At 42.8% G+C, this 243,793-nt stretch overlaps 1 protein-coding gene, 4 long non-coding RNA genes and 2 pseudogenes across 18 annotated transcripts, besides 19 other annotated features; 3 read left to right on the top strand and 4 right to left on the bottom strand.

Moving 5' to 3' along the window:
* Window positions 1–3,925: 3,925 nt before the first annotated feature.
* Window positions 3,926–14,570, bottom strand: LOC105374653 (uncharacterized). Its single transcript, XR_940104.2, has 3 exons — window positions 14,317–14,570; window positions 7,197–7,396; window positions 3,926–4,192 (listed from the first exon to the last, which is right to left on the bottom strand). It is a non-coding gene; the product is annotated as an uncharacterized LOC105374653 (long non-coding RNA).
* Window positions 8,907–24,780, top strand: SPTBN1-AS2 (SPTBN1 antisense RNA 2). Its single transcript, NR_186176.1, has 3 exons — window positions 8,907–9,128; window positions 24,111–24,354; window positions 24,504–24,780. It is a non-coding gene; the product is annotated as an SPTBN1 antisense RNA 2 (long non-coding RNA).
* Window positions 15,146–15,440: an enhancer, noted in NCBI's record as "tiled region #11587; HepG2 Activating DNase matched - State 14:Gen5'". NCBI's record gives its function as "activates a minimal TATA promoter and a strong SV40 promoter by Sharpr-MPRA in HepG2 cells {active_cell/tissue: HepG2}" and the evidence as "EXISTENCE:reporter gene assay evidence [ECO:0000049][PMID:27701403]".
* On the bottom strand, window positions 17,506–232,625 carry SPTBN1 (spectrin beta, non-erythrocytic 1). 13 transcript variants are annotated; one of them, NM_003128.3, is made up of 36 exons: window positions 232,434–232,625; window positions 162,386–162,580; window positions 89,709–89,860; window positions 76,618–76,791; window positions 72,654–72,745; window positions 71,264–71,344; window positions 70,759–70,874; window positions 67,440–67,552; window positions 66,465–66,652; window positions 65,356–65,473; window positions 63,990–64,148; window positions 62,718–63,020; window positions 60,702–60,855; window positions 59,149–60,019; window positions 58,923–59,060; window positions 57,341–58,097; window positions 56,184–56,386; window positions 51,149–51,239; window positions 45,823–45,969; window positions 44,366–44,629; window positions 43,499–43,723; window positions 42,935–43,024; window positions 42,477–42,758; window positions 41,691–41,821; window positions 39,762–39,966; window positions 38,963–39,337; window positions 35,099–35,343; window positions 33,744–33,882; window positions 32,954–33,038; window positions 30,906–31,102; window positions 29,686–29,798; window positions 28,953–29,016; window positions 24,261–24,499; window positions 22,864–23,037; window positions 21,306–21,348; window positions 17,506–20,601 (listed from the first exon to the last, which is right to left on the bottom strand). In NM_003128.3, exons 2-36 carry the CDS (start codon window positions 162,531–162,533, stop codon window positions 20,383–20,385), a joined length of 7,095 nt encoding a protein of 2,364 aa, NP_003119.2. In that variant the 5' UTR covers window positions 162,534–162,580; window positions 232,434–232,625; the 3' UTR covers window positions 17,506–20,382. The 13 variants fall into 13 exon arrangements, with proteins under 13 accessions (NP_003119.2, XP_016860270.1, XP_016860268.1 ...); XM_017004781.2 differs by lacking the exon at window positions 232,434–232,625 and adding an exon at window positions 231,987–232,221; XM_017004779.2 differs by lacking the exon at window positions 232,434–232,625 and adding an exon at window positions 232,032–232,221.
* Window positions 53,696–53,755: an enhancer, noted in NCBI's record as "active region_15768". NCBI's record gives its function as "activates an Ori minimal core promoter by ATAC-STARR-seq in GM12878 lymphoblastoid cells {active_cell/tissue: GM12878}" and the evidence as "EXISTENCE:reporter gene assay evidence [ECO:0000049][PMID:35858748]".
* Window positions 53,996–54,175: an enhancer, noted in NCBI's record as "active region_15767". NCBI's record gives its function as "activates an Ori minimal core promoter by ATAC-STARR-seq in GM12878 lymphoblastoid cells {active_cell/tissue: GM12878}" and the evidence as "EXISTENCE:reporter gene assay evidence [ECO:0000049][PMID:35858748]".
* Window positions 58,699–58,758: a silencer, noted in NCBI's record as "silent region_11490". NCBI's record gives its function as "represses an Ori minimal core promoter by ATAC-STARR-seq in GM12878 lymphoblastoid cells {active_cell/tissue: GM12878}" and the evidence as "EXISTENCE:reporter gene assay evidence [ECO:0000049][PMID:35858748]".
* Window positions 58,949–58,998: an enhancer, noted in NCBI's record as "active region_15766". NCBI's record gives its function as "activates an Ori minimal core promoter by ATAC-STARR-seq in GM12878 lymphoblastoid cells {active_cell/tissue: GM12878}" and the evidence as "EXISTENCE:reporter gene assay evidence [ECO:0000049][PMID:35858748]".
* Window positions 59,228–59,826: an enhancer, noted in NCBI's record as "H3K4me1 hESC enhancer chr2:54856263-54856861 (GRCh37/hg19 assembly coordinates)". NCBI's record gives its function as "activates a minimal SCP1, AML or CMV promoter by ChIP-STARR-seq in naive H9 embryonic stem cells {active_cell/tissue: H9 hESC(naive)}" and the evidence as "EXISTENCE:reporter gene assay evidence [ECO:0000049][PMID:30033119]".
* Window positions 91,374–91,423: an enhancer, noted in NCBI's record as "active region_15765". NCBI's record gives its function as "activates an Ori minimal core promoter by ATAC-STARR-seq in GM12878 lymphoblastoid cells {active_cell/tissue: GM12878}" and the evidence as "EXISTENCE:reporter gene assay evidence [ECO:0000049][PMID:35858748]".
* Window positions 92,488–92,857: an enhancer, noted in NCBI's record as "active region_15764". NCBI's record gives its function as "activates an Ori minimal core promoter by ATAC-STARR-seq in GM12878 lymphoblastoid cells {active_cell/tissue: GM12878}" and the evidence as "EXISTENCE:reporter gene assay evidence [ECO:0000049][PMID:35858748]".
* Window positions 99,288–99,337: an enhancer, noted in NCBI's record as "active region_15763". NCBI's record gives its function as "activates an Ori minimal core promoter by ATAC-STARR-seq in GM12878 lymphoblastoid cells {active_cell/tissue: GM12878}" and the evidence as "EXISTENCE:reporter gene assay evidence [ECO:0000049][PMID:35858748]".
* LOC124906008 (uncharacterized) lies at window positions 99,518–107,374 on the top strand. Its single transcript, XR_007086322.1, has 3 exons — window positions 99,518–104,482; window positions 105,680–105,752; window positions 106,961–107,374. It is a non-coding gene; the product is annotated as an uncharacterized LOC124906008 (long non-coding RNA).
* Window positions 108,663–108,712: an enhancer, noted in NCBI's record as "active region_15762". NCBI's record gives its function as "activates an Ori minimal core promoter by ATAC-STARR-seq in GM12878 lymphoblastoid cells {active_cell/tissue: GM12878}" and the evidence as "EXISTENCE:reporter gene assay evidence [ECO:0000049][PMID:35858748]".
* Window positions 109,712–109,761: an enhancer, noted in NCBI's record as "active region_15761". NCBI's record gives its function as "activates an Ori minimal core promoter by ATAC-STARR-seq in GM12878 lymphoblastoid cells {active_cell/tissue: GM12878}" and the evidence as "EXISTENCE:reporter gene assay evidence [ECO:0000049][PMID:35858748]".
* Window positions 114,165–114,224: a silencer, noted in NCBI's record as "silent region_11489". NCBI's record gives its function as "represses an Ori minimal core promoter by ATAC-STARR-seq in GM12878 lymphoblastoid cells {active_cell/tissue: GM12878}" and the evidence as "EXISTENCE:reporter gene assay evidence [ECO:0000049][PMID:35858748]".
* Window positions 114,295–114,454: a silencer, noted in NCBI's record as "silent region_11488". NCBI's record gives its function as "represses an Ori minimal core promoter by ATAC-STARR-seq in GM12878 lymphoblastoid cells {active_cell/tissue: GM12878}" and the evidence as "EXISTENCE:reporter gene assay evidence [ECO:0000049][PMID:35858748]".
* Window positions 128,539–128,708: an enhancer, noted in NCBI's record as "active region_15760". NCBI's record gives its function as "activates an Ori minimal core promoter by ATAC-STARR-seq in GM12878 lymphoblastoid cells {active_cell/tissue: GM12878}" and the evidence as "EXISTENCE:reporter gene assay evidence [ECO:0000049][PMID:35858748]".
* On the top strand, window positions 130,247–169,635 carry SPTBN1-AS1 (SPTBN1 antisense RNA 1). The gene is made up of 4 exons (NR_185881.1): window positions 130,247–131,284; window positions 144,977–145,043; window positions 153,814–153,912; window positions 168,487–169,635. It is a non-coding gene; the product is annotated as an SPTBN1 antisense RNA 1 (long non-coding RNA).
* Window positions 130,710–130,849: a silencer, noted in NCBI's record as "silent region_11487". NCBI's record gives its function as "represses an Ori minimal core promoter by ATAC-STARR-seq in GM12878 lymphoblastoid cells {active_cell/tissue: GM12878}" and the evidence as "EXISTENCE:reporter gene assay evidence [ECO:0000049][PMID:35858748]".
* On the bottom strand, window positions 159,111–159,730 carry RPL23AP32 (ribosomal protein L23a pseudogene 32; annotated as a pseudogene). Its single transcript, NR_002229.2, has one exon. The product of NR_002229.2 is annotated as a ribosomal protein L23a pseudogene 32 (transcript).
* Window positions 164,063–164,232: an enhancer, noted in NCBI's record as "active region_15759". NCBI's record gives its function as "activates an Ori minimal core promoter by ATAC-STARR-seq in GM12878 lymphoblastoid cells {active_cell/tissue: GM12878}" and the evidence as "EXISTENCE:reporter gene assay evidence [ECO:0000049][PMID:35858748]".
* On the bottom strand, window positions 168,833–204,836 carry C9orf85P1 (C9orf85 pseudogene 1; annotated as a pseudogene).
* Window positions 190,600–190,784: a silencer, noted in NCBI's record as "fragment chr2:54725305-54725489 (GRCh37/hg19 assembly coordinates)". NCBI's record gives its function as "represses an EF-1alpha promoter that drives an FKBP-Casp9 reporter gene in an ReSE screen in K562 erythroleukemia cells {active_cell/tissue: K562}" and the evidence as "EXISTENCE:reporter gene assay evidence [ECO:0000049][PMID:32094911]".
* Window positions 191,245–191,784: an enhancer, noted in NCBI's record as "NANOG hESC enhancer chr2:54724305-54724844 (GRCh37/hg19 assembly coordinates)". NCBI's record gives its function as "activates a minimal SCP1, AML or CMV promoter by ChIP-STARR-seq in naive H9 embryonic stem cells {active_cell/tissue: H9 hESC(naive)}" and the evidence as "EXISTENCE:reporter gene assay evidence [ECO:0000049][PMID:30033119]".
* Window positions 204,044–204,554: an enhancer, noted in NCBI's record as "NANOG hESC enhancer chr2:54711535-54712045 (GRCh37/hg19 assembly coordinates)". NCBI's record gives its function as "activates a minimal SCP1, AML or CMV promoter by ChIP-STARR-seq in naive H9 embryonic stem cells {active_cell/tissue: H9 hESC(naive)}" and the evidence as "EXISTENCE:reporter gene assay evidence [ECO:0000049][PMID:30033119]".

The raw sequence follows: 243,793 nt of genomic DNA, 5'->3' as shown, positions 1-243,793 counted from the left end.
CAATTATCTGCCCAGATGTCTGAATCCATTCTGCATTTAATTGATTCTACCTTATCACCTTTGCACAGATAAACATTCCTTAGCATCAGAAAGATATTGGCTTCATGGAGACTTCATATCCAGTGCTGCTACGGGACATACCCATGCTGCTTTCTTTTCATCTTAGCCAAGAAGTGAAACAAACTGAGAGGACTCAGGAGTAGGGAGAGAAGGCAGGGAAACAGAAAGCCTTGGTGTGGACGAATACGTGTCTTAAGAGTAAAGTAAAGGACTGATGTCATCCATCCCCTGTGCTCTGTGTATGCTCCAGCATCTAGAAGTCAGATTTCCCCTCTGATACTGACTGAAACTTCCTGCCTTCCAGTTGTTAATGGCCTGCTTGGGGTGTTAACTCACATGCATCCCCATCTCCTGACAAAGGTGAAGAGAAAGGACCATAACATGTGAGCAGCTATATTTGTTTCAACTCCCAAATCTTAGTCAAGGCAGACAAGTGAAATGTCAAGATGGAGTAGCGATTTAGCAGAGGACATGTGTGCAAGTGGCACACATGCATTAGTAGGCAGGAGTATTTCCACTGAGCAACATCAGCTCAATGCTAGGAGTTTCAAAGCAATGTAGCCAGAAAAGAGTTAAGAGAAATGACTTATGCCCTGAGAAGCAGTGGGATTGGGGAGGATGCTAGAAAAAAAGGTCATTTTAAAAATAATAGTAAAGTACAAGAAAAGTGGCAATCTCTGCTTCAAAAGTGGAGCCAGCCATCTACCTGGGAGGCTGAGGCAGGAGAATTCCTTGAGATGGGAGGTCGAGGCTGCAGTGAGCCTTGACTGCACCACTGCACTCCAGTCCAGGAGTGCCAGCGACACCCTGTCTCAAAATAAAAATAAAATAAAATAAGAAAATTAGAGTCAAGATGCACAGTGGCAGACTCTCTAAGAAGCCCACTCACACTGTCATAGCTTGGTGTCTGCAAGGCCAGAGGAAGCAGGTATTCAATTGCTTTTCTTGTTTTTCCTTTCTAACCCTTCCTCTTCCCAGATGACTACTTTCTTTGTGGTTTGCTCTGCCATCAAATCAAGATGAACCATCATTCTCTGTTACTTAAGAAGTGAGGAGTTCAAACCAATATCCTGTCTTGGTAAATCTGTTTTTCCCTCAAGCTATGAGCAGACCTGGCCACCTTGCATCGGGGTGCATGGGTCTTATCCATGCCAGGGAAGGGCCTTGCTTGCCTTGTCACCACTGCAGCCCCAGAAGATGACAGTGCATGGCACCATTAGACACCTAGTAAATATGTTACATGAAGACCTGCCCTACACTATGTTTTCGATTTTGTTATCTGCTTATTTCTGCTGCTCCACAGGACTTCCTGTTCTTTAGGACATTGGTTCAGACCTAGGGTCTGCTCCAGAGAAAGAAGGGATTTTTATCTTCCACCTTCTTTTCCTTAGATACAATTGAGTCTCTGCTATCGTTTTTGGCAACACAAAAAACATTTTTTTTTCCCTGAGAAAATGGATTCAGGGAGGGAGATTCACTCATTTTCTAAATTTGGTGGGAACCAAGGCCATGCCTTAAGGAACCACCTCCTTTCCTGGAAGCAATGGTGCCAGCTACAGCTGCTAAGAGGACTTCAACTCTACCCAGGCTTTGAGACCCCCAGCCACTAGGAATTTGAAATGGGTGTGGGGAGATGGACTTTAAATTGACTTTCATTTATTTGAACTTTAACTCACAAGGGCAAGATAATTTGATTTCAGATTTTAATACCTTTGGACTTCAACATGCAAGTAGGTCTGTTCTTTAAACTTTTATTTCTCCCTGAGAATTTACTGCAGAAGAAGGATTTATATCCACATCTGGGGCCCCTTTAAAATGTTTGCATTTTGTAGGCCAGGCGGGGCGGCTCATGCCTGTAATCCCAGCACTTTGGGAGGCCGAGGAGTGTGGATCATGAGGTCAGGAGTTCAAGACGAGCCTAACCAACATGGTGAAGCCCGGTCTCTACTAAAAATACAAAAAAAAAAATTAGCCAGGCATGGTGGCACGCCCCTGTAATCCCAGCTACTCGGGAGACTGAGGTAGGAGAATCACTTGAACACGGGAGGCAGAGGTTGCAGTAAGCCGAGATTGCGCCACTGCACTCCAGCCTGGGTGACCGAGTGAGACTCCGTCTCAAAAAAATAAATAAACACATACATAAAATGTTTGCATTTTGTTTTTTGGAGTATCTTAATGTTATTATTTCCTCTTATTGCAGAACTCCTAGTGATAGACAATGGGATTGGACCTAAACGGGGATCAGAAACGGGAGAGGGAGTACATTTTCAGCTTTGTGTAATAGCGACCTTGGAGCTTAATGTACTGTTCTGACCCACGTCAGAACCTTCTGGGGACAAAATTTAAGCTACCCAGCAGATTCTGTGGGGCCTGAAGCTTATACAATTTGCAGAAAGGGAGTGGTTTAAGAAAAAAAAAAAAAAGAACATAAAATGATGAAAACAAAATTAGGTATAGGGCCTTGGAAGGAGCCTGAGCAAGTGAAGGGTCCTGAAGCTTCCATTTTGTGATAAATCCACCCCTGCTGGCCAGCAGCAGTCTAAGGGATACCCAAAGAGACAGTGGCTAGCTAGTCCACACAGACAGGAGCACGACCCTCCTCCACGTGGGCTGCAGATCTTGTCTCCCAGGAGAGCCACATCCCTGGATGACCAAGGGTGAGTTGTTGCAAACTCACCTAAGATGATTTGGTTATTCACAAGAGACTTCCTTCGTGAATGTCTATGGCTTATGTTATAACCTCACTATCAGGTTATAATGAAAGTAAGTCCTTTATTGAATTCTGCCACACATAGAAATATTTATTAACAAGGAGGCACAAAACAGTTCTACAACTTGTTCTGAAAACTCAGTGAAGTCCCAGCTCCATTCTGTGCATAGAAAGTTAACTAGATGGGGCTGGGCACGGTGGCCATGCCTGTATCCCAGCACTTTGGGAGGCCAAGGCGGGTGGATCACCTGAGGTCAGGAGTTTGAAACCAGCCTGGCCAAACATGGTAAAACCCTGTTTCTACTAAAAATAAAAAAAAATTAGCTGCCGTGGTGGTGGGCACCTGTAATCCCAGCTACTTGGGAGGCTGAGGCAGAAGAATCGCTTGAACCTGGGAGACGGAGGTTGCAGTGATCTGAGACCATGCCATTGCACTTCAGCCTTGGCAATAAGAATGAAACGCCATCGAAAGAAAGAAAGAGAGAAAGAGAAAGAGAGAGAGAAGGAAGGAAGAAAAGAAAGGAAGGAAGGAGAAAGAAAGAAAGAGACAGAGAGAAAGGAAGGAAGGAAGAAAGGAAGGAAGGAAGGGAGAGAGAGAAAGAAAGAGAGAAAGAAAGAGAGAGAGAAAGAAAGGAAGGAAGGAAAGAAAGAAAGAAAGAGAGAGAAAGGAAAGAAGGAAGAAAAGGAAGGAAGGAAGGGGGAGAGAGAGAGAAAGAAAAAAAGCTAGAGAAAGAAAGAAAAAGAAAAAGAAAGAAAGGAAGAAGGAAAGGAAGAAAGAAAGGAAGGAGTTAACGAGATGGAAACGTGACAGTCTCCTGGTGGCAGGATATAGTCAGATACAGGCACAAGGACCCTCCAAGCCAATTGAACACAGGGCAGTTTTGAAATCAGTCAAGCCTCAGAGCCATTCTAAAGGGAGTAGACTATTGAGAAGCTTTTAAAAATTGTTAATATTGATTTTGTGTTTTTTATTGCACAACGGTTTTGGGTAACTTTATTTTGATGTAATTTTAAACTTAGACTAGTACAAGGAACTCCTGTGTATCCTTCATCCCGATTTAACAATTATTCACATTTTTTCTTATTTGCTTTATCATTCTTTTTATTAATATTTATTCCAGATCATTTGACAGTACATTGGAGATATCATGCCCTTTTGCCACTAAATGTAAGTGTCTTTTTCTAAGATGAACATTCCCCTCCATAAGAACATTTTTAATATCAAAATCAGAAAATTTAACATTAATACAAACCTATTACATAATCTACAGTCCATAGTCAAAATTTGTCATTGTCTCAGTAATGTCCTTTAGGGCTATTTCTTTTTCTTGGCCCAGGATCCATGCCAGGATTGCACGTTGCATTTAGTTACGCCTCCTTTCATCTGGAACAGTTCCTCCATCAGTTTTTGCCTTTCCTAACCTTGACATTTTTGAAGAATAAAGACCAGTTAGTTTAAAGGATAGTCTTTATTTGACTTTATCTGATACTTTCTCTTGATTAAATTAAGGCCATGCATTTTTGGCAAAAATATCACAAATGAAAATGTGTCCCTCTGGGTGTATCATATCAGGAAGCATATGAAATTCGTTTGCCCCTATAGTGGTGACGCTAATCTTGGTGATTGGTTAAGGTGGGGCACTCCAATATTCTTCAGAATAAAGTTACTACTTTCGCCTTTGTCATTAATAATCAATACCTGGGAAGATACTTTGAGAGTGTGTAAATACACAGTTTGTCTTGAAACTCTCACCCCCTATTTTGGGCAACATTGATGATTTTCTAATTTCATCATTTTTTCTATGTTTTATTGTTGAATTTCTATCACAATATAAGCAAAGAGCTTTTCCTTCTTCATTTATTTATTCATTTATCTGTATCTGTATGAACTCATGGAACTTGACTTGGTTTTATTTAATGGGTTATAATCCACTACCACCAAAATTTTAAACCTTATTTAGTGAGTAGGATTGCCTGTAATTTTCAACCCTCATCTTGATGGCACTCATTTGGACTGAAAACTCCTGTTAGGCTAATTAACAGAGCCTCTCTTGCTAATCAGGGTTAAAGAGAACCTGGAATTAGGAAAATTGAATACTCAAAGAGTGTAGATTAAAGCAAACTCACGTATTTATATCACAGTACCTAGGCTGAAGAATTTAAAGTACATGTAAATTATAGAACACATAACTTAAGTGGTTATACGTGATAGGTCAACAGAAGAAAAAGTTGGGTAATGATAAGAAAAAATGTAACCCCACTTGGAGCTAAATTATGGTTTCCACTTCCTGTCGCCACTTATTCACTCCACCCTGAGGCAATAGAGTGGTTTATCTGATGGGAAAGGGCAAGCCCAGCTCAGCCCCTTCCCATTTTGCTCATGGAAACTCAGCTTGCCTGCATGGAGCTCATGTTCTCTGCCCTTGGCCAAGCTATAGGCTTAATAACAAATGTCCTGCCCTCATCAGAGGAGACCTGAGATGGTCCAGTACCTTCCATAACTGGGCAGGTATGTCTATTGTATGCTCAGCTTCAGATATAAGCACAAAGGTACCTCCCACAACCTAAACTTCACCAGTAATAAAGTTGATATTTTGGCCTTCATCCACATACCTCTTATTTCTCAGTTGGTTCAGAACATGAGAGCAAATGATAACAATACAATGCTCCAAAAATAAAATGAAAACATTATAAAAAGGCTCCAGGTGTGAATACAAACCCTATTCTGTTACAAATACTCAGGGAGAAATGAAAGTTTAAAGATTATATCTACTTGCACAGTAAGGTATAAGACAGCAAAGTCCAAATGAATTACATTTTGAATGGTCAATGATAAGGAACTTATCAAGAGCTGCATCACTCAGTGGACTTTTCACAAGATTCTCTTTCACAATAGTAACCATCGCAATCTTCAGAATCAAAAGCTCTGTCCACCCAGTTTACAAACTCTACCAAACATACGCCCCGCTACCACCGATCCCATCCCATCCCCCCTGGCACCAGCACCTACATCTGAATGCAGATATTTATGCTGGACTGAATTCTATGTAAACAAAATAAAACTTTGAAAAACAACAGCTAAAAACCCTTGGAGTTAAAAAATGGCAATAATATAATGTGTGGTGCTAGTGGAAAAAAAATAGAAAAACGTTAAGAAACTAGAAATGGGACCCAAATACAGAAGAGGATGATAGAGTGAATTAGTGAAATCAACAAGGACTGATTCAAATACAAATTTACTTTAGCTGTTTATTCATTCAATACATGCCTATTGAGTGCCTGCTGTGGATTAGGTTTGGGTACTCTGTGCGCTAGGTACAGGGGGTTCAATGGGAACAAAATAGACATGAGTTTACCTTGTATTTTTGTTAAGAGACAAAATAATGCTAACTGTACCAATCCTGGTGTTTAGTAAATATTAGATCCTCAATGAAAATCAGTTATTAATATTTTAATATAGGAAAACAGGGCCAGGCGCAGTGGCTCATGGCTGTAATCCCAGCACTTTGGGAGGCCGAGGCAGGTGGATCACCTGAGGTCAGGAGTTCGAGACCAGCCTGGCCAAAATGGTGAAACCCCATCTCTACTAAAAATACAAAAATTAGTTGGGTGTGGTGGTGTGCACCTATAGTCGCAGTTACTCAGGAGGCTGAGACAGAAGAATCGTTTGAACTTGGGAGGCGGAGCTTGCAGTGAGCTGAGATCATGCCATTGCACTCCAACCTGGGCGACAGAGCGAGACTCCATCTCAAAAAAAAAAAAAAAAAAAAGGAAAAGAGGTCAAATGGAGATTGTTTACTAAATAGTATTAGGTAAATAGTATTAGGATAACCGGCTAGAGATCAGGGAAAACAATTGGTAGAGGTACCCCTTATAAAAGACATCAAAACAAATTTCAGAAGAATTTATTTAAATTTAAACATGGTATTAAAAAGCACAAAATAAATGTGTTATCAGATCTGTGAAAGAAGATTCATGTCCTCAGTTTTGAAGAAATAAAACCACAAGGAAATGAACAGACCTTAATACTGAAACATAAATTTCATACAAAAACAAAACAGCAGACTGAGGGAAATATTTCATTTGGTGTAATTGATAAAAGGTAAAAATCTGGAGAAAACATTTCAATTTATAAGCAAATCATAGTGATGCCAATAAATAAGCAGACTAAGGATGTTGCAGTGGATAGCTTCATTGTTTTTTTGTTTTTGGCAACTGTGGTAGGCAGAATAATGGTCTCCCAAAGATGTCCACATCCTAATCCACAGAAACTACAAATATGTTTAACATTACATGGCAAAGGGGGATTAAAGTTGCTAATCAGCTGACCTTAAAATAGGGATTGTATTAGTCTGCTTTCACACTGCTATAAAGATGCTACTCGAGACTGGGTTATTTATAAAGGAAAGAGGTTTAATTGACTTACAGTTCTGCATGGCTGGTGAGGCCTCAGGAAACTTACAGTCATGGTGGAAGGGGAAGCAGGCACATTTTTCACAAGTCAGCAGGAGAGTGGAGCAAGGAGGAACTTCCAAACACTTACAAAACCATCAGATTTCCTGAGAACTCAATGACCACAGCATGGGAGAAACCGCCCCCATGGTCCAACGGTCTCCCTCCCTCGACCTGTGCGGATTACAAATCAAAACGAGATTTGAGTGGGGACACAGAGGCAAACCATATCAGGGAGAGTATCCTGGATTACACAGGTGGGCCCAATATAATCACAAGGGTCCTTGAAAGTAGATGAAGGAGGCAGAGGATGGCAACAGTGATGCAGTGTGAGAAAGACTTGATCACTATTGCTGGCTTTGAATATGGGGAAGGGGTCATGAGCCAAGGAATGTGGGCAGCTTCTAAATGTTGCAAACAGCAAGGAATTGAAATTTCCTCTAGAGCATCCCAAAAGGAAAAGAGCCCTGCCAACACCTTGATTTTAATGCAGTGAGTTTTTGTGTCAGACTTCTTACTTATGGAAGAACTGTAAGATAATAAATTTATGTTGTTTGAAGCCACTAAGTTTGTGGTAATTTGGTATAGCAGCAAAGGGAAATTCACACAGCCAGCTACTTTTTAAACGCTGTTCCTGTGTTTGCAGAATCTGTAACCTCAAGGGGCAGAACCTTCCTTCTGCAGAATATGAGGTCTTTTCCCAGCTGCACTTGCAGCAAGGGCACAGATCCATGGCCAGTATCTGTCAATTGTACACCTGCATGATTTTGAATTAGAGGCTGGTCATGTGCAGAGGGGAGCCTGGCAGAATCTGTTCTGTGAGGGCAGTGGCAGGGACAGCTGTCACTGCAGCAGCGTGTTGCTGTCAAAGACAGCAATTCCCACAGCAGGGTTTGCGCACAGTATGGTGTCATGGTGGGCACCTGGCAGTGTCAGAGTCCAGTGACGAGTTCCAGGAGCCTGCCCTAGGCTGGACTTTGGACATTTTTCCTGGCTGTATAAGCCCTAAGCCTGGTGCCCTTGTCCTCCTGGAGATTCTGGGAGCCTTAATAAGTTCCTTTTCTGCTAAATTAGCCAGAGTTGGTTTTTGTGGCTTGTGATTCAGAACCCTCAGTAAATCAGATATGAATGAACAATTCAATTCACTCAAAAAGAAAGTGGTGACACATCCCTGTAGTCCCAGCTCTCAGGAGGATCGATTGAGCCTGGGAGGTCGAGGCTGCAGTGAGCCGTGATCATGCCACTATACCCCAGGTTGGGTGACAGATAAGACCCCATCTCAACAAAAAGGAAAAAAAAAAGCAAGAAGAAAGAAGAAAAAGAAAGAAAGGAAGGAAGGAAGGAAGAAAGGAAGGAAGGAAAGAAAGAAAGAAAGAAAGAAAGAAAGAAAGAAAGAAAGAAAGAAAGAAAGAAAGAAAGAGAAAAAAGAAAGATGACAAAAACAGGAGAAAAAGTTGACCCTAGCTAGCAGTCAAAGAAACTCACAGCTTGAGGTGCCATATGATAGTTACTAAAAACAAAAACAATTGTTTCTGTAGCACAACAACGAGAACAGTTCCTCAGATAATGTCATTTCATTCAACTTTTTTTTTTTTTTTTTAATGATGAGAAAAAAATTGATTCTCTGCCAGGGCCACTGTCTGTGTGGTTTGCATGCTCTCCCCACGTCCACAGGGGTTTTGCTCTGGATGCTCTGGTTTTCTCCCACCCCTCAAAGAGGTGCATGTTCAGTTCACCGGCATGTCTACATGGTCCTGGTGTGAGTGTGGGGTGTGTGTGAGTGTGCCCTGCGATGTGACAGTGTCCTGTTCAGGGCTGGTTCTTACTTTAAGCCCTGAGCTGCTGGAATGAGCTACAGCAACCGGAGACTGGAGACTCCGGCAACCTAGAGAACTGTTATTATTGAGTAAGTTATCTTACTTGCTTTTATTTATCTTTCTTAAATGTATGTATAGCTCATATTTATTTCAGTGGTTAATATCAGAAGTGTTTTTTTTTTTTGAGACGGAGTCTCACTCTGTTGCCCAGGCTGGAGTGCAGTGGTGCAATCTTGGCTCACTGCAACCTCTGCCTCCCAGGTTCTAGTGTTTCTCCTGCTTCAGCCTCCTGAGTAGCTGGGACTACAGGCATGCGCCACCATGCCCGGCTAATTTTTGTATTTTTAGTAGAGACGGGGTTTCACCATGTTGGTCAGGCTGGTCTTGAACTCCTGACCTTATGATCCACTCGCCTCGGCCTCCCAAAGTGCTGGGATAACAGTCATGAGCCACCGCGCCCGGCCTTTGGTTTTTATTTAGAATTTTGATGTGTTTGTGACTAGAAATAAACCATAGGAATATTAATTTGCTTGTGGTAAAATTGGTGTTACTTACTTTCAGATTGCAAGAACATATTGACAACCTTAAGTGAGGACTGACTGTACCTTTGTTTATAGCTAGTAACTAAATGGATACACTGTTTGGAAAGTAATTTGGAAAGGAGTAATAGGAATATTTAGCAAAAATCTGTAAACGTGTCCTTAGCTTCTGACCTGGCAATTGCCAAGAAGCTTGGGAGGGTGTTTGGTAAGATAAAAATTATTTGTGTGCTTGTGTTTGAAAATTATTGATGTGGGCTTACAGTGTGTTAAACTAGGGGTGATAAAATTTGCATTAGGACCCCAGAAGCTTTTAGAGAGCAAAGAGATTAGAACCTATATTCAGTTTCCTGAAATGTAAAGTGACTGAAGCTGTCAGAGCGGCTGAGATCAAGGCTCTCTCTGAGGCTGGGCAGGAGAATGACTCCCCTGGGAGAACATTTCCACAAGGGGAAAGTGGTTAGTAGATGCGTACCCTGCACCAAGGCACGTGATTAAAGGGGAATATGGTCTGTGCAGTAGCCATACCAGGGGGCAGTTTATGCCCCCAGAAAACTGCTCTCAAAAAGAACCAAGAGCTGTAATTTTGGGAACACAAGCCTCTTTGGTGGAGAATGGTGTTATTGCTAAATGCTCAGCATCTGGGGAGCATTTTAATGCCTGATGCTGCATCAACTTGTGGAAAACTACCAATAGTCCTTGAAATAAGCATCACAAAGTCTTGTAGAAACACAGCAAAATGTTTATGATGCATATGTAAGTAAAAATTGTATGCAGAATAGGTACTTGTGATGTTTAACTATGTAGGATTTGAGGCATGTGGGCCAGTGGGTTGTTAGAGTTAAAAAAAAAAGGAAGAATGCTTTTTTTTTTTTTGAGACAGAGTCTCTCTCTGTTGCCCAGGCAGGAGTACATGGGCATGATCTCAGCTCACTGCAACCTCCACCTCCCAAGTTCAAGTGATTCTCGTGCCTCAGCCACCCAAGTAGCTGGTATTACAGGCGTGCACCACCAGGCCTAGCTAATTTTTTTTTTAAGTAGAGATGGTGTTGTGCCATTTTGGCCAGGCTGGTCTTGAACTGCTGACCTCAAGTGGTCTGTCCGCCTTGGCCTCCCAAACTGTTGGGATTACAGGTGTGAGCTACCACACCTGGCCCAAGAATGCTTTTATCATACTGTCTTTCCTGTTCAAAATATTGCATCTCTTACCAACATGTTTCACTAAAAAAACATGAGGTCACCAAATGCCTATTTAAGGAACTGAATTTTTATTTTTAAAAATAAAGTCCCCCAAGTGATGCTACTCATCTGTTTCTTTGGGGAATCCCAGATGCCTGAGTTAATGGTCAGAACATCATTTGGCTGGGAAACAATCCATATAGGTGCAACTGTCCCTGGGTGCGTGGCCCCGTGATTGGGTGCAGCTCCCTCTCAGTCAGTTCTCACTGTCTTATCAAGACTCCATCTCTGAAATCTTGAAATGCATCTTGAAATGCAAGGATCCTTAATCCATTTATTCCTTTGACAAACAGAAAATGAGCCCTTCTGTCTGTTCACGCTTCCCCTCTTTCCTCTTCTGAGAAATGGAGGTCTAATTGCTGGCATGGGAAAGAGCCTTGTTTTAACCGTCAGCTCCGCCCTAGTGGATGGAAGACAGGGTTAGCATGCCCTGTTTTTCATACAGCACCTGGGCTTGTAAAATGGAACTAAAGAAGGAAATGATGACCAGGCATCCAGAAGTCAGCTCCTGTCTTTCTATGCTCTGCTAGAAAAGAGAGGTTGTGAGCTGAGGGACATCAGGAGAGCAGGAAGACCTGCAGGAAGAGCCGGCTGGGCACCCAAACATGGCTGTACCTCAGAAGATGCCTGTGCAGTTCAGAACTTGGAGGAGATGGGGCCGCAGGTGCTGAGGAGGCAGCAAGAGTCAGATGCAGTGACACAGGGGAGGTCAGACATCACAGGAAAGAGCAATGATGGAAGTCAGGGAACGAAGGGGCCCTGTGGCCAGTTCAGGGGGCTAGAGTGAAAATCTGACCTATCTCAGCTGCAGCCCATCAGTTCCTGTAGCTTGTCTTCACATCCTTTGGCTAGAAAGCAGATGAAAGAAAACCTGTCCACAGAGGCTGTGGGCTGAGCCTCTCCTCCCCACTTTTTAAACACCAGACACCGACATAGGCTTTATGCTGAGCTGTGATTTATCTTGCCAACCTTCTGAGGCTACAGAGTACCCAGCTGTTTGGAGGGTCCTTCTGCCCTACCTTTCCTCCTTCCTTACTTCTTTCCTTCCATCTTTTCTTCCTTCCAAATATTTATTGTGTCCCCACCACACACTCTTTATCTGAACTTAAATTTGATCCGAAAAGGACTTCAGCATGTATTGACAGTTGAAATCCAGGCAGCTACAGATTTGTAAGGCCAGTGAATCAGGCATCAGCTATCCTCTAATTACATTGCACATGTATTTGAGAGCAAAGCTTGCACTTGCATAGCTAAACTCTAGAGTCACATGGATGCTCAAGGAGTCAGTGAAGAGCTGTGGCTTCAAGAACCCAGCCTTGCATGGCTGTTGAGTGGACATGACACTGGGTATCCAGTCCTTTCTCTGAAAGCCCACGACTGGGGCAACAGCTTACACACATGAGATGCCCTCTCAGCTGGCACTGGTTCCATGACCATCATTCCTCAGCCCACAGAGAAGTGCAGGAAAAGAATCTAGGTGGGGGACAGTTAGTGTAGTCTGAGAGTGTGGCCTCTGGAGAGATGTGTCAGAATTCAAATATCCAGCTGCGATTTGTACAAGTACTTAACTCTTTAAGCCTCTGTTTTCTTCTTTGTACAATGAAGACATTGCCTGGTAGAATTGCTGCAAGGATTTGATGAGAACGCAACTTGAAAACTTAGCACACTGCCTGGACAACCTTATAGTTGGTTACCTATTAATATTAGCAAGATGAAATCATTCCATTTGGAGGAAAACAAATGGTGGAAACAAAACCAGTGGTTCAGAGTCCCATACCTAAATCACTGACTGATTTTTTTCAATCAGTTGTCCTGACAGGTTCAGATCCAGCGTGAGCTCCTGGCTTCTCTCCCTTTTCCTATGCAGTGTGTTCACACTCACACATCCACTTGTTACACAGCGCAGGATGCCACTGAGATCCTGAACACACACCTCCTTCTCAGCTCAAGATATCAAGGCAGCTGAATGGAGATGAGGCAGGGGGAAGGTCAGTCCTGGGGTCAGCCAGACCGTGTTAAAGCTTCAGAGCACTGTGGTCTTGGTTCTACCAGCTCTGGCTTAGCTCAGTCTTCTTTTCTCTGGGCTGACAGTTCAGGTTGTGGGTCTAACAACACCTCACTAATAAGTCTCTACCTCACAGGGTCATTGTGAAGGTTGGAACGAGTTAACATGGGGAAAGTGCTAAGGGCAGCACCTGACTGACGCATACAGTAGGCGCCTGGCCAAATGCTGGCTGTGTCAGAGCCAGAGCAGAAATGGTATTCCTCTTCGTTCTGCGCCAAGTGCTACAAGGACAGCCGCCACTAGTACTGGTGCCCGATGATCTGAGACACGAGGGGGCCATCAGGTTATGTTCCAGCTACAGCGCTGCTCCCCCTCCTTCCCCGCTTCCTGAGGCAACTGTGATAGAGAAATGATGGAAATCGTGTGTCACAGGTGAAAAGAGAACATAAGGATGGGTTCATCTTCGCAAACTTTTCTCCTATGGAATTGAAATTTTTTCCCCACCTGAGGAAAGCCAGACATTCTGCCTTCTCACCTTTTCCAAACACCAGTGGCACCCTCTTCCTTTAAACCCTCATGCCCGAGTAAATGGCTTCCCCGGGACCCGGGCTCAGTGTCCCCAGCCCAGTCACCCTCCTATCTACAGCGAAGCTCTCAGGCACATGGGACACCCTTGGCTTTTGGGTCATCAGTTCTCTGGGTAATTTTACCCCCTGTCAGAGCTGGAGACTTTGTAAATAATAGGGTGCTGAGCGATGAGGGAGCTGCAACCCCGCCACGGGGCCAGGCAGCAGGGACAGTGTGCACCACACAGATTGTTTCCCAGCCAAATGATGTTCTGACTCCTCAAAGAAACAGAAGTAGCGCCTTTTGGAGGGCCTTATTTCAAAAGAAAATACTTTCTTAGGCTGACTTTTGGTTAATTTGTAAATTTACTGCATTCCCATATCAGCTCCTGTTGCTGATGAGCTGTGCCAGTGTCTGAAGTAACCCCCCAATGCCTGGTGGAGAAGGGAGCTCGGGAGGTGGTAGCAAGGGGAACTAGACCCCTAGAGGTCCTTCCTGCTTGTTAACCTACATTTGCTCTCTGAAGCCAGGTATGCCCCAACTGAAGCACCTCGGAGGGAAAACACGGAGGTGGTGTTGCGGGGGTGGGGTGGGGGGTTATCAACACCTGCAGTCAGGGGCAGCCTTGAACACAGGAGCAAATATGCTTTAAAATAAAAGAGGCTCCTGCCTGACAGACTACCATGGGAGAAAAGGAACCGATTTATGGAGTGTGGCGTTCATCAGTTCATTTAATCTCCTCTAGAGGCCAAGGCTCAGATGAAGCAGACGAAGAGGAGTCTCACATTTGTAAGCGCCACAAGGGCTGCTTCCCAGCATGGCTGGTGCGTGGTGGGTGCTTTGCAGAGGGGATAAGGGAGTCTTTTTTTACTTGTCACGGGGCTGGGAGGTGAAGGAGCCACCATTCAATCTGGCTTCAGAGCCTACCTTCTTTCCTCAGAAGAGCAGAGGCTGAGCAAGCTGGATGAAGTAATCCAATCATGTGTCCCCAGGAAAGACAAGAGTCCTCAAATCCAAGTGGGGAGATGACAGACCCGTGTAACAGATGGCAGCTAGGAGAAGGCCCCGTATGCACGCCTGCGAGCACTGGCTCAGAAACGCACGCTCCTTACAGCCATTATTATTATTATTTTTGAGATGGAGTCTCACTCTGTCGCCCAGGCTGGAGTGCAGTGGTGTGATCTCGGCTCACTGCAACCTCCGCCTCCCAAGATCAAGCAATTCTCCTGCCTCAGCCTCCGGAGAAGCTGGGAGTACAGGTGCCCGCCACCACGCCCAGCTAATTTTGTTGTATTTTTAGTAGAGATGGGGTTTCGCCATATTGGCCAGGCTGGTCTCAGACTGCTGACCTTGTGATCCGCCCGCATCGGCCTCCCAAAGTGTTGGGATTACAGGCGTGAGCCACCAAGCCCGGCCACGGCCATTTTAATTAGGGCTGTGGACATTCCCCTAAGATGGAAGATTAAAACCTTGAGCGACTGTTTCCTCCGAAAAAAAACAAAACTTGAGGAACAGGAACACTGGAAATAATTCACTGTGACGGAGAAACGTAAATGATGACCGAAGATGGAGCAGATTCCCCGGGAGAAATGTTGTGAGCCAAGACTTGGCCTCAGCTCCACTGGAGAAAGCTCCCAGGTTCCCGCCCAGCGCCCAGACTCCAGAACACAGGATGCCCCACCCTGTGGAGAAAGTCGCTGCGGGCTTATGTAAGGGAAATTCCCCTTCCCTTTAAAGAACCAGTTTCAGGAAACACCACTAACGTCCTGCCTCCCTGATTTCCACTCCCGGACACAATGGGTCTCCACCGTGTGATAAATATCCGAAAAGACAAGTCAAGGCCAAGTGGAAACATACGCAAGCCACACGCCCCTGCGGGCCCCAGCATGGCCGCCCTCCAGGATGTCTGTGCTGAGGCAAGAACGCACAGAGCCCAGGCTCACCACGGGGAAGCCACAGGCCTTGTGGGTGCCGGGTAAGGGAGTGAAGGGAGCTCCTGCCAGCTTCTCTGAGTTTCAGTTACAGAGTCCTATGCCTATGTGTCCTCTTCCTGCTGTGACTCGGCCCTGACCATAAGAAAAACCAACCCTGATAAGTTACACCAGGTTGAAAGGAACACTGAAAACACAGGTCAGGCAATTAACGCCAGGGGCCGTAGAAAACCCGGGCATCCCTGAGGAAGCAGGTCTTCCAAGCTCCCCTGCACAGAAGAGTCAAAATGAGGCATTACCTTGGAAAAACTTGAATTCTACTCAGTAATTCTATCACCCACTATCACTCTCCCAAATCAGCCCAGTTCACGAGTATGAGGGATTGGTGAAGCTTCTTCAAAACTTGAGTGAAAATGCCCTGAACCGCATGGAAGAGAAGCGTCAGCTACTCACACATCGTGATCCCTATTTACATGAAAGGGAACAAGCAGGACCTTTCACTTCTGTTTTCTGAAATGCTGCTTTTAAGGCTGACCTTTCACACACACACACACACACACACACACACACACCCCACAAAAAACAAAAAAACATTCAAAGCTCAAATAGGATATAACATTCTTTCTCACAGGCAGGCCAGTTGAATTTTCCTTCTACAAGTTGAAAAACTCGTTTTTCTAGGGTGGCCTGTGTTCTTTAAGTTGGGTCTAAACCTTGAAAAACTTTGAAGCTCACGTTTATTTCTCCCCGAGGGAAATCTTTATTCAGTTCTGAAAAGTAAAAAAGAGCACTTCAAGTACTTGATCCAGAGAACTGGGAGGCGGGTTCAAGAAAGACACACACACACACACACACACACACACCCTGCATACCAAGGGAACGAGCTTCAGCCAAAATGGGAGACAATGACATAAGGCTGGTTAAATATATGAAGATTTGTAGAAGACTGAATGAGGGCTCAGAGGCAGAGAGTAAGAGTTACTTGCTCAGACACTGCAGATGAGGTGAAACTACCTAAAAATGGGGCTGAAGGGGAGAATGGAAAGACCATGTAGAATAAGTGTTTTTCAAAATTCTTCTCAGCACTCCTGGGTATTTCTTTATCCCAGATTAATGAAGATTTATGTTCATAGGAAACCCCAAACATAAATGTTTAATATAGTTCTACTCCCAATAGCCCAAACTGGAAACAACCCAGATGTCCGTAAGTGAATGGCTAAAAAACTGTGGTACATCCATACCACAGAATATTATTCAGCAACACAAAGGAATGCACTATTGATATACACAATATTACTTGGATAAATCTTCAGAGAATTACGTCAGAGAAAAAAGTCAATCCTGAAAGGTTACATCCTACATTATTCCTTTTATACAACATTCTTGAGATAAGAAATTTCAGTGGATCCCCAAAACTCAGCACATTGTAGGTGCTCAATAAATATTTGTTAGGGGAAGAAAACGACAGGTTTCCAGCAATAAAGAACAGACTGGTGACTGCCAGAGGTTGGGGAGGGAGTGGAGGTGGGAAGTGGGTGTGGTTATAAAAGGGCAACAGGAGGTACCCTTGTGGTGGCAGGAATGTTCTGTATCTTGACTGAATGTCAATATTCTGTATGTGATACTATACTATATAGTGTTGCAAGCTACCACTGGGGGAAACTGCGTAAACAGCACTGTATTATTTCTTACAACTGCATGTCAGTATACAAGTATTGCAAAATAAAGAGTTAAAAAAAAAAAAAAACTGTTCTCAGTTATTGGTGGTGGTAGTATTAGTATTGCTATTCTGAGTTTTTATAACATGGAATAAAGCAAATGAATAATTTTAAACTATTCTAGTGGAAAATGAAATATTTCACCATGATCTTCAATAGACAGAAATCTCTATTGAGCTTTGATGGAAAGAAGTCTTTTTTCTTCTTTGTTAAAATATGTTTTTGTGTTATGGACCATGTTTAGAAAGGTCAATTCAAAATTATAAAACATATTCACCAAAAAACGAGGATTTCACCAGAAAACTCAAATATATTTAAGCCCATAAATTCATAATATTTAAAAAATTGTTCATCTTTAGAGGATAGGAACCAACTCATAAATAACGCTGATTATAGGAAAGTAATGCAAATAATGGGAAAGACTCCAGCATTGATCCTGCCTTTTCTACATGGACTGCACCACTACATGAAGGGAAGTATGTCTTTATTTAAGAATTCCGACTGATAAAACAATGTATCCAGGGGAACTAACATAGGATCCCCATACACAAGCAATTCTAACAGTTCCAGGAACTTGGTGAAATGACAATGTGCCCATCACCCAGTCTGATACAGTGTTTCACCTACTCAAGATGCCAGGAATTGTAAGAAGCACAGTCACTGGCACTCTCGGTACACCCAAAAAAACCACAGCCAGTTCCGGAAGTGCCATCAGAAGATGCATCCCAACTTGAGATGCTCAAGTAGGACAAAAAGTGGCCTTGATTCAAGTGACAACGCCATTTCATATCCTAAGCCTTATTTTCACTACTTCTTACTCTTCAGATTTATGGAGGGGCCAGTATTGTCACCCATATTGTATCACTGAAAATCAGGGTAAAATAGCACAGCATTATGGCAACAAGAAATATGCAAAATCCTCAAAAAACATGATAGTGGAAGAATAAAAAAAAAACAAAAAACCCAAAAACTATTTACCCTGCCAGGCTTGAAGCTCATCAGGCTGTGCGGCCTGTAACCTCTGATGGCGAACACGTCTTGACTGGGGTCTTCTGACGCTCCTCTCGCTGCCCATCATCTTCCACATTCAGGCCTCAGTGGATCCTTATCAAATGCACCAAGAGAGAGCAAATACCACCAAACCCTGGCTTCATAACTACAGATCTGCGAACTGTTGAAATTATGTGCACGATGTTCCACATGTACGTATTTATTATGGGACTCCAGGATTGCTGGTATGAACTTATTGCCATCTGCACAGCTTTGTCAAGAGTACAAGACTGTAATTAATCACAATTGTTTCCAAGATACTTTGCCTTAACTAAACATTTTGGTCTGTTGAGAATAGAACAACTTGATTCCAACCCTGAGCATGGCAAGGGCAAAGGACTGTCGTGGGAAGCAGGGGAGAGGATGGTGAGGTCTCAGTTTGCCTAGAGGTAAGAGAGTTAAGAGAAAGCTTTGATGCCACGCAGCTGTGGAGCCCAGGGCTGATGCCACCTTAGGCATGGTCTTTGTGGAATAACTTACTGGACATCCATAATACTAATATCCATTGCTGCTTTATGCAAGTGGCATGGAGTCAACATACCCAGATAACCCAGGAAAAGTATGTCACTTGTAAATAACCCACGACTCTATGCTGAAGTCAGCAAACTATGGCCCATGGGCCAAACCTAACCTCTTGCCTGTTTTTTTTTTTTCTTCTTTTTGGTCTGATCTGTATAAAATAGACTTTACATTTTGAAATCATTAAGAAAATCAAAATATTGTATGGCATGTCAAAGTTATATGAAATTCAAATTTATGTCCTTAAATAGTTTTACTGGAACACAGCCATGCCCAGGCATTCACATACCGTCAATGGCTGCCTTTGTATTACGCAACAGCAGAATTGAGCAACAGAGACAGTTACGGCCTACAAAGCCTAAAATATTTACTATCTCTGTCCCTTTACAGAACAAATTTGCCAACCCCTATCTCAGAGTTCAGGTTTCACAAGTGCTCTGGTAACTTTTTCATAAATAAAAGATAAAGCCTGAATGTATAACTACAAAACAGTCACATTTATTACTGTTTGCTGTAGTTTTCAAAGCTTGTGCACCAGACATGCATAAAAAATGCAAAAGTGAGCCCAGACTGGTTGTAAAATGTTTCTTGTTTGTCATTTCTCCCTTTGCAGTTTCCCTACTGGGCATGCACACGCAGCAGAGGAAGAACAACAACTAGTCACCGTGCTAGATTTAAAAGCATTTAATGACATAGCATATATTTAACAGATAGGGCAAAAGTTGAGAGGTACAGGTCGTACGACTGAGCACCAGGCCTGAGCGACCACCTCCCTGTTCAGGCCCAGCCTCTGGAGTTCATTCCTATCAATGTCATTTTGATTGTGCAGTAAGATGAAAATTTGTCATTACAATAGTTACAGTGACAGAGAAATGCACACTATGTATCAAATAGCAAGGAAATGAAGCAAATTATAACACAGTGTGGCAACGCACGAGCAAGTAACCATTAGAGTAACATTACTTTGTCCAGTAAATGCTTCAGTTCCACCACTTGTACACTTACCAATGATTTAAAGGGTTTATTATACATCTAGTTTTATTATACTTTGTACTAGAATTATCTCAAACGTACAATATAATGTATTTCAGCAAAAAAAAAAAATTGAAATTACAGATTATTTAAAACAGTATCAGTTTTCTATTCCTTCTTGTATACTGACATTCTTAACCGTCATAGCAGTTGATGCAGAAAAGCCGCATGTCGTGTGTTAGTAAGTGATGCCAGATACAAATGGTTTGGTCTGTAGAGTTAATGTGGAGCTGCACTGTGGCTGCAGCAAGATCATAATATGCGATCTGTTTAATAAAGGTTAGCCCCATCTCGGGCACTTCTAAGAGTCAAGAGTCAGGGTAACCACCAGAAGTAAATGGAGAGAGAATGGTGTCAGGATATTGGTACATTTTGCCTCTGGTGAGCACAGGAAATATTGATTAAGCACCGCTGCCTTGCATACCAACAGCACTAGAGGCGGGTTATTTCCAACACAGCCTCACAAAATTGAGGAACAGTTTAAATACTGAGATCTAATCTATATAATTTCATTAAAAAAAAAATCTGGCCTTCCCTCTGCACCTCAAACTTTTGTAACTTGGAGATAAAGTGTTTAGGTGTGTTTCCCCCACCCCCCCCGAAATGCTCTATAAATTAAAAAAAAAAAAAAATCAACCACATTGAGGAACATTAGGCACAGAGAGTAATGTGTTGGTTCTGAGCTTGCATGCTGGAATTTCACTGAAAAGGTAAGAGAAGGGCAGGAGGTGAAGGAAAGGAGTTCATTTCTTTTTGCCAAAAAGGCTGAACCGCTTCTCTTTGTCTTTCTCTTTGTCCTTTTCCCGCTTGCCGGGACTGGACTCGCTGGTGATGGTGACGACGCTGGTGGGGAGGGTCTGCGCGCGGCTGGATGCTGGCGTGCTCTGGGTGCTGGCAGACACCTCGTGTTTATCAGAGGAGATGGCGGAAGAGATAGCCTGGATCCATGTGTTCATTTCCTCCTGGACAGAGGAAGGGACACAGGTGAGACTCAACTAAGAGTAGGCATGAGGGGTTCTGGCTCCAAGGCTTGGGAATGGCGCATCTGGCCAACTGAGGGGTAAGCAGAGTCACTTCTGGGCACTGTCCCCAAATGCACCTCTGCCTTATCAGTACAGGAGAGGGAACCTGGTTCAGCTTCTCATGAGAATTCAGTTCTACTCATCACCCTAGTATGTGGCCCTACAAACTTGTAACAGCTGGAAGACCAGTCTCAATCTGTGAGGTGGTCAGATCCCACCCTAGAAGGTGCTTTTTCACATTTAAAGCATTACAGGTGTTGTTTTTCCATCAATGGACTCTCTCTTTCCTTGAGGTGAGGTACACACCCATTAAACAGCTGGCTGCTGGCGAAGGGTGCAGCGGGGGTCCCATCATGATCCACAACCAGTCCTGGGACCACCTCACTATGCCTCATCCCTGGGAGGGGACAGGCAAAGATTCCATCGACTTTAAGGGATCCTGCCTCGGCAAAGGGACAGTGAGATCATATTCACTGCCTTCTAGAGACAGAACCAAACACCTTCTAGTGCTGGTGACTGGAGCCCAGTGATAGAAACCATCACTGATCATCATTTACATGAAGAACTTTCTGAATAAAGCCCATCATCACACAAACACTTGCAAACTCCTAAGTAGTGGAGAGAAATAACATTTAGAAACTTACATCGTCTTTGGCTTGGAAGAGGTACTCATTGCCATCATTTAGTCTGTAATTTCAAGGAAGAAAGTTAGTCACCACTTAATTACAGAGAAATAAAAATCCCCCAACTCCCATATCCCATGCAGGACAGAAGTAGACCACAGGAGTCACAACAGAAGCGTCAACCTACATATGTCACCACCAAGCCTGGGGACCCGCCCAGGCCCAGCAACAGACCCCTGGAGATCAAGAAGCCATATAATCGCGCCAATGATACACACAGGGAGCCTGTGCTTCAATCCAATGGAAGGATTTTAAAAAGCCCCAAACATAACATTTGGGTTTATTGTGGCAAAAATCACTTGTGGATGCCTGATCACTTACTGGTCTAAACTGAGTTCAGGAGAAAGCTTTTGAACACAATGAGCCCTTTTGAAATTCTGCTACTGAGCTTGTATCCCCTACATTCACATGTTCCAGAGTTTCAGAATAGGCAAACAGAAAATGTCCTTCAACTTTTCTTCTACTGTATGTCTCAGAATTAAGAAGCCCTATTAGTGTGACACTGGGAGGTCCCCAGGCTTGGAAGGGTCACAGGTTCACTCTGTGGCTGCGGAGAGGACGAGGGTACTGTTGTGTAACACAGGGTAGGGGCCGTTCGCTAATATCCCAGCTCTCTGAAGCTGCATGAAGGGAGTACAAAGGGGAAAGCAGCCAAGGAGCCAGGCTGCCGGTGCATTGTCCTACAAAATGTAAAGTGTTCCAGGACCCAAAGAGCCTGCCTGCACTGCGCAGCAGCAGAGCTTAATAAATCAAACCATCTGACACTCTCTCCTCTGGAGCCCTGGGCCTAGTCCAACTGGCATGAAACATACAAATAAATGGAAGACCAAAGCTTTTCAGATCCCAAAGCAACAGCACAAATCAGTAAACAAGCATTCTAACCACTTTTTACAAGATAAAATAATTTTTCTGCCTACTTCCAAGTGTGAGGAGAAATTCTGAGCTTAGCTCCACTCTGTAGGGAGATACATGTATCCTACAGGGTAGAGACATTTGGAACTAGATGGTTCTGAGACAGCTGGAGCATCTGCTGGGAGAGTCAGGGGAGGACAGGGTCCCAGGCCCCACCCAAACATTTCCTGTTTGTCTCCATCCAGCTCCAGGATGACTCACTTGACCCATCTCCAGATAATTCATGAGCAAAGAATAGCATCTCCTGGGTCGGGATAAGCTGAAAAGATGGGGAAACTATTTTTCAAAGCCTCCCTTAAACTGTGAAATGTGACTAGCTCTCTTTAAGTCTTAGGGAACAGTAAGTGCCTGGTTATAAAAGCAAAAGCTCCTTATCCTTCAATGCTCAGATGTACTGTTAACCACAGGGAAGCTGGTGGCTGGCCACAGTTGCCAAAGAATTCAGCCTAACCGAGACACGTGCCAAACTGGTTTTTCACTTTATTGGGGATTTAAAATGGCAGAAGACAGAACCAACTAATCACAGCAGCTGTATAAGAAAACCAAACCCCAGAGTGGAAGTAAATGCAAACCCACTCTGGCAGCCATGAAGCACGGCGACTCTCACCTTAGCTTGAATACGTGTTTCTTCTTTTTGTAATCAAGGGCCACTTCGCAGACAGCTTCTTTCAAACTCACAGGGACCTCGCTGTGGTAGGGAATTCCAGAAGCAGCAGTCTTTGCATCTTTGTAGAAACCCATTTCTTGGTTATTTATGACACAATAAACATTGTGCCAGGACCTGTGCAGTTTAAAAAAAAGGGCAGGGGGAGATAAAGGCTCTACCACATTCCCCTTAAAGAACTAAACATTTCATTAACATGAAAATGATCCTCACACAACACAGTGTGACCCCACCCAACCCTCAACCTTCCTTATTACAAGCCCTTCCTAAATTCTGCTAACACTAAACAACAGAAAAAATTCCTCCATGGAGAGTTCAGGGACAGGGCACAGGGCAAGTGTTTGAGGACTATGTCTTCTCTTTCACTTCGGAGAAAAGCAAGTTACCCTCTTGTACTCTGAGCTCACTTTGATTGGTATTTAGTACTCTTTGCTGTAGCGCCCTCTTATGGTCATGAGCTAAAGGCCATGCTCCTGTCTGAAAACATGCCTGTCCTCCAGCAGCAGCTCCTCCAGCTGCGGATTCATTACTTATGTGACTTGGCAACTTGACAGAAAGACAGACCCAGAGCCATCAGCACTTACAGTACCTTTGGGTGAATTAGAATAAAGTGGCTTTTCCCCTATGGTATGGCAAACTGTCCTAATATACTAATTTTAACAGAACACCGGCCTGTATTACACCAGCATGTATTAATATATAAATCCCTATGTTGTCCTCAACGTGAATGGCAGTTCTTAGATGTTCTGATCCCCTCACACAGCAACAAACTGCACAGTAAGATATGGTGGTCCCAGGTGGTTGGGTTTACTAGTTAAGCACATAGGCTTTGCAGTTTCATATTCCAGCTTTGCCATTTACTAGGTTTCCACAGAAAGAAAGCTTTGTTAACCGCTCAGAGCCTCTGTTCCCCATCTGTTAAATAAAAAAATTGGGGCTGTTGAGAGACAATGAATATATATAAAGGCTGATATGGAGATCAGGGCAGGGGAAATGGTTAATGGCTTTTTACAAAAAACCCACAAGGAGTCCTAAATGAAATCAATCACTTAAAGTAAAGAAGACTCTTCAGTCTCAATCTAGCAAATTCCTTCTCTAGATGAACTACTAAAGCCCCTTCTAGCTACTCCCATCCAAACTCAACTCTTCTTCTCTCAGTGAATAACCAGCATTCTACTCCTGCTTTCCAGCGTCAGCCCAAGAAGAATGCAATGTCCAGGAAGCTACCAAAGGAATAAAACTACATGAGCACATACTTCTCTTCCAATTCAAGAGTGGCCCGCCTTATCCCTTCACAGGCTGACTTCCCATCTTACTGTGGCAGCCTCTGCTGCTGTTACCTGCTTGAGGCTTTCTTATTGTGGGCCTCCCACTCGTGTTTCCGATTGAGGAAGCCTTCCATCTGGGCCGAAGGTGTCTCCTGGGTTCTGGCTGGTAAGGTGGCGGCACTCTGGGCTGGGAGGGCAGTCTTGGCTTTACGATCAGAGGTCGGGGAGGGGATGGGGCTGGACTCTTTAGAGCTCGTCCTTTGTTCTGTAGCGCCGTTGACCATTTCGCTTGTGTCCACCGTTTCTGCCATCTAGGGACAGCGGAGAGGCCATTCAGCTAACTCCGTGAGCCATGGGGGTGACCACATACGCTCTACCTGACTCGCACATGTGGCTGTGTATAAATGCCTGGCACAGATCGAGGCAGTACAGTAAAACCATTGCACACCCACAAAGCCAGCTGGACATCAAGGACATTAGAAGGTGGGAATGGATTAATACCCGCCCATTTACAGGGAAATGAGAAAAGCGAAATGCCAGTATGAGTTTTACTGCACTCTATTCCTCTGATCAATAAATATAACTCAGATCATCTCCTCTTATGGTTACTTTAAAACAAAAAGACAACAGTAACAATCACACATATTAAATATGAAAGAGAGTGGACGTTATACAGCAGCCACCTTACAACCAAGGATGCCACCAGAAGGGCTGGAAGTTTAAGCGAAAGGGCATTCACAAACAGACCGATAGACAACTCTATCAGAGCTACATGGCATTCCCCCAGAGTAAGACAAGGAAAGACCTCGGTTCCTGAAAATGCTCTCTGGCTCTCCTCCCCCTCCCCTCAACACATTGTCATAAACACATGCAGAAATTAGGACGACAATCATGCATTTCACATCTACCATCCCAGTTAGACTTTGGAACTTAAGAGCTGGAAGGAAATGAGGCAAGTCAACAAACATCAATTTGACCACATCTGCCGAAGTTGTATCGTGAGTGGGTTGTAGTTTGTGTTAAAGGAGCTGGAAAAGCCAATCACAGTCACTCAACACCACACAGCTATTTACCCCCAAACAAAGACAGAACCAGGGCCTTCCCCATCACGGGTTGGTTGATCACGGTGCCTTGCTGCACTGAGACGAGAAAGCCCAGAGACAGCCAGGCTTCCAGCGGCTCTGACCCTTCAGGCTGGAGACGTCTTCGGGAGCGTTCCTTCCCAAGCTCATTTAAATTGTAACCCTCATGGCTTTTCGGCTTTGGAAATGTAGTAGGGTCTTGATTCATTATCATTTTCAGCCTGTGTACCATCAACTGTGTACCATTAACTGTAGCAGCCCCTGGCTGATACACCCAGGGTGTGCGATTAGCGAGTTACTAAAGCTGGGTGTGGCTGACACTTTAGTGGATTACAGACAACCTGCACCCCTCGTACACAGACAAACATGGAGAAGTCAATGGCACGCTCATTAGATACGTCGCCCACCACTGCTGCCCAAGACCAAAGTGACACCAAATTAGCAGTAACAACCTTGACAAGATAAACGGTAGACTGGCCACCACCATGTGAACACCTGGATCTGTAAACTCTTGGGAACTGTATCTCTCACTTATTAGGTCTTATCTTAATGGCTGGGCCCAATGCTTGATTTTGAACAAAACTAATTTTGGGGGGAAAAAGGGCTACAAAAAGCTCTGGAAGGAGGGAGAATCACAAGTTTAAGTTATGTCTATGCAAACTATCATAATTAGCATCAGGGCTGAGGGAAGACTAGAAACTATGCAGTTTAATGGTGGTTTTGATTGGAACCCTTTACCCTCATGGCAATGTGGAAAATGGATTATTAGGAAAAAAGACTTGTGGGGGTGTGTGTGCGCACAAGTGCTGCATGGTGATCACCAAGGCCTTGCAAGTGACAGACTGCAGACACGTGCTTATGAGCAACAGACTACTTAAACCATTCTCTCTCTTTTCACTTTTAAAGGAGAGTTGCAGGAGGGGAAATAGACAAAAAACAAAACCCTGAGTCAAAATAATGTGAGTGGACTTTAAAGGTGACAAATCTTCTCTAGTGTGAGATTCGGAAACTTCTGGTGAGGAGGAAGTATGAGTTTGGTCTGGAAGGCCTGAGCCAGGTGTGAGTCCAGAGAGACATGGGGTTAGTATGTAGAGAAACCAGGATAAAAAAAAATTTAGTGCTGCAGGTTTGACTTGAAAGCTGCTAGTGACAGCAATGACCTGGGTAGAGAGATGTTTCCTTGAAAACGGCTAAAATTTATCATACTTGGTCAGACTGCAAGGTAGATGAAGGCCAGGGAAGCCTCTTCTGAGGATAATTCTGCAGCAAAAATTTTTTCTTTAGAGTTAGAAGGAAAGAGAAAACCCCAAACCAGTATGCAGAGATCATTAATGTTTATGCAAATGAATCACTAACCAAGAAAACAAGGAAAATAAAAGGAACAAAATGAATTTTAATGGACATGTGCTTTAAGCATGCCAACAGACAGCACACCACTAGAGACACACATCAAAAGCAATCACAGTGCTATGATCAAATGATGGGTACATGTGAACACATCCCTCGCAACCCCACCCCCCACGTTGCTTCTCTTTAGCGATTAGTCCAGAGTGCTTTAGTGGCTGGGCACACCCGAGATACTTAAATCAGGAGGTGAACATGAATGCAACGTGACAACTAGTAGCACAGAAAACACCTGATTGGTATTCAAAGTGCACGAAGCAATGCTATTTTCAAGTTCACTGAGTCTCTGCGTCATCACTCAAAACAATAAAAATACTTTTTCTTCTCATACAAGCCAATTGTAATTAAAATTTTGTTATGACAAGCTACATTTAAAAATCTAGATAAAAATAGGCATGATAGCAAATGCTAAGAACATCATAGCACTCTTTTCTTGTGTGCTTATGTGGTTCCTTTTTTGGAGGGTCTTCTAGATACAAAAAGTGTCAAATTGGGTGTCAGTCCTGATGATACAAAATTTAAACACACACACATATATATATGAAAACATCACATATATACATATAGATCAATGAAACACAAAATGTAACTTGGAGCCACAAACACACATTAGAGCTCCCTAATGACCAAAGACAAAGCAGAAGTTTTTTTGTCTAAAATGAATTTTGATGTGTTTTAAGGCAGAGACCCAATAATGATGCATACTACCCCCAGAACATAAGAAGCTTGGCATCTATCTATATACCCATCTACAGTCAGAAGTAGATAGATATGTACATAGAGATAAGGAAAAACAAACAAGATGCTATATGACGTTATCCTGACAAAAGAAAAAAAAGACATGCATCATGAAATAAAAAGACAAATCAGACTTAACTCATAGAGAACACATATCAAAACAGGTTTCTGATTCCACTGACACATCTAAATATGGCAAAAGAGCAAGTGAATGTCTCACAAGGTTTTGATGTATAATATGGATTTGGTTTTGTTTTTATCGGTACAAGGAAACCATCTCTGTCACCAGCTTTTATTTCTAAGGAAAAGGATTTTTGTGAAAACATTTTCAATTCCTGCTGGTGGCCTGATAGATACCATCCTAAAAGCTTCCTTTATCAGAGAATTCCACAAAAAGTCTTGAGAAAATGAACAATGAATCAGAAGATTAATCCAAGATGTACAGTGGAGTTTGTCTACAGAGACACTGACATGACTTCTGAAGCCAGGGGGCATGCGAGCGCTCCCAGGCACGGTCCACCAAGTGCAACGTTCAAGTAATCAGGATGAACCACAATGGCTTCTGTTCCATTTGTTTGAAAAATTAAAACAGTTTGACACCCTGAAGTCATCGGCTGAATGGAGAGGCATGGAAGTCTGTGAGGCAAGCTTCTAAAACATGCTGAGAACGGCTGTCACCTGCCGCGTCCCACGTGCCAGCAGCACTGACAGGGAGCGAGACAGAGGTGGCGGCAGCAGTCAGCGGGCACTTTACTCCTGAGGCTGGCTGCAACATCTGTGCAAGGAAGCCTACAGTTTTCAATTCAGGACTTGGCAGAAAAAAAGAGAGGAACTAGTTTGTAAAAAGTAATAAATGACCCAAGGGTCTCAAAATGTATGAGATTGTGTGCCTAAAATTAAAATAGCTTCCAGAATATATCTGACTCCCTTTTTTGTCATCTTCAATAAATGAATGCATCTTTCATGGAATGTTACACAGCTGACTTTAGGTTTTAATCTTATTACAGAATGTCTCCCTCCTCATACACCAGTCTTCCTAGTTAATAGTAAACTACTATAGGTTAATAACATCTGTAAAGGCGGCTACATATAGCACAGTACTGTGCCCTGTTAGAATAACTGAATGTGTCATACCTGTTAGATTCTAGTTTTCTTCTTCATTATGCTGTAATCTCATTTAATTTCATTTCAATTACTCATGTAAGGGTTTCGCTGTAAAATCTTAATAAAGTAAAAAGCTCACAATAAATAAACAAAAAATAAGTATGCTGCTTTAAGGCAAGTGGGCATCCATCAGTTAAGAGACTCAAACATGAATTAAATGCAAACAAATATGAAACCAAGGAAGGCTATGAATTAAGTAAAAATTTTAACATTTTGGGTGAAGTGGAAGCCAAAAAGTCAAAACCCAGAGGATTTGGAAAGGGTGATTCTTGACAAATGGTAGTGAACTTCACAGTCCAGACCATGGCTGGTCACTGGCTGTCCGTCTGCTATTAAAGTTTTTGTAGTTTTGGTAGGTTTGAGAGCGGTAACTAACCCGTGGAGATCCCTGTTCAGCTGGCAAACCGTTTTGGGAAACTTGTTCTCCTTTTGAAGTATCCCTGTTAGGGAAGAGGGGAAAAGGAGGAAGGGAAAGGAAGAAGAGGAGAAAGAGGAAACAGTAAGAAAGGGTGGGAGAACATCATCACTCAATTTTATTACGTGCAACCTTTTCACATAATTTAATTCTTTTTAAATCTGAAACTTCCAAGTGTTTTAAATAGACTCTAGACAGAAAAATACGACTACAGGAATGCCCTATGCCCCGCTCCACCACATAAAGGCAGCATTAGAGGTTGCCATGGAACTCTTACCATAGCAAAATAATTAGCCCTTTGGAAGTAGAGAATAATTGCTGCCCTCTGTGTGAAGTTACTTAGAACTCTCAAAAAACGCATCACCACAAAATCACTGGCCTAAAATCTGGGCAGTTCACTCCATGCATTTAATCATATGGAAGTTCTGAGCATCCTGTGTGTGTGCACACAGGATGAGAAAGGGCACTGTCTACATTCTACTTCTGCCACCTACATACCTATGTGACTGTGGACAAATCAGTGCCCTCCAAGGTTATTTAGGGATAACTGTACAGCCTTTAAACAGTCTATGGAAGCAATCAGTAGGCAGGGCATGTGGTTAGGCCTAGCAATGCAAGGCTTCAGAAAGATGCCCCATAAACCTCATTGGCCACCGAGGCTAAGGGTCCAGCCTCTGGAGCTGCTGGGACTCACCACTGCTGCTGGGACTCGGCTTCCTCTGAAACCTTCGTGCTCGGCTCGGGAGAAGGCGGCCGCCTCTTCCTCTCCTCTTCCTCTTGCTGTCTGCGCACTTCCAGTAACTCCAACTAAGAGAAAATAGAGTGATGTTTGGTAGAGTCCCAAACTCTGCCTCTTTTCAGAAAAAGGTTCTAGGAACCCAGGAAGTCCTCCTGTCTAGTTTGCTAAACTGGACCACACTGGACAAGAAGCTCTAACATCCTGAGCCAAATGGAATTAGGTTCACAGGAACTGCAGCTACAACCTAAAACTACAGGAAATAGTCTATTCCATGGGCTGGCAAAATTCCTGTGAGTTGTTTGTAGGACCCCTGGGAGCTTGGGTTTAATTTCTAAAGTAACTATGCAACTCTCAACTCTGCTGAGGAGAAAAGTACCTGAGCCTGAGGGTTCATGCTGGACTCCCCAGGAGAGCTCAGACAAACACCAGGGACAGAGCTGCAATAATTCTCAAGGAAGCCGCTTGTGCTGTGGTGGGGATCTGTGTTCAGCCAAAACCCAAACAACACATTAAAAAGCCACAGAATAGTCTAACTGAAACAAAGCCATTTCATGAGTCATATGGATGTACCAGAAGTACTCTGTTTTAACACAAATGTATGCAGGTACATTTTAAACACCCAGAACTGGAAACCAGAAACACCATTTTTGTACACTGCAAAGGATCAGCTTTCTACCAGGAATGCAAAAGTCTTGGGAGAGGAAACACCAGTGCACAAATCCTATTCTAAGGCCTTTATGTTGACAGAAGAGGGGATCAGGACTGGGGACTTAACAACAGGCTAGGATTAAGCTTCCATTTGATGGGAATTCTAATTCTGAAATTCTGAAGAAAATTTTGAGGCCATGCCCCCTTGAGAACAAAGCTTTTATGAGATAGGGGAGAATGAAAGATTCGAAGAAAAAAGCAAACACCACCAATCAACCCCCAGGCAGGAAGCTACTATAAGGGATCATAAATCCAGGTGCCCAGGATGTGACTGAGGAGGTAACAGTCCTGACCCTCTCCCTAGGTCCTGCTCCACAGGAGCCACCCATTTTAAGATGATCTTCACTACTTGAAAAAAACCCAAAAAACAAAAACAAGCAATCGTGTGAATTCCCTGGTCTAAGAGGCAAGCAGGAAGAAAAGGCTGCCCAGGGCACCAACAGACAAAGGGCCCAGCGGCCACTTACTGTAGTCAGCCTTTCCAGGGCAGAGAACCTCTCATCCCAGGTTGCTGCAGACTTTTCAAATGCCTCGTGGCGCTTGATGAGCTTCTCCACCTCGTCCACGCTCTGGCCTATCTCTCGGCTGGATAGGTACGGCTCCTGTCCAAGCAGCCAGGCCTCGGCCACACTGGCGTCTCTTGAGAACTGATGGACCTCCAGAACTGCACAGGGTACCATGAGTTAGTACACGTTGACCAGGAGGTGCCGGGCAGTCATATGGCCTTACCTCTTGGCACTGCTGCCCTCTGGTGATGGCTACCTGCATAACCAGTCTATCGTCTACTCTAAATTAGCCCTGTCCAATGTAAATGTAATGTGAGCCACACTTGCAACTTTGACTTTTCCAGTAGCCACATTAAAAAGAGTAAAAATAAATAGGTGAAATTAACTTTAATAGTGTATTTCACATAATATGTATAAAATTATTACAACATGTAATCAATATGAAAAAAACTATTGAGATCTGTTACAATCTTTTTTCTTCTAAATCTAAATCTGATGTGCATTTTACGGCACACATTCACTGCCCATCTCAATTTGAGACATTTCAAGTTCTCAAGAGCCACACGTGGGAAAGCAGCTATCATACTGCTCAGCGCAGGTCTACAGTGAACGCTCTGTTCACTCGGCCCCACTTCATGAGCTAAGCCTTCAGAGACCTGCAGGAATTCACAATCTACACGTAGCCAGATGGGCAGGCATTCTTAACTCGCCCTCTTTTGGGCGGTAGTTGTGTGTTTTATTTTGGGGGGTTTAGAGGGAGGGAAGGATATGGGAACACTACAGATGGTGGGGACCAAGGCTTTTGCTCTGTTTCATTCTGTTCTTCCACCTGTGAGGAAATGGAACACTAGTTCCAACATAGTTATGAGAAGGTAGGTTAGAACCAGGCTTTCTGCTATAGTTAACACTGATTTTCACTTCATTTCATGCAGCAAAGCCTGGGATCATTGAGGTAAAAAATGGACTGTGGGCAGCGTTGGTGTCCCAAGGAGCTGGCTAGCTATCTGCTTTCAGCACCTCGGTAGCCCCCAACATGACTACATGAAGAAGATGCCACCTCTGCACTAGGGACTTACTGGCTTTTCAAGGCAGGGACTGTGCATATCACTGTGTCCCTGGTGTACAAGCTGGTGCCCGGTTCAGTGTGTAATGTGGGTTTTGCTGAGCTGAATGAAACTGCCCCACAATTCTCAAAACATACAGACCAAATCCTCCTGCAAAGAATGGTCAAAAAGTGGGATTTCTGAGGGCTCTGGGCCCAACAGAGTGTGCCGTCAAACCTCTCAGAAAAGGCCCTTGCATTTGGTTTCTAGTAAACCCCCATAACATGCATAGATGGAGTTAGAACATAAGGACAGAGCCCAGAACTCCAACAGAGAATGGCAAAGCATGGTAAGCAATGCTAGAATTGCGCTGTTAGTGCTCATACCAATTATGAAATGCTATTCCTAATACTGTACATTATAAACCCTGTATTAGCTCACATATTCCCTTATAAAATGAGAATTAAAAATAGAATCTAATTCACAGGGTCACTTTGGGGAATAAACACAGAAATACATTAAAAAACCACTTAGAACAATGCCTCATTCACAGCAAAATTTTAATAGATGTTAGTTTTTATTATGTTATCAACATTCCACTAAGAGCACCAAATATGACTTAATGAGATCAACTTTCCAACTTGATTCTGTAGTAAGAATTCTTGAAGACAAATGGGGGAGAGGGCTTCTATCTGTATTCTCCCAGGGAGGTGCCCTCTGTCATCCCTAAAGAACATCCAAATCCCACCTATGACACTGAGATCAATCAAGAGGTGAAAAATGACTACGCCATAGGAAGCTTCTTAAAAGTAGTATTTACCATGAAATGGTGAAACGGGGCACTAAAAAGGCATCTACAACTCGAACAATCTTTAAATGATAACATTAATGAATTAAAGCAAGAAAATAAACGTGCATGTTTTCCATTGATACCCAAAAGAGCAGAAAGATAAACTACATCCTTACTCAGTCTTAACCATTCCCATCGGTCTTCCCACTTGTCGATCATTTCTTTCCTCTTTTCCGTCAACTGCAGTAATTTTTCCTTGATCTGTATGAAAAAGAGGATCCCCGGGACATCTTAATGGAATGCACCACATCCTCTTGATGGGGTCATTTTATACTAGAAAAATACATTTTCTGCAAAGACCACCATTAAGCTGGGAGATATCTAAGGACTGCTCAGTCTGTCTGAGGACTGGGAGAGGAAAGAAAAGCATAGCACTGCTCCTTCCAGAAGGGGCTGGAGGAAGGCGCGGAAGCCCTGCCAAAGCTGTTTTGTCGTGAGGAGGCTCCCTGCGGCAAACACGTTCAGGAGAGGGACAGCAAGACGGACAAAGCCCTGACCTCTTGGAGAGGATGCCCATTCCCATGCAGGGGGCCACACACGCACCTAATAATTTACCTCTTTATTACCACCATCCTAACCAGAATCACCAACCATGCACTCAACAGCAAACTGATCTAGGGCATAGTCAATGGACATTGGCGTCACCTAGAAAGAGTACTGATTGGGGAGGATGCGGAGTCCATTTTGTAGCCCTCAAAAATTGTCTTCTGTGCCAGAGATTTACCAGCCTGGGCCTAGAGTCTTGCATAATTGCATTATTCTAGACGCACAGGAAAGGAGTTTTAAAACATATGTGTGTGTGTATAAGAATGTAAACACAGTATCTCTGACACACACAAACATATAAAACAAAGTCATTTTACATCTTGACGCCAGCTGCAGCTCCAAAGCAAAGTAGCAACCTACCTCCTCAGATGCATAGTGTTTTCTCGCCAACAGGGATTTCCCAAGTTCAATGCAGGTTGTGAAACTGTCATTACGTGCATCAATTTCAGCTTTGATGCCTTGATGATTATTCATTAAGAGTTCAACAGATGATACATCCCTAAAATTAGACAAACGATGCCTCCGTTAGGAGATCAAGCTTTTCAAAAAATGTGTAGGTTTTAAAACACACAATTAATTTGAAAGAAACTGATGGCCTTGAAAGAAACTGATGGTCTTTCAGGTCTGAATCACTCCCTGAGCTTAGGCTGGGCCACTGGAGCCAAAGCACAGTGACAGCACAGTTCAGTACCAGCCAGGTAACCAAACTGTAGAATATGGCTGCTTTTGTTTTTGTGTGTGTGCCTGAATAATTCAAAATGGTTGCTAGGTGGGTGCCAGAAAAAGCAATGGTTTTCTGTTCAAACTTTTACTTTGAAATGCAAGTCAGAAAGACTCTCTTCTAGAAAGTAGAGAAGCAGCAAGAGGTGCCGCAATCGCACCTTGATGAGTTAGCTGTCAAAGATTCAGGATGGCCATATCAAAGAGCAGCTAATACGGTCTCCTTATTCAGACACAAAAAGATACACAGGATGGGAACTAGCCTAGACAGCAGTGACCAGCATGGATCAAAACCTACTGATCCTGATCCAGGAAATACAACTGCTTCAAAAAAATATATATCATAAAAAATCCCTTTTATTGCAGCATAGTTTCTCAATTACAGTGGGGGCTGGAGCTGGCAGAGGGGTGAACTGGAGGTTAAATATGTACCTGTGTGTTCCTCTATTAACTTCTCTTCACTAATTTGCATGAAACAAAGCCAAAGATATAGGACAAATATTAAATAATAACCCAAGGACACCATATTAAAGCAGATGTTGAGGGTGACACCTTTAGTAATGTGCATGGAAAGGGATAGAGTGGTCTTTAATCCAAAAAGCAGGCACAGAAAAATAACTCAGAAAAGTCATCTCATTGCAAAGACGGGGCAGTTAGTCATGTCCAAGGTACGTGGCTACTTGAAGCCCAAGGTCCTACTTCAAGCACATATGTGGGCAAGAGGGCCTGAGTGACTGTGGGTCAAGGGAGCCAGGAGTAGGGAGAATGGGACAGGCTTTGATAACCCCAGGCTCCCACATTCCCTGGTGATGGTGTGCACGAGCCAAGTGCACGAGGCAAGCAGTGGTGCCGCACTCCAAGCACCGCCCCACCCCCACTCTGGCCTTGAAGCGCTCAGGCAGGAACGCTTTCAAGGCTCCTGCTTCTCTCTGGAAGACTCCTGTGTTTTAACCAAGCGCCAATAAGTCCAATTTCCTTTGGGCTGAAAGCGTTACCTTGGCTTCTCCTGGGCCTCGATCTGCCGGATGACATCCTCCATCCAGAGCATGAGGTCGCGCACCATGCTGAAGAAGCGGAACTTGTCCCCTGTGTCCACCAGCCGCACCCTGCGGCTCTCACAGGCGTCCAGGAGGGACTTCCAGGCTTCCAGGACCTCGTTCTCGCGCTTCTGGATATCGTCGGCCTTGTCACCCGCATAGGCCGCCTGGAGGCGGGCTGCATCCTCCTGCAGCTGCCTCACCTGTGAAGCCATGTAGGGGATGAGCCAGGTCAGCCCATGGCGGCCTTCCCACCATCACCCCAAGCCCTATTCTGTTCTGCTCATACACTAAAGGGAGCACAGAGTCAAAATATGGCCCATGCCCCTTAAGGAGCCCTCAATTTCACTGGGGAGATCCAAGTCACAAAAACCCGTTTTCTATAAATCTGTTCAACTACATTATTAAGTTCTTTATGAATGATAAAACAAATGAAATGCTACAGGAAGACAGGCAGGAGAGTTTAGTCAGGGAAAGTCCCCTGGAGGCAGCCTGGGATATCTGAGTGGGACATATTCAGATACAGTCCAAAAAATAAATACCTAATCTGCTATCTCGGGGTAAAGATAAATGTTTTTATGATGAATGGGAAACTGCCATGAAGAGCACATTTTGAAAATGACTTCTCATTGCTATGTGAATACAATGTATGTATCGCCTGTAAGAGTTCTCACCGTGGGACATTTACACTCAAAAAGTATAAAAACGTGGCACCCTATGTGGTTAAAATAACTAATTAACGTTAAAGAAGGTGAAACTTGAAATAGCCAAATTTCAACAAAAACCTTGCAAAACTAAAAATATACATTGAGAATTGTGATTTGGTAAATGGAGCCAATGGTACACTTCTACTTACATCTACATATTTTGGTTGAGTTATCTTTTTCAGCTATGACAGTCATAAATAAAAGAAAGAAAGAAAGAAAGAAAGAAAAGAAAAAAACCAACAAACCAACACAGAAACTGGCATGAAGAAAACATTCAGAAAGCAGGAAATGCAAATGGGTCTTAAACATGAAAAGATGCTTCATGGAGATACTGTAATGTGTCATCTATTAGTTGGCAAAAATCCAAGTGTGATGATATATTTGTCAGTGAGCTCATTCTCTGTAGACAGGAGTGTAACAGACTACAGCTCCTACAGAAGGTAAATGGGCAGTACCCATGAAAATTATAAATGTGGTACCTTCTGATTTTATGATCCTACTTTGGGGAATTGATCCTACATATACATTCTTGCATATTTAGGATACGAAATATGCATAGATTATTTACTGCAGCAGTGTCTGTAAAAGCAAAAGACTGAAAATAAAGTGACTATCAGTGAAGGACTGGTTAAATTAATGATGGTGCATCCAGCAGGAGACTCCTGTGCAGCCATGAAAAAGAATGAGGAAGGGCCTCTGTGTAGTCACATGAAAAGCACACCAAGATGACAATGAAGTGGAAGACAACGTGCATAATATTTTTCTTCTGTAAAAACAAAAATAAGATTACATTCTTACCTTTTTTTTGGGGAACGGTATATGTCTTTAAAACTGAAGCTAATAACTGCAGCTAATTTTATAGTTAAATTTTCTCCTCTTACATGCCTTATATAAAGTATGTAACATCAGTAGTGCCATACTTGTGTACAATGTCTAATTAAAGGCATACACATATAGGGGAATGGACACACAATCATCACGTACTGATAAAGCTGCGTGATCAAAGAAGTCCGCAGACAACTGTCCTGGATTATGAGAGCTTTTAGATGTCTATGAGAGTAGAATATGGAGAAATGCTAAGTGGGGTAAAAGGCGGGGGGGTACGGACAGCAGTAGGGCTTGTGGGGAGGTGGATTACTGACCCCTGATTGCACAGAAGCACTTTAGGTGATAACAGGTTAAAAAAGAAAAAAAGCAGTTTCTGCAAAAGATACAAAGAAGAACCAACAGGCTTTGGTTTCCAGTGTGATTTGATTTCCATATCCTAAAGGATTTTTGGAAATATTCTTTGATTATGGCTCAGGTTTAACTCAAATTACAATGAGCAAATTCCTAGGAAATTATCTGAAAAGCTAATTTTCCTACACAATGAACCATATTTTTCAAAACACCTGTTTCTGTGTCTCTGGCTGTTTTCAATTTGCTCGCAATAAAATGTAAGGTACAAGAGGACAGCAAAAGTGAAAATTTCCACAAATATGAACTATTGCTTTGCATAACCACTCAAGACCTCCATCAGTGCTATGTGTCATTCCCACAGCTCCCGTGCAGAATGGAGACAGTGGCACTTCAAGTTGGCACAAAAGGAAACAACCAAAGAAGAAGCACCATGTACTCCTGGGAGCCTGCACCATGAGCCTTCCCTTTTGCTCTGTTATTCTGTGAAAAGAAACCCAGATCAGGTCAATACCTGCAGTAGGACACACATCCTTTTCACTGCTATAACATCATAGCCCAGTGGGTATGGTGAGGTGCAGACTATCAGACTCGAGGGACGAGATTCCCACCCTGGATGTTCCGAGACCCTTCTTTGGCTTCCTCATCTCTAAGTCTAATGAGGTGAAGGGATTTAATGAAAAAATGAGAGAGCAACTCCACTGTCTCTCAAGTGTCTTGCAGTTCTAAAAGTAAATGATTTTAGAGGTGCAGAGGAAAGACCTATGTTGTCAAGGTGTTTTCTAATTCTATCTCTAGATATCCCATGTTTCCCTAAACTTTTGTTATATAATAATAATTAGAAAACATTTCTAGAGATCTCACTATGTCATATGTTTTGCACCTCAATCCTTAAACTATTAGGGAACCAAAGCTTAGAGAGGTAAATTAAACTTGCCATCATAGTGACAGGAATTAAGAATTAAGGGGAAGTGAGAGAGAACAACTATCAAGGTGGTCCCTTCATAGAACAAATCCCAAAGTATACCAAAGCTATTTAGAGGCTGAGGCACTAGACTGGGTCAGCCCAAGGCCATATCTGGGTGGCCTGTTTCTGTAAATAAAGATTTATTGGAACACAGCTACGCTCATTCATCTTCTCACTGTCTATGGCTGCTTTATTCTACAATGACAGAGGGCAGAGCTGCAACAGAGTATGTATCTCATAAAGCGAAAAACACTATTTGGCCTTTAACAGAAAAAGCTGAGATAACTTAGATACTCAATATACTCTTAACAACAAGAACCCTTGACATAATCAGGGATAACATCTTTAATAAAATTGGCTTCTTCTCTAGGGCCATGAAACTTAGAAGAAAAAAAATACAATTTGTTTTTCAACTAAAAGGCATAAGACTAAACAAGAAACTGTGCAGAGATCAGAAAGGAAACTAGAGAGTGATTACACTAGATTCTGTTATATTGTTACTACTTTGTCAAACATCTTTTAAACAAAGTCTTAGTGCCAGTCATTTCATACTGGGGACGAGGCATGATAAAATGTCAGAATCCTGTTTTTTTCTTTTTCCAGACATACAACTTAGAACCTGGTTGATGAAAAATAGTAAAATATTATTTTGGAAATTGTTCTGGATGGATATGCTAACATAATAAAAACACTTGCTGAGGCCTATAACTTGCAAACATCTGTGTATGCATCTGGTTTATTTATTTTAATCATGGGGGCACTCATCTAATGTTCACAAATGTGGCAAACGTAGACCTTTATGGACTGATAAGTTCTCCCAAATGGAGCACTATTACAAAGTGGGTACATGTATGTGCTTAATTGGGGCAATTCTTTTGAAGAGCCAAGGAACAGGGAGATACTTACAGATGCCCAAAGATGTTCTATGGAGAAAAAGCCTCCCCAGCACCCCTGGGTGGCTGCCATACCCACCTGTGTGCCCAGAGCCTGGATGTCATGCTCAAATGTAGTGTGCATTCTCTGTAAGGTCTCCACTGTGTTCTGATCTCTCCCAAGCTCCTCAGGGAGTTTCTTGTGTTTGTCCTGTATACGCCCAAAGATCTCCTTGGCATCGTGGTAAAACTTGTGCAGTTCATAGGAAGCGGCAAGAATCTGTGTTCTTGTGTCAATGAGCTCCAGGAGGTCGGCCCAGGCTTCATTGAGGCCATCCTTCCATTCAGCGATGGTGGCGGCATCTGAATGTCCAGAGTTGATGAGCTCATCTGCCAGGTGATTGACCGTGTCCACGCGCTCCTGCCCAATGTTCCCGGTGTCTCGGGCAAACTCCCGGAATCGTTCTTGTAACATCTGAAACGGGGATGGGTAAGGAAATCAGAGAGCCCACTGTGAACTCTGTATTTCTTGATCACATGAATACCCTTTGGAAAGAAACTGCCTCTAAGCAAGATGTAGCCAATAATACTCATGACTTCAGAACAATAGATCTTAGCTCGAGAACCTCTTAGCAACTGGGTTTCCTTTCTTGCTCACTGCAGCAGAGTGAGGCACTACCTCCACCTCCTTTTACTACCGGAGGAAGGGGTGCACAGAGAGGTTAGCCAACCTAAATGCGAGTCACCAGCTTATAAAAGAAACACCACCTTAAAACTAAACCCCAAGACCTCTGATTGGAGTCCAGGGCATTTTATCTGCTCACAGACAAGGAATGCAAATGGCCTTCCACACCATCGCTTACTGCACAACCAACTCATGCACTGCCTCAAGTACTTGCCGTGACATGCTCATAGTCCTGTCCCAGTTCATGGGACCCTGCGACCACCTCCCTCTCAGCGATCCACTGCTCCAGGTCGTCCACCTCCCGGTTGAGCTGGAATAACCTGTGTCTCTCATCCAGCTTGCCTCTTCTCTCTTCAGCAAGGTCTTTCAGACCAGCGTACAGTTTATCCACTTTGGACTGCCGCATGCTAATGCGCTCACTGAAAAAGAAAAGGAGCAATGGGGAGAAAAAGGATCTTAAATGTCAAGTTTCTTCAGGGGAAAAACAAATGAGGTGGAGATAATGGGAGAGCATATTACATCATATTTCTCAAAGGAAACTCTGGTTAACCCACTTAGCATGAAAAATAAAATTCTGAAATTGGCCACAATTTGAAGTCGTGAAGAGCCAATATGTAAACAAAAGAGCCAATATGTAAACTACATTCACCTATCCCTACTATTACACTAGGGATGGGTAGTGCCTCATTCTGCTGCAGTGAATAGTGGGGGCAGGAGAATTTAGCGGGGAAAGGGGAAAATTCTCTCTGCACCTCTGGCTCTGCAAATCAGGATTTCCTTTGATGTTAAAAGTTAATGCAAAATCTTCCCAGTCAGGAAGGTGACAAAAGAGAAAATAAGTTAATGCAAAATCCAGAGTGGTCTTGCATTCTCTGGTACCATGCTGCCAGAGGGACAAATGACACAGCCAGTGTGGCACGCAAGGCCCTCTACCTTCTCTGGGCAGAGTGCCCATCCTTGTTAGGAGGGCTGGACCGGCTGCTCCATCTCATGATTCCCAGGTGCGCAGTCAGGAGACTGAATCCCCCTCCCTCCAACTTCTCCCCAGAGTGATGGTCTACAAACCAGAATATCAGAGACAAAGGACATGTTGGTGCCTATCCCTGGAGACTAGGAAGGCCACTTTCCTGGGAATCCTGATCATGAACATCTTAAGAACCTCCTACACCAACAGAGCCACTGACCTCATCTCCCCTAACCTGCCCTGGTTAAATGCACAAGGCCAATTCCTTTCCAAGTCATAAAAGGCATTTACACAAAAATCCTAAAATGACTGCTTTGGAAGTTAATACAGGGGCCTGATGAGTACCACACACTCACCTCTTCTTTTTCCTCGAAGGTGTTCTAATCACTTGATATCGAAGAGTTAGGAGGTGTTATCACTTTGTTCTTCCTGGGAGCCCCTTCATTTTACAGGTCTATGCATTCTTGTCTAATGCTCCTCTTAAAACTAGTAATTACTTTACTAAACTGGATGACTTTTTCAACCCAAGTGTAAGTGCTATGACTATCTGTATCCACCATGCAAGTCAACCTGTACTTCTGATCATTTTTATTTTTTTGAGACAAGGTCTCACTCTGTCACCCAGGCTGGAGTGCAGCAGTGTGAACATGGTTCACTGTAGACTCAAACTCCTGGACTCAAACCATCCTCCCAACCTCAGCCTCTTGAATAGCTGAGTAGTACAGACGTGTGCCACCACACCCAGCTGATTTTTTGTATTTTTTGTAGAGATGAGGTTTCGCCACATTGCCGAGATTGGTCTTTGGCCCCCTGGGCTCAAGCAATCCTCCCACCTTGGCTTGGTAAAGTGCTGGGATTACAAGTGTAAGCCACTTTACGTTGACTGCCCAGCCTAGTCAACCTGTACTTTTGACTCACGACACCAATATTCTTTCAGGAGAGCCTTGGCCAACGGGAGATATTTAACCCACAAGAGCAATTTCCTAATATAACAGTTCACCCATCCTAATCATGATAGGATGTTTTAAATGATGGGTCTGTTTTAAAAATGCTTCTCAAAGATTTGCCTTACCAGCAAGTCATGATGAATGCTGACATTTTCTTTTGGTGGGGGTTAGCAAGAGACCCTAACTGAGAGGAATCGAGAGCCGGGTCTCACACTCATGAAGCAGCGCTCACCTTTCAGGATGGCTGTCGGCCACCAGGGCCCGGCTGGTCTTGGAGAGCTGATGCACGGTCTCTGCATAGTCCTCCACAGCTTGTTCTAAGATCTGGTGCTTCTTCAACATGGAGACAGCACTCTGCTCATCCTGCAAAGACAGGAGAACATCACAACCATAGCGGTCCCCTCTGGCCCTACCCCTTAAGGAGTGACAGACCAGCTGCTCAGCAGGGTAGGAGGAAGGATCAGTAGAAAGAAAAACTCCAGAGGTGCAGTACGGACAGTGGAACACAGAAGTGTTCCAAGAGCTTCCATATGGACTGGACCACAGAAGCCTGTGCAGAAGATAAACACAAGGAGAACGCAGAATGAGCAGGGCCCCTCTCAGAGAAAAGCTTGGGCAGACCAAGTGTGCCTGGTTCGCTGGAATTCCTCAAGGTCCCTCAAGTATGTAAATGGCAGCATTCCTGGAACCTTGCAATACTTTCAAATTGTCTCCAAGCCATCCTGTATTTTGTAAAGTTTAGGGAACCTATAAATAGACAGCAGGAAGGACTCTGGCATATTTCAAAGATGAAAGGATGAACCTGTTCTTAATGGCACACTAGGATTCAGATAAGAAAATGCTGCACCAAAGGGAAACCAGCAGCTGGATTTCAGACACCTTCATGCACATGGTGTCCCCTTAACACTCAAAGGCTACAAGGGAAGTTTTTATACAGACAGAGCCGCCAGCAGAAAGTGTGCCCAGGGTTTGAATCTGAGGCTCTCCTGGGACAGGGATGCTTCCCGCCTCCTCTCACCTTGGCCTTCTCCTCTGACATCATGTACAGCTCCTGCTCGCTCATCCAGGCTTCGGCCTCAGCAGCGTCAAAGTAGTACTGCTGGGCCCTGTGCGCCTCCTCCAGCCGCCTGTGGCGTTTCTCTGTCTCCTCAATGAGGAGACCCCACAGCTGCTTCAGGTCGGCAAGCCTCTGTCTGATGGCCTCAGCGCTGAGGCTGCTGCTGTCAGTGACGATGTTTTGGCTCCTCTCAAAGATGTCGTCAATGCGAGGCTGGTGCCCCTGGATTTCTTTCTGGAGGGTCTGGAGGGAGCGGAAAATACACACAAAGGCTTGCTAAATGGCAGCCGTCTGCTGCTTATGTCAAGCTGTTAGGGCCAGAAAGAAATAGCAAGGCTTCAAAGCTCTCTGCCATTCCCAGTCTCATAATTTAGAGCAATTATTTATCAGACAGAACTAGCTCGAGCAGAAAGGCTTACCTGATTTTTCTTTATTAACAGCTGCACAGTCTGGAGGTTGTGGCCATGATCCGTGGAAGTTGCCAAAGGCATCCTCTCTCCAACCCACAACTGGGAAGAATTTTAAATAAGTGGTCAGATCCACTCAGAGGAACAAATATACGACACAAACGAGCAGTGAGGGGCAGTGAGGGACAGCAAGGGTGAGCTTCAGAGAGTGCTCAGCCCCCTCGGGAGGGCTGTCTGGGGAAGCACGCCCTTGTTCTCCGAGACAGGGCTAGGGAGAGTCTTTCCAACTCTACCTCATCCTCAAGGTCAAACTCACTGTGAGTCCTCATTACTTTTAAAAAGTCTGTTTTAGGGCCATTAAAATCCTACAGTATCCCTAGATAACGTGAGAGGACCAATGGAGTTACATTTAGGGTGAAAAGGGAAAGAAACTTTAGACCATCCAGAGCGTGGACTTTGGCAGCTCAGCTTGCCAACGTGGCCCAAGGTGAGGATGACTGAGAAGTGAGAATGTGGGCTTTAGCACAGGCAAGGGGGCTCGTGGAAAAGCCATGTGTGCAGTAGGGGTCGACTCACGATCTCGTCCTCCACATCCCTGTTGAACTGATGGATCTCTTTGGAGGCCAGCAGGTTATGCTTCCTCTCGTTCAAGGGCTCCAGCAACTCCATGAACTTGGTCTGCACGGTGAGGCGCTTGCTGTCTACCTCGTCGGTGCTCTTCCCTTCCTGACTCAGGGCCTGGGCTTGGCTTTGGAGCTCTTCGATCTCCTTCTTCCGCACTTCCATCTGATTCTCCAGCATCTGAGGGCAGAGAAGCAGCCTCAGCGCTCAGCACAGACTATCTTTTGCAGTGACTGGCTCTAAGCAGAACTGCTGGGCCTGGGACTTGGCCACACCGCAAAGCCAGCCATGGGAGCCACTCAAACATTTTGCCACTGACTTGCTTTTCAACATCAATGGAACTGTTTTCAAGTAAATCTGAGGTAAATTCATTTGCCCTTAAAGCCCTCTACGGTGATATAATATAAACAGTTATTTTTATTACCTATAAAGTGCCTTGAACAACTCAGATAACTGTCACAAATCACGATGTTAAACAACAAAGTATGAGAATATTTCTTTCGTGTAAAATGCAGAATTGAATGAGATGAACATTTATTTAACTGTTAAACGGTGATAATACCCATTAACTAAGAAAATTATCAATCCCATACACAGACAGCCAACACCCAATACTCCTAATACTGTGTCTTTCTAGTTTGGACAAGTGTCTTTCTATTCTGGAAATGTTCTACGATGCTGTTAGAGCAAGTAATATTTTGGGTTAAAAATGCCTTCCCATGGAAGGTGGACTCCTGATAATGCAGTGGGTGAGAAAAGACTCTAAGGACTATGGCTGTAAAACAGAAATACACCCAAGTCCATGATGGCTTGTCCACTTGCCTGTTGCTTTTTCAGCAGGATATTGACACTGGTCAGGTCTTTGCCATAGTCATCAGACTGAATCTGACTCTCCAGGCCGTGCAGCCATTTGTCTAGATCTGCACAGCTCTGGGTGAAAAGTTCGGCCTTGTTTGCATCAAAGAGCCGCTGGGCCTTTGTCTGGGTAGTGGATTCAAGGACTTCCCACATTTTATGTAAACCAGTGAGTTTCTCCTTCACCACAGCTTCCGTCTCAGGCTTTTCTGAAATGAGCTGCATTCCTTCCTGGAAAACAAAACCAACATGGTTGTAAATAAACAAGTTTGCTACAGAAAAAATGTCACTGTGAAAAACAAACCTAGGACATTTGATCTGTGATTTAACCATTCACTCAATACACACAGTCTTTCCACATGAAGTTACTGCTCAATAAAATCAACAACGACCCCTAGGTTGTGTACATTACAAGGGTTTCATGGGAATTAAGCAATAAATGTTACATGCTGAAATAGTCTCAACTGGGGCAACGGAATACTGAATGCTAATAACGTGACTTTATCTCCTCCATTCCATGACCAAAGATGATATACAACACATTATTATTATTATTATTATTATTATTATTGTTATTATATTGAGACAGAGTCTCGTTCTATCACCCAGGCTGAAGTACAGTGGCGTGATCTCAGCTCACTGCAACCTCTGCCTCCTGGGCTCGTGCCTCAGCCTCCCCAATAGCTGCGATTACAGGCACATACCACCAGGCCTGGCTATTTTTGTATGCTTCATAGAGATGGGGTTTCACCATGTTGGCCAAGCTGGTCTGAAACTCCTGGCCTCCAGTGATCCATCTGCCTTGGCCTCCCAAAGTGCTGGGATTACAGGCATGAGCCACCGTGCCCTGCCAACACATTATTTTAACCGTGAAGAATCTGAAACACTATAAAAAGTCTAAAAGGAGAGAAGTCGGGGGGAAGGGGGGGACTCCATATTCATCTTCAGTTATGCTGCCCAGAATCTCTCTGTGCAAGAATAACACATCATAGTAATTATTATAGCGCCTGGTATACAGTAGTCTCATAGGAAAAAGCAATTTTAAAAAATATGTATATATTTAAAATTATGTGCAATCTGTCACAGTACAACACAAATAATATGATCAAGACAGTGGAATCCCTGCATGAGAGCTCACAGTCCATCAGCAACAGCAGATGAGAGGCACAACAGAAACTAAATGCCTAGTATTCGTTCTACGATAAATCAAGCATTTTCTACTAACTGGTTGGGTTTCTGCTTTTTTCCCTTTTGATGGGTTGAAGTCAGGAACCCGTACGTGCAAAGGGAGCTATTACTGGCTGTGTAACTTACGTAAATGTACAGATAAGATCAGATATGCTGGAAAATGTGCTAAATAAAAAGGAGTTTATTACTACCCTGTTTGTTTTCTCACCATGGCCACATCAAATGTTTTAACTCACCTTCTCGATTTTGTCAAGCCATTCTTTGTTGGATGCAAGTTCTGCCATAAATGCTTGATGCTTCAACCATTTACTGTGCAGATTTCTGGCTTCATCGTAAGACATGTCCTGGGCTGTGAGCATCTTCTCATTGATCCAGAGAGACAGCTACAGAAAGATCAGAAGGATTCAGAGATTGTGATCCTAGACATCAGCCTTTTTTCCGCCTGGAAAGGGTTGTGTTTATGTCATATTATGCATACTACACACGTTTCCATGGTGACAGACAACCAAATATTTAACTTCACAACTCTGACCCGTCATGACAGGTGTCCATTAGATGGAGCTTGTACCTGAGCTCTGCTCCAAACTATATCTAACATTCATTCCAGAAGTACAAAAGCTCTATAAGCCAGTTTTCAAACTGTTTGGCACTCATAACTGGCTTTCCCCACAAAAGGCCCGTGTTTAAAATTCTACCCTAACCACTCCAAGACATGACTCTTTTTCTCTTCCAAATACCTGTGTCAGCTATACCATGTTAATCATGATTGACTTTTACTCCATTTGGCAATCCTTCTTACTCTCTTAGTTCTTTTTATTAAAAAAAAAAAAAAAAAACTACTTATTTATTACCTCCCCCTTTTTGTGGGTGCATCGAAGGGAATGCAAAAAGGCATAAATAACTTGCTCACTGTAGGGCTAAGGCAACAATCATGCCCTTTCAATGTTTCCTTCAAGTTTGAGTCACCTTCACCTCTTTTTCTATAGCCTCTAGTTCTCTAAAGAACCTTTCATTCACACCAAGAACACTTCACAGGACTTGATTTTGAGACCCAACATGTCTGCTTGGATCTGAACTCTAGAGAGCCGCACAAAGGCTGCTGGCCGCTGACAGACCTGAGAAAGGAGCTCTCTTACCGGGGTCAGCCAAACGCCAGGCCCAGACCCACTTTTGCTGGCTTCCATCCCGAATCGGCCCTGGCTCATTACTGCCTGCCTGTAAGGGCCATGCCAGAGTCCTGATTCCCGCCCCATTTGCTTTGCTAACCTAGGAAGAGCTTTTTGTTTGCCCAGGCTGAAGATACACAAAAGAATGCAGAGCCAGCCTGGAATCAGAAGTAACCAACTGAAGGGACCATGTCCCTTCTCCTGAGTGACCGTGAGAAGCCCACTTTTACACCAGTTATTGTCACAACAAATTGGCACCTTAAATCCTTCATGGTTCTACCAACAAAGATCTAGAAGTGACACATAAAACCAGTAGAAGTACTTACAGAATTAACACTTCCAAGGCCCTTCCACTCCCACTGTGGGCTGCTGCCAGGAAAGGCTCCCCGAGATTTGTTTTTTGGAAATGATGTCAAGGAGAGCGACGTGGGTCACAGGAGCCCTCTGGCTCTGAAAGTGGGTGAACTCTTGGGCACTGTCCCTATTCTCAGGCTATTCACCACACAGGGAATGGGGCAGGGGGCGGGGGTGGGAGGGGGTTAAAAGCAAAAGGTAGTGAGATTTTTGATTTCACTCTTTGTTGAGGGAAAAACTAGCAAATCTCATAAAGTCCTTTGTCATCAAAGACCATGGATCTATTAGACAATAAAGGCACGCACTTCCTACTTGGAAAAAATTATCTATGTTCCAGTTATCTGGGCAGCTAAAATCTGAAAGACTATGGCTATTCAATCTTAGGGGAAAAGAAGTTAAAGTAAAACTTAATGACAAAATTTTTCCCAGTATTCTGTACATACACACAAAACAGAAGGCATTTATTGATTCAAAGTGCCAAGGACATTCACATATTTTCGCTATTCATAACCACTTACCCAAGAGGGATTAAAAAGAGAGAGAGAGAGAGCGCGCTACATAAAAATCAGAGGCTTATAAACAAATCTGCTCTTTGCTGAACACATCATCCTACAGATAAAGCATCATGCGATACAGCACAATGAAATGGATCTATGGAACTTGCTAGTTCATCAGCACTCTGCAACCAAAGCTACAGTTATTATTTGTGGGCATTTACAAAGGTCATTTAAGAATTTACTCATTCTCTGCAGAAAAGAACACTGTGCAGACTGGAAAAAGATAAGGAAAAAATGCTTTGATCGTTGAATCAAGCTAACAGTAAAGGACTAACTCACATCCCTGTACCAGACACATGTAGATATACTGCCTTCCTGGAAAAATAAAAATCAGTTCCAGAGAATAGGTGGTGTAATGTGAGGACATACAACACAAAAGGAATACCTTTAAAATCATTCATTCGTTTTTCAGGATATCACATTAAAATAACACTACCGGCCAGGCGTGGTGGCCCACACCTGTAATCCCAGCACTTTGGGAGGCCAAGGCGGGTGGGTCACTTGAGGCCAGGAGTTCAAGACCAGCCTGTCCAACAGGGTGAAACCTCGTCTCTACTAAAAATACAAAAACTAGCTGGGTGTGGTGGCGCATGCCTGGAATCCCAGCTACTTGGAAGGCTGAGGTAGGAGACTTGCTTGAACCCGGGAGGTGGGGGCTGTAGTGAGCTGAGATCCCACCACTGTATTCCAGCCTGGGCAACAGAGTGAGACTCTGTCTCAAACAAAACAAAACAAAACAAAACCACTACAAAGATGATGATGGTCTCTATCTTTCCACTGTAACTGGGAATAGGAGGGTCCCTGCTCATTCCAGCATACTGTATATGCCAGCATACTGTATTGCTGGTACAATAGCTGTCCTCATCTAGGTGGTGTTTATGGGGGTGGTAACAGGGGCGGATCTTACAATCCACACCTTCTCTAACCAAGGCACCCAACAAGGAAGGAAGCTGAACAAAGAGACAAACCCCTGGATTCCCCATACCTTGAACAATACCAACATCCTGTAATAGTATTAAATTTGACCTCTGAGTGCTCTGTAAATATCTACCAGAATGACAGGTAGATTATCAAATGTAGGGCTGGTCCACACACAAACGCCATTCTCAAAAGATTCTGGCTTAAAAGGGGTGTATTTTAATAAGGCTGAATGATGGAAAAGTTTATAGCCAATGACTGTATCACCCTTTTGATTATAGTACTATACCAAGTGTTTTAGAGCCCCCAAGCTTGACCTAAATTCCACCAACCATGCAGAGACTATACATGCTGGTGTGGGACACCCGACACCTCCCACAGACACTATGGCTGTACTAACTTCTAATGTGGCTCAAGGAGAGACAGGCAGGACAAGGGAAGACAGGATAAACCAGGATGATTTCGCAGAGCAGTCACACAGAGATCTGCAAATCATCTCCTGGACATAAAAAGCCCCACCCAAACTTTCCTGTGTCCTTTGAGGAGAAGTCACAGAAGACAGAGCCCCTGGGCATGCCTCATAATCACTGGAACTCAGCCAAGGTGTGTGTGGAGGAGAGAACTCCTCATAACCAGGGATGCTCATTTAGAGCAAGTGGAAACAAAGATCTAAAGACCTATTAAGACTGACCATTTCCTGTGATTCTATCGGGAAGAACCGTAACTTTATCTACTTACTTTTCCCATACATGTCTACTTAACGAAATCGACATATGTCAGTGGAAAATAAGAGACTGGAAATTTCAAATACAAATAGGTTTCTCTCAAGGGTTCCCCTGGCCACTCATTGCTCACTCCCTGGTCTTCTTTTTCTTAGATTTAAACTGAGCTTTACCATGGTTAGGTAAATGAATTTCATCTTACTAACTTGCCCTTTAAAAGCAGGAGTGTGGGATCCCATTGAACCCCCTACCCCCAGGAATATGGGCTGAGGTTACAGGGAGTCACAGATGGTTTCTCAAGGTGAAACAGGGACTACCAATCTGTGGAAGGCCCAGCCCAAGCTACAAACACCTCTTCATCCCTTTTACTCCCTCCAGTGAAAAATGGCAACTGGTATTACCGCAGCACACTAGGCAACTCCACATAGCTAACTTTAGATCCCATTACTCTCTTCTATGCCCTGTCTTGGCACATGAATGCCTCTGTAAGTGAGTATCCTACTCAAATGGGTTACTAATGCTTGCGTGTCACTTAGAAGAGGCACTCCTGTCTTCAGCCTGTCTGGCTCCGGGCAAATCCCCCAGAGACCTAGATTCATCAATGTGGTGCTTAAAGTTGACAGACCCTAAGCTTCATAGTTTAGGGGCTTTCCTTCTTAAGGTTTTGCTGCAAGAGCATATTACAAGATTTACAGTAAGACAGCAGTTTAACGGATGCAAAGGATTGCTTCTGTCATACGTGATCTAACGCAGCTGTCACTGGAGCCGTATTTCTTTTAATGCACAGTCACACATTTGCATGCAGGGTGTCTGTGATGATTGAAGTTGTATTCCCAGCGTATGACCTGATTCTACCCCCATACTCTTAGCCCCATCAAGGTTCCTGCAGCTTTTTGTGGATATTCCTCACCCCATTTTTGCCTGAGGATTTTTATTTTAATAAACCAGAGAGGGCTGAGTCTGTTATTCTCCGGCAGACAGAGAAATATGGTGTGCTCACGAACTCACACGTGAAATCAGCTAGATACTATTCTCCAACTAGCGTGCAGAGAAACTACTTTTTTCTGGCCAACTTTAGTTTTCAAAGTTTGTGCATGTATCAGAAGAGCATGAAATAGTACAATGATCATCAGATTAATGCCACATTAAAACTTGGTGCTTGGAATCAGCATTACTGCTCTTTGCATGTTAGATACACATGGGAACAGCCTGAAAGATGGATAGATGAAGGTCTTAAGCGAATAAGAAACTAATTTGTCTTTTGAAAATCTCTGCTTCTTACTTGGTAGCCAGTTTCAGTTCCCTTTAGTTCTTTCCTTCCATATCATTGAAATGTACATTGCTTTAAAGAGTGAAAGCATGACACTAAATACTTCTAGGTTGCACAATATTCTAGGACATCAATATCCAATACAACTTCCTTTGACGACAGAAATGTTCTATATCTGTGTTGTCCAACATGGTAGCCACTAGTCAAAGTTGGCTACTGAGCACTTAAAATACAGCTAGTGATGGAAGAACCACGCTCTTAGTTTTATGTAATTATAGTTAATTTAAAATGAAATAGCCAACCAACCATAAAGACATTGTGGCTGGTGTCTACTGTAATGAACAGTGCAGTACTATACTATTAATATAATAGTCTAGATTATAATGATCTAATTAAGCTGTACCTTGTAGGCTGGAGAACTGATGAAGTGCCACGTATCCCTGCCTGCGAGTCAAATGGGTGCTATGGATTTCTGGTTTCATTAATTTTATAATTCAAAAGGCTCTTGTGCTAAATGCTGGCTGGCAATTGCTATTACTGGAACACAGGAATAGAGGGATTAAAGAGTAACATACCTCTTGACAATCTTGCAGGAATTTCTGTAGATCCCTGTTGTCCTTCAACCTCATCAAAAGTTCACTGGCTGTCTCACGATTCTTCCTATGTCTATTAGAATGGTAACAAAAATAATTTTTAAAAAAGGAAGTAGAGAATCTTGAAATACAGAATACAAATCAATTTATTTCCTGAATTCCTAACTATGCTAAAAAGAGTTTGCTTGCAGTTCTCAATAATGTGAAGGAGACAAGATAAAGAGATTTTAGCATCCTCCAAAGGAGTAAGCCATGGTCCCAGAGAGACCCAAAAATCTGCCCAAACCACACAACAGGCCGAACATACTGTCAAATGATCTATACAAATTTGTTGCTTCCTAATCTGGTGTTAAGAAAAAAATATGAGCACACGCTTTGTACAAGTCCTTATTTTAGGCACCGGGGGAGAAGTGGAAACTTATTTTCAAGAAGCTCATAACTGGGTGACACATACAAGGCTAAGAAAATATATATAATCATGTAACTGGCTTTAAACAAATGTTTCCTGATAAAGAGTTTCTCATCTTGAAAAAAACTCACCAAAAATACAACAAAAAGGAATGAAAATTTTTAGACCTGTAAGACTATATACTAACTCAATCCCACTTTTAATCAATTGATAAGGGTAACTAAAGCTCAAAGAAGTTAAAACACAAAACCTTAAATAAATAACTTGTAAGAACTGGAAAGAGCTGCTGAATTTGGTAAACGCTAAGGTAAAGGGGGTGCTCGCTCCCTACTTGGCTCCTTCCCCATCTGCTGTGAAGGTGCCAGCACTCTTTGGCAAACTTCCTTCATGCACCCAGTGGCTTAGAGACTGGAAACTGAGAAATAGCAGCGTGAATGCCTAGCAAAGGATTGCCTTCCAGTGGCTCCACTACAATAGCGGAGAGCTTCATTTCCAATAGGGGAGGACCCACTGAGGATTCAAAAGCACTGCCACACATACACTTCCTTGATACTCCTGAGTTGCCTAAACAAGAAAGCCAGTCTATATTCAGGGTATTAAGATGGATAAAGGCAGAGTGCAACTGAGGAGAGCTGGGTTTTCATTCGATTCTTAGAGCAATTTCTCTCTGCCTGTGCCTGCACAAGGTCTCTCCTCTATCCACCAAACCCTGAGGCAGGGATGAGGAAGAACACATAGCCTTGGATTCTCCAACACGCTGAGTAAGAGCAGCTTGGTGAACACGTGCTGCTGACCGGTGTCTGAAGAAACTTCCCCAGGAGAAAGAAAGATCTTAGAGTAGAGATGCATGCACCACACGGGCCCTCAGTGGCTGCTGACAATGCAGTGTCATAGCCATTGTCTGCCTGGAGAATCAAAGGGAAAAGCCCTCTGCCCCTATAGCTCCTGCAGGTACCAGTGGCTACAGAACAGTAGAAATTATACATATTTACATGTTATAACATCATATATAATTTATATTATGTAAATTACAGTATTACATACAATTATTGTAAATAAAAATATCATTAGGCATATGTTAGACACAAATAATGCCTTTTTAATTTTTTTAAGTTGAAAGGAGTTCCATAGCATCAGGAAAAGGGATCTTAATATGCTTATACCACATAGGCAAAATGCAAACGTAGAAAAATAATTATACTATAATGCTAAATGAAAATAGTTTATACATATTAAATGATATAAAACTCCAAGGCATGGGTTAGAAAGCAAACACTTAAATGGCATATGCTACAGATGGGATTAAGGGCAGTAGTTTTCCCCTTGAAAATGTCAGACATTTACTGCTTTTACAACAACAAAAAATAATAAAGGCCAGAGACATTTTATGCCATTGCCATCTATCATCAGAAACCAAAATTAAATTTAAAAAAATAAAAGATTGTTAGTGAATTTGGGCTAAAAAGAATTAGTCATCTAAGAATGTGGATGGGTTAGGAATGTCAAAAGGAAATTCCCTTCCCTCAAATTCCAGTTCTATTTCTAGGGGAGTTCAAGAACGCAAATCTTTAGAAAGGAGATAATATGAGTTGGAGTTTAGTGACAAATGCAGGAGTCCTGCCAGTAGTCAAAGGGATAAAGGATTCCATTCCCTTTGGCATGGCATCTCATTGAAGTCCTACAGTGGCAGGGAAGAATCCCAGATACTGGAAATTAACAACAGGACACACATCCTCGCCTCTCACGGAAATAACAGAAATGAAAGTAACTTCAAACACTGGAAAGATTCATTAAGGGAGAAATATGACCATACAGAATCCTGAATGTATTTCTTATATAATCAACTCTCATGCATGCCCGGCAGTTACCGGCCCAGGCAGCCTTTCTCCTATAGTGGGACCATCAAGATGGGAAGAAAGAGGCAAGGATTTAGAGTCACATGTCCAAATGACACCGATCTATGCGCAGGTGTGACAACGGCCTTCGTGTGGTGTGAAACACAGCCACACAGGCATCTGGGACTGCCGCTGACTCAGAAGACGCTTAAAAGAAGTGAGTGTGGCTTAATGGTTTACTAGTGCAACGGACATCATTCGTGGGAAGTGAAACTCAGGAAATTCTCTCCATGTTGGATCACGGATTCAATTACAGGGAAGGGCCTGAGAAGGACCTTTTAAAACTAGGGAGTAGTTTCCACAGTCTTAAAGAGTGCTTTTCCATCTCTCACTTTCTCTCCCTGTAATAAGACTCAAAAAAGCTCCCTCATCACATGAAGCAGATGCGGGTGTTCTGGTTTCTGTGAATAGTCAAGAACCCCAGGTGCCTGAGTGAAACAGCTGGGTAACTTCTGAGCCTGTTTTCCGGTGTGAGACAGGGTCTTGCTTTATGAAGCTGGATACTGTTCCTTGCTCCCCATGAACTGTGCTGTGGCTGGAATTTCCCTCTTGGTCAGGAGCTCCCTCCCTCCCTGTTCACATCCCCTGGGGCAGGCTGAGGACAGTCTCTTCCCACTCACAGGCACTTTGAAGGCCACTCATGCCCCACCCACATCTGTTAGAGTCAGTGTCTTTGTTCTGGTACTCTTTCAACAACTCAGGAAACTTCCTGAACGTAAGCACATTATAATGACTTTACATTCTAGGAGAATCGCTTCACCACAGTGTCAGGATGTTTCGAGGAGCGGGGATTATATCTGAAGGTTTAGATGTTTACTTAGTTTGTGCTCCTACAGCACCTGGAACTCACAGATGTGTGTGTTTTCATAACTGACAAGTACCCTCTAGGGTCAGTTTCAATTCTGTGGGCCTCTGGGGATATTAAAGTGAAATCAGAATTCAGTTAACATCAATGGAGAAAAATAAGAAAATGTAGTTCTCCTGATGGCAGGTCATCGGAAAGCTCCCTCCTTCCATCTTTATTATGCTTATTGATAGTACAGGGTTATCTTTACGTTTCATTTTTAAAACTGAGGAATCCTAAGGAAGCTCTGGAACACCAGTAGCCCAGGCTCTTGGTCAAGGGCAAAATGAAGGTTAAGCCACAACTGAGGGCTGCTGCTGCTGAAACGTTTTATCATATCCAGGAGTCTAGACAGCATCATCTGCTTCCAACAGCTTTGTGCAGTTGCAGCACTGGGGACATAAAAAGAAACCGAGGAAGCAGCAAGGCAGCTGCATGCCTGCCTGAATGCACACATCCCTAACAGCCAAGCCCGCCTGCAGGAAACCAGCTGTGTGCATCTAACATGGAAGTACATAGGATATCTTATTTACAAAATACTCAGAGTTAATATTACAAAAAAAGGAAATTCTTTTTCCCTAGGTTATGAATGCTTTGCCCAATTGCTGTTTCTCATGCTCATTTAAGGAGGGTTTGGTGGATTTATTTTTCTTTTTTGCAGCTGTTTTAAAAGCAACAGATACAAAATTATAATTAACATAAGTTATTCTCTATTCCACAATACCACCCTAGAACATATAGTTCAGCCTGGGAATCAGCTCAGAAAAAAAGATTGGAAGTGGTAAAGACAGGAGCTCAATCTTTATTGGAAACAGAGTAATCCCCTCTCCACCCATCTTATTTTAAGTCAACCTGACCAGGGGTCCCAGGAAACCCTCTCAGATGTGGTAAGCAAAGGAATATTTTTCCTTTCCAACACACTTGAAGGCCAGAAGAGAGGCAGAAAGGAAGGGCTTGTTTTTTGATTACATCAGTCTCACAGCAAGCCCTTAAATTCAACCCAAACTGGAACAGGGGCTAGTGATTGATCCAGTGGCTGGCCCAGACTGGCCTGTGCTAGTGCATCCAACCCCTGATCTGCCCCAACCTCCAACTTAAGTAACCGGGGCAAGGCAAGAGTAAGGAGTGAGTCAAAGAGTTAGGGTCAAACAGAGTCCACTGGCCTCCAGCCGGGGAGGAAATCTTTCAGACAGACAGACAGACACACACACGCACACACACACACACACGTAAATAAAAAAATAATTTTAAACAAGAAATGAAGAAAGTGTATCCAATCCTGGAGATGCCCTGGCAGAAGAGGAAAATAACCTTTGCTCTTATTTACCTCTCCATCATGAAAAAGATCCTATTACAGCACTATCCAAGCCAATTTTCTAAAAAAGTCCAGGTAATGTTCCTTTGTAGCTTTGCCAGGTACTCAGAACAAGCAAGCTTCACCCTCCCTTCCCACTCTCCTGACAGGCTTCTTTCTCATGGATGAAGGGGAACACGGGCTTGGCTGGGAATACCTGGCGCCAGGGGTCCTATCAGGTGACACAAGCGTGTGTTAATCCTCAAAGGGCATGGCTTACACCTGATCGCGATGCAGCACTACGGCTCTTACAGGTCCTCGGTTAAGAATTAGCTTGGCTTCTCAGGCTTTCTTTCCTTTTGTGGACACTTGTACATGTCTCACCAGACCCACATTCTCAGGCAGTCATGCACAGCTCACTAATTTTCTGTATGGGTAGATGAACTTCTGCTGGGCACCCATATTCTGCCCACTGGGAAATTTATACCTAAACTCCCAAGGGCTTCTGGCCAATGATTCAGAAGTTTGAGAGCCCCAAGGTGCAAGGCTCCCTTAAGAACCTCAGAAAACTGTACCTGTCATCAATAGAGTCCACCTTCTCCTGGATGCGATCTGAGTTGATGTTCCCATCGCTCACCAGCCTCCGGCCAGTCTCCACCACAGCATTGATCTTCTCCTCATTGGCGTCCATGGTGGTCATGAAGTCCTCTTGCTTTTTAATTGCTGCTTCAGCTCCTTCCAAGGTGGTAGGCATTTCAGTGTGAGCCAGAACATACTCCTTATTTAAAAAGAGGAACAAATCATAGCAGATCAATGAAGGATCTCATTTTCCTGTGTTCTACATTTCCGTGCAACATAGTTCACAACACTTTCTTCATTACACTTACATGAAATAATTAAATCACATCAAATTAAAAGTTAGGAGGAAAAAAACCCAGTGGGACACTGTAACTGACCGAATTTCCCTCAGGGGTTAATGCTCTAAATTTTTTTTTCCAAAGAGAGTGAGGAAAGGAACCAAAGCTTTGTGTATCAGCCTCAAGGGTCCTCTCACGTGCCTATCAAGGCAACAGCAATGTACCCTTCATACTCTCTCTTTGAGACAGTAACAGCCCTGAAGTTGGTGACTATCCTCAGCTGTTTTTATTTCTCTAATCTCTACTTTGTGTCCTCAGGTGAAGTCCCTGACCCTTCTAGAGCAAGAAGACAGACTGGTCTCAAGAAAAAAAAAAATCCTCACCGTACTTTTTTTTTTTTTTTTTTTTTAAGAGACAGGGTCTCACCCTGCCACCAGGCTGGAGTGCAGTGGCACGATCACGGCTAACTTCACCCTTGACCTGCTGGGCTCAAGTGATTCTCCTGTCCCAGCCTCCCCAAGAGCTGGGATTACAGGAGTGAGTCATCATGCCTGGCCCTCACTGTATCTTTTAAATTGGATCAATACCTCAATTATGAAGACATACTATGAACACATAAGAGATCCTCAATGGCAGTTGAAATCAAACAGTACTTTGTAAGGCAAAGCAGCTCTTATGGCAACTTTCAATTCCTGTCCCCTACAACGTGATGGATTTCAATGCCTTAAGAGTATGGGGAAAAAAAAATCAGTCTCTAAATTATCCATATAATTCCATACAGGTGTGGTTTAAACCAGCTGCCCCAGCCAAAACATTTCAAAAGGCAGCCAGGGCTGCTTTCACCGAAAGGAAGCAAAGGCAGGAACAAACCTTACCTGGTTGTTAAGAAAGGCTTCGGCTTGCTTCGTGTCTCTGAGGAACTGCTGGTAGGCATGTGACTGGGATAGGAGATTTTGTCTGTTCTCCCACATCTTGTGGAGCTCGTTCCATCCAGTGTCCAGGGCCTGCAGCCGCTGCCGCAGAAACATGTACTGGGCATCGGTCTGCCCCTGGGTGACCATCTCGCCCATGTCCCTCATCTTCTGGTAGTCCTCCTCGTAGTTGTCGATCTCGTTCTTGATGTTCTCGTGCTGCGTGAGCAGCTTCTCAGCCTCGGTCAGGGTGTTTGGCATGTCCTCCGAGGCGATCGCTGTCTGGGTCCTAGAGAGCCAGGACTGGAAGTCGTCCAAGTCCCGTAGGAACTGCTGCAGCTTGCTGGCCTCTCCCAGGGAGGCCTCTCGGTTTTTCAGGGTGGTCTTCATCTCCTCCCACACGTCGCTGATCTCGGCCAGCCGAGACAGGATGGCCTGGGCCTGGTCGGGGTGCTCGGACTCCAGCTTCTCCGCCTCCTTCTGCAGGTCACTCAGCTTTGCCTCAATGGCCACCAAGTCCCGCTCCATGCCGGTCAGCTTGCGCTGCAGGGCCATGACGCCAGCCAGGTCATTGCCCAGGTCCTGGGTGGACTCGATGACCTTGGTCTTTTCCCGAATCCAGGATTTGGTTTCATTGCACTCGAGGTGGTAGTTCTGGATGCTCAGGGCAGACAGGAGGGCATCCTTCTTCCTGTCAACCAGTTCTCTGAACTGGCTCCACCTGTGAGTGCAGGGGCAGACAGCGAGTGTGAAAAAGGGAAGACTGACCATGGCTGGATTGCAAAAGGAACAGTGATGGGTTAATGCTGCTTATCTGTTTTCTCCATCTGTGCTTTGACTACATGCTTTTTTGGAAAATCATCTCACTCAAACTGTGAACACCAAATATAATGGAAATAGCTCAGGGATGCAATGTAATCTGGAAAAAGCCTGTCACGAAGAGGAATGTGTTACAGAGCTCCAATGTGAGCAATTACAAGATATCCATTCCCAGAGTCAATTAATTCATGTCTGTGACACATTTTACACATCTCTGAACTCTACCTAATGAACGTTTTCCAAATCTAAGACTGATGGTAACCTTCAAAACTGGGGCCAGGTGCCATAACCTACTCAAACATGTTTACTCAACAGAAAGATAAGACTGGAACAAAGGTCTGCCCTGACAATCAGGACTTTCATTGGCAAATTAAGTGTTAAACATGCTAGAGTCCTGTTCCTGAAGTTACTATAAAATGGATAGCACAGGTGTCATCTTAATACCTTCTACACTGGACACAGGTCAAACCAAGGCCCTAACTTTGGTGTGGCGAGGGGCAGATGCTGGGCTGACTCAGATAATCCTCCTGCAACCAATGATGTTGCCCTGAGAGACACTTCTTACAAAACAAGGACATGTCAAAAGGCAGGTGCCAATGCCATGACATCAGTGTTGCAATGTCGATGACCCCATGTGGGAAATTCCCAACAGCAAAGCTCGATGAGTGACCTCACCCTCCCCAGTCCCACACGTGGGAGGCTGGCACACTGCTGGCCACGTGCTCACCTTGTGTTGAGTTTGTCCTGCTGGGCTTTGATTTCCTTCTCACTTGGGTGGCCGCTGTGCATCAGCTGGCGTGCAATCTGGTTCACCACTGCAACCCGGGAAGCCTGGTTGTTCATTTCTGGTTCTAGGCTCTCAAATCTGAAATGGCAATTTGACAGGGTGGTCACCTCCTGGGCCACTGGTGGTCACAAGGAACAGGCCAGTGGCTGACCAGCGCCCCGCTCACCTGTGCTGGATGACCTCCAGATCCTCCAGCTTCTCTGGGATCTGCATGTTGTTGAGCCACTGCTCCTTCTCGTCGATCCAGAGCTCACAGGCATCAGCCTCGCTGAACATCTTGTACAGGGCCAGAGTGTCCTGGAGTGCCTGCTTCCGCAGCCGCGTCAGCTCTGCCACCTCCTTATACCGCTCCTCGATGCCCGACAGCCTGCCCCTCACGTCTGGAGACTCGGCATGCTCCTGGGGGAGGGCGCTGGCTTGTTCGTGCAGCGTGTCAAGGGTGGGCCTGTAATTGGCGATCTCTTCCGCCACGTCCTTGTGTTTCTTGACCAGAGACTGTGTGGAATACTCATCGTGGCCCACGTCGCTGCTGGAGACAATCTTGAGGATGTCCAGCATCCAGGCATCAATGTCATCAGCATCTGCCTGGAACTGGTGCAGCAGGGAGGCCTCCTCCAGGCGCTTCTTCCGAATGGCCGAGAGCTGCTCTAGGTTGGCCCACTGCTCCCGGATGTAAATGATCCTCTCACGGATCTTCTCCGACCCGAAGTGCTCCTCCGCGATCATGTCTTCGCCTTCCTTGATGGCCTGCTCAAAGTGGCCACTGCGGCCGCTCATCTCGTCCTCGAACGCCCGGTGCTTGCTGAGCAGGCGCATGACGCTGGTCAGGTCTTTCCCGTAATCGTCCGAGGACAGGATCTTCTCCTTCTCCCGTATCCAGCCTTCCTCTTCTGCCATCTCCCAGAAGAACTTCCAGAGGCGGCGGGACTCTTCCAGACGGGCCCTGCGCTCAGCCGCCAGCTGGCAAAGCTCTTGATAACAGAACTCCATGTGGGCCACGCGGTCTCGGATCACCTGGGGGTCACAGGGCTTGTAACCTGTTTAACATCAAGGAAGGAACGTGGCTGTGTGAGGGAGCTCAGCATGGGTGCAGGCTCACTGGCAGGCAGTAAGCTACACCCCATATTCTTATGATTACCAGCTCACTGCTAAATGTAAATGCAGGGCCATGCGATAAGGCAATGGAGCACCTTCTAACAACTTGACTAGAACAGGAGTGAGGGCAATGATAAACATTATTTTTTTTTGGCCAAACCGCAGACAAAGTGATCATCCTCCTGCAAGAAAGCACTTGAATCATATGAAAAAGGCAGCTGCATATAATTGTTTCTAGAAATACACGAAGCATAACCAAATCATTCTAAACATCCTCCAAAGAGAGGTATATGCAACCAGCTGTGAAAGCCAGGAGCTGCTGGAACAGCCACACCAGGGTGTCGGTGCATGGCCAGAGAGACTGAGGTATGACAAAGTCTCACTGCCAAACACCAAGCCACTCAAAGCAAAGGCAGCATTTGCGTATTTAAGGAAAGGATGTATCAATTCCAGAAAAACAAGATGGAGTTAGTGTTCAGAAGGCCACTCCACCGTATTTCATGCTCCCATGACAAACCCACCAGGAATGTATAGTGGCACAGTAACTTCAAAAGCCCCACTGTGTTTCTATAAATATGAATCTCTGGTGACCCGGAGGTAATGCTTGGAATGGGCCATCCTTACCTTCCCCGTCTGTTGCGAACTTCTGGGCGGAGGCATTGACACCTCTCACCCGCTCTGCCTGGATGCCAATGTCTGCTTCAACCAGGGTGTGCTTCTGTAACAGGTCTTCCACACCAAGTAAGTGTTTGCCATAGTCTTGAGACAATACTAGCACCTGTGCACAAGAAGCAACCAAAAGGACATCTGTGACTATAGCCTTGACTTCAGCATCACATCATCTTTCGACAAGCAGAGAGCCAGCAATGAAGCTATGCCTTCCCTCTAGTCTGCCATGGACCCCACACCTTCAGGGGAAGATGATGGCCAACAAACCAGAACAAAACAAATCATACCTGAAGGCCTGAGTCAGGAGAGCTATCACAAACTAAGGATCACCAAACTTGGAATAAGTAAGTCAAATCTACACTAAAAAGTGCAGAATAGAAGAAAAAGATGGTGAGGGCCAGCGGGGCCAGGGTGGGGGGGAGGGGGCAGTGGGGAGCGTGGGCGGGGGTGCTGTATGAAAGATTCCAAAATATAAACTGGAGCTTCAAGAAGAAACCGCTGCAACAACTACTCAAAAATAAATAAATAAAGGTGATAGACTTGGTCACTTCAAAGTTGAAAGAAATCTTTTAGAAGTTGCTGAGCCTGTAAGTGAATGTTTTTCCTCTGTTAGGAGCTTATTGGTATGCCTCTACTGTACTTACACAATCAATGGGAAAACAATCTACTTGAAAAGCTTACAAGCCACATCTTTAAACCAATAAGGAGAGCAGGGTCAGGTGGCTGTCTTGCTTAGTAGACCCCAAGCAACTTCTAGAGTTTAAGTTTGAACCCACTGATATTTTCTTGTTTCTTCCATCAACCAGCGAAATTTGGGGGCCTCATTCTACATCCTCGCCAGATGAGATTTCTACTTCACTCTTACTTCTGAGGAAGTCTCTGGACCAACTGAGTTACAATGTGCATCATGATTTATAAAATGAAAAGTCCCTCTCTGCTACATTTTACGAACATTTCTATTTTGAGAGGTCAAGAGAGACCAGACCTAAGAACACTGTAAATCTGGAACAATAGGAGGGAAAACTGATGGTATCAGATGACTTTGCCCCTCTGTCAGGAACAGTCCAAGAGGTAGGCAACAGATGACAGCTTATATCCTGGGAAGGGAATCTCTTGCATAAGGTCAAGCTTGGGAACACAGCGTGCTGAGACAAAGGAAGCTTCATGGGACTGTCTGAAAACTGTCCTATTTTCTTCTGTCTACAAGGCTAAAGGCCTCCCAGCTGGAGAACTGCTTGGCATGGCTGAGCATTCCATGGCCTGCATTGGAGGACATGAACAGGTACAGGGCCATGGCATGATAGCAGGTCTCTTCCTGGGAAGGGGGAAAGGTTGGAACTCTATGCTAAGAGCAGTCAATAAATGGCATGACCAGCCACTGCCATCCAGCCCATCCCATGATCTGTGCACATACTACCGCATTCCATCCTTGCAATAATTGGATGAGGTAGATAGTAAGTACAATCTCCATTTAAAGACCAAGAAAGAGGGCTCAAAGAGGATTAGGCAACTCAGGCACTCACAATCAGAACTCTGGCTGCCTGGTTCCTGACCTCTCCTCTGTCCATGGCACCTACCACTCCTCCCTTCTCCCCATACCACCTCTCCGGGACCCCTGCCCAAAGTAGTACCACTCACTCACAGATCAATGAAACGGTAAGTTAGTTTAACCCTGAAAACTTAAAAATAAAGAAAACCACAATGTGATTGATTCCCTACACTGGAATATATCTAAGTCACAGAAACAGAGCTCTGGCTACTGAACTGGTCTCTACAACTTTTTCACACTTCACGTCTCATTTAATTCCTGAGCTAGCAATCTTCCCATGGGTGATGTGGCTCCTCTCTAGCTGTACATGTGGGCAGTTAGACAAGGCACACAGCTGTACGTAGGGGTTTAGTGAATGAGTCACAGAAAAGAGAGCCCTGGTTGGATCAGCTCTGTCGTCCTTCCTTTCGGTCAGGTTTTACCTTCATTTCATCCATCCAGTCCATAATGTAGAGCATTTCCTGGAATATCTTCTGCAGCCCCAGGTTCATCTCGAGCCGCTGTCTCCGGGCCCTGAGCAGTTCCAGTAGGTATTCCCAGAGCCGGATGACATTGTCCTTCCTCGCTGTGATGCGCTTGATGTCGTGGTAATTCTCGGCCTCGAGCTCCCTGGCCACGGCTACCACAGCCTGCACACGCTCCTCGTATGCGGCAATGTCTGTCTCAATGGCCTCGTGCTTTTTTGTGGCGGCCTCAACTGCAGGAAGGTCAAACCCAAAGTTGTCCTACAGAGAAACGGAATGAAAAGAAGGAAAATAAAAAATCCACCCGGGCACAGTAGCTCATGCTTGTAATCCCAGCACTTTGGGAGGCCGAGGCGGGCAGATCACTTGAGGTCAGGAGTTCGAGACTAGCCTGGCCAACATTGTGAAACCCTGTCTCTACTAAAAATACAAAAATTAGCCGGGCGTGGTGGCACGTGCCTGTAATGCCAGCTACTTGGTAGGCTAAGGCAGGAAAATCGCTTGAACCTGGGAAGCAGAGGTTGCAGTGAGCCGAGATTGCGCCACTGCACTCCAGCCTGAATGACAAGAGTGAAACTCTGCCTCAAAAACAAAACAAAAACAAAACCAAAAAACCTATTTCCCGCGCCACCCCCCCTCCAAAAAAGGAAAAAGAACAGACATGAAATCTTGAGCACACATTAATCCCTGGTGGTCTTAAAGCCAAATCTGACTCCTGAGTCCCCCACCCCACTGGTCTCTGCCTTGAGCTTAGATGCCCTCCTCAAAGCAAACTAGTAACTGCTCATTTTGCAGAAGGGCCCAGTTCGTATCTAGTACCTTACTGAAAAGCTAGAGCAGGTGATAGCTTATGTCAAGCCAGGTGGAAAAGCAAGCCATTTTTGTTTATTTCACAACCAGTCTAACTGCCTCGTAGGATTAGTTGGTCAAAGATTAAAGAAAAGAGAGAAACTGTTAAAACTTATAAATGTGAACAGTTCACACACACTCAATGGCTCTAAAACAAACTCTGCTTGAGCTGCTTCCAAATCTATGAAAAGTTAGATAAATAGAAATGTATATTAGAAATTATAAACATCCTCTTAATGGGAAGGGGCCAAGGTGACCTGACGTTCCTCCAGAATAATGAATGTCGATAAGCAGCTGTCCTCTGGCCCTATGCCCCTGGGGATGGTCTGTGTTTCTAGATTACCCTAGCAACAGTCTTTTTAATAATGTCAAGAGCAGAACCTGAGACACCAGACGCTGGTTTTCGCTCAGCCAAGTCTCCCTCATAGCTGCCTTGCGATCAAATCTGCGGGCGAGCTGTTCCAGTTTCTCCTGTCTTATGAGCTCATTCCGCAAAGCCAGTTCTCTTTCGTGTTCCGCTTTTTCCAGTCTTTCCCAGGCCTACAAAAATGAAAATACACACACACACAAACACAGTTTCCTGCAGTGTTCAAGGAAACTTCCGTGGTTACAGTCAACAGCTAATATTTCTCAAAAGGACCTGACAGCTTGAATGGGAAATCCCATTCCCACTCTCACTGACTCTCAAGCCTTGAGGAAAAAAACGGGTTTTTCTCTCAGTGTATCCTCATGGGAACACTCTTCCGTCATCTAAATCTAAAGATTCTGTGTTGTACTTGGAAAACAAAACTGTAGCTATGAAGCAATATAAGTAAATTATAAATCTCTTACTTTAAGAGGAAATAAATTATCTTAAATAGCTTTGATCATATAAAAAAGATAAATGATTCTTCTAAGAATTCATATGAATTTCTCATTCATTCCACCCTGGGCCACTTTTAAAAAATTTACACATCTGAAATTTCTTTCAAAATCCTGACCTACTGTCCATATTAAATTCATTCCTAGGAAATCTATTTCTTCACCTAAAAAAAAAAATCAAACCTTCCACTCGAAGGAATCTAAGTGGGGCCAGACGCAGTGGCTCACGCCTATAATTCCAGCACTTTGAAAGCCGAGGTGGGAGGACTGTTTGAGGCCAGGAGTTCAAGACTAGCCTGGGCTATATAGTGAGACCCTGCCTCCATTAAAAAAAAAATTTTAATGAGCAGCATAAAGGAATGTAGTTCTGTACAAGTGACCAAAGTTCTAGAATTTTTCAAATTTCTTTCTAGTTGGAAATAATGCCTGCTGTGAATTTCTATAACTGCAGGCATAATAGGCATGATGATTAAAATTGCTTATTTGACAGCATCTCTAATGCAAGAAGCCAACATCCTAAGCCCCACAACTACTATGAAACACATGAAATAAGGTTTCAATTTCTCCTTTCTGTAATTTAAAGATGTTTGAAACAATTGCCTCAGATGAGAAGTAAAGTGATATGTATCTGAGTAGCAAGGTGTATAGCCTACGCCAAAGCTGGTTTGATAAAATCTAACATTGCCCCCTGAAGCCTCCAGCAGCCTAACCCGGTACCATTGCTTGCTTGGTCCTTTGCCACACCTGAGCACCAGCTGCCAATTGTCAATTCGGCAGGTGGGGACAGCCCCTTCCAGTCTCTTGTCCTCTTAGCAGTCGAGACCTAGTGATAGAACCTGAAGCCTCCAGGAGGTCAGGGCCCATGCAGAGTCCAGATCCACTTTACCTTGTTGATGTCAGAGATGAGCTTCCCCTCCCGGGGCATGTAGACCTTCTGGTTGTTGGCCCTCATCTTGCTCTGAATGGTGAAGAGCAGCACTTCCAAGTTCCCCTTCTCAGTAAATCTAAACACAGGGGAAAACATTCATTTGGTACTGGAGAAAAAAAAATTTCACACTGTCATGCATTTTAAAAACCATTTAACTCTGGTCTGACTTACATGAAATGCATGTCAAAGAGACATCAGTAGGTTGCTTATTGGCTATTACAAACCTTGAAACATACCAAACCGTGGAATTTCTTTGTTGTTGCTGACATTTATATTTGAGGGTGTCAAAGGCATGCAATACTCTTTTGTATTCACTTAAATCAAGGTTTAAACCCCAAATCCTGGACAATGGACTTACTTCATTCATTCAGTGTAGCTGAATGCATTCAACACGGATTATTTCAAATGTCTACCTAATATAATTTTCAATGGGTTTTAGAGACCTTACCAAGATATATGCAACTGAGTTTTCAGAAAAGAAAAAACGACTTTGGAACTATGGTAAGCAATAGATAAGGTCTACAATCCTTATTCAACAATTATGAACTTAAAAAAGATATGAAAAAAAATCAAACTTTTTTTGGGTTGCAAAACCTGTTCTGAACTGTTATGAAATTATCTATTATCTTTCTTTATCTAATGCAATGTGAATATTTACACATTTTGCTACAGATACTTACTGGGCTTATGGGCTATTGCCTTAGTCCCATCTGGGGTCTTATAATATACAACATATGAGCTGTGCTGTTTTTTTAAAATCCAAAAATTATGGAATCCTGAAACACACTAGGTACAATGGTTTTGGATAAGGGGTTGGGGACTTGTACCATTTCTTGGAATTCTCATATATCCTGTATGTCAGTGGCACATTTATATTGGGAAGGGCTCAGAGAGAGCATGATCTATCATAAATCTCAGCAAAACAGAGTCAGATGAAAAGGAGTAGGACACACTACTGAAAGGCATTCAGTTAAGAGATGAGATTACAGAAATCAGAACATAGGGATCTGTTGGCTACAGTGATGTGTCTTTCCATATTAATGATCACACTACAATATGCATCTTACTTGGGTGGTTTCTCCACAGTGCGGTAAGTGTTGAATGCCTGAAGCTGCTGTTGAACCCCGACCAGTGAATTGGCAAATTTGCGATTGTTCAGAATGATGATGGTTTGTTCAATCCATTCCAGAAGGTCAGAGGCAAGTGATTCATACTTTTCAATCATTTTTTCTGTTTCAATAGCATTGTCAAGCACCTGGCAACAAGGGATAGAAAAATTGAAAAGATCATGTCACTCCATAAGTTAAATACGATTGTAACCCTATACGAGTGCATGCACACAAAACGACCGGCTTTGAAACAGTTTGGCCAGCTCTGAAACAGTTCAGCTGTACCTGGGCACAAGCATTTTAACTCAAGGAACCATCTGCTAAGAGGGGCCCAGACTGTGATTATTATTTGTGAGCAATGACAGCTTAACTGTAATTGGTTCTGTAACTTTCCAACCCCCAAGCAAAGAGATTCTGAATGATTTCTGTAGCCTAACATCTGAAATCCCTAGAGAAACAAAAAGGGCTCAATTTAGCTTGATCCTGTCCCATAAATGCCCATTAATTTTTGACTTCACTGCATTGAGAGGACAATGTCATCTGGTCTGAGGTGTTTTGAAAACATGGCAGGTGAACATCAGCCAAATGAGAAGTAAAAAGCACGATGCTGGGGCCTTTTCAACTGTGGTAAGTAGGATGTCACACCCATGACATTAGGCAACTCGATCAGATTTCCAATACCCAATTTCCTGGAGCAGTTGAGGAGAAAGATGTTGCTGGGTTTGAGATAGCCCCCAGATCCTTTCCTAAATATGGTGGCCATCTCTCCCACCTCTTGTTACCCTTCAGGATGAAGAGGCTTCTGCCGATTTCCCTACCATCCGGAGAGTCCACTACAAATTGCTATTGGCAAATTTTATGAGTGCATGGGAGAATGAGGGCTCAATTAACCTTAATTATGTCTCACAACTCACAAAATTGGCACCAGCTCACCTTTCCAATTCGTTTTCCTTCAACAGCTAAGGCCTTCATCTTAGAGAAGTAGTGGTAATAAGTCACCACATAAGTGATTATGGACTTCTCATCAGGATGGTCCACGCTGATGTCTGTAACCCAGAGAAGACTCTGTTCAGTGTGTTGCATGCTACTGTGCCCCACCCAGGTAGCAGGAACAAATGCAACGACTGCTGGTCAACATGGAACAGTTCAGCGTCTTCATGTTTGTACCTGAGTGTTCTGCCATCCGTGCATTAATTACAAGGATAATGAGGGTTAAACCATCTCACTGATTCCCCATTATGTGAATATTCATGAAACGCCTTCCACAGACACATAGTTCCTCCTCTCCTTGCCCTACTACCATACTGGGTTAGCTCTGCTTGAGTCCTCATTGCTGCCTACAGGACCAGCACCGCCCCCTGTCAATCAGTCTTTGGATATCTTTATCTCTTTGTTACCAGTATCCAGCAGCTAGTCACTGAGTCTAAGTTGGGATGACCCTTATTTATGGAATCCTTATTGTCACTCATGTTTCAGACCCATCCTGTCACATAACCAGCCCTGAAACAATGGCTCCCTCCACCAGCTTTCCCGATTTCCTTCACATAGTGCACCCAGACTGATCTTTCAGAAGCACAGCTGTGAACACAGTTTCTCCTAGCTCAAAATTACTCAGTCTGAAGAATAAACTATAAGCGCTTCAGTCCTCCAGAATCTGGCTATAACTTTCCTTCCCTTTTTTCCATCAATTTGTCAAATATTCACCAGGCTTCTTTTAAGTGTCAAGCATTGGTCTAGACATTTCTAAATTCTATAGCCTACTACCTCTCAAACACTGTATTCCTTACTAAATTTTTTGAGACAGGGTCTCACTCTGTCACCCAGGCTAGAATGCCGTGACATGATTATAGCTCACTGCAGCCTCAAACTCCTGGGCTCAAGCAATCCTCTCACCTCAGCCTCCTAAGGAGGTGAAATTGCAGATGAGAGCCACTGTACCTAGCACTGTATCTCTGAATCAAACTTGACCTCACCATTCCCTATACACACATAATTTCCAATACGCCTTCCTTAACTTATGACTTCCCTTTGTCTGAAATGGCCTTCATGACCCCATAACTTTCTTACTATCCATCAAGGTCCATTTCAAAAGTTACCACCCAATACAACCATTTATGATCCCCACAGCTGACATTATTGTCTCCCTCCTCTATTCCCTTGGGGCTTTGTATGGACACATAGTCCACTTTTTGCCAGGTTATGATTTTTTATGCATGTTTTGTTTGCCTTACAAAATTCAGTCCCCAAGGGCAGAAGCCTGTCCGGGCAAGCCCCTATGCCACTCCACCTACCACATTCCCGCTGTGCTGTCCTGCGCAAAGCAGGTGGTCAATAAATAGGTACTGAGAGAAGGAACAAACAACTTAAAATGGCAAGTCTTTGAAGTTCGGCAATATTGAGTAAGCACTCAACTTGGGATAGGTTGTGAAGAGAACACAAAGGACAGCTCTTAACAGATATTATCAGGCTCTTTTTCAATATACATTCATACATACACCCCCATTCCTATCGCCGCCCCTGACAGCCTTGTATGGAGCAAAATTGTTTCTCTTAATTTAAACAAGAGAACATCAGGACACACTGCTGGCATGCTCCCTGCCCAGGGTCACTAAGGCAGCCCGTGGTTGTGAGGGCCAGAATCACAGCTACTGTTCCCTACCCCAGGGCTCCTGTGTCCGCTCAGCCCGTCAAAGTGTGCACAAAGGAGAGTGAACTGGAGGACAGCCAGAAAAAATGCCAGTGTAGGTATACAATTTAATCAACACAAAATGTCAACAAAACTCAAAGAAGTGAGAAGGTAAAACTTTTTATTTAACTTGTCTACAAGTAGATTTTAACTGATGTTCTTTGGAGCCCTGGACAACTAATAATCAAGATCAAACCCACAGGATAAAAGTGAAATCAGCTGCCATTTTTAGCTCCTCGTCTTGTGATCTGGGGAACATCAATCCCCCTTTTCATACTGGGCGGTGATTGAAAGATTAACTAATGAGCAAGTTATTAAAAAATGTTGTCACTGCGATAGGGAAAAAAAGGTTCTTTATCAAAGCACAAAGAACTAGGGCTAAGGAAAAATTCCTTCCCATAGTAAGATAGGGGTTAAGCATGAAGATTTATCGAAGCCCAAGGAATTTTAGTTTTCTGTTTATATTGAGAAACCATTTAATGGGTTAGTACAAAGATAATTTTATCTCAGCTTCCTGTAGCCAACATATCAGTGAATCTGATGCATTGGAAAATAGCAAGAAGCCTGCCTGGCAGCCTCATGACCTTGATCTGCCTTTGGGGAGTTAAACTTCCTGTTCTATATTTAAAAGAACTTTAAACTTTCACTCACATACACACAGTTTTTTTCCTCTCTAATATTTGTTCACAGCTGAGAGGATCTATATATCTCCAGCACTTCAAACAAATCCAGATATTTTAAATGCTTCTCAAAATTAGAAAAAGTTCCTATGAGAGCTCATGTTGAAATGAAACCCAGAATTAGGATTTTATTAAGCAAGGGAACTACAACCTGGGGAACTGCTCCAAACAGGTCAGCTCCAAGTTACACAGGGACTCACAGAGTAAAGAGGGATTAGTTCCGTGCAGATAATGGGATGCAGCTGTAAGAAAGGACTATGACTGCTGCTCCTTCCACCCCTACACTCCCCTTTCCCAAAGGTGCCTTCCTCATTTAAACTCTTACTTGCTCATAAGCAAAGCACAGCCTCCTAACAAGGCCCCTGCCTGCAATCTCCACCCATCCCCATCCAACCTGCTTGCCACCTTCAGATAAATGTCAGCCAACAAGTATTCATTAACAGCCTATGCCAGGTTTTCTACTTTTCTACTTCGAGCACAGCTGCTAAGAACCTTCAATGACTCCCTGTTGCCTGTTGCCCCTATGGGGATCCCATCCACTAACAGAAGGGAATAGTGGTATTCCCTGCTATTACCCTAAACACCATTCCCATTGAATTGTTAGCCCTCAAGCATACCTTCTTCTTTCCTGGTTCTGCACCTTTGCACATGCTAGTAGCTCTGCCCGCACACGCTCTCCTTCAGACTCTGTTTAAATCGTATTCATCTTTCAAGGCCTTTTTGAGTGTCATCCTTTCCATAAATCCTCAAAAAATTCCCATAACCAAAATTAAGCTCTTCCTTTGATAACTCCCAAATGAAACAGACTGACACAAAACAGATTTTACATTAACACCTGGATGGTACAGATGCTAAAAATCCCACCTGTAATCCCTTGAGTCCCTACCTTCGGGGTCCAACAGTTTAGTGAGGCCGAGGTGCTGTTCTGCCAGATTAAATGCATTCTGCAGGTTGTAGTGTGCGTTAGATTTCTTTAGTTTGTCAAAATCTATCAGGTCAGGCCTGTGCAGAACAACAGTGGGACACAACAAAAATCATGGCTTGAAAAGAAATATGACTAATGAAACATGACTGTTACTCCAAAAAGGTTAAAATCACCAATTAGTGGAGTAAAACTCTAAAATATACTATCATGGAATCATCAAACAATGAAACCTGATTTTTGAATAAACACTTCAAAGTTAATTAAGAAAAAAAAGATTAAGGGAGAACCTGTTTATTCTGTTTGGAAGAATTTATATATTCTCCCATATTTTCCTCACATGGAATGCAGAAATTTCCACCACGGTGAGACAGTTAAGCCAACGGATATGGAAAAGTCACCCAAATCTGCTATGGAAGGACAGCAACCTTTTACCCCACGATTGCTAGGATGATTTGTATGGACTTACCGGTGTTTGTGTATCAGTGCATTGAAGGCCATGCCGTCCCTCCAGCTAGTGGTGAAATTGTGAATGTTGACATTGGGGTACCTGCCAAGGACAAAGCAGAAGGGAAAAGCAACACAATTACCACATGGAGGTTTATACTTTTGCCAAGTGCTTTGTTAATAAAAAGTCTGTAAGCATTGTAAAACCTAAAGCAGTGAATATCACTAAGGACAATCAAGTCAGAACAAATAATCCGTCAACTCGAGCCTGCCATAAAATAAAAATAAAACATGCATCCATGTGGCTTTTCTTGCTTGGTAATTCAGTCTCACAAAAGATGTGAACTGTGTCGTAGATTTAAAACACTACTCTTACTTAGGAAAAAGTGACGACAACCTAGACACCTCTGAGGCCTCTGCTTCCATTGGCTTTCTACTCTACCTACAAAGACACCAGGACCTGCAGTCCCTTGTCACACGTTACTTTGGGACAAGAAGTGGTGGGACTATCTGTTCAAGTGACACTCAGCTTTCTTTCTTCCATACGCCACTTAATTGGATGAAGTTTGTAAAAGTAGTACCTCCCTGAAAAATTTATGTGTGAAACTTACCCATAATGAATCAGCTATTCTATACCATATTGACTATTAATAACTTTATATCAGTAGCTGATTAAAGGTTCATACCTGACTTGACCCTTTTATTAGGCCATAAGCTCTTTATAGACATGATGACTTTTCAGCTAGCTCTCAGAATGGATGGAGTTCTGATTTTCATATTCTGAATTAATGTTCATTAGAGTTACATCTACACCTAAAGTAGTTCTGACAGTAAATCTAATTAACCTAAAATTGGGTCTCAGTAAGTACCTATGACCTTAAACCAATTTGCTAAGAACTCGAAGGCTTAGCATCAGTTGAGTCCTAACAATAGTAAGCAACAAAAAAGATGTGGTTCTCTAAAAACAACTTCACTGAAATTTCAATGAAAAAATAAAAGGGAAACTGACACAGATAATATTAAAAGGTTATGCTGTTGTTTACTGTGCAAAGAAAGCTCCCCAAAACAGAAATTAAAGGGTGAAGAAAACCTACAACTGTATTCTTAAAATATCATGGATATGATTCCTAAGCATGCTTCCAGGGTTTTCAAATTCAAAATATAATGCTCTCTGGAGCTTCCTTAATAAAGAGAAGGAAACTGATTATGAAGACATGACAGGTCTAAAATATAAATTAGAGCTCCTTTCATTCTGAGAGCTAATTGAAAAGTCATATCAACTGCTTGCGAGTTAACAAGACTTCCCAATGGAAGCAGTGGAAAAGATACCTGTCAACACCTTCTAAGTGATGACTGCAGTGGAATTCAGTCCTGGAAGAAGCAGCCCCAATACCCTCTTCATTCACACTCACCCAGCTGTCTTCATCTGGCACCACAACAGCAATGCATCCTTGGCAGATTTCTTCTCTTTGTTGTCTTCAGTTTCCACACTGATATCCTGGATCTAAGATTTACAAAGAAATATTAGACAAATAGATGGGTCAGCTGCCTAAAAGAACCACTGAAGAACAGGTCTGCATATACATAAAGAATAAACTGTAGATCATAGCCTTGCCCTGCAGACGATCTACCCTGTCAATGAAAACTGCTTCCTGAAGTCTGGGCTCACTTCAGAAACACAACGAAAACTACATTTTCTATGTCACACAGACAGAAGGCTGACGGGACTTCCCAGCACCTATCAGAGGTCATTTTTACCCCTGAGACAACCCATCTTTCCAGTGAGAATCTAGCACAGGGGTTCATACAGTGCATCTGGAATCTCACCAGACCCCCAGAAAAATACTGAGTTCGGTTTTTTTGTAAGTAAACATTTTTCACACCACGTGCAACCTTCATTGATGAGGGCACTGTGTGCACCATTTCCAAACTATTAGAGCAAGTGTGGGCTTAAACGCTGTGCTTCCATGGTGTGCCTTCATAAGCCGCTCAGAGGCAGCATATTTGCAACATTATACACAAAGCCTGGTCGGCTGGCACCAAAGTCAGACTGCCTGGATGTGAATCCAGGCTCCATCACCTACCATGTACCCTTGGGCAGGTTCCCCAGCTTCCCCATCTGAGGAATGGAAATAATGACAGTGGCTAATCTCACAGCACTGTTATGCACTTAAATGATATAATAAAGTGCAGAGCTCGTAATAAGGGTCTGTGAATGTTAGTTTTTAGATTAGGCGCCAACTGCCAGCTACGTAATTTTAGACAAATGCTCCAAATACACTTTTGTCTATTATATGAAAGTTTCCTCTTGTAGAGTAAAATGTGGAATGGAGTCAGGAGTGGATGGTGCTGGCCAGGAGTCCATCCATTGCCTCCAGCTGTAGCCATTTTAAGCTTCGCTGCTCTGTCATGCTCCCCACTACCTTCACTCCATTCAATCTACAAACACTTCCCAGAATTCTTTTTGAAAAACAGAGAAAATGAAGACAAAATATATAAATACAGGATTAAAAAGTTAGAAACTTTCAACTAGGAAAAACACCTGGGAATTGAAACAACTACATTAAAAAAAAATTCTCTATTTTTAATTGTGTTAAGAAGGTGAAGCCTGAGTCTGTATAAACCCCAGTCTCTAATATTAGGATCATTAGCTCAAGTGCAGAAAGGGAATGTGGAAGAACAACCCTCACTCAAGGGGTGAGAGACAGGCTCACCAGGAAAGTCAGGCTGCAACTTTACACACATTAACCCATTGGCTTTCTTATACTTCTGTGTGAAGGGTATCTGTTTCCAGATTTGCCCATATGGAAACAAAGCCTACCCTTCTGAAATGAAGACAGCTCCCTATTTAAACTAGGCAAACTTAGAGACTTCCACTCCAGTTTCTCACCATCTTTTACTTTTTTTTTTTTTTGAGACAGTCTCTGTCGCCCAGGCTGGAGTGCGGTGGTGTGATCTCGGCTCACTGCAATCTCCGCCTCCCATATTCAAGCGATTCTCCTGCCTCAGCTTCTCAAGTAACTGGGATCATAGGTGTCTGCCACCACACCTGGCTAATTTTTGTATTTTTAGTAGAGGCAGGGTATCGTCATGTTGGCCAGGTTGGTCCCGAACTCCTGATCTGAAGTGATCCACCCACCTTGGCCTCCCAAAGTGCTGGGATTACAGGCATGAGCCACCGCACCTGGCCCTTATACTCTCTTTTAAAGGGGCAGCATCATAAAATCTGTGTCATCATCAGTATTTAATGGACACTTCTATGCACATATAGGGTAGGCCATATCCTGGTAGCAATGAGAGCACACGCACGCACACACACACATACACACACACTGGGAACTTGTAAAACCGTATATTCAGGAGCTGGTGGAAGGAGAGACCGTTGTAGGTACACAGGGAAGCTTGACCCTATGTATCTACAAGGATATGTGGAGTATCCTTATAGATATGCTGGATATCTACAGCTGGGCCTTGGCTGATTCATAATCATATTATTTTTGTAGAATAGGTAATGTTTTAATAAAGCTGCTGGAGAAAGCTGAGTCATTTAAGACAACAACACTGCAGGCCACGCGGTAACATCAGCAGCCTATGCCTCTCACCTCAACAGAAAGGGAGAAAATACACATCAGCATTTACAAGTTGAATTATAGGAATATGCAAACTGGCAGGAAGCGAATTAGTCAATGACTCAAAGCAATTCACGCTGAGAATCCTGAAAAGGGCTGTGTGTGCCAGCTCCCTGACCTGGGTGCTGACCCGCTGTCAAGATAGCCCACAGTCAGGATGGCCTTCCACGCTCTGATTATTGCAGGCCAAAGCTAACAGAAATACAACATTTTACTCCATAAAACTGGGGTGAAGCTAGAGGAGTGTACTGCTAATAATTTCACCTCTGTTGCCATAAGACACAAGAGCAGTAATTAGTGGATTCAATGGCTACTCCATTTTCAAATCATTCAGGAACTAAATAACAGAAATGTAAGAGTTCTATCTGGGGAAAAATGTCCTTGATTGCTGTAATTAACTCCTTTAATGATGTTGTACCATCTTCAACAGTGGTTCTCTCTTCAGACCTACTTAATCAGAACTACTAGGGCTGGGCCCTGGGAACCTGAATTATTAAAAGGGTTTCCCAAAGGCATCAGATGATCAGCCAGCTTGGGAACCAGCCAGGCAGGAAGATATTTCTTCCTGTAACTCATTCTAGTCCCCTACCCCTTCTTCCCACATATATAATCACGACACTAACTGAAGCCCAATCGTAGGGCAAGTGAGAAGGAAAAGGGACTGTTGACAGGCTGATTTCAGAGTTTCAATAAGAAAACAAAGCAAGTTATAATTTGATTTTTCGTTTTTCCTTTTTGTGTGAGGTTTTTGTTTACCCAGAAAAATCAAAACAGATCTTTATTAAAGGGGCAGAACAGGAAGGAATGGCAAGAGAACACAGTCACTGAGGAGACAGGACTGTTAGAATATTTGTTCGCAGAGAAACCTGACACTATGGTACAAAGTTGTTCCTGCCTTTCCAATTTTAATTGGAACGCATGAGTACGAAGCATGAGCCTGGAGAAAGAACCAATAATCAGGCTCGTGGTGGTGCACAGTCCCAAAAGGCTGAGCGCTCTCTCTTAAGGGGTCAGAGGCACCCACTATAGCCCTGGCTGGCTGTGTCATCAGAGGCAAGGTTTCAAATTTCTGTGGGTCCCCGATTTCTTCATAAAGTGAAAGAAGTGGACAAAATGACCTTGAGAGTACCTTCCGGCTTAAAATACTTCTATACTTAGAGCCTTCCTCCTCAAGTATAACAAAACCCATAAAGCATCATCAATTCAAAGAAACACAAGAGTTTTGTACTTTCCTCCTGCAAACTGCTTCCTCACATCCAAAGAGAATGAGAAGGTGAAAATGGAGCCCACACACATGCCATAACCCTCAACAGCTTTGCCAAAAAATGTTCTGTAACACATGTCATAGTTGAGTGAAGTTGAGGCAGTCTAAGCTAATAACCTAGCATTGGCCACGTCCTTATACCTTTGCTCCTGAGAGCCAAGCAGCAGAGACCAGATGTTTAGAGCAGGTGCCAGCAAAGTGGCGGGCTGGGATGCAGCCTAGAAGCCCCTGGGCCGCTGAGATGTGTCTGACAGGAAAGCTAAGATTACCAGGGCTAGTACAATTGCAGGAGGATGTAGTAGCTTCCACGTGCCTACGAGGCAGCATTCAATTCTGAGGGCTGGATATGACACACATGACTCTGAGACATGCTTTCAACCTGGTCTTCCCGATCCCTCTGATACAGGGAGGCCAGCTCTATAACAATGCTCATACCTGAGAGGTCGGCCTAAGTTCTGAGCAACCCTGGGCAGAGACCCTTACCTGGAAGCGCAGGATGATGGTCCAGATGAGGCCAAGGGTCAGCCGGTGGTTTCCATCCACGATGTCATGGGACCCCATGTTCTCAAGATGGACTCTCTGCTCCTTCAGGAACTGAAGGGCCTTGTCCACATTCTCTAAGCAGTGGATGCGCATTCGTCCCTTGGTGGGTTTAGGCTAGAAACAGGAGAGCAGAGGTAGAGACACATCACCCAACAGAGTAGAGATGAACCCCGAGTTACTGCCTAGTCACATGTGCCCATTCATGCAATGCTCTCCCGCTCAGAGCAGAACATTAACAAACACATGTACTCATTAAGTCCAAGGACGGTATTTACCTAACGGCCACAGAAAAAAAGTTTACTTAAGGGGATGATAACTGATTCCTCTTTAGAGAATAGTTGTGGAGCTATATAGTTTACAAATGAGCATTTGTTTAAGTTCAGGGAAGAGAGAATCCAATTTTCATGGAGAATTTCAGCGCTACTGCTGCCATCCATACAATTTTTTTTTTTTGCAGGTGCATGACAAAACACCTGTGAGGATTTTCTGATTACTTGGAATGTAAAATTAGGTTTGCCACCTGCTGGCAACCCTTAAGCTTGGCTCAAAATGAAAACAGGGAACACAACCATCAAATCAGAAGAATTTCCAAGTGGTGGTTGTGTGTGGAGGGATGGGGTGAAGGTTAAGTAAAGAAGTATAACTTACTGAAAAGAAGGGGAAAAGGGAAAAAAATGAGTGTAGTGCAATTTAAATACCCCAAATGTTTCTTCCCTCTACCCAGTTTTATCAAAACGTAAAAGAGGCCCTTGGAAGGTGAACATTTTAAATAAAACAAACAAACAAAAAATATATATATAGAGAGAGAGTAGATAATGCATATGTGTATATATACATCTACTATAAAATATACTATTATAGAAGTATATATACGTCTCCTGTAAAAGCACACACACATCTACTATAAAAATATAGTAAATATACACAGTTGACCTTTAGTTGGGCCTGAACTATTCAAATGCACTTATACATGGATATTTTTCAATAAATAAACTGGAAAACTTTTTAGAGATTGGTGACAATTTGAAAAGATTCAGATGAATGGCCTAGCCTAGAAATACCAGAAAAATTAAGAAAAAGGTATGTCATGAATGCATAAAATATATATAGATGTTAGTCTATTTTATAATTTACTACCGCAAAATATATACAAATCTGTCATAAAATTAAAAATTATCAAAACTCATACACACAAACACAGATTGTAATGGCACCATTTGAGCAGTATTAAATCTTGGTATGTACTGTACTACTATAGTAATTTCAGAGCCATCTCTAACTCCTACTGTGATGAGCTCAAGTATTGTTGAGTGCCTACTTAAAATGCCTATGATGCTAATCATCTCCACGTGGTCTCTCTAGTAAATTGGGTATCACAGTAAAAAGCCATCTCTCACAGTTCTTGTGTATTTTTCACAGTGTCTAGTGCAATACTGTAAACCTTGACTAATATCATGAGACCCAAAGTGCCACTAGTGATGCTGGAAGTACTCCCAAGAAGCAGAGAGAAGTCATGACATTACAAGAAAAGGATGAACTGCTTGCTATGTATTGTAGATTGAGGTCTACAGTTGTGGTGGCCCACCATTTGAAGACTAAAAAAAGAAAAGGAAATTTGTGAAGCCATCCCTGAAGCTACACCAGCAGATGCAAAGACCTTGCACTTTTTTGTGAAATATCTTTTTATCTCATATTGAAAATGCAGCGTTTGGCTGGGTGCAGCAGCTCATGCCTGTAATCCCAGCACTTTGGGAGGCTGAGGCGGGCAGACTGCTTGTGCCCAGGAGTTTGAGACCAGCCTGGACAACATGGCAAAAACCCGTCTCTACAAAATAAATAAATAAATAATGAATTAATTAAAAATGCATCTTTTATGTGAGTGCAGGATTGCCATAAGAGAGGCATACCTAAGGACTAATATGATTTGAGAAAAAATGAAGTCATCATATGACAATTTAAAGGCATAGGAAGGTGAAGGATCTAAGGCTGGAGAATGTAACACCAGCAAAGGATGGCATGACTATTAATTTTTAATTGGGTAGCCCTCAGAACCAGGAAAGGTTCACAGAGCTCCCAGTCTGATAATTTCGGAAAGAGGTTTGGCTTAAAAAATGTCAAGGAATTGGGAGAAGCAGCTTTTGCTGACCAAGAGGCAGCAGATGAGTTCCCAGGCACCATTAAGAAAATCAATGAAGGAAAAGTGTATCTTGCCTCAACAAGTTTTTAATGCAGACGAAAGTGCCCTGTTCACAAAAGCCCAGTAAGAGAAAGAGAGGTGAGCACCAGGACTTAAGGCATAAAGGGATAGGCTAACTCTACTGTTCTGTGCAAATGCAGCTGGGTTTATAATCAGGACTGCCCTTATTCATAAGGCTGCTAACCTTTGAGCCTTGAAGGGAAAAAATAAATACCAGCTGCCAGTCTTCTGGTTGTACAAAAAGAAGGCCTGGACAATGACAACCGGTTTTCTGAATTGGTTCTACTGATGTTTTGGTTCCTGAAGTCTCAAAGTACCTTGCCAGTAAGAGGCTGCGTTTTAAAGTTCTTTTGGTATTGGATAATGCCCCCACCCAGAACCCCATGAGTTCAACACTGAAGGCACTGACATGGTCTACTGGCCCCTAAACACAACATCCCTAATTCAGCCTCTAGATCAAGGGGTCATAAGGACTTGTAACGCTCATTACTACACAAAACTCTATGGAAAGATTTGTTGATGCTATGGAATAGAATCCCCAACAGAGAGAACATCAGGAAAATCTGGGAGGACTACACCACTGAAGATGCCATCATTGTTACAGAAAAAGCTGTGAAAGCCATCGAGCCTGAAACAATACATTCCTGCTGAAGAAAATGATGTCCAGATGTTACACAGGACTTCACAGAATTTATGACAGAGCCAATGAAGGAAATTATGAAAGAGGTTGTGGATATGGCAAAAAGGTAGAGGGGTGAAGGTTTTCATGATACGGATCTTGGAGAAATTCAAGAGCTATCAGACACCACATCAGAAGAATTAACGGAAGACGACTTGATGAAAATGAGTGTCTCCAAAAAGATGACAAATGATGCGGAAGAGGATGTAAAAGCAGTACCAGAAAACAAATTGAATTTGTTCCAAGGGTTCCAATTATTCAAGACTGCTTGTGTTATTTCCATAAAGTTACACCAAGTGTCCCTGCCTCTTCTGCCTCCCCTTCTACCTCCTCCACTTCTACTACACCAAGATGGCAAGACCAATCCCCCCACCTTCCTCCTCAGCCTACTCAACGTGAAGACAAGGATGAAGACATTTATGATGATCCACTTCCACTTAATGAATCTGCAAATATATTTTCTCTTCCTTTTCTAACATTTTCTTTTCCCTAGCTTACTTTAAGACTACAGTAATGTAATACACATAACATGCAAAATATGTTAATTGACTGTTTATATTATTGATAAGACAACAGTAGGCTATTAAAAGTTTTGGGGGAATCAAATGCATAGGAAGATTTTCAGCGGCATGGGGTTGGTGCCCCTAAACCCCCTGCTTTGTTCAAGGATCCACTGTGTGTGTGCATGCGCGCACTCGTGCGCGCATGCACACACACGCACACAAAATGGGTTTCTATTATCTGTTGTACCAACACCAAGCTCATGCCCTCGCCCATCTGGCTCCATCCTTCTCTCCTTCCTATTTCCCATCACTCCCCCTCTAGTAGAGGCTGCACCTGGAGCTGATGTCACCATCTCATAAAGATGCCAGGAGGATGCACACATCCACATGTAGAAGAACGCACTCAGCCTGTGACCCATCATCTTGACTTCCCAATCTCTTCACCTCATCACACCTACCTACCTTCCAAGGCTCAGGCCAAGGCCCATCTTTCCTTCCCGGAGACATTCCCATTTCCAATCATTCTGGTTCTCACAGCTCTTCTTTTCCTCACAACTCTACAACTAACAGGCTGGACCACAGAGCCCAGGAACTCATCATTATAATTTTGCTGTTGTTTCATTTATTGCTCTTATTACTTCCAACTAGACTGTTCGCTTCCTAAGAGCAAGGATGAGGCTTTATACTTCTATATTCTCAGGGGTTTTTGGTCCAGTTCTGAGCACAGAGTTATGTGCACAGTGAACTGAATGCCAGCAGACAGACTGGGCTTGGTGTGTGCTGAGCGGACCTCACAGGGGAAAGGGGGCCAGGCTGCAGCAACCCAGGTACACGCAATTAAGGGCAGCAGCCAGCCCTACCTTAGTATCTTGTCCATTCCCTGCTCTTCCCCTGGGTAGTTAAGATCCTCAGCTATGTGCTGTACGGAAAACGTCTGAAAGGAAGGTTACTTGGGTAACAAGCGGCCATTTTAAGTCTGTCCAGTCTCAGATTATTATTTTTCACTTTCTTTTCTCCTATAAAAAAGGACAAGTAAAAACAGAAGAATGTGGTTGACCTTGAGGAAATAAGATTATGTGCAGAGGCCTACCACAAGTAGAAAAATTTTATTTTCAAATATATTTGTCCCTTGGTATCCACAGGGGATTGATTCCAGGACCCCCAATGATACCAAAATCCATAAATGCTCAAGTCGCTTATATAAAACGGCACAGTATTTGATATAACCTATGCACATCCTCCCATCTACTTTAAAAATTAATTTATTAATTTTTTTTTTGAGACAGAGTCTCGCTCTGTCGCCCAGGCTGGAGTGCAATGGCACGATCTCACCGCAATCTCTGCCTCCTGGGTTCAAGAGATTCTCCTGCCTCAGCCTCCCAAGTAGCGGGGTTATAGGCACCAGTCACCACGCCTGGCTAATTTTTGTATTTTTAGTAGAGATGGCGTTTCACCATGTTGGCCAAGCTGGTCTTGAACTCCTGATCTCAAATGATCCATCCACCTTGGCCTCCCAAAGTGCTGGGATTACAGGCGTGAGCCAGCCCCCCGGCCTCCCATATATTTTAAATCATGGCTATATTATTTGTAACTAATACAATATAAATGGTATGTAAATAGTTGTTATACTGTATTTTTAAAAAATTGTATCACTGTTTATTTCTGTATTGTTATTTTTCATTGTTCTTCCCCTTGAATATTTTCTACCTGCAGTCAGTTAAATCTGCAGATGCAGAACCAGACCATAATAGCAATGGAAAAAGAAATGTCTTTAAACATTAAGCTTTTCACATTAATGTGATATCCTCCTTACCCCAAAAAAAGAAAGAGGTGGATTTTGCCTTTAGAAACTTCAAAATGATTTTAATTCGGTTATGTGGGAAATGCTAGAATTTGCTATTTGTGCAATGCCAGGTTGCATCAAAATCAAGCAATCTAACGAGGTAGGAAAAAATAGATATAAAATACGGGTGGGCTTAATCTAAAATTCTGTAACTCTGATTCTGCAAGTGCTGTTTGAGGTAACACTGGTGCTCTCTCTCCACGGTACACCCGTCAGCCTCCTAAAGCTGGCCCAGACACCATTACGCTCCTATCCGAGAAAGGGATGCCTGTGTAATCGGTGCCGCCCTAGAAGAGGTGGGTGGAGCAGCTCTCCCCGCCAGCAGTCACAGAACTGCATATGGCTCTCATGTGTGCTCTTTAAGTTTTTCCTTTTGTCTCCTGGATCAGCTATCATTTCTCATGCTGAAACGTGACTATTCACAGCAGCCCCTTTTCTTCTCACATCCAGGTGGTTTCTGGATTGAACGAAGCTCCTGGTTCAAAACTGTTCAAATTTGAGGGATGGGGATTAACTGCCTCTAAGAAAGGTGCAGGGGCTTCTGACATTTTTGCTGTTCAGGGGCCTTTTCTTCTCATTTCTTGTCAGTTCGTGCACCTGAGCAGTGAGATAGTGAGTGGTCCAGCTACATGTGCTGTTTCCATCACAAACAAAGTGTCTTCATGATGGGAACTGCAGATCAAGGGGGACAGAAACTTCTAACTGCAGCAGCCATTCTCATAAGTCTCCCTCCAAGAGGGTGGAGGCGACAGTGTGGATGGTATTATGAGAAGTTAAGGAAGAGAATAATGAATAGATGGGGACTGTCGGTACCTTCCCAGGCTCCAACCAGCAGGACATAACCAATGTTCTTTCAGACTTTATCCTGAAAGCTTGATCTCAAATAATCACTTGTCTGACTTACATTCAAATGAATGCGGTAGAAAAAGTGGTCCTCTCAGAATCTCCTCCCCACAAACAGGAAACATGTATGAGACATTCCACAACTCTATTCTCTCTCTACAAATCTCAATGGAATGTGTGTGTGCTTCCACATGAACATGGGGTCCAGGGTGTGGGAGGGGGAGGGTGGTGATGGGGCCCAAACACATTCACGCAGGTTGAAGAAGTTCAATGCCACATCACAGGGACCCCATGCTGATGGCGACTGGCTGTGCCAGATGAACTAAGGGATGGTTCATTCCAGACCTGGATGCAACTCAAAAACCAGCAAGCCACAGAATAACAAGAATAAACAAGATACAGCAAGGTGAGATGACCTCCTGGTGGTACTATACGAGAGGAGTGGGAATTGAGACTAAAACTCAAGTACACCACACACTCCCACAACGTGTGTTCTATCTGCTTCAGAGTAGGCTTCTCACATGTTTTAAAGCACAATACCTGGGCAAGTTTAGGAAGCAGTAATTACAAGAAATTAATTTCAAGAGGTGATCATGATCTCACAGAGCTATCCATAGAAACATGTTGGTCATACAAACTTCAAAGTTCCCAAGATCTAAAAATTCATAGCTGCCACTTACTGAGCAACTACTGTGTGTTCACCTCTCCCTGCTAGGTGGTTGACAACTGTGATCACATCTAATCCTCACAGTAACCCTGCATTATAATAATTACTATTCCTGTCATTTTATACATGAAGACACAGTGGCTCAGAGAGATGAAGCAATCTACCAGCTAGTTAGGATGTGGTGAACCAGGACTTAAAGCTCGTCCTCTTTACAGTACAGGAAAAACCCAGAATACAGGGAAGAGGGGTACATGCTTCCATGTGAAAGGAAGTGAGGGACTCGGTTCCCATCTGGTGGCTGGTTTTCATTTTTTTAAAGAGCTATTTTTATATTGCCAAACTTCATCTTCTCAAAAGGAAGAAGAGGTAACAATAGAGAATTAAACACAATGGAGCAGAGGGAGGGGGCGCCTCTCAGCAGTAAACACTTTCTGAAGCCTGCCCCAAGAGCAGCTAATTCTGCAAAGGAAAGAAGCGTCCTCTGTCTTGCCTCCATTATTGGCCATCGGATTCCCTAGTGCGGCATGCTTCCGTCCCCACAGCAACATGTGCACTTCTGTGTCACTTCTGACAGGAAAGTCTGAAACGCCCTTAACGTGGGGCCAAGGGTCGATACCAGACTCCTGTGACTATCGGGGCTCTGCAGGCAGAGAGCAGTTCCTCTGAGGAAATGCCTATTTTTACTGATCCTCCTTTAAATCATTTTAAGAAGCTTCCCTTCCCCTCACACTACAGTCCGTGGATTCCTGTGTTTTTTTCACAGGCACTTTTTCTGTTTCCCCCTCCCAAGGTCCCGTCTAGTCCTAAACCTTTACCAGCCATATCTCCATCCCAGGCCCATCTTCTTTCTCGCTCTAAAACAGGAGAGGAAACTTAAGGGGCTACATAAACATCTCTAGGATCTGACAACATAATTCTAATTGCTTATTAGAGTCCAGTCCAGGCCCTGCCTAAGAAGCAGTATGGCCTTGGGCAATTCCTTCGCATGGACCAAAAACCCTTAGAGAGGAAGGAGGGGGCTGGGTGATCCCTCCTGGGGCACTGGCTCTGTCCCACCTGCCTGCCCAGCCTTGAGTTTGGGTCATTTACACTCTGCAAGGCATCAGGATTTGCAGAACTATGGAGTAATTACAACCGCAAAGGTTTTGTCACTCCAGAGATGGAGAGGAAAAGAAAGAAAGAAAGAAAAAAAAAGCTTCTGAGAGCTAATTTGGCCTCTTTTTTTTATAGGAGAGGAAGATATAAGGGAAGGTTTCTGGCAGGGTGTTTTGGGAGGTCTCTGGGGTGCTGCGATGCCCTGTTCCACCCTGTACTCCCTGCCCCTTCTTTCTCTATACGTGTCCAAAGAAACCCTGCAGCTACCTGGAGTGACAACTATCAAGGGTTGTGGTGCTGGGCAGAGCACAGCCCCGGGCACTGAGAGAGGCCAATGAGGCCTAGATCTGCCATAACCCAGCTGGGTGGCCTTGCTGGTCACTTATTTTCCCTGACTTACCATATCTACCAAGTGAGGGGATTTAACTTGGTGGTCACTGAAGTCACTTACAGCTGTATGATAACAATCTACAGGGTGTTGCAGGACAGAGGACTCACTAGCACCAAAGCTGAAGTCTACAGTGTCTGCCAATCTCTTGTTCAGGTGAAGAGGAAATACAGAAGACACTGATCTCAGCAAATCAGTGTGACAGGCACTTGCTTATGTTTTTTTCTTTTAATTAAACATAGATTTTTGCTATACACATTCACAAACAAAGGCCTCTACGGAATACATAGGGTAGGATGGGAAGCACTAATTCCAAAATTTCTTCTAATATGCTACAAAGCCAAACTCACTTCACACTAGTCCCCAAACTCCTCCCAACACATGAAACTTTGAGCTTTCAGAGGAGTATTAGTTATTTTGGCCCAATTACAATTAATCGGGGAATACCACACTGTGTCCCATGACTTCCTGCCTGTCTTGTTCCCAGCTGGGACCCACTCCTAAGGGCTCCATGGGAAAGGAGGCGCTGAAGAGTCAGCAGGGTGGGCTGCAGTCCACACCATATCGCCTACTAGCAGCACTGGCCTTGGCAAGTCACTGGTAACTGTTTTCTGTAAAGCAGAGGTTGCCCACTTCATTAGACTGTAAGAACTGAATGAGAAAAGAGTAGGAGAGTACTCTGTAAACACAAGTGATAGGGAAGTTACCATCACCACTCCTTTCAAAAAAAACCCCTCCAGTTTGGCTGGGAAACTTGCCCTGCGCCAGTTCCTGATGCCTGCTACCTCCAAATGCTCTCTTCACTTAGTCCAAACTATGAGCTTTCACACTCTGGCTGCCCGGCCTGTGAAGCTCTTCTCCTGGACCCAGCTGGAACCCTACCCACACCCTACCCTCCTACTAAGGTTTCTTGACATCCTGTCCAGAGGGCTCATCTCCCCTTCTGAACTCTAGGGCTCTGGGGCCATTCATCTGGCACTTTATCATGTGGCACTTAGGACTCTTAGTTCACTTCTCAAGTTTGTGTGATTAGACCCACATTTAATGTAGGAGTTCTGTGGCTGGTTGTTTAAAACAAAAGTAAATTCTCCCATACAAATGACGTTTTTAAGAAACCCCAACGAGGTTCCATGGCCAGTCCACAAACACTATTTCAATAAACAATATGTACCAGTATGGTTCTCTTAAACAAAGGCTTTATGAAAAAACTCAGAGCAGTTCAACGTGGGATTTGAGGCTTAACAAATCTCATGTTAAATCTATCTTCTCCACCTAGCTCAGCCTGCTTTGAAATTAATGGTGGCAACATACACAAACACACACACATGCACGCACACACACACTCTTTTCTGTTGCTTTCTCAGAGAATGACTGATGGAGTAAGAAGACAGAATACAGATCAGGAAACAACAGGGAAGCAAAAACCAGTGATAACTGACTTGGTGGGGTTTGGGGGAGGGCAGAGTTGTTTGGAAAACCTCACTCTATCTCGGTCAGAGGCGAGGGCTTAGTCTGGCCAGGAGCAAGGCAAAAAACTGGCCACCATAGTGAGAATCAATCTTCACTGCAGACGCCCATGAAGGGAGATGGCAGGCAATGGGGAGCATCTAAAGTGGATTATGAGCTGTGGGCAGAACATTACCATTGAAGTGCAGGCCTATCGTATGCCAGGGGCTCCTCTCTCTCCACATGTCAACGCTGCTGCAGGGCAAACCATCACCCCTCAAGCCTCATTCTACTCTGGTCCTGAGATCTAGGTCTAATTACTAAGTGGCCAGCACAGGTTCTGTGCTCACACTTTTATCTGCCAATCCAATGTTAAAGTAAAGGGTGGGTCTGTATTTCTAAGGCATTTTTCAAGTGAGACCTTTATGGAGAGTTATAGACTATAGTGAACTCAGAATAAGAAATGAGAAAAGAATAGTTTTATTTCTAATCAATCTAATCCTGACTAGCAGAAGCTTCCTGGCCCAGCTCTCAGCCTTCTCACTGCTCTATGAGCTGATACACCTGAGACCGAGAGGGAGCAGACACTTCTGGACACAGATCATAACCAGGCCAGGACCAGAGATCTCTGCCTTGTGATGTTGCTGAGTAGTTCAAAATCAAGTTCCCAAATGCCTACATGATACTTGCTCATATTTAACTCAAATATTATTGAGCCAAAATCCAGGGTGGGGTGAGGGTGGAATTGTCTGGGTCATTAATGTTTCTTTGAACTTTACTCAGAAAACACACATGCACACATTCACAGATTTCCTCCTCTGTAAAGGAAGTGGCTCTAAGAATCTATTAATTAAGTAAATTGAATCACCTAGTCCCTCAAACATTTATCTGCTAGCTATTGCCAAGCTGGTGGTTAAGTGCTGGGGCTAAAATGCTGGCTGACAAAGACTGGGCTCCAGATAGAGTGCAAACATTTATGTTACCCAGGGTTTTGGACCACTGGTGCAGAAAGCCCAGCTAATGTTATCTGATGACACACTTAGCTGGGACATTCATTTACCCAGGCCTGGAAGCTCTAACCACCTCATTAGTTCTGGAATCTGAATATGCAAGGAACCTTTGGGGCAAGCTCTCATGGAGGTCTTCTGCAGGGAGGATCTTTAACTTGAGGTCCTGGCAACCTCCACGGCCAAAGGCAGTGTGTGGTGTGTTTCCTTTCCAGGAAGTTCCATGAACCAAACAGACTACGAGGCCAAAGAGACTTAAAATCTCCAGCCCAGATGAACAAGAGCTTTAAGAGCACTCTATCTATGGTATCTTTATTTTTGGAATAAGAAAATTAGACTGGCCAACCTATATAATCCAAGATGGCTGTGAAGAATGGGTAATACAAATGAAGGCACTAGGGGCTTTACAAAGTTCTGTAAAACTACTGATATCGACTGCCTAAGAGGTTGGAGATGGTAGCCACTGTACCATCTTCTTCATCCTTACTCTCCTAGGTCTCTGGGTTGCCACAAAAAAACTTACTGCTAACAAATAAGGAGAGGAGTGGGAGATACTCACACACATCTAAGAATTATGCTTTACTGGTTTTTCTCCCTACTTATATTTTTCTTGCCCTGTTCAGAAAAAACGGCAATGGGCCTGATCCCATTTATGATGTGGACATTATCAAGGACACAATCTTCTTGGTATAAAATAATTATGGGTCTTTAAAGGTGAACAGTTTACTCCCTACAGCCTAGAAGATTGGACCCTATTGGAACAAAAATAAATTAAAAAAAAAAAACCACAAAAATAAATGTTCAGACTAACTCCTATCCATGTGACCTTTAATGATTTTTTTTAGCTACTTTCAAAACACCATTCCCCCACTCCACAAAAAAAAAAAAAAAATCAATAAATAAACATACTAGGTTAAACACTAAGAAACAAAAAAAGGTTGAGAGGTAGACAAAGGAAGTCTGGTTATAAAAATTATACTTAAAGCTGCATATCACAATAATTCTAGTCTAGGCTCTCAAACAAGACTCACTTTGGAAAATCAAATCAAAATGCAATAAATGGCCTGTTCAAACTCCCCATGTGGGTCCACTCCCTCACCCCCAGACCACAAATCAACTGCCTTCTTATAGCCATCATGGTTTTGAGCAGGGGTCTCCGTTATTTGTCTAGTTTGTCTAGTGTGACCGACAAACCCTCACAGAAAATGAGGCCACAAGACCTACATGCTCAGGAACAAAGGGCATGGATGAAACTCACTACAGAGAAGACAGGGCTTCACTATCTTCTGGAGAGCCCTGTTCTTGAACTGAAGGGCAGGGAAGAGAATACTTTTCTGGCTCCATTTCAACCCAGACTCAAAGAGGCAGTCTGTCTCTGAGCTGATAACAAATAGGACAAGGGACAACCTTAGACCCTTGCCTGCGGTCAGAGGTGTGGGGCAGGTCTGCACACAGGCCTACTGCGGCTGGCAAGCTACAGGGTGGAGATCAAGTTAAAAATAAGGCTTTCTGGCAGCCCTGCCAACTGCCAGCATCATATTTTCCTGGTGATGTCAGTACAGATGTGGTCTCCATTCTGGGCGTTGGCTTCTGGCTCGGCACCACTTCCACCTATGGCACTACATGTGCTCTGGGAGGATACAGCAACCATTTTCAAACCAAGGTGAGACAAAACCTGTTGGATCAGTCACAGTGACTGCTTTAAGCTTCTTTGGTATAAGGTGCATAAACAAGAGTCACATCAGAGAGGGCCGCAGCAGCTCTGGGAAACAGATTGGGGATACAATTTTCATTGCAGGCTGACAACTTTCCTGCCTGAAAAGGCAGGGTGAATTCATCAGAAGCTCCTTTCCCAAGGAGATGACAAAACACCAGCTTCTCCCTCCACTCCCAAAATAAAAAGCGTGCAGGGAAGAAAACATCAGTGGCCACTGAATTCAATGCTTGCCACCTTAAGATGGCAGCTCAGATTTTCTAGACAACCAGAAAGACACAAATTTAGAAAACATTCCATCATCGCATGTGGGACACAGGTTCATCTAGAAGCCAGCGCCCAAGCCTGGCCCTTCAAATTCCAGCACCATGCCCTGTTCTTGGCAGGAACCCCAGCCAAGTTCTTTCTGACCAAAGGTGGCAACCTTGCAAATTACCAGAACAAAGTGGCTTTATTACAGCTCAAGAACATCATCCACGCTCAGAATGTGACACTAAGGCTCTCCCTGAAGCGCTCAACTCACTTCTCAAGATTCTCCTCAAAACTATCAACCATTAAGTGCAGAATTCAACAGGAGACAAGTCACACTTGATTTTTCAAAAATATTTTCCACCTACAACACACGGCACTTCCTAAGGTCTCCACTCACCAGCCTCTCTCCAGAGAGGACCTCCAGCAGCTTGATGAGCATCCGTCCATCTCGAAGGTCAGTGTACAGGTCTGTGATCCGGCAGGACACACGGGCAAGGTGGGAATTGACCCACTTGGTGAAGGTCTTCTTCTGCACGGCTTCACGCTCATCTGCAAGCAGAGAAGAACTTGTTTTACCATTGACCACAGAACTGGCAGGAGCAGGCACATGCTAGCAGGGCCACAAGACCCCAGCCAGAGGAAGGTCAGCAAAACTGACCTCCAAGGACACCTCTACTTAGCGCCCCTTAACTGCGGTCATGTCTTTGAGAAAGAACACTGATTACTGATGGTTCAACTTACAATTTTTTGACTTTACGATGGGTTTACTGGGATATAATCTCATAAGTCAAGGAGCATCTGTGTAGGAACTGTCCAGTCCTTAAACATGTGAGCTCCCAGGCACACTGCCAGCAGAACATCCTTTGCTCCCCTTTCTTTTCTCCCATCCCTGCTGAAGAGGCAGCAGGATGCAGATGACAACAGGGTCCTTTGCAGTCCTGCCCTATACCATAATACTTGACTGGTAAAGCTTCCTACATACATGTTACAGCTATTATTCCTCCAAAAGGTGAGTATATTAAAGGGTGTAGGGTAGGAAATCTCATGAGACAGCAGAAAACTGCTTCCCTCATCTACAAAGGATTGGGCAACACTGGACAAGATAAATTAACTCATGACCTTGGCAATGACCGTCTTCACCTGCTCAGTCACACACACCATGAACAACAAAAGAAAATGGCAAGCAACATGGTAGAGTGCAAAGACATCGCAGGCATCGGGAAGTCTTTGCAGGCATCGGGAAAGCAGGGTCTGGGCCCAAGGTTTCAACAAAAATGTGACTCAACACAGGATTCAATGTTCTCTTCTATAAAAGGAGAAGAAAAATATAATCTCCATACTGTGATCCTTCGCTGAAAAGGCAACTGCTGATTTATGGTCTAAAGCGTGATTGTTGTACATTCAAGTCATCCAGGAAACAGTGTTAAAGGTTTTTCAAAGCTCAGTAATCAAATTCTGTCCAATTTAAGGTATAAAACTCTAGACATATTTGCCCAGAACTGGCCTTCACATACCATACAAATAGGCTTTCAAACTTCTTGCCTCTGCAGAATGTTCTAAACATAGGTTGCTGAAGACCTTCAACAGACATCCACAGAACGTACCCTGGACCCAACCACTCTTACTCCCTGACTCTGTTCTCTATGTTACATACACTATATCTAGTTCCACCAGCATGAATTTATGCCAAAAATCTAAGACCTACTCCTAGTGCAAACCCAAATGACAAAAATAATTACACACGAATCTACAAAAAAAAAAAAAAAAAAAAAAAGCAGATAGCTCAACAATTTGGCATGTATTTCAAAACCACTGGGTGGGGGTAACAACTAAAAAGCCACCCTTGCTAATAAGGCATGTGCCCAGTCGCCTGAGAGTACTGGGTTCTCAGGTTGGCCAGAAGGACAGCAAACAGCCCAACACCCTGGGAAGGTCTGTCTGAAGGCTTTGCTAAACTCACTCCACCACCCACCACAGGGAGGGAATGAGGCAGAGATGACATTGGTTGAGGTTTTACAGCTGCCGACCTGGCAGGAGAATCAGCTGGGGCACCTGCCAAGATCCCCGGCCACCTGCTACAGTCAGCGGCTCCTTGAGGTCCTGCCTTTCCCAAAAAGGACCTACCCATCCAGACAGAAGGAGGGCCCTTCCCCAGGGACAAAGGCCAACCAGAAACACAGGATCAAAAAGGACAGGATTAGAGGAAGCAGAAAAAGACAGTAAGGGGCAGGCTGCAGTGGAGAAGCAGCTGCACCAATAACATCATGACAGGTCCCACAGAAAAGACCACATGCATTATTGATCACGTAATCATTGTGATGGATGGCAACTTTACTACAGTGACTCAGGAGCTGTAATTCTGGGGCTAAGCTTGGCCATTCTGAAAGAGCAGGTCTAGAGCAGAATATGTAAGGTGCATTTCACAGATGGCCTCTTATCAAGGAGGCAAGTAACTCATAGTTTATATGTATTTAGGGTTAACAATTTTTTTTGTGAATTATAAAATCCTTTATGCGTTATACTGGAGTCAGAAAATGTCTTTAATGAAGCAAGGGAGCAAGATCAAAATGAAAACCTGCTTGGATTAAAATATTTCTAAATAAACAAGCACAAAATGTGTTCCTCAGCCAATTGTCACTCTTTTGGGTGAATCTCTCACTAAAGGAGCACCCAGACTTCTTTCAGGTTTTGAATTAACAGGTTCTTTCACAAGGAAACTCTGAGGATTTGCCAGAAACAACAGTCAATATACTTCCTTAGTGCCCTGTCCTAAAGAGTTACAGCCCAATCCCAACCCTCCTCCCTACAGAGAGGCAAATGGAGAGGTCATGGGTGGGTGCAGAGAACAGAGCTGAAACAGACTGAGATCTGTGCCGGGAGGGCTCCCCAGGGCTATCATGGTTCTTAGAAACTCAAAGTAGGTGGGAGGAAAGAAGAGGAGGAAGAGATGTCAAAAATAAAAAAACAAGCTCTTGTGTTCCTGCCCTCTCTTCCTGTTCCCCTCCCTTCGAACTCTCCTCACAGTCAGGAGCAGGCCCCACGAAGTGCAAGAGTGCTGGAAAAATCACGCAGGGTCTAAGTTCCTCAGGTTCACACCCCCACGTTGGAAAAGACACAGAAGATTCCATCCGGGGACCAGACCAGAATCAACACCCTCATAACACACGAGGGGCAGGAAACGGACTCAACAGAGACACACAAAGCCCCAGTCAACTAGCGTGTCCTCTTACAATGGAGCACTTGGAGAACAGCAAATGCTTATGAAGTTGGAAGGAGGGAGACAGAGGGGAAAAGAAATCTATTTGGTGGCTCAGTAGAGGATCAGGCTTCGGGTCCTTGGGGACTCCCTCCTTTGTTCCACCTATCCTGGGAAGGCACAATGACATCACCCCTGCACTCCCCACCCAGCAAGGCTTGGGGATATGGGCCAGACAGTCTGAGGAGGAGCAGGAGGCCCTTGGCACTGACGATGAAAGGCAATCCAGGAGTGCTTCCAAGCTCAAGCTGCTGTGACTGGGGCTAGCTGCGTGAGGAGGTGTTGGGGCAGCAGAGGGCAGTGAGCCGACTTCCAGGCCTATGAGCATGAAGCAACCGTGGTTGCTTCTTACAACCACGGTACAAAAGGTACAAAAAGGTACAAAAAGGTAGCACTTACAAGCTCCATACTGGTTTGGTTATTTAGACCCAAGGTTCTCCAGCAGGGGCAATTTTGATTCCTCGGCACATTTAGCAGTTTGGCAATGTCTACATACAGTGTTGATGGTCACGATTCATGGGTAGATGCTACTGGCATTTAGAGGGTAGAGGCCCAGGATGCTGCTTAACATCCTGCGGTACACAGGATGGCTCCCATAACAAACAATTATCTGGCCCAAAATATCAGCGGTGCTAGGTTGAGAAATCTTGGAAGACACTCCCCAGAGAGCACCCCTCCAAGGTGGGTTGCTATTCTTTCATCATTCTCTTTGATGACCTGCAGGTCAGCTCGAAGGCAGCAGAAATGGCCGGCCTTCAGGCCCACTCACGCCACCAAGGGCACGCCCTTTGCAAGGCAGAGGAGCAGCAGCACCAGCAGCATGGAGCTGGGGCGGGCTGGGTCTGGGCGATGTGAGGTGGGCACTTCTGTGCCTCACACCATTTCCATTCTCCGTTTACCTTTTCTGGGCCTTGTATCGCTGTTATCAAGTCCTCCCCAAGAAGCTGACGCAGCTAAACCTTTCAGTAGGTTCCCAACCAGCCCTGCCCCAAACTTGGTAAGTGGTGCCTCCAAGGAACAAGCACTTCTGTGCCCCTGCCCTCTGGGGGTATCTCTCAGCTATATTTGCCCCCACCCTCCCGCAGTTTACTAAGCTTACGTATTATAAGGACTCATCTAAAGACTGCCCAGCACCAAACAAGAGGAGGTAAAGTGCACATCAAAGTGCCCAGAGTGTTGTAACTGCTCTAAATTAGTTCCGTCTTTTCTCCAGCAAAGAAATAGTCTCACTAATTCAAATCATTTAAGAAATTGGCCAGGTGCAGTGGCTCATGCCTGTAATCCCAGCACTTTGGGAGGCTGAGAGGTGGATCTCCTGAGGTCAGGAGTTTGAGACCAGCCTGACCAACATGGTGAAACTCTGTCTCTACTAAAAATACAAAATTAGCCAGGTGTGGTGGCACATGCCTCTAATCCCAGCTACTTGTGAGGCTGAGGCAGGAGAATCACTTGAACCCAGGAGAAAAAGGTTGCAGTGAGCCGAGATTGTGCCATTGCACTCCAGCCTTGGCAACAAGAGCGAAACTCTGTCTCAAAAAAAAAAAAAAAAAAGAAACTTACCAGAGGGTCATGGAATCGTAAAATCTCAGGACTGAACAAGATTTAGAAGTTATGTAAATCACTTCTCTTTCAAAAAATCCCTTCTTCAACACCTGGGCCAGCTATTTAAAAATCCCAGAATATGAGGAAATTATGTGTGTGTGGCAGAAGGTTGTTTAATAGTTGTATGGAAAGAAAATGACTTTTTTTCTTTTTTATTAAAATATAATTATAGCATTCACTGAGCACTTACTATGTCCCAGGCACAGTCGTCCTTCCGTATCTAATCCCAGTATCTACGGGGAATTTGTTCCAGGACCTCCCTCAGAAACCAAACTCCTTATGCTCAAGTCCCTTATATAGCATGGTATATAGTATTTGCCTATAACCAACATACATCTTCCTGTATACTTTAGATCATCTCTAGATTATTCATAACTAATACAATGTAAATATTGTGTAAACAGCTGCTATATTGCATCTTATTTGTATTCTATTGTATTGTTAATTTTTTTTTCAAATATTTTCGTTCTGTTGTCAGCTGAATCCACAAATGAGGAACCTGCAGATACAGAGGGCTAACTGCACTTATAATCAATCCCCACAACTGCCCCATGAGGCAGGAGCCAGCAACTCTCCAGGCAGGCTGGCTCCAGAGCCCTGGTTCTCATCCACTATGCAATAATGCCTCACGCACAACATTTAAAAAAGTGTTTCTGCCAGACACAGTGGCTCACACCTATAATCCCAGCTTTGGGAGGCCGAGGTGGGCGGATCATGAGGTCAGGAGTTCAAGACCAGCCTGACCAACATGGTGAAACCCCGTCTCTACTAAAAATACAAAAATTAGCCGGGCATGGTGGCACGCACCTGTAACCCAGCTACTCAGGAGGCTGAGGCAGGAGAACTACTTGAACCTGGGAGGCGGAGGTTGCAGTGAGCCAAGATCATGCCACCGCACTCCAGCCTGGGCGACAGCGTTAAGACTCTGTCTCAAAAAAAAAAAAAAAAAAAAAAAAAAAGTGTTTCCATGATACAAGACTTAGAATTACCCACCATCTCACCATCCTAACTAACGCAAGTCCTTATTTTGTAAAGGGTCTGCTGCATTATTGGGTAACTCTCCATCTGTTGGGATGGTGTCTCCATCAAGACTAGACCTGTCTCTGTGGCCCACTATGGCTTGCACCACCTTCAGAGTATGCAGAATAGGTCTCCTCACTTCTCCATGTAAAGGCCCTCAGGTTCAAACACTTCTCACCATCCCCTCTTTGCAATGCTGTACAATGTGGTACAAGTGGGATCCAAGATCACACCTGAGGACCCCACCTCTAGGCAGCCTGGACATCACTTACCTACCAACACAACCCAGGACTCGAGGCAGCTGCAGCTCTGGCAGTCCAGGGAGGAAAGTGGAAAACAAAGTGAAAAAAGGACAAAAAGAACCAGCAGCCCTCCGTGGGAGGAACGTGGTGAGGCTGTCTCTGTGACATGACAGGGGTGGGAGACAGAAAGAAGGGCTCCTAACAATGGTCTCAAAATAAGCTTCTCAGGACCACAAATTCTACCAAAATGACCTTGGAGCCCCGAGAACCTAGGAACCAGAAATGGTTCTGAGTGTGAAGACCCAACCAGCTCAGCCTTTAGTTCCACAGGCTCAGAGATAAGTAAATTAGCTAACTACTGTCAATGAGAACTACTGAGACAAGAAACCCACCCTCAAGTGAGTGGCATTTACATCAGATTCTGATTCCCAGAAGGAGTAAATTATAAGGGAAATCCTAGTATGGTGCTCCTTCCTCCAGATGGAATTTTATAAGATGGTGTGTCTGCAATAACATTGCCATGCATCTGAATGGCACTTCATACTTTCTCTAAGCTCACTAGATCTTCACAGCAAACTATTAGGTAGGTGGGATGCTAGAGTTATCTCTAGCAAAGCCCAAGGCTCAGTGAGGTTAAGGGCTGCTAAGTGTCACCAGCCAGTAGTGGTGAGGTCCTCGGCTCTTTCTCTCCCACTCCAGCCAGGCAAGAGGGATTAAGATGCATAGCTACACCTTCTCCTGTCATATACTGAGATTCACTATCTTTTGTTGTTTGGTTTCTGATAAACAACTTGAAATTCTTAGAAGATGTATTAGAAAAAAAGGATGAGGTAGCTGGGCGCGTTGGCTCACACCTGTAATTCCCAGCACTTTGGGAGGCCAAGGCAGGTGGAATACCTGAGGTCAGAAGTAGTTTGAGACCAGTCTGACTAACATGGAGAAACCCCCATCTCTACTAAAAACACAAAATTAGCCAGGCGTGGTGGCGCATGTCTGTAATCCCAGCTACTCGGGAGGCTGAGGCAGGAGAATCGTTTGAACCCGGGAGGCAGAGGTTGCGGTGAGCCAAGGTGGTGCCTTTGCACTCCAGCCTGGGCAACAGGAGCAAAACTCTGTCTCAGATAAAAAAAAAGAAAAAAGAAAAAAAAAAGTATGAAATATTTAGAACTGAGAAACACATTTGCTTAATGGTTAAAAAAAAGGGCTGTGAATATCCTCTCCACCATCATCCTCTTCTAGAAGCATAACATCTACTTCTTTTCTTTTTAGGGAATGACTGTGATAAATACTGAAAGGCTGTAATGCGTCTATGTAATTTTTTAATTTATATTTTTAAATTAATTAACCAATGAATATATTAGAGAAGGAGTCTGTCACCCCAGCTAGAGTGTAGTGGTGTGATCACAGCTCACTGTAATTTTGGACTCCTGGGCTGAAGCAATCTTCCCACCTCAACCTCCAGAGTAACTAGGATTACAGGCATGCACCATCACACCTGGCTTTTTCATTTTTTTTTGTAGAAATAGGGTCTCATTAGATTGCCCAGGCTGACCTCAAACTCCTGGTCTCCAGTGATCCTCCCACCTTAGCCTCCCAAAGTGAATTACAGGTGTGGGCCACTGCACCCAGCCCCATATTTATTTACTCTAGAGAATTTGCTATAACTGAAAAAATGAACACTGTGTTAGCGTGAGTCAAGTTAGGATACAGAAATAGCTTTGATGAGCAGAAGGGCACTGCATGATGGAAATGATTGTACGGCATCTTTCTGCAATACCCTCAGCACAGAGTGCTAAACACAACTATATTCACCATATGCCACAGTTCTGGTTATGGAAAGGGATGGGAGCCAGGAATGAAGGAAAGCCTGAAGGCATGGAACATCTCCGGATGGAAAAAAAAGGAAACATAGAATCAGGAACTGTCAAAAGACCCTATTCATTGTTCCCCTAAAGACTGAATTTATACCTGGCTTAAGAGAAGGAATCTTTCTTTTACTTTTCAAGTAGTCTGAACCTGCACGTATAACCCAGTAATATTTTCTATCAGGCTCTTCAATTGTGCTAAGATAATGGCCTACCCCCTAAGTAAGAGACAGCAATCATGTAGTTTTTGCTTTGCACAGACATATAGTTAAGTTAGGTGTAGTCTTGGGTTCAAAGTAAGAAAGAAAGGAATTACAGGGATGGAAGTTAAGAAGAAATCAAAAGGGGAGGAAGCAATCATCCCATGAACATATCCCCACTATTTAAATCAATAATACTGTGTTAGCTGACTAATCTGAAATTGAGAGTATTAGTGAGCTCCAATATTACAAAGTGCATACTTTACCTAGAACTCTGTGTCTAAGATAAAGTCTCTTACCCTCAATGAACTAGAAATCTAGCTGGGGATACAAAATAAAAAGTTAAAAAATAACAAAAAGACATTACAAAGAAGTACAAGATCAGTTGCTAAGAGAATAATTTTGACAATCTATTTTTGCGTGTTTTGAACAAAGCTCACCACAATTTGGGTGGTTTCAGACCCCAACTGAACTCCCCTGCCTTGGGCCTCTCTCCGCATTCTAATCCACCTTAAACATCACTACCATAGCCATGTTCCTCAATCAGTGGTTTTTCAAAGTTGCAGCACTGCACCAAAACCTTCAACGGACCCCAGCTATCCAGAAGACAGTCCAAATCTCTGAACCTGGCATTTAAAGGTCCCAAACGGGCTCTCCTAAGGCATCAGCTTCATCTGGGAACTTCCCTGACATGCCGTCTTTTGTTCCAACCTAACAGGTCTTACTCTCATGCTCTGAACTCTCACCTTGCACACTGCTTTTTCCCATCTTTGCTTCTATCATTCTTCTAACCTAGAAGGCAGTTTTCTCTTACCCTTCCTTTAAGATCCAGCCAAGATTAGTTCTACCAAGAGGCCCTCTCCTATCAGATGTCAGCAATCATCATTTGATGGGATGTGGTCTCTCATCTTTTATTATACGTCTTGTGTCCTATCTCTTCAATTAACTTGCAGTTGGCTCAGAGGCAAAGGCTCAATCCTATTCATGTTTAGAGCTTTAGCATATACATGACATAAAGGAGGTGCACAATAAACATTTGTTCAATGAGTCAGCAAACCTCCAGTGTCCAACAACTAGGTTCTCGATAAATCTTATTGTTGGTGGTGGTCTCACTGAAATTGTTGAGGAGGGAAATTTCATATCACAAAGACAGGCCCTAGGCAGTTAAATGTTGTCATTGTATAGCACTAAAAATATATGACAGGTGAACTGCTTCTTGCAATTCCTCAATGTCTGAAATACGGATAAAAATGCAATTTTGTGGTGCTGTCATTCAGACTAAAATGGGTCCAGAGCCAAACTAAAATGTTTGACAAATTCTGTTTTTTGTTTGCTTGTTTTATCTTTGGGCAATTGCCACCACATACCTGTACGGTAAAGTGAAGTTGCAAAATACACAACGGTGTGATTAGGACATCATTGTAACATATTACAACATTATTTAAACATGACCCAATCAGGTCAATTGTCACAAGACTTAATTTGTTGCAACTTTAACAATTTATATATTAAAGTTTAATTCTTGAACTGTTTTAAAATAAAGAATAAAAAAGGATCTTAACTCAAAACAAAAGAATAGTGGTAGGGTGGAGTCCCCCTATATGCCTTAGCTTGAAAAAATAAATAAATCATTTCCCATGAGTAACATGCAAAATACACAGAGCAGGAAGCCGGAAACAGGCAGCTGGCTGTATTGATAACAGAGAATCCAACTGTTATCTTGAGGCAGCAACAGGAAGGAAACTAATCTTTTGACTGAAGTCCTCCCTGTGACGGACTAGTCTGAAGGCCTTAAATTCATGTTTGCTGATTTGTATAAAAATAGAATTTGAGTTACAATAGTTTCCTTAACTGTTTAACTTGCATCATGGACAAAACACATGTAAATATTTGCTCTAAATGCATGTGAAGCAAATATGCAATTGTCTGCTAGTAACTGTCTGATGGGCCGACTACAAAACCCACCATGAGCTCTCTATGACCTGGCACCTACAGGTTGCATCTGCTGGGCAGTCCCTCCTGCAGCTTCCAGAGGGCCTTTCTTCTGAGCGGCACAACCCCAGTTTGCCAATGTGGAGACCAAGGCACTGCAGGCACAACTTCTGAGAGGAGACCCACAATAACTGAGAAATGAGGCTCTGTCACCAGGGTCCTGCCTCTGTCACAGTCGTACGTCAAGGTGAGCCGCATAAAGTCACAATCCATAAGAAGCCAAGACTCTGGAGGGAGCTGAGGTTATGATGGGGGCTTTCTCCGAAAATAAGAGGCAAAGCAACACAACTACCTCTTCTAAGATGAGAGCTAAGGTGGGAACCAGTGTGAATTAATCAATAATAAGTTAATTGTACATTTAAAGATAACTAAGAGTATAATTGGATTGTTTGTAACACAAAAGATAAATGCTTGAGGGGATGGATATCCCATTCTCCACGATGTGATTATTAAGCATCACATACCTATATTAAAACATCACATACCCCATAAATATATACATCTACTATGTATCCACAAAAGTTAAAAATATTTTTTAAAAAACAAAACAAAAAAAACCAATAGTGTAAGGTGCCAAAACCAGGTGGAAAAAGCAAATGTAAAAAAACAGAATTAGGACCTTGTGATAAAATTCTCAGTAACTGTTCACTGTGTTTGACTAAAAATGGGTAGCATGCTTCCAAACTGCTTTCACATACAGGAAGTCATATCCTGAGCCCATTAACCTGCTACTCTCCATCTCTACAGGATGGGAACTGCAGTCAGGGTGACTGATCAGTTAGGGCAAAGGCTGAAGTAAGCCCAGGTGTGCACTAGTGATGCTGCATTAGGATCTTCACTCACTTTCCCTCCTTCATTACAGCCTGTGATTTCTAACTAACTGAGGTGGCTGAGGCACAGACTGGTTTTGGGATCCCCCCGAGGGCATGCTGCTAGCAAATAAACACCCAGAATTAGAGCCCACATTTATCTGAACCCTACAGAATCCCAAAGCACCTGAGGCACTCCATCCCACACAGGGAGTGTGGGATGGTATCTATTTAGTTCCAACCACCATCCCACACTGCCTGAGGAAAACAAGACATCACCTCCCCAAAACAAGAAGAAAAAACTCATAACCATCCATGTCTGGTCAGTTCCTTCAGACTGAGTTAAAAGATTAATATAAAATAGGAGTCAGCAAACTTCAGCCAGTAGCCTCTTTTTATGTAGCCTGGGAGACACACAGGTTTTACATTTTAAGAGGGTGGTTAAAAGGAGGAGGAAGAGGAAGGGGAGGAGGCTGATGATACCCCATAGAGACTCCATGTGGCCCACAAAGCCTAACAGTTATTATCTGGTCCTTTATAGAAAAAGTTTGGCATGTCCTGGTTTAAAACATTTCAATATAATAATACTGTTGATCCCACATCCCATTTGTTAGACTCCACTTCAAATTAAAATCAGCTTAGCAAATAGGTACTAAGTGCTTGCTATGAGCAAGGCACCACACTGGGTACTATTTTAAATTTTGCTATTGAATATGTTGCCAGGTTAATGCTCAGTAGCCACAAGCATTTTCTGGTAAGTGATATCCACATGTCAGGTCAGTCACAGGGTGAACTCGGGGCCCCTTCCACTCCCCAGCGGAGTGGGTATTTATCTGGTTACCTTCACTTACGGGATGGAGTGTGCCACCCCATTTGGCAGGAGGGACAAACTATGGTAATCACCACAGGCTAGACCTCAAGGCTGCACCCTCACCTTCAAAGGATGAGAAGGGTGGAACAGCTTGAGGCCTGATCTTCCAACTTTCCAGCCCTCCCCACAAGCTGAAGGCTCTTCAGCTCTTATTTTGATGGACACTTCATACACCATCACCTCTTCTCCTCCAGTCCTCCATGGAAGGGGACTTCAATCCAAGGTGGGCTGAGGGTAACTTGCAATGCCCTTAAAAGTTAGGAAAAACTTAGAACTAAATAGATACCATACACTTAATTACTAAACAACACAGAACGGCAGAACTTAACACAGAATGGCAGAACGTTAACACGAATACAGACTAAGTAGAAAAGAATGTTTTAAAGCGCACCAACCGTAACAGGCACACTCAAGACTTCATGAAAGTAGTATAATTGCAACATATGGAGAAGGGAGATGTCTGTGTGATATTCTTCCTAAGGAACATTAAAGAAGCAGTAAATATTACATTCTATACTAGTCTACCATGTGGCACACAAATTCACCAGTAAAGATAAAATCCTCTACTTCATTTTCAAGGGCTAAAGGTAGGCTTTTGTTGTAGGAGCCTTGGATAAAGCAGAGGTATTGAGAGAGAATTCAAATTTGTGATGTTTCTTATTTCATGCAATATACACAAAAAGTAGCCTTAATGTTCTACGGGGCGTGTAAGCTAGTCAGAGGTAGTTTATTAAAAAATCAAATAACATGCTCCCCGGCCCTTGCTTATTATGGTTTTCAATCTACTCCAGGTTTCCGGAATCCTTAAGGCCAAAATAATTAAGGGCAAAGAGGGAAAAATAGAACTCTTTCAAACACACCAGTCACATTATTTTCAGACATTCAAGATAGAAGAGGATTCTGCTCTACCTCAATGTTTTTGCACAGATGCCCACAGAAGCTGACGTCGCCAACAAGATAACAGTACCAATTCCAGCCGTTCTTGACAGTTTCCGACAGCTCTCCTATTTAATGAGGATGTCAAAGTTAACAGTAATTCATTGAATCCAAAAAGCTAAGGTCTGAGGGATATTTTTTCTTTTAAACCAGAAAGACACAAAGACCAGAAAGAGGGGGAGTCAAAAGACTTAAAGCCACCACACAGAGCTGTCTACTATGCATGCACAGTATAGCACTGACTAATCCCTGAATGAATTATGGAAGCTCCCATCTAAGATAAGCTAAGATACAGAAGTCCTCCAAATCAGACTATACAGAATGTATAAATTTATCTGCAAAGGATTAGCATTTTGGAATAAAGAAAGCCACAGCAATGCCAAGTTATCACTTGAAACTATAGAATTATGACAAGATTCCACTTAATGAGAAGAGGAATTATATTTAAAAATAAATGAACATAAATACAAAAGGATTTAAAAATTGGCTTCTGTTCTGAAGAACATTACACATGAGTCACCTAAACCCTTTTTGGCCAGTGACCATAACCCATTGTAGAAAAGTTCAGGGTTGAAACGACAGATTGATAAATTAAATACGACTGTCTCAATTCGAGTGCCAAACTCCACAATCACAGTTGTCTACGCAAGTAAGCCACGGACTACCAATGTGTGTTTGGGGAGGAGTGGGGTAAAGTCGTCTCCAAACCACACTTGGATTTCAGAAGTCACGAACAACTGTGACAAGATCAAAAAACAAAATGTATAATTTTATACTGACAAGCCCCTCCCTGATTTAGAAAATTCTGAAACTAAAGAATTTTAAAGTTTAGCACTATTTTCTAAGTGATATCATATCCCAATGTGTAACTCAAAATTTCACTTCTCACAGAGTATTCTTCATTCAGGAAGTAATTTATTGAATGATAGGCTGACCCAATCCACGGTTATATTTTCAACTCAGCCAACTATTCCACTGCCTGAAAAATTATTCCAGGCAGAACACTAATACCCAACATTCAGCCATAAAGGTCGCCTGTCATTTTTTCATCTTGGATTAGTCCACAGCAACCATTTATCGAGTAACTAATATAAGGACACTGGGAAGGACATCTAAAAGCATTAAGAGTTCTCTCTTTAAAAATGTAAGGAGTAATTTCTGACTCCATGAGAGCTCACAGCATTAGACAATTGATACTCAGCTACCATTCAATTATTTTAAAGATATCTTAACATGTAAAAGAGAAAGTTATTACACATAGGGTCAAACACTGAAAAACACTTCTGCTAATTTCCTTTGTGGCTTTCCTCAACCTCACACATAAAATGGTTATACAAGATTTCTTTCAAAGCCAAATACTACAGAGTTTTGGTGGACAAATCCTGTAAGTACCCAATGTACATTGCCTTGTTTTAATAGAGGAGGACAGAAAAACTGGAGGAAAAAATGACCTCAGATTCAACCCCAAGATGACTAGCCAACAGGCAGGGTAGCACCATAAGATCCCTCACACTCATCAGAAGAGGGCAGGGCAGTTGACAGTTCATAGAACACAAGAGTATTCTGTGTTGTTACTTTAAATCAAAACCTATTTTGCATTATAGGAACACTAACCAAAGCTTTAAACACACTTTTATACAAGACAATGTATGGTCTTGGTCATATTGAATCTTCTAAGCTTAAAACTGGTCATCTGTCTAAATTTAATTTTCTTCAAATGAAAAAGGAAAGTTTTGAACAAGAGGGCATAAATGGGGAGATCTGATTTTTCTGTTGTTCTATTAATTTTGGAAATGTAAACCTCTTGCAGTGTTGCTAAACTTAAATGTAAATCTCTTCCCATAAAACGGAATACAGATCTTTATAACATCCATGAATGCATCCACTTGCAAGCCTCCCACCCCACCTCTCCCTTGTCCCTACACGCAAGCCTTTATCTCCCACTCCAAAAAGTCAGGTGCTTCCAACAGGTGTGGGGACCTGGCTGTTTGTAGTTTTGTCAGTTTGGGTGTAAGGAGGGAGACAGTAAGCCAATATTGTCTTAGGTGTAGTCTTATTGTTCAGCTACCTTGACATAGCCTAGGAAGCTTCTTGCTCTTGCTGATTTGTTCTTCAGGGGCATTTTATTGTTTAATAATGACCTTGGCTGCTTCTCAACAGCCTCCATAAAGATAATAATCTTGGATCTGGGTGGGAAGGGCTGGAAACTTATAGATGTTCTGCTGGGGTGGCAGATAGCAGAGGATCCACTTTCAGGACTAGGTGGAAGTAGGGGAAAATAAACTATAACCCTATTCTATACAACATTTGAAAGACAAATCCTTTCACCTACTGAAGGTGTGGAGAAACTAGGACACTCACATGTGGTTGGTGAGAAGGTAAGTAGTGATATCAAAATTTATAGTATGTATTTCCTCCATCTACTAATCACATCTATAGATATTTGTTTTCTAGAAATATTTGTGCAAGAAAACGAAGATGTACAGAATGTGCACTACAGATTTAAAAAATAATTGTCAAAAAGAATAGCAACAGCAAAACAGAAAAGACTAGAAACTAAATATACATTAATAGGTTGAATAATTAAAATACGGGACATCCTTATAAAATAATATGTATGCATTAAAAAGAGTAAGGAAAACCTACAGCATACAGGCTTCGGAAAGTGGCCATATAATATTACTGAATGCAAGAGTCCCTTATAGAACAGTGTATAATATTCAGTATGATCCTACGAATGTATATGTTTAAATGTAAGTAACTGCATAAAAAGATATCGAAGGATATCTTCCAAACTATTAACCGTCTTCTCTCAAGGGAGTAGAAGCAGACAGGAGGCATTTCCACTTCTGTATTTCTATGAATACACTGCTGGTTTTCTGTTTTTGTTTTTTTAGGAGCACATATTAATTTTGAAAAATTTAAAGAGCGTTCCCATTAAAGGGGAAAATATGAAATGATTTTTTATTTGATAAGAGAATTGAGGTTCACCCGATGGGTCTGGGACTGATGAGTAGGAATAAAAAGAGCACTCACTGGAGGAAAACATACTCTTCTGGGGCATCACAAAAGGTCCTATGTGTACTGCTGCCTTCAATGAATATGCTAAAATAAAATGCCACCCTGAATTTTCATGTCTTTCTTCTGGGGCATACTAAATTGGTAGTTAACTTTATATAACATTTGTAAGCATAATACGGCAAACAAACATTAATACTTCCTTGTAATAGATGGAGACACTAAGGATATTAATTTTTAAAAAGTGACATTCACTGAAGAAACACTGGGGTCTACAGGATGCCAGGGGAGTAGTTTTCAAACCATGTTCCTAGCAAGGGATGCAGAAAGAGCAAAGCCCAGGGTCAGCCTCCAGGTATCTTCTCACCTACACTTTGGTCAGAAAAGCTCCCATTTCATACCCTTGATTTACTGGGGTTCCACCTCAGGTTTCATCTACAGGAAATGCAAATCCATTCTTAAAAAGGTTTTAAATTGCTCTACTAAGCAGTAGGAAATAAGGATAGACGCAGAAGCAGAAAGAGTTTACAGTTTACTGACACCAGCCTTATTAACAGGTAATTATACCGCATGGGAACAGATGGCAACAGAGAGGATCAAGCAAAGCACTGTGGGACCAACTGACCAGAGGTGAGTCAAGGGGTCAAAGCTTCAGAGCTGACAACTGAGTCCAGGGGACATCACCAAGCAGCGGCAGGAATAAGATCAGAGGCAAATGGGGGTTCATCCACCAGTGCTTCAGCTACGCAAGTGGGAAGGGCTCCAGCATGGTCCTAGATGACGGAGGAATTAAATTATCTTCTTCCATGTCCACCCCTATAGTCAGGGTTTACTGAGTGTTTACTAGGGCCAGGTACTCTTCTAAGCACTTCATTAAAACTCAATTCTCACAACTACTCTGTGAAGTAGGTACTCTTACCACCAAACATATTTTGTATAAGAGCAAATTCAAGCCTAGAAAAATTCAGTTATTTGCCCACAGTCACGAAGCAAGCACAGTCCCAGCAGTTTGACTTGATAGCCCCCACCACTCTACAGAGAGTTCTACATTAGCAAGGACCTTTGGCTCCAACTGATATGAAATGGGGTTCAAGCCTTAATGCTCAGTAAGATTCCCCCCAACCTAAATGGACCACACTGAATTAAATCTCTTAAGGTATCCTGCCACCTTAATTCCTGATAATTCCGAAATGGGAGTTTTACGTAATTCAGTGCAGAAGCCCTCATCAGAAAGAATCCTCCATATTTCTTTTTTTTTTTTTTTTTGAGACGGAGTCTTGCTCTGTCACCCAGGCTGGAGTGCAGTGGCATGATCTCGGCTCACTGCAAGCTCCGCCTCCTGGATTCACGCCATTCTCCTGCCTCAGCCTCCAGAGTAGCTGGGACTACAGGCGCCCGCCACTATGCCTGGCTAATCCTCCATATTTCTAAATGGAGGGTGCTTCTCTCCCCTGCCTGACACCTGGGAGGAGTGTAATTCATCTTGCACCTTCAAGGAGTCCCTGCTCTCAGGCACCACCAGACCAGAACCAAGATCGACACCTTCCTTTTTAAGTGTCACCTTTAACATCCCTTATGCTCTGGCATCACAACCCCCCAATAAAATGCTTTCTTAGACCCTGGAAGCTGAGTCAAGAAAACTAGTTTTGTAATGTTTTGCATTAATGTATTTGAGCAAAGTGATGAAATAATTTATCACTGCCATGTTTTTAAAAAGCATCAGTGTCAGCTGAAGGCTTTGAGCAAGTTCAAGTTACACATAACCAGACTTCCAGATGTATTTTTTTCTCTACCTTGGTTTCCAGAGCTAGCGTATTCTCGGTGCTGATAATTTACAGGTACCCCATGCACCAAACCACAGAGCAGCATGTCTGCAGCTACAGAAGAATGAAGTGCCTGTTGTCTCGCAAAGTTCTTCAGTAGGATTTGGAGGCAAGTAGAGCCATTAATTAATAAAAAGCATAGCTTGTGGTAATTAGCAGCAGCAACAAAAATGTTTAGCGGAGCTTCCTCTTTTTATCTTGAGGCAGTTCCTACAGACAGATGCTTAGGATTAATGAAGTTTAATGAGACCTGCAGCAGCTGGCTAATTAGTCAGTGAGGAGGAAGTAGTAATGACAAGAGAAAAAGGCTTTTACTCTTGTTTATTAGCTCAGGTTTGGGACAGTTTTCTTAAACTGTGGGCTGTACCTTCAACCTCAAAGTGGTCCCAGAGCAAATAAAAGTTTCAAAAAAAAAAAAAAAAAAAAAAAGGGCAAAGAAACCAAAGCATGAAGGCTAAATGCTGAGCTTCCCAAGGGTCGGCTTGCCTGCCTAGGAGGAGTGAGCAAAGCAGCCCAGAGGCAGTGGAAGTTCAATGTCAGCCATGATTCCCTGGAAAGCAGCAGCAAATGCTGTCAGCATCAAAAGGATACCCATGTCCTGGGTAAGTGGGACAGTCAACATCTTGTGTCTCACGGACGACCCTATGGAGAATCCTCAATTTAGAGCATCCCCTCCTCCTCAATTCTAAGCAAATGAAAAGGGTTTTTACTAATGAGAAGTACTTGATGATTATGCACAACCCCTTTGTTGTCCATTCTACACTTGTATTATCATTAAATTTGTTATGTATTAGCTTTCAATATAGCCATTCCACAATGCACGTGTATTTCAAAACATGTTGTATGAGATTATATATAAAAATATATAAAGTGTGTGTGTATATATTTATATATTTTTTCTTTTTTTTTAAGACTAAGTCTTGCTCTTTTGCCCAGGCTGGAGTGCAGTGGCGTGATCGTGGCTCACTGCAACCTCCACCACCCGGACTCAAGCGACTCTCGTGCCTCAGCCACCCAAGTAGCTGGGATTACACGTGTGTGCCACTATGCATGGCTAATTTTTGTATTTTTAGTAGAGACAGGGTTTCAACATGTTGCCCAGGCTGGTTTCAAACTCCTGACCTCAAGTGATCAGTCCGCCTCAGCCTCCCAAAATGCTGGAATTACAGGGATGAGCTAGTGCACCCGGCCTATAATTTTTATTTATAATTTTTATTAAAAAATAAAGTTTTTACAAATTTTTGGTTATGTGTGTCTCTCATATTGGCTCCCCCAGGCCTGTACTTTTGGAAGTATACAGTAGAAACCCTAACCCTTTCAGAATTAACTAGTTACCAGCAGTAAGTTTCCCATTCTATCAATAAACAATGCAAGAGAGAAGATTTTGGAGATTTTTTTTTTTTTTTGGTTAAAGTGTGAGAATATGAATACACTTGGATTATAATCCATCCTCCAACACACACACAAATAAGCAGCTAATGGCAATACTAGTGGTCTTCCCAATTCACAAGACCTGTGCTTCAAATTGTTTTCCTGATAATGTGGAGAAATGTGCTCTTTATGTATTCTCAAGAAACAGGATGTGAAAAGCTGGTATGGGTATACAAGATAAAAATGCCTACCCAGAGTGGGCAGAAGCCTCTAAATATTACTGGTTTGCTAAAAGTTTCAGATGCTTTTTAGTTCTACATATGTTAGTTCTACCTTTAACCTCTCTACCACTCAACGAACCATCAAGAAACAAAATCTACTCCCTATGTAACAGTAAAGTCACCCCAGACTAACCTTCAAAAGGGGTTTTACTTTAAAGAAACAGCTTCACAGCCACTGCTGTCATAGAGAATATTCTCAGGTTCCGTGTGGCCGGAAGCTTGAATTTTTTCAGTGCTGGCTTCCTTCTCCAGTGGGGCCAGAGGCTGTCAGAGCCAGCCCGGAAATCTCTCTCATATATGGCTTTAACGTAAATGAAAATATTCCCCTGTTAATTATTTACATAAAGAAGGTCATACAGGTCTGTCCTAGCAACACCAGAGAGCCGTTCTCACCAGCAGCTTTTACCCTCAGAAAGGAGAGAAGAAACACCCATTCAAGTTCAGCACAGAGGTTTGGGTTTATAACCTGTTTCCAAAGTCAATACAGTTAACTGCTGTGGGCTATTTGCTTTCAGAGTTTTAGGATCTCTCTCTCTCACTATACTTTCTGGCAAAGCCTGACAAACAATAGAGTCATTTTAGTCTTAATGCATTGGCTAAAACTGGTTCCTACATTCTCATCAATTCTCCTAAGACTTACATTTTACCTAAATCCAAAGGTCAACAGGAGTTCTCGGGACTTACAAAGGTACTTTTCAGAACTCCATGCAGCAATATATCTTCCCAGTTCAAAAGCAGGGCCAAACAGCAATGCTGGGCTCCCTTAATATGCCAATGTGCTTCAGCTCAGTGAGGATCTGGTCTGTCCACAGTTCAGGTATTAAGAGAGCTATATAGCACGTGCGCTAATGCTACCAATACAGAGACGAACTACCCCTCATTGGGGGCCACGGTCCCTATGGGTGAGTGTGAAAGATGGGGAGTTTAGGTGTTTTCAGAAACTTCTGGTTTGTGGTACTGTATGATTTCCCCAAATAATGGTCACACATGAGCAGAGAATCAGTCCCAAAAAATGGTAGTTGATAACCTGGCACTGTATTCGATCTCTGGGTGACATTCTCATACCTGAGGGATGCCTCAGGTCAAACGGAAGCTGTTATACTTCATTCTATGTGCCGTCAAAGCTCCTTCTATGAGCTAAGAACACTGCAACTGAAAGTAAAGGTAAAAGAGGTCATGAGCTAGAGAAACTCCTAGGAAGCTTTATTCTGAAAAGAACAAAATGGGAATATATAATATATATTAGGTTGGTGCAGAAGTAATTGTAGTTTTGTCATTACTTTTAATTGCAAAAGCCACAATTACTTTTGCACCAGCCTAATACATTCATACCAGAGGGCTTCTCTATAGCACCCTCAAAAGAAAATTTCTTGGGAAAAATGGTGACATGGCACCTTTCAGTCTAGCAGTGTTAGGCATTCCTAAGAAAGATACTCAGATTTCTCCTGGACAGAGAGGGCATAGAAGAGAACAAACCCAGCATTCACCAACCCAACAATCCTATTAGGAATCTTATGATTCTGGACTCTTGAAGTGGCAGAAGTAGCATCATACACACACACATCAGAATTATCATCACACACACACACACACACACACACACACCCCATCAGAAGACACTTGCCTAGGCCAAATTAAATCATTTCTGGAAGTGGGCAGGGTATAAATAATAAATATAAATAACTTGCCTCACTGATGCCAAATATAGATCATAATGAATGGGAACAAAATCAAGTTTGTGGTTTTAGGATACAAGTAAGGCTGAACACGTAAGGATGAACTCTTAGAAACAGTTTTTATATCTGCTATGGGGAAACTCAAAAGGTGGCCTGAAAACACAATGCAAATCGCAGCTGGAAGTCTTCACTTATACTTGGCAGCAGCAGCAGCAGCAGCAGCTAACCGGAAACAGGGATTATCCATTTTATTCACACAGGGACATCACAGAACAAAAGGCTAACACTTAGCCCAAAAACACCAACAAACACTCAACCAGTCGAAAATATTTAAAGTCAAGAAAAATCAGCAATCTCCAATAATCTGAACTTCAGATGTGGTTTCCTGGCCTAACTCCATGTTTCTGGGTAATGCCATCACCTTTGAACATTGCTCCAAGGTTATTCTCTGTGTAGCAAATGCTCAACGATGCAGCAGTGAACACTGTACTTTTAAATCCAAGATTCTACTTCAGTGCCAGTACAGTTTATTCCAGGTTCTCACGGGTACATTACAAATAATTTCATATACTGGGAAAATACAGATCAAGAGAGTCTGTACTGTCAGCTGAGTCCTTTATAGTCTGGAATCTCCAAAGTACCATCAAAGAAAAGGGAATAAAGTCCTCCAAGATAAGGCAAGGCTTGAATTTTACATGGCATTCACCATGCTGCTCCTTGTTACCATCACCAATGAAGAGTGAGAGTCTCAGCAAATCCTTTAAGATTGAAAAAAGGATCAGGAATTTCTACCTCTCAACAACTGCTTTCACTAAATCAAGGTTGCCCAGGGTCCTAACAAAATCCTAATGTGGGATCTACAAAAGCACCAGGTGAAAAATGCTCAACAGGCAGCACAGCAAGATGGTTAAAAATTGAGTCCCAAAGCGCACTGCGTGGGTTGGAATCCTGGCTCCATTTACTAGTTAAGTGTCCTTGGGCACAGCTTCCTTTGTGCCTCAGTTTCCTCATCTTCAAAATGGAAATAACACATCACACAAGGACGCTATGAGGAGCATATGAATCAATACTGCAAAGTACTTAGGACAATGCCTGCACAAGGGGAGTATCAAGAAGTTTTGGTGGCTATTACCATTATCAGTACCACCACCAATACAGGGCTAGACTTTAGGTAGGGACCTACTTTCCTTCTCTCTTTGCATGAGAATCCATATACCTTTTCTTTTGCTTTCCCTCTCCTTTGTAGCTTGTTAGGTTTCCCACAGGACTGATTTTGTGAGCTCAAAGCATGAGAAGCCAAAAATGCTTAATGTTTTGGCAGTGGGCATCTACCCAGAAGAGCCTTGGGGGAGCACATTCGGTAAAATGAAAGTGACCAGAGTAAACGGCCATGCATTTATTTGCAGGGGCCTTCAAATCTGTATCAGACAATCTACAACCCTAACAGGTTAGAGAACTGAAATGCAAGTCACTTGTCCAAGGTCATTTAACCAACATCAGCTGCTAAGCAGCACCTGATTCCCGGGACCTGTGCCAAGATTAGCTGGCTGTTGGCTAACAAAAAGGAGGCAAAACCCCCAACTAATAATAAGCATTAACAAATGAAATGGAAGGGGAAAAAAAACTTGCATGATGTCCCAAGTAGAATTCTAGCCATTCCCCAACATCCTCCATGGTTTCATGACTCCCTCTGTACACCCCTACCCCCAAGCACCCATCATCTCATAATCTAATCCAGGTCATATTTAAAAACTTGCAATCAATGTCAATTCCTCCAAAATGCTTCCCCCACATCCCAGGACCAAGGAATGATATTTGCATGTTTGGGATCACTTACCTAGTATTCCCTTTCAGAATGTAATTTGAGACCGTGGCTGTCCCTTACACACCTGTGTTTCCAGTGTGCTCAGCACTGTAAGCTGCTCACCTTGACACCCACTTGCTGGCTGAATATTGATTGAACAGGTGGATGGATTTGATGGCTCCCTCAGTGATCTTCAAGCTAAAAATGGGTTCTAAAAAGTCATCCTGCCTTCTTCCACGGCACTTATTCTTGGCTAATTAAGAGGTACATGCTACTCCATTCTCACAGCCAGGCAGCTGTGGCGCATCAACTAGAGCGTATAAGCAACGGCCTTCCAGGATTTGTCAGTTGAGTTTTGAGTACAAGTTCTAGAAAGTACTACTTCTTCAAAGTATAGAGTAAAAAAAAAATTGAAGTAACAGAGCCAACAGCTGTTTTCCTGGACCTACACATACCTGACATCAACGTTCCAGCTTTAAGTTATTAATTAGGCCAAAGCAATAGCAGAAAGAAGAGCTGAAGGCCGGGCGCGGTGGCTCACACCTGTAATCCCAACACTTTGGGAGGCCGAGGTGGGTGGATCACCTGAGGTTAGGAGTTTAAGACTAGCCTGGCCAACATGGTAAAACCCTGTCTCTACTAAAATACAAACATTAGCCGGGAGTGGTGGCAGGCACCCGTAATCCCAGCTACTGGGGAGGCTGAGGCAGGAGAAACGCTTGAACCCAGGAGGCAGAGGTTGCAGTGAGCCGAGATCGCACCATTGCACTCCAGCCTGGGAGACACAGCCAGACTGTCTCTCAAAAAAAAAAAAAAAAAGCTGGATCTGAGTGACAAAAGGAAAAAAACACAGACCATTACCATCATCCACCTCTCTCCCTATCCCTGCTACCATAACCTAAACTGTACCAAAGTCTGGGCCCTGCTTTAACCACTCATCCAACCATGTTTCTCGTACTACAGGTTAATTCCTGTCTCAGGAGAAAAGACCAGGTTCCCATGACTGCCTAGGCAGAGGCATGTTGAGACCCAGCCTCTCAAATGTCTGTACACATTTCTCCTCTCCTTTTGGTTGAGAAGTTTGTGGACAGATTCAAAGGAGTTCCCGATACATCGAAACTGAGCCTTCACGCCACTGAGTCACTGCTTAATTGCATCATAACAGATGTTCAGCTGCAGGTATTTCATCCAGCAGCTAAAAATCCAGAGCCTTTGCAATTGCTACCAGTGGGTCTACATCCACGTCTCTGTGTACAAAAGAATCCTGATATGTCAACGCTCAATATCACCTGAATTTAAGCTATGGCTCAAGTTAAATGCCCTTAGGCAATTTTACCTTAGTTACTTTTACCAAATACCGTATCCACAAGTGGGTGGACGTCAGTTTTGTCCTTCGAGATATGCAGATGCATTACTCATCCCTCCAATGTTACGCTCTTGCAACATCAATGATAAGCAAATTAGCAGACTGTTATCTTTTTAATGGAAGAATTTACTCATCAATAGCAAAAGCTTTATCAGAAATTGACATTATTGAATCCTCTGGAGTTGCAGAAAAGAAAATAAAAAGAAATTGATATTGGGAAAACCTGACTGGTTTCTTTCAGCTGTGTATTGTATTGCTAGGTTAGGTGTGACACTTAACACCTGTGAATGTGGCTGAATCTCCAAGAATGATCAAATACACAACGCTCTGGATTTAAAACAAAACAAAAAAAACCTCAAAATCTACCCATGTGCTGATGGATGTATACACTATGCCTTCCTACGTGTCTCCACCTATTTAGACGAAGCACACGCCTTGAATTCACAGAAATGTTGAAAACGGCCCCCTCTTGCTGCAGAAGTTCACCATCACCCATTTTCTTACTTGCTGGCTAAATGAGGCTGCCACCTCAAGTCATCTTTCTGGTCCTCAGGTTCCTCAATCCACAAAGCAGTTATGATACCACCTAGCACACAGGGTGACTGAAGGGATAAATAATATGTTCATGAAGGTACCTGGTTTATGCCTGGTTCATGCTGGAAAGCCCCCACACACTTTTTCAAAAAGTCATGTTTGATGCAGGAGAAAGAAGTCAGTGGTTTAACTAACTACATCACAGGCATCAGTAGACACATGAGCAAAGTGGTGGAAGGGTGTGACCTGCAATTCCAAACCAGACTGCACTGATCGAGCTCTCATGGGATCACTGATTCCCCACGTGCCTGACATGAGCATGACCCATTCTAAACACAGGCCTGCACCCTGTGACTCAAGTGCTGCAGCTTATCAGCAACTGATGGGCTTTCTGACCCTGGGTGAGAAGACCTGACCTCCAAAGGCAGGAGGAAGGAAACCACATGATAAAAATCATCACTCTGAGGGGAGGATGCTTTCTGCGCAGCTAGGGCTAAGGAAGTTGTTTCAAAACAGACTCAAGAAACGTGTAGGCTGCTGCTAGGAGACTTGGGTCCAACTGCTCCCTCCAGATCCTGCCACACCTAAATGATCCCAAGAAGATAACTATCTCGGAGAAGCAGTGTGAGGTAATGGTTTAATGCTAGGGCGTGGTCAACAGCCAGGTGCAAAGGCCGGCTCCGCCACACTAATAACTGTATGGCATTCTCTCCAAGCCTTGCTTTCCTCATCTGTAAACAGAGATAACGCCTGACCCTATCTCTAGCATTCTTCTGATTGTGAAATTAGATAATGTATGTCATAAATAGCACAGTCTGGTACATAAGTGTCCAATAAATGTTGGCTATTGTTACTGGAAAGGTGTCTGTTTCCTTCATTAGACCAGTTGAGGGGACCTGAGAACAAAGACAACCCCAACATTTGTGTCCCCCCACAAAAATTTCTTAGATTTAATTATGAGTTTGTATTTTCCATACGGGGTTCATGCACATTATTCTAACTGATTCTCACAGCAACCCCAGAGGAGAAGGGAGGGCTGGTGTTCTGTTTTGCAGGTGTACAAAGCACCCCCCTCCCATAAATACATCCATTCAAATCCCATTAGAAAAACAGGATCCGTTTTCCTGTCTCTTGACTTGTTTGTGAGCTTCCTGAGGGCAGAGATAGAAATTACACCCCTGTGGCCCTAGTGCCTGAGCAAAGAGCCGCAGGCAGAGGCCCTCCATAAGGCTGAATATTAAAAAGGGGTTGAGTCATACTAAGAATCATAATTATTCTAATGACCATGTCTCCTAGTAGTCCAAAAGGAGTTCTGTTTCTAACGCAGAAAACCTTAGCAAATGAGTTACACTGTGAATTCCCGCTGAGGGAGGAGGAACAAAGACAGAGGATCCCAAATCAACTGCTGAATCACCGAGTCAGGGGTCCCCAACCCCCAGGTCACAGACCGGTATTGGTCCTGGCCCGTGACCTATTAGGAACCGGCCACACAGCAGGAGGTGAGTGGTGGATGGGAAGCATTACTGCCTGAGCTCTGCCTCCTGTCAGATCAGCAGCAGCATTCTCACAGGAGCCAAACCCTATCATGAACTGTGCATGCAAAGGATCTAGGTTACCACTCCTTAATAAGAATCTAATGCCTGATGATCTGAGGTGGAAGAGTTTCATCACGAAACCAACTCCCCATTTCCTCCACCCTATCTGTGGAAAAATTGTCTTCTACAAAACCAGTCCCTGGTGCCAAAAAGGCTGGGGACCGCTTTACTAAGTGACCTGTGCATCACTTTCCTCTTCCAGAAACATGGAGCAGAACAGCTACTCCTTATAAGCAAAGAGGGAGCAAAGATCAATGACATAATTCACATCTGCAGACAACTATGAGCTCACAGGAAACTGAGGTAAGAAAGGTCATTTCAGAGTCATTTAATGACAACAATGGCTGAGATGAGTATCTGGTGGGGTCTGGGCCCGCCTTCTCATCTGATTCCCAGCACGCTGTGGCAAACACAAAGGCAGTCAGCTTCTAGAGCCCCTTCCCACTCACACTGCTCCTGGGCCGTGGGTCACACTGCTCTAGTGCCCTTCCCTCAACTCCAGCCCTCTCCCTTTCCAAAAACCCATCTGAATTTACTACCCTGATAAAGACTGCAAGTGTATGGTTCTGTAGCCAAGAACTCCTAGTCAAACTGGCTACAGTCAAGCCCACTGCTGAACGAGTATGACTTTTAAAAATTGCTTCCTTGTGTTTCAAGTGAAAAAAATAACATCCCACCTCCAAATTGAAATCATATATGTATATTTGTAGAGGAAAAACAAAGATTTTTTGTAAAGGGGGGCAGAGATTGGGAGGCACAAAGGGCTGGGAAAGTAGTTCATGGGCCAAAAGCAGTTTTCTTTCAGATATGTCTTCAGTTTAAAAGACCAAGTTTGCACATTCGTGTGCTATCTAAGTTTCTGAAGCCCAGCCTCTATTTGCTCAGAGTGTGATTTAACTGCCTGGCTTCTAGCAAAGCATTACTCACACTGTTATCTCTGTAAACAAAGACACTCGCGGTTAGAAAAGCTGTGTTCGTTTTATGGTCACACAACATAAAAATCTGAATAAGCTGCCACACCTAGAAGAATGGATAGATTTCAATTTCCCAGGGTACATTTTTAACATTTTTTTGCTATGTAACCTGATTACATTAGTGTAAATGCATCTTAAAACTTTATCCTGGTCCAAATATTCTTGCCCCATCTCATTCAAAAGAAAGGGGGGAAAAAGACAATGTGATGTCTAATTTCTAGGGGAACTGTTTCTGTCTCCCTAAGTACCTTAGTACCGTGGCTTCCCTCTCCTCTCCTCTTCTCCTCACCAAAGTTTAGTAAATTCCCCAGCACCCAGCAGAGTCCTAGGGAGTATGTGAGAGTCCAACCACAAGAGTTCCCTAAATTTGAGCTTTAAGGGGATGAGGGGAGGTTGTCACTAGGGTCATATTAAACTTCATTTTATCAAAAAAAGTAGATAGGCCCAGCCTAAGCCCTTCCTGGAGTTTTAGTTTAGCCACATCATGGACAAAATTATTTTCATGATGTATTCTTTCATTCAAGACATCATTTATTAAGTGGCTCTTTTCTCAGGGAAGAGGCCCCTGGAAGGAAAACCAGCTAAATCACTTTAAAACATATGCATTACTGCTTATATTACTTTACCTACTCATTCATCCCTTTATTCATGAAACATTTATTTGTATGCCATCCCTAAGAAGGAATACAGAGATACACGCAAACACACTAACACACTATCCTCCTGGGAGTTCACAAATACCCACTGAGTATCAGGTACACAGTAATAGGCAGCCAGCTTCCAGAAGCCCTTTATTTATAGATATGTGTGTGTGTGTGTGTGTGTGTGTATGTGTGTGTGTGTGTGTGTGTGTGTGTGTACATACAATTAGGGAACAGTAATAGGTATCTTCATATATAACTGGGGGACTCACCACCCAGTGTGCCTGGGACTGAGGAAGATTCCCCGGATGTGGAATGTTTGGCACTAAAACCGGAAAACTCCCTGGCAAACGGTGAACTCGTCATCCTCTTAATACAATTATAACATACCTAATTAGGCTTTACAATCACCCCAAGGGCTATTTATTCTTTCCCCCTGAAGAAAATGAGGCTCAGTGAAGTCACTGGTAGAGCTAGGATTTGACTGTTGGTTTATGCAAATCCACGGCCCATGTGTTTCCCACCACCCTTGTTTCTGAAATGAGAGAGAAAACGTCCCACAGCCCTTGACAGGCACGCCAAACCACCACTACAATGTTCTGAGCCACTTCCCTTCCACTGCTCTCCTGACCACCCCCACCACTCTTCACCGCAGACTTCCCACAGCCAGGATTTCATCTGCTTGGCAGTTGTTTGCAGATAGTGTGTAATCTCTCTGTCATTGCAAGACTGAATTGTACAGCAAGTCGTTTAAACCTTTATAGGAATAAACGTCTCCCTCAACAGAAATCAGGGCACCATTTTCAAGCACAAGAAACACACTTTGCACTAGACTTTATTCACATCTCAAATACTATACACTCAAGCTAGCAATCTATAGGAACTCACTGGGATTTAAGAGTTCAACAGACTAGACTTTCAAAGACACGGTAAACTTTAAAGCAGGCCTTCAAAGAATAAAGATAAAAATAAAATAGACCTTCGAAATTTATCTTACTTAAGAAACATAATTCAAAATGTTAAGGTCACATTCCAACAGAATGTTTGGTCTTCTACAATCTTAGCTGTAACCACTGTTGGCACGCCAATTCCACCAAAATCATGTCTATGGTTTGTAGAGAGTTTCAGGCAACATGCACACACACACCTGCAACCAGTCAGTGCTTAAAACAATAGCTCTCACTCCAAAATTCTATCACAGTTGCACTCTTGGTGGAGGGAGGGGGATTCAGCCAAATAAAGATACCACCTATGTAATTTCCTTGCCACCAGCGTAGAACAGAGCCTCCAGACTTTGTATTTATGTTTTGCTCACATTCTTCATGAATAAAGCGTGCCTCAGTGATCCTCAAATTAACTTTCCACTTGCATAATTTCAGCATTAAAAAGGGACTTTAAGGCCAGATCTTTCACAAGGCCTTTGTGAAACCAAATATAGGCCAGCCTGTGTCTCCATGCTACTGTGATTACTGTATTTGCTACTTAAAGGTCTTGTGCCTCTTGAAAATGGGGTTGGGGGAGAGAGAAAGGCTAAGAAGGGCCTTTCAAAGGCAAACACAGTAGAGGCATTCAACACACCCATGGGGGGCAGTTAATATGAGTCTGGCTACAGGAGCGCTCTCTGACAAAGGCGGCTCTCTGACCAAGTGCTGGATGCTCGCTGGCTGCAGCAATAGCTGCTCCAGAGGCTTTTATGAACTTGAGAGAGGAACCAGCATTGTGACCTTCAAACTACATCAAAAGTCACCAGGCCCAAGTGACTGAACCTTCTAATCTTTCTAAAGGGGGGGGGGAATGGTTTCAGTTGGGTGCATTTTCAGGCAAACTAAACACTCTCCCAACATGCTAAAGGAAACCACACCCAGAACAGGTTTGGGGGTGGGGGTGGGAGTTGAGGCACTCAAGTTTACAAGGCTCACCCTGCTGGGCCCTGCCTTGCCATTTAACTAGGATCTGTAATAATCCTATGAGCCCTTATTATGTACCAGGGACTGTGCCAAACACAGTTTCCACACAGAATCTCACCTAATTCTTACAACAATCTCATTACACAGAATTTGTATGACCTTCATCCCATAGATGAGAAGCAGGCTCTCAGACTGGTAAGTAATTGTCTGATTTGGAAAGTGAATTGCCAATATTTGGTAAGAGGCACAGAAATAACCACATATGAAAAGCTTAAGATGATGTTAAGTAAAAAATAAAAAGCCAAGACAAAACTCGTCTATATTAACACTTCTAAACTGCACGTGTGTGTATATGTGTGTGCTTATATATATTAACTATTGGAAAGTTAAAATTTGTAGGACTTGTGGGATCTTACGTGAACTATTCTTTCACTTTTCTTTCTTTTCAGGGCGTCAATACTGCTGTGACATAATAAATATATAAAAAGTATCTAGAGTAACAGGAAGGAACAGCTAGAAATTTAACTTAGTCCATTAATAACCTTCAACCCTGCCTTTGAAAGAACAACCCCCAGTCCCCTCTCCAGTACTGCTGCTTTCAACTGGCCACAACCCTTCCATCAGGACGGTTCTGGAGTGTTGCCAGCCAAGAACTGAATTCCCTTATCTCCCCCACCCCGTTCCTTTCTTCTTCCCAGGGGTAAAAACTTCCGGCCAACAAGTTTCAGCAGGTGTTTTTTCTCCCCTACCCAATCAATAACCAGTAATTTTAAAGTTTCACCTACAAACTCAGAGGAAATGAGCACTTACCATGTAACAGATATTTCACATACTTCAAATCCACTATTAGCGCTAAAACCTGAAGGCACCACTAGGTAAGTTTGATGTGCATGAAACTAGACTGAAGTCTAACCAACTGCAAGAACAGGAACGTTCATTTAATATAGGATCATTCTACTAAGATGAAGTGTGGCTGAAGAAGAGTATTTGTGCTTTGTTTCTGAAAAAAATAGTTTTAAAGTATTTAAAAGGTTTAAGTCATAAAACAGGTATGGACTCATAAATTTCTACTTCCCAGGACATCATGCTGAAATTCTGGAATAATTTAGAGAAACTGACCCAGGGTATTTTTGTGATTCTCCATTAATATCAATGGGTAAATATGAAAAGAAACTGTTTTTTTACCTCACAAATTTCTAGAACTGCAGGACTAGCAAATAGGAAAATCCCAGCCAAATTCTATAAAAGACTTACTTCTAAAGCTCAGAATTAGTTAACTATGTTTTAAAGCCCTGTAATCTTCTAGAGCAATACTAAACTTCCTTTAATTAACTATTATACTCAAGATTATTTTTATATTTAGTTAAAATAATCCAGTTTATTCAAAAAAACCAAAAACTCCTCCATTTAATGAAACTATTTCCTTGTCTGTTCATAGGAGTTAGAAGGCAGACACCATTACTTCCAAGGCAGTGCTTCTTCTTCTTTTTTTTTTTTTTTTTTTTTTTGAGACAGAGTCTTACTCTGTTGCCCAGGCTGGAATGCAGTGGTGCAATCTCGACTCACTGCAACTTCTGCCTCCCAGAGTAGCTGGGATTACACATGTGCGCCACCACAACCGGCTGATTTTTGTATTTTTAGTAGAGACGGAGTTTCACCATCTTGGCCAGGCTGGTCTCGAACTCCCGACCTCTGGTGATCCGCCCGCCTCAGCCTCCCAAAGTGCTGGGATTAAGGCGTGAGCCACCACGCACTGCCAGCAGTGCTTCTTAAACTTGAACAGGCATACAAAGCACTTGGGGATTTTTAAAAGACGAGATTCTGACTTAGGAGGTCTGTGGGGAGGTCGGCCTGAGATGCTGTATTTCCAACAAACCCCAAGTCATCTATCTATACTGAATAACAAGGTTCTAAGTCCCCTATTTCACTTTCAAAATTCTAGGAGGTTATGTCGTTTCTAAGTTTCTCACTCCAGCAAATAAAACACTGGTCTTCTGTCTCCTTCCTTGACCAGCACCCTCCAAAACGATCATCATACCAGCAGTCAGACTAGCCTTTCTATATATATAGAGAGAGAATAAAGCATGCCTCAGTGACCAGAGTTAAGAAATTTATATATAAATGTAAATAGGTATATTTATATTTAAGAAGTGGATGAGAGGCTGCCTGGTGGGTATCATGTGCATTGCTCCAGTAATAGATACACTCAAGGCCTTGACTTCACCACAATGCAATACATGAATGTAGCAAATTGCACTTGCAATCCGTGAATATATACAAATAAAAATAATAAAATTAAATTAAAAATCCAGATTTAAAATCCTCTCCTATTTAAAATCCTCCAGTATTGCTGGGCATGGTGGGTGGTGCATGCCTGTAGTCCCAGCTACTTGGGAGGCTGAGGTGGAAGGATGGCTTGAGCCCAAGAGGTAGAGGGTTGCAGTGAGCCAAGATTGTGCCACTGCACTCCAGCCTGTGTGACAGAGACCCTGTTTCCAAAAATAAATAAATAAATAAATAAAATAAAAATCCTCCAGTACCTTCCCACTGCCTTACGTCCAAACTCCTTTACCTAACAGGGCCTTGCATCCTTTATTATCCTTCTAGAATCCTTCCTACCACCCCATCCTCACTCTGTACTTTAAGGTCCAGTAACCCTGAACCTGCACAGATTCCCCTACCTCAGTTCCTCACCTCTTACCTAGATCAAGTTTATTTCTCCACTTGCTTCTATTAATCAGTTGGCTTAGCCAGCATTCCCAGCACAGCTGAAACACACCCATGCACTTTTTAACCAGACGACAGCTGCTCACTGGAAAGCAGGTAATCAATAAATATTTGTTAATAAGTAAGTAGAATACCAAAAGAGCAAGCCCTGTATTTTTTAAAGTTTTATTTTAGTGTTTTATTTCCTAGGATCCTTCCTGCTTTTAAAGTAGTCTAAGTTAGTGCCAACAACTGCCATTTTAAATGGCAGGTTCTCTGCACCAACAAAATGATTTAACAATCATCAAACTTTTTTTTTTTGAGATGGAGTCTCACTCTGACGCCCAGGCTGGAGTGCAGTGGCGCAATCTTGGCTCACTGCAACCTCTGCCTCCCAGGTTCAAGCAATTCTCATGCCTCAGCCTCCCGAGTAGCTGGGACTACAGGCGTGTACCACCATGCCCAGGTAATTTTTGTATTTTTATTAGAGACAGGGTTTCACCACGTTGACCAGGCTGGTCTCGAACTCCTGACCTCAGGTGATCTGCCTGCCTCGACCTCCCAAAGAGCTGGTATTACAGACATGAGACACTGAGCTTGGCCTGTCAAACTTTTAAGTCAATGCAGCAGAGAATATTAAACATTTGAAAAACATGCTTACAGGGGCCAGGCGCAGTGGCTCACGCTTATAATTCCAGGACTTTGGGAGGCCAAGGGGGGTGGATCACCTGAGGTCAGGAGTTGGAGATCAGCCTGGCCAACATGGCGAAACCCCATCTCTACAGAAAATACACAAATTAGCTGGGCGTGGTGGTGGGCGCCTATAATCCCAGCTACTCGGGAGGCTGAGGCAAGAGAATTGCTTGAACCCGGAGGCGGACGTTGCGGTGAGCTGAGATCATGCCACTGCACTCCAGCCTGGGCGACACAGTGACACTCCATCTCAACAAAAAAAAAAAAAAAAAAGAAAAAAGAAAAATGCTTACAATGCCCTTATCCTTTATTTCCCCCTTTCATTTGTTTTTCATAGCTGGGTTTCAGAGTTGATAGAAAGTTGTCAAGAGAGAAAAGGCACTAGGATCTACAAGTGGCTAAACCCCACCTGGTCTGTTTTGATTATGTGCACAAGAGGTGGAGCTATCATTAACTAAAAACTTAATGCTCTGTCACTGTCCACATTATTTTCCAGAAGGTTAAAAGAAAAAACAAACCCTGAAGTCCTTACTTGAATTGCTGTACTATATTTACTAGTAATCAACAATACTGGAATTGTCAGTGTTCATTTATATGTAGAAGTTTTCTTTAAAAGGAATACAGTCATGGAAACAACAGCCATCCTTCACATTTTAATAGTACATGGATGTTTCCAGGGAAACTTCATATAGATCATATCATTTGCTGGTCAACACAATCTTGTGAAGCAGACCTGGCAGTTATTCAAATAAGGAAAGCAGCCTAGATATTGATCTGTCTCCCTTACAGATGCCAAGTTGCTGGGATTTTTGTTTTTTAAGGTTAAATTCAATAGATTATTTATTAAGAATATAAGTGAAACTAACCTTGATGCCTTGCTGAACTATCCTTAGAGCCTACACACACTATTAGGTTTATCTCTATTTTTTCTAAACTTATATCTCTTTCTATAGTGGCTCTTGAGCCAACTGTGGGAGAACTGAGGCAGGTAACTGACCCCACCTGAGGGTCATCTGAGGCAGAAGAGGTGGCTGAGACAGATGTTCAACGGCTTCTCTAATTTAAGCAGGACAGAGTCCATTCCTGAGTAGCTAATGTTTTTCCCACTGTTTCACAATTTTGTTCTAAAAAACATATTTTCCCCCAACTCTTCATTCTTCTATAAGAAATCAGGTATAATACCTGCTCCTGTTTGGGAGCAACTTAAAGAGTCTGCTTCTCCATCCCCACCACAAAATTTTGCAAAGATTGTACAAATGATCCAATAAGGGACTATTTCTCAAATTTTAGTGTGCACCAGAACCACCTGGCAGAGTAGCTGGAAACACTTATTGGTAGGACCCACCCTAGAATTTCTTATTCAGTAGGTGAGAAGTGGAGATCTGAGATTTTACATTTCTAGCCAATTCCCAGATGATGCTGATGCTGACCTGGGGACCTCATTTTGAGAACCTCAATTTGGGAACCACAGCAATAAGGGAGTCTATAACACTGACTTCATTAATTTTGCTCTTTAGCAAATATTTAGCGGCTTGTATGTGTAAGACAGACTATTCAGACTTTGGTCTTCAGGCTCCCAGACTTCACGAAATACAGGGAAAACAAAAAGACAAAGACTGGAACTGTAACAAAAGGCAGTAATGAAAAATCACAGGTGAATGATCAAGCGCTGAAACTTCAAATCTTAAAAGGAAGGGAGTCCAAGCAGGGATGTTGACCTCCCCAACCTCCTGGAATGCCTAGAATAAGTGGCATCTGAACTGAACCTCAAAAGACTGATCCTGACACATGAAATGATTCCCTGCAGAAGAAACCAAGAGGGCAGGGTGTCAAGGGTGCCAAAATGCAGGGCAGGTTTAAGGAATCACAACTTCTGTGGGGTACAGGTGTGGCAGCAGCTGCAGCTGGGACTGGAGTCAAATCCCAGCAAAGATGAATCCCAGACATGTTTGCACGGAGCACTCTTCTCAGGGCCCTGCTGTGGGGAGACTGGGATAACTGCATGGGGACACTTTAGGAAGCCATGAAAAGAGACTAAAGCAGACGAAGCAGCAGTGAGGCTGTGCAGACCCCTTTTTCCAAGAATGAGGAGTGAGGAGAGGTGATGACATGGAACCATCATCCAGAAAGCTTTCTCAGCAGCCAGGGAGATTTTAGGCTGACTCTCCTAAGAAAAGTGCTATCTTTTCCTCAAAAGGAGTTATCTATCACCTTCCTCTTCTATATAACTAGCCTCCAAGAATCCTTTTAATGTTCTTCCTAGTAAAATATTAGATTTAAGAAAAAGTTGGTATTCCCTTGACTGTCAATATTCTTAATGCAACAAAAACCGAGAGCAGCCCATGTCCAGAAATCTGGGCAGCTCCCTTAACACATTAATCTTCCATGCCAGCAGTATGTATTCAAGTTATTTGGGCGCCATGATCCACATCTAACCCACACTTTGTGGTACTACGGGAAGAGCATCAAATTTGGAGTCAGAAAACCTGAATTCTGGAAAGCTAGCCTCATACAGATGGATAATAATCCAACGATCTATTTCTTTATCTACAAAAAGTTCGAGAATAGCTACCCTTGCCGGGTGTGGTCAGCACTTGGGGAGGCCAAGGCAGGCAGATCACAAGGTCAGGAGTTCGAGACCAGCCTGGCCAATATGGCGAAACCCCATCTCTACTAAAAATGCAAAAATTAGCCGGGCGTGGTGGCAGGTGGCTGTAATCCCAGCTACTCAGGAGACTGAGGCAGGAGAATCGCTTGAACCCGGAAGGCAGAGGTTGCAGTGAGCCGAGATCGCGCCACTGCACTCCAGCCTGAGCGACAGGGTGAGACCCCGTCTCAAAAAAAAAAAAAAAAAAAAAAAAAAAAGAATAAATTTTCTTCATGATTCAGAGGTATAAAATCAGCACTTCACTTTCTAAGAGTTAAGAAATTTAAAAAATTAAGAAATTCAACAAGACAACTCTCAATACGTAATAAACTTGGTAGTAATGCATTTCATGACCTGAAATTCTTTAATCTCTATGTCCCAAGGAAGACAGAGCACTTCATACCTCTCCTGGTGCAAACGCACTGAGCCAGAATAGCTAGAGAATGCACCTTCTCCAGAAAGATCAGATGCGGAGTGTCAGCATCTGGCTGCAAAGCAGACAGAAAAACTTCATTTTGATGCTTTTTAACTAGATCCTGTCTACATTACAACTTCACAGCCAGAGCCAATAGAATCAGTTCTCCAGGGGCAGGTTGGCAGGAGAGGGAACCAGGTTAGGGTGGGCATTTCACACTGTCATTCTTTCATTTAAAAGAAAATATATATATAAATATGAACATCTAGAAGTCTGAAAGGAGAAAGTTACAGAACACCGTGCAGCCTAAACTCAACAATGCCTGTGAACTTGGATGAGTTATTTGCCTCTATCTTATCACCTCTAAAACTTCACAGGTATGTTATAAAGACCAGACAAAATTCCATATAGAAAGCTCTGACTGGTACATGGTAAGCACTCAACAAAATCGTTTTTCCCAGTAACCCTGACAAGAAAGAAGAAACTTTATGGAATAATTGGAATGCAGGCATAGTATTTAAAAATGGTAAGCATTTCTAGGCCGGGTGCAGTGGCTCACACCTGTGATCCCAGCATTTTGGGAGGCCGAGGCAGACCAATCACTTGAGCTCATGAGTTCAAGACCAGTTTGGGCAACATGGTGAAACCCTGTCTCTACAAAACACACACACACACACACACACACACACACACACACACAAAGCAGGGTTTGGTGGCAAGTGCCTGTAGTCCCAGCTACTGGGGAGACTGAGGTGGGAGAATCACTTGAGCCTGGGAGGCAGAGGTTGCAGTGAGCCAAGATCATCACACCACTGCACTCCAGCCTGAGCAACAGAAGCAGACCTTGCCTCAAAAAAAAAAAAGAAAAAGAAAAGAAAAGTAAGCATTTCTATAGATGAAATGGAAGAGTAGGCATTTGAGGCAAAATGTAGAAGATAAGCGTGAAACCCAGGGATGGGTTTTATAAAAAGCTGTAGGCCTGCCTACCAGATTTGAATGGAATATATTAGAATAAGAAGTAAGTGGAGTGGGGCCATTTTACGGAGAATCTTTGAAGGCCAAGCTAGACTCTGGAACTTCATTTACACAATGGCACAAGCAACTGTTTCTGAGGGGGAAAGTGGCATGATGAGTGTTCTCTCATGAGGAGTTAAGCTGGCTGATGTGAAGTGGAGAGATGGTTATCATGAACCTGCACCTCTGTTACTACACAGTTCTCTAAATATGGGAGGTTGGGTTTTGCTGTATTTCAACATTCCTCTTTTATTTAACAGAGAAAAAAACATCAAATACAACTTTATACGATACATGAACTGATTCTGAGGAAAGTGATAACTTAATTTTGCAGGTGAAAATCTGAAAAAGAAAAAGAGGAAGGGGTGGGTGTGTGTGTGTTGGGTGTTGGGTGTTGGTGGTGAATGCTACAGCCATCAGAGGTTGAAGGGCTTGTCTTCTTATGCCAGGAGGCTTCGTGTGATAAAGCCATCACTCTTGTATCTCAATGAGGTTTTTTTTTTAATCACACTTATTTACTGACCCACAAATCTCTACAAACTATAAATCTCTACAAACCATAAATCTCTATAAACTATATATTTATGACTATCCTTATTTTTATTTTAAACTATATATAACTATATTTATATATAAATATATAACTCGATTTATATTTATATATAACTATATTTAAACTATAAATTTATAATATCTCTATAAATTTATAAACTATAAATCGCTATAAACCATTTTATCTAAATAGACCAGACTCATTTTAAAATTATATTCTCCTTAGCCAGAACTCCAAATCTCATTCTATGGCACACCTCCTGAAATTTTTAGGACCCAGTGTGGAAAGTAACTTGAAACCAGCCAAAATGCAGAAACAACTCCAGAAAAATCATAGCACTATCAGGCACAGACAATACATAAATAAGTTCATATCAGAGGCATTAAACCCAGTACAGGACTGGCAAGGTAGCTCACATCTGTGATCCCAACACTTTGGGAAGTGAAGGCGGGAGGATCATTTGAGGCCAGGAGTTCAACACCAGCCTGAGCAACATGGTGAGACTCTGTCTCTACAAAAAATTTAAAAATTAGCCAGACATGGTATAGTCCCAGCTACTTGGGAGGCTGAGGTGGGAGGATGGCTTGAGCCAGGACTTCAAGGCTGCTGTTGAGTCGTGATTGTGCCACTGCACTAGAGCCTGGGCAACAGCGTGAGACTCTGTCTCTTAAAACGAAAACAAAAAACCCAATACAGTTTCAGAGGAGCATTTTGCCAATATTCAGAGATTATGTGCTAGGAAAGATTATACTCAGAAGAGTAAAAAAAGGCACCCTTGCAGGAATGTACAAAATTAAATCAGCAGATAGAAATTATATGTTATCAAAAATATGTGATAATCAGAACTACAAATACCAAACAAAACACAAAACCAGGGATGGGAATTAAAGAAAGGTTTTGTGTGTGTGTGTTTAATCAAAATTCTCCTAGGATTGTTTAAAATGCAATCGGTTCATTTGTTCTGAAGGATGCTGACAAATGTGTGTAATTCTCCTGAGGTCCACCATACTTGAAAGTTAATTCACCCTTTCTCAATTCCTCAACATGGGTGGTTTTCTGCTACAGAAATACCAACACTAAACTTGTGCAACTCCTAAACCACAATATTTAAAAATAAGAAAGTCACTGGGGCTAAATTAGGAGACAAGGGTCACACTAAAAAAAATTATTTTTAAAGCTACCACACAAAACACGAAGCTTACCCCTTTCGAAGGGATTTCCTTGAGAAACAGCGTATGAGGTAAAATATCAGGGGCACATGATTTTTTTTAAATTTAAACTTTACGTTGTCCAGAGAGGACAGTTAAGACATTTCCTGTGTGTAGGCTCCACCCTTCTCGGCGAGCAGTTTTAAAACCTTCCTCAGCCCTTTCGGAATAACAGCCTTTTGTTATGGGTGGGCCTAGGGGTGCACTCCTCCCTCACACCTTCTATTTTCTCCCAGTTTTGCTTTTTTTCTGAGACTTCCAGGCTAGGCTGGCGGTGGAGTGGGCTGACGATCCCGGTGGGTGCTTTCCCCCAGGCGGGATGACACAATGAAGCTGGGAGTCCGGGCCAGGGGAAGAGGAGGAGCACGCAGTGGATTCTCCGACCCGAAAACCGTGAGGCCCCTAACAAACCTAGATAATGAACGCCCCCCCCCACCCCAACTCCTCTATTTACTACTTGCAAGCGCCCCCAGCTTAAGTTTTCAAAAAAGCAAATTTGACTGCCGAAGAGCTCAAGAGAAATGAACCAAAGAGACACAGAACCGTTCCCCAGAGCGAAGGGAGCTTCCTCTGAGCTAACTGCCAGAGGAATGTGGCACAGCCCAGCAAATGTTTAAAATCACGTCCTGTTCTGCCTCGTTTTCCAGAGAAGTGTCATTACTGTCAACTATTTCACAAGACAAATAAACCAATGAATGAAAGACATCCTCCCCCCTCTTCCCAATGAAAAACATTCTAGGGCTGAGCGGCTTCCTTCCTTCCTCCTCCTCACAGGAACCACATTTGCAGCACTGAGGAGGTTAAAATAAGAAACACACAGTCCTCGAATACTACTTTTTTACAGTGCTAGAGCCATTCCCAGCCTACTACTGACTCCAGGGGCTTCCAAACGGAAGGAGTTCTGTTTTCAGTTAGGAACCTTTTTTCATGTATAAGCTCTGAGACACTGCTGGCCAGGGCCTGCTGGCTGGGCAGGGACAGCTGAGGGGTGCAGGGGCCGCAGGGAAAACAGCACACTGGTGCACACACAGGCTTCTGCTCTCCCTAAAAATATGTTCAGTAAAATATTGGACTCATTCAATTGTCTGAGCCTTAAAAAGACTCCAAGAAACCTGTAATTGATCCAACTAATCCAACCCATAGGGTTGAAATGACAATAACCGGCTTTCATTAGAAATTATATAGCCCACTAAATAGATGGGAAGGCTCTTCCCAACACATCAGAAAAATTAAAATTAAGCTTCTGAATAAAAAACTGTAATTTACCAAAGGCTTAGGAACAAAAAGACCCCTCCCTCCTCCCCTTTGCTATTGTTCTACAGGACTGGGTCTGAGCACGGCACTTTACACCTTTAAAGCTTCCCAGAGGTAAGAGGCTGGGGGCTGGGAGCCAGAGGCGACCCGGAATCAAATACCTGCATACTAATAAGTCTATGAGCACTGATCTACTAGGAGGTAAAGTTAGCTAAAAGTAAAGAAAATGTGTGTGCAGCAGTTATCTGACAACCTAGAAAGCCAAAAAGGTGCTGGAGAGACAGGGACTCCAAATGGTAGCTCTTCTGGAGTGGAGTATGAGCAACTGCCTTCCCTAAGTCGTGAATGGGGTGCCCGCAGCCAACCACAGGGTCTGGGGCCGAGCTGTGAAGCCGCCCGTCTTCATTAGGGTCACAAATAAAGCCTCCAAGAACCCCCGTTGGCACCCAGGACAGGCCCGGCCTTTGGGAGGGGGCTTACCTTGCAGCTGCTTGAATCTGCCTTCCAGCTGGTTGTAGTTGTAAGGCACCTGCCCCGTGTACGCCGGCGACAGCGGCCCGGAGATACTAGACGTCCTCTGCAATTCCATTATGCCCGGCGTAACGCCCCGGAGGACTGCGCCCTGGAAATCTCGCTCCAGCCCCCTCCCACTCCCATCCAACACGCAGCAGCCTCCGCAGCGCTCGGCTCCTTAGGCGAGCCCCATTCCGGTCTGCAAGTCCAGCAGGGTGATCTGATGGGAAGTTGGCTGCAAGAGAGTCCACCTTAGCTCCGCGAGGAGTTACCACACAGGCATCTAATTTCTTGCTTTCCCTTCTTCCGTGGCCCTTGCCTGGAAGCTCGAAATAAATTACTGAGGAGGAGGGAGAAGCAGAGAGGAGGCGCAGGTTCTACTTCAGAACTTTTAAATATGGCCAATCCTAAGCATGCCACGGTTGCCGAGCCCGGGAGCTCGCGGGCGCAGCGCGCACACCTCCTCCCAGCTGCCCGCGGCGGCCGCCGGTTTGTAATTTTATCAGGAGCCACTCGCCGTGTGCTGGGCGGTGATGTCACCTGATTAGCATAACAGCATTGTATTAGAAATGCAGGCTATACCACGAGGAGGGGCGCGGGGGAGCCTAGCCGGCCCGCGACCCCCTACCGGTCCCGCACGGTCCGCGGTCGCCCCAGCCGCCCGGCAGCCGCCGACCCCCGGCCGGGCCCTGGACTCGCCGCGGTAGTGCCTTCCCAAACAGAGCTGCTGGAATTACAATCTTTTGTTGAGCCTCATGTAACGGAAAAGTCTCCGATTACTATCACTTGAAAAGGCTAGCGCGCCCACGGGACGGCCTGGAGAGTGAAGAGCCCCAAGGGTCCCGGGCCCGCGCGGCTCATTCACTCTCTAGCGTCTGCTGAGGTAACGCGGCCCGCACCTGGGCGCGCGCGACTGCCCCAGTGCGCTGGCGCCAACCACGCGGCGGCGGCCCGGCGAGCCACCGGGAAGAAGTCAGACAAAGTCACTCTCAGGGCGCTGTGCAGCGCCACAGCCAGGGGAGGTGTAAGTTCGGGCTCAGTGAAGAATCTCGGCTGACTTACGCTGCCATCAGGGGATATGAAGGCGGTGGTTTCCTGGAATAACACGGGCCTATGATAGGAATTCGACGCAAGGAAGATTTATGGGAGCACCGATTTGCAAGGCATTGTGGGAAAAAGGTACACAGGTAAACACCGCCGAGATCCCTGACCTGGAGTTGTTTATGATCCGGAGGGGAGATGAGGGAACCGAAACTACCCTCAAATTCCTACTCTGATTTGTAAAACAAGGCCTCTAAACTTGTGGTTCTCCAAAATTTTAAATCTCTCCTTCCCAGCTTCTTCTCCCACCAATCTCAACCAAAAATGAAATCTTCCACATAGAAAAGAGAATGATCAAAATGTATTCTTGGGAAATTGACTCTAGATCTCCCCCCTCTCTCTCCACCCTCCTGTCCCCCCTTTTTCCTCACTACCTAAACAGGCAGACAACAAATTACACTTTTGGCATTTCCAGTTTGGAGCCCTACAGCAATACTCACTGAAGAAGGTAATTTCATTCCTCAGGGATCCCAATATGTAGTAAAGACGTGGTCCCCCACCCCAGGTTCACCTCAGTCCCCAGGGCACTTGTAATTGAAGTAACTGCATCCTGTCCAGGCTTAGAATTAAACCCAGAGCCTAGCTAACTGCTCAACGCTGAACAACCCCCAACTCCTTCCAGCCACATAACTAGGTTTTTAATACTTCCACATGTCAACCTTTGGCTTTTGAAAGCCAGGCCCAACCTGAAGAAGACAACATTTCTTATCATCTAAGATGTAGAACATTTTTTAAAGCCCCTAAGTGCTGCCAATTCACAATGCTGATGGGAGGCTAGGCAGAGCATTACAAAACACTTGGTCTTGGAAAAAGCACTTGACTAGGATTCCCAAGACCTGAGTTGCTAGTCCTGGCCAAGCCTCTTAATTACCCTATGACCTTAGAAGAAACCCTGGATTCTTTCTAAACCTCAGCTGTCAGACTGAGTAATAATTAATGCCCACCTCCACAGGGTCACTGAGGAGATGATGTGGAAATGTTCTAAAAATTATCATACTTTCAAAATTAAGAGTATATTCTTCAAAATGCACCCCTCCTTTCATCACCCCCCGCCCACACACACAAACACACACACACACACCACATCAAGACTACAAGAGAAGTTGAATTGGGAACCGTCTCAATGAAGATCTTTTTAACAAGCCCTTTTTCACAACTAAGTATACTGGTGAAATGATAAGTCTCTAAGTGTCCAGCTATGGCACTGAAAATGAGATTACAAAGTGCTTTGCCAACTTATAACGTTTTAATCATTGGGCCACTTAATGAAGAAAGGGAGTCACCACTCAGTATCTCCCTTTCAGCTCCCTCTAGTATGGGTTAGTACATGAAATAATTTTTAATTAACCAGGTTGCACATAATATGATGGCAGTAGAGCTGGGACGAACGTAGCCACACTCAATCCTGTGAAGCCAACACTGAATGAACCAGGCAGAGTGAACACATGCAAGTATTAGAAAGGTTTGGACACTGGGGAAGGGTTTAATAACCCCACGGGGATAAGAAGTAAGAAATGGGAATCCATTTGGTGTGATGGGACCAGGGAAGAATAAGACAGATCCCTGATGGCCCATCTGACCACCTCCAGTTCAGAAGTGGGGAGGAGGTAAAGGAAGGCCAGAGGTATTCATTCTTTATTTCTTCAGTGTTTACTGTTCTGTATTTACAGTATTTAATGTGTGCAAGGCACACTGCCAGGTGTTTTAGAAGATTCAGAAGTGACCAGGAGTGTTGCTAGCCAAAGGAAATGGGACAAATGTGCAAACAGTAAAGTACCAAAAGAATATAGTAAGGGCCAGGGGAGGACAGCTCTAAGAATTCAGAGGACAAGGAGGACACATCTGCCTTTTGGAGAAAGGTAGGTGGGAAGAACTCTAGGAGGGACTGGCATTTTGATCAAACCTTGAAACACAGGTAGACATCAACAGGCTGGAACAAGGGAGAAGCCTCCTCTCAAGCAGCACAGTAAAAGCATGGATGCCCAGGAAACAGCACCAGCAAGTGCTGCAGTTTGGCTGGAGGATAAGGAACCGTCAGGCTGGGAGGAAAGCCCCGAAAAGCAAGTTAGAACTAAGCCTGGTCTGGAGCCACTGGAGACTTTTGAGCCAGGGGAGTAGAGGGTGTGGGCTGGACTCTAGAGATGATTAATCTGGAAGTGGTATGTAAGAATGGGCAGAAAGGAGAGGAAATGAAGGCAGCAAGGTCAACTGGGTGGTTAGTGCAACAGTCCAGGTCAAAGGAGCAATCAAATGAAAAAGAATGGGCTGACGTAAAAATTAATCCAAAGGACTTTGGTAACTAACTGTATGTGGGAGGATCAAAGGAAAGGGACAAAGAAGACTCTCAGGGTTTTACATCTGGCTAGAGGGGTGCAGGGGACAAGTGCACATTTCCTTCTAGACAGGTGGAATCTGAGTTACCTGCAATACCACTGGGTGACATGTCTGGAGCAGTCAGGGATGTGGAACTAGAGCTCAAAACTGAAGATACAGTCCTGAGTGCAGAGGTGGGAGTTGAGATAGTTGTGGGGTTAAATCTAGGAAAGGAAGTAAGAGGCAAGGGGCTAAGCATGGAGCCCTGGGGAAGGCCTGGGTTTGGGAGAAAGAAGAAAAACCAGTGGAGATGCCAGGGAGTTGCAGAATGAAAATCTAAGGAGAGAGACTCAAAGAGGAAAGAGGGTAGATGGTCTTAAGTGTTGCAAAACAAACAAACTAAAAAATAAAACTTAGAGAAAAGGCATGTGGTGTGCCAATTAGCAGGTCAACTGGGTTAATAAAAGCAAAAGCTGGGTTACAGGGAGTTAGAAAATAACGAGAAAGGAGGAGGAGGAGGACGAAGAAGAAGCTATGAAGATGAGACTAGTGAATGAGGGTTATCAGACTCAGGGGAAGATGTTCCAAGGCAGGGCCCAACTGAGTATGTCCTCTGTGCACAGGTTTCAGCCCTAAGTTGGCATAGGTAGGAAAAGGCCAGTGGGAAGATGGCTCAAAGATATGGATGGAACAGATCAAAAGTGCTGTGGGCTGGTGGAAAGACTCAAGTCCAGAGTCAGGGACTCAGGCTTACCCTAATTTCTGAGTACCAAGGAGCTATGTAATCTTGAGCATGTTTCTGATGTTCTCTGGGCCTCTCAATCTTCGTCTATAAACCAAACAGTTTGGAATCTATGGTCATAAAAAATTCCTTCTGGAATGTTTAGTATTAAATGTATTAGTGATTTGGGTTCACCCTGCTTAGGTCCCACTTCTAACTGCAGTCCCAGTTATCATCAATCTCCACTTAAACTGAATGGCCGTAATAACCAGAACCATCACACTTGGTAGCTTACAGAATGCTTCCACATATATTTTCTCAAGTGACTAACCCTGTGAGGCAGGTATGGTCACCATTTTGCAACCAAGGTAGCTGAGGTTCACAGAAATACAGTGCCTTGCCCAGGGCCCCAGCTGGTGAGTGGCACAACCAACACATGGACCCCAGATCCACCAAGTCAGCGTGCTCCCCATCTCCCCACCTCTGCTGTTTCTCCCATATGCTCAGAGTATATCCAGCTTACTATGGGTTTCTAAGCTTTTCTGAAAAATCACAGAACTCAGTAAGTGGTATCAAGATTAACCTAAAACCCAAGCAGGCCTCTACACGAACCTCTACAACATTTAGTTTTGAGTCAGGATTAGGCACATGCTCTGCTAGTTCACCTAGAGCTTGCTGCTTGAAGTGTTCTGTGGTTCTGAGTGGGTTTTATTAGGTCTTGTTTGGTTTTGTTCCTCTTCTCATACTTGGTGGACCTGTACACTAAGATTCTGTATGACTTAGCATGTGGCAAGGTAAGATTAAGCCTCTGTTTGTTCTAAGAGGCTTTACACAGTCTTGAGGGGAAAGAAAGATGAATGCTTTTCCTGCATTACAGCAAGCTTGAGTGGGTAAACTTTAGATGTTCATTTCCTGAACATCCAGACACTATCAAGACTCAGTGTGTCTGGGAGAGGATGTCCAAAATGACAAAATGTGATGGGATTTGTACACATTCAACCTTGGGATTTGAAAAACCAATCCGAGAGCTGGGAAAGAAGTGATGGGAACAGGGAGGGACAGAAAACAAAGTTTCATATAGGATTGTGTTTTGTCAAATTCTCTGCTGCTTTCTACTGCCATCTCCACATCTGTCTTTCATTCTTCATCGGTGTCAAGTCCCTTGGCATTGGATGACCACAGCCAATTTCTCCTAAGCATTTCTTTACAGGAAACCAAAATAATGCTAAAATAATCCTCTTCCATTAGCGTGGCCAGATAGAGAAGCGGCTCCAAACCATGCCACTGCATTTATGCTGCACTAAGCACTGGTTTATATTATGTTTCTATCTCATCTCTCTAGTTCTCTTTCTGTCTTACCTCTCTGGCCCACCCACTCCCTTCCTAGGAACCTCTTGCCCACCTCTCCCACTCTTGAATCCTTAACTGAGATCATTCTTTTCTTTCCACTAACTCCCAAAGAGCCTCCCACTCCCTAACTACTAGTTGCCACCTTCTTTTCTCCCTAAAACCTGCCTCTGTTAAAAACCTAGTCCTTTTTCAATGGAAATTTCCCCACTAACCAGAAAACTCAACCAACTAACCAAGCATACCACAATGAAATCCAGCAAAAAAGAAAAGACAGAAGAAATTATATGAAGCCTCCTTTTCCCCCCAAAAGAACAATTTTCAAAAGCCCTACTGGCATAGCACATTTGACACTGGTATTTCTATGCCATTGCTACCTGCCTGCCACCTCTTTAGAACATCTCCTTTCTCCCCAGTGGCACCTCCCACTCAAGGCCCATGGCCTGGGCAGCTAGAAGCAGTCAGGAGCACTTCCCCTCCCCTCACGACTCACACTACTCTTAGAAAACCATGGGTGAGACCACTTCTCAACTTACAGAGTACCGCCCATGTAAGCATTTGAATCAGGGCTTGGACATGTGAAGCTACAGGAGAAAAAGTGGTTAAAAGCAGACCTGGGGCCAGGTGTGGTGGCTCACGCCTGTAATCCCAGCACTTTGGGAGGCCAAGGCAGGTGGATCACGAGGTCAGGAGGTGGAGACCAGCCTGACCAACATGGTGAAACCCAGTCTCTATTGAAAATACAAAAATGAGCCAGGTGTGGTGGTGGGCGCCTGTAATCCCAGCTACTCAGGAGGCTGAGGCAGGAGAATCGCTTGAATCTGGGAGGTTGAGGTTGCAGTGAGCTGAGATCGCGCCACTGCACTCCAGCCTGGGTGACAGCGAGACTCCATCTCAAAAAAAAAAAGAAAAAAGCAGACCTGGGACCTAAGAAGCTGGCTCTGCCAATTTTTAACCTTGGTTCTCTGTGCCTAAAAAGTTGGCATAATAATGGGACCAACCTCACAGAGGTTGAGATAATTTATAAATTATCTCAATTAATTTATAAATTAAGTGAGATACATGTCTACAAAGATACTATTATAGTACAGTCCTCGTGGCTATAATTGCTAGGCTTTATCTCCTCATAGGAGAAATTTCAAAAATTAATTCTATCCCACTTTTGGCCATCTCTTACTTCACCAAGGAAGCTATCAGCTGCACGATGTTGCGTTTCATGTGGAATCACAGAACTTAGGCTGGGAACAAGGGTGACCACTCCTCTGGATTTTTGGCAAAGGGCATTTCTCAGTGGCAGGACCAGTCCTCCCTCTGGGATGTACTGATACCCCTCCCTTCCCTTCTCTTTAACTCAGCCCATTATGCACTGGGAAAGGCATACTCAGAATCACATTTTATAGCAGTGACACCTCAGAGATAACCAGAACACAATACTTACTATGAAACAAGTTACAGAAGTCCTATATTTTAGAAAAGCCAATGTTTATTTGAGGTGGGGCTGTCAGATTTGATAGTTCAGGACTCAAAATAACAAGAAAAAAAAAGAGAGGACAAAAGATATTTTTCTATCCATAGGAATTATTATCTCTGTTCCATGAAAGATATGGATGGTTCTTTCTCCCTCTCTTTACACCTTCCCCCCATTCCCCCCACACCCATAAAACCATCTAAGTATACAGCCGAATCTGAAATAACAGGGCAAAGCTGGTTTCCATTTATATCCTTTTCCTGTTTCTTGCCTAACTGGTCATATCAGACCTGAATACAAAACACCTGAGATCACTGCTGAGGAGAAAAACGGCAAGTTACACTGGAAACAAGCACCCAAGGTCCTGGGGAATGAATGTAGTTTATTGAATCTTCTACCCCAGCCAAACCTTATCCCTGCATTCTTACCGTGTCTGTTATCTACACATGCAAAGCTTCCCTGCACAGACAAAAGAATGCCCCGGTCCAGAGGCCCTGGCTTTGCCAAACAGGTGGTGCTATGCCTGTGAATGTAACAGCAGCCAGAGCCAGGGCTGGGCTCCTCTGTTGCAGGTAGAGTGGTTAAAAGGAAAAGAACATCTGAGGAATGCAGTTGAGGCCAGGCCTGCTCTTGCCCAGAGTTCTTGGTTCTGCTTTTCACCTCCAACATGGAGGGGAACAGCTGACACACACAGGTGTTCAGAGCCATCCAGGCCAGAGTTTTACAAGAGTGATATGGGGCAGTGAGAAGATACTGTTCCCTGGGTAGCAGAGCTCATGAGAAAGAAATGGGTAAGGAATAAATACAAATCTATTCTTTGTGAAAATAGGCCTCTGGGTCCTGCCCTCAAGTATATTCACACCCATATTACCTTTTCCAGGAGCTGTGAAAAGAAAATGTGAAAAGGGCAGGTAGGGCAGGCACTTGGAGAGGGTAGGAGAAAAGAGAAAGGTGAGGGACATGCAAATCTCATCGTCAAGACATACTCCTCCCCTACAGAGAGCCCAAGTCAACTCATCTGACACGTTCTCAGCCCCATCCATGGGCATAGGCTATTGGAGGGACCCATGACATGGTGAGAACTGATTTCTTCTCTGCAGGGACTTTCAACCTAGCTGAGGAAATCAGACACACTAGGACACATGCATACACAAACACAAGGGTGTAATATGTAACAAATGACAGGTTAGTGACAGTAACAGCTATTGATAGTTACAGTAAGTACCATTCTAAATTAAGCAACAACTACATTTCTCTACTTGGCTGAGAAAATATCAGAGCAGGATTTCTTCCACACAAACACTCTCTGTTCCTATTCGGTCTTATCTATGCAATTTTAATGTTGCTTCTAACCAAATCCCTGCTGACATGTGCCATTCTAACATGAGAGTGTAGGTAATATAGTTGGGGGTGTGGGGTGTGTTTCTTGCTCTTTGAAAAACAGGTACCGATTACCCAGTTGCAGAGATATGGAACAACATGTGCAGCCCTGGTGTGTTAAAATGTGAAATATTTTAAGGGTGCAGTCATTTCTTCCTCCTCAGCACCTGAGCTTCTGCTGATCTCTCACTGAGATAGCACAGCCTCCCTGCCATAGGACTTTGCTAGGCAGCCACTCGCTGGGCACAGCCCCTGAATAATTCATGGACAGCCCAGTCACTCAGGAGCGCCAAGGCCTGCCAGCTGCCTCGTAAGTAGGAGGCAGGCTCCAGATTACTGTAAAATAAATACTATAGCTACCTCTGAGACCTTCTTTACAGACACCATAAAACACCCTTCCCTCTTTGCTTTATCTCCCCATTTTAAACCAGGTAATTTCTGGCAGGATCAAAGTACACCTGACTTTTACTGTAAGGAAGATAAGTCCCAAGGGGTAGGGAGAAAGTGATGTCCTCAAACAAGTGCATGACCAGGATGGCATTCCCATGCTCAGGCTACTGAGATGGCATGGGCAAAGACCAGATACTGTGCCCAACACAAGACAGATCCTCAATAAATGTCTGTCCCCATCTCTTCCTCCTAACTGTCCCCTCTGCTACACCCAAACTGATCAGTGCCCCACCTGTCTTGGGCTTTCCATGCCTCTGCTCTTGGCCCTCCCCTCACCTTTTAGTCCCAAGTCCATTCATCCTTCAAGCCCAGCTCAAAGCCTTCCCTTCTCTAGGAAGGCTTCCCAGATTACCCAGCTGGGATGATGGCTCCTTCTTAGAAACTCTACACCAGCACTGTCAGCCTCCGTCGTCCAGCACATATCATACACTCTATGAGAGCATTGCTTATCTCTTCTTGTGTACCAGTCTTATCTGCTTAATTAAAATAATGGAAAGTACACCAGACACAGACTCAAGAGAAGTGAAGGGCACACTCCATTCTCAGCTTTTAACACTGACTGGCTATGTGACCATGAGCCATTCACTTGGCTTTTCCAATGTTTTCCCTAAAACCAAAGGATCCGAAATAGAAAATCTCTGAAAATTGGTATATACATACAACAGAATCTTACTTAAAAGCAAGGAAATCCTGTCATATGCTGCAGCATGGAGGACATAATGCTCTTGGAAAATATTATAAACTGTTTTAGGACAGATACAAGTCTTTTTTTTTTTTTTTTTTTTGAGACAGAGTTTCACTCTTATTGCCCAGGCTGGAGTGCAATGGCACAATCTCGGCTCACTGCAACCTCTGCTTCCAGGGTTCAAGCGATTCTCTTGCCTCAGCTTTCCGAGTAGCTGGGATTACAGGCGCGCACCACCACACCAGCTAATTTTGGTACTTTTAGTACAGATGGGGTTTCACCACATTGGCCAGGCTTCTGACCTCAAGTGATCTACCCTTCTTGGCCTCCCAAAGTGCTGGGATTACAGGCGTGAGCCACCGTGCCCAGCCAAATGCAAGTCTTACAGAACCTTCACCCTATACCCCCAGCCCAGTATCTTTAAGGAACAGTTAAAAATGATTTAGCCATTTTTGAAAGCTGAACACTGATGAAAACAAGGACTCTGTGAGGGAGGTGGCACCATATGGTGACTCAGAGAGCCTATGCCAGCCTAGGTAACACCCCCTCATGCATACCTTAATCTTTCACAGTCAGAAGATGATAGCTGAAAGTCCTAACAGGTGTCAGAAGTTCCTTTTAAAAATTCCTCTATCTAAGCCAACCCATCTCATTTATAGTAAGAAAAATGAGAAATGAGGCACAGAGCCGTGTGCCCAGAGTTACAAAGCAAGCTACCGGCATGCTGGAGATTAGAAAGCAGGCCTTCTGAATTCCTGCTGCCATTTCTAGAGCAAACCTGAAGGAAGAGGAAGCTAAGCACAAAGGAAGTAGCGTGCATTTCTCATGCCAGTCAATGAAGTGGGCCCAGGGCTTGGAATCAGGGAAAACTCACCTTAATGTCCTTTCCCCACTGCCTTCCAGCATCCACCACAAAGGTGGAGCCAAAAGGCCTGTCCTGAGTGCTAGATGAGTGATATCTGTTTATGTTCTCTGATGTCCAACTTGCACCAGCTCAGAGAGAATGACAGCCCAGGATGCGGTACAAGCACAGCTTCCATGTCATCTTTCCAGCCCAGTGTAGAACCATACACAAAGTTGGCCTCAGCAAACTTTGTTGTTTAAAAATCCTTTTTCTCAGTTTTATACATTGATCTTTCCTTTATTATTCTTATGGTGTCCTGAGGAATAGCCTACTCAGGAGGCACTTAAAAAAATACCTGACAAATGGATTTATTCATCACAACCAGAATTATTTTATTTATTCTGAGATGGAGCCTCGCTCTGTTGCCCTGGCTGGAGTGCAGTGGCATGATCTTGGCTCACTGCAAGCTCCACCTCCTGGGTTCATGCCATTCTCCTGCCTCAGCCTCCCAAGTAGCTGGAACTATAGGCACCCGCCACCACGCCTGGCTAATTTTTTGTATTTTTAGTAGAGACGGGGTTTCACCGTGTTAGCCAGGATGGTCTCGATCTCCTGACCTCGTGATCTGCCCGCCTTGGCCTCCCAAATGCTGGGATTACAGGTGTGAGCCACCACGCCTGGCCACAACTAGAATTTTAATGACAGGTGAAGAATGAAGAGAAAGAAGAGAAAGACTAAGCTCTTTTCTAATACCTGCCAAGCTCACCTATAACTACCTCTCCACTCACCTCTTTTCATTACTATTTTTATCACCGATACCTTAATCACCATTACCCTTTTAATTACCATCTACCAAGAAAAACACAATTTGAGACCACGTTGGTGCCTTTTTTCCATTATATCGTATTTTGAATAACATTCTAAAAGCTTCAGTAAAGGATATGGAGAAATTGGAACCCTTGTACGCTGTTGGTAGGAATGTAAATGGTGCAGCTGCTGTGGGAAATAGTATGGAGGTTCTGCAAAAAATTAAAAATATAACTACCATATGGTCCAGCCATTCCCCTTCTGGATATATATCCAAAAGAACTGAAAGCAGGATCTCAAAGAGACACTTGCATTCCTATGTTCATTGCAGTATCATTCGCAATAGCAAGAGGTGAAAACTCTAATGTCCATCAATGGATGAATGGATAAACAAAATGTGGCATATACATATAATTGAATATTACTTAAAAAGAAGAAAATTCTGTCATATGCTATAACATGGATGAAGCTTGAGGACATCATGTTAAATGAAATAAGCCAGTTAGAAAAAAAACAAATATTACATGATTCCACTTACATGCAGTATGTTGAGTAGTTAAACTCATGGAAAGAGAAAGTAGAATGGTGGTTGCCAGGAGCTGGGGGAAGGGGAACGTGGTGAGTTATTGTTTAATGGGTGTAGAGTTTCAGTTTTTCAAAATGAAAAGGGTCTAGAGATCTGACTGCACAACAATATGAACATAGTTAACTCTACTGAAGTTACATTTAAAAATGGTTAACATGGTAAACCTTATGTTATGTGGTTTTTTTTTTTTTTTTACCACCATTAAAAATGAATTTTAAAAACATACTTCAGTAAAGACAAGGAATGCACCACTGGGCAGGGGAAGAAACAGCAGATCTATAAAGCCACATGTTCCCCACCTATGATGCTGAAGCTCAAATCAAACATTCTCAAATGCTGTCAACCAACACATTGATCTCTCCAAGTCCTATCTTCCACCCTTAGGAAAAAAGATATTTACTCGGAATCCTGCCAACTCTCATTTTTACAACAAAAGGCCTCATAAATTACGTACTGCCTTCCAGCCTCACATTTGTGTGCAGTGCGATAGAGTTTATCAGAGTTTATCCATTTCCCACAGAGTTGTCATTAGAGTCAGAACTCATGATCTCGACAACCCAACCTTCATGAAATTGTTCAAAAACTTTATTTTTCAGTCAGCATCTTTGAGATTGAGTCCTCAAAACACAGGGGAAATAAATTGGTAGTTTAGAAATAGTAGCAATGCATCATACTCAAGCAGGCAGGTACACATTTACACAACTTAGGAGTGTGTGTATGCACATATACAGGAGAATGCCTACATGTATACAGATCACTTTAACAGATATCAGACAAGTTTTTCTTACTCTGAAGTTTTTGTGATACCCCCATCATCAACTATCCTGAAACACTTAGACTTTGCCCAGCCAGCTAAAGAACACTGATATTCTGTCAATGTGGGTACATACATAGTTTGCTGTTACGAATAATTTTGCCATAATAAGGGCTTATGAAGCAACAGACCAAGGTTCTTACTGATCAAAAAATTGTCCTTGTAGTTGGCCTATTAGAGATCACGGAAGGGCAAATGGCAAAAATCATTACACAGGAAAGAGGTCTGTAATTTGTAGTGATTATAATCAAAGTTACACTAGTTCTTGTTAATAACACTCTACAAGAGCCTGCATTTCTGACTCATCAAGCATAAAACATTAACAAAAATTAACAAGAGACTAGGTCTTGAGTCAGAGTCACAGGGCATTATTTCCTGTAGAAGGACAAAGGTTGCTATCATCCCTGTACCAATACACACTCTGTGTCTCACTGTGTACACAGAAACCACCAGGAAAAAAATGCCAAAACTTACCTTGGTAGCAACAGCCCGTTAGCATGCTAACTCCCTAAGAGCATATACACAATCTTAGAGGTCTGAGGGCCCTCAGAATCCATCCAGCCCACCCCCTTGTTTTTCAGATAAGGACACTGAGACAGAGAGGCTAGATGGAGTTCTCTAAAGTCAAGTTAGAGAAGTCCAGTGGACTCCCAGAGCTCCTGATTGCAGTAACAGTACTGACAATGCCCCCCACCCACCACCATCTGAATCCATTTTTGTATATGCCATCAAAAAGCTTTGTTACCTAAAAATAGTTTTGCTGGATTTTAATGTCCATCTGCCAGCTTTTTCTAATGGCAGGTTAGCAATAGAATAGTAGGCTTGTTAAATAAAGCATTCAGCTAGTATCTATCACTTAGTGGGGTCTCTGGGTACCTTTGCTTATTTAACTTCATCCTTCCTTAAATGAAAGTTTACTCCGTTTTATATATACCCAGTAATGGGATTGCTGGGTCAAATGGTATTTCTAGTTCTAGATCCTTGAGGAATTGCCACACTGTCTTCCACAATGGTTGAACTAATTTACACTCCCACCAACAGTATACTGGGTATATACTCAAAGGATTATACATCATTCTACTATAAAGACACATGCACACGTATGTTTATTGTGTCACTGTTCACAATAGCAAAGACTTGGAACCAACCCAAATGCCCATTAATGATACATTGGATAAAGAAAATGTGGCACATATACACAATGGAATACTATGCAGCCATAAAAAAGGATGAGTTCATGTCCTTTGCAGGAACATGGATGAAGCTGGAAACCATCATTCTAAGCAAACTATCACAAGGACAGAAAACCAAACACCGCTTGTTCTTACTCATAGGTGGGAGTTGAACAATGAGAACACATGCACACAGGGCGGGGAACATCACACCCTGGGGCCTACTGGGGAGTGGGGGGCTGGTGGAGGGATAGTATTAGGAGAAATATCTAATGTAAATGATGAGTTGATGGGTGCAGCAAACCAACATGGCACATGTATACCTATGTAACAAACCTGCATGTTGTACACATGTACCCTAGAACTTAAAGTATAATAAAAAATAAAAATAAAAAAATAAAAGTTTACTCCTTTTTAAAACTTTGTTCAAGTTTGTATAGCCTACCAAAAATCCTATCTAGGATATATTTTATATCTCTATATCTTATTCATATTGCCATATCTTTTTGATGTAGTATTTAGTACAAATAAATGTTTGACATTTTTTAATAGGTCTCTTAGGCCTCCTGTTTTAAATTAGTCATGTGTATCTCTTGTGCTTGACAGTCAGAAACAAACAGACAAAAATGACCCTGTAAAAGTATCTGATTCTCAACTCTAAACCTTTTCGTTAAGTTTAGGCAAGGTCTGGCTCTTCTGGGAAAGGTTTAGTAAGTTCAATAACCACTCTGACATCACAAATGAGATACCTGAGGTATCTCAAAGTCTTACTCATAATTTGCTAATATGGAGTAATTGTAGGGAGAGGTAGAAGATTTTCCCCCCATTAATTAAAGAGTATTCAGAGCCCTACAAATACTTATGTGAAGGAAGGCAATTTCCAAGAAGGTTGGAAAAGGCAGGTCAAAGATAGGCATCAGAAGCTTTCAATTACTGCCTGGAACCCAGAAGCCTCTGATTTATATTACCACTAGAGCAAGCTGGGGTAAACAACAACCTGATTCAGAAAATCTCAGACTGAAATCTGTAACACGGGATATAATGCTTTCCAAAGACTTCTATTAGTATTATAGTAATGTTCTATAATGTTCTCCAAGATGAAAGTGATACACACATTTTAAGTATTATAAATAATCCTCCCGGGAATTTAGTAATATTTCTTCTTTATTATCCCCTTATACCTAACTACAGCTGTCTCAACAAAGAGGAACAGAGCACTAAAGCTAAATAACCCCCATGAAGGACCAACCCTCTTCCGGTAAGAGCCAGCCTGTCTGACTTGGATTGTTCTACACTGACCATGTCTCTCTCCCTCCAAAGAACATGCATCTCCCACTCCCATCTGTCTCTTCCTCCAACCTCAGTCATTTTTTTTGGGGTGGGAGGGGGGACCAATTTATCAAAAGTTTAAAATATTTTTATTGTATTTTTCCATTAAATCATTCTCTCAATAAATGTTTAGGATTATGCAGGATCATTTTAATGTGCATTGAGTGCAAATCCGAAACAGGAAAGTACAGTGAGAGAAGATACAAATGCAAAGACCATATTAATTTTTTTAATTAAAAAAAAAACAAGTATTTTTTGGTGCTTTTCCTGCTTCCCAGGAGAAGGACTGAGGGTCACAAATGCCCTCTAAACTTCACAGCAAACAAAGCCACAGGTCCCCAGTGTCGTCAGGCCATCAGAACATGTGCCTTTTGAATGTTCCTGCCTCCTCCTTGGCTTCTCCTCATCTTCCCTTGCATGAATGCAATATTTCTCAATATGGAAGGCCTTTTTGCAGGGAGGAAATAGAAGCCCTCCCTTCAAAAGATTTATTTCCATAATGAAATGTTATAATTAACACTTCACATGCATGCCCACTGTGTGCAGACACCGAGCTAGGAATCTTCCACATTATTTTAAGTTCCTGCAACATTCCCATAAGGTGGATATTATCCTCATCCTAAAGGAGTCACTTGCCCACCATCGCATAGCTAGTAGGCGACAGAGCAGGGACCTCATGTGGGACTCCAGGCCTCTGAAGCCATCCTTCCTTCCTCAGCATCAGCCCCGAGATGGACAGTCCTGGATAGCTGAATCCAAACCCAGGAACATTCAGGTGCTCCAGCAGTGGGAGGACCTCCAAAGTGTATTCAGACAGGCAGACTGAGAGAGCCTCAGGGCCCATACAGTTTCCAAAGGCTGGACAGAATACAGACAAATATGAGCTAAGAAAAACATAATCCTAAAAACTAGAGGCCACACGATAGAAAGGGGAAACCTTGCAGATTTGTGACCAAAATACCTCACGACCCTCATCTATCCCAAGCATCCAACATCCAGAGGCTTCACAGAACCCAAACCAAATTCCTCTTCCTTCCTCTTCCCTTTCCCATCCCCTTGGAGAGCATGTCCTAGGAAGTCTAATTCAACAGTTGAAAAGGCCCTGCTTTCTCAAGCCCTCAGCCACAATCTCAGCTTCAGGGCCTTGTTTCTTCCCTGGAAGAACACAACAGTCCCCTAAAATGGCGTTCCTCCCTGTGCCTTCCTTCACAGTGTCCCCAGAGGGATCCTTCTGAGACAAATTCCACATCAGTGGTTCTCAGGGGCAGTCACAATGGCCTTGAGCCCCCTGGGGATGGAAATCTAGGGGAGGGTCCTCTGCTGCTTCTAGCGTAACTCCAAGTTGGTAGTTTTACATATTGAGATTAATTAACAGTTTTCTATTTGAAAATAAAAATTCTCCTGAGATAGATTCTGGAAACCACTGGCCTACAGGATAAAGGCTAAACTCTTTGGCACCACGGCACTCCTCGTTCACTCCTATAGTCCTGCCTTGAGCTCCTTCTGCAGCTCTTCTCATGGCATCTCGACATAGCCATGCATGTTCAGGCCATTCATGGCACTGCTTGCTTGGCCTGAAATCCCTTTCATCTACTGACAACAACTCTCCTCTGTGAAAACTGAAAATCTTTTCTGCTGACCACAGACTTGTTTTCACTTAATCACCTAACTGTGTTTCTACCACCGATCACAGTGCCTGGCACATAGTTAAGTACTCAAATATTTTACTCATTCATTCACTAATAAATGAATGAAACAAAATCAATAAGCACTCATTCTAATAAAGCTTAAAAATAGATCACTTAGGTGTACTTTGAAATGTACCTAACTACCACAGGATATTCCAACACCATGTAATAAAATTGAATTAATAGATCAATGCTAGCATTTTAAAAAATGGAATAGAATAGAAAGTATCAGAGCATCTCATGTGGTACACGTAAACACTACTTTGTGAAATTTAAATGTGTGTGGATACACACAAATACACCCATAAACATACATTTATGTGTATGTATATTCTCAAATATACATACCTTTATGTGTACTATATTGCCATATAAAATATATTCCTTACTGAAATGGTTGAAAATTATTTCTTTCAAAATCACAAGTCAGTTATAGGTTACATCTCCATGAGTACTCTGAAGTCATCCATTGAGTTTTTTAAAACATAGAAACATCATCCCCCATCATAAAATTCAGTTCGGACAATAATTGTGTTGCGTATGTCAATTAAAATGGCTCCCTGAATGTGAGGGAGTTAAAAAGAAAATCCACATGTGGGCATGCCTGAAGATTACGACTGATTAAATGAATGCACAAACAAAGCTGCACGGGAACAACTGTTAATTCAGTGTGAGGGGTTTTAGATTTCACATTAGTATCAAGTGCATCCTCCAGCCTCGCCTCTTCTCCATCCTGTATTTCTCAAGGTAGTCTTGAATGCCTCTACATTATTTACAAGCATCCATACTAACACTGGCCTTCCTTCAAATGCTTGGAGACAATGAGTATAATTCCATGGACAGTGTGTATAGGGGCCCAGGGCAAATGCTGGAAGCACACACAAATCCTCTGCAGTTCTAGGCATAAAAGTGTGTATGTTCATAGTAGAGACATATAATGGGGCTAATAGATTTGGTCTGTAGGCTTACTTCTCCAAAATCGGCATATAAAACAGCTTTGGGACTGGCAATCCATGGAACTGTCAAATACATGTCCCTGGCTAGAGAAAAAGGTAAAAGCTAACTGGAGAGCCACACTGGCTAAATAACATGCTGCTAGTGGCATGGATTTAGGAAGTTACTAGATTGTTTTTGTTGTTATTAACCACAGGAAAAAAGGCTTAAATTACACATCAGTTAAAACGACGACAACATTCTCCTCCACTTGTGCTCTACAGTGAGGGGCAGATGAATGGCCTTTGGCTGTTGCAGCAAAATAGAGGTAATCTACGTATAAACTACTACAATTTTAACATTCCATTCCCTATCTTGCTTGGTCACTATAGTCACCTAATACTCTGTATGTCCTTGTCACAATACAGTTCTCCAGGAAAACTGTGGCCAACGTTTGGAAAAATTAACCATGAAATTCTCAAACTTCAACTGCTAACATGTACTCCAGGCTAATGATGACAGAGAATAACACAGGCAAACTGCAGGCCAACCTTGGGGAGATAGTTTCTTTAGAGATGCCCTCTACTGAGTGCCCCTGATATCCAAGGAACATGGAAGGTAAAGAGGCAAAGGGGGAAGAGCTCCAGAAACATCCCAGTGACCTAAGGAAGGAAGAGAAAACTAAAGAAATCTTTAGCTTTAGTTCTTTTAACCAAAAAGGGTAAAAACCTTAGGGTGAGATACCTGGAGCACAAAAGAAGGCAGGGGCCAAATCCACAGTAAAGGACGTGTGAGTCACTGTGTAATGGCTTCTACTAAGCTAGCAAACAATGCCTTAAATTTCCCAAACCCATCTCTACCAAGTTAACATTGCAGCATGTTAACATCATACAGACACTGCCAGAATGAAAATCTAAGACAAATATTCTGGTAGGAGAAAGATTAAACTCCAGGATTCTATCAATCAGCTGGTCTTACTTCTGTTTATTACTAGAAAAGAAAAATTCATCTTAGTTCAGACTGCTAAAACAGAATACCACAGACTGGGAGATTAACCAACAACCATTTCTCTCTCACAGTTCTGGAGGCTGGAAGTCAGGGTGCCAGCATGGTTGGGTTCTTGGTGAAGGACCTCTTCCTGGTTTACAGACAGCCATCCTCTCAGATTCTCACATGGTAGGGAGAAAGATCATTTCCCATGTCTACTTTATACGGACATGAATCCCATTCACGAGGGCTCCACTTTCATGACCTAATTACCCGCCAAAGACCTCACCTCCTAACACCCTCATGGTGTGGGTTAAGATTTCACCATATGAGTTTGAGTGGGAGGAACAAACATTCAGCTCATAATGTTTTCAATAATGTACACAGAGTCCACGCACAGTGGCTCACACCTATTATCTCAGCACTCTGGGAAGCCAACGTGGGCTGATTTCTTGAGCCCAGGAGTTCAAGACCAGCCTGGACAACATGGCCAAAATTCGTCTCCACCAAACAAATATAAAAATTAGCTGGGCATGGTGGTGTGTGCCTGTTGTCCCAGCTACTTATGAGGCTGAGGTGGGAGGATGACTTGAGTACGGAAGGTGGAGGTCGCAATGAGCCAAAATCGCACCACTGCACTCCAGTCTGGATGACAGAGCAAGACCCTGTCTCAACAAAAAAGTACACAGAAAATATCTCAAAAGATACACATCAAACTTTTAAAAGGAATTATCTTTAGGGAGAAAGATGGGAAAGGCTTTGGGGAAAGAGAAACATTTATTGTCCACTTCTGCAGTGTTTGAACTTTTTTTTGCAATGCATGCACTGTAATGTACAATGTAATACATGATTTTATAATGCATTTTAATGTAAAATTATTAAACACAAAGAAATCTTTAATAGGTATCACAAAAATTAGGAGGAAATTTTCCCCAGATGAAAGTGATAATTAATAGCTCTGACCATGAATGAGTTCTTCAGTCTGACAAGCACTCAATAAAAAGCAGAGGTGCATTCAGACTTAGGTGAGGTGCTTGTAGGGAATGTGGAAACAAATGTTACCACTGTCACTGTCTTCAAGGAATTTAGTCATCAGCTGGAGGGAGACTATGGATACACCCACCTAAGTACACACATGACACTAATAAGACACAGAGAACATGGGGTACAGAATAGCAAGGGCCAAGGAAGTTTCTTGAAGAGGAAAGGTTACTGTGAACCATACAGGCAAGAGGGCTCCTGGCCAGGGCTGGAGCTCAGAGTGGAGGCAGTGGGGAGAGCTTGGGTTTCCTGCAAACTTAGAGTGAACCAATAGGTAAACATGTAACACAGGGAAGGGCTGAGAACCCGCAAATGGCCCGGCATCTCCGACTTCAGTCCATCTGTTTCTTAGGATGCCTAAAGACACAATCTTGTGACTAATAAGGCGACTTCACATACATGTTCAAAAAGTCTAAGGCGTCTGCAGAAATTTAAACCTGAATGGCAAAATTCTTATCAGCCTCACCCAATAACAGGTACCCATCAGTCAATGATGTCATTATCTGAGAGTTCTGAAAATTCACAGGCTTGCAGCAAAGAGGTCAAAATTCAGAGCTCTGCAAATTCCCTTGAAGATTAACTAATAAAAATACAGAAGAAATAAGAATTGTAGAAAACAGATGTATTTCTCAACCAGAGGATGAAAAGGCTAAGATTCAGGTTTTCAGGAAGTATCACAACACTTTCATATTAATTCATTGCTTGTTTTATACACATTGTCTATTCCCCAAAAGAGGTTACATGTGAGTAAGGAACAAAGTGTTAATAGAGTACTTATATCACTGTACTGCTAAAGAATCTAGAATGGCACTCTAGTACTAAGCACCTGTCATGCTCTAAGAGTGATGCTTGGTTCTTGAGAATCCAAAGATGCAAGCTTGGGATAGACTGTTTCCAAGTTATCAACCACACATATTCACAAGACAATAACTTCAATGCAAATGAAACACCATGTTAAAGGCATATTCTAAAGACTGAAACGCTAATGTTTGTTTCTCTTTGTTAATTTTGTTTATTCAAAAATCTTAAATGAAACTGTCCATTATTGGGCTCCTTTTTTTTAAGTAACCAACCAATGGTAAACATCACCTTGCATTTTATAAAATGTCTTTATCTCTGAATCAAGAACATCAGTCTATCTGAAAATGTGTCGTAAACATTCATTGTTACTTACTGTCATCTTCCCAGCAAACTTTCCCCTTTGGGGGAAACAGTTCCATGTGGTTCCAGGGAGAGCTGCCATGCTCTTATGTCCCTCCACACTCCATACTCCAGTTCACTGCTCTAGACATTTGAGTAAAGCCTGGTAAATTACAGCCTTTCTCCCAAACACCCCTAATATTTCCAACTGGAACCAGAAAAAATGAAAGGTGGTAGAGAGTGAAGCCCAGGAGCAGATGGCAGCCATGTTTCCTGTCATCTAGAAGACTACCTACAAGGGGCAGAGACAGAAGCCCACTTACACAAGGTCACTAACAACAAGAGATGGAGAGATGAAAAGCCTTAATTTCTGTTGTCCTAGGGGCCCTTCACCCTTTCTTCAGATTGGCTATTTAGCCCTTCCCTTGATCATCCAAGATACTCCAGTCTCTTTCCCCAAAAGTCCTACTATAAAATGCCTTCCTCCACCCCACCACAATTCTTCTGCATTAGGCATGCCAACAGTATCCTCCAACTGCCAGTCAGATGCCTCTGAGCTATGGATGGATGGAGCTGATGTGTTCTGTACATATGGCTTCCAGCTCCTCACCAATGTTTGGGGACACCTCTTCTGAAGGTATCCACTCTAAGTATCCGGTTGGCCATGATCTGGTATAAAAGGATCTTCCGGGTCAATCAAAACCCCATCTCTGTACCCAACCTTACAGACATTTGAACTACAGGAAACAAGGATATTCAGTCATTTAGCAATGAGGACAAAAGGCAAAGGATAGGCAAGAGCTGGGGTTGGAATGACAGTATACCAAAGCCACATGTGAGCTGAGTCAAGGAGGAGCAGATACTAAGCAGAGGGTTCCAATGAATGAGGCGCATGGCCCATCGGAAATATAAGTAATGCCTCCAGGTCCACAGCAGCCACTGTCACATAGATTTTTCAGGGCTCATTTGCATGAAACTTTGTAATAACTCTCTTGTATGTATGTATTTATTTTTTAAAGACAGGGTCTTGTTCTGTCACCCAGTCTGAAGTGCAGTGGCACAATCACGGCTCACTGTAGCCTCAGCCTCCTGGGCTGAAGCAATCCTCCCACCTCAGCCTCACAAGTAGCTGGGACTATAGGTGTGTGCCACTGTGTTCAGCTAATTTTTTTTACTTTTCAGAGACACAGGGTCTCACTATGTTGGCCAGGCTGGTCTTTAACTACTGGACTCAAACAATCCTCCCACCTCAGCCTCCCAAAGTGCTGGGATAACAGGCATGAACCACAGCTCCCGGCCTCTCCTTCTTTTACCCCATATCCACCACACACATATCTTTGTTGTTCAGAGAACTCAAGTGAATCTGTATTCCTTACAACCAGAAGGACCTAACCAAAAATAATTTTCTAAGCATGATTTTTTTCAGAAGTCAATCATTAGACATAGACCAAATATTTAGCTCTGCTGTCACCTGGACCCCTCTCCACTGGACTGCTATTGAATATGATCATGTCAAACTACTGGTGAATTTATAGCTTAATAATCACAACTATCTTCTTTAATTGACTTGGTATCAAAAATCAAATGCAACTTAAGAAACTATTTAACATCTACCTAGCATCAATTTTCTCTCCTAATTAGAAAATTAAATTGAATGGTATCACTGAAGATGGAGGTTAAATAAAATTCTAGAGAGCTGCGTTGCACTGTTAAATTTAAAAATATACTTTGTGTCATTCTGAGTTTGCTTTTATCATGGGACATGTTTTATTTTTAAAATACACATAACTTTACAAGTGCCTTATATATAAATTAAATTTATACCTTTTATCATCCTATGATAGTACTTTCTCACAGGTCCACTTTGGTAGAAAACTGGCAAAGGGGTTAACTGTGTAAGTGAATTTAATAACGGCAACAAATAGAACCATCTGAGACACCAAACACCCACCAATAGGCCTTTATGATGACCACATTTGGGGAAATGAAAAACTTCCTAAGTCTACAGTACTTACTCTATTTTTGAGACAGAGTCTTGCTCTTGTCACCCAGCCAGGCTGGAGTGCAATGGCGCAATCTTGGCTCACTGCAACTTCCGCCTCCCAGATTCAAGTGATTCTCCTGTCTCAGCCTCCTGAATAGGTGGTTACTCACATGTAACAGGTGTGCACCACCACATCCGGCTCATTTTGTATTTTTAGTAGAGATGGGTTTTTACCATGTTGGCCAGGCTGGTCATGAACTCCTGATCTCAGGTGATCCACTTGCCTTGGCTGGGATTACAGGTGTGAGCCACTGCATCTGGCCTACAGTAGTTTCTGATGCCTACAACAGATTTGCCATCTGTTTCCAGGCAACCACCAAATAAAAATCACAGCACTATGGTACTAGTAGCTTTTACAGAGTATTTTCTGCTCTTTCTCTCTAATCTACCACTATTACTTATCTAAGAGAGCAGAGACAGAAATAAGGTACTGATACATGCTACAGCACGGATGAAACCTGAAAAAGTTTTGTTAAGTGAAAGAAGTTAGACACAAAAAGGCCACAGATTACATGATTCAATTTTTAGGAAATGTCCAGAATAGGCAAATCCATAGGGTCTGAATGTAGACTAGTAGTTGCCTGGGGCTGGGGGAAAGGAAAATGGGAAGTAACCGCTAACGTACATGGGATTTCTTTGGGAAGTAATAAAAATGCTCTGGAATTAGTGGTAATTGTCACATAACTCTGAGTATATTTTAAAAACTGCTGAATGGTATACTTCAAAGGGGGTATATTTTATGGTATGTAAATTGTACTGCAATAAAGCTGATATGTGTGTGTGAGAGAACATGTATGCAGACAGAGCCAGGAAAAGGATAAGAAGGCAGAAAGGTCACATACATTTTTCCTCTTTTGCTTACACAGGCAGTCCCCAAATGAAGAGCAATTGTATTCCTTTAATTCAGTCATAAATCAACTCTCAATTCTATGAGATTTTTCACAGAAGAACGGAGCGCCTCAAAAGTAAGTGAGTGACTTAGGGAAAGAATTCTGGTGGAGTGGAGAGAATGAGGAGTTCAGACAAAGGCTAGGGGTGGAACAGGAGACAAAAAGGGGAATGAGGATCAAGAGAGGTTCTCTGAGGTGACTGAGGAAGGAGAACCTGGGCTCTCAAAGAGTGAGGTGCAGGAATAGGGGCTGGGCCAGGAAGGGGGATGAGTGCATGGTGAATAGTCAGAAACTCTGGGAGCACGAGGCTTCCATCTGCATGTTCTCCCATGCCTGGATCACTCACCTCAGCGACTGTGAGATTTCAGCCATTGCTGAGGTGAGAAGAGAGTCTGAGGTAGAACAGGAGAAGGAATCCAAGCTGATTTCAGAAGCAGGGGAGAAACTGGGTCTATAGTGGTGAACAGACAGAGGAGGGAGAAGGAACCAGAGGAAAACTACACCTAAAAAAGTAAAGCAAAGATTCTTCCACCTCTATGGTGAGAAAACCATGGAAACCATTTATATGTGAAAAATAAATTGAGGGTATAATCTAGGACTACGTGCAAAGACCTCAACAGACTTTCTCTCAATAGCTTTCATGAACAACTTGGATATAAAATGCTCTTTCAGATTCAGATTTCACAAACAATGGTAGTATAGTTACTGTGTGCTAGGGGCCACACCTCTTTCACAAATAGTCCCAAATAATGCATAATTTAGGGATACAGCCTGAAGAGTAGATGAGGAAAATAATGGGTAGCTATTAAATCCCTGTTAATCCTCTCTGTAAAAACCCATTCCACCATGCAAGAAGCTGTTCTCTTTCCCTTGGGGCAGGAAAGTGTCACCTCTGAACAGAATGTTAGGTGTGCGAACAAGAAGAGCCCTAACATGATTTAGACAATGAGTCCAGGCGTGAGATGGCATATACTATCTTAAGCAGCCCAAAGCAGACTTTCTGTTTTAAGGAGAGGTGTTCTCAGAGACCTGCAGCCTAGCCTCTTCAATTTTGCTGCAGTGGAAAATGAAGCAGCCACGACGAGACTCAGGTCCCAGATTCCTCTCTCCAAGTTCCAGTGCTCTTTAGGTCACTAGACCCTACCCCTTAAAATGACTGGGGTGTGTGTGTTTGTGTGCGTGCGTGCGTGTGTGTGTGTGTGTGTGTGTGTGTGAGAGAGAGACAGAGAGAGAGATCAATCTTTCCCCCTAAATTACTACAGCAGGCCGGGCGTGGAGGCTCACGCCTGTAATCCCAGCACTTTGGGAGGCCAAGGCGGGCGGATCACCTGGGGTCAGGAGTTCGAGACCAGCCTGGCCAACATGGTGAAACCCCGTCTCTACTAAAAATACAAAAATTAGCCAGGTGTGGTGGCGGGTGCCTGTAGTCCCAGCTACTCGGGAAGCTGAGGCAGGAGAATCACTTGGACCCAGGAGGCGGAGGTTGCAGTGAGCCAAGATCGCGCCATCGTACTACAGCCTGGGTGACAAGAGCGAAACTCCATCTTACTACAGCAATCATTGCCTATACTAACTTCCAGGCACTTGTATACATATATAGTCTCATGTAAATAGGTTTCCTCCTCCTAATTAGATCATTCTAGGCCATGTTTTATAGATTTCTTTACATATTCAGGAAGAGGTTGGCTCTGTTCGTTCACTAGAAGTCAAATGGTTTAGACACACACACACACACACACACACACACACACACACACACACACACTAGTCCCCTTTAGCCTGGGTTTCACTTTCCATGGTTCAGTTACCTTCAGTCAACCATGGTCTGGAAATATGAAATGAAAAACTGAAGAAATAGGCAATTCATACGTTTTAAATTGCATGCCATCCTGAGCACTGTGATGAAATCTTGCGCCATCTCGCTCCATCCCGCCTGGTATGTGAATCATCCCTTTGTCCAGCAGACACACACTGCAGACGCTCCCTGTTAGTCACTTAGCAGCCGTCTTGATTATCAGATTAACTGTCAGGTAACCCTTATTTGACTTAATAATGGCCCTGGGCTGGCAATTCAGATATGCTAAAAAGAAGCGACTGTCAAATGCTTCCTTTAAGTGAAAAAGTAAAAGTTCTCAACAAGAAAAGAAAAAAAAATCCTATAATGATAAGGTCTATGTTAAGAATGAATCTTCTATCCGAGAAATAGTTAAGAAGGAAAGAAATTTGTGCTAGTTTTGTTACTGCACCTCAAGCAGAAATGCATTTTTCTTGTCTCACAGTAGAATCAACACAAATTAGGGGAAGACGTAGTCTTTAAAAAATTGTGTAACTGTTTTCTTTTTACTTCAAATAAAATGCTGGTTTCCAAAAAGTCCAGCTTAGTTTGAATCACTGCATGTTCCATGATACCAAGGCAACTGGTCAGAGGTCAGGAAAGTGGGCCTGCAATCACGGGATGCAAGCAATCATTTACAGAAAACATAAAAACTACTTCACTGTGCTAGTTAACAGGATTGACCAACGCTCTCCTCAGCTTCCTTCCAAACTGTAAACAGTAACACCTCAGAAGTGGGGAAGTACCATCTACCATGTTTTCACTCCACATTCCACTTTAGGAATAAGTATATATCTTGCCAGTCTGTTACATATACAAAAGATGTATATTTCAAAGACGTAGTATAAAAAATGTAAAGTGTCTCATTAATAACTTTTCATGAGGATTGCATGTTAATATATTTTGGATATCTATAAATATTCTTGGATATAAACATAAAATTTTGGAGTATATGACAATACTCAATGTTAATTCTAACTATTATTATTTTTGAGACGGAGTCTCATACTGTCGCCCGGGCTGGAGTGCAGTGGCGTGATCTCGGCTCACTGCAACCTCCGCCTCCCAGGTTCAACCGATTCTCCTGTCTCAGCCTCCCAACTAGCTGGGATTATAGGCGCCCGCCACCACGCCCAGCTAATTTTTTGTATTTTTAGCAGAGATGGGGTTTCGCTACGTTGGCCAGGCTGGTTTTGAACGCCTGACCTCATGATCCACCAGCCTCGGCCTCCCAAAGTGTTGAGATTACAAACGTGAGCCACTGCGCCCGGCAATTCTAATTATTTTCTTAAAACACATCTAAGTCTTAAATTTTTACAAGCTGAAGACTTGAGGTTTCTTATCATTCAACTTGCATGAGGGGGAAGCTTTCAGATGAAGCTTTTCTCTGCTTGGAGAAAAAGCTGTTGCTTTCAATCCTGCCAGGTGCTCCAGGTCAAGTTCTCTGTATTTCCTCCTGATCATCACGCTGATGTTTCTGGCTACTAAGGAGCTGGGGGTGGCGATGAGTGACGCAGATATGAATCAGACTGATTTTCAAGCAGCAGAGTTTAAGGAAAATGAAAGAACTAGGCACTGGAAGTGACTGATTGCTGGCCGATTCATTGTTGTAATGATAAGCTGGTACTGGACAAGTGATCACAGGCCTGATTTCTACATTAAAAAAAAAAAACAAAAAACAAAAACCGATATAGCCAGGCTTTGTGGCACACACTTATAGTCCCAGCTACTCAAGAGGCTGAGGCAGGAGGATCACTGGAGATCAGGAATTCAAGGCTGTAGTTAGCTATGACTCTACCACTGTACTCTAGCCTGAGCAACACAGAAAGACCCCATTTCTAAACAAACAAGAAAACCAGCTGACACCCTGCCTACTATACTAGAGATGCTATCTCCCCTGTGAAATATCTTAGTAGTCTGATTCCCCAGTACCAACTGGGTATGCTACAATTCAATTCAATTCTGACACCTCTACCTGACATTATTGTTAAATCCCATAGGATAAAGGGCTTGGTCCCACAAGACTGCCCCCATATCAGATGCCAGTTCCAAGTCCCAGGCCGCAGGCTGTAAATTCAGGGGTTCCCAAGAACCCCCTCAGGTTCAATAATATGCTAGAACAACTCACAGAACTCAGGAAAACAATTTCCCCTTTATGTTTACCAATTTATTATAAAGGTTACAACTCAGGAACGGCCAAATGGAAAAGTGCACAGGGCAAGGTACTGGGGTGAGGTGGGGCTTCCATGTCCTCTCAGGGCACCCCACCCTACCTACACCAACTCCCCCCACAGATGAGTGGATGATGCTGAAAGTTCCAATTCTCTAACTGCTCAGTCTTGGGTGCACAGCATCATCCTGAGGCTAGCTAGGGATGGGAGACTATCCCCACCCAAAGTCATGGAATTAGCACAAACTCAGGTGTCAGAAAAGGGACACCTTATGGGTAACAAAAGACACTCCCATCACTCGGCAGACTCCATTGGTTTTAGGAGCTCTATGCCAGGAACCCAGAACAAAGACCAAATATATTTCTTATTATACTGCATTGAATTAAAAGCAATTCCTGAGGGTGAATAAGATGAAGACACGTAAAGTAAAAGTTATTTTAAAAATGTTTTTTAAGCCGGGCGCGGTGGCTCATGCCTGTAATCTCAGCACTTTGGGAGGCCGAGGCGGGCAGATCATGAGGTCAGGAGATCGAGACCGTCCTGGATAACACGGCGAAACCCCGTCTCTACGAAAAATACAAAAAATTAGCTGGGGTGGTGGCGGGCGCCTGTAGTCCCAGCTACTTGAGAGGCTGAGGCAGCAGAATGGCATGAAGCCAGGAGGTGGAGCTTGCAGTGAGCCGAGATTGCACCACTGCACTCCAGCCTGGACGACAGAGCAAGACTCCGTCTCAAAAAAAAAAAAAAAAAAAAAAAGTTTTTTACAATTCACAGATAACCTAATAATAGGAAGTATCTGTCAACTGGGTGAGAATTAGTAACAAGTAGTTTACCTCACCCTATTTCCTTAGATACATAAACCCTGAAAGCAGCTTAGTAAAGGGCACAGGTGGTGGTTCCACTATCAGTACAAGATGAACTACACCATTAAAAGATGAATTCCTACATGTTTTGCAGATCTGCCTCAGAATTCAGACTGAAACCTAGATTAGATTGTATCTACCGAAAGCCCTAGAGGGACACAGGAAATGTGATATGTACATTTTTATGGCTCTAAGCAAAATGTCTCGCTTTAGAACATGCATGTTCAGCAGAAACCCCACAATAGCACTCCCTCCTGTTGGGCCTATCACTGTATCACTCCCCTATAAGGGACAGGAAGATATCTCCCTTTCCTCAAAGTCAAGTGGTTAGCCTACCACACCACTCCCACATCAAGTGGACCTTTTTTTTTTTTTTTTTTTTTTTTTTTTTTTTGGTGAAAAGAGATATGTATATTTAGAATTAGCCAGATGGACTCAGTTTGGATGATCCCAATTTTGTTGGCAACATCCAAAGCATCATAATCAGGAGCCAGTGGAACATATGCCTTCATCTCTCCATCAGGGTGTTGACCTTGGCCCCATCAATGTCACAGAGCTTCTTCACAGCCTGTTTGATCTGGTGCTTGTTGGCTTTAACATCCACAGTGAACACAAGGGTGTTGTTGTCTTTTATCTTCTTCATGGCAAACTCAGTGGTCAGAGGAAACTTGATGATAGCATAGTGGTCAAGCTTGTTTCTCCTGGGGGTGGTCTTCCGAGGATATCTGGGCGGCCTCCAGAGTCTCAGTGTCTTGGGCCGCTGGAAGGTGGGTGACATGCGGATCTTCTTTTTTTTGTGGCCGTGGACACCTTTCAACACTACCTTCTTGGCCTTTAAAGCCTTTGCTTTGGCTTCAGCTTTAGGCGGGCCAGGAGCTTCCTTCTTCACTTTCGGTGCCATCTTCTGAAAAGGGTCTCAAGTGTATCTTTGAGGTAACTCTACTGGGTTTGAAACTTTATTTCTTCCTAGACTTTAGCTCGGTCCAGATGAAGTGGTCTCAAACACCGAAGGAAGGGGACTGGATGACCATCAGTACTCTGCATCAGTCACAAAATGTGATCCCCAAGCCAGGGCATCACCTGGCCTGTTGGATATGTAAATTATCCCCACTCAAGGCCTACTGAATCAGCATCCCGTGCTTTAACAAGCCCTCTACTTTTCAAACCACTGTTCTATTCCAGACACTACTGAATTGTTCTGTAACTCCTGCTATCAGCATATAGTTTTTTAGAGGACTCAAGAGATTCTTCTGTCCCACAGAATAAGGAAGTAAAATAATAAGTAGGATAAGATAATTTCCTTCATTACCTTCCTCCAACAGATGGGTTTCCTGGTATCTTGTAAATTCACTGAATGCAATTCCTGCCCCCCCATCCAGTATCATTTAACCTGGAAGCAGCATCTTTCCTTTTCAATATTTTGCCCTGGTTTCTTCTAGACCACAGGATGCATTCCTGAGAATTCCAAAGATCTTTTTAACATGTTTGAATTACCTCACTAGCAATGCTCTCTGCCAATGAGCTTTACATCTTTTTTTTTTTTTTTTACTTTACTGAATACTGAAAAAGAGTATACACTGCAGAGTTAGTATGCCTTCAGCCACTTAGCAGCAGTAAGCCCTTGGGCAAGCTTCTTAATCTCTCTGGAACCTGTTTTATCATCTATACAATGTAGACAGTAATAATCTCTCTCATATGATTGTTATGGGATTAACTGTTAATATATGCCGGCATTTCCCACAGTGCCTGGCACACAGTATAAGTACTATATTGAGTGCTTGCTATTATTATGACTACAGTTACTGAGGGACCTAGGTAAACATCCTAGAAAGGTTAAGACAAATGATGGATACTAAGGACAGCTGGAGGCTCTCCTCTCAAACTGTAGGAAAGACCACATGCAAAGAACAAGGAACTGTTCTGTAGTTTGCAAACAAAATGGTCCTTTAGAAAGGAGATAATACATAGCCTGGAATCAGAAAGTAAGACTCAAGATCAAAGGTAACTGGCCATCACTAGCATACTGGCCTAAAGACTCAAATGAAAATACAAGAAAAAGAGGTGAGAGATTAAAATACAAATCACTTTACTAGCACAAGCCAGGGTCATGATCTCCATAGAGTTCCATGTTAATGAATGATAATGAAGCCCCAATTCTAGAGTGACTGATTAATCATTCATTCAGGCCAGCTCAAGAAAGATCTTTAAATCAACACCACTCAAGAGACAAATTATCCTAAAGCAGCTGAATAGTTTTTCTGTAGTACATTGTTAGCTGTACCCCCAACATCCATTCTCCTCTTCCTCTTTTCTGTTATATTCCAATCTTTCTAGCCAACTTGTTTGGTTGAGACTGACCAAACTTTCACTCTAAGGGGTGCATCCTGTTTAGAAGTTAACAGCACATGAGATTCTCCAACACCAGCGGGAGAAGCACATGATCCAAGTCATGATCAATCACGCCAGTGAGACTGATATATCCGGGCCATGGTAAGCAGAAAAGCATCCTCTTTTCTGCTGGATGTCCATAGTCCAAGGGGGCCAGGGACCTGGGGCAGCCATCTTGGGACTACAGGATGGAGCCTGCTTGTGAACAGAGCCTGCACTAGAAAATAAAGCCAGAGTAGAGAGAAAGAAACTAGATCCTGGTCACACCATTTAAGTCCAGGAGTAAGTCTTGCTTAAAGACTGAATTTGCCTACTGTGTGACCAATAAATCCTCTTTGTCACTTAAACCACTCTGGGTTAGGTTTCCTTTGTCCACAATCAAGATGACTCTAAATGATGCATGCTTCATAATCAGATTCCACTATAAAGGCAACAAAAATGTGAGTTATGTAGTTAGAATTAACAGTAAACTTAACTTCTCAAGTCATGACTTTGATTTACTTGTCACAATTAAAGACATTAGAAAAAAATCATTTGGAATAAACTTCATCTGAAATTTCATTTGAAATCTCAAAGTACAGATGCAGGACCTTGAAAAAACTCGGTTTTGATACTTGGTTTACATATATTCAGTACAGCTGAGTTTTCAGAGCCACAGAACGCTTTCCTGATTTTCAGGGCAATTTTAGGGTAAAACACTCCTCACCCTCACTGGGGCCATGGAGAAAGTGTGCTCTAGGTGTTCACCAGCAACAAGGGAATGAGAAATCACAAAGTAAGGACATGTTCCACGAACTAATGGACCAATGGCAAACTTACTCGTTACTGTATTAAATGTGCCTTTACCAGATTCAGCTTTTGCTTTTCAGATGTAAAATCCTTGCGTGTAATACTAACCCATCTTGGTACAGGTCAGGCCAGTTAATGTATCACAGGCACTAAGTACACAGGTTAATTTGTATATTTTTGAGTATAAGGAATAGTATGCTTTGATATTTTGGAATGTAAGATTTGTCAAAAATAAAAGAATTCTTACAAACTTAGGGCAGCTGTTCTTGAATTGCTATAAATAACACTCTGTGCTCTGAATAATTTTGGCCATTAGAGTTGACAGCTCTCCAAATATGGAACTGACTACCTTATAAAATGGTCAGCTGGCTCTCAAGGACACATTTAAATAGAAGTGAGACAACCTTCGAACATGACAGCGTCATGGGAACAGGGTGGATGATTTTAAGGGGCATCCTGATTTTAGGCATCCTGGGCCTCTGTGACAGGTGTGAAGGACTCACCTGCCAGAGCCTTGATGCGGGACCGCTCAAAAAGCCGCGCAGAGCTGTTCTCATTGTCCCAGTCGTCGACATCCCAGCGGTTGTTGACATCACTGTACTGCTGCTGGATCTCAATGTTGTCATAGTCTGTGGCTACTGTGGTCGTCATCTTGAACTGTCTCAGCTGCTCCTCCACATCAGCTCCTTCTTAGAGTTCTATGAGAAAGAAAAGGAAAAACATTTAGACGTCTGAAGTGTATACAGTCCCCACGGAACCAACTGGGATAAGAGTGAGCAGAAAATAAAAACAGTGCTTGCCAAGAATAGGTCTTCTGGAGCAATGCTGGTTTTAGGTTTTAGCACTGTCTCATAATAGATGTGTGACCTTAGCCAAGTTACTTAGTATCTCTAAGCCTCAGTTTCCCCAACCATTAAAGAGGGAAGATACTTCAGAGGTTGTTGACAGGACTGAATGAGATGATGGATACCCCCAAAATGGTGGGTTTATTCCTTCTTTCTAAAGTTTAAACTCTGCAATTTAAAAATGTTATCAGAGGGCCAGGTGCAGTGGCTCACGCCTGTAATTCCAGCACTTTAGGAGGCCGAGGTGGGCAGATCACCTGAGGTCAGGAGTTCGAGGCCAGCCTGGCCAACATGGTGAAAACCCGTCTCTACCAAAGATACAAAAATTAGCTGGGCGTGGTGGCACATGCCTGTAATCCCAGCTACTTGGGTGGCTGAGGCAGGGAGAATTGCTCGAATCTGGGAGGCGGAGGTTGTAGTGAGCCGATATCGTGCCATTGCACTCTTGCCTGGGCAACAGAGCGAGACTCCGTCTCAAAAAGAAAAAAAAAGAAATGTTATCGGAGGTAGATCAACACCTACGTGGGGCTTCTGAATGAACTCATTTATTCCCATTGTGTATCACCATAAATTATAATCTTTAAGCTTCTCCTGGAAATTCATAAAATGTTATATAAGAGAACTAGCAGATCATTTTATCTAAACATCTCACTTACATATTAGAAAACTGATGCTTAAGATTAAGATGTAAGGCCAGGCACAGTGACTCACGCCTCTAATCCCAGCACTTTGGGAGGCTGAGGCGGGCGGATCACCTGAGGTCGGGAGTTCCAGTTCAGCCTGACCAACCCATCACTACTAAAAATAAAAAATTAGCTGGGCGTGGTGGCGCATGCCTATAATCCCAGCTACTTGGGAGGCCAAGGCTGGAAAATTGCTTGAACCGAGGAGCCGGAGGTTTTGGTTGAGCCGACATCATACCATTGCACTCTAACCTGGGCAACAGGAGCAAAACTCCAATAAAAAAAAAAAATTAAGATGTAAGTGTATGGCAACCAAGGACAGTACCAGTGCATGGTAGATGCTCAATACACGCTTGCTATTCTTTATCCTGAACTGATAAGCTTTAAACACAGCTTCTCCCTTCAATATAGCTATTATTCACTCATTGAACCAAAATACAATGAAGACTTACTACGTACTCTGTGCTGGACCAGATGCTAGGGATAAAAATGAACGCAATAAGGACCTGGCTCTAGGGAAGCTTATATCCTAGTGGTAGGAGCTGGACAAAAAGCACACAAGAAAAGGCAAGATAGTTTAAATAAAAAAAAATGACAGCAGAGTCATGTGACTATTTTTAGATCTGGTGATCAGGGAAGGCCTCTCGAGTGGGTCCTGAAACTGAGAACTCAATGTCAAGAGGAATGAGTCACGCACAGATCAAGAATAATAGTGTTTCAGGCAAAGGAAGCAGCATAGCATGCAGGAGGAACGGCAAGTTCAATGTGGCTGAGTCTAGTGGGCAGCGGGAGAGACTCGGAGACAAGGTTAGGGAGGGAGGTGGGCGAGCCCAAGTGTGGCGGGAAGCAACTGCAGGATTTTAAGCTAATAACCGACACCACCCTTGAGTGTATTTGTAAAATATTCTTCCCAGGGCTGTGTGGAAAACAGATTCTAGGCGGCAATAATGGAAGCAGGGGCCACTTGGGAGGCTACTCCAGAAATGATGGCGGTGCAGCTCTGGGTGGAGAAGCGGGGATGGTTAAGAGGTGGATGTGCTTAGAGGTGGATGTGCTTTGGAGGGAGAACTGACAGGGCCTGGTGAAGGACTGACTAGACCCGAGACATTGAGAAACTGAGCTAGTGCTATGCCTGATGCCTATGGGTGTGGTTAAATGTGGTTAAATTCCCGCATATTTTAAATTTCACTGGGGGGAAACAGGCTCAGTCAGGCATATGAAGCTATCTAAGTAAGTTGTTAATCTGCAAATGTAGGAAGAAAGGAGTGAAAAGACAACACCCCTTTTAAAGTGGTATGAAGCTATCCCAAGAAAAAAAATAAATTATCAACATTTTTTTTTTTGAGATGGAGTTTCGCTCTGTCACCCAGGCTGGAGTGCAGTGGCACCATCTCGGCTCACTGCAGCCTCCGCCTCCTGGGTTCAAGCAATTCTTCTGCCTCAGCCTCCCGAGTAGCTGGGACTACAGGCGCGAGCCACCATGCCCAGCTAATTTCTGTATTTTTGGTAGAGACGGGGTTTCACTATATTGGCCAGGCTGGTCTCGAACTCCTAGACCTTGTGATCTGCCCACCTTGGCCTCCCAAAGTGCTGGGATTACAGGCGTGAGCCACCATGCCCGGCTGTTATCAACATCTTAAAACTCAAAAATTTATTGTCAGGTTTTTGTAGCTGGATGCTCACTTAGTGAAAGCCTTGTTCAGTGTGCACCAAGATGTGCACCTAGGCCAGAGTCAGCAGGCCTCCTCACCACAGCCTGCGTGCTAACCAAACCAGACACCACTCAGCAACACAGAAGGATCATTCAAGAGATGATTCTTCCCCCTCACATATGCCACCACACAAAAAATAAACAAACCCATATATGTAGAAAAGAAACATTTATCGTGCTTGAAATGCAGCTTTTTAAAAGTTCCAGCACATAACCACACATGCCACATGCAACCAAGTTTCCATAGTAAATAAGCTGAAACAAATTAACTGCACCTTAAATAAACAGTAGGCTCTTGGGTGGTACCAGCACACAACTGCCTGCTCTTTTGTCATGGCTGTTTTCTCACATGCTATCCAAGAACACAGCCAACACACCCCACATGTTCCTGAGGAAGAAGCACTGAATCCACTTTACCACTGAGCCACAACATCTGTGACTCAAACTGTCACCCATCTCTGCTCTAATAGAAAAATCCTGAATGGAAGTAAAATCCTGGATTCTCATCAGAGAGACATACTCAATCTCAATTAAGTACATTCACGGGTGTATTAATTTTCACACCTACGTTAGCAATTTATTTATGGGATTTCATAAAAACACAAAAACTTCAGAAATCTAATCGAGTAAGTATATTCCATTGAATGATCTTACAGTGGCATTTAACATTCAAAGTCATAAACCCTTCCAAAAAATGAAAATTAATAATGTCATGCAATCATCTGATCTTGAATATAGTTAACTTTCATGACTATTATCAATATCAGAGACTTTTATAAAATTCAAACTTGGAGGATTCTATCTCTAGGGAGAAAATGTGAAAGTGCTATTAATCCCAAATTCTGAAAGTACAGAAAGTAAAATTTAATCCAACCCAACCCAAGGTAAAACCCAAGCAAGGCATGCCTCTCCCCAGATAAGTTTTAGCTATTTGGTGCCACCTGCTGACCAATGAGAAGAAACCCCCAGGGCTGCTATACCTGCGCTGCAACATCCACCGCACCTGACTCCTGCAGAAGCCCAGCCTGGCCCCTGCCCTGCCCCCACCTGCGAATCTCTCTTTCTATCACTGAACCAACAACTGCTTTCCACAGATTTCTTTCTTTCTTTCTTTCTTTCCTTTCTTTCTTTCTCTCTCTCTCTCTCTCTCTCCTCTCTCTCTCTCTCTCTCTTTCTCTCTCTCTTTCTTTCTTTCTTTTTGAGACAGAGTCTCGCTCTGTCACCCAGGCTGGAGTGCAGTGGCATGATCTCAGCTCACTACAACCTCCACCTCCCAGGTTCAAGCAATTCTCCTGCCTCACCCTCCTGAGTAGCTGGAATTACAGGTGTGCACTATCATGCCTGACTAATTTTTGTATTTTTAGTAGAAATGGGGTTTCACCATGTTGGCCAGGCTAGTCTCAAACTCCTGAACTCGGGTAATCTGCTTGCTTTGGCCTCACAAAGTCCTGGGATTACAGGTGCGAGCCTACCTTGCCCAGCCCACAGATTACTTAGTAAGTAAGTGATAATTCTTGTCTTAAGCTTAAAAGAAGTCACTCAGAGAACTAAAGCACCTTTTTTCCTAATGTTCTTTCTTAATGGTATTCCTTAAAAACACTACTATTGTTCCTTAAAACGGAAAGGTTAGGCCAAGAGTGGTGGCTCACGCCTGTAATCCCAGCACTTTGGGAGGCCAAGGGAGGCAGATCACTTGAGCCCAGGCGTTAAAGACCAGACTGGACAACACAGTGACACCCCCATCTCCACAAAAATAAAAAAAAAAAATAGCCAGCTGTGGTGGCATGCGCCTGTGGTTCCAGCTACTTGGGAGGCTGAGGTAGGAGGACCACTCGAGCCAGGGAGGTGGAGGTTGCAGTGAACCATAACTGTGCCACTGCACTCCACCCTGGGTGACACAGCCAGACTCTGTCTCAAAAGAAAAAAACAAAAAACAGAAAGGTGAATGGGAAGTCAAAGTATCCAAATTATCCACTAGTCTGTGTACAAAATAAATAAATAAATATATGCCAAGCACAGTGGCTCACACCTGTAATCTCAACAATTTGGGAGGCCACGGTGGCCAGATCACTTGAGCCCAGGAGTTTGAGACCAACCTGGGCAAGATGGTGAGACACCCTCCCAACCCTTCTTCACTATCTCTATAAAAATTAGCCGGGCACGGTGGCACGTGCCCGTAGTCCCAGCTACTTGGGAGGCTGAGGTGGGAGGATCACTTGAGCCCAAGAGGTCAAGGCCGCAGTGAGCCATGATCGTGTCACTGCACTCCAGCCCAAACAACAGAGTGAGCCTCGTCTCAAAAAAAAAGCAATGCTCTGAGTTCTTTTTATTCAACTGTTTCACTCAAGTGTCCAGAATTTGATGGTAGAGACATCTTTTTTCTTCAATATTCTCCATCTGTTCAAAGACAATGTCCTTTGTCCAAAGAAAGCTGAGTATTTACAGTGATAGAACCCACTATTTTATTTTCAAGGCAATTTCACGGCAAAACATCCCTCGCTCCCACCATAGCCATCATGGAAAGGTCCCTTCTAGGCACTCAACAGCAGCAAGGGAGTGACGTGAGGGTGAAGAAGTCAGAGTGAGGGCAACAGTATGGAAGAGTGTGCCCATGGCATGGAGACTCCAAACTCCAGCATGCTACAAACATCATCATCCTCTAACCCACTTCCACATGGGACTAGGGCCAGCTGTGAGGACAGTTTATATCACACATACAGGTGTCCCAGGAGGTTATCTAAAAAGGGCTGGGTTTTCTCAAGGTGCTATTGGCCATGCCTCCCGTGGGCTGTGAAGTCATCTGTACTTCTTAAATAGCTGTGGGAAGTTTAGGAAGAGAAGGGAGGAAGGCTTGGCCATCTTGGAACTCTGCCTGGTGGTTCCACCATTAGGAAACCCAGAAAGGACTATGTAAGGCTGACACAAGGAAAGGGAATCTCCCCTTGAAGAGAAAGGCCCTCATCCCTCTAATAGCAGAGCAAGGGCCTGGATTCCACTGGACTTGCTCACCACAGTAGGAGCTCGTTAAATAACTTTTGAATGAATAAAAACAGTAATACCCTGCGTGTGACAAGGGTAATGCCCATGTTCTTTGTGACTAGGTTTCAAAAAGATAGGAAAGTGCCTATCTACTTTCCCTGCTCTTCTCTATTGTGGGGTGGGGGGTGGGGTGGCATGGGGTAGGGTGTGGGTGTGTGTATGTATAAAAAGGAATATGTAGAAAAGCCAAGATCCTCCCCCTCAAATTACTCTTCTCTAATCCTACATCCTATGAACTGGAATTTTCCATAAGATGCACAGAAATTCCAGATGCTTTATTATTTTCTGCTTCAATAAGCAGACACTAAATTCATTTCTTCAAACAGGTGGATCAAGGCAGAAATGGATGTGGAAATTATCATCCTGTACCTTTGAGGTAAAGAGGCTTCTACAGCTCTGGCATGAGCTACCACAGGTCATAACCATTAGGAAAGAAACTGGAATGTTACCATGCCAGGCTTTGTAAGTATTCTGTTAGTTCTCCTCTATATTGATTAAAGTTCGTAAAGTCAATACCTGGAACAGCCCAGAGGGAAAATACTTTACCTGTTCTCTTACTTCCCAAGATACCACATTTATTATCTAAGTCGCACAGGTTATCAGATAAACTTGCAGGTTTTTGTTTTATGAAGAAACAATAATCCCCAGGCTACTTTCCAGCATCCTCTACTGTTACTCTACAAAATCTTCCTTGGTGACATCATCCACTTCTCTGTCTTTGCTGGTTACCCGGTGCTGACAGCTGCTCCCTGCAAGGTGCAGGTGTCTCCTAACAATCACTAACTCCGCCTGTCGAACACCGAACTCACAGCCCCGACCTCTACGCCCTGCATCTCCTCCACCACTCCCTCGCTGAATGGCATCCCCACTTCTCCTAGCCGCCCCAGACACAAACCTTCGCAGTCACCTTTCATTTCTCCCTCTCGCTCCACAGGGTGGCCCTAAGGTAACTCGTACCTCCTGAAAATCTCATGAGTTAGTTCCAGCAGGAGTTTCTCATTCCAGCTCCTCATCTCTCATTGTAATCCCTAATCCATTCCCCTACAATGCTACCAGAGGGACCGTGCTAAAATGTAATTCCAGTTATTTTATCCCCCTAAAAACTAAAATCTACCAAATGGCTCCCAATGCCATCAGAATAATGCCAAGAAGCCTTAGGAGAGAAAATGAGATTCTTCACGAGGACCTTGCCCATCTCTCTAGCCTGGTCCCACTATCCATGTCCTAAGCTCTTGCAACTCCTGAGAGAGAAGAATCATGTTCTTGTCTCAGTTCCAAACCTATCACCTGGAACAGCTCTTTGCTCTTCCTGCAAATCCTAGCTCAGGTATCACTACATCCAGGAACCTCCTCAAATCACTCACCACCACCACCACCTGGTCTGAATTAGACAACCTTAGACAGTGCCCACATGCACTCCCTCCGACACCTTATGCACCGCTGACCTATCATTAAAAGACTGCTTCATAATTACAAACCTTCTATTTACTTACCATCAATAAGCCATGGCCTCTTGAGGTCATGATCCCATCATTCTGTCTTTATAACTCCTAGCAGGGTGCCTGGTAACATTAAGTGCTTGCTAATTATTTGTTTCTAAATGGGCTGCCTGGACAGGTGGCAGAGGGAGGACTGGGAGGTGAGAGCACAGGGGCAAAGTCAATTGGAGCTGCCACTCTGGTACTATCTCCATCAGTCACAACGCCTGAAACATATACTCCTCTGATTTAGATAGATCTGGTAGACACTCTGCTTTCAAGGAAGTCACATTTTTTAAAATAGGCTGCTAATGAAAGAGTGAATATTTTATAAGGTGCCTCTCCATACACATAATAAAATTTAGATTTCCCTTTTAAATTTAGTTTTTACCCTTGTAAAAAAATTATTTTTTGTCTGAACTACTCAGATTTCAGAGAGTAAAGCAACAAATAGAGAATACATGGAATTTTCATTGGCACTACACATATGCACACACCCATATACACACACTTCCTTAATACCCAATCTTAAAAGGCTCAAATAAATTAAATAAAATGAAGAAGGTGACCAATGTTTGCCAGTCCTTTTCGAGGAAGAAAACTATGTAACAATTACTTTGGCAGAATTCAGAGACCCAAATGTTCTGCAAACACTTAAAACACTCCCACTTTATTCATAAAAGACTTGAAAAAGTGTACACTGGATGCTGGTATGCTATCTTTAAAAAGGCCTTCTAAGGACTCTGAAGGCACCAAACTGCAAATCGTGTGTCTGAGAATTTTGCTTCAACTATCTCAACTGTTCAGTTGCCAAAAAGGAGTATCTACAAGAAACCACTGTTTCTTTTTTTTTTTTTTTAATTATACTTTAGGTTCTAGTGGACATGTGCACAATGTGCAGGTTTGTTACATATGTATACGTGTGCCGTGTTGGTTTGCTGCACCCATTACCTCGTCATTTACTTTAGGCATTTCTCCTAATGCTATCCCTCCCCCATCTCCCCACCCCATGACAGGCCCCGGTGTGTGATGTTCCCCGCCCTGTGTCCAAGTGTTCTCACTGTTCAATTCCCACCTATGAGTGAGAACATGCAAGAAACCACTGTTTCTTAATAACCTGTCTGACCTATTATTACTCAGGTACATGGGGCTAGTGCCAAAAAAGGACCGAGATTGCATCCCAAACATTCAGAGTTCTCTGCTCATAAATATAAAGACACACATGAAAAGTCACGGCATGATAATTAACAACACAAGAAAAGTCACAAGCATATAATGTCTATTATTAAAGTAGCCTTCACTTTTAAAACAATCCAGTGTACTGCAGCTTTACAGAAACATATCCACTGTTTAAAAAAAAAAAAAAACAATACCAGGCACAGTGGCTCATGCCTGTAATCCCAGCACTTTGGGAGGCTGAGGCGGGCGGATCATGAGGTCAGGAGCTCGAGACCAGCCTGGCTAACATGGTGAAACCCTGTCTCTACTAAAAATACAAAAATTAGCTGGGCGAGGTGGCGGGCGCCTATAATCCCAGCTACTCAGGAGGCTGAGACAGCAGAATTGCTTGAACCCGGGTGATGGAGGTTGCAGTGAGCTGAGATAGCGCTACTACACTCCAGCCTGGGTGGCAGAGCGAGACTCTGTCTCAAAAGAAAAAAAAAAAAAAGGCACCATAGAGCTGTATACAGTTCAGCCAAAATTCACAAAATCAGATCATCCTGACAGGGAAAGGTTCTCTGAGACCTATTAATAATTATTAAATTACTAAACTCTTGTTAATAAAGTATTTTGGACTTCAAATAATCTATAGCTGTACTAACTTTTATTTATCAATGACAGAGTATAGTAATATTTCCCACTATGATTATCAGATTTTCTTTCTCATTCCCTGAGTATGTTACAAGATCATAATTATTTTATCTTCCAGATGAGCTGTTAATATTATGAAATATTGTTGTATCTCTATTAACATATGAACTCTATTTTGATTGACAGTAATATTTGCCTGGTATGTATTTTTCTATCCCCTTATTTCAAACCTTCTGTAAACTAAAAATAAAATTCTAAGGCCCCCAACCATCTGAATGGGCCCTCTTGGCCAAGGGCATCCCGGAGTTGCCTGAAAATCTCTTTCAGGCCATGATGGAAAAGGGGAGGATGGACATGCCTCACTATCCATCCCCCTCCAGCATTAACATCAACTCAGACCTTAAGTGGGATAAGAAATACTCAAACTCTATTCTCTCTGAAGCCTGCTACTTGGAGGCCTCATCTGCATGATAAAACCTAGGTCTCCACAACCCCTTACCATAAGCCAGACATTCCTTTCTACTGATAATGACTCTTTCGACCAATTGCCATCAGAAAAAATTTAAATCTACCTATGACCTGGAAGGCTGCCCCTATCCTGCCCTTCCAGGTCAAACCAATGTAAATCTTACATGTACTGATTGATGTACTGTGTCTCCCTAAAATGTATAAAAGCAAGCTGTACCCTGACCACCTTGGGCACATGTTATCAGGACCTCCTGAGGCTATGTCACTGGTGTGTCCCTAACCTTGACAAAATAAACTTTCTAAATTGACTGAGACTTGTCTCAGACATTTTGAGTTCACACTTCTAGAGTCACTTTGTCTTAGGTATGCCTCTCTTTGTTTCAATCTAACCCAAGAGCCTCTGTCACTTAGTCGGCAAGCATAATCCATTTGCATTTATTGGGATTACTACCATATTTGACGTTTCAGTCAATTTATTTTGTATTTTCAATCATAATTAACAAAAATATGGAAACTGGGGCCCCAAGAGTTAAACAACTCAATCAAGTCACACAGCTATGATGCTTTTATCATAATATCTTCATCACTATTGAATCTTGTACCATAAGAACACAACCTAATCTTTAAAATGCAGAGGTGATGACTCTAAACCCTAACACAGCTAAAAATTACATTTTGGGAGGATGGCTTACTCTTTCTGGGGTGCGGTGCTTTATTTGCTTTCTCATTCCATCCTCCTCAGCAACCTTTTGAAGTAGATACTATTATTAGCCCTATTTTACAGGTGAATAAACTAAAGTTTTGCTGGTGGTGGCACAGGAAAAAAATGAAGAAACCAAGAGGACTTGAACCAAGTGGGTATGACTCCAAAGCCCATGCTTTAAATGAACAAATTGGCCTACCCTCTAAGGCAAGAACCCTTTAATAGTGGTCTATGTCAGAAAAATATCAAAAAGACTCAAGGCTCTTAAATAAATAAGGAAATGAATGACCTGCATCAAAGTCTAATTACGCCTAGGCCAGTTACCCACCCAGCCAGGTCTCCTTGTACATACACAATGGGGGTGATATTGCCCCCACAAGGAATGAAAATTCATTTTGGGGATGAGGCAAAAAATTGTATTCTTTTTCATATTAGCATAGATATATAATGTATCTATGGCATGAAAATTTCATGGGTGGGCAATTAGGAGGAAAAAAAGGGTCACACTGGGCGAGGGGGCTCACATCTGTAATCCCAGTGCTTTGGGAGGCCCAGGCAGGAGGATCATTTGAGGCCATGAGTTCGAGACCAGCCTGGGCAACAAAGTGAGCCCGTCTCTACAAAAAAATTAAAAATTAGTCAAGTGTGGTGACACATGCCTGTAGTCCCAGCCATTCATCTTCAAATGGGAGGATCACTTGAGCCTGGGAGGCCAAGGCTGCAGTAAGCTGTGATCATGCCAAAGCACTACAGCCTGGGGGACAGAGCAAGACCCTGTCACAAAAATAAATAAATAAATAAATAATCTAAAAAATTCCTGATAAGGGATGGGAATAATGAAAAAAATGATGAAAAACACTATCCAAGCTAAAGAAAAAAATGCTCATCTCCTTTAATGAAGATGTAACCACCCAACAGTTTCACCTCACCCACTGTCTAGACAGAGCCTATTTATCAAGACAGGGGAATTGCAATAAAGTTATTCACACAGAGCTGGCTGTGCAGCAGACCAGAGTTTTGCTATTACTTAAAACAGTCTCCCCAAGAATTTGGGGACTGGAGTTTTTAAGGATAATTTGCTGGGTAGGGGTCCACTGAGTTGGCAGTTCTGATTGGTAGGGGTGGAGATGAATACAGAGTTGAAGCTGTCCTCTTGCATTGAGTCAGTCCTGGGTGGGGGCCACAAGACCAGATAAGCCAGTTTATCCATCTGGGTGGTGCCAAATGATCCATCGAGGACAGGGTCTGCAAAATGTCACAAGCACTCATCTTAGGTTTTGCAATAGTGATGTTATTCCCAGGAACCATTTGGGGAGGTTTAGAATCTTGCAGCCTCCAGCAGCATGACTCCTAAACCATATTTTCTAATGTTGTGGTTAATTTGCTAGTCCTACAAAAGCAATCTAGTCCCCAGGCAAGAAGGGGGTTTTGTTATCATCTTTGTTTTAAACTACAAACTAAGTCCCTCTCAAAGTTAGTTTGGCCTAAGCCCAGGAAAGAGCAAGGACTGCTTGGAGGTTAGAAGCAAGATGGAGTTGGTTAGTACAGATCTCTTCCACTGTCTCAGTTAGAGTTTTGCAACGGCAGTTTCGAACACTTGAAAAAAGCCTCAGAAGACAGAAAGATGAAGAGCACATTTCTCTGTACTAAAGAATTAGAATTTCACATATCATGGGTCCCATTCATTATGTCTCTGATATAAAATCTCAGAGTGGCTACTCCCCACCAGAACTAACGTGTGTACTTTAGGGGAGCAGTGAAGATTTAGCCATCTTCTTCCTACAACATTCAAACGCTAAAATGCCCATTATGAACCTCCATTCTCAATATTCAGAGATAAACCTCTTTCCTGTAAGGATGGAAAACGCCACTGGAAGGTGATTCTAGCTTTACAAACAACACAGTCCAATAGACACATTTTTTTTTCTTAATGGGCAAATTCAACCAGGCTCTATACTCTTTGAAGGAGCAAAATTCACCCTTACTATAATGGAAATTAATTGTTTTTTAAGATTTCACTCGTGGGAAATACACTGTTTATTTTAAAACATTCTGCCAAATAGATCTCATCACCACGGTTTAAGAACTTATTATCATTATTATACAGTATAACCATGAATACACTCTATAACAAAAAACGGTATGAGACAGAAACATGGCACCCCTCTCACCTTCCTCCATTTTACAGAGCAAACTGCACAAGGAACAGTGATATTACAAATGGATTTATTATTTGAGTCCCTGAGAAGAAAATTCTTTATCTGCTGCATAGAAATTTATCCTTCTTTACTACTCGTACATTAAAATTTTAAAGTACTTCTTCTCCGCTTACATATAATACTCTCTAAAATCTAAATATAATTTTGTAAGTCCTAATATTTTGAAAAATCAGCTGAATATTGAAAGTAGATAGATCTAGAGAGAAAAGTTAATTTTTCCAATGTTCAGTTACAAATCTTGAAATCACCTAACTTGAACCAACTAAAATATTTTTTAAGTCCTACCAAATAAATACACAGCTATTCTCATATACATGGCAGTTCAAGGCCATCCTTGTTTCTGTTCCACATACAGAGAAGAGCTATTAAAAAACTGAAATTAACTGATGTCTTCTGGTTGACTAAATTATTTTTAAAAATAGAAACTATTAACTCAATACAGACCTAGCACCATGGTCTTATGGCTAATGTGGGGTTTCTAGCCACCACAAATAACAATTTGGTCTTACATTTACTTCCAAATAGTTTTAAATTACATTAGAGTATAGTTCTAATGGTGCTGCTGCCAAAATACCAGTCCTGAATTTCAGTGAGTTTGGCATTTCACTGCCCTATTTGTTGTGAAATTTCATAAGTTAGTATCATATGTGCCTGAACAACACAGGAGCAATAAAGCACTTTTTATTTGTAATCTGACTTCTCCTAGAGCAACCCAATGCCAAAATCCTCTGCAAATCTATCAAGTGGAAATGCATATCTCAATTACCTGGAAGGGAATGAAATGAAACAAATATGTAAAACTACACTGAAAACCAACACTATACTAAGTGATATGTGAGACACATATACCTCCCCCCACCACCACAAGCTCTGCAAGGGCCAGCATCCTCTTTGTTCTGTTCTAGTGTGGTTTCTTTTTTGTTTGCTTGCTTGTTTTGAGACAGGGATTCACTCCGTTGCCCAGGCTGGAGTGCAGTGGTGCAGTGTTGGCTCACTGCAACCTCTGCCTCCAGGGCCTCAGCCTCCCTGGTAGCTGGAACCACTGGCACACACCACCATGCCTGGCTAATTTTTGTATCTTCTGTAGAGCCAGGGTTTCGCCATGCTGCCTAGGCTGGTCTCCTGGGCTCAAGTGATCTGCCCGCCTCAGCCTCCCAAAGTCTGGGATTACATGCCTAAGCCACCGTGCCCAGCCTATTCTGTTCATCTTTAAACCATTAGTAACCAGCATGGCACCTAAGCCATAGCAGGTGCTCAAAAACAATTGTGAAATGCAACACAGATGGTAGGAGCTGTATTGCAGCAGAGTAATCTAACTCTAAAACATAGTGCTTCTTCCTACCTAAATAGTATGTACTTTGGATCCCAGTAAAATTCTCATTGTTACACAGGAACAACCTTCTCTTTACTCAGATTTATTCAGAGAAGGTTATAAATTTGTAAGTTATAAAATTATAAATTTATTTTCAACTGTCGCAAAACATGAGGGGTCATATTTGGATAGGATTGCAGTAATCACTAATTTCACAATCTCACCAGCATTTGCCTTTTAACATATTTATTTTAAATGTAGACGATTTTAAGATCATTTCTCTTTGTAAAATATCCTAAATAGGTCCTACACTGTCATGGCAACCCAGATTTCCAGAGATTTACACTTTATTAAATTTTCTCAAAGAGCTGTTCAAATAACTACCATCGCTTGCATTAACACTGCAGCAACAAGCCTTTCCCCTTTGTATGCTTGGTAAATGTTTCCCAGACTTACTTAGAAATCCATAACCTTTCAAATAAACAAAATGAGTAAAGATTGGCCTATGATACTTGAAAGGAAGAGAATATCAATCCTAGAAAAAACATTCAAATAATTATCATTTTAACATGATCAAACCTCTATTAGAGGGGTCCCCAACCCCGAGGCCACACAGCAGAAGGTGAGCAGCGGACAAGCAAGCGAAGTACAGCTGTTCCCCATAGTTTGCTTATACCTACCATCTGAGCTCTGCCTCCTGTCAGATTCATGGTGGCATTACAGCCTCATAGGAGCGCAAACCCTACTGTGAACTGCACATGACAGGGATCAGGATTGTGCGCTCCTTATGAGAATCTAACGCCAGACGATCTGTCACTGTCTTCTATCACCCCTGCCGATGGACCATCTAATTGGAGGAAAACAAGATCAGGGCTCCCACTGATTCTATATCATGGTGAGTTGTAGAATTATTATTATTATTATTTTTTGAGATGGAGTCTAGCTCTGTCACCCAGGCTGGAGTGCAGTGGCATGATCTTGGCTCACTGCAACCTCCACCTCTTGGGTTCAAGAGGTTCTCCTGCCTCAGCCTCTGCAATCCCTAGCTGGGATTGCAGACATGCGCCACCACCACACCTGGCTAATTTTTGTATTTTTAGTAGAGACTGGGTTTCACCATGTTGGTCAGGCTGGTCTCGAACTCCTGACCTCAGGTGATTTGCCCACTTTGGCCTCCCTAAATGCTGGGATTACAAGGGTGAGCCACCATGTCCGGCCAGAATTATTTCATTATATATTACAATGTAATAATAATAAAGTGCACAATAAAAGTAATGTGCTTCAATCATCCCGAAACCATCCCCACAACCCGTCAGTGGAAAAACTGTCTTCCACGAAACTAGTCCCTGGTGCCAAAAAGGTTGGAGACCACTATTCTATTACTAAAATTTGTTTAAACCTGATCAATCCGAAGAAAAAAATTTTTAAAAACAAAATATTGTTTAACAATACAGTCTACACAGTCTGGAATCCATTAGAGGCCTGCACATGACTGCTTAAAAGCTTATTTTCAAAGGAACTCAATATCAAGCTTGGTAACAAAAGTCAGTTAAAGTAAATGTGGATTCACTTTGGCTTCCAGAATATCTAAACATGAGTATACAAGAAAAATGAGCGATGGTGCCTAAAATATTGCCATAAGTTTAGAACCACAAAGGAGATCTCTGATTTACAGTGCATTTATCATAGGTGACAGCCATAAGTTAAGTATGTTAAGTATGTCTACTGTGGGGCCAGACCCTAATCCAACCAAGCCAATCAGCCCAACACCCAGGCTGGGGATACCTCACCACACTTTCCAGAAAGTCACAGGATAATGCACAGCCTGTCCAAAGCTGCATGGGCTTGTAATTCAAACTTATCTGGCTCCTACTATCGCTCAAATGACTGCAAAATGAAAATAAGATCTTAGCTGGTGAAGTCTTCAATCAGGTATAAGAGCAAAAGGAATCAGCAAGTTTCTGCGTTCTCCCAGTAGGGGGAAAAAACTTAGAAGAAAAGATCAGGGCATCCAGACCACTCTGAATTTCTTTAAAATCTCCCTGGTGATGTGATTTTTGAAACTGCATTTTTCAACTACTTACTTGACCAAAATCAAGTCCATAACTTCATCTCCTTGAAATATGTTACTAATAAACAAGTTTTCTATTTCCCAAAATATCTGCAACATAATATGCACTTTGTTTTTCCTATCTCAAAATGCTTTCAAAGCAGTTGCTTCTGTTGTCAAAATCAGCAGCACAGAAGAATGAACCGGATGTCAGGGCAATTTGGAACATTTAGAGGGAACTAAATTCTGTTAGTATTCTATGACTCTGCACAGAGAGAAGTATCAGGGGCTGGGCACCAGCAGTAGCTGGATTTTTAGTGGTGCCTGAGTGTTATGGACCAAATTGTGCTCACCTTCCAAATTCACATGTTGTAGGAGTAACCCCTAATGTGATTGTATTCGGAGACAGAGCCTGTAGGGAGGTAATCTAGGTTAAGTGCGGTCATAATGGTAGGGCCCTAATCCAATAGGACTGGTGTAGTTATTAGAAAAGGAACAAAGAATGGCCGGGCACAGTGGCTCACGCCTATAATCCCAGCACTTTGGGCAGATCACCTGAGGTCAGGAGGTTGAGACCAGCCTGGCCAACATGGTGAAACCCTGTCTCAAATAAAAATACAAAAATTAGCCGGGCGCAGAGGTGGGTGCCTGTAATCCCAGCTACTTGGGAGGCTGAGGTGGGAGAATCACTTGAGCCTGGGAGGCGGAGGTTGCAGTGAGCAGAAACCATGCCACTGCGCTCTACCCTGGGTGACAGAGTGAGACCCCTTATCATTAAAAAAAAAAAAAAAAAGAAAGAAAGCAAGGAACAAAGAGACACTATGGTTCCCCTGCACCCACCCATTTGCACAAAGAAAAGGCCAGGTGAGGACACAGTGAGGCGGCAGCCATCTGCAAGCCAGGAAGAGAAGCCTCATCAGAAATCAACTGACAGCTCCTTGATCTTGGACTTCTACCCTACAGAACAGTGAGAAAATAAATTTCTGTTGTTTAATCCATACAGTCTGTGGCATTCTGTTATGGCAGCCTGAGCAGATTAATTCACCAAGTGAACCCTAAAGCTGCCTTCTGTGCCATTAAACTCCAATCTCAATCCAAGGATCCTGTAATTAATGAAGGCTTTCTAATCTCATTAGCAATGGCACTGCTAACTCTCAATATCTTGTGATTTTAAAGATAAGGACAATGGATAAATGAGAACCAGATCAACAACTTGACCTTACTGTTTTAGGCTGGCCATCATGTCCCCGTGCAGCAGCTGCCGCTGCCCTAACACTTTTAGAGGCCCTCAAAATCACAAACTATGCTCAACTCACTCTCTATAGTTCTCATAACTTCCAAAATCTATTTTCTTCCTCACACCTGATGCATATACTTTCTGCTCCCCGGCTCCTTCAGCTGTACTCACTCTTTGTTGAGTCTCCCACAGTTACCATTGTTCCTGGCCCGGACTTCAATCCAGCCTCCCACACTATTCCGGATACATCTGACTCCCATGACTGTATCTCTCTGATCCACATGACATTCACTCCCTTTCTCCATGTTTCCTTCTTTCCTGTTCCTCACCCTGATCACACTTGGTTTATTGATGGCAGTTCCACCAGGCCTAATCGCCACTCACCAGCAAAGGCAGGCTATGCTATAGTATCTTCCACATCTATCACTGAGGCTACCGCTCTGCCCCCCTCCATTACCTCTCAGCAAGCTGAACTCACTGCCTTAACTTGAGCCCTCACTCTTGCAAAGGGACTACCCATCAATATTTATACTGACTCTAAATATGCCTTCCATATCCTGCACCACCATGCTGTTATATAGGCAGAAAGAAGTTTCCTCACTATGCAAGAGTCCTCCATCAATAATGCCTCTTTAATAAGAACTCTTCTCAAGGCTGCTTTACTTCCAAAGAAAGCCGGAGTCATTCACTGCAAAGGCCATCAAAAGGCTTCAGATCCCATTGCTCTGGACAACGCCTATGCTGATAAGATAGCTAAAAAAGCAGCTAGCGTTCCAACTTCTATCCCTCAGGGCAGTTTTCCTCCTTCTCATCTGGCCACTCCCACCTACTCCCTCGCTGAAACTTCCACCCATCTCTTCCCACACAAAGCAAATGGTTCTTGGACCAAAGAAAAATCTCCTTCCAGTCTCACAGGCCCATTCTATTCGTCATTTCATAACCTCTTCCATGTAGGTTGCAAGCCGCTAGCCCGCCTCTTAGAACCCGCTAGCCCACCTCTTAGAACCTCTCATTTCCTTTCCATCGCAAAAATCTATCCTCAAGGAAATCACTTTTCAGTGTTCCATCTGCTATTCTACTACTCCTCAAGAATTTCTCAGGCCCCCTCCCTTCCCCACACATCAAGCTCGGGGATTTGCCCCGCCCAGGACTGGCAAATTGACTTTACTCACATGCCTCGAGTCAGGAAACTAAAATACCTCTTGGTCTGGGTAGACACTTTCACTGGATGGGTAGAGGCCTTTCCCACAGGGTCTAAGAAGGCCACCGTGGTCATTTATTCCCTTCTGTCAGACATAGTTCCTCGGTTTGGCCTTCTCACCTCTATACAGTCCGATAACGGACCGGCCTTTACTAGTCAAATCACCCAAGCAGTTTCTCAGGCTGTTGGTATTCAGTGGCACCTGGTTTTTCCTCAAACTGCCACCCTTAAGTCTCTCTTTAAGTGGATAGAAGATCTTCAGTGGCAAGGTACCCTCCAATACTTTCACCCTGATGAAGTCCTATTCTTTACTTTTATACTTACTCTTATTCTCATTCCCGTTCTTATGCCACCCTCTACCTCTCCCCAGCTATCTCTATCACACTATCAATCTCAGTTACTCTCTCCTAGCCGTTTCTAATCCTTCTTTAACAAACAATTGCTGGCTTTGCATTTCTCTTTCTTCCAAAATCACAAAGGTCTCGACTTACTGCTAAAAAAAAAAAAAAGGGGACTCTATATTTTTAAATGAAGAGTGCTATTTTTACCTAAATCAATCTGGCCTGGTATATGACAACATTAAAAAAAACTCAAAGATAGAGCCTAAAAGCTTGCCAACCAAGCAAGTAATTACACTAACCCCCCTTGGACACTCTAATTAGATGTCCTGGGTCCTCCCAATTCTTAGTCCTTTTATACCTGTTTTTCTCCTTCTCTTATTCAGACCTTGTGTCTTCCATTTAGTTTCTCAATTCATCCAAAACCATATCCAGGCCATCACCAATCATTCTATACGACAAATGTTTCTTCTAACAACCCGACAATTATCACCCCTTACCACAAAATCTTCCTTCAGCTTCATCTCTCCCACACTAGGTTTCCATGTTGCCCCAGTCCTGCTCAAAGCAGCCCTGAGAAACATTGCCCATTATCTCTCCATACCACCCCCCAAAATTTTCCCCACCCCAACACTTTACCACTATTTTATTTTTCTTATTAATATAAGAAGACAGGAATGTCAGGCCTCTGAGCCCAAGCTAAGCCATCATATCCCCAGTGACCTGCACGTATACATCCAGATGGCCTGAAGCAACTGAAGATACACAAAAGAAGTGAAAATAGCCTTAACTGATAACATTCCACCATTGTGATTTGTTCCTGCCCCACCCTAACCGATCAATGTACTTTGTAATCTCCACCACCCTTAAGAAGGTTCTATATAATCTCCCCACCCTTGAGAATGTACTTTGTGAGATCCACCCCCTGCCCCCAAAACATTGCTCTTAACTCCACCGCCTATTCCAAAACCTGTAAGAACTAATGATAATCCCACCACCCTTTGCTGACTCCTTTTTTGGACTCAGCCTGCCTGCACCCAGGTGAAATAAACAGTCTTGTTGCTCAAAAAAAAAAAAAAGAGAGAGAACCAGATCAACCTAAACTTTACTTTCTCTGGAGAGACTCTTCTGAAACCCCTAGTCCCAGCCCAGGGCCTCTCCTGTTCTATGTTCCTACTGGTTTGTTGTTTTTTCATAGCACGCACTACGATGGTGTTTAAATAATTACCTGTGTATTTATTAAATGACTATCTTGCCTGAAAGTATACTGTACTCTCCAAGAACTATTGGGTATTTCTCTCTTTTTCATCAATGTATCCCTAAATATAGTGTCTAGCTCCCAGACAACAATACACAAATGTTTAATGAACAAACTTTATACTTAAAATTTTCTCAGCTTCGAAGAGTATTAGAAGCACTTTCCCTACCAATTCCTCTACTATCAAGAAGAAAAAATTACTCAGTTCATCAAGTGGTAAATTTTTTCAAATGTAAACTATAAGTAGAAAAAAAAAAACCAAACAGATAAGCTCTTGTAGATTGAGTCATCTATATTTTTTAAATTATATTTACATGAGAATTTTTAAGTTCTCTCACTGACCAAAAAGCTTCAAAAGCAACTTCAAATTTCTAAGACAAATTTTCACTGCTGTCTGAGCAGCCATGCTCAAGGGTGCCGGCTCTGGGACAGGTCCATGGCCTGGTCAGCCCTTTCCTCACAACCTCCGAAAGCACATGTAGCACGGGGAAGGTCCCAGGGCCAAGAGAGGATTCAAATTATTCAAGCACACATACAGTCTTGCATTCAGATTTTATTTATTTATTTATTTATTTATTTATTTATTTATTTAGAGACGGAGTCTCACTCTGTTGCCCAGGCTGGAGTGCAGTGGCGCGATCTTGGCTCACTGCAAGCTCCACCTCCCGGGTTGACGCCATTCTCCTGCCTCAACCTCCCAAGTAGCTGGGACTACAGGCACCCGTCACCTCGCCCAGCTAATTTTTTGTTTTTTTAGTAGAGATGGGGTTTCACCGTGTTAGCCAGGATGGTCTCGATCTCCTGACCTCGAGATCCGCCCGCCTCAGCCTCCCAAAGTGCTGGGATTACAGGCGTGAGCCACCGCGCCTGGCCCAGATTTTTAAAAATAAAGTTCCCAAGGTTGGAAGAGAGAAAAACTGACAGCAATTCAAGGAAAACGTGGCAAGCTCAATGTGAAGCAACAGCAGAAGATACAACTAAAGGAAGCTTCACTGTTAGACGCCAAGTTAAATCACCCCAGGTACTGACCAAGCCAAGAGTGTCCAGAAGGGGCAGCCAGGCTGTAAGACACCTAGGAGACCCAGCCCAGGAGCTAGGACCCCTGGGGAAAAGTCCAGGAGACACACCTGGCAGGTATGTGCAGGCAGCTTCAGGAGCCTTCCTGGGAGAGCTGGCACAGATTTCCCAGCAGGCAGGGAGCAACAACTTCACAGTGGCTAGGGGTTAGGAGGTACTTTCTAACAGCTAGAGCGCTCCAAAAATGCAGAGAGCAGAGAGGTATTCGATTTGTTGTTGTTATTGTTGTTGTTTTCACAGCACACACTGAAACAATGTTTAAATAATGACCTGTTAAATGACCATCTTGCCTGAAAGTATACTGTACTCTCCATATATTCAACAGGATAGCTACAGAAAGAACTGAGTACTGTGTGGGAAGCCGGGATGCATGCATTCCAAGATCTCATCCAACTAACAAGCATCAATAATTTGTTTAACCACCAAGTATTCACACCATTCTTGTGATCGAATACAATGTGGTAATACTATAATATGCAAAACTTGGTTCCCAAGGTGTGTAAGACACTCTCTCTTCAATGAGGCTCAGAAGATATTTCAAAATAATGGCTTTTCCAGCTCTATGTTTAACTGAATCACCATTACTTTAATTGTAACCATTCTTTGTTTGGGGTGTTGTCATATCAAGAAAATATTTGCACTCTATAAACAAAGTATTCTTCTACAAACATTTATACACGTTTTCATTGGATTTCACAACCCCACTGAAAATAATGAGCAAAAAGTTCTCAAAACAGCTTCTGCATTCTGATGAAAACATTCATTTTAAGTACGCCACTGGAAATATTTATCACTAAACCAATTACTTTATTTGGGAATTTTACGCTTTTTAAAATATTATAAGGTACTAAGTAAAACATTTGCTTATTAAAAAAAAAACCTTTTAATTAGAAAATACAGTCATCCCTCACTACCCATGGGCAATTGGTTCCAGGACCTCTTATGAATACCAAAATCCATGGACGCTCAGGTCCCTTATATAAAATGGTGTAGTATTTGTATAAAACCGACACACATCCTCTCAAATACTTTAAATCACCTAAAGATTACTTATAATTCCTAATACAACGCCTACACATCACCTTACTCACATGGATTCAATGCAGTTCTCAGTAAGCAGCAAATCGTGCTTCTGCTTTTTCGAACTTTGTGGATTTTTTTTCCCAAATATTTTCTATCCATGGTTGGTTGAATTCACAGATGCAGAAGCCATGGATACAGGGGGCCAGCTGTACTGCTTAGGCTGGTATGACTTCTCAGTCACCCAAGGAATATCCTTAAGTCTAGGATTTTATTCTCCGAAAAAGGAGGAAATATTCCTACTAGCTAAATAGATATGAAAATCCAAAAGGTTTTTATTTAAGAAAGTCATAGAACATCAGAATGTAAAACAGCTGTGCCTTGCAGGACCTTTGTTTACACAAACCTCTCTGCCTCTTCAGGTTGGAAGGAGGGGAGGTGGGGGCACCTCAGAAAGTAGTTTTCCTAACAAATTACTCCCTTACTTTTCTCCTAATCAGACATTTGCTTTAACGGAGATTTGAACAAGTCAGTCCCACCCAGTGCACTTAAAAATCAATGCACACATATTCAGCATTAGTCATATTGTAACAAATTCCTAATATAGTGTGGGGGATACTCAGAAGAGTAGTTGGTGATAAACCAAACCAAGCAATCAAAATACTACACCTGAAGGCTGCAGAATATGGTTTGTTATGGCTGTTTTAATGCAGTTCCTGGAAATATCCTTAACATCTTCCATATATAGATTATGACAGCACCAAAATATTCCCCCCAAAAGTGAACCCATACATTTAGAAGCATCAAGAAAATATGGGAAAGCCATTCATTGTAACCACACTCAGCTACTGAGGGATGAATAGTTATGTATTCAGCAGTTTCTCAGCCAGAAGTGGGTTGGTTTTGCTTTTTGGCAATGGGTATATGTTTTTAATATTGCTGTGTTACTCGAAAAGAGTTGGTATGTTCAAAGACTAGAAAGGAAAGGCCTGTTTGTGAAACCAGTGATGAGAGCATGGATCAAAATAATGACCTACAAGGATGGTCGCTTTCATGCTCATGGAGACTTCTCATTTCTAACCCTTGGACACTTTCAAATTCTGCTAAGGCCCTCAGATTTTCAAGAGTGTAGGTGCTGGGTGAGACAGCCAGTGTCAAAGAGATTTCTCTGAAGAGCATCTTGTTCCCACACTGGGCCTGCAGGAGAACAGACAGGTAGGGGGCACTGTTCCCTCAGCTTGCTCTGACTGCAAAGCCACTAACCAGATGAGCAATGAGACCCCCACACTACGCCTAGTCCTCCATGAACAGGAAGGCAGCAACTGGCTGACATAGTGTGCTGAAAGATGGGCCAAGTTCCCATGAGAATTGTGTTCATATCTCCATGCGGAGCATGCAAAAAAGCTGAGCATAATATATCAGCATGGAGACACCAGTGACCAGTGTCGTGGGGCAGGTGAGAATGGATGACCAAAAATAAGCTCAGCAGATTAACCTCCACACAACAAAAGGATTTTCTTTTTAAACACAGGGATCACCAAACTGAAGGCTAAGAATGTACCCAGTTGTAAAATCCAATGTGATTACTATGTCAGGGAAGCCCCCAAGCCACACAGGTAGTTCTCCTTTCCTCATGACCACAGAGGGAACATGGCAGTAGCCTCGAGTGCATTCTTCTCTGAGGTACCCTAGCTGATCTGTTAGCTCTCTGAGTCCGTGCAGAGCTCATTCCTGACACAATGAGGGCAAAGCCAACAAACACTGGCCCTCTTCAACCAGACTGCTCACCACTCACACAATCTCCAGGAACCTCCATCTAGAAGCTCCAGAAGGTTCCTGCTCAACAGGCTTTACAAAAGAGGAATAATGAAGCCCTTCACCTTGCTTTCACTGTCCATTCTAAAAGGAGAAACAACAACAAAAAAACCCCCAGGAAAGCCAGAGTTTGCCCTTGGTTTTGCACTTGGATTTTCCATGAACACATCTCTGTCTGACTTCAAGGGAAGTCCATTAACCTTTCCTGATGTACAAGAACCTTGCAGGAAAAGTAGGCAGGGAGCTGTCACCCATGCACACACAGCCCCACTTCAAAGTGTATTCTCTGAAGTGAATATTTATTTCTCTTCTCTAAATGGCAGAAGGTATCTTCCTCTGTTGCCGGAAATAGACAATTATGTCAGGAGCAGCCATCCCTGATGTAAACCAACCCTTCACAGAGGGCTGGGTTGGGGGGCGTGCAGGTAAAGTGCAACCACTCTGACAGCCTGCCATCCCCACAGCACTAAATTGATGCCAGCTGCCCACTACAGGCTACGTTCCTGAGGTCCTGTGACAGGCTCCTGAGAAGACTAACAAACCTTCCCATCAGCTTCCAGATGAGAGCAAGGGTGAGGCCTTTGGGGCTAGAAAGCAGAAACTCGCCAGCTCCCCGATCAGAACCACAGTCTCACTATTGGCAGGGGTAGGGTGTCATTTCAAAGGCCAGTGTGTTTGGGGAAAGGAATGAGTGAATTATTTGACTGACATCCTGAAAAGAAAAATACACATACTCTCTCTCTCAGAGTTTAGCATTTGGAGAGTGATGCTGTCAGGACAGGTCTGGAAATGAACCAAAGCTCCTTAATCTAGTCTTGCTTTAGCGCAAATATTCCAGAAGATGCTAATGATCACCTCCCAACACAAATTTTCAGGGAGCTGCAAATACTTACCAAAACGTGATCGAGCTTTTCTCACGAAGTCTCTATACACACTAGTTGCTCCATATTCTAGCTCCCACTTCTCACAACTCCCCAGTCCCCCACCTTTGCACTGTCCTCTCCCCAGAGAGGCTCCATCCCCAGGCAGGGGTGGTAACTCTCCGGTGCAGTGCCCAGTGCCAGCAAAGGGCATCCAGGTACCACCTCCCATCAACCTGACCCGCCATGTCAAGGAGCACTGAGCAGAAAGGTGAGCAAGTAACGAGACAAAGCCTCCAAAACACGAAGAGGTGGAACTGACCAATTCAGAATCCACCAAGTCCATCTCCTCTTTCTGGATGCCACAAACCTACACCTGGCTGTCCAGCCAGGTTAGCATTTAATTGCTTTAAATTACCCTTAATGGATATACACAGCATTAGAAATGATCAGTTATCCCTAACACTGTACCTAAATAATGTGTAGTGTTCCCTAAAAGGGAGAAGGAAGGTTTCTACAATATGCAGAAGTGACCAGCTATTCAAGAAGCTCCTTTGTAATATATAGCAACTGGTCTGGTATTTGTCAGTCTTAGTTAGCTAATTACAAACCTATTTCTTTCTAAAGGAATAAAAAAGAAAAAAAAAGAGCCAAAGAGCCAAAAAGCCCCAGAGGCAGTTTATCATGCCTCTGGTAGCTCATGTGGGATAAGGAAGGGCAATTTCTACTCGGGTAAAGGGGACAGGAAGATGAGGACTCTTTGCTTCCTCCTCACTGGGGACCCCAGAGTCCTGCTCTCTGCAGCTGCCTAGCCTGACTGTTGACAGGACAGTCCACGAGCCCCGAGAGAAGATCACGAGAGATCTGTAATCAGAGAATCTGACATCCCTTCCAGAAATCAGCCATTCCTTATTTGGGTCAGTCCCAGCAGAGGACTTTGGACAAGTCATCTAGCTGCTCAGGGCCTCAATTTCCTCGTCTATAAAGAGAGGACTGGAAAGGAACACTGTTCTTGGCTGCACATCACTGTCACCTGTGGAGATACTGTGATTTAATTATGCTGGCTCAGGTATGAGTGAGCATCAAGATCTTTAAAATGCGCAGCCAGCCAGGCACAGTGACTCACACCTATAATCCCAACACTTTGGGAAGCCAAGGCAGGCAGATCCCTTGAGGCTAGGAGTTTGAGACCACCTTGGGCAACATGGCAAAATCCCATCTATACAAAAATTAGCTAGGCGTGGTGGCATGCATCTGTAGTCCCAGCTACTACAGGAGGCTGAGGTGGGTGGATCCCTTGAGCCTGGGAGGCAGAGGTTACAGTGAGCCATGATTGCGCCACTGCACTCCAGCCTGGGCAACAGAGCCAGACCCTGTCTCAAAACAAAACAAAACAAAAAATAAAATATCCAGCCAAGGATTGAGAGCTACTAATCAGCTAGAGCTCTTTCTAGCTTAAACAAAAAACTTTAGAAACCTCAAATACCAATAAAACCATCAGCAGACACACCCCACCCCTCCTTAACACAGTGGATCGAGATGAAAAAAAAACAGAACAAATCTCTCAAAGAAAGGGACATCTCCAGCAGCCTGGTCCTGGGAACACCTGAGGCCCACTGAGTCTTCAGCCTATCCAAGTGATCTAGAAGTTTCCATTCATCTCTAAAATTTTGTTGTATTTGAGATTTAGATTTTCTGTTTTCTGTTGCCTGAAACATGAGTCTTACAATAAAATGTCTCAAACATAAATTTTGTGATTATTTAAAATAAGCCATCACCTAACAAACGTGACTACTTGCCATTTTTCTTTCAAAGAATGAAAAACCGCCTAAAACATTTGTTCATTCTCTCACTTTTAGTAGATTACAGATCACAGAAAAACACAAAACAAATCCTAAGAAATGAACAATTAACATTACAAACGTAAAAAGAATTATAATTCCAAGATGCCAAAAATACTGATTACATTTCAATTACCATTTGCGCCTTCATCTGGAAAACACATCCTCCATTGGAAAGTACCCAGCATAACAGCTGCAATGCTTTTTCAACTTTAACAAACACTGGAAAAGTTAGCCAAAACTCTGTGTTGGCTGACATCCAGGGTTTTATTATTATGTACTATTAGTTCATAGTGAGAAACATGGGCTAAAGGAAGGGGGAAAGCAAAGTAATAACAGGGGCTTCATAATCATGTGCAGATGTGAAGGTTTCTGAAGCTTTATCTACCAGAAAATGCCTTCCATATTACTTCTATTACCTGTATCCTTTATTAATTAGATAATTACAAATGTTGTGTTTTTAGGACATTATTTAGAGACTTAACTGTGAAACGGTTTTTCTTATGTCAGTGGCTGGGCTGTGCTGACATTTTAATATTTTTCACATGTAAAGCAACCTGGTGGATTCTCTCCCCTTGGCTCCACGTTTTAGCAAGTGCTGAAAGCAAATCAACACGCAAACAACCAGTCACCTTCCTCCATTATGTCCATTTCTTGTCAAATCAGTTATGGTTCAAAAGCCTCTCACTTTTAGTACTACATGAATGTTGGGGCTGAAATATTTATTTTTTAAGGCTTACACAAACTGCATCGGGTGGTATGGTCTAAGCACAGACTTTTCAATCTCATGAACCAGCAAAGTTTAAACAAACAAAAAAAATGGAGGAAGCAACATTAGTTTCCAACTTTTCCTTAAATAAGGAGAAAAAAATTAAAACAAATACAAAAAAACTACTAATATTGCCACTATTGAGTCAAAATAGGCCAAGAATTATCACTGTCATCTGAGAACAGATCGATCCCTTCCAGAAGTGGGCAAATGTTAACCCTACCTGAAGGCTTCTGCATGGCTGGTGAGGGCCTCAGGACACACCTGTGCTCCACAGGTGCAAAGGGAAAAGCATGAGCCAACAGGAGGTGAAGGGTGAAGTCCCAGCCAGCTGACTAGGAGCAAATGCAAAGTCTCCTGGGTTTCTCCGTCTACATCTACACCTTTACCCTACTTTTAAAGTCCCTTCGTATTATAAAGTTCCTTAACCACTAGGTGAAAACACTGCGGGACCGTTACCCTTTTATTAGGATGAATCAAGTCTCTATGCACCAACACATGTATCTCCAGCACCCAACACAGCATTTGGCATAAAGTACGGGCTCCAGACATATTTATCAAATAAATGACTTTTCTGCTTTCCCCAATATTTAAGGGGTGTTTAAGAAAAATGCATTGACAATGGATGCATGGGAGCTTCTTGAAAAAAAATATAGTATGGATCTAGGTTCAATTTTTCACTTTAGGGATGTATATATAGTTGCGTTATTTAGGAAACACTGATATAGCTTTTACTATGTGCCCAGGTCTAAGCCCTTTACAAATATTAACTCATTTAATCCTCAAAATAACCTTTTTTGAGGTAGGCACTATTATCTTTTTATCACTTTACAAATGAGAAAACTGTGGCATAAAGCGCTCAGGGAATGTTGTCCAAGGTCACAGAGGTAAACGATAGTGAAGCTGGAATTTGAACCCAAGTAGTCTAGCTTCTAAGTCTATCCTGTGCTGTCTAACACAGTCATCACAAGCCATGTGTAGCTATTTAAATTTAATTTAAATTAAATAAAATTTAAAATTCACACCAGCCACATGTGCTCAGAAGCCACACACATGGCCGGCAGCAAGTCTACCGAACATTCCCGTCTTGTGAATGCACTGGTCATGCTCCACCCAGTGGAAGCACTTAGTCTATGCTCTTAGCTGCTACTCTCTTGCTGCCTTTCAGTCTGGGTTTGGCTCCACAGACTGAAGTTCCAACTCCATGCTGTATGTATCCCCAACCTAAGAAATATAACAAAGTTTTTTTCAGATTGGGACTCTCTACTGTGATTCTTTAAGCAAAAGAATACAGAAACAAGTTGACAGGAACTTGATTCTTGATGGACTTCCTCAACAAGAATGCCAACTGGAGGGCTTGTTTTTTTCCTTTGTTATTCTCTACTCTTCTCCTGGCAGGATGTTTGTAGAGATGGTCTCCGGCTGTGAGGTTACTGGCGCACACTTGCACCTGTCCTGCTGTGCAGAGCTGGAACCCTGTTTTTATGGATTTTGTAAGCAGAGTTCAGCCAGAGGGTAGCCCTTCCCAAAATTCAGTTCCCAAAATATTTGCAGATATTTTTCAAAACATAGGAAGTATACCACACAATGTTCTTTCTGTAACAAAAGGTACTGAGGTTTTTGGTGGCATCAAGGCAGTCTTTAAATTCTATGGCTTGGAGGACTGAGGGTGAGCTGTCCCTGGGGAGTTACGATTTCTGCAATTCCCAAAAAAGTTAGTTTTGCCTTTGAGGAAAGGCAGTTGTTCAAAGTTTAAAAACCTAAGAAGGTTAACACACCAAGTCACTGTTCAGTAACATGTGAATTCAAATGTTTCACCAAACATAGGTAAAGTATGGTAGAAGAAAGGAAATTCCTGGCATCAAGAGGCAGATCAATAAAGAGGTGACTCCCTGGTGGTTAGAGTGAGTCTCAAAGGAAGAAGGAAGAAAGTACTCAAGTGAGCTTAGTGGAAAACTTGAAAAAAACCAAAAAACTAATTCATGGTTTTTGCAGTGGCTAAATGTTCCAGTTATAAAATTGTTCCTGCATTTGTTAAATGAAGCCAATATAATACCTGTAACAAAATGTATTAATTCCTTCTCTTCTTTTAAGCCAGGCATTTTTCATGATGCTCATTTTCAGAGAACCCAAGACAGTTCCTCACTGCAACTCTAGGGTTTCTCTGGTCTTACGGTAAAAAAGAAGGAAGCCAGGTGTGCTGGTTTCCTGGTGGGGGCCCCAGACCAACAGCCAGAAGCAGATTTCGTATCTTCATGTTCCATGCTGTCTGTTTATCTCCATTTACAATTTCCTGAGCAACGACTTCCATAAACATATGCGCATATCATCATATGTAATAGCTGTATGGTGTTCTACAATATGGATGTACCAAAATTTATTTAACCAAGTCCCTATTACAGGACACATAGTTGTTCACTATTCTCAATACTTCCATGAGCACAGTAATATCATTATAACCTTGTCCAATTATCTTCATAGGATAAATTTTCTAGAAGGAAACCAACTGCTCTACAGAAATGGACCCTCCCATCAACCTTGTACAGAGGGCCTGTTTCCTTCTACCTTAATCAGCGTCAAGTATTAAGTTTCTAAGATCACTGCAGGTCTCCAAAGTGATAGCTTGTTATTATCATTTGCAAGTCTGCTTACTAGTGATGATGGATATGTTTTCATATAAGTTGATCATTTATTTGGGTAAGTTACTAACATTCTGTGCTTCTGTCTACGTATCTGTTAAACAGAAAAATAACTGAACTTACATCTAGAACTGTTTTGATGACTAAATAAGTTAATACATGTGAAATGCTTCTAATAATATGTAGAAGATAAAAGTATTCCAAAAAAAATGTTAGCTGTTACTGTTATTCATACTTTTTTTTTTTTTTTTTTTTAAGACACGGAGTATCACTCTGTCGCCCAGGCTGGAGTGCAGTGGCGCAATCTCGGCTCACTGCAACCTCCGCCTCCTGGGTTCTAGCAATTCTCCAGCCTCAGCCTCCCGAGTAGCTGGGATTACAGGCGCCCGCCAACATGCCTGGCTAATTTTTTGTATTTTAGTAGAGACGGGGTTTCACTGTGTTGCCCAGGCTGGTCTCGAACTCCTGAGCTTAGGCAATCCACCCTGCCTCAGCCTCCCAAAGTTCTAGGATTACAGGTGTGAGTCATCGTGCCTGGCCTATTTATACTTTTTTTTAACATATTTCTGATATGGGGAGTAAATCTTCCTTTGGGAACAACAGAGTTCCCATAGATGGTTACTTTTTGGGAATAGCACAGATGAAATAATTATCACTGGGTAACAAAGAACTACTGTATAAGCCCATGTGTACTTCTAGAAGGGGACCATCCTCCCTTCATTTAGTTAAAATGTCTACTAGACCAAGGCTATTTTTCTTTAATATGAATTAAGAAACTGCACCTGTTAATAAAAAAATTAACTATATTCTTTGATTTACTTGCTTTTTAATAAAGTAATTATGGTTTTCCCAGAATTTTTAAACAAAATTATACAACCAAAAAAATCCCCAAAAGAGGTTATTGGTTAAATAAATCACCATACATATAATATGTAGACTCTCATGCATCAAATAAAAACAATGATATTTTATGTCTACATAAAACATGGAATAATGCTCAGAGGAAATAAAGGTAAAAACACATGCAAATTATGATTCTAATTTTGTTTTAAAACATACATATATCTGAAACAATATACACCAAAATGTTAAAAGTATTTAGCACTGGGTGGTGGGATTAAAGGCAATTTAAATTTTCTTATTTTTCTTAAGTGTATTTTCCTTAATTTCTACAGAGAACACTTTATTTTTGAAATGAAACATCTTAAGTATTTGTACAGGTAGGATTCCAATGTAGTCTGCAGTTTCCTGGACAACGCAGAACTGTCTAGCAAGACAGAGCCCTCTTGGACAACAAGGTTCTCCTAATATGATTTAAACAGATTTGAGGGGGTGGCATCACATAAGGGTTCCTTGAGCTCTGAACCTGGGATTCCTGCCTCTTCATCTTCCCAGAGTGGGCAAAGCCGAGTTGATTTTGTCTGTCCCCTGCTTACCACCCGTCAGTGATGTACAACGCTTTCAAAACAATGCTCCAAATGTATGGTCCCTGCTGTCCTCCAGACCAACCTCTGCCACACACCTGCAACCTCCTATGATTCTCAGAATTGCCTCTGAGATGCCCTCTCTACACTCGCCTCAAGCTCACCTCCTCCAGGGGGTCTTCATTGTACCTTCTGTGCCCACACCTGTCACAGCATTCCACACACTGCACTACACCTGTCAGCCCACTTCTGCCCCTGTTCTTGACTGTGAGCAGGCTGGATGAGATATAAAGAACGGTGCAATTGGCAGACAAGGGAAGACAGAACTTTTTTCAGGACATTTTTTTTTTTTTAAAAAAAAACAGCTTTATTCAGGTATAACTGATATACAATGTGCATATTACACAATTTGGCAAGTTTTGACCTATGTATATACCTGTGAAACCATCATTGCCATCAACAAAATGAGCATACCCATCACTCCTAAGTTTCCCATGCCTCTTTGGAGTCCATGCCTCCTGGCCCATCCTCACTTACCCTTATTCTCCACCTCCAGACGACCATGGATCTGCTTTCTGTCGCTAGAGATTAGTTTGTAATTTCTATATAAATGGAATCATACAGTTAGAACTCTTTTTTTGTCTGGCTGCTTACCCAGTATAATTATTCTCAGATTCACTGATGTTGCTACATATACCAATAGTTTGTTTTTACTGCTGAATAGTATACCATTAAATGGCTACAACAGTTTGTTTATCCATTCACCCATGATGGACATGTAGGTTGTTTCCAGTTTGGGGTTACTACAAATAAAGCTGCTATAAACATTTGTGTATTTTTTTTGTACGAATATGTGTTTTCATTTCATTCCTAGGTATCTCTAGTTAAATACCTCGGAATTGAATGTCTGGGTAATATCACAGGTCATACTGTAATTTGTTAAAAAAACTGCAAGTTGTTTAAAACAATGAGCAGACAAGGACTCAAATGCACCAGAGGAATATCCTCTTAAAAGATAAGTCCTTTTTAAAAGGGATGATGAGTCACTTTATAATGTGAATAATCATCCTCTGTAATTTTTAAAATATTCACATTTTAAATTTCTCAAGTAAGTCATGTCTGTATTAATTACAATTATGTAAAAACTTGCACTCTGTCTGCTGTCCAATTCCTACACCGTACCTCATTCTTTTCAGGATTTGGGTAGCACCATTAATTGCATTTTTCTCTGTACTCTCTACAGTGGCATTTATGAGAAAGAGCATGACACTGTGATTATCTTCAAGTGTTGAAGGAGGACCCTTTCTTTGCATGTGTTCCAAGTAAAGAGAGTAACCCACTCACGTGACTTTGGGGAAGTTATATTAACTTCTGTTGTCTTTGATAGACACCCTATCATCACTCACATTTGAATGTAAGGTATCAGGGGTCTCCAGTTTAAGAGGCTATTAAGTAATACAACATGGGCTACACAAAGAAAAGCAATTTCACCTGCAAATATCTATGTTGGCACTTAGTCTTGGACCCTCTTCTTCAATTTTAACCTAAATTCAGAACACATAAAAATAAGGCCAGGTGTGGTGGCTCATGCCTGTAATCCCAACACTTTGGGAGGCCAAGGCAGGTGGATAACTTGAGGCAAGGAGTTCAAGACTAGCCGGGCCAACATGTCAAAACCTTGTCTCTACTAAAAATACAAAAATTAGCCAGGCGTGGTGATACACACCTGTAGTCCCAGTTACTCTGCTGAGGCACAAGAATCACTTGAATCTGGGAGGGGGAGGTTGCAGTGAGCTGAGATCACGCCACTGCACTCCAGTCTGCGTGACAAGAGTTAGACTGTCTCCCCCAACCCCCCAAAAAAGAAAACACAAAACACACAATTTATAGAATATATATGTAAGAGCAACCCAGAACACAGAAGGAAATTATAAGAAAACTAGAAACATCAAGATATGCTCCTTAGGCCGGGTGCGGTGGTTCATGCCTGTAATTCCAACACTTTGGGAGGCTGAGGTGGGAGGATTACTGAAGCCCAGGAGTTTGAGACCAGCCTGGGCAACATGGCGAAACCCCATCTCTACAAAACATGCAAAAATCAGCCAGGCATGGTGGTGTGTGCCTGTGGTCCCAGATACGCAGCAGGCTGAGGTGGGAGAATCCCTTGAACCCAGGAAGCGGAGGTTGCAGTGAGCTCTGATTGTGCCACTGCACTTCAGTCTGGGCAATAGAGTGAGACCCTGTCTCAAAAAAAAAAAAAAAAAAAAAAGATATGTTATTTAGTTCTATCTAAACTTTAAAAAAGGATTAGATTTTCTGATGGACACTGTATTCAATATTCTGCAGACATATTAAACTGCACAACAATTTTCTAAACACAGTTTTTAAAGGATCTGAGTGTAATAGCATAACAGAGCTAAACAGAGTCTGATAGCTTTTATTATTTCTATTAACTTTTCTGCTCTAGTTTATACAAGCCAATAAATCTCATTCTATTCCACATGAAAGGAAATCCACTCAGTAGTCAATTACATTTCTACATCAGGCTGGGGGTATCTTTGCTTGAGACATAAGAGACGTGTCCATGTGTCCTCAGCATGAAGACTGCTGTAACTTACATAAATGTTCCAGAAGCAAACCTTTTCAGTAAAAACCAAACCCCATATAAAATGTTACTAGCTTGCCTAAGTTCGAAGGCATCTACCACAGCAGTCAGTCAGTTGGTGCAAAGGGCAGTAGGTCCACCACCTGCAGTGAGGTCACAGGAATGACACAGCCTTTGAAAAAGGTGTTAAGTAAAACTCCTCAGACCCAGCAAATCCACTTTCAGGGATCTAGGGGAAAAGGCAACTTCAGATAAAAATATGAATGCAGTGATGCTCATCACTGTGCTTTTCTATAGTAGCAAAAAAAAAAAAAAACAAAAAAACAACTGCAGACAAACTAAATGTCCAGTAATAGGGCACACCTACTTTAGAAATAGGGTACACCTACTTTATACAGCCATAAAAAGTGTTTTCAAAACAATTTTTTAGCATGAATACAACCCATAAAAACAAAGGGTATAAAAATGTGAGTGTATATGTGAGCGCAAACCGTAAACTGGACCAGAATTATAGCATGGCTTAGCTCTAGGATTACAGGAATATTCTTTAATGTATTACTCTCATATTCAGAAGTTATTTTTTAAATTATGGTATATCCTAAAAATAATTATCTTGAGGTCTCTTGTTAAAAGCTCTTAAAATACCACATTATTTCTCTGGAAACATCTAAAGAACAAAATTTGTTTACCAGCCATGCTGCCTATTTCTTTAAGGGCCTATTTGCAAAGCCTAATAGAAAAATTTGGATTTAAAAAAGAGAGAAACAAACTGGGTGCAGTGGCTCATGACTGTAATCCCAGCACTTTGGGAGGCAAGGTGGAGGACTGCCTGAGCCTAGAAGTTCAAGACCAGCCTGGGCAACACGGCGAGACCTCGTCTCTACCAAAAAATAAAAAGAAAAGAAAAGTTAGCTAGGTATGGCAGCATGCATCTGTGGTCCCAGCCACACCAAGAGGCTGAGGCAGAAGGACTGCTTGAGCCAAGGAGGTTGAGACTGCAGTGAAGTGTGTTTGCACCACTGCACTCCAGCCTGGGTGACAGCCTTGTCTCCAAAAAAAAAAGAGAGAGAAATTAGAAGTAAATTACTTAAAAATGATTACTTGAACCACAGAATTTAAATGTTTATGATTACAAAGCATTTAAGATATGATATTCAAAAGTTTACTTTAAATGGCAGCTCTTCAGGAACATATTTACTCCAAGAAGTTATTCTTACATAAGATGACCAAGAATTTCTGATCAGTCCTTCATCAAGAATGTCAACCACAACAGCTCAAATCCTATTATCTAGTTGGTAATGAAATTTTTTTCTACCTAAGTGTAGAATGGTCGAAAGAGAAAATGTGACCTTCAATCCTTGAGTATGGTTTTGGAGACTTTTCACAATCTATTACTATGTGAAAAAGAAGGTAAATCCTCACAGTGACAGGCTATGATGCCAGGGGAATCTTCCTGTCGGTTAAGTTTATTAACAGTTTTTCTGGACCCCAAAATTTACAAAGTCTAACCTTGACCTTAGTAAGGTCCCTTAGAGTTTCTTAACCAAATTATTGCCACAACTTCCTGACTGGTTTCCCTGCTCTGAATTTTGCCCAACTGAAATCCATCCTCTTCCATGCCAGAGCTCAAACGAGCTTTGAAGAACACACAAGCTTGACTAAAATGTTTCACCACCCTCCTCACTTGTCTTTTGGGTAAAACCTCCTCTCAAGGCATGCAAGAGTTTTTGCCTGGCCTCAGCTCCCTTCACTCTTCAACACAGCCCTCTTTATTCCAGCCACAGCAGAAGAGGTCCTCAAAACACACTGTTTTCTCTCTCCCTGGCTTTCTGCCTGCTGTTCCCCTGCGTGGGACTCTCCCACACCTTAATCTTTCCAACTAACACTAATCATTTTTCAAGAGTCACCTCCAGCCTCATCCTTCTTCACTAAGCTGTCCCCATCCCTCCCATCTGGCATCTACCTGAATAAGATGCCTATTGACCAGACTGAAGCCCAAGCCCATCTTTGCTACTAAGGTGGTTATCCAACTTAATACAATAAAGCATGTCCGCTACTAAGGGGAAATTCAGGAACAGCAGATTAATAAGATAGCCAATTACTTCAAAGTGCTTATTCCCAATCAGAAATTTCTGGAGAATCACATCACCATTTTCAGTGATTTCAAGATTGTTCAAATTTCCTAGTAAATATTTTCCTATTTTGTGGACCCCATCTGAATTAAAGTGCCACCAGAGGGGATCCCTTAAATACTTTCTGAATTTAGAAATCTGTTTATAAAATCTTCATAAACAGGCCAGGCACTGTGGCTCTTGCCTGTACTCCTAGCACTTTGGGAGGTCGAAGCGAGCGGATCACCTGAGGTCAGGAGTTCAAGACCAGCCTGGCCAACATGGTGAAACCCTGTCTCTACTAAAAATACAAAAGTTAGCAGGGCATGGTGGCACGCAGCTGTAATCCCAGCTACTCAGGAGGCTGAAAGAAGAGAATCGCTTGAACCTGGGAGGCGGAGGTTGCAGTGAGCTGAGATTGCACTCCAGCCTGGGTGACAAGTGCAACTCCGCCTCACAAAAAAAAAAAAAAAAATTCATAAACTTGTTTTCCATTCTCTGTCATCACTCCAGCAAAACTGCACAGATTTTTGGGGTGTTCTGTGAGACCAGCAAGAATGGTTAATGCCGAGGTTCTCTCATGTTCTTATAGAAACACAGCTAGAATTACAAACATTTTAGGCTCATAGGTCTTCTCGTTGATCCAGAAAAATCCAACTGATAAAAACCACATTAGGAAGATTATATCAAAGTAAAGGACATCTTCTATAAATAACCTACATTCTCAGGAGTGTTTTCCAAAACATTCCCAATTAGAGATTGCTAAATGTATGCACGCTCTTTGTAAAAGCTCTTAATCATCTGCAACTGTCATCAGCTCTCAAATCAGAATTGTGATTTTTGGGTTTTTTTTGAGACAGGGTGCCCTCTCTCTGTCAGCCTGGCTGGAGTGCAGTGGCACGATCTCAGCTCACTGCAACCTCCACCTCCCAGGTTCAAGTGATTCTCATGCCTCAGCCTTCCAAGAACAGAGATTACAGATGCACACCACCACGCCTGGCTAATTTTTGTATTTTTAGTAAGACGGGGTTTCACCATGTTGGCCAGGCTGGTCTCAAACTCCTGGCCTTAAGTGATCCACCCACTTCAGCCTCCCAAAGTGCTGGGATTACAGGTGTGAGCCACCACATCCGGCTTAGAATTATGATTCTAAAAATCAGCAACTTGCAACTGCATATTGCCATATTTTTTCAAGGTACTTTCAGTTATACCATTTACTATTTTTTTTTTTTTTGAGACAGGGTCTCACTCTGTTGCCCAGGTTGGAGCACAGTGGCATGATCATGGCTCACTATAGCCTCAACTTCCTGGGCTCAAGTGATCCTCCTGCCTCTACCTCCTGAGTAGGTGGGACTGTAGGCACACACCACCATGCCTGGTTTTTTTTTTTTTTTTTTTTTTTTAAATACAGACCAGGTTTTGCCTAGGCTAGTCTTGAACTCCTGAGCTCAAGTGATCCTTCCACCTCAGCCTCCCCAAGTGCTGGGATTACAGGCATGAGCTACCATGTCTGGCCAATTACAGCATTTTATTTGGTCCCATTTTTGTCATTCATTTCTTAATGTCAAATCCCAGCATTAAAAGTTATTTTTCTTAATTTTCTATTTCTAGAAAATTAAATTGTTATTTTAGTCTCTGATAATAACTGTACTCTTAATTTTTGCCATGGCACTTATTGTATACAAGCAAGTTTATTCAGATTAGTCTCTTTACAAAGCGAGCCTTTGTAAGATTAATAACTTCATTATAATTGAAAGTCAAAAAATAATTCACAGAAGAGTGTGAAAAATTCTGTTATTTTTTTTCCCTACACAAAATGTACCATCTGGAGTTATTCTGCAGCCAAAAATACATCAGGAGATAAGACTTTTTTTATGGTGAAGGGAGGAGGGGAAACTAAATCACAAAGAAGCCACCACGATGAGATAATAATGCACAACACTGAAATCTGAGAAAAAGGGTCCAAGAGATCATTCTCAAAGCTTACACTTAGCCTGTGTGATCACACAGGACCTGTGACACACCACCTTTTATAATGAAGCAAGAAATAGCACTCACTGAATGAAACTAGAGGAGAATTCAACACACTGCCAAAAATAAAAAATAAAAAGAAGAGGATTTTAGGAAGAAGACTACAGTATGAGTCAGACATCACGGCAGTCCAAGGTGAAAACAGAGAGTCACTGACTCTCAGGGGTGCAAGGGACCTCCGAAAGGTCCTTGGTCTCGTCTTACCACTGGCTGCCTTTAATTGCAAGGAAATCACTTTCCCGCCCTAGTCCTCAGTTTCCTCATTTGAAAATTGAGGCATGACGGTAAGGCCAGTGGGTCTCAAACTTGGATGGTCACCAAAATCACCTAGGAATTTCAAAATACAGACTCCTGGACCTAGTGACTAGAAATTCTTATTCATAAAGGATATGATGGGCCGGGCGCAGTGACTCACGCCTGTAATCCCAGCACTTTGGGAGGCTGAGGTGGGCGGATCATGAGGTCAAGAGATCAAGACCATCCTGGCCAACACAGTGAAACCCCGTCTCTACCAAAAATACAAAAAATTAGCCGGGTGTGGTGGCAGGCGCCTATAGTCCCAGCTACTTGGGAGGCTGAGGCAGGAGAATGGCGTGAACCTGGGAGGCGGAGCTTGCAGTGAGCTGAGATCGTGCCACTGCACTCCAGCCTGGGTGACAGAGCAAGACTCCGTCTCAAAAAAAAAAAAAAAGACACAGGAGGAGACCATCAAGTGAATTAATATCACTATATTAAAAGCCAATTTAAGAATGTGAAATTCTGACCAACTTTTGACTTTGAGTATTTCATAAAAGATACTGCGACATCCTAATGATACATGACTTCACTGATTCATTTATTCATTTATTGTAACACTAGAAAAGCAATGGTACTCTAGTTTAGTGGGTAGACTGACATTAATAATTATTAATGAAGAAATGTGACATTAGATAATATTGTGAAGGAAAAGTATGCAGCTTTGTGAACACATGTCTGAGGAATTGTACCTAGGCTGAAAATCAGGGAAGGCTTCTCAGAGAAAATGATGTTGGTATTTCTTAAGTTGTGCAAATATGCAAAATAGATCTACATTTATTGAATCATCATTACTCTGCACTGCGATTCATTGTACAGTAGTAGTATGTCATGCATATAGTAAATGCAAACAAGTACACATCAAAGGTGCGCAGTAATTAGTCCTGAGAATAATGTTTTCCATTAATATTATATTGCTTAATTTCATTACGTGAAAACTTTTTCTGATAATAGACAAAATTAAATGTTGGAAACCAAGTAATCTATTTAATTTCAAAGGGAAAAATTGTGCTGATTTTTGAAAAAGTTAAAAAGCAGCAAAAAAAAAAAAAAAAAAAAGAAATCCTAATGAGGAAATCAGAAAAAGCTATAGAAAAACAAATTTTATACATGAACAATATAAACTGTGTATATTACCTAATACCAAAGTAAACCAGATTCAGAATTGATGGTTATGTAAGAACTAGCTCATATAAAAATAAGATGACATTATTATATTGCTAGCCTCAAAAACTGGTCCTCAGCGCCGTTTGATAAATGATCTCACGTAAATGACTCAGAGCAAAAGTACCAACACTTATGTTTGCTTGTTACAAAGCAAAAGCAGTTTTTTCAATACAAGCATCAGAAGACCCCGGCAAGGCTCTTGCCACCACACCTGGCCTCCTCCTGTGTCTTCTAAATCAACATCAAAATCTAAATTATCATCCCTTTCTTCATTTCTTCTGCAGCTTCTTCTATGGTTAGAACTTAGATTTTCTTTTTTTTTTTTTAATTTATTATTTTTTTTTAATTGATCATTCTTGGGTGTTTCTCGCAGAGGGGGATTTGGCAGGGTCATAGGACAATAGTGGAGGGAAGGTCAGCAGATAAACAAGTGAAAAAAGGTCTCTGGTTTTCCTAGGCAGAGGACCCTGCTGCCTTCCACAGTATTTGTGTCCCTGGGTACTTGAGATTAGGGAGTGGTGATGACTCTTAACGAGCATGCTGCCTTCAAGCATCTGTTTAACAAAGCACATCTTGCACCGCCCTTAATCCATTGACCCCTGAGTGGACACAGCACATGGTTCAGAGAGCACAGGGTTGGGGGTAAGGTCACAGATCAACAGGATCCCAAGGCAGAAGAATTTTTCTTAGTACAGAACAAAATGAAAAGTCTCCCATGTCTACTTCTTTCTACACAGACACGGCAACCATCCGATTTCTCAGTCTTTTCCCCACCTTTCCCCCCTTTCTATTCCACAAAACCGCCATTGTCATCCTGGCCCGTTCTCAATGAGCTGTTGGGTACACCTCCCAGACAGGGTGGTGGCCGGGCAGAGGGGCTCCTCACTTCCCAGCAGGGGCGGCCGGGCAGAGGCGCCCCTCACCTCCCAGACGGGGCGGCTGGCCGGGCGTGGGGCTGACCCCCCCACCTCCCTCCCGGACAGGGTGGCTGGCCGGGCAGAGGGGCTCCTCACTTCCCAGTAGGGGCGGCCGGGCAGAGGCGCCCCTCACCTCCGGGACGGGGCGGCTGCCGGGCGGAGAGGCTCCTCACTTCTCAGACGGGGTGGTTGCCAGGCAGAGGGTCTCCTCACTTCTCAGACGGGGCGGCCGGGCAGAGACGCTCCTCACCTCCCAGACGGGTCGCGGCCGGGCAGAGGCGCTCCTCACATCCCAGACAGGGCGGCGGGGCAGAGGCGCTCCCCACATCTCAGACGACGGGCGGCCGGGCAGAGACGCTCCTCACTTCCTAGATGTGATGGCGGCCGGGAAGAGGCGCTCCTCACTTCCTAGATGGGATGGCGGCCGGGCAGAGACGCTCCTCACTTTCCAGACTGGGCAGCCAGGCAGAGGGGCTCCTCACATCCCAGACGATGGGCGACCAGGCAGAGACGCTCCTCGCTTCCCAGATGGGGTGGCGGCCGGGCAGAGGCTGCAATCTCGGCACTTTGGGAGGCCAAGGCAGGCGGCTGGGAGGTGGAGGTTGTAGCCAGCCGAGATCACGCCACTGCACTCCAGCCTGGGCACCATTGAGCACTGAGTGAACGAGACTCCGTCTGCAATCCCGGCACCTTGGGAGGCCGAGGCTGGCAGATCACTCACGGTTAGGAGCTGGAGACCAGCCCGGCCAACACAGTGAAACCCTGTCTCCACCAAAAAAATACGAAAACCAGTCAGGCGTGGCGGCGCGTGCCTGCAATTGCAGGCACTCGGCAGGCTGAGGCAGGAGAATCAGGCAGGGAGGTTGCAGTGAGCCGAGATGGGAGCAGTACAGTCCAGCTTCGGCTTGGCATCAGAGGGAGACCATGGAAAGAGAGGGAGAGGGAGACCGAGAGGGAGACGGAGAGGGAGACGGAGGGAGAGGGAGAGGGAGAGGGAGAGGCGATTGTTTTCAATATTTTATTTTTTCTGGTTCCTTACTGAACGGAATAACAATGTCTTCTTTCTTTCCACATTCTGTGCAAACTTCAAGTTCATAGGCGCATGGTCTACACACTGTGTGATAAGAATCCTTCACTGTCTTTCATAAACATTTAACACATTTTTTAGGTTTGATAATGGTTTGTATTTTTTGTATTTTACACGACACTCAAGAACTTCTTTATAGCGCTGACATACTATATCAGGAAGTTTTGCATTAATTTTCTTGGTCTGAACACTCTTATCAAACTTGTCATTTTTGAAGCTAAACGTATTCTGGTGCTTGAGGCCTGGAATGAGCCACATTGCGCCTTTCTGGGAGCTTGTCTCCGACACAACCACCCCACGCCGGGTACAGGCAAAAGGATGAAGGGAAAACCAACGAACTACTCCCAGGAGTTAACACTTCTCTACTTGTCCTTTGAAATTCTATCCTATAAAAGGCCTCAAACATCCATAAGCATAGAGGAATAGTGGCACCCTGAAGAGTTACCAGGATGGCAACTACAGAAGACACTTGTCATCAACGCTGGCTTTCCTATTATTCCTCTTAGCATTCTTTTTCGGCTTTCCAGCTTCCCATATTCCTGTTCTTAGGAGAAGTTAACATTTCCTACCTTGCTCTCTGAGCTTGAGGAAAGAGAATATAGAAAATGGCAAAATAAAAGTGTGAAATGTAATTAAAAATAGCAGATGAGTACTAACAAAAAGTCTAAAATTTACTGACAATGGGAAAGGAAGGAGAGCAGGCCTCTTCTGGCAGTCAAGAGCAGGACTGAAGTGAATGAGAGGAAAATAAACACAATTCCCAAGCATATAAAAGTCCTAGGAGGGCCCCGATAATTTATTTCTCAGAGAAAGGCAGTTAATACCGTGCAGTTATCACTTGCCAACAGACATATTTGGTTTTGTTTTGTTGTTGAGACAGGGTCTCACTCTGTCCCCCAGGATGGAGTGCAGTGGTGCAATCACAGCTCACTGCAACCTCTGCCTCCTGAGCTCAAGTAATCCTCCAACCTCAGCCTCCCAAGGCACAGGCACATACCACCATGCCCAGCCAATTTTTGTATTTTTTGCAGAGACAGAGTTTCACCATGTTTCCCAGGCTGGTCTCGAACCCCTGGGCTCAGGTGATCTGACTGCCTCAGCCCCCCAAAGTGCTAGAATTACAGGCATGAGCTACCATGCCCAGCCCCAATACAGATATTTGGATACAACCCCGTCAAGAACACTAACCTGACCAGCGGAACAAAGCAAGAAGGCAATAAGGTCTGCAACAGGCACTTAAACTTCACCCTGGTTTAACAGCAGACAATGACAAAACAGGAGAAACTCTTTGAAATGACTCACAGGCCCTGTGAAGCCACTGGGGGTCACACCCCTAAATCACCCAAGTGCCTTTGATCCATGCATTCTCAGAGCTCTTCCTACCCACTTCCTGTGCCCAGGAACACTTGGCATTTTCTTTATAGTGGGCTCACAGAAAGCAACAGAAATCTGCTCCTGGGGAGGTGCTAATGTCCAGCGAAATGCAGGAGACAGGAAGGCACAGCAAAGAGCCTGGATGGTACAGACCAGACTGCGGGCTTCCAGACAGCCTCTCCACGTGAGGGTTTCTCACGCCTGCAGGAGGAACAATCTCCAAAAAGGTCCTGCTGAGGGAAGCAACGGGTAGAAAATCCGCATCCTTTGGTATACACTTCATGTTTCCTCTAACCCCTCGCTTTTCCGTGACCCTACCTTCCTTGGATCTTATGTGCTATGTCTGAACAAACATGGAACATAATTGATTCCATTCTTAACCCCGTGGTGCCCAGTGCTCCAAGAACATGGGGGCCCATAATGGGAGTTTATTTCACGGGAAATATGTGCTAGCACTGTCCTTGTTTCCCACACACTAGAGATGAGCCAGCAGAGGCAAACTATTGAGGCAGGTCTTTCTCCAGCAGAAGAGATAAAAATCTCCTCTCACCTAGTTTAACCCCAATACTCAGGCTTCGGTTCCCTTCCAGGGCATTCCTCGGCTCTGAAAGAATAAAGCTGCATTCTCTCTTCCCTGGCCCGGCCTCCTCAGGGTCACATTTGCCTGCCCCCAGTCCTCACCACACCCCTTCGGGCCAGCCTGCTTTAAACGGGGCCTTTCTGTAAGATGTGACACATAATCCATTGCACCAACTGCTGTGGGGCTTCTGGTGCCAAAAGACCATTGAGAAAAAGGCTGCTTAAAAAAGTATGGAGTGACTCAGTACTGCCAAGTCCTGTGGGATTACTTATTCCAAGCCTGTCCTTCCTGTGTCAGGCTTCTTAAATGTTCATGCTCCTCCCATGTTTTGTTGACACCCTAGATCTAGGCTGCCCAATGAAACTGTCTGCTGTGATGGAAATGTTCTATATCTATACTATCCAACAGGGCAGCCATGAGCCATGTGTGGCTACTGAGCATTCGAAATGTGGCTAGTGTGACTGAGGAAATGAAGTTTCAGTTTACTTCATTTTAATTCACATAAACATAAGTAACTTCCTGGTGCTCATGGCTCCCTACTGGACAGCACAGGCCAGAGACATAATTTTGAGGGGAGGCCAGAGGATAGCATGCATACTTGGCTTATGTTACAATCACCTGAGGACCTCTTGCAAGTCCTGGTGCCCATTCTGTATCCCAGACAATTCAATCAGATTCTCTGGAAGTGGGACCCAGACATCTGCATTTTTTCTCTAATTGTTTCTAATTTTTTCTTTTTTTTTTTTTCCTGCTGTAGAGATGAGGTCTTGCTATGTTGCCCAAGCTGGTCTTGAACTTCTGGACTCAAGTGATCCTCCCTCCTCAGCCTCCCAAAGCAATGGAATTTCAGGCATGAGCCACCATGCCCGGCTGACACCTGCATTTTTTTAAGTCTCCTCAGGGGATGCCAATGCGCTGCCAAGATTGAGGATCAGTGCTCCAAAATGTGAAAATGTCTACCATTAATAGTCAATCCCTATCCGACCAGGCACTTCAAACACCAAAAACTAAGCCATGTAAATAATGAGGCCAAATATCCCACTCATCATGCAATCCTGTGGTACTATGCCACACCTCAGGCTCATCAATAGCAAAACCATGTCCAAAAAATGGGCTGCTTTATAAAGGAAGCCATGCGGAGGAAAAGAGACAGCTCAGAAAAGAAGGTAAAAGGAGGAAGCAAAGAGGTTTTACAAATAACTGTCAGTATATAAAGCCTGGCTAGTATCAATCTTTATATACAAATAATTCATTTTCTGGAAAGTTACCAGTTAACAATAAAACACACCTCCAAATCTAGTACTCCGAACAAACAGCTTTAATTGGATTCCTTCCCTTGGCTAACCCATCCACACACTCTCTGCGCCTAACAGTAAGCTCTTACCACTATGCATTTTTCTTCAAAAGATTATCTGAAACCTGTGCTTTTTCACTGGGGACATTAAACTCTTTAAATGGCAGCAATTAAAAAGCCGGTATTGGTCCAAAATCCATTTGCTCTGGCTCACTCTTGTCCAGCAGGCACAAATCTCAACCTTTACTTGCCATTACTAATTTCACCAAGTGTATCATTAATCTGGTGAAGCTTTTCCTCAGGGACTTGGTTTAACAGAGGCATCATATCCAGAGTTTGGAAAACAAACAAACAAACAAACAAAACAAAACACACACACACACACACACACACACACACACACACACACACACACACACTCAGGTTTCTGCAGCCTCTAATCTTCCAATCAGCATTTCCCAAAGGCATGCCATGCCCTTCAGGGTTGACTGCTGATAGAGTTCCAAAGCTGGGGCAAAAAGCTCACCAGCACTTTCTGGGCAGCACTGCTGAAAATCAAAAACAGCAAGAGAGATTCTAATGGGAAGAGTATCTGAAGGTTACTTTTTTTTTTTTCCAAACCTGTTCTTCATTTCTAGGATTTTATTATCATCATCATCATTATTACTTAGAGATGTGGATTTTGTTTGTTGCCAGGCTGGCCTCAAACTCCTGGGCTCAAGTGATCCTCCCACCTCAGCTTCCCAAGTAGCTAAGACCACAGGTGCTCACCATGGCACCAGGATGAATGTCACTCTTAATGACAATAAAAGTAGCTCCCTCTACATTGACAAGTGAAATATAAATGACCCAAAATTAACCCCCTCCCCAAATTATTTAATATTACTAAAGTAATTCAATTATAAAACCGAGAACTCCTAGAGCTGGCCAGGGCTTCAATAAGTCACCTTAACTAATGGACTCCCCTGCAAGGAAGAAGAGCTGGCTTAAGTTCATCCACATTCACAGCCAATAAGTTCTCAAAGAGCAAATGTAAATCCCTGCTGCTGTGGCAAACCAGACTGAATTCTTTTTCATCTTGGCCTTTGTGGGAACCAGCAGCAGCAACTCAGTGATGACTTCTCAACCATCCATTCCAATGGAGGGTAGACAACATGGATTTTTTAAAAAATTAACACAATACTTATAAAAGGATCTGGACTACATGTTTCATATACATCTGAATGTGGGTTATACTGAATAGAATAAAAATTCTTTCGGATTACAAAACTAGGATTGCTAGATAAATACTGGACATCAAGTTAAAGCTGAATTTCAGATAAACAATGAATTTTTAGGATAAGTATGTCTCAAATACTGCATAAGACAAACTTACACTAAAAAACGATGTGTTGTTCATCTGAAATTAAAATTTAACCAGGCATTCTGGCTTCTTTTTTGTTTGATTTTGTTTTTCCTAAATCTGGCAACCCTGCATATCACTACTCTGGGAAAAATCCAACTTTTAAAAGAGGCAGAAGAGGTTGGGCTTTGCCACTCCCCACCCACTCAACCTCCCAACCATTCTGTATCTCAGCGCCAGCTGTTCAAAAGGTGCTTTCCAGTGTAGATGCTAATTACACACAACCTGATAAATGAGTGTCCCAATACCCAGCACCCATCTCTGGGCCACAGGTGCTAATTATATAATTAAGTGCCACATATACACGTAGCTGAAAAAGTAAAAGTCAATTTTACTTTCTGAGCCTTTATCTGAGGAAAGGGCTCAGATAAAGCAAGCAATTAAGTTTGAGCAGGTGCCATAAATGGAATAAGCCATTAGTAAATATTAATGTTATTAAAAGCAAAGTTTGCTTGGAAGGCTGAAGCAGGAAGATCACTTGAGCGCAGGAGTTAGAGGCCAGCCTGGGCAACACAGTGAGACCTTGCCTCTTGGAAAAAAAAAAAGCAAAATTTGCTTGGGAGAAATAATATAAAGATAATAGAAAGCGAACTGAATACTTAAATGGTTATTACATGAATTAAGTACCCTAAATAATTTTTTAAATAGCTACAACTATTGAATAGCTATGTGCCAAACAACATTGCAAAACTTTACATGTTTTATTGCATTTAATCTTAACACCCTAGGAAGTGAGTCATGTCCCTTCCACAATGTGAAGAAACCAAGACACCAAGATTAGGTAACTTCGTTAAGACTAGAGTGACCATGTTATCTGGTTTGCCTCAGACCTTCCTAGTTTATGCCTGCTGTACTGGTACAACTATTAAAAGTGTCTCCTTTCATTCTCATAAATTACCTAGTTTGGATAATAAATTATGTGTTCACCTACCAAAGACCACAGTCAGTAACCAGCAGAGGCAGGGTTCCAACCAGGCAGTGTGGCTCCAAGAAACAGAACCTAACCACTGTAAAATACTCCCTCCCAAGTCCTACCTTCCACAGAAGAGGACTGGAACAATGGGATTTATTTATTTAATTTTACCAATCATACCTTAGATTTCTTACATGGTTACAAACCAACTTGGGGGGGAGGCGGTTGGTAAGGGTCATGTTTTCTATAACTATACTTTATTTGCCTTTAAATCATTGCTATACACAACACAAGTCATCTGCAGGCAGAGAAGACTCTGCAGTCAGCCTTCACTGACATCCCTGGGCCTGAAAATGTTTAAACATTTCAACTTAATCAAAGTATCTGGTCAAATATTTAACCAGATCTTTTTCTATTTTAAAACAACCTTTACTTTCCTTCAGCCTGGCCAGGCAGCCAGGACACTCAGTTGTTTGTTATTTTTATTAAAACAAAGGTGGACATGCAGTAGGTTCTGGCTTTTAGTTCCATACACAATGGGCTTTCCTCCTTTCCCTAGTAATAAAACATATATATATATACACATATATATACACACACACTCACATATACGTACATACATCTTTTTTTATCTCTGGTATTGTGTATTTTCAGAACACTTTCTATTTTCCCAGCAAATGTTTAACCATTCATGCTATTAACAGTTTGACAACATGAAAACAGTAAACATGAGCATAAACTTGTAGGCTTACTTCATTTATATAATTTTAAAATGCATCCCAAGTGGTTCCAATTAGCAGAAGTAAGATGCCTTTCAAGGTTCAGCACACTGGAAATAGTTGCAAGGACACCAAGTACTTCCACATATCTGTTAACAGCAATAGTTTCAGCCCTTACTCTTGTGTGAAGCTGTGTGATTGCACCTAGCCTCTCGGAGCTCTGGACTCTTCTTTGATACAATCATGTGGATGTACTAAGATCTACAGGGTTCGGCCCAGACCCAAAACTTCCAATTCTATGATCCTCTACAATCTTTCTGACTGTGAGCTGCACCCTGTAATGTGAAAACACTGCTCTTCCACGAAACTCCCCAACATTTGACCAGGTCCAGAGGGTGGCCCATCAGGGGACCCACTACAGGTCCTTGAAGAGTGAGGAAAAAAAACAATCCTCTCTCAAAGGCAGACTTACTCCAAGGCTACCATCACTGGAACCTGACACAAGCATCTGAGGGCATGAAACACGAGCGTTCTCATAAGAGAGTGAAATCTCTTCCCCGGGGAAGACCTGCCACAGACAAGGGCCCTGGGACCAGGATCGGACAGCTCTGTGGCAACTGGTGCAGGTTCCCATGTTTGTCATATCCCTGGATACATTAAGCCTGATTCCTGTCAGCCTCAGACCATGTGAAAAATGTTTTCTTAATGTATGTTTTTGTGATGGGTCATGAATGCTTTTTCCACAATACTGGTATCAACAAAAAGGATAAGACTGGGAACTGTGGCTCTGAAGAAGGTTTTCTCTGCCTCAAATCCTCCCAAGTCACCTTTAAAAAGCAAAGTCTACTACCAGTCTTTTTTTTTTTGAGATGGACTCTTACTCTGTCACCCAGGCTGGAATGCAGCGGCATGATCTTGGCTCACTGCAACCTCCGCCTCCCAGGTTCAAGCAATTCTCCTGCCTCAGCCTCCTGAGTAGCTGGGATAACGGGCACCCGCCACCATGCCAGCTAATTTTTGCATTTTTAGTAGAGACGGGGTTTCACCATATTAGCCAGGCTGGTCTCGAACTCCTGACCTCGTGCTCCGCCCACCTCAGCCTCCCAAAGTGCTGGGATTACAGGCATGAGCCACCGCGCCCAGCCTACCAGTCAGTCTTAATCGTAATGGCAGCAGGAAAAGGGTAGGGTGGGGCTGTGAGGTAACTGACAGCTTTAAAAGTGTGTTTCCTGTCATAAAACAGCAATTGTCCTTCGCACCTGTTTACTCACAAAGGAAAAAAGCAAACAAAACAGAAAATGAAAAAAGAATTCTTGGCCTGGATTTAACATGATTTCTAATAGAAAGTGAATTAATTAATTAAAAAAAAAAAAAAAGGTAATGCCACAAATCCGAAAGTCTGGGGAGTTAGAGAGTTTAGTCTTTATCAAGTTTTACCCATGTACAGTTACAAAACGGGGGTTGGGGAGGCTGCTCCTTCTTACCTAAAGTTTATTACATGAAGTTTACAGCCATTTTAAGTGAAAACTTCCATACTAAGATTTGTTACATACGCAGGCATAAAATCCCTGGCAACAAATGTTGTGTTTAAATCCAAAGTCTTCTGGTAGAGAAATATTTAATACCTCTTGACAAAAGTTATCTCTCTGTTTCTTATCAGAGCCCTCATTTCAGTAGTATCTCATTTCAAAACTTCTAGAAAACTTGTTACAGAAAGTCAAAGAGAACCAAGAAAAACACTGAAGCCAATAAAAAAAAAACTCGGTGTGTTTGGACCATCTGTCCAAACCAATTTAATTTTTTTATAACCACTAAGATATGTGGTCAAAGTTTATTTACCTTTCTCTTTTCAATGGTAAGTTTAGAACACAAAGGCAACTAAATGAAGAAAAAGTCCTATGGATTCAACACAGGCATGTAACCAGTAATAACTAATTTTTAAAAACACTGCCTGCAATTTGATTTGCAATAGAAAAAATCTCTCTTCAAATAGTCAACTCTTTTAACAAACAATAAAAACAAAGCTTCTTCCCAATGCAAGTATTAATTAAAATGCAATTCCAAATACTTGCTTTGTATGAGAACAAGTTAGACAAATTAGGGTATCCCAAAGCATGTTCAACAAAACCTGCATCCGAGAGAGGCTATGAAAAGTAAGAAAATAATTCAAAGGTCAGGTAAGTTTGGGAAACATCGTATGTTACTCTCCACCTCCAGAATGCCTGTTAGGATACAACAGCTCGGAGACGACCTTCACTAAAGAGGCCTAGTACATGTTATTAAGCCCAGCATTCTCCAGATTTACTTGACCAGGAGATGCCCTTTATCAACAGTACATGTGAACATACTGCAAAACTGGTGCTTCAAAGAAGCTGATGGGAAATGCTGGATTCGACCATATTACCTACTCTGTTATCTATGTTTAGTTAGAAACTTTTAATGATCACACATACCCAGTCTCTTCTTTTTGTGGCTACATGGGAGGATTACTCTTACCTGCTACCCTAGCATTTGGGCGGGGCATTTGATTATTCTGATCAATGGCCTGCATCTAGCCCATCAGTCCACCGTCCTTGAGTGAGGATGGCACAGAGCACCCTGCCACCATGTGACGGACAAGTAACATGAGTGGAAAATACGCATCTGTGAGTTTGAGCCACCGAGATTCTGGAGATCTTTGTTACTGCAGCACCAGCCTAACCTGCCTGATAAACTATGGAAGGGAATTTTTCTTAAATAAACCTATATATAGTGACCAGAAGTGACAAAATAAATATATAGAGAAATGTGGAATAAGCATACAACAAGAATGAACCTTTAAGGCCACTTTGGTCTAAAGAATCTCATTTCAAGCACTAAAGAGCAGTGAATTAAAACTAAACACTCTGGTATGGACTAATTTGAAGCATCAAAAGTTTTGTTTGTAGTTTGTGGAGGTGAGGCCTTTGACACAAGAAAACTAAAACTCTATTACATAATTTGTCTAAATTCATACTGTTAATAACAGTCATGTGCCTTACCGATGGCTGTATTCTTTTCACTAAACAATGAGTCTGAATTAGTGGAAAATACTAAATGATGAATTTAAAAAATAGTTTTGAGTTTCATTACTCCAAGGCACTCTGTAAGAATGCCGTTCTGTGGCTCAAACTCACAGAAGCATGTTTCCCACTCATGTTACGTGCCTGTCACATGGTAGCAGGAGGCTCTACCATTCTCACTCAAGGACTCTGGCTGCAGTCTGGACACAGGCCATTCCTCAGAACTAGTCCAACATGCCACCAAAATGCAAGGGGAGCAGGCAAGAGTGATTCTCCCATGTGACCACAGAGAGAAGGGACTGCATATCTGTCATCATTAAAAGTTTCTAAACATAGATAACAGCATAGATAATGTGGTTTAATCCAGCATTTCCCATTAGCTTCTGTAAGAATGTGGAAGTATTATGGAACCAAAAGGAGACAAACTGTTGCCAAACGGAAGGCCCTAAGCTTTTAAAGAATAAGCTGTTCTTATAATTGACAAACTAACCGTTTGCAAGGGATACATCCACTTTTCTTTTTCTTTTTTGAGACGGAGTTTCGCTCTTGTCACCCAGGCTGGAGTGCAGTGGCGCGATCTCAGCTCACTGCAACCTCTGCCTCCCGGGCTCAAGTGATTCTCCTGACTCGGCCTCCTGAGTAGCTGGGATTATAGGCATGTGCCACCACGCCCGGCTAATTTTTTGTATTTTTATAATTTTATATTTTGTATTTTTATAATTTTTTGTGTTTTTGTATTTTCACCATGTGGCCAGGTTGGTCTCGAACTCCTGACCTGAAGGCAATCTACCCGCCTCAGCCTCCCAAAGTGCTGGGATTACAGGCATGAGCCACTGCGCCCAGCCTACATCCACTTTTGAAAACAAAGTTTACTTTTTCAAATTATAGAAGTAACATATGCTTACTGTAGAACAGCAGAAAATACAAAACAGCTCTGAGACAAAAGCAAAAATCACAAGGAATCTCATCCATTCTCCCCTCCCCCAAAAACCTTAATATTTGTAGTATTTCCTTATCCCTTTTGTATATTTTTCTACATAGTTACGGTAATTCCATTTATATAATCTTGTGTTCTGCTTTTTCTCCCTATGTTAAAAACCTTCCCATGTTATTAGAAGGTATTCCATAATAATATTAAAGTTTTTATTAATATAGTAAATAATACTTACATATTTCCAGGCACTAGTCTAACTGCTTTACCTATAACTTATTTAATCCAACCAACCCTATATGGTCTGTACTATGATTATCCTGATCTTACTGATGAGGAAACTGAGACCGAGAAGGGTTAATGACTTGCTCAGGGTCACAAAGTGGGCCCATGGTGAAATCAGGTTTTAGACCCAGGCACCACAGCTCCACGGTCAGCACTTTTAACTACACACTGTATTGCCTCCAGAATATATAGTCCACCCTGTAACTTACCAATGATGGACTTTTAGGTTATCACCACTTAAAAAAATCATAGTAATGTTACAATAGACATCTTTATAGGCATCTGAAGCACTATTTTATCTAAGCCTATTCAGACAGCAAAACTTTTACCAGTTCAACAAGTTCAATTTATTTTCAGCTAGCCAACAACAGCTGTAGAAACATCTAAAATGGCTAGCATTTCATACACCAACTCATTACTCCACCTACCAGTGGTATGAACTTCCATGTGGGCCTCACCTGTCCACCCTGCTGCCATCTGCAGCAGACTCCAATGTTTCCGTCTGCCTTCACACTGCAGAAGGAGCCAGTTAAAACCCTGGGTCTGTCTGACTGCATCCCCCAGTAGATATAAGCAAATTCCATAGATTTTTTATGTCTGGAATATTTTAAATGCTAAGCTTATTTGTTCCTAGTCCTATAAGCTTGTGCCAGTACAAGGCATACAGACGAGGAGACAGAACATCCCATATACATGTGTAAAATTTAAAATGAATGTTTTTCTAATTCAGACAATAATCCAGAAAAGGAACATTTGAGTATTTAACTTTTTGCCTGCTTATCGTATAATGAATGACTGAATTCTCCTGCAAGGTTAAAGGAATGCACACTCTAAATTAATAGATGGTGGGAGGTGAAAACTATCCAAAATATATTTTCACATGAGGGGACCAGATAATGGTATGCTAAGTAAAAAGGAAATGGTGGCCTGTAGTTCACCTCTCCTCAATACAATTTACCAGTTCAGTTATCCAAGGATGTGTGTGTATGTGTGTGCGTGTGTGCTTAAAAAAAAAACAAAACTGGAGATGTCCAATAAAAGGGAAAAGCAAAAACAGAATTTTGATACTTTAGAAGTCATAGGCTCAATAAAGAAATTTTCCAACATGGCAACAATGCCATATAGAATTCATTTGCCATCTGAAAGTGAAAAGATCAATACATCTAAAAGAAGCTGCCCACACACGCATTTTCCAAGAAATATTTTTCTATGTTATAAAAACACAAAATATGGTTTTTAACATATTCTAAAAACATACCCCAAATAACCTCAATTCTATTGACCAAAAAGTACAGTAATTACAAATTATAAATCTCTGTATAAGGCACTTACATAAAACCAGAAATAATGTTTCTATACAAGGAGAGGACCTCTAAAATACATGTAAAATACGGAAAGTGACAAAGCAAAATTCAAGACTTACACATATGAAGACAGTGAAACAAAAGAAACAAAGCCATTTTCAGGATACGCTACAGAGCTATGAAATTATCACAATTAGTCTCAATCTAAACGTCTAAAGGACTTTAAGTTATGGGATAATTAACATATCTGTTAATATCATCTTTTAGGAAATCCTTTAGTATAGAAACTTGGTTTGTATTTAAGCCTCTCAAAATAAAGTTAACTCACTGTTTCCATCTACTATTTAACATGTAACTCACTGTTTTCATCTGCTATTTAACATATAAATCCTGGAAATTCTTAGTTTACTTCCAATCATTAACCCAAATACTGCATTTTTAAAAATGTCATATTCAGAGCACCCAAACTAACTGGCTGTTTAGATTAGTCCCACAGGCAGCCCCAGCCCCACCCAGGTACCCACACCCCCTGCAACCTTGATCACATCACCATCAGGCTCAAGTCTGTACAGGACCCATTTCAAAGACCACTCCCAACCCCCCCTGTTTTTACCACTCTGACTTAAAAAACAAGCCTTTCTATTGAAAAAAATTGAGAGACTACAGTTAGACAGTGAATTAATTACAAACAAGAACTAAGTACTGCAGACAAACTACCAATGAGCTTACTAAGAAGTCTAAAAGTGAATCAGCTAAGACAAGATTCCACAGCAAAGTAACCAATGCCTCTGACTCTGCCTCTCTAATGTGTTAGTGTTCAAACATCAATAATTCCTTTCCAAAAGCCTATCAAACATATAAAATATAGGACTTTTAAAAAAAATCTTCAGGCTGGGCGCAGTGGCTCATGCCTGTAATCCCAGCACTTTGGTAGGTCCAGGCGGGCGGATTATGAGGTCAAGAGATCGAGACCATCCTGGCTAACATGGTGAAACCCTGTCTCTACTAAAAATACAAAAAATTAGCTGGGCGTGGTGGTGGGTGCCTGTAGTCCCAGCTACTCAGGAGGCTGAGGCAGGAGAATGGTGTGAACCCAGGAGGCGGAGCTTGCAGTGAGCCAAGATCGCGCCACTGCACTCTGGCCTGGGCGACAGAGCGAGACTCAGTCTCAAAAAAAAAAAAAAAAAAAAAAACATCTTCAGGGCCCCAGTTTTTATTCAAACTACAAAGACTATATATTTTTCAGTGAGTTGGGTGAGCAGAGCAGAAGAACTACAAGTGAAGTTTCAGATAATGTGCTAATAATTAGTCCAGTAAAATCATTCAACATAAGATGTTACAGAGAATTATATCTTCTTCATATGCTCATAAGATGTTTTAAGACAGTTGGAACAGCAAAAAAAAAAAAAAAAAAATCGATAAAAAAGAGGAAAGCACCTCTTGGTAACACATTCAGAGGAGCAATTTTGCTCAAAAGAAATGCCAAGTTTCAAGATATTTGTTAACCTGCAGCTATTTTAAGGCAGGCCAAGGCTGCATTAGTGCTTGTCACACAGCTTGCTCCCAACCTCTTGGCAGTTCTCCAACACATTCCAACATTTGATGCACAGCCTTGCTGGAATCACGTCCCACTTATCTCTAAAGACAACCAAGTAAGATGTTGCTGCATTACACAACCAACCTGCCATTTATTCCCATCAGGTCACTTTGCACAATGCCTGACTGAAAAAAAAAAAAAAATCAGACCACCATCTGAGTGAATGGAGCTTAGTCCAAAAAGATACAAGTCACACTCAGCCAAAAAATATGTATCAGAAAACTGCTCAACCTGGGGAGAAATGTCATGCCTTACTGCCCAAAGAAAGGTTAAGCACTCACCAAGTAAGGAAGGAGAACTGATACCAAGGGAAATGAGCAAGATCAACTAAAGATGGTAAACCTTAGAACCTTACTCATGCCACCACTGCCTACATTCTGTTCTTTTTGTTTGTTTTCGTAGAGACCAGGTCTCACCATGTCGCCCAAGCTGGTCTCAAACTCCTAGGCTCAAGCAATTTTCCCACCTTGGCCTCCAAAAGTGCTGGGATTACAGGCATGAGCCACCCCACCTAATCCCTACATTTTGAAGATTATTAATTGAGTACATTCTAAAGCAGGGGTGTCTAATCTTTTGGCTTCCCTGGGCCACACTGGAAGAAGAAGTGTCTTGGGCTATACATAAAGTAAAACACTAATGATAGCTAATGAGCTATAAATATCACAAAAAATATCTCATAATGTTTTAAGAAAGTTTACAAATTTGTGCTGGGCCACATTCAAAGGCTGTAGGTTGGACAAGATTGTTCTAAAGGATAATCTCAGTATTTAATGAGCCCCATTAACTCTGCGAAAAGAACAGTGTGGGGTTTGAGACAGGTTCTTTCTACTCTGCCCAGGCTAGTCTTGAAGCCCTGGGCTCAAGAGATCCTCCCACGTCAGCCTCTCAAGTAGCTAGGATTACAGGCACATGCCACCCTGTTCTGGTGAACAGAACAATTTAACATAGCAATACATCCTCTAAAAGTCAGTGTACTCTCTAATTTTTAATATTTGGCAAAAACGAAAAAAGCCCTCTTCAGAAACAAAATGGAATGTTTTTTGAAGCCATTCAAATGCTGCTACATTCCATTCTTGCTAAAAAACATATTTAATTAGCACATTTGAGACTCACGCTCTGCACAGCTGCACAACATTCCAGAGATAGGCCAGCTACCGATACACTCTTTACATGAAATACCACTGACTTTAAAAGTTGAGGAGACTGAGAAGCAGTTCTCAAGTATGACTCACTAAAGATAGGTTTATTTCACGTGAACAAAGTTTCCTTTAACAAGAGTGTAGTCCAGTGAAAATACATACTATAATTAAGAATAAAAAATGCATGTACACATGTACCAATAAAATATTTCTTCACAGCCGGAAAAAATATATATAAAAAATTCAAATGACAGACAAGAATAGTCTCCCTTTGAAACAAGACGATACATCAGCCTTCTCTCTAATTAAACTTTTACCTTTTATGAATTAAGCAAGATTTCTAGAACTAGGATGAAACCTATGTCAGAAACACACACTTCGAAGGCAAAATAGGCCTTTCAAAATAAGAAATCATCCTGATTATCAGGGAAACTCGGGATTTCCTTTAGCCCTGGGTGTTGATTTAAAAACAAGCAAACAGACAAAAACCTACCTTTGAAACAGAGAATGAAAGACAGGATGTGTGCTGGTTTCTTTCCTTCCGAAATGGCAGGCAGATCTCTTTGCTCCAGGCTAGAGGCACTTCCCCAACTCCACCCCAGGAGATAAATTGGGTATTTAGGGACAACTGGCAGCACAGACTTGTCAATCTTGCTGTGAGAAGGACCAGGCCCCTCTCAGAGAAGTCACCTGACTGATATCTCTGACCACAACTCATCTCCTGAAATAGTGACAGGTATTCTCATCTGCTCAGAGGACTGGCTAAGGCCACATTCCAGCCCCCTACCCTCCTCTAACCTAGGCCGCTGGGACCACTCTGGGCACTGCCTGGTCTTGTTGCCATCCCAAGTGTCAAGACCTAACATTTGCAGCTGCCTCAAGATCAAGTTGAGACTCCTACACCAGGCTTCAGGCAGCTCAGGCACAGTAACCATCAAGCATTTCCCTTGATGGGCTTTGGCCACCTGCAAACAAAATGATTCCCATCAGGTTAGGAGTTTCAGAAGAATCCCTTAGTTGGAGAAAGTCCACCCAGCCCAGCTCAGATTTTTCCCTCTTAACTGTGAAAAGGGCCAACACTGACCTTTAGTGTTTAAACCCCAGAAGAAGGCCATTTGTCACTTTTCCTTGGGGCCCATTACCCAAATGAGACTAACAGCAACCCCCAAGTTTCTAAAGGAAATTGCTGGAAAGAGCTTTTTTTATCTTCCAATGAAATATTTCTCCCCTCTTCCCACTCCCTCTTTTCCTTCAGCAGATACGGAAGCCGTTTTGGCACCTTCCTCAGAAAGAAGCCGAATACTAGAGTTAAAGGCAACAAAGGCCAGCAAGTCACCTCCATCCATCTGATGTCCTAAAGGCTTAAAGAACTGGCTTGCATAATCAAATAGAAATAACGCTTTTTCTTCTTGAAACAGATCCTAAATCCCAAGATAGAATTGTAAAGAATCCAGCTAATACAAAGACCCCAAGAAAGCTGAGCTCTAGTATATGCTTTCATCAGTTACAACCAAACCCAGCCCAGTAAAATTTATTACACTTAAAACCAAGATTATAATAACCACATCCATTCCACTGCGACACATTATGGGATAGGTATTTCAAAGACTCTGAAATCAGAACACAAAAGTAAAATCAGATGTTGTCCGAAGCATATGGAGATGTCTCTCAGGGGAATTAATGCAACTGTGATGGGAATTCCCTTCAGAACAAAACAGAAAGCACATTATCTAATGAGAATTTAATTTCTGGTATTTTTCCATTGTAAAAAGACATTATTCATAAAAGAGAAACAGCTATAATAAACAAATTTTTGAATTCTTTCTTCCTTTCCATTTTTCTTTAACATCCCACCCCTAAAACAGCTCAGGGCAACAGATAGTGTTCATGCTACAGCTTTAACTATAGACCAGTCATTAGATTTTATGTTTTGCCATGCAACATGCATAAGCTGCAAGAGTGCTGAACATCATCATGTCATTATAGAGACTGTCAAAACTCTACATCTTCAGTTTAAGATTGGAGGATTGGCCCTTAATATGTATGTGTGAGATGAAGAAACATGCACAGAAAAAAAAGGCTTAAAAGAGAAACACTAAAATAAATAAATAAATATATATACACACATATTTTTTTATTTTTTTATTTTTTATTTTTTTATTTTATTTTTTTTGAGACTGAGTCTCACTCTGTCACCCAGGCTGGAGCGCAATGGTGCGGTCTCAGCTCACTGCAACCTCCACCTCCTGGGTTCAAGTGATTCTCCTGCCTCAGCCTCCCAAGTAGCTGGGACTAGAGAAGCCCACCACCACACCCAGCCAATTTTTGCATTTTTAGTAGAGACAAAGTTTCACTATGTTGGCCAGGCTCGTCTCAAACTCCTGACCTCATGATCTGCCCGCCTCGGCCTCCCAAAGTGCTGGCATTAGAGGCGTGAGCCACCGCACCTGGCCGAGAAACACTAAAATATTAACTGTATGTTTCCGGGGTCACATAGTATCTAGTGATTTTAATTTTCTTCTTTGTATTCATCTTTAGTTTCCATATGATCTAAAACATCTATTATTTCAGTAATAAAAAGATATCTTAAAAATACTTTTGTATTTTGTTATGATGATTTTATACTAACTTATGCCTTTATGATGGTATATAGTCTTCATAAGCCATTCAAAAAACCACATATACTATGTGTATTAGCAGAAATTTAAAAAAAAAAATCAGGGATTCTAAGGTGGTAAAAATACAAAGACTATTTTAATTTTTAAAACTATTGTAATCACTATAAAAACACTCCTGGCCAGGCGCGGTGGCTCACGCCTGTAATCCCAGAATTTTGGGAGGCCAAGGAGGGTGGATCACTTGAGGTCAGGAGTTCGAGACCAGTCTGGCCAACATGGTGAAACCCGTCTCTACTAAAAATACAAAAATTAGCTGGGCATGGTGGCAGGCGCCAGCTACTCGGGAGGCTGAGGCAGGAGAATCGCTTGAACCTGGGAGGCGGAGGTTGCAGTGAGCCGAGATCGCGCCATCGCACTCCAGCCTGGGGGATAAGAGCAAGACTTTGTCTCCAACAACAGCAACAACAAAGTACTCCTATGTTTACAGGTTTCAAAATGCCGTGGAAAATGTTTAAACATCACAGATCAAAATAAATAACATTGTTTTAAGGAAGAATCTAAGTTTTCCTTCCCATTCAAGTAAATAAGATAAAGAGAAAAAAGCCCCCCCACCCCCAAAAAAATCCCCTATCCCTATCCCAGCCCAAGACTTTACAGCTGGTGAAGAACATTCCAGAAAAATGTACAGCCCTTCAACATTTATATTTGGCCTTGAGGCAAACACACTAGAACAAAATGTATCCCTGAAACAGCCACCCAAGAGTACTGTAGGGAAACGAAACTTCACCGAGAGCCAAAGGCAGTGGCCATTAGTGGCTGATTCCTCCTGGACAATGTTTCTGTCAGGCGCTCTCTCGGCCAGTTCTTAGAGCTTTTCCCACACTCTGCATAAGTAATGAACTGCCAAGGCTGTAACAAAAATGAACATTTAAACAAGGAATGAAAAGATCTTTCAAAAATTTCAGTGTTCTTTATATCTTCATTATTAATACTGCTTTTCCGTAAGTTTGGTAGAAAAAAATTGAACAGCAGAAAGTATATTTAGCTGGTAAATTATTTGATTAGTTTGTATCCAGCTAAAATGAGGTTTGGTCAGAAGTGTTAGGATATTTTTGATAAAGAACAAGAATTTGTTATTTCCTAAAACTTAAAAAATATGGAGAAAAAAATATACAGAGATGAAATCTTCTGCAATTCCATTACCCAAGATAACCAATGTTAATAGGCTCATGAACTTTCTAAGAATAAACATACTTTTTTTTTTTTTTTTTTTTTTTTTTTTTTTTTTTTTTTTTTTTTTGAGACGGAGTCTCGCTCTGTCGCCCAGGCTGGAGTGCAGTGGCGCGATCTCGGCTCACTGCAAGCTTCGCCTCCCGGGTTCACGCCATTCTCCTGCCTCAGCCTCCCGAGTAGCTGGGACTACAGGCGCCCGCTACCACGCCCGGCTAATTTTTTGTATTTTTAGTAGAGACGGGGTTTCACCGTGTTAGCCAGGATGGTCTCGAAGAATAAACATACTTAATTACACAAATTACACTTTGAAAATACATACCTCAAAGGAATAAATTCTGTTGTACTTATATATCATCCTAAATTTCATACTAATTGATCTATTGGGTAAAAATCTATAGTTATGTTCTAATACATATTTTACTGCCTAACTAGTGGCTTCAAATTTGTATATTAAAAATCAGAACTAACAGGGCATTCTCGATTCTAGAGCAGAGATATTAAAATGGTTCTAAAAATCACTCAGATGTTTACTGTCACAGTTGAGAGTTTCTTAAGAATGGACGTATGACTCCTATAAACAAGGGTCAGTTTTAAAGCAATCTTGATAACATCTTATTTTTATATGTCAAAGCACAATTAATCCTGAAAGCTTCTTCAAACAACCACTCAGTTAAAGCTGATGGCAGAAAAAATACAAAATTAATGGAAATTCATTAATTTTTATAAGCTACATTTCACAAAGTACCAACACACTTAGAGACTTGGACCATAAAATAGAAAGTACTATTCCCTCCCAAACATTTCCTCCACTGGCTAAGGACAACTTGACTCATTCATGGGACTCCTTTTCAAAATACTGTCTCTATAAAATTCCCCATTTAAAATGTTTTAAAATATGTGCCTCCCTTCGTGGTAGAGATTACTCAATCAAACACACACCTCTCTCTCCCATGTGTGAGATATATATATATATATATATATATATATATGAGATAAACATGATATGTATGCATCATATATGTATATATACAAAAATATAACATTGCACAGGAATTTCTTTTCATACAAAAAACGAAGAATATTAAAATTAGTTCCTCTCAATCTTAGCCTACAATATTCCCAGATGCTGAGATACCATTCACTGAAAGTAAATCTAAATCTGAAGTGATTTTTATTTTAAAATGTTCACTTGGAATTTTACCTTCATTTCTGACCAATTCCACTGAAACCTGATGGTCTAATGGTTACAAACTAGCTCCAGTAGCAGTGTTTAGGTTTCCACGAGTGAGAACATGCACGTCATGGAATTCCACTGCTCTGCACTCAAGTGTGGAGACTGGAAATACCAAAGAACCCTGGTCCTCTGCTCTTTTCAAGCTGCCTAGGTTAGTGTAGAGAATTAATACATTTGAATACACTAATTTATCTCACACCTATACCCTTAAGATGCTAACTTACACACTGTATCATTGCTCTTAGAAAACTGCAAAGAAGGACAGATATAACAATCGCTGGATTTAAAACTATTTCTTAATAATGATCTACAATTGGACAGATTTACTTTTTTCTTTCCTTTTTAAAAATTAGAATTTTTAAAGTGTTGATTGCTTTTTTGATTATTAAAAAATGGTGCCCAAGGCTGGGCACGGTGGCTCACATTTGTAATCCCAACACTTTGGGAGGCCAAGGCAGGCAGATCACTTGAGTTCAGGAGTTGAAGACCAGCCTGGGCAACACGGTGAAACCTCGTCTCTATAAAAAAATTTAAGGTTTAAAAATTAGCCCTGTGTGGTGGTACACGCCTGCAACTACTTGGGAGGCTGAGGCAGGAGGACTGCTTGAACCCAGGAGGTCAAGGCTGCAGTGAGCCATGTTCGTGCCAATGCACTCCAGCCTGGGCAACAGAATAAGACTCTGTCTCAAACAAAACAAAAGAAAACAAAATAAAACAAAAAAAAGTTCCTCAAACAAACCAAAACAAATGGTCCTCATGGTCATCTATTATATTATTTACTGCATTCTTCTCTACCGTGAAATATTTCAAAACTCAAAAAGAGAAACATTAAGTCATGGGAATTTCCTTTCATACAAGAGAGGAAATCACCCATCAACCTACCATCCAAAGCAAACCATTAACATTTTAATGTATTTCCTTCCAGTCTTTTACTTAATACAGTAAAACCAGGATTATAGTACACTATACAATTTTGCATCCAGATATTTCCACTAACCCCTGTATTACCGGCATCTTCCCATCTCAGTAATATTCTTCCAAACCATTATTTTAAGCACTACATTGAATTCCACCCTACAGTTGCGCCATAATTTATTTGATTATGTTCCATTAAAAAACATTTCCCCTTTTCTCTATTAATGTTGCCAAGAAAATCCTTGTTTAAAAACTTGTCCTTATTTTTAATTGTTTTTGTAGGTTACCAAGCTACATGTGAGATTTCAGTTCAAGAGGTATAAGCATTTAAGGCTTCTGTTACATATATATAACCCAACTGTTTTCCCCTAAGTTTGTATTAATCAAAATATGCTCTCAACAGGTGATGCAGAGCTCCCATCTCACAGCAGCCCAGAGCATAATATCTATCCATTAAGTGGAAAAATTAATTAATTTAGTCTGTATTTCATACACTGGTGAGTTTGAACTTACAGTTATCGACCTCCTTGATTTCTTCTTTTATAAACTATCTGCTCATATCATTTCCTTAGCTACTAAGGCTTTAGCATTTTATTGTTTGTTTAAAAAATACATATATATAAATCAGATTTTCCTTTCCTATTATTTTGACATGATGTATAGGAACAGGTTTAATACAGATGGAACTTAGCATTATTTATCTAAATGATTGTTATTTGCTAGAATATACCTTTTCTAAACAAATCAAACTGTTTATTTGAAAGAAAGCATAATATTAAGTCAAACTAAGCAAAAATTCCACATTTTATAATCATTAAAATTTATTGTGATAAGCGCTGAATTACCTCATTTGGCTTTAATAATCCTATGTGGTAGATACTCTCATTACGACTATTTTACAGATGAAGATGTTGAGGGACACAAAGAAGTCTAGGCAGTTTGCCCAAGGTCACTTAGCGTGTGAGCGAGGTGGGTGGGTTGTGTAAAGAGCCTGAAGCCTGGGGCCCAGGGCCCCTCCATCCAAAGCCTCCCATCAGCCTCTCTAGCCATGACCTCTCTCCAGCTCCACTGAGGATTGTGCTGGAACCTCAAACTCAAACATGTTTAAAGCAAAACTGATACTCTTCCCAATCAAATATCCAATCATGCACTTGACTTGTCTATTTGTCATCATCACCAAACATGCTCATTGTCATTATTCAAATTTGAAATCTTTATCACCTTAGCTTAGCTCGTCACCCACTAGGTCCACCTCCCATCCATCCTGCCATCCATTTACCCTACAAATAGCTTCGCATAGGATTGGGCCTTCACAACCATTTTCCCATCTCTCCTCTCCTTGTTCCCTTGGCCACCACTGTAACTTGCTCCCTTTACTTCTGGACCCCCAGTCACCTCTCTCCTGTCTCCTTGCTTCTAGTTTCTTCCAGTCTCACTGTATTCTGAACACTGCCAAGGTGATGAGTTTCTCAAGTATCTTATAATCACAGAATTTAGAAGTGTACAGGAGCTTAAAAACTGAATGCCAGATTTAATCGAGTGGTAGTTACTGCCTAGAACACCATGTCGAGAATATGACTGAGACTATCTCAGCTCAGTGGAAAAAGAGTACCATTACTGATTTTCGATGTCTGCCAGGAACAGAAGCGAGTGATGGCATGTGCCATGTTTTAACCCCCACTATGATTTCATCTAAGTCTTCCATTTTATAAAATTAGATCTGAGACCGGAGGGTTAAAGGTTTGCCAAAGTCACACATCCAGCCTGTTAAAGGTATTTTACCTTCTGTGTATAGTACATAAAATATATTCCATATACTAGAGTATACAGTCCTTTCATTCAGGAACTAATTCTTATTCAACTTTAAGCCAGTCCACAAAACCATAACAACTTCAAGTCCTGGCAAGATAATGTATCCAATAATTATTCATTAAATAAAAAACAATATTACAAAGTAATCTCAGAGTAGCAGTAAAGGAAGATCATTAATACTATAAATGCTTAATGGTCAAAAGAACTGTGTACAAATAAATGTAATTACATTACTTTCAAGAACCAGAACCTAAACTGATAAGGGTTTCTAGTAAGTGGTCTCTTCAGACTGTATTAATCAATATATAAATGCCATTGGTAATGCAGCCTTTTAAAATACAAAAGTTAGAATAAGCCATTTAATAGCTCTCCTGACATAAAAAGGTTTAGGTAGTTTTTGCAAAGCATACCAAAAGGGATCAGTGGGTCATAGTGCTTAGGCAGTCCCAACAGAAAGGAAACAACTGTTATCAACTAAATACGTACTATGTGCCTGGAACTGTACACTGCTGTATCATAACTAAGAGAAACTAATATTATTTTGATTTTTCCAATGAGGAAACTGTGGTCTTGAGTAACTAACTAGCTCAAGGCCAGTACCTAGTGGTAGCCATAAGGCTAGTATACAACACCATTAGGATTTGGGCCCACAACCTGTTTGACTCCAAAACGAATGCTCTTTCCAAACAAAGAAAAACTTTTCTGAAATAAGAAAATTACCCTCACAAACTTTAAAGGACAAAATACTGATTATGACTCTGCTAAATTACAAATAACCGATCATCAAAAGAAATCACAAATTCGAGTTAAGAAAAAAAACACAAGCTGAGAAGTAATTGTCGCAAGACATGTAATCCACAAAGGATTAGTAGTAATCTACATACAGAACTACAAATTAATAAGATAAATGGGTAAAAGACTGAACAGGTACTTCACAAAACGAAGAACCCAAATGGTTAATAATGTAAACAGACATTCAAACTCAATAATCAGAGAAATTGTAAATAAAAATCACAGTGAGATAATGTTTCACTGGACAAGATTTTCAAGCCTGGTATGTGAAGCACTGGCAAGGCTTTGGAACTGTAACACTTATGGCTAGTGGGAACACGATCAACATAATCGCTTTGTAAAAAACAGTTCTACATTCTCTACTAAGGCTGATGATGCATATGCCCTGTGAGCCAGAAAATTTCATTCCCTAGAGACAGCAAATGGGTGTGTGTGCCTCCACATATGTACCAAGAGCCGTGTACAAAAACCACTCACAGCAACCCTTTCACAATAGCAAAAAAACCTGGAATCAATCCAAATCTCCATCTAGAGTACAATGAATAAATAAATCACGTTAGAATACTATACAGCAGGTGAAACTGAATGAAATACAGCCATGAAATGGATAAACCTTGGGAATAGAATCTTAATCTAAATATGTGAGTCAGAAGAATACATAAAGTATAATTTTGTTGATATAAAGTTCAAAATCATACACAATCAAGATTTTTTAAAAAGGATAAACCATAGAGAAGGGAATGATATGCACAAAATCAAGGATATGGGTTGTTTCAGATGGGATGATGGAGGTGGGCTCTGAATGTATAAGGCTCTTCCTGAACTAGCCGGTGGCTGCCTGAGTGTCCCTTGGTTTATGATTTTTATTTTTTTGAGACAGAGTCTCGCTCTTGTCACCCAGGTTGGAATGCAGTGGCGCGATCTCGGCTCACTGCAACCTCTGCCTCCCCAGTTCAACTGATTCTGTTGCCTCAGCCTCCCGAGTAGCTGGGAATTACAGATGCCTGCCACCATGCCCAGATAATTTTTGTATTTTTAGTAGAGATGGGGTTTCACCATGTTGGCCAGGCTGGTCTTGAACTCCTGACCTCAAGTGATCCGCCCCCACTCGGCATCCCAAAGTGCTGGGATTACAGGCGTGAGCCACTGCACCCAGCTGGTTTACGATTCTTTAACATATATTTTAGGAACATTATTTTGTACCTACCAATTAGTTGATTCAAAAAAGAACTCTAAGAAAAGACTGGACGAGAGGGCAGGACATTGACTATATCAGATGACAGACATCAAGATGCCAGAGCAGAGGGAGCAGAGAGGACCCTTTGCTCAGGGGTTAGCTTCCGAGGCTCCAGCTCTGATGTCTCAAAACCAATGCCTTTTTCTTCCAGAGGGGAAAAAGACTGTTTTTCAACTTTAGAGGTGTTTTACAAAACAACCTAAAACACTGATTAATCTAAATAAACCATGGTATATAGGACTCTTCCACCAAGAATTAAAGAACAGCTTTATAAAATAATTTTGTATTAAACAAATAATTTACAGTGAGAGCCTCACTTTTGTCACCACCATCAAGGAAAAAAATGTGCTGATACTTCAGCAAAAGAAAGGAAAATTCAAGAAGGAAACTTTTGATATTGAGGTCCCTTTGCTGAAGGAACAGAATAGAGTTTCTTCATTTAATGTGCATACAACTCACTTAAAGGTCTTGTTAAAATGTTGATTCCGATTGGCTGAGTTCAGAGTGGGGCCTAAGAATCTGCATTTGCAACAAGCTTCCAGGCGATTCTAATGTTGAAGGTCCGTGAACCTCACTATGATAGCAAAGGACATTATGAAAATGCCTTCTCCAGAGATGTTTAAAAATAGAAACACAGGTATATCTAATTGGTGTAATTTCCTTTAACCACTGAGTAGAAAAAAATAGATGATGTTATTCCCACACAATAAAAATTTAAATATAATTACAAGTGCTACCGGAAAAATCAGAGTACTAAACTAGGTCTTTTGCAAAGAAAAGATGCCCTGAGAAAAAGCAAAGACTGAAAATTTACAAGAAAAACCCATGAGATGCTTTACTCACTTCCACAGACCTACAAAGTTCACTCTTCTAACAGGGGTAGTTAGCCCCTTCCTTCTGGAAGAATGGTTTGCATTTCCAATAATGTAGTGAAAGAAACTACGGCTGCCATTAAATAAAGCCCAATTATAATGAAGATACTAGTTACGATGCAACATAATTAAAGGAGCATCATGTCATTGCACGTAAAAAAAATTAGGCTTTAAAATGTTCTATAAGAATATGCTATTAAAAAGAAAAGCTTAAAATTATTTCGACAAAATCCACACTGAATGATTTCCACTAATCATGTCTATGTTAGCAGTAGTAAAATCCTTCCACGTCAAAATAGTACTTCCACATGTAAAGTCATACATTCAAACATCAAGACAAAGCAACCACTCTACAAACCCTTCCAGGAAACTCTGCCAATGCCAAGCCTCTGCTCAGGATGTGTCACAAGTAGAGGGAGGTCTTCTCATTTGCTCTGCAACATCACAGATAGTTGTTACTAGTCTTGCCCAAGAGAAGTTCTTCACAGAAAACCTCAACTGTGGGAGACGACCTAGTGACAGCAGTTCCTTCACTGCCCAATACTTCTCCTCTCAGATGAAGGTTTTGGTCACTCCAGTAATGACAGAGTTACAAAGAGCTTAACCCAACAGAATTCTGCACCTGCTGTGTAAGTCAGAACAGCTAAACCTCCTGTGACATCAACACAGGATATTTCTTACAACAAAGTAAATCCAAAACGTTTGGATGATCCATGGGAACAACATTCATAAAAATCTGTACGCAACACGATTTTACACAACCAGCACAAAAAGTCTCATATTTTAATGGCTATTAGAGAAACTCAAAATAACGCACATACACCACACAATGTACATGCAGTTCTATTCTGCAGAGCCACATGAAATCAAAAGCAACTAACTTGGATTCATTAGAAATATTTAAAAATACAAGCAGGCACGCCCTTGGCTTGTAAACACTGACCTTCCCTTCCAACTAGCATATTGAAATTTCCTTTTTCACCTAAACATTTTAGGAAAGCCTGGGTTGACATTTGAAATATATCCCATTTGCCATCCCACACTGAATAATGAATTATAGAGATGGCATTTAGAAGGGAAATTCCCTGTGTCCTGGCCGAGACTAAACATGAGAACACTGGGAACCATCTCCTTCTGACTAGATGCCAGTCAAGAGGCCTTGGTGGTCTGCCCTTCTCCACCCTCTCCCCAGTCACAGCTGTGAAAAATATGTATACAAAAAATACATATAAACAAACACAAACGCAGTGTTACTGTCATAATCCCATTAATTACGCCCGGACACTTAACTTGGCTACCTCAATCAATAGAAATCTGAATACCAATTTAGCCCCCATCATGACACTCATACACCTAATAATCCTTAATAAAGCATCCAAATAATGCAACTGTACTTGACTTAGAAAAAGCAAACGATGAAAACAAAATACAAGCTAAAGGAATCATTTACTATCCATTAAAAAACATATAAATTCCTTTTAAAACAACCTACTGAATTTTAATATACTTATAAATGTCTTAGTGACATAAAACCCAAAATGCATTAATCATTTCATTTAAAAATGGTTTCCTACAGAAAAAATGCATACTTGGTATTAACCAAAGACAGACGAGGTACTGTAATGTCACAGTTGTGAAGGTCCAATTAATAAACACCAACTTTTCACGTAGAAAAAATTAATGCATAGCTGGGTTGTGGTTACAGATTATGGACGATCCACAGAAAAACGCTGCGACTCCCCACACTGCAACATTGCCTCCGCACACCACTGGGCCCAGTCCTTCCTGCAGCCCCTCCCTATGGCTCAGGTCCCCTGGTCGCAGATCAGATTCCGATCCGCAACCACAGGCCGGCTCCCCTCTGCCTGCACTGGTGATGCAGGGCGCCCCTCCGGCAGAGCGCAGCCCAAGAAGAGGTGCAGGAGGGATCATCCCAAAAGAAAAGACTCTCCCCTGCTCACACCTAGCTGACCTGGTCCTCCTGACGCCACATCCAGCAGAAGCTGCAGGACAAGGTAGCAGCAGCTCCAGGCCTCGGCCAAGGGCAGCCCCGGGCCTGGGTGGGGCCGGGCGGGGGCCGCAGGCGCCGAGCGGCCGTGCCAAGCCCCGCCAGCGAGAACCAAGGAAGCTGCGATACTGCTGCATTGTGCTGCATCACGGCGAGGGCACCGTGAGCCATCCATCTTGCCAAAAAAGCACATCCCCGCCCAAATAAACCCCACCGAATTCAATTTTCTGCTCCGCCGAAGCACCCCCACACGCACCCTGTCCTCACTTACTATCTGGCCTGGCTTTCGATTGGAAAAATAATGGACAGAGGTTTGCGTTCTGATCCCCACCCCCTCCTCATCTGATGGCAGCAGTTGGCACCTTTCCTATCACAAAAACAAAGAGAAGGCGCCCCCTAAAAGAGGGCCGTGGGCGTGGTGTGGGGGGTGATGACGAGCCAGCCCACCTACCCAAAGCAGGCCCGGAGGGTCCCTGCGCTGAGACAAACCTGTTGAAGAGAGGGTGGCAGGAGCTGAAGGGCGGGCGCAGCGGCGGCTCGGCGCCCGGAGGCGGCTCACGCCCAGCCCTGGGAGAGTGGGGACGGCAGAAAGGGCGGGGGGGGGGCGGGCGCACGAGGGTAGCAAGCGCAGGGATGGGGCGGAGGTGGGGGCGCGGGGCCGCCGCCTCCGGCTCAGCTGCAGCGCGGCGCAGCCGGGACCACGCCTGGCCGCATCCCCTGCACCGCTACGCGCAGAGCCCGGCCCTGTCACCGCCGCCCCCGCTCCCCACCCGCGGGGCCACAGAGAGGGCACCTGAAAATAGACCCTCCGGCTGTCCGCTGTCCGCTCCGCACCCACCTCCGCGCCAGGGGCCTCCGCGTCAGGGGCCGCCGCGCCCGGCTGCAGGGAGGCGCCGGCGGAGGCAGGGAGGAGGAATCGCCGCGCCGCGCCGGGGCTGGGGCCGGACGGCAGCGGTGCGCACGGCGGGTCTGCTGCCGCCTCACCGCAGAGCCTGCCGCCCCTCGTCCCGCATCATCCGAGTACCAATGAGCACCCGCGACCCGGGCTCCCCGCGCCGCCCCCGCCCGGGCTTTGCAGCCTCCCTGCCCCCACGCGGCTCCCCGGGCGCAGGGCAGGCGGGCAGCGGCGTCCTCCGGCCCTGGGCCCGCGCCCCTCCTCCCGCCCGTCCGCCGCCGCGGAGCCCACCCGGGAGGCAGCCCCAGTGAGTTGGCATCTCCCTGCCTCGGGCCCCCTACCTACCTCCCGGGGATGGGGTGGGGGCGCCGGGGTCCCGTCCTCCTCCCGCTCCTCGGCGGCCGGGCGGGTGGGCCGGGAGGCGACTCCGCGGGTCTGTCCGCGGCTGGGGCCGGGGCTCACAGGACGGGACCAGTGGGCGCTGCTGCGCAGGGCTGCGCGCTCGCTCCGGGAGGAGAGGCGGCCGAGGGAGGGACTGGAGGAATCCGCAGCCTGCACGGCAACAGCGGCACTGATTCCGGGGGCTGGGCGGGAGCGCGGGGGGCGGGGGGAGGAGGAGAGGAGGGCGCTCGCAGGGAGGGGGCGAGGGGCGGGGAGAGGAGCGCGCGGGGCGGGCGCGCGCGCACACACACACAAGCGCACTCCCGGGATCCCTCCCGCACGCCCTCCGCCCTCCGCACTCCTCCCTCCCCACTCCCGCCCGCTCCCTCTGCTTCGCCCGCCCTCTCCTCCTGCCCGGAGCCCCGCAGCCGCCCAGGGAGCCGAGCCTCGGGCGCGTCCACGTCCTCTCCAGCTGAGGCTCTTCCCGGGTCCAGCCCGGACCTCATCCTCCCAGCGGCGGGGACCGACCAGGCTGGCCGGGGCGGGGTGGGCACTGCTGCTGCCGCTACCCGAGCAGGACAATAGGGGCTTTGTCTCCACAGCCGGAGAGGGCCAATTTCACGTTTAATTTGAGGCTAATTCGATTATCGCCATGGAAAGAGGCGGTCTAATTTTCTACGTGATTTGTGCAGCCTCTTTTCGCCCTTGATGTTGCGTTCGGAATGCTGGGGAGAGAGGGTATTTAGGGAGGTTTTGGAGCGTCACTTGCTTGGTTGGTTTGAGATGCAGTTGGTGATGCCTTATAGGTTCTACCCAACTTGGAGAAGGGCGACGGCGACCTCTTCGTGGGAAACCTTGGGCGCTGGAGGATGGGTGGTGGGGGTCGTTCCTTGTGAGGTTAATGTATTCTTTTGCAAATGCTTTTTCGCCCACCCTTTCGCTTTGGGTAGCTGGGAGCAGACCCTACAAGTGGTTCATCCAACTCCTGCCTCTCAGTGCAGGCTCCGCTCGAACCTGAGGCCAGGTGCCCTGCCCCAGTCACTCCCGAGAGAGGGGTCGTCCGGCCGCGGTGGAGGGCCCCGTGATGGCGTGGGGACTTGCGTTTTCCCCTATGCGCATTCCCTGAAACGGAAACTGGACGTTTCCTCAAATTTTTGTCATGTGCCACTGCCCCTTCCCAGTCACCTGGTCTACCCCGTCAGCCCCTCAGGCTGTGTAGAAATTCCAGAACCGTCACTGTTGTGAAGAAAAGATGGTGGAATCACCAGGACCACGAATGGAAACGCTCTTTAGAAAAGCAGTTTGAAGAAACTGACTTTCTCCTTGTTCTGTAAAGTGCACAGGGCGGCACTGCGGGCATTCAGAGGGAGGAGGGCCCTTCCTGTTTGAAAAAGCCCCAGGGCTTTTTCCCCATACAGACCTGATCACCTGGATTAAAATAAAACAAAAATACACGGCAGCCAAGTAGTTTGTATCATGCTTATATCTCAGATCACTAGAACCTGGCCTGATGGGTTTATATGTTTGTATGTATTTTTAAATGAATATTTTAAAATAAAACTCAGTGAAATCGTCACAGCAAACTGAAGATGATTCTTCCTTTTAGGCCTTCATAGGTTTGAATGTTTGAACCTATGTTTACTTTTGATAGGAAAAAAATTGAGGAAAGCAAATAACATTTTTTCTCAGAAGGTGAATCAACACAACCAGACCGTAAACTCTCTTAAAGGTAGGGTTATTTCTTTCTTCACTCTGTACATATAGCAGGCACTTAGGTACTAAAACAAATTTGTTGAATTGAACACAATCAACTTGTAAGCTGCTGCCCTCATTAGGTAATAAGGGAAATCCACTAGAAAGCAAAGTTGTTTGCCTTTCACTTACTTATTTTTTTACCATGGACCCCAGCACCTCCCCACTCACAATGTTAATGAAATACCAAAGAAAACAGTAACAATATTGGGAAGTGCATCCATTTAAATTAATTCTTCCAGTGTTATTCTGAAATGGTTATTCCTTTATCACAGACAACGGTATTTAAATAAATTTTCATTTGATGAATGATTCACCTCCCTTACCCCATTCCACTCCCACTTACGTTGTTTTTTAATTAAAAAAAAAAAAAAGGCCACACACACCTTAGCAAGGTACTCTAGTAAAGCCCCAGTAATTATTCCAAAAATGTGAAAGACAAGGATTCAGAGTTCTACTGTAAATACCTGCATCACAATTTTGAATTCTTACCCTTAGGTGCAAAAAATCACCCTAGAGAACTCAGTGTACCAACGACCAAAAAGAAGTAACAATTCAAAGAAAAGATAGTACAACTGGAAAGATTATTGGAGAAGACATTTTTATGGAAGGCAAAATCTAAAAAAGATAAAAAGTCTTAGGCAGTGATAACAGCTCAGAAGGATTATTCCCATGTATCTCAGAAGCGGCTTAGTTTCTTCTCATATTAGAATCAGGGTTGATATAAAGGAACCTAGAAGTCTTCAATATCATGTTTGTAACATACTACTCTCCACTTTTAAAACCATGTGATTGCATATGGCTTTATCTCCCATCAAAATACTTTATTACAAAATTTTTACAGATATAAATTGTCATTTTAACTTTCCATTCAGAATGTAGGGGAAGGCTGGGCACGGTGGCTCATGCCTGTAATCCCAGCACTTTGAGAGGCTGAAGTGGGTGGATCACCTGAGGTCAGGAGTTCAAGACCAGCCTGGCCAACATGGCGAAACCCCGTCTCTACTAAAAATACAAAAATTAGCCGGGCATGGTGAGACACGCCTATAGTCCCAGGTACTCTGGAGGCTGGGGCAGGAGAATCACTTGAACCTGGAAGGCGGAGGTTGCAGTGAGCCGAGATCGCACCACTGCATTCCAGCCTGGGTGACAGAGCGAGACTCTGTCTCAAAAAATAAAATAAAATAAAATAAAATAAAAAGGTATTGATAAACAGTATTGTCTACTACAACCTGTTTTGTTTAGAAAAGAGAATGATACTCTAAGTATTTCCTTGGTTATATTATATTAACCCAATTGAACTCATCTTTTATTGTACTGATAATAGCCCAAAACTTTAAAATCAGAACATATTTTGAAAACTTGCATATATTTTTAAAATTCCTGTTTACTCCTAAACTTGCTTCCTTTTAACTCTGAACTAGTCTGGGAAATTTCCTCATATTTAAAATATATTTCATTTGGGAATTCACATGTATTAATTTTGCACTGGGAAAACCTAAAGACTTATATGTAAACTATCATTATGAATGAATTTTTTAAAGCACTAATAACATATTTACTCTTGCATAAAGTAATTTATTCTTTCATTATTCAAGAGATAGATATGCCTTATATTCTTCTCGGCTCTGAAATAGAGCAATGGGTAAAATAATTTTAAAAAATCATTGCTTTCATGGATCTTCCATTCTAGTAGATTATATCTAGTATTCCATTCTAGATATAATCAATCAATAAAAAAGTAAAAGATATGTGTAATGATAAATCTGAATAGATGGTAACCTAAATGTATAACAATATTTATAAAATGATCACAATAAATGGTCTCAGCTTTCTATAAAAGATCTTCACATTTTCTATGTTAATAATAATAATGATTATAAGTAGCAACCATAAAATGTTTTCCAGTTTTTAAAATGCTTTATCAAATATTATCTTATTTTGTCCTTTTGCCAGTTCTGTGAGGTAAATATTAACCCCATTCTGTGGATGACCAAATGGTCAAATGAGTTGCCCAAGTTCTCACAGCTAGTTAAGTGCCAGAGATATCTTAGGAGCTAGCATATCAGAGCTGTATGCCTGGGCATTGCATATGAATTACTCAACATAACTCTATTTTGCAAGATGGAAGAAAGTTCTAGAGATGGATGGTAGTGATGGTTCCACAACGATGTACACGTACATAATGCCACTAAACTGTATGAAAATGGTTAAAATGGTAAGTTTTACGTTGTGCGTATGTTACTTTTTTTAACCATTCAGAAAATTCTTTTGGGTTTTTTTTTAACTTTTATTTTGGGTTTGGAGTATATATGTAGGTTTGTAAACAGGTAAACTTGTGCCACAGGGGTTTGTTATACTTATTAATTCATCACCCAGGTACTAAGCCTATTACTCAATAGTCATTTTTTCTGATTCTCTTCCCTCCTCCCAACCTCCACCCTAGAGTAGGCCCCAGTGTCTATTGTTCCCATGTTTGTGTCTGTGTGTTATCATCATTTACCTCCTTCTTATAAGTGAGTACATGCGCTATTTGGTTTTCTCTTCCTGTATTAGTTTGCTAAGGATGACAGCCTCCAGCTCCATCCATGTTTCTGCAAAGGACGTAATCTTGTTCTTATGTGGCTGCATGGTATTCCATGGTGTATATGTATTACATTTTCTTTATCCAGTCTACCACTGATGGACATTTAGGTTGATTTCATGTCTTGGCTATTATTAATAGTGCTTCAGTGAGCATACATGTGCATGTGTCTTTATGATAGAATGATTTATATTCCTTTGGTTATATACCCAGTGATGGGATTGCTGGGTTGAATGGTCATTCTGCTTTTAGCTCTTTGAGGAATCGCCACACTACTTTCCACAATGGTTGAACTAATTTACACTCACAACAGTGTAAAAGTGTTCTTCTTTCTCTGCAATATCTCCAGCACCTGTTATTTTTTGACTTTTTAATAGTAGCCATTCTGACTGGTATGAGATGTTATCTCATTGTGGTTTTGATTTGCATTTCTCTAATGATCAGTGATATTGAACTTTTTTCATATGCTTGTTGGCCACATGTATGTCTTCTTTTGAAAAGTGTCTGTTCATGTCCTTTTCCCACTTTTTAATGGGCTTTATCAAATATTATCTTATTTTCTTGTAAATTTGTTTAAGTTCCTGATAGACGCTAGATTTTAGACCTTTGTCAGATGCACAGATTGGAAATAGTTTCTTCCATTCTGTAGGTTGTCTGTTTAGCTCTTCTGCACAGCAAATGCTCAACATTTTTAGTCATTAGAAAAATGCAAATCCAAACCACTTTGAGATACCACTTCACATTCACTAGGATGGCTTTTATTTTATTTAAAAGATGGAAAATAGCAAGCGTTGGTGAGAATGTGGAGAAATTGAGAGCCTTGTACATTGTTGGTGGGAATGTAAAATGTGCAGCTGCTGCAGAAAAGTTTGGCAGTCTGTCAGAAAGAAGAACATAGAATTACCATGTGACCCAGCAATTCCGTTTCTAGGTATATGCCCAAAAGAATGGAAAACAGGTTCTCAAATAGATACCTGTACACTAATGTTCATAGGAGCACTATTCACAACAGCCAAAAGGTGGAAACAACCCAAATGTCCATCACCTGATGAATAGATAATGAAAATGTGGTACAGCTACACAATGGAACATTATTCAGTCACAAAAGGGAATGAAGTACTGATACATGTTACAGTGTGGGTAAACCTTGAAAACATTATGCTAAATGAAAGAAGTCTGATACAAAAGGTCACATATGATTTTATTTATCCAGAATAGGTAAATCCTTAGAGATAGAAAGCAGATTGTGGCTGCCAGGAGCTAGGGTGGGTGGGGAGTGGGGGAATGGGGTCTACTGCTTGATGGATATGGCTTTTTTTTTTTTTTTTTTTTTTTGAGACAGAGTCTTGCACTGTCGCCCAGGCTGGAGTGCAGTAGCACGATCTTGGCTCACTGCAACCTTCACCTCCCAGATTCAAGAGATTCTCATGCTACCCCTCGTGTAATCCCAGCTGCTCGAATCTCTTGATTCGAGCAGCTGGGATTACAGGCATGCGCCACCATGCCCAGCTAATTTTTGTATCTTTAGTAGAGACAGGGTTTCACAGGTTGGCCAGACTGGTCTCCAATTCACGACTGCAAGTGATTGGCCCGCCTCGGCCTCCCAAATTGCTGGGATTACAGGCATGAGCCACTGCGCCTGGCCAATACGGCTTTTCTTTTGAGGTAATGAAAATGTTTTAGAACTAGAGGTGATGGTTACACAACATAGTACACATGAAATGCCACTGAAATGTTCACTTTAAAATGGTTAATTTTATGTTATATGCCTATCACCTTAATCTTTTAAGAAATATAATTCAAAAGTAAAAATTGTTTTTTATTAGTTTCTCATTTAACATCATTTATCAATGACCAATGAAGCACTAGTCGTATCAGGTAAATGGGCTCCTGCATGTTCTTTAAGATTTTCCTATATGTGCCTCTTGAGAAAGGATTTATTACAATTCATCTCTCAGATATGAACTATTCCACCTGCATGTTTTCAGGGAGCTTGATGTTAATTATCCCACCACAGAAATATAAGAAGGATTCTGAGCCTTTACTGTTGGAGCCAAACTAGAAATTAAGAAAAAAAAAAGTTTTTGAAATCTCTCTTTGGCAAGTAGCATTTAAGAATGAAGGGAAAAATCTCAGAGTGTGATGACTCTCCATGTGACAATGTGCAGTTTTTCTTCATCGCCTCAAACTACCTTGTGCAATACAGTAGCCACCAGCTATTTTCTCTTTTTTTTTTGAGACAGAGTTTAGCTCTTGTTGCTCAGGCTGGAGTGCAATGGTGCGGTCTCGGCTCACTGCAACCTCTGCCTCCCAGGTTCAAGCGATTCTCCTGCCTCAGCCTCCCGAGTAGCTGAGATTACAGGAGCCTGCCACCATGCCCAGCTAATTTTTTGTATTTTTAGTAGAGACAAAGTTTTGCCATGTTGGCCAGGCTGGTCTCGAACTCCTGACCTTAGTCGATCCACCCACCTCAGCCTCCCAAAGTGCTGGGATTACAGGCGTGAGCCACCATGCCCGGCCTCCACCAGTTATTTTTCATAGCCACATGTTGCTGTTCGGCACTTAAAATGTGGCTAGAGTGACAGAGGAACTGAATTTTTCATTTTACTTGACTTTAATTAAAATTAAGATTTAAAATTTTATTATTGCTTCAGTTACTGAAAAACTTTTAAGTATGTTTGGAACAATCTGGATATTTGAATCTGCTTGTTTTAACTGTACTTTTTATGAAATCTACAAACAATCCAGATTCCAGGAGCTTAGTTAAAAAAAAAAAAAGAAATGCAACATATCTCAACTTAAAAAATATTGATATGTTGCAATTAATCTTTTTGTATTTTATTTAATACGTTAAATAAAATCTATTTTTAAAATTATTTTACCTTTTTTTTAATGTGGCTATTGGGGAAAACAATTTTTTTGAAACTAGTCTCACTATGTTGTCAAGACTAGACTTGAACTTCTGGGCTTAAGCATTGATCCTCCCACCTCAGCCTCCCAAGTAGCTGGGACTACAGGTGCACACCATTGCACCTGTCTCTAAAGAAATTTAAATTATATATGTGCTTCACATTGTATTCCTGTTGCACAATGTTGTTCTAGACTTTGTCAATGAGGTCTTTAGTAATTGGCATCCTTAATGCTTTAGACTCAAGAAAACTGAAGAAAGGCAACCAGAATTTGGAAAATGCCACAAAGTAAGCACTCCAAAACGAGGTCAAGTTTTCAACCTCCAGGCTTCCCATAGTGCCCCCATCACAATGGCCTTGGTATCTGTGAATGGCAAGTCAAGATGCCTTTTTTTATGAACAGAAGATAGGCATGGCTAATATTTTCATGCCTCATGGTATTCTTTTGGAAGTCCAAATAGATCCTTGATAATGACAGAGTGTCATTGCCTCAAGATAAATCACCAGCTTCTCCCCTACCCCACATTTGACATCATTTGCTGGCCTATGTAAAGAATTCCAGGCCGGGCATGATGGCTCACCCCTATAATTCCAGCACTTTGGGAGGCTGAAGCGGGTGGATCACCTGAGGTCAGGAGTTCGAGACCAGCCTGAACAACGTGGTGAAACCCCATCTCTACTAAAAATACAAAATTAGCTGGGTGTGGTGGCACATGCCTATAATCCCAGCTACTCAGGAGGCTGAGGCAGGAGCATTGCTTGAGCCCGGGAGGTGGAGCTTGCAGTGAGCTGAGATCATGCCACTGCACTCCAGCAAAACTCTGTCTGGGAAAAAAAAAAGAAAAATTCCAGAAGTGGGTTAGGTTCATACCTAGAATTCATTCAAGAAACTGCAGAAATCAATAGGCTTATTGGTAAGAAACAGAGAGAAAAATCACTTCCCCACAGAAGTCAGAAGTCAGACAGACAGGTTTACCATGTAGTTTCTTTGAGGAGAAACTCTTCTGTCTGGATTGAGTTCTTAGATTCTGGGCACTTTGCCCCCTAAGCCATACTTCTGACATTGGGGTAATCTCATTTCCCATCCTATACCCTCAAATGCTGCGTGGATATAGATACATGGCATAAGTGAGACATCTCACTCTCAGAGGATCACTAGAGATAATAAAAAACATTAGGACTATCTGAACATTTGTCATGGAAGCATGGAATTCTTTCCTTGCTCATTCCTCATGGATTGCAGGCTGATTTCTTCTCTTGGGTTCTTTCTTTTACTCATGAGTTAGCGTAAGCAAGAGTTTGATTTTAATGAAAAGCCTTTTAATTTAAGTGTGAAATTGGAGACCTTCATAAAAATGAAGAAACATTTGCTAAATTTTAGCTAATAAGATATACTAATTTTTTATTGTTTGAACATTATTATTTTTACTACATATATGTTACGTAGGCACTTTGCTAAGGAGTTTCATGTATTCATTTAATCCTCATAACTGTGTATGTGCTATGTACTATTCTGTTTTTTTGTTTTTGTTTTTGTTTTTAATTTTTGTTCTGTTGCCAAGGCTGGAGTGCAGTGATGTGATCTTGGCTCACTGCAACTCCGCCTCCCGGGTTCAAACAGTTCTCCTTCCTCAGCCTCCCAAGTAGCTGGGACTACAGGTGTGCGCCACCACACCCAGCTATTTTTTTTTTGTATTTTTAGTAGAGTTGGGGTTTTGCCGTGTTGGCCAGGCTGGTCTTGAACTCCTGACCTCAAGTGATTGACCCACCTCGGCCTCCCAGAATGCTGGGATTGCAGGCATGAACCACCATGTCTGGCTACTATGAACTATTCTTATCCTCATTTTACTAATGAAGAAGTTGAGGTGCAGAGAGGTTGGGTCAGCTGCTTGAGATCTTACAGCTAGGAAGTAAGGGAAACAGAATTCAAACCCAGGTCCATCTAACACCATAGCTGTTTCCAAAAGTTTGAAAGGGAAGTAACATCTTAGACATTTTGCTTACTAGCTTTCAATGTAAACGTAATTACTCAAAATCTGTGGTCAAAGATATCCTTTCTTTTAAACTGACAGAGGTTTTAATAAAACATTAAAAGGATTTTTTTTTATATGAAGGCTGTAAGGATGTGTACCTAAGTTTGAAAAAGTTTTAAGCACCTGGATTCTTATGTGCTTATGTTTCAAACAGAGTTCACTCAACTTGAAAGTCATCCGTTCCTTAATAAGTGCTGCCAATAGGGAATAAGAAAAAAATACTTTGAACAGAAAATTCTCCTTGTTTTTGGTGAACAGAGAAGTATTGTTGTTTGTTTTCTGAAGGGCACAGGAGATGGGGGTAGAGGTAGGGGTGTTTGTTTTGATGAGGTCTGCTTTGAAGAGCTCTTCTGAAGCCTTCCCAGGCGAGGCCAAGCAGGGGTGTGGGGTTTAATGCAGTACATACCCGGGAAGTAGGGGCCTGGTTCAGCTGCAAGTCATTTACACTTTCAGGATTCTCTCCAAAGAGGACCTTGGACCAAAGCAGGCTGAGCAAATCATACACTGGATTTCAAATTGTGATGGGACACTACAGAAGGAATAAAAATATTTATAGGTCCTAAGTTACCTATGGTGCAGGTTAACTGAATTTGAGAAGAACTTGGAATTTTACTAATTTGGTGGGCAGACGTATGTTTTCTGAGTGGCAGATTCTATGGGAAGGCTAGGAAAGTTATCTGGAAGCATTCTATGAATTATCTCTTAGCTATTGGAGTGCAGGCCCTACTATCTTTAGCCATACTTAAGAGAGGAATCAGAGCCTTCTCCAGTTGTTCCTCTGTTAATTTGAGAATTTACTGGGTTCCACTTGCCTCCTTGCCAACTGAATTCTCCCAGCTCCTCCAGAGAGGATAGAGGTGCTGCTACTGCCACCCCTGGCCTCTCACATGGTCACCAGCTACATCCCACATAGATGGAAGCCTGCAGTTTCTGAGCCATCTGAATCAAGTAGCATGAACTGGAGATCAATGTAGCTGGCTTTAGATGAAAACTCCAGAGATACCTGAAGTGTCCAAGTCTCACTTTTCCAATGACAAGTTTGTTACAGGAATTCATAGCCAGTACAAAATTACATCAAAAAATTAGTAAATCATTCCTTAGTTCTTCCCTAGCCCCACTGGAAGGAGAAAAGGAACAAGTAAGATAAACATCTGTTTTGTTAAAAATACTCATTGTTGCAGTCAGAGGTTTCTCTTTTGATTTTAGCTTTTTTTCTTTAAATAGGCAGTACTTATTATTTTAAAATGTAAATGATATTAAAAGGAATGAATTGAAAGTCTCACTCTCGCCCTGTCCCCATCCATCTCACAACCCACCCCCATTCCCCATAAGTAAGTGTGTTTTAAATATTCTTGTGTACTTCTCTTCCAGGGTGCCTGCCCAGTGTTTCTTTAGGTATATATATAAAGAAAATCAAATATATATAATTCCTGTTATTTCTTTCTTTTTTTTTTTTTTTTTTTGAGACGGAGTCTCACTCTGTCACCCAAGCTGGAGTAATCTCGGCTCACTGCAACCTCCGCCTCCCAGGCTCAAGCAATTCTCCTGCCTCAGCCCCAGCTACTCGGTCCCAGAGTAGCTGGGACTACAGGCACATGCCACCATGCCCAGCTAATGTTTTTTTTGTTTTGTTTTGTTTTCTTTTGAGATGGAATCTTGCTCTTGTCGCCAGAGTGACAGGAGTGCAATGGCACAATATCAGCTCACTGCAACCTCTGACTCCTGGGTTCAAGCGATTCTCCTGCCTCAGCCTCCCAAGTAGCTGGGACTACAGGCACGCGCCACCATGCCTGGCTAATTTTGTATTTTTAGTAGAGACAGGGTGTCGCCGTGTTGGCCAGGCTGGTCTTGAACTCCTAACCTCATGATCTGCCCGCCTGGGCCTCCCAAAGTGCTGGCATTACAGGTGTAAGCCACCGTGCCCAGCCTAATGTTTGTATTTTTAGTAGAGACGGGGTTTCACCTTGTTGGCCAGGCTGGTCTCAAACTCCTGATCTCAAGTGAACTGCCTGCCTCCGCCTCCCAAAGTGCTGGGATTACAGGCGT

The sequence above is a fragment of the Homo sapiens genome, chromosome 2 (assembly GCF_000001405.40).
Source record: "Homo sapiens chromosome 2, GRCh38.p14 Primary Assembly".
NCBI lineage: Eukaryota > Metazoa > Chordata > Mammalia > Primates > Hominidae > Homo > Homo sapiens.
The sequence above is the reverse complement of the archived record's forward strand: the minus strand, read 5'-3'. Positions and strand labels throughout refer to the sequence as shown.

Excerpts from the sequence above, each read along its gene's own strand:
- SPTBN1 (NM_003128.3), bottom strand. The coding sequence starts at position 162,533 with ATGACGACCACAGTAGCCACAGACTATGACAACATTGAGATCCAGCAG. Across the intron at positions 64,149-65,355 it reads TCATCTCTGACATCAACAAG|GCCTGGGAAAGACTGGAAAA; the intron begins GTAAAGTGGATC and ends TCATTTTTGTAG. Across the intron at positions 42,759-42,934 it reads TGTTAATAAAGAAAAATCAG|ACCCTCCAGAAAGAAATCCA; the intron begins GTAAGCCTTTCT and ends CGCTCCCTCCAG.